Source organism: Cololabis saira, chromosome 23, assembly GCF_033807715.1.
Source record: "Cololabis saira isolate AMF1-May2022 chromosome 23, fColSai1.1, whole genome shotgun sequence".
Classification (NCBI taxonomy): Eukaryota; Metazoa; Chordata; class Actinopteri; order Beloniformes; family Belonidae; genus Cololabis; species Cololabis saira.
The window spans coordinates 31,721,564-32,008,849 of record NC_084609.1 but is presented as its reverse complement, the minus strand read 5'-3'; the positions used below and the strand labels follow the sequence as shown (position 1 = coordinate 32,008,849).

At 44.2% G+C, this 287,286-nt stretch overlaps 1 protein-coding gene and 25 non-coding genes across 26 annotated transcripts; 3 read left to right on the top strand and 23 right to left on the bottom strand.

Annotated features, from left to right (window-relative positions):
- Window positions 1-51,675: 51,675 nt before the first annotated feature.
- On the top strand, window positions 51,676-145,518 carry arhgef39 (Rho guanine nucleotide exchange factor (GEF) 39). The gene is made up of 11 exons (XM_061714628.1): window positions 51,676-51,742; window positions 54,191-54,359; window positions 57,992-58,086; window positions 77,928-78,048; window positions 80,087-80,205; window positions 95,472-95,542; window positions 109,452-109,580; window positions 128,698-128,927; window positions 142,186-142,274; window positions 144,509-144,647; window positions 145,378-145,518. Exons 2-11 carry the CDS (start codon window positions 54,213-54,215, stop codon window positions 145,516-145,518), a joined length of 1,281 nt encoding a protein of 426 aa, XP_061570612.1. The 5' UTR covers window positions 51,676-51,742; window positions 54,191-54,212.
- Window positions 145,519-165,195: 19,677 nt separating this feature from the next.
- trnas-gcu (transfer RNA serine (anticodon GCU)) lies at window positions 165,196-165,277 on the bottom strand. Its single transcript has one exon. It is a non-coding gene; the product is annotated as a tRNA-Ser (tRNA).
- A 792-nt stretch (window positions 165,278-166,069) lies between these two features.
- On the bottom strand, window positions 166,070-166,151 carry trnas-gcu (transfer RNA serine (anticodon GCU)). The gene has a single exon. It is a non-coding gene; the product is annotated as a tRNA-Ser (tRNA).
- Window positions 166,152-166,935: 784 nt separating this feature from the next.
- Window positions 166,936-167,017, bottom strand: trnas-gcu (transfer RNA serine (anticodon GCU)). Its single transcript has one exon. It is a non-coding gene; the product is annotated as a tRNA-Ser (tRNA).
- A 791-nt stretch (window positions 167,018-167,808) lies between these two features.
- On the bottom strand, window positions 167,809-167,890 carry trnas-gcu (transfer RNA serine (anticodon GCU)). The gene has a single exon. It is a non-coding gene; the product is annotated as a tRNA-Ser (tRNA).
- Window positions 167,891-168,661: 771 nt separating this feature from the next.
- Window positions 168,662-168,743, bottom strand: trnas-gcu (transfer RNA serine (anticodon GCU)). Its single transcript has one exon. It is a non-coding gene; the product is annotated as a tRNA-Ser (tRNA).
- A 792-nt stretch (window positions 168,744-169,535) lies between these two features.
- trnas-gcu (transfer RNA serine (anticodon GCU)) lies at window positions 169,536-169,617 on the bottom strand. Its single transcript has one exon. It is a non-coding gene; the product is annotated as a tRNA-Ser (tRNA).
- Window positions 169,618-170,388: 771 nt separating this feature from the next.
- Window positions 170,389-170,470, bottom strand: trnas-gcu (transfer RNA serine (anticodon GCU)). Its single transcript has one exon. It is a non-coding gene; the product is annotated as a tRNA-Ser (tRNA).
- A 772-nt stretch (window positions 170,471-171,242) lies between these two features.
- Window positions 171,243-171,324, bottom strand: trnas-gcu (transfer RNA serine (anticodon GCU)). The gene has a single exon. It is a non-coding gene; the product is annotated as a tRNA-Ser (tRNA).
- A 783-nt stretch (window positions 171,325-172,107) lies between these two features.
- trnas-gcu (transfer RNA serine (anticodon GCU)) lies at window positions 172,108-172,189 on the bottom strand. Its single transcript has one exon. It is a non-coding gene; the product is annotated as a tRNA-Ser (tRNA).
- A 783-nt stretch (window positions 172,190-172,972) lies between these two features.
- Window positions 172,973-173,054, bottom strand: trnas-gcu (transfer RNA serine (anticodon GCU)). Its single transcript has one exon. It is a non-coding gene; the product is annotated as a tRNA-Ser (tRNA).
- Window positions 173,055-173,845: 791 nt separating this feature from the next.
- Window positions 173,846-173,927, bottom strand: trnas-gcu (transfer RNA serine (anticodon GCU)). The gene has a single exon. It is a non-coding gene; the product is annotated as a tRNA-Ser (tRNA).
- Window positions 173,928-207,756: 33,829 nt separating this feature from the next.
- On the bottom strand, window positions 207,757-207,838 carry trnas-gcu (transfer RNA serine (anticodon GCU)). The gene has a single exon. It is a non-coding gene; the product is annotated as a tRNA-Ser (tRNA).
- A 789-nt stretch (window positions 207,839-208,627) lies between these two features.
- Window positions 208,628-208,709, bottom strand: trnas-gcu (transfer RNA serine (anticodon GCU)). The gene has a single exon. It is a non-coding gene; the product is annotated as a tRNA-Ser (tRNA).
- Window positions 208,710-210,111: 1,402 nt separating this feature from the next.
- On the bottom strand, window positions 210,112-210,193 carry trnas-gcu (transfer RNA serine (anticodon GCU)). The gene has a single exon. It is a non-coding gene; the product is annotated as a tRNA-Ser (tRNA).
- A 783-nt stretch (window positions 210,194-210,976) lies between these two features.
- Window positions 210,977-211,058, bottom strand: trnas-gcu (transfer RNA serine (anticodon GCU)). Its single transcript has one exon. It is a non-coding gene; the product is annotated as a tRNA-Ser (tRNA).
- Window positions 211,059-216,323: 5,265 nt separating this feature from the next.
- Window positions 216,324-216,405, bottom strand: trnas-gcu (transfer RNA serine (anticodon GCU)). Its single transcript has one exon. It is a non-coding gene; the product is annotated as a tRNA-Ser (tRNA).
- A 791-nt stretch (window positions 216,406-217,196) lies between these two features.
- trnas-gcu (transfer RNA serine (anticodon GCU)) lies at window positions 217,197-217,278 on the bottom strand. The gene has a single exon. It is a non-coding gene; the product is annotated as a tRNA-Ser (tRNA).
- A 1,024-nt stretch (window positions 217,279-218,302) lies between these two features.
- On the bottom strand, window positions 218,303-218,384 carry trnan-guu (transfer RNA asparagine (anticodon GUU)). The gene has a single exon. It is a non-coding gene; the product is annotated as a tRNA-Asn (tRNA).
- Window positions 218,385-219,163: 779 nt separating this feature from the next.
- Window positions 219,164-219,245, bottom strand: trnas-gcu (transfer RNA serine (anticodon GCU)). The gene has a single exon. It is a non-coding gene; the product is annotated as a tRNA-Ser (tRNA).
- Window positions 219,246-220,269: 1,024 nt separating this feature from the next.
- On the bottom strand, window positions 220,270-220,351 carry trnas-gcu (transfer RNA serine (anticodon GCU)). Its single transcript has one exon. It is a non-coding gene; the product is annotated as a tRNA-Ser (tRNA).
- Window positions 220,352-240,455: 20,104 nt separating this feature from the next.
- Window positions 240,456-240,537, bottom strand: trnas-gcu (transfer RNA serine (anticodon GCU)). The gene has a single exon. It is a non-coding gene; the product is annotated as a tRNA-Ser (tRNA).
- Window positions 240,538-252,708: 12,171 nt separating this feature from the next.
- On the bottom strand, window positions 252,709-252,782 carry trnat-ugu (transfer RNA threonine (anticodon UGU)). The gene has a single exon. It is a non-coding gene; the product is annotated as a tRNA-Thr (tRNA).
- Window positions 252,783-253,706: 924 nt separating this feature from the next.
- Window positions 253,707-253,780, top strand: trnat-agu (transfer RNA threonine (anticodon AGU)). Its single transcript has one exon. It is a non-coding gene; the product is annotated as a tRNA-Thr (tRNA).
- A 4,750-nt stretch (window positions 253,781-258,530) lies between these two features.
- Window positions 258,531-258,606, top strand: trnar-ucg (transfer RNA arginine (anticodon UCG)). The gene has a single exon. It is a non-coding gene; the product is annotated as a tRNA-Arg (tRNA).
- A 3,520-nt stretch (window positions 258,607-262,126) lies between these two features.
- Window positions 262,127-262,198, bottom strand: trnaa-agc (transfer RNA alanine (anticodon AGC)). Its single transcript has one exon. It is a non-coding gene; the product is annotated as a tRNA-Ala (tRNA).
- Window positions 262,199-287,286: the final 25,088 nt, after the last annotated feature.

The following is a 287,286-nucleotide window of genomic DNA, read 5'->3' as shown; positions in this document are numbered from 1 at the left end:
TCCATCCATCCACGCATCCATCCATCCATCCACGCATCCATCCATCCATCCACACATCCATCCATCCATCCATCTATCCTTCCATGCATCCATCCATGCATCCATCCATCCTTCCATGCATCCATCCATGCATCCATCCATGCATGCATCCATCCATCCATCCATCCACGCATCAATCAGTCCATACAACGGTCCGTCCAAGCATCCGTACATCCAACCATGCATTCATCTCTCTATGCATCTGTATTTCCATCCATCCATGCATCCATATATCCATGCCACCGTCCATCCATGCATCCGACCATCCATCCATACCTGCATCCATCCGTTTATACATCTGTCATTCCATGCATCCACCCATCCGCCCATCCCTGCATACATCCGTCCATGCATCCATCTATCCATCCATCCATGCATCTGCCCTTCCATCCATTTATCCATCCATCCATCCATCCATCCATCCATCCATGCATCTATCCATCCATCCATCCATCCATCATCCATCCATCCATCCATCCATCCATCCATCCATCCATCCATCCATCCATCCATCCATCCATCCATCCATCACCAATATAACACCAAACCTTGGTGTTATTTTCGATCAGGATTTGTCGTTTAAACCATATGTCAATCAGGTTTGTAAAATAGCCTTTTTCCATCGCCGTAATATTGCAAAGATTAGGAAAATCCTCTCGCAGAGTAATGCAGAAAAACTAGTTCATGCGTTTGTATCTTCTAGACTAGATTACTGTAATGTGTTGTTAGCAGGATGTCCAAGTAATTTGCTGAATAGGCTCCAGCTGATCCAAAATGCAGCAGCACGAGTACTGACAGGAATCAGCAGGAGGGACCACGTCTCTCCAGTGTTAGCGTCGCTCCATTGGTTACCCGTAAAATTCAGAATCCAACTTAAAATGTTATTACTTGCGTATAAAGCCCAAAACAGCATAGCTCCGCATTATTTGCAAGACCTGATAGTGCCTTATGTTCCTGTCAGAGCTCTCCGTTCTCAGAGTGCAGGTTTACTCGTAGTTCCTAGAGTATCTAAATGTAGATTTGGAGGGCGGGCGTTCTGCTATCAGGCACCACTACTATGGAACCAACTTCCAATCTGGGTTAAGGAGGCTGACACCACCTCCACCTTTAAAACTAAACTTAAAACATTTCTGTTTAGTAAAGCCTATAGTTAGTGTTTAGTAAACCTCTGGCTGGTGTTGGTAAATCTCTAGGTAGTGTAAACTTTAGTGTGTCAGAGTCGCTCCTGTAGTTTCTTGTGCTGGCCCCCCCTTCTCCTCCCTTTTCTCTCTTTTGTCCATGTTGCAGCATCCTTTGCCGGACACCGGAACCTGCAGGTGGTCGTGGGTGGCTTGTAGCTTGCATTACGGAGCACAAGTCTTTCCCTGACCCTGCACCCCAACCTGGGACTTGCTGATTGGGCCGGAGCTTCGGGAGCTGCGTGCTGGCCTGCGGTCCCCACCCCTGGTCATCCCGTTGCTGCTTCCACCTGCCTGCTGTGCTGTTGCCGTCCCTGACCCACCAGTCTGGCCCTCGGCAGGAGGGTCCCCCCTTATGAGCCTGGTCCTGCTCAAGGTTTCTTCCCTCCTAAAGGGGAGTTTTTCCTTGCCACTGTTTGGCTTAAGGTTTTTCTCCCACTAGGGGAGTTTTTACCTGCCATTGTTTATGTAATAACTGCTCGGGGGTCATGTTCTGGGTATGGGTCTCTGGAAAGCGTCTAGAGACAACTCTGTTGTATTAGACGCTATATAAATAAAATTGAATTGAATTGAATCCATCCATCCATCCATCCATCCATCCATCCATCCATCCATCCATCCATCCATCCATCCATCCATCCATCCATCCGAGGGCAAAACAAAGGGATTTGGAGCCAACGGTGTATTGGGACACTTAAAGGGAAAGTTCGTTTTTTTACAACCTGGACCTTATTTCTGGCATTTTGTATGGTCGTATACTCACCCAGGCAAGTTTGGTGTCATTTGGAGTCCTTCGGAAGATATTAGGGTTTTTTTTGCAAGCCGCTTCTCCATATAACGGTAGTGAACGGGGTACAGCGGGACACAGACGATGCAGCGTCTAAATAACACATGATTGCGAAACTCATTCATTTCTTTTATGAACCACTAGATCTGCTTCCAGGACCTGTTGTCTACATCCGGGGCTGTGTGTGTAACAAATATATCAGTTTGTAAACAAGACCTCTGAACTCATGACCTCATCTCTGTGCTCGCATCGCAGATACAGCTCTGTGTACAGCTGGAGTTCGCTACTGTTAATTTACTGTTAGTTATTTGAAACATGTCTGAATATTTGTCAAATTCTGAGGTTGTGGACGACGACTTTGAATATGATGGACGTCCTTACCGTTTTGAGCCAGAGTATACGGCTGAAGAGCTCACTGAACGGAGGACAGAGTGCGAGCACAGAGATGACGTCATGCAGGTCAGAGGTCTTGTTTACAAACTGATATATTTGTTACACACACAGCCCCGGATGTAGACAACAGGTCCTGGAAGCAGATCTAGTGATTCATAAAAGAAATGAATGGGTTTCGCGGCAATAATGTGTTGTTTAGACGCTGCATCGTCTGTGTCCCGCTGTGCCCCATCCGCTACCGTTATATGGAGAAGAGGCTCGCACAAAACTCCTAATATCTTCCGAAGGACTCCAAATGACACCAAACTTGCCTGGGTGAGTATACGACCATAAAAAATGCCAGAAATAAGGTCCAGGTTGTAAAAAAACGAACTTTCCCTTTAATAAGGGAAAGTTTTCACTCAGTCAACAATGCTTCGCTTGGAGCTTTAAATTATTTGATTAGTCTAACTCTGCAGGTGAACGTGATGGACAGATGCTTCATACAATTACCTGCTAAGTATTTTTCAAAGGTGCTGGCCTTTTGGTGTATTTGCAGGATTCCCCAGATGGTTCTGTATAACGAACCATATGGTACATCAGTCTCTTTAAAAACCACTGCGTTGCCGTCTCTGAGTAATACTCTGTTTTCACTCATATTTAATCAAACATCAGTTCTACAAATGTGACATCAGACCAGAGCAATCATCGCTCCCGTACAAAACATTTTCAACCATCTGCAGCAGCAATCAAAAACAAGTTGAAGTATGTTCACTTTCAATTGATGCGCGGCTGCTAAGTGCCTTTTGAACAGAATGAGCGGAACCTTCAACAACAGCGGTGAAGTGGCTTTTACATGCAGCGCAATTATACTATAAATAAATCTCTAAAGGACAACAGAAAACACAGGACGGTTTGTGTAATTCAATAATTACAGGCCAAAGAGCTCAAGCACAACCACTCTCTACAATTGTACAGATTTTATTATAACACACATGGACCGTCACCCGTCTTTATGTGTGGCTGGGCTGTGGATGAACAGCATTCTCAGAATCTGCAGGAACTTTGGTCACATCTCTTTATCTCTATCTGACCTACAAGTGAAGTTTCTCCCAAGCTCAAATTTCAAATTTGAAGGGGACCCTTTGTGGCATTTAATGTCTATTTTAAACAGGCCTTGAATGTCTTAAAAACAAGCTTTTGATTGTTTTTTCTATATAAATTAGAAATTCAGCCTCTGGGCCATGTCTTTACCTTAATCGTTTCTAACCTCCTTCTCTATGAGGGATTCTGAGTGGGCGGGGCTATGATAATGAGGCTCTGTGCTGATTGGCTGCCTGAATGACGCGATACACCGCAGGCAAGTAGGCTACAATAGTGGCAAATAGGCTACTGGCCTATATAGACAGGATTTCATGCTCTGTTGGTTGAGCCTGTTGTGTTTAACTGTCATAATGCATTTGTAATGCAGATTACAAAGTAAAATTGATACTGCCTTTAATCTGTTTCTTTGTCATGTAACATGACATGTTTTTCGCTTAAAAGTTTTTATAAGTCCACTTTTTCTGGGACAATATGGCCCACCCATTTTTGTCCTGGCCCACCCAAACAAATATTTCTGCCTACGCCACTGGTCTGAAGGATTTGCTGTGGCGCCCGGCACCTTCAGCCCGGAGGAGCTGGAGACCCAACCTGATCTCACAAAAATCCGTGAAATGCCCAAGACCTCTCACCCATATTTTCCGTGGCACCAACACGGAAATGTTGTCGTGATATATACACGGATTATTACATTATTATTATGTAATTATTATTTTTTATTATAGTGGCTAAGTTATGAGTTTTTGACACGCAAGTTATTGTTTGTTACTGTCAGTTTGTAAAAGCATGTTTTTAACGCTGTTTTAACAGTGTTTTAATGGTGTTTTGATGATTTTTAACAATATTTTGACGGCGAGTATTTAACCGTGTTTTCTAGTATTTAACGTAAATTTGAGTATTTAACCATGTTGTTTGCTGTCGCCATGACGACGGAGGGGGCGTAAGTGATGTGAAATTATTATTTTTAGCAAAAACCACAAGCGTTTCCTACTTCTAACCAATCATAAGTGATGCATTAACCTAACCAGACCTTAGCCAGAGCGTCGTCAAAACACAAAATATCTTTTTTAATTGCTTTTGAACAAGGAAGTGGAGACAGGCGATATTTAAATTCACTATTTTAACCATTTTCCCATTCCGTCAACCACAGGGATTCCCTGGTTGTCCCCTCTACGTCATAGAGTGACGAGCGGAGATCCTGATCACGTGACGAGTGCCCCGATCGCGGATGTGTTTTTTTTTTTTTATATAAACTTTATTTAACATTTAAATTTATGGATCGCGGATGTGTGGTCATTGATTACTGTTGCTATGGACGTGGAAATAAACGGTTAAATATATTGTGCTTTTGAATGGTAAATATTAATTCAATTCAATTCAATTCAATTTTATTTATATAGCATCTAATACAACAGATGTTGTCTCTAGACGCTTTCCAGAGACCCAGAACATGAACATGAACATAAACATAAACATAAACATAAACATAAACCCCCGAGCAGTTATTATATAAACAATGGCAGGTAAAAACTCCCATAGTGGGAGAAAAGTCTTAAGCCAAACAGTGGCAAGAAAAAACTCCCCTTTAGGAGGGAAGAAACCTTGAGCAGGACCAGGCTCATAAGGGGGGACCCTCCTGCCGAAGGCCAAACTGGGGGAGTCAGGGACGTCAGCAGCACACAGCAGGCAGGTGGAAGCAGCAGCGGGATGACCAGAGGTGGGGGGGGATCGAAAACAACACCAAGGTTTCTCACAGTTGCACTGGAAGCCATCGCAACACCATCTAATCCCTTCCTAAGATGCTCTGGACCAAGAATGATAACCTCTGTTTTATCTGAATTTAGAAGCAAGAAATTTCTGGACATCCAGTCCTTGATGTCCCTAAGAAATGCCTGAAGTTTAACTAACGGTTCTGTTTCATCCGGCTTCATAGACAAATAGAGCTGCGTATCATCAGCATAGCAATGAAAGTGTATGCCGTGATTCTGGATTATACTTCCCAACGGCTGCATGTATAAACTGAACAAGATTGGCCCTAGCACTGAACCCTGCGGAACACCATAACAGACCCTTGACTGTTCTGAAGAAACCTCATGTACATGAACAAACTGGAACCTGTCAGATAGATATGATTTAAACCAATGTAGAGCTGTCCCTTTAATCCCAACAACGTGCTCTAACCTGTGCAGTAAATGTATTTTTTATTATAGTGGCTAAGTTATGAGTTTAAAATAAACCGTACACGGAATTATACCATTTCCGTGTTGGTGCCACGGAAAATAGTGGTGAGAGGTCGTGGCCATTTCATGGATTTTTGTGAGATGTTGGTTTGCAGCCAGACTTATGGCTTCATGTGTTTGGGGTGACGTAGCCGGCGCACGGTCAGCACGAGCTGTCTGATGCCGAGCGAGGGGGGAGAACTTCTGCACTCGATTCACAAGCAAATGTGTTTCTGATCTGAGGTTGCTTTTGCCTCCTTTTTTTCAAGTGAATCTATACAAAGATTAGGCCATATCTGGAGCCTTTAAACATTTCCTCATGCAACGGTCTCAGCTCTTACGTGAGCTTGATCAGAATGCAGTGGAAAACCTGCGTGTTTCATACTGGCTCAGTTGAAGGGGCCTATCTTCTTTAATTTCCCATCAAAGTGTCGGTAAGATCACTCGTTTCCCAAATTAAACATCACTCAACCCCCATCCCTCTCCCCCTCCCACTTTCCCATTAAACTACTTTAAAGAAAGCCTTAAAGGAGAAAGCTTCCCACCAAACCCCCATCTTCCTTTATCCACCCAGAGTGTGCTGCGGCTTGTGAGCTCTATCAAGTGGTATAAATCTTTAATTTTGGAGATCAGCATTAATGGCTGAAACAGCCTCAGATCTGGGCTTCACTCTGCGCTTTCATCCTCCTGGCTGAAGGAATTCTGGGAGCGGAGAGAACGGGGGCAGCTACATAATTGTTTCTTCAGTAAGTACACAAATTAACTGCTTATCAGATGATCTCGGTACATTATCCCTCACAACATCATTTCAGTAAATCCAGAGCTGCTCCCTGCGCGAGAGTATCATCGCCGCTGCAGGGAGGGCATGATGAAGGAAAGGGTAACTGTAATTAAATTAGTTTCAGAGGTAAAAAGGCCAGAGCTTCCTCCCACTGAACATTCAAAGTTGTCTCTGCAGTCATGTGCAAAACTTCTTTTAATCCTGTTTTTTCTTGCTTTTTAATAATAGCAACTCATCTGATCATTATTTATTTAACAAAAAAATAAATAAAAGTGTGTAATACTAAGTAGTTCTGAGGTATGTAGGACTTATTAGGGAGCGTTTCAGCTGGGTGACAATAAGTACTCACATGATAAGTACTAAGTACTCATAAGCGCTGAGAACCGTTTGGAAACACTTCCCGCTGCCAGCGGTCCACATTCCTCTTCTTCTTCTTCTTCTTCTTCTTCTTCTTCTTACATGGTGCTATTGCCTGCAACGCTGTGGTCTCTGTTATGAATTCAATTCAACTCAATTCAATTTTATTCATATAGCGTCTATTACAGGGGTCACCAACCTTCTTGAAACTGAGAGCTACTTCAAGGGCCCTGAGTAAAGGAAAGGGCAACAACTTTGATAAAACACTGCTGAAATAACAAAGTTACACAGTTTACCTTTAACTTAACATTATTATTAATGAAGACACTAATCGTTCATGATTCATCAAAAATAATCATTCAGAATGATTAAACAAGGTAGGAAACAGATACATTGCAACATGCAATATTTAATTTCTTATATACCTTTCCAAGAGTTTCATTTTCAAATCATCACTTCCACAACAATTTGCAGGAAATCTTTTTCAATTTTCACAAGCCACTAACAGTTTTTATCAAATCATGAACTCTGAACCATGTTTGTACAAATGATCAATCATGTCAGATTTAACAAAAATGGACTCCTTTTAAAATAAATCTTGTGACATGTACTGAAATGTCTCTCCACGTTGTGCCACTTAAAGGAGCATGAGGCAGGATTGAGGCAGGATTTATGAAAAAAATCTGTATACATTTTAAGTTTTCTAGTAATAATGTCAGATGAAGCGTTCCAAACCCAAAAGAATGATTCCTCTAGTGTATCTCTCCGTTGCCTTGAACAGGCTGTGTGCTGCAAAATGTGCTGCAATTCGGTCCCGAATTTCCCGCGCTGTCCTGCGGATGTGACGTCACATGACGCTGCATGCACGTTCTCCCCGTTCTCCCGTGCCGGCTTCGCTGTTGGCTGCAGTACCCCCAACGGCCGTCGTGGTGAAGGGTGGCGCTAGAGAGTCTCATTTCTTAAAAGGAGCCTCAAGCTCCTTTAAGCCTGACTTATGGTTCTGCGGTAAAGCGACACAGAGCCTACGGTGTAGGGTACGGCGTAGGGTACGGCGTAGGGTACGGCGTAGTGTACGGCGTAAGGTACGGCGTAAGGTACGGTGTAGGGTACGGCGTAAGGTACAGCGTAGGGTACGGCGTAGTGTACGGCGTAAGGTACGGCGTAGTGTACGGCGTAAGGTACGGCGTAGGGTACGGTGTAAGGTACGGCGTAGGGTACGGCGTAGTGTACGGCGTAAGGTACGGCGTAAGGTACGGCGTAAGGTACGGCGTAGTGTACGGCGTAGGGTACGGCGTAGGTTACGGCGTAGGGTACGGCGTAGGGTACGGCGTAGGTTACGGCGTAGGGTACGGCGTAGGGTACGGCGCAAGGTACGGCGTAGTGTACGGCGTAAGGTACGGCGTAGGGTACGGCGTAAGGTACAGCGTAGGGTACGCTGCCTGTTTTGTGGTCACCCTGAAACTATTTTTTCATTTTTTTATTGAGTGTGAGAGACGTTTAAATTTCCACACTCTTTTAACTCGAGTTTTTAGTTTTGTGTTGTTGTTTTTTTTAAGATGTTTGTGGGCTCTAGTGGCCCTTTATTCAAGTTGCAGACAGGAAGGGGGTAGACATGCAGCAAAGGTGCACAGGCCGGGATTGGAACCTGCAACCACTGTATCCTCAGTATATGAGCCGCTTGCTTAAGCGACTGCGCCACCAAGCGGCTCAAGTTTTTAGTTCTTTTAATGTATAGTTTTCGGAGAAGGTTTTCATTTATGGTTGTAAAGAAAGCAGAGGTGTATAATCCAGGTGCCATAAAGTAAAAATCCTGTCCAGCTGTTGTTCCAACCATCTCTAAACCAGCTCCACCAGCTATTAGTGCATGTGTGAATGAATAAATGAGACGTAAAACGTACATTTCTTTGTAGAAAGGTGCTTTATGAAAATAAGTCCATTCACTTGTATTAGTTTACAGCGCAGTCTTGAACGTCCAATATGGCGGCGACATTGACGTATCGCAGCAGCTCCATGGGGGGATACGGAGAGATGTCTATGCTTAGCACTGCCCACACAAGTTTCTGTGTTTGTGCTTCATTTCTGCAAGCGGGTGACGGTGTCATGTTCCGTGCATGAAAGAAACCCAACTGTCACGTCTCTGACTTTTCCTTTCTTCACCGTTTTCATCAAATATTTCAACTAAGCTAAAGTAAACACGACTCAGCAGAGAAGGAAGGCGTGGTGATGGGAGGAAGAACACTGGGAGGAGAGGAAAGCTGCCTTTGTTTTGCTGCATCCCCTCGTTCACTAACTCTGTTTTCCACTCGTCAATCAAGCGGCACACATCATTTTGCCGCTCTGCTTGGACTTCTCCTGCCAAATACAGGCATCAGTTATTCTCTTGGCTGCCTGGTAATGATGCTGTTGCCCCCTATTTCTCCCCATTAATGAGCGAGGCGGTGGAATTAGGCCGGGCGCTGCCTCTTAATGGGGCCTGTGAAAGCTGGGGAGTGACTGCAGCTCTCGTTAGCCGAGCCGGCTGCTATTGATTGCGGAGGGGCCACTGGGGGCTCCCCCTACCTGTGGTTGACTTTGTACTTGTGCAGGAGTTGTAAGGGTCTGCCGAACAACAGGGACCGCGTACTCTCAAACAAGGTCTATGAGAAGCCTATCAATTAGGCTTTGAAGGTCAAGCAACCCCCTCCCTCCCCCTGCCTCTCCCTGCTCCTCCATGATCTTGAGCTGACGGTATCTTCTCCCCTCTCTCCAAAATACATCTGAAGACTCCATTCAATTAAATATCTCTGGGCTCCAGCTGCTCCCTAAGTGAAAGGTCAACCAAGTCCGGGAGGCTAAGAGTAAAAGGCTTGGCTTCTTCACACCCCCGTCCCCCCCTCCCTGCAACAAAGCCTCCCCAAAGCCGGCGCTCACACTCCTAATGATCCCCACTGGTCAAGCGCTAACTAGCAGTGACAGTTCCCCCCAGAAGCCAGGCTGCAGACCACAGCCCATCGATCAGGGGGAAAATAAAAATAACAATACATATAATGATAACCTGCAGACAGTTAGTATTATCTGAATTATTTGGTCATCTGCAGGCGCCAAAGATATTAAAAAAAGCAGATAGCATTGCTTTAAATTGTTCACTGCATGCAAATATCTTAAGAATGCATCAGCATTTATCACGGCTGTTGGTGGTGGACGGATTCAAATTAAGTCTCCTTACTTTCATGAGGGCTTTGATTAATAGTAAAAAAACACAATATTTGGCAGATCAGATAGTGTTCACTAGAAATGTCAATAAATATCCAACCAGACAATCATGTTGTGATCATTTACTGGCACCTAAGCCAAAAAGAAACTTTTTAAAACACACATTACAGAGCTATCACAGGATGGAACACATTACCTTATAACATCAGAAATATTACATTAAAATACAGTTTTAAAAAGGTACCTAAAGACTATTTACAGGACTGTCTCAGAAAATGTGAATATTGTGATAAAGTTCTTTATTTTCTGTAATGCAAAAATGTCATACATTCTGGATTCATTACAAATCAACTGAAATATTGCAAGCCTTTTATTATTTAAATATTGCTGATTATGGTTTACAGTTTAAGATTAAGATTCCCAGAATATTAAATTTTTTGAGATAGGATATTTGAGTTTTCTTAAACTGTAAACCATGATCAGAAATATTAAAATAATAAAAGGCTTGCAATATTTCAGTTGATTTGTAATGAATCCAGAATGTATGACATTTTTGTTTCACATCACAATATTCTAATTTTCTGAGACAGTCCTGTATATCACATGTTATAATTTATTACAGGAATGTATTTGTGGGTTATACTTGGTGGTATTGTAATGACTATGATGCATTCTTTGTACCAATAATGTATTTTAGACAGAAAGTTTGCTGTTTGTGTATATGATGACTCGGTGTTACAGTGACCTGTAACAGCAATGTGTGTATGTGTGGACTATGTTTTTAAATTGCATTGGGGACCCCAGGAAGAATAGCTGTTGTCGACATCAGCTAATGGGGATCCTATAAATAAACAAGTAAAGAAATAACCTGACATTAATGTGAGGCCCTCGCACTGTCCCGGCTGGTTGACGTTCAGGTGGACGGAGCGGGGAGAGACCTGGCCGGTAGGGATGGGCCGTGTGGACTAAAACATTTATCACCATCTTTTCTGGCATTTATCCTGATAACGATAAAAAAATACCAATACAAAAACATCATCAACGGGAATTTATCCTTCTTTCTTTCTTTCTTTCTTTTATTTCTTTCTTTACGGCTCCTTCCTTCCTTCCTTCCTTCCTTCCTTCCTTCCTTCCTTCCTTCCTTCCTTCCTTCCTTCCTTCCTTCCTTCCTTCCTTCCTTCCTTCCTTCCTTCCTTCCTTCCTTCCTTCCTTCCTTCCTTCCTTCCTTCCTTCCTTCCTTCCTTCCTTCCTTCCTTCCTTCCTTCCTTCCTTCCTTCCTTCCTTCCTTCCTTCCTTCCTTCCTTCCTTCCTTCCTTCCTTCCTTCCTTCCTTCCTTCCTTCCTTCCTTCCTTCCTTCCTTCCTTCCTTCCTTCCTTCCTTCCTTCCTTCCTTCCTTCCTTCCTTCCTTCCTTCCTTCCTTCCTTCCTTCCTTCCTTCCTTCCTTCCTTCCTTCCTTCCTTCCTTCCTTCCTTCCTTCCTTCCTTCACGTACATTGTGCGTGGATTTAACACAGAACCATAAATCAGTTTTACACAAAAACGTCATCAATGGGAATTTATTGTTTTTACCGCGAGATACAAATTCTTACCATGGGGAATTTTTGGACGGTTTATTGTGAACGGTAAAATATCACCCATTCCTAGTGGCCAGACATGAAAAGAGGTGTGCAGAAAGCTGTGCTGCCACCCCGGCCCAGGGAGGAGGATAACCCTCTCACATGAACTCTAATTATCCTGGCTGTGGCCTGAGGGAGTCCCACAGGGCAGACCGGCGGGCCTAATGACACACGCGCTCAATAACCATCAACCAAAACGCCACCTAATTAAGGGAAAATGAGCCTTATTACTCTGGCTTTTGTGCAGCCAGGCAGAATGCAGAGGGATGGAACATGCGGGCGGAGACGGAGCAGAGCCGGGCTGTTCCCAGAGCCGTCGTGTGGAGCAGCGGGCCTGAGACTGAGGCTGGAATCAGCTGGTTCTGCTCTGGTTCTGCTCAGGTTCTGCTCAGGTTCTGCTCAGGTTCTGCTCAGGTTCTGCTCAGGTTCTGCTCAGGTTCTGTTCAGGTTCTGCTCTGGTTCTGCTCTGGTTCTGTTCAGGTTCTGCTCTGGTTCTGCTCTGGTTCTGCTCTGGTTCTGCTCTGGTTCTGCTCTGGTTCTGCTCTGGTTCTGCTCTGGTTCTGCTCTGGTTCTGCTCTGGTTCTGCTCTGGTTCTGCTCTGGTTCTGCTCTGGTTCTGCTCTGGTTCTGCTCTGGTTCTGCTCTGGTTCTGCTCTGGTTCTGCTCAGGTTCTGCTCTGGTTCTGCTCTGGTTCTGCTCTGGTTCTGCTCTGGTTCTGCTCTGGTTCTGCTCAGGTTCTGCTCAGGTTCTGCTCAGGTTCTGGCTCCAGCTGCTTCCCAGACCCGGAAAAACCTGACAGGTGAGTCACGGCTCCTTTTAACATCAACTGATAAATGGCGGGTCACACACACGGTCTTGTGACTCTGATGAAATGAATCGTAGAAACCTGTCAGGTATTTAAAAAACCTAAAAATTATGTTCTCTCTTTTTTTTTTTACTACTTTTTTACTTTGTCTGCATATATATTAATGGTTAATAACATGTATGTAAAAACATGAGGTATATATGTGCATTTCTAATATATAATATATATCATATATTTTAATATATCATATATATTTATTTTATTAATATATATATATATATATATATATATATATATATATATATATATATATATATATATATATATTTTTTTTATACATCAGATCAGATCAGAACAGAACAGGTGGATGAAGTTTTACCAAATCACTTACAGAAACTGTTTCATGAAAGAGAGGGAGGGTATGATTTAAGGGAAACATTACATTTCAAGATTCAGCAACATCGAACTACAATGAAAAGATTCTGCATAACAAATAATGGAGTAAGGGTATGGAACAGACTGAGATGGATCTGAAGCATCAACCAGTTTAAAAACATTTACATAAATAGAAACAAATGATTTTTACAAGATACAAGGAGGAGGGGGCTTGACTTTTCTTTGACATTTCGACTTTTTTCCTGAAATTTTGACTTTTTTCTCGACATTTCGACTTTTTTCTCGAGATTGTACATAAACATTAATCTCCACATTTCAAATGTTTTTCTCGACATTTCAACTTTTTTCTCGACATTTCGACTTTGGTACAAACTCATACGCTGGTTTTATTCTACTGCACCTTTTTCCTGTCACGTTTTTAAGAGGACTTCGTCATAAATTAGTACTCCAACATACTTACTGACAAAATAAAAAAATACTTTATAACCTGTGAATAACAGAATGTTTTGCAGATCAGCCCTGCACAATTTTACAATTCTCAGGAAAAATAGTAGAAATGTTCTATACATTTTCTTTGCATTGCATTCTTTCCTCTAGTGCTATAATTCTATTCAATTGTATTATTATTATTATTATTAGTAATTTTGGAATTACCAAAACCCAAGACGAATGTGAAAACATTCTAATTTTGATTCTTATTGAACATAGAACTCTACATTTACATTTGTATCATAACAATTGTGTCTCTCTTGTCGGACATCCCTCCTCGTCTTTCAGCTCACGCCAGCGAGTGAACGCCGGGACAATGTTTATTCTTGTCCGGGCATTTAGCTTGTTACTCTCCCGCTTTCTTTTTTCACCTCCTCCGTTAAAACTTTTATTTTCTTGGGTTTTTCCGCTGCTTCAGCCATGACACCAGCTTCTGCTGAGCTCTGCGCTCCACATCCCGCCCAGCTTTGGTCTCCGCTACGAATGGGGAAGGAGGGGGAAGTGACGTATGCCGTAAAGCAGTCAAAGCCGTAAAAATGTGTAGTTTTTTAGTGTGGAAGGGTTCCTACCATGCTCCTCAAAGTTACATAGTGCCAGTGAAGGCGATACAGACCCCTCAGACCATGACAGAGGTTCATTAAACCTTAGATTAAGCTGGAAAAGTATGGAGCCAAATCAGGGCCAAAAGTTTTGCTAATTTGAAAATAAAATTTGAACCTGAAATTTTTTTTTTACAGTTTCAGTTTTATTTTTTTCAGTATCAGATCTTTTTTTCAGTTTCAAATCTTTTTATTTCAGTTTCAAATCTTTTTATTTCAGTTTCAAATCTTTTTTTTTTCAGTTTCACGTCTTTTTTTTTCAGTTTCACATCTTTTTTTTTCAGTTTCACATCTTTTTTTTTCAGTTTCACATCTTTTTTTTTCAGTTACAAATTTTTTTTTCAGGTTCAGACTTTTGGCCCGGATCTGGCGTGGGGGGCGTGGCATCAACTCAGAGGGGCGTGGCATCATGAGTGACAGCAGAACAGAGAAGGCGGGGGACGTTCCTCAGTCATGTTGCCTTCAGGAAACGTAGGTTGCTGAAGTTATCAGTAGAAGAATGATTCAACACTGTATATACACTATATTCACGTGATTGGCAGTGGAAAAAACGGATACTAGTGACACATTTCTGTTTAAAAAGCTGTTTTAGACCGTACTTGGTAGTATGTGGAAGTGGGAAATGTCAAACTTTAAAGTGTGGCTGTTGAACTGTACAGTCTGGCATAGTTTATTGCTTTTATACTGCGATTGGTGCCAAGTACGGTCTAAAACAGCCTTTCAAACAGAAATGTGTCACTAATATCAGTTTTTTCCACTGCCAATCACGTGAATATAGTGTATATACAGTGTTGATTCATACTTCTACTGATAACTTCTGCAACCTACGTTTCCTGAAGGCAACATGACTGAGGAACGTCCCCCGCCTTCTCTGTTCTGCTGTCACTCATGATGCCACGCCCCTCTCAGTTGATGCCACGCCCCCCACGCCATATCGGGGCCAAAAGTCTGAACCTGAAAAAAAAATGTGTAACTGAAAAAAAAGACGTGAAACTGAAAAAAAAAGATTTGAAACTGAAATAAAAAGATTTGAAACTGAAAAAAAGATCTGATACTGAAAAAAATAAAACTGAAACTGTAAAAAAAAAATTTCAGGTTTTGGCCCTGATTTGGCTCCATAGAAAAGTTACATAGTGCTGCTTTAATGAATGAAATAAAGAATAAAACTAAAAAAAGTTGAAGCCGTTCTGTTTCTTATTACCTCCTAACTAACTGCAGACTTGGTGGAAACCAGCGGCCGATGTTGGGTCGCTCTCTTCTCAGGAAGTAGCACTACTTTACACTTTATTGCTCGCTAAAATAACAGCACACACAATATGATTAAGGGCGAGCGTTAACACTGATACAGGATTACAGGACTGATATATAATCGATGTGGCATATTACTGACACAAAGAAGGAGGGAAGCTGCAGGCAACTGGATACAAGAGGATGTCTGTGCACTTCCCGTCATGGAGCTGGAGCTGTGGAGGGAGAGACGGACGAGTCCGTCAGGTCCTGATATAGACGGACGTTTCTGGATCATGTATCGTCTTCGTCGCATCTTGGGGCTTTAACCTGTGATGATGATGATGTCATGGCCCGCCTGGCCATTCAGAAACGAGTCTATCATCCATCTCAGTCGCTGCCATTTCCGCCGGTACACAACGTACCGGGCAGGTACAGGCTTTATTCCATGGCTCGTTTAGGAGTGCCTTGTGCTTGGTTGTGACTCCCCCTGCAGGGGGAAGGAGCAGGGGTCAGATAATGAAGCTGATCTGAGCCAGTGAACATGCACCATTGATCTGCCTGGTCCTTCAAAGTCCGTACTGAGAGTCGTGGCGCTTTTCCACTAGTACCTACTCAGCCCGACTGGACTCACCTCCAATCGGTTTGGTTCTTTCCCACTAGGGGTCTAATGTGCCGAGTAGATACTTTTCTGTATCTATTCTGCCGAGGTTCTAAGCAGCTGAGTCGGCTGTATCTGACATCATCACACTACAGGCCACCGATTGGTCGGGGGGTTGGAGTCAGACGTCTGAGTCAGGAGGAGGAAATCAGAGAAAGAGACTCTGACGGATTCTTGTTCATTTTATTCAACAGGCAATGGCAGCAAAAGTCTGTTTGGTGATCCAACTCTGAGGGTCAGATGTTCATAAACCTGGTGCTGAGGAGAGAATTAAAAAGATCTAGACGGAGATAAGGAACGACCAGATCTACCAGGAGCTCTGTCTCTTCATAGCTGCTCACGGCTCCAGCTGACTTTTCACGTCACAGCAGCTTCACTCCAACCTCCTACTTCTGCTCCAGGAGCTGGATTGTTATGGAAAAGAAACCAGGCCGAGTTGAGTCGAGCCGAGTAGGTACTGGTGGAAAAGCACCAATAGGAGTCTCGTATCAGTGAGTGGACCTGATACGAGGATTTTCTCAGCGTGGAGTCGACCCGTGCAATGTTGGTACATCCGCTGGACAGACGGCAGACTCCAGTGTGGCAGATTAGAGAAGTCCCCAAGTCCCATGGATGGGCTGCAGCAGGATATGTGGAGACCTAACCCTAACAGGCTCCCTCTCTCCTGCCTCCATCTTCCCCGAGAGTTCTCTGCATGGTTGCCTGAAGCAGGACAGACTAAAGGTGATCACGTTTCCCACATTATCAATACGTTTGCTCGGCGTGTCTCGCGCTGCCGCCTCGTCTCGCGTGGCCTCGGGGCTGCCAGCGTCTCTGAAAGTGCAGTTGTGTGCAGACTGTCTAGCAAGGTCTTCTGGTGGCAGTTTCAGACAGATGTCCAGAAGACTCACCTTTCTCCTCTTCCATTTTTTATTTATTATAAGTATCTCATAGCCATCATTGTTGTCCATCGTTCTTGTAGTTTGTTGTGCTAGTCTGCCCCCCCTCCTTTTCTCTTTTGTGTATGTTTGCAGGCCGGAGCTTCAGGAGCTGCATTCTGATCTGCAGTCCCCCCTCTGATCATCCCACTGCTGCTTCCACCTGCCTGTGGGGATGTCTGCTATATGTTTGCTGACATCCTGGCCTGCCCCCTCTCCTTTCTCTGTTCTTCATTCTCTCTGTCTGTTTTCTATTTTCTTGCTCTGTCCAGCTGGTCTCCAGCAGGAGGGTCCCCCCTTATGATCCAGGTCCTGGTCCAGGTTTCTTCCTCCTAAAGGGGAGTTTTTCTTGCCACTGTTTGGTTTAAGGTTTTTCTCCCACTAGGGGAGTTTTTACCTGCCATTGTTTATGTAATAATTGCTCGGGGGTTTATGTTCTGGTCTCTGGAAAGATCCTAGAGACAACTCTTTTCCTTTTTTTTCTTCTTTTTTTCTCTTTTTCTTCTTAATTTTTCTTGTTTTTCTTCTTTTTTCTTTTTTTCTTCTTTCTTTCTCTTTTTTCTCTTTTTCTTCTTCTTTTTTCTTGTTTTTCTTCTTTTTTTTTTTCTTTTTTTCCTTTTTTTCTTTTTTTCTTCCTTTTTCCTTTCCTTTTTAATCTCGACATTTCAACTTTTTTCTCGACATTTCGACTTTTTTCTCGAGATTGTACTTCAACATCAATCTCGACATTTTGACTTTTTTCTCAACATTTTGACTTTTTCCTCAACATTTTTTTTCTTGAAATTTTGACTTTTTTCTCAAAAGTTTTGACTTTTTTCTTGACATTTTGACTTTTTTCTCGACGTTTCGCCTTTCGCCATTTGCCTTAATTCTAAAGCTTATACTAAGACTTTTCATTTTTTGCGGCTCCCGTCTTTTTTTTGTGTGTGTTTTTGGTCCAACATGGCTCTTTCAACATTTTGGGTTGCCGACCCCTGTAATAGACGCTATATAAATACAATTGAATTGAATTGAATTTAATTGAAGACTCTCCACATCGTCCCTCCACCGTTGGTCGGTGGTCCGACCAACGGTTCCAGCTCTTCCAGGGGTCTGGACGCCTGCTGGTCAGGTCCCAGCTGAAGAGACCAGGTTCTCCCTGGAGTCCTGCAGGAGCAGTCAGACAGTCTTTCACATGACTGCATTTCATTCTTCAGTTTGTACTTCAGCTGCATAAATACCGGCTGGAGAAGAAAGGGACGTTCCTCTTCATCTTGGCATCTCTGCATTTCAGCCGCTTGTTTTCTATAAATAGGCTGACAGCACAGAACTGATGGACAGTAATTATCTACTGTCTCCTTTCCTTATGGGAATGTTTTATATGACAAAAGGTCTGGTCACATATTTCCTGTAAGCATTTTATTTCAGTAAACACAAAATCCATAAGTGGGTTTGTGTTTCTGGAGCTCTGGGGAAACTGAGAACAGAATCCGAGTGTCTCGTATGATGTCTCGGTGCGGCTGCAGACCCGGGCTGGCCCGGCTGCTCCACGTTCTTCCTCCGCTAGGACGTTTTCTGGGAACAGATGAAGCTCCTCACTGATTTACCATGTTGATAGCTCGTGGGTCTGGACCAGGGGTCGGCAAACCAAAATGTTGAAAGAGCCATGTTGGACCAAAAACACAAAAAACAAATATGTCTGGAGCCGCAAAAAATGAAAAGTCTTGTATCAGCCTTAGAATGAAGACAACACATGCTGCATGTTTCTATATTAGTTATAACTGGGGGAAGATTTTTTTTTTATTATGCACTTCGAGAAAAAGTTGAAATGTTGAGAAAAAAGTCAAAATGTCAAGATCAATGTCGAAGTACAATCTCGAGAAAAAAGTCGAAATGTTGAGAAAAAAGTCGAAATGTCGAGAAAAAAGTCGAAATGTTGAGAAAAAAGTCAAAATGTCAAGATTAATGTTGGAGTACAATCTCAAGAAAAAAGTCGAAATGTCGAGAAAAAAGTCAAAATGTCGAGATTAAAAAGAAAAGGAAAAAGGAAGAAAAAAAGAGAAAAAAGGAGAAAAAAAGAAGAAAAAAGAGAAAAAAAGAGAAAAGAAGGAAAAAAAAGAAAAAGGAGAAGAAAAAAAGGAAAAGAAAAAGAAGGTCAAACATTTTTGAAAAAAGCTCCAGGAGCCACTTGGGTTGCCGACCCCTGGTCTGGACAATACCCAAACCCCGGTCCCTGACCTGGACCGGCTCACCAACTGGCTTATTCAGGCCACGTTTACACATAAACAGGTATTTACAAAAACGGATATTTCCCCCTCTACGTTTTGAAAAATACCATCATTTCCAGGAACCTGCATAAATATCTGTTAAGGTGCTATGAACAGCCAAACCTACAGGGGGCAGTGTAACGAGAAGATAAAGTCATGCTAGCCAATCAGAATCCTGGAAAAAACGTCAACAAATGACACGAGTAACTTCCAGTTACTTCCAAGATGAACGAGAGTCTTTGGTTTGGAGTGACAGAGAAGTGGAGTTACTTTTAAGTGTGACTTTAGAATATAAAACATGTAAAATACAAGAAAATATTGACGGTTACAAACAAGCAAAAGTGAAGACGGAGTTTTTTGCAAATCTCCACTTTGGCCGGAGTTTTCAGAAATTATAGTTTTTGGTGACTTTTCGTGTTAATGAACGGCCAAAACGCATGAAAACACCAGCGTTTTTGTAAACGGGGCCTCGGTCTCCCCTGGAGCAGCTCAATCTTACTACAAGTGCTGCCTTTATTCTGAAACGTCAACACGTCTGCGTTGAACTTCTCTAGGTGACAGCTGAGCTCGTACCTGCATCTGTCTCCAGGACTTTGGTGGAGGTCTCTGACTGCATGTCACAGTGAAAGACCACAGGTTATTAGGATCCCCATTAGCTATGACCTTAAACACAGCTAGTCTCACTGGGGTCCACATTAAAAAACAATACATTTAAAACATTCAGTTAAAAACAAAACATAAAGACAGAAAACAATAACACGAAACTTTACCGTACATGTAAATCATTATCTTAAAGCAAAAAAAAACATACATGAAACCTTTCAATATACAGTAAAACATGATCTAGGCCAGGGGTCAGCAACCCAAAATGTTTTAGAGAAAAAACACAAAAAACAAATATGTCTGGAGCCGCAAAAAATGAAAAGTCTTGTATAAGCCTTAGAATGAAGGCAACACATGCTGCATGTATCTATATTAGTTAGAACTGGGGGAAGATTTTTTTTTTTTATTATGCACTTCGAGAAAAAAGTTGAAATGTTGAGAAAAAAGTCAAAATTTCGAGAAAAAAGTTGAAATGTCGAGATTAATGTTGAAGTACAACCTCGAGAAAAAAGTCGAAATGTCGGGAAAAAAGTAAAAATGTTGAGAAAAACGTTGAAATGTCGAGATTAAAAAGGAAAGGAAAAAGGAAGAAAAAGAGAAAAAGAGGAAAAAAGGCATGAGGAAAAAAATAGAAAAAAGAAGAAAAAAAGGAAAAAAAAGGTCAAACATTTTTGAAAAAGCTCCAGGAGCCACTAGGGCGGCGCTAAAGAGCCGCAAGCGGCTCTAGAGCCGCGGGTTGACGACCCCCGATCTAGGCCATGAAAATCTGATCAAAAATACACCTTACCCTGTCCAGTATGTATATGTGTCTGTATAAGTGTGTGTGCATGTATGGTATCCTATACATATGATATTCCAAGGTGATTCTTCATTTGCTTTTTGAATATTGATTTCTGTGTTAATTTAGTGATAGGCAGTGGAAAAGAATTTCATGGTTTCATTGATCTATATTCTACTGTATGCTTCAGAAAATGAGTGTTTGGCTTAGTAAGTGAAAACGGGCCCTTTGTTGCCTAGGTGTTTGGTAGACAACGGGAAACGCTGGCTCTGCATTTACAAATGTCAGTTTAGGTAAAACCTTGAATAATGAGGCTGCTAAAAACTCCCAGGTGAAGGTAGAAGCTTTGCCTCCTGATCTGTTCGCTCACGTCAACGCTGTCGTGTCTGACGGAGGACTCACAGATGATCTGCTCAACATGAATCTTTCAGAGTTCGCTCCAGCGTTTTCAGACATCACGAGGTTCCTGTCTGTGGTCAAGTGGAACAAGGAAACGCCGCTAAAGCTTCACATTAAAGAGCCTTACCCTGGATTCACACTGAAAGCACCGTAGTCACAGGCGTCCGGTTGCCATTCATTGTCTATGAAAGCGCTGCGAGAGGAGTCGGAGGCGTTGGAGGATTCCAGAGCGTCAATTTGAAGTTGAGAAATCTCAACTTTATGTAAATGAGCAGCGGCGACGCCGAGGCAGCGTCCAATCACAGACCGGGATTCCTGAAGCAAGAAGCCTCAATGCAGTTTGTACTTTCATGTACACACAAACGTACATTCACATGCGTACAGGAGCAGAGCTGTCACTAACACACTTATTTTATCAGGAATTAATATATTTCATCCAGCAAACTGACATTTTTGCTGATTTTACTGTCGTTTTTACCTGAACTGCTCATGTGAAACAATAACTGATGGTTGAGGAGCTGTATGGTCCCAACGATTTTATTTGCTACATCGATCCAACGCAAAATAATTAAAAAACGAGCTTATTAATCACAAAACACAGTTTAAACAATATGACCAAATCCGCTGGGACCCGGTGTGTCAGTGTTCACCAGACAGACTGCAGCTTCACCGGGACCAACGATGATGGTTGATGTTGATCCAGGACCAACCTGGTTAAGGAGCATCAAACTCTCTCTAATTTACGCGGAAATAATGTTAAAATATAAAGAAGGCTTCCCAAAGTGTGATCCATGGTGAAAGAGGAAACTGAAGATGTGCAGCTATATATAAATATATGTACTTGTAGCAAGCGCAATGGATAACGACTTACTTGATAGGCTAATTGACCATTAATGAAAAAATGTTTAGAAAAACCAGGTTCGGCTGCTGAGCTCAATGTGTATAGTGTGAATGACCAACCAGAGGCAGAAACGTTTCAAGTTGAATATGCATATTAATATTTAAACAAACAAACAAAAAACACATTTGCATTAATATTGAAAATAACAAACTGGGGCCCTTTAAGTTGTTCAATGTTCAATGTTCAGTTCAGTCAGTTCAGACTTAAGGATTTGGGATTTGGGACTGGGGTTTGGACTGGGGCTTGGGCAGAAGTTGGGACCGGGGTTTGGACTGGGGGGGTTCTCCCTATTGGGGAGAAGGCACAAGCCTACCACACATGATGGGGACTGTGGGAGGAGAGTCCAGGCTCGATCTCAGGTTCAGTTCCAGGACTGGGGAAAGCTCACCATCTAACACAAAAAACCTGGCCTGAAAGGCCAGGTGAAACGAACCAAAAATCAGTGTTTGTTGCAACAATTCAATCATTCATAAATCAAACAATTCTTCTTTTCAAATTCTTTTAGCATGCTTTTAGATAATTTTAAATGCTTTTAAATGCTTTTTAAATCACAATATTTTTCCAAAATCAATTTCTTCATGAGCTCAAATAATCATTTCAAAACAAACCAAAAGTTATAAATCAACTCAAAATAAATACAGCTCAAGCCATCAGATATAAAAGCTCATTGTTCAGGCATTGTGGCCTGGTGAACATTCAAACATTAGCTTTCAAACATTAGCTTTTTTTTGTATCAACCTCAATGTTAACCGATCAACCAAACCAGTGACTATAGTTTGAGTAAACTCACCGCTGAGTAGGAATGAAATCTCTGGCACACAGCCGGGCAGCACACCTAACACTGCTAACACTGCTTGAGCACACCAAACATTTGGCTGGCAGGAAGTGGACTGAGGAGGAAGTGGAGGGGGATGTGACATCACTAAAAGCTTTGACTGTCAGGAACAGACAGGAGTGGTAACCATGGCTACCTGGGTTACATACTGTAGACTTTATGCACTTTGTTCCCTCCAGTTCTGCAGCGCAGCTTTAGCCCCGCCCACTGCAGATGTCAACAGGCATCGACATCGACAGGCATTTTTGACGCTTTCAGTGTGAATCCACCATTACCCTTAAATTTGTACATTTGACCCAAAGCCAGTAATCAATATCCACAACTCTCCTGCAGCACGCACACGTAAGCGTTGGATGAGAAAAGGTCAGCTGTAGCGCTTCCCTGAGCCTTTGTGGGTGTTGTGCTCGGCCACTGGGAGATCGGCGTGTTGAGGGACTGTCAGATCGGCTGCCAGCTCTGCAAACGCAGAGGTGTGCAACCTTTACTGTCCCGGCCTCCAGCAGCGCCGCCGCCCGCTCCTTAACATTGTTTTAAAGGCCACGTGTACCATTTACTCTTTACATTTAACCTTTGCTTGTCTCCTCGGCTGCAAGTAGGGGCCGCTTATTTCTGAGCAGCCTCAGAGGCCGTCAGTGGTAAACAGCCGGAAGCAGGAGCAGGAGCAGGAGCAGGAGCAGGAGCAGGAGCAGGGTCTTCCATCAAAACTTCACCTCAACACTTCTGCCAAACAGGAGAACTTATCCCTGCTTCCTTCAGAAATGTAGTCCAGAAGGTATTCACTTAAAAAACAACGCTGTTAAAGCTTCATCTGGTGCTTAAATGTATTCAATGTCACGTTCAATATGGCTTTTAAAACCACAATATTTCTTCTGCATCTATCTTAAAAACACACCTGAGAGGTGTGGTCTGAGAGGTGTGGTTGGGAGGTGTTCCAGGCATGTCCTTCCTCCCTAGGGAGGTGTTCCAGGCATGTCCTTCCTCCCTAGGGAGGTGTTCCAGGCATGTCCCTCCTCCCTAGGGAGGTGTTCCAGGCATGTCCCACCTCCCTAGGGAGGTGTTCCAGGCATGTCCCTCCTCCCTAGGGAGGTGTCCCAGGCATGTCCCTCCTCCCTAGGGAGGTGTTCCAGGCATGTCCCTCCTCCCTAGGGAGGTGTTCCAGGCATGTCCCTCCTCCCTAGGGAGGTGTTCCAGGCATGTCCCTCCTCCCTAGGGAGGTGTTCCAGGCATGTCCCTCCGGGAGGAAACTCCAGGGAAGACCCAGGACACGCTGGAGAGACTATGTCTCTCGGCTGGCCTGGGAATGCCTCGGACTCCCTCGGAGGAGCTGGAGGAAGAGATGGAGGAAGAGCTGGAGGAAGAGATGGAGGAAGAGATGGAGGAAGAGCTGGAGGAAGAGCTGGAGGAAGAGCTGGAGGAAGAGATGGAGGAAGTGTCTGGGGTGAAGGAAGTCTGGGCATCTCTGTTGAGACTGCTGCCCCCGCGATCCGGGAACGGATAAGCAGAAGAAGATGGATGGATGGATGGACTGACATTTACTTGGACTTTTCTTTCCCAATCAAATCTTGTGTCATGTCTTGTTAGCTTCATTTCATTCTTTTATACACCAGCGTTGGTATTTCAGGCCTGCTTCCCCCCCTGAGCAGCTGCTGTGGGGAGGTTCAGGTTGTGGATGCAGATTACTGTGAGAACGAGAACAACGAGCTGGATCTAGGACGTTCTTCTGGGATGAAGACTTCATCACTGTAAGTTTCAGGTCTCACAAGGAAAAACGAACAAGTTGAACTAAATAAACATGAAATATGCAGAGTTCAAACTGCATGAAAGAAAAGCCCAGGTAAATCCAAAACTCCCTGAGTTATCTGTTATTTATAGGAGTTTCCATATTATTCCAGTATTTACAGTTGGTGCTGTAAATGATGAAAGCGATGTGGAAAACTGCTCCCCACCAACGAGAGGCTGCGGGGTTCTCTGCACAACAACTGAAACGTTTTAATGTTTTATTTGATGAGAAGTTTGCACATTAAACTACTTTTCTTTTTTTTTAAACACTTTGGCTTGAACATTGTTTGTTTATCATATATGATTTTTATATTGTTATGAGCAGAATGCGTGTTTGGTAGATTTGTCTGAGGCAGGAAGAAGAGACTTCATTTCCAACCCACAAACACATGAACTCAGAAAGTTTCTGGAACACGAAGTCCAGATCTCAGCTCCACAAAACATCAGTTCATATCCATAAACTTCTTCAGAATTCAGATCTGTGATACCAAGAAATGAAATATAAACAGAATTCCTGCATGCACAGTTGAATTTTACAGTCGAAAACAGCCTGGAATTCACTCTCACTCACTCATCTTCTCCCGCTTTATCCGTTACCGGGTCGCGGGGGCAGCAGCCTCAGCAGGGATGCCCAGACTTCCCTCACCCCAGACACCTCCTCCAGCTCTTCCGGGGGGAGTCCGAGGCGTTCCCAGGCCAGCCGAGAGACATAGTCTCTCCAGCGTGTCCTGGGTCTTCCCCGGGGTCTCCTCCCGATGGGACATGCCTGGAACACCTCCCTAGGGAGGCGTCCAGGAGGCATCCGGTACAGATGCCCAAGCCACCTCAGCTGACTCCTCTCAATGTGGAGGAGTAGCGGCTCGACTCCGAGCTCCTCCCGGGTGACCGAACTCCTCACCCTATCTCTAAGGGAGCGTCCAGCCACCCTGCGGAGGAAACTCATCTCGGCCGCTTGTATCCGCGATCTTGTCCTTTCGGTCACTACCCAAAGTTCATGACCATAGGTGAGGGTAGGGGCGTAGATTGACCGGTAAATCGAGAGCTTCGCCTTTCGACTCAGCTCCCTCTTCACCACGACGGTCCAGTACATCGACCGCATTACTGCGGACGCTGCACCGATCCGCCTGTCAATCTCACGCTCCATTGTTCCCTCACTCGTGAACAAGATCCCGAGATACTTGAACTCCTCCACCTGAGGCAGGACTTCTCCACCCACCCGGAGAAGGCATGCCACCCTTTTCCGGTCGAGAACCATGGCCTCGGTCTTGGAGGTGCTGATTCTCATCCCTGCCGCGTCGCACTCGGCCGCAAACCGCCCCAGCACATGCTGGAGGTCCCGGTCTGATGAAGCCAACAGGACAACATCATCTGCAAAAAGCAGAGATGAAATCCTGAGGTTCCCAAACCGGATCCCCTCCGGCCCCTGGCTGCGCCTAGAAATCCTGTCCATAAAAATTATGAACAGGACCGGTGACAAACAGCCTGGAATTGATTAGTTTTAAAAATAAAGTATGATCCGATCTTCCTCTGAGTCACAATGACAGACTATTATTCTATTTTATTTATCAGACCCTTTCAACATTCACAGATCAGGAGGAAAAACTTAAAGGGGACCTATTATGGCATCTAATACCTATTTTAAACAGGCCTTGAATGTATTAAAAACAAGCTTTTGATTGTTTTTGCTAAATAGATTAGAAATTCAGCCTCTGAGCCATGTCTTTATCTTCCCATTCTCTAACCTCATTATCTATGCAGGATTCTGAGTGGGCGGGGCTATGATAATGAGGCTCTGCGCTGATTGTGGTTCCGGCCAGAGTTAGTTGTGGGGGTGGTTTCATGCATCGCTCCTGTCGTTACGTAACGACAGGAGCAGAATCTTATTGGCTCGTAGATCCACATCAGACTGGACGGCTCATCCGGGCGGCTGTACAGACACTGCAGAATTTGGTTGCTTTCCTCCTTCTCTGAGTTGGCAGGCTGAGGGGAGACCACTTATGTATGTTAAAGCAAGAGAAAATGTGTTTTTCATAATATGTCCCCTTTAATTCACGCTCTTGGAGTTAATATCTGCTCGGAAACATCCTGAACTCATTCCATCCATCCATTTTCTTCCGCTCATCCGTTACCGGGTCGCAGGGGCAGCAATCTTAGCACGTACCCAGACTTCCTTCACCCCAGAAACTTCCTCCAGCTCTTCCGGGGGGAGTCCGAGACGTTCCCAGGTCAGCCGAGAAACCTAGTCTCTCCAGCGTGTCCTGGGTCTTCCCCGAGGTCTCCCCCGGACATGCCTGGAACACCTCCCTAGGGAGGAGGGACATGCCTGGAACACCTCCCTAGGGAGGAGGGACATGCCTGGAACACCTCCCTAGGGAGGAGGGACATGCCTGGAACACCTCTCTAGGGAGGAGAGACATGCCTGGAACACCTCCCTAGGGAGGAGGGACATGCCTGGAACACCTCCCTAGGTCCTTTCGGTCACTACCCAAAGTTCATGACCATAGGTGAGGGTAGGTGCGTAGATTGACCAGTAAATCGAGAGCTTCGCCTTTCGACTCAGCTCCTTCTTCACCACGATGGTCCAGTACACCAACCACATAACTGTGGACGCTGCACCAATCCGTCTGTCAATTTCCCGCTCCATCTTCTTCTCACTCGCGATGTCACTGTTTGGTTATTCAGTTCCTGTTTTATTTTGAAACCCGGGTCTTTGTGTTTCAGTTCTGGTTTTACTTTCCTGTTTTCCATCTGCCCTGATTGTCTGCACCTGTGTCTTGTTAACCATTCTTTATATCTGGTCTTGTCTTTCCCTTGCTCCCTGCTGGTCCGTACTGTTTCTTCCCTCAATGTTCCCTGGCTTGTGTGTTTCCTTTTGTCAACCCTGCCAAGCAACGCTTTTCTTTGATTTAACTTAATAAATCACCATCCTTGGAATGGATGGTGGCGGGAGTTCCATTTGGGTCCTATCTACAACTCAACGTTACACTTGAGGCAGGACTTCTCCACCCACCCGGAGAAGGCATGCCACCCTTTTCCGATGGAGAACTATGGCCTCGGTCTTGGAGGTGCTGATTCTCATCCCTGCCGCGTCGCACTCGGCCTCAAACCGCCCCAGCACATGCTGAAGGTCCCGGTCTGATGAAGCCAACAGGACAACATCATCTGCAAAAAGCAGAGATGAAATCCTGAGGTTCCCAAACCGGATCCCCTCCGGTCCCTGGCTGCGCCTAGAAATCCTGTCCATAAAAATTATGAACAGGACCAGTGACAAAGGGCAGCCCTGCCGGAGTCCAACATGCACCGGGAACAAGTCTGATCTACTGCCGGCAATGAGAACCAGACTCCTGCTTCGATCATACAGAGACCGGACAGCCCTTAATAGAGGGCCCCGGACTCCATACTCACTGAGCCCCCACAGAATGGCACGAGGGACACGGTCAAATGCCTTCTCCAGATCCACAAAGCACATGTAGACTGATTGGGCAAATTCCCATGAACGCTCGAGCACCCTGCGGAGGTTATAGAGCTGGTCCAGTGTACCATGACAAAACATCTCTTGAATCCGAGGTTCGACTATCGGCCGTATTCTCCTCTCCAGTACCCTGGCGTAGAGTTTCCTGGGGAGAAAGGAGACTGAGAAGTGTAATCCTCCTATAGTTGGAACACATTCTCTGTCCCCCCCTTTTTTATAGAGAGGGACCACCACCCCGGTTTGCCACTCCAGCGGCACTGTCCCCTTCTTCCATGCAATATTTCAGAGGTGTGTCAACCAAGACAGCGCTACGACATCCAGAGACTTGAGTGACCTCGGCTTGGGTGATGGACAAGTACATCCCAGAGTCCACAGTCTCTGCTTTCTCAATGGAAAGCATGTAAGTTGGATTGAGGAGATCCTGGAGGAATTCCTTCCACCGTCCGACGAGCCCCACCCTGTCTGGTGAAAAGAAGCGGCCTGCTCACTCCTCAGGTTAAGGAGGAGACTTGAGCTCATTGTAGGCCCTCCCAGAGATGGTAGAGGGAGCAATGCCCAGGACTGTCACTTAGGTAGGAGCACTGGGTGATAAAAGTGGGATAAAAATGTAAAAAAAAAGCAGGGAAACATTGGAGACACCCAGGATAGTTGTTACCAAGGAGCAGGATTAGGAAACAACAGTGTTTTTATTAATCTGAGTAACTCTAAACCTCCCATCCAACTCATTTACTTAATTGGACTCAATGCGTACAAGAAAATTGATTTTTAATTACCTCTTGAAGAAATAATTAGTCTGTAAATGTATCAGCTTAGATTAGATGACCATCAGACTTGGGGTTGGCTGTTCAGAACAATGAAAAGCATCTAAAAGTAGTGAAGAGGAGAGCTTGAGTAGGTGGAGAACAGTCGGGACTGATGTGTGACACGGGCAGCTGGACTTAAAGGGAAGGTACCGGAGGGGTCCGAGACCACGGTATCTGGTTTAGAGACAAAAAGACAAGAGACAATGACTGCATTGGTAGAAGGATGCATTTCACTGTTTAATCCTGACTTTCAGTATTGATGATTTGCCTTTGACAAACAGTGAAGTATATCTCATTTCCTCTGAAGCAGATCGACACCTCAGAACCTTTCACATTACTGGACGGTATCTGTATCAGACGATGGAGGAGCTTTATTGAGAGACCAGTCTCCGGACAGTGATAAATGGCTGCAGCAGTAGTTTAGATTCGGTGGCTGGTAGCACATTTGCAAGACAAGCTGCATACAAAGGTCAATCAAATATAGCTCCAGCAGCATTAAGAGTCAGCACCGGTGCCACAAACACTCATCCATGACATTTTAAGTCAGCTCTGAGACACAACTCATCCTGTGGGGAGTCATATAATTAGGAGTGTTTTGCATGATTTAATTGATCAACAGAGAAAAAAAGGAACATCCACAAGGTATTAATTACAAGTCTCCACAATTTTCTGTTGCCATATCCACAATTCACTCAAGTGGGACACATTTACACTTTGTATCTCTCCCTGCAATGAAAGATGAATGATCGTCTTGGGTGGTCTGAGCTTCCAACGATGCCCTGGGCCAGTGCCACAGGCAAGGTGTTCCTCTAGCCCCTTCCTGTGCAGCCTCCCCCCAGCCAAGAACCCCTGCCTTTGCAAGGGTCTCGCTGAAAGTGGAAATATTGAATGTGAGGAGGATGGAGGACTGCTCAAACACAGATACACGAGTCCAACTCCTGTCTGCGTCAGCAGATGGGAATACACACACCTTAATCAAGCAAAGCTCGGATATTTTATTTATTTCCTATTTATTATTCAGAGTATATCACTGTTAAATAATTCACTAACTTCTTCTTTCTTTTTTCGTAAGTTCGCACAATACTCTGAGGGTGCTTTTCATATTGTTTTTTTTTTCTTGAAGCATCCCTGCTAACGTCAGATCTCAACTTTCTTCTGCTCCCCTGGAGGGACCGCAGATACGTGATTCAATCATTAATCCACCAAAGTGACCGCAGGCTCTCGCCAGACTGGGTTCTGCTTCTCTAACATAATTAGCCATTTAGCAGGCACTCAAACACGTTAACCCCTTTCTAACGAGCACTATTTATGAAATTTCTGCTCGAAAATGACATTTAATTTAAAACGAGTATATCTCAGCACCTGCATGGTGGATCTGAATGAATGAGTTATTAAATGAAGGGAAATACGCGTGAGATTACCACTGAAGGCTAAAAGTACATGTACGTATTACTCAGCCAGACTAAATGAAGATGGGACCCAGACTGATTTCCCCGCTGTGTGAAAGAGACTTTTTACAGGTTTTGAAGATGAATATTTAGACAGATGTTGCTTTGGTCACATCTGCGTCAGTGAGGTTTCACAGGAACAAAACTACAAAACATGTTTTAGTTTAAGTTTAGCACAGGTTTAGCACACACATGAACTTTTTGAAAGTGACTTAAGGAAGTAAATACCGTTATATCGGTGGTCCTACACTTGCAAGGTTGTATATTATCTTTCACCATCTTTTTACTAACTTCACTCAGAGTGAAACAGACACAGCCGTTCAATCATTTACTAACATTTGACTGAAATAATACGTCCTATTTTGAGAAATGGGAAGTGTTTATGTAATTACACATGATCAGATGATGCTGGAGGGCAATGTCTGTTTTCTAGGTTAAATTTCCCAGGGAGGTAAGACAGTTCCTCTACAGACCACTAGGGTCCAGATCCAGACCTGCAGTTCCTCTACTGACCACTAAGGTCTGGATCCAGACCACGTCTCTCCAGTGTTAGCTTTGCTCCATTAGCTACCCGTAAAATTCAGAATCCAATTCAAAATGTTATTACTTGCATATAAAGCCCAAAACGGCTTAGCTCTAGAATATTTACAAGACCTGATAGTGCCTTATGTTCCTGGCAGAGCTCTCCGTTCTCAGAGTGCAGGTTTACTCGTAGTTCCTAGAGGATCCAAATGTAGATTTGGAGGGCGGGCGTTCTGCTATCAGGAACCGTTACTATGGAACCAACTTCCAATCTGGGTTAAGGAGGCTGACACCACCTCCACCTTTAAAACTAAACTTAAAACCTTTCTGTTTAGTAAAGCCTATAGTTAGTGTTCAGTAAACCTCTAGTCAGTGTTAGTAAACCTCTAGTTAGTGTTTAGTAAACCTCTAGTTAGTGTTAGTAAACCTCTAGTTAGTGTTTAGTAAACCTCTAGTTAGTGTTTAGTAAACCTCTAGCTGGTGTTAGTAAACCTCTAGTTAGTGTAAACTCTAGTGTGTTAGAGTCAGTAGTTATAGTTGCAGCTATAGAACAAGAATATAATAGTTAGTCTCAAATATAGCTTGGTGGTAGATATGCTGCTATAGGCCTATGCTGCAGGGGGGACCGACATGATCCACTGGGCGGTGCCTCTCGTCCTTCTTCTCTTCTATTTTTTATTAATTATAAGCATCCCACAGCCATCATTGTTGTCCATTGTTCTTGTTTGTTGTGCTCCTGTTAGCATAAGCTAAGCTAGCCAGGTTACATCCAGCGCCAGTACAGCTGTGGTGCTTTCCTGAACTCCAGTTTAGAGTATCTACCCTCGTTTCTTACTGTTCCCTCTCACTCAGTGGTCATAAACAGGTCATATGCTGCGCAAATCAGTCCATGTACTTATTTTCATAGTGTTTTAATGCAATCAGGCGGAAAAATTCTGTGTTTTAGAAGAACTATAGGTACAAATATATAAACAGTTGGGCCTAAATAGACACCGTGGCAAACAGTCACCATTGGTTGTTCATAGAAAAGCTTTTATGATTATTGTAGACCAAATGAAAGCAGCAGCGTCTCGTGGACGCTGTCAGCTCTGACTGGCTGGACACTGGTGAGTGTGAACGTGTGAAAGAGCTCTCACTGACTGATCTTGAATTAACGCTTTTTCAGCCACAGCTGACACAGAATCAATACTCATTCAGCTTATATCTCAAAAGATAGTCCGAGCTACATTTTAGTTGATTAAATCTTAAAGCAATGTTTGTAAAACAGTTCAATCATTACCCAGAAGCCAGTGCACATCTATTGTTTTCATATTCAACTAGATTTTTTGTGATTTGACATTTAACAGAATGAAAATGAGCAACACAACATTTCAGAAGAGTGGTAGTATTCTGCTCCTTGTTAGACGTCTCATTTGAAAGAGCGTTGCACCAACACACAACCTCAACAACCCTTTATTTACTTCATTGGTGGAATTCCTGGAGGCACATTCATATGTACAACTCCTGTAGCTGGTCAGATACACCAGGCTTTACCACGTCAGCATGTTATCAACGTCCAGTTTGTAATATTTGGAGTAAATGAGTGAAACGGCTGGAATCTGTCCAGACTGAGCGTGTTTCTGCTCGCTACCTGCAAAATTACAGATGACGCTGTCCTGCATCCTCTCATCGTCTGTATTTCTGTGCATGGTAATGGCTGCAGATGTTGGAGGTACACTGAAACGCTGACTGAGTCAGAAAACATCTGGAGCCAACAAACAGAACAGCAGTTGCCAAACGTCTTTGTGTGCATTGCCGACAACTGGAGCCATCTTTGGGTGATAATCGGTGAAAATCCTCCCTTTTTGTGGGTGGCTGGAGGGGGAGTGGCCATGGAGCCTTGGCCACATGTTCTGTCACTCTTCTCTCCTTGATCAGAACAGGTGGATGAAGTTTTACCAAATAACTTACAGTAACTGTTTCATGAAAGAAAGGGGGGATATGATTGAAGGGAAACATTAAATGTCAAGATTCAGCAACATCGAACTACAATGAAAAGGTTCTGCATAACAAATAATGGAGTAAGGGTATGGAACAGACTGAGATGGATCTGAAGCATCAACCAGTTTAAAAACATATACATAAATAGAAACAAATGATTTTTACAAGATACAAGGAGGAGGGGGCTTGAGGGGTTTTTTGTATATTGTATATATACATATATATATATATATATATATATATATATATATATATATATATATATGTATATATATATATATATATATATATATATATATATATACTGTTGTGTGCTGCGTCAGCAGCACACAACAGTTTTGTTCAGTTTTGTTCTATAGCTGCAACTATGACTACTGACTCTAACACACTAAAGTTTACACTACCTAGAGATTTACCAACACCAGCTAGAGGTTTACTAAACACTAACTATAGGCTTTACTAAACAGAAAGGTTTTAAGTTTAGTTTTAAAGGTGGAGGTGGTGTCAGCCTCCTTAACCCAGATTGGAAGTTGGTTCCAAAGTAATGGTGCCTGATAGCAGAACGCCCGCCCTCCAAATCTACATTTAGATACTCTAGGAACTACGAGTAAACCTGCACTCTGAGAACGGAGAGCTCTGCCAGGAACATAAGGCACTATCAAATCTTGTAAATACTGCGGAGCTAAGCCGTTTTGGGCTTTATATGCAAGTAATACAATTTTAAATTGAATTCTGAATTTTACAGGTAGCCAATGGAGCGTCGCTAACACTGGAGAGACGTGGTCTCTCCTGCTGATTCCTGTCAGCACTCGTGCTGCTGCATTCTGGATCAGCTGGAGCCTATTCAGCAAATTACTTGGACATCCTGCTAACAACACATTACATTATATTTGAGTTTTCTTAAGCTGTAAGCCATGATCAGCAATATTAAAATAATAAAAGGCTTGCAATATTTCAGTGGATTTGTAATGAATCCAAAATGTATGACATTTTTCTTTTTGTAATTGCATTACAGAAAATCACAATATTCTAATTTTCTGAGACAGTCCTGTAAAATCTGTTCACAAGGGTGGCTCGTTGTGGCGGGCCAGTTTCCAGCCTCTTTGTTAAGCTGTAATTCCCAGGGTTCGTAGCATAAATAAGTGTGTTTGATACGTCTGGATTTCCGAACGCTCGCTGGAGATCAGAAGAATGGCCCGTACCTGTTTCTCTCAAGTTGAAGCGGCCTGTTCTGTAATCAGATGTGTGTGTGCATGCATATGTGCGTGTGTGTGTGAGCGCTGACCTTCTGATAGGAGCAGAACAGATGGAAATCCACGTATGTCCTGACAAAACTCATCATGAAAACTGCATCCGACACCTGTATCATTCGGCTAATCATCTTTTCCTAATAAGCTCTCTCAATTAATTATGCACAACTTCCACAATGCAATCAAGATAGAAGTAAATCTGGTGACATAATACCCTTCAAAATAATTACCCAGTCCCTTTCTGTTTCAGAGTAGCCCCCCCAACACACACATGTCTCTTCCACTAATCTAACTGCAATCAGAAAACAGAAAATATCACATGTGGCCTGTTGTCTCCTCCCATCTCTGCCACATCACAATCAGAACAAAAGCCCTGTGTTCTTACACCTTCATCAGCTAATAAAACGCTAATGTTGTGCCACAGGAGGGGGCGCTGTATCAGTTATCAGGAGTTATTAATAATTGTCGTTCAACAATTATTAATAATTAATAAAGTAGATTATTTATCAAATTGAATTATCAAAATTACTTAATCAAAACGAGGCACCACCTGATCTCATCAGGAAAATGATAATTTAACAGCAGAAATCAGTCTCAAAATATGAATTATTTTACCAGAATAATAGTGAAGCAGGCTACGAGTTCGGCACCAACTCCGGCAAACCAGCAATTGTAACAAAATATGTTCAAAACAAACACAAACAACTCATTTAAATCAATCAGAATTTATTTACATTAGGCGTCAAGCAGGTGTAAAAGCGACACCTTGGATAAATTCCGATGGCTCACTACATAGAAAAACACAAAACACTAACTATAAAGAAAAAGAACAATAAAACATAGACTACATAAAGGAGAAAAACAATAAATCATGTGATGCAAATCTTCCGATCATCTGTGTGTGTCTCAAAACAACGTGGCTTCACGTGGGCCCGACCAAGATGGCGTCCCCCCCCCCGTCACGCCACGTGAAACAAAAGAGAATGGCGGACACGGTATTTAAACCCCGAACAACTGGCGAAACGGCGCCACGCGGGTCTAACAAAAAGCAGGGAAGCCTCGTGGTCTAATCACTAACGTGTCCGTGGGTTTAGTAAAAGGAGGAGAACAAAGGACGGTCGCCTCAAAAATAAACAAACAGCGCTGCCGGTGGTTGCCGGCGTTAGCATCACCTGCCGTCTCCACCCTGGTAGAAGAGTGCAGCCTGAGCTCAGTACCACAGTCCTGGCAGATGACAAGACCCGGACCATCGCTCCTCCACCACCGAAGGAGCTTACAGCTCATTTAAACGCACTCGTTTTGGGAACTATGACCACTTGCCACCTGCCTTGTCTGCCTATAACAAAAGCTATGAGACACCAACGTGGACGACAGCTGAAACCTGCTGTACAACTTAAGAATGTTCATGTCAGTACCACGGATAAAACTCTCATACCACCAATGACCAAAGAGGTCGATCAGAAAGTCTGGGAAGACCATCGTAAAGGTCCGGATGATGGTCCAGATGATGGTTTTTGTAATTTGTCATGCCTCCTTGTCTCCTGCATCTGGGTCGATCCTCCACATCCTTGACTGAAAAGACCAGCCAAGCATGGACCCAGCAGGAGAAAGTTTTGCCTTTTGGCAATACTGTTTGGCAATGGGGCGGCAAAAGCTCAGGTGGTAGAGCGGGTCGTCCAATGATCGGAAGGATTGCGGTTCGAATCCCGCTCCGTCCCAGTTGCTGTCGTAGTGTCCTTAGGCAAGACACCTTACCCACCTTGCCCTGTGTGAATGTGTATGAATGTTTGGTGGTGGTCGGAGGGGCCGTTTGGCGCGATATGGCAGCCACGCTTCCGTCAGTCTGCAGGGCAGCTGTGGCTACAAACGTAGCTACCAACACTGGTGAGAATGTGTATGAATGAATAATGGTCTAAGTGTAGCATTTTGAGATTCATTGAATGTAAAGTGCATTAAAAGTTAAATTAATTATTTTTATTATTATTAATACGTCTACCGGGAGGCAGAACTCACAATCCCTGGTTGGCAGGAGGTAGAGGAAGAGGAAGAGGAGTTCCCCCTCCGGGGAACACGCCTGGCTTTTGGTGGGCCCAAGAGCGTTCAGGCCCAATATACTGTAGGCCGAAATGGAGACATTGGCAGCGGCGAGAACCCCACCATCTCCCCTTTCCAGAGGAGGTCCCGGATATGCCCCAGCTAATCTAATCTGTTCCTCTGCCGGACTGGTGGCATTTGGAGGAAGAGGAATGCCCTTCTGGGGAATGCGCCTGGCTCGAGGCGGGCCCATAGCGTTCAGGCTCAATACAGGCAAAAGAGACAATGAAGGCAGGAACCACCTCCTGTACCTGTTCCAGGGATAGTCCCGGACGCACCTCACCATGTGCCTCTTCCCGAAGATGTCCAGGATAAGCCCCAGCTTGTCTCAGTTCCTCTGCCTGCACGCTCATCCGGCCCCCAGGGCCCTGCCAAGGACCCTGTCCATTGGCGACAGTCACTGGCGATGTTGTGAAGTACAGAATATGAGGAAACGTGATGTCAACAATAAATTCACGACCACATATAAAGGACAAGATAGTCCCCACATTACCAGATAAGTTACACAAGAGTGGAGCTGCAACAATCTCACAATCAACCACATGATCTGAACATACAACTAAAGGCAGGAGCTCAACAATGGAACCAGCGAATTGCAATGGCATCCTTGGCTCCGTTAGAGGAACCTGCTGACGCAGGATCGGGAGGAAGTCTTCAGGGATCACGTAGACCTGCTGGTCCAGGATGAAGACTCGATCATCAGCTGATTTAGGTCACCAAGAGGTGACGAAGCTGTGTTTGAGACAAACTATTTAAGTGTTGCCCCTATAGCTGCAGCTATGACTACTGGCCCTAACGCACTGGAGTTTACACTAACTAGAGGTTTACTAAACACTAACTATACTTACTAAACAGAAAGGTTTTAAGTTTGGTCTTAAAGGTGGAGGTGGTGTCAGCCTCCTTAACCCAGATTGGAAGTTGGTTCCATAGTAGTGGTGCCTGATAGCAGAACGCCCGCCCTCCAACTCTACATTTGGATACTCTAGGAACTACGAGTCTTGCCACAGCTAAAAGGTCCTGGGTTCAATTCTCGCTGGGGACGCTGTGGGTGCTGACTGCGTGTTAAGTTCCTCCATGACTTCAGCACCCACACCCTGGGTGGGGTTGTTGAAAGGATCTTTCTGTGTGGAGTTTGCATGTTCTCCACGTGTTCCCTTGGTAGTTAATGTGACCCTCACAAAAACATGCAGCAATCCTGGGCTAAACACTGGGGATCTAGGATCCGCGCTACGTCCGGCCAGAGGCCCCACCCTGTCTGGTGAAAAGAAGCTGCTCACTCCTCAAGTAAGGACGAGACTTGAGCTCAGTGCAGGGCCCCCCAGGGAAACATTTGTCAAGCACTTAAATATGGAATAAACACAAATGGCAATTAAAGCTGTGCAAAAAAAGATGCCATAGTAACCATGTCAGAGGTAGTGTCTCAAAAATCTTCCAGACCAGCAACAGGAGTTACTCTCTGATGGTCTGGGGTTGTATCAGTGTGCTTGTTGAACCAGTTTCCTCCTCCGTGAGGGCAACATCTCAAGTCCATGTCTTAATGACAATGTAAAACTCCATTAGTCGGGTATGGACCTGTCCTCAGTGGGGGACAAAACGCTGGAGTGCCTTTCAAACGTTCAAGTTCTTAAAACACTGTGCTACTATATACTCTGTGATTCTGAAAATAAAATGACGTGCATTTTATTTCTTGCTCATCTCTCAGTGCATGAGCACTCGACACATTAAAAAAAGAGTCCAAAGCGGGCTTTTATGTTTCATAATACAGCCTTCCTCAGACCACACAAACGTTTGGTCTCATAATTCAACAAAAGCTGAGTTTACACTTTCAAGCTTGAGTGGCGGCTTTTGAGTGAGCAAGTGTCCCCGACCTTCAATTAGGAGCAGACCGCTTCCATTCAGTGCTTTCAATAAATACATTCACAGCATTTTATCATAATCCTTGAAAACTGCTGCATTTTGTTAAACAAATGTCTCTTTTGATGGTTTTCCGCCGCTTGAGTGGACTCAGTTCTGTACATCTGTTTGTGTCATTGTGGTTATTTTTCCACAAACACAAACGTTCACTTGCTTTAATGCGTTTATCTTTTCTATAGAAGTTAAAAGCCCACTTTATTGTGGTGAACAAGGTGTTCTAAACATGACGCCGCGCTGCTCGCAGCCTGCTGCAGCAGCTCTGCTCACATCTTTGTTCACAACATTTTCCACTCTGCTTTTTGGAAACTTTCAAGTAAAGTCAAGTCAAGTCAAGTCTACTTCATTGTCAATTCTGACATGTGCAACACAATACATCGAAATTGTCATGCTCAAAGGCCTTACGGTGCAGCCGCTAAACCAAAAAAAGACACAGTTCAAATCTTAAAGAATATAAATATAAAGAAGAAAAAAAAATATTTTTAAAGGAAATATGTTCTGTATTGGCAGCACAGTGGCTTAGCGGTTAGCACTGTTGCCTCACAGCAAGAAGGTTCCCGGTTCGTCTTTCTGTGTGGAGTTTGCATGTTCTCCCCGTGCTTGCGTGGGTTTCCCCCGGGTACTCCGGTTTCCTCCCACAGTCCAAAAACATGCGTAAAAGGTTAATTGATGATTCTTAACTGCCCGTAGGTGTGAGTGTGAGTGTGTCTGGTTGTGTGCTGGTCCTATCCCTCAGTCTGCTGGTCCTATCCCTCAGTCTGCAGGTCCTATCCCTCAGTCTGCAGGTCCTATCCCTCAGTCTGCTGGTCCTATCCCTCAGTCTGCAGGTCCTATCCCTCAGTCTGCAGGTCTTATCCCTCAGTCTGCAGGTCCTATCCTTCAGTGTGCCGGTCCTATCCCTCAGTCTGCAGGTCCTATCCCTCAGTCTGCAGGTCCTATCCCTCAGTCTGCTGGTCCTATCCCTCAATCTGCTGGTCCTATCCCTCAGTCTGCAGGTCCTATCCCTCAGTGTGCCGGTCCTATCCCTCAGTCTGCTGGTCCTATCCCTCAGTCTGCTGGTCCTATCCCTCAATCTGCTGGTCCTATCCCTCAGTCTGCAGGTCCTATCCCTCAGTCTGCAGGTCCTATCCCTCAGTCTGCAGGTCCTATCCCTCAGTCTGCTGGTCCTATCCCTCAGTCTGCAGGTCCTATCCCTCAGTCTGCTGGTCCTATCCCTCAGTCTGCCGGTTCTATCCCTCAGTCTGCTGGTCCTATCCCTCAGTCTGCAGGTCCTATCCCTCAGTCTGCAGGTCCTATCCCTCAGTCTGCAGGTCCTATCCCTCAGTCTGCAGGTCCTATCCCTCAGTCTGCAGGTCCTATCCCTCAGTCTGCCGGTCCTATCCCTCAGTCTGCAGGTCCTATCCCTCAGTCTGCTGGTCCTATCCCTCAGTCTGCTGGTCCTATCCCTCAGTCTGCTGGTCCTATCCCTCAATCTGCTGGTCCTATCCCTCAGTCTGCAGGTCCTATCCCTCAGTCTGCTGGTCCTATCCCTCAGTCTGCAGGACCTATCCCTCAGTCTGCAGGTCCTATCCCTCAGTCTGCTGGTCCTATCCCTCAGTCTGCTGGTCCTATCCCTCAATCTGCTGGTCCTATCCCTCAGTCTGCAGGTCCTATCCCTCAGTCTGCAGGTCCTATCCCTCAGTCTGCTGGTCCTATCCCTCAGTCTGCAGGTCCTATCCCTCAGTCTGCAGGTCTTATCCCTCAGTCTGCAGGTCCTATCCTTCAGTGTGCCGGTCCTATCCCTCAGTCTGCAGGTCCTATCCCTCAGTCTGCAGGTCCTATCCCTCAGTCTGCTGGTCCTATCCCTCAATCTGCTGGTCCTATCCCTCAGTCTGCAGGTCCTATCCCTCAGTGTGCCGGTCCTATCCCTCAGTCTGCTGGTCCTATCCCTCAGTCTGCTGGTCCTATCCCTCAATCTGCTGGTCCTATCCCTCAGTCTGCAGGTCCTATCCCTCAGTCTGCAGGTCCTATCCCTCAGTCTGCAGGTCCTATCCCTCAGTCTGCTGGTCCTATCCCTCAGTCTGCAGGTCCTATCCCTCAGTCTGCTGGTCCTATCCCTCAGTCTGCCGGTTCTATCCCTCAGTCTGCTGGTCCTATCCCTCAGTCTGCAGGTCCTATCCCTCAGTCTGCAGGTCCTATCCCTCAGTCTGCAGGTCCTATCCCTCAGTCTGCAGGTCCTATCCCTCAGTCTGCAGGTCCTATCCCTCAGTCTGCCGGTCCTATCCCTCAGTCTGCAGGTCCTATCCCTCAGTCTGCTGGTCCTATCCCTCAGTCTGCTGGTCCTATCCCTCAGTCTGCTGGTCCTATCCCTCAATCTGCTGGTCCTATCCCTCAGTCTGCAGGTCCTATCCCTCAGTCTGCTGGTCCTATCCCTCAGTCTGCAGGACCTATCCCTCAGTCTGCAGGTCCTATCCCTCAGTCTGCTGGTCCTATCCCTCAGTCTGCTGGTCCTATCCCTCAATCTGCTGGTCCTATCCCTCAGTCTGCAGGTCCTATCCCTCAGTCTGCAGGTCCTATCCCTCAGTCTGCAGGTCCTATCCCTCAGTCTGCTGGTCCTATCCCTCAGTCTACCGGTCCTATCCCTCAGTCTGCTGGTCCTATCCCTCAGTCTGCAGGTCCTATCCCTCAGTCTGCTGGTCCTATCCCTCAGTCTGCCGGTTCTATCCCTCAGTCTGCTGGTCCTATCCCTCAGTCTGCAGGTCCTATCCCTCAGTCTGCAGGTCCTATCCCTCAGTCTGCAGGTCCTATCCCTCAGTCTGCAGGTCCTATCCCTCAGTCTGCAGGTCCTATCCCTCAGTCTGCCGGTCCTATCCCTCAGTCTGCAGGTCCTATCCCTCAGTCTGCAGGTCCTATCCCTCAGTCTGCAGGTCCTATATCTTAGTCTGCAGGTCCTATCCCTCAGTCTGCAGGTCCTATCCCTCAGTCTGCTGGTCCTATCCCTCAGTCTGCTGGTCCTATCCCTCAGTCTGCAGGTCCTATCCCTCAGTCTGCAGGTCCTATCCCTCAGTCTGCAAGTCCTATCCCTCAATCTGCTGCTCCTATCCCTCAATCTGCTGGTCCTATCCCTCAGTCTGCAGGTCCTATCCCTCAGTCTGCTGGTCCTATCCCTCAGTCTGCAGGACCTATCCCTCAGTCTGCAGGTCCTATCCCTCAGTCTGCTGGTCCTATCCCTCAGTCTGCTGGTCCTATCCCCCAGTTTGCTGGTCCTATCCCTCAGTCTGCTGGTCCTATCCCTCAGTCTGCTGGTCCTATCCCTCAGTCTGCTGGTCCTATCCCTCAGTCTGCAGGTCCTATCCCTCAGTCTGCAGGTCCTATCCCTCAGTCTGCTGGTCCTATCCCTCAGTCTGCTGGTCCTATCCCTCAGTCTGCAGGCCCTATCCCTCAGTCTGCAGGTCCTATCCCTCAGTCTGCTGGTCCTATCCCTCAGTCTGCAGGTCCTATCCCTCAGTCTGCTGGTCCTATCCCTCAGTCTGCAGGTCCTATCCCTCAGTCTGCTGGTCCTATCCCTCAGTCTGCTGGTCCTATCCCTCAGTCTGCAGGTCTTATCCCTCAGTCTGCTGGTCATTGCCCACAGACTCCGCAGTTTCCTCCCTGATGGCAGCTGTGTGGGGGGTGGGGAGCATCACCTGCAATGCAGAGGGCTTTGCTCGTGAGTCCGGTGTTGTAGATGTCCTGAAGGGATGGAAGAGAGGCACCGATTATCCTTTCAGCTGCTCTCGATGGTGCCTCTGTAGAAGGTGCGCATGATGGGGGCTGGGGCTCTGGCTCTCCTCAGTTTGCACTGAGAGGGGAGGAAATAGAGGCATTGTTGAGCCTTCTTGGCCAGTGATGCAGTGTTGGTGTTCCAGGAGAGGTCCCTTTGTGACCTGCACACCCAGGAACATGGTGCTGCTCACCCTCTCCACGGGAGCAGCACCATTCATAGCAAGAGAAGCATGTTGGGTGTGCGCTCTCCTCAAGTCCACAACAATCTCTTATGTTTTGTCCACATTCAGAGTGATTGTTGTGTGTGCACCACAAGGCCAGGTGGCTAACCTCACTCCTGTAGTCTGTCTCGTCCCTGTTGCTGATGACCCACCACAGTCGTGTCAGGAGGAGGAAGTTGGAGTTGTATCTCACTGTGCAGTCATGGGTCAGCAGGGTGAAGAGGAGGGGGCTCAAAACACATCCTTGGGGGCCCCTGTGTTCATAGTAATGGTGCTGGATGTGTTGCTGGCGACCCATACTGCTTGTGGTCTCCCGGTAAGTTGCACAGCAGGATGGATGGACGAAGGGATGCATGGATGGATGGATGGATGGATGGATGGATGGATGGATGGATGGATGGATGGATGGATGGATGGATGGATGGATGGATGGATGGATGGATGGATGGATGGATGGATGGATGGATGGATGGATGGATGGATGGATGGATGGATGGATGGATGGATAGATAGATAGATAGATAGATAGATAGATAGATAGATAGATAGATAGATAGATAGATAGATAGATAGATAGATAGATAGATAGATAGATAGATAGATAGATAGATAGATAGATACTGTAGATGGACAGATGGTTAAAGTTTAAGATAAACCAATGTGATACCAGGATAAAACAAAAAAAATAACTGCTCTTTTCAAGAGTTCATCACAATTCACGCTAACAAAGGCTTGACTGGTGAGAGTTATCAAGCAAATTCAGAAAAACTCCAAACACATTACAGTGTGAACGGATATAATTATGTACTCGTGGGCAGCCCAGCATCAACACTTGAGAGTCTGATTACCATTTGACAAAAACATTGTTAATTATGACTCAGAACCTAAGTCAAGAGGCACTGGAATGCAAATGAAGCCTTTGCCCCCCTTCAGCAATGGTAGATAATAGGATTCCAATCCACATCAATAAACACTTAGGAGAATTTTTATATAAATGCCAGCATGCTGCAGAGAAAGCTGAGTTCGTTCCGCAACTTTCATTGAGGATATGTCTGTCCAACAGAGACCCTATTTATTTTGAGGTGACTTTTATTTGTTGATTGTTTTTCATTTTGAACCAACGCATCTGATATCTCCTGGTCTTGCAACCTTGATTCATATAACATCTTCCAGCTACAGCTGCCTCGCCTCTCGCATGTTGAATAATTCATGATGTGCAATCCAATACTATTGGACTGGGGATAGAGGGACTCAAAAGTTGAATTACAAAACATCACATTCTTTCATCTCATGAAGTTTTTTTTTCTTTCTTTTTTAACAAAGTGCAGAGGTCAATTATGAGTCCTCTGGCAATATATGTTATAAATAATACACTGAAGGGCTCTGAAACCTTGAGAGACTTGCCCAACTTGTGTAGATTATTGATGCCTTTACTTTTTTTCTTATCCTCAGGTAAAACCGTGGACCCTTTGTCTGCGGCCTCCTGCGTGGTTCATGTTTCCATTGCTTGAGGCAAAAGAGGCCTAATTTGCTCCAGCGTCTTTTGGGGCCAATTATTACAATGCCAAATGTACTGGAAACACTATAAAATTGGAAACAATAAAGAGCCTCCAAAATAATGCATTTTAATAATCTTCTCATTAAAAATGAATTTTATCTGTTCAGCAATTTGTGGAGTTTTGCCTCATTCACCTAAGATACTGCCACATTACCTACAGGACATGTGAAAAGCACATGTGGGTAGAAAAGAGAGAGGTTTTGTATTTGTAGAGGTTCAGAGCAGCTGTGGCTGTGGAGGCAGAGCGACAGTTTATCAGCTGCAGAGTTGGTAGTTTGATTCTCTACGTCTATGGTTCAATGTCCTTGGGCAAAACATTGTAGATCCTCATCGATACAGTATGTGGGTGTTACAATAGGATAATAATTGATATTGTTGCAGTGTATTGATAATAAATAAATAGAAAACGGGCAGCACGGTTGCTTGGTGGTTAGCACTGTTGCCTCACAGCAAGAAGGTTCCCGGTTTGACTCCCTGGCCCGGCGGGGGTCTTTCTGTGTGGAGTTTGCATGTTCTCCCCGTGCTTGCATGGGTTTCCTCCGGTAACTCCGGCTTCCACAGTCCAAAAACATGCATAGTAGGTTAATTGGTGATTCTAAATTGCCCGTAGGTGTGAGTGTGTCTGGTTGTTCTCCATTTCCATTTTTATTTATTATACTGTAAGTATCTCAAAGCCATCATTTTTGTCCATCGTTCCTGTAGTTTGTTGTGCTGGCCCCCTTTTTTTCTCTTTTGTGCATGTTTGCAGGCCGGAGCTTCGGGAGCTGCGTGCTTGCCTGCGGTCCCCCCCACCCCTGGTCATCCCGTTGCTGCTTCCACCTGCCTGCGGTCCCCCACCCCCCTCTGGTCATCCCATTGCTGCTTCCACCTGCCTGCTGTGTGCTGCTGACGTCCCCGAACCCCCCAGTCTGGCCCTCGGCAGGAGGGTCCCCCCTTATGATCCAGGTCCTGGTCCAGGTTTCTATCCCCCCTATGATCCAGGTCCTGGTCCAGGTTTCTTCCCCCCTTATGATCCAGGTCCTGGTCCAGGTTTCTTCCCCCCTTATGATCCAGGTCCTGGTCCAGGTTTCTTCCCCCCTTATGATCCAGGTCCTGGTCCAGGTTTCTTCCTCCTAAAGGGGAGTTTTTCTTGCCACTGTTTGGCTTAAGGCTTTTCTCCCACTAGGGGAGTTTTTACCTGCCATCATTTATGTAATAATTGCTCGGGGGTTTATGTTCTGGGTCTCTGGAAAGCGCCTAGAGACAACATCTGTTGTATTAGACGCTATAAAAATAAAATTGAATTCAATTGAATTGTCTGTATATGTGGCCCTGCGATGGACTGGTGACCTGTCCAGGGTGTAACTCCTGCCTTTCGCCTAAAATTAGCTGGGATAGGTTCCAGCAGACCCCTGTGATCCTGCAAAGGATAAAGCGGGTATAGATAATGGATGGATGGATAAATAGAAAACAAAGTAGCTTTTTTCATGAAGCTACTTGACACTCAGAGGCATGTTTGATTGCCATGAATGAATAGGGGTGCTTGATGCCTGGCAACGACCAGCTGATGTCATCACACGCTGCATCGGCAGGTTACCAGGTGAACCCTCTCAGTTGACAATGCGGACAGGAACTCAGATGTGCACATCTGGGTTGCACAGATGCTCCTTCCCATGAAAGCGTACCTTCTGCTTCTGCATCACTACTTCGTGACTATGGATCTACCCTGCTGTAGAAACCTGACCCAATGAGGGTGTCACAGCTGTTAACTCAAGCCACAGAGACAGAAACTGTACCAGACTGTAAATATGTTTGCTTCTGCTGCAAAGTCAGACATTTGGACTCAGAGGTGGATGGAGGTGGATGGAGGTGGATGGAGGTGGATGGAGGTGGATGGAGACGAACTCACTGCTGGAACTTTTGAAAATGATTTGGTCTCTAAAACCTAAGAAGCGGTGAAAAGTACTCGTATTCCAGCTTTGTTAAAACACATCACTGCCATCAAATTCAAAATTCTTCAAAATTCAAATCTTTCAAAAATACACTAGAAATGACTATAAAAACATCTACATGTCCGATATACTGTACTCTTGCAGACAGAAGTAGTTCACCAGGAATGAGGACTTTGTTCATTTGTCAGAGTCTAACTTTAATGTTGCCAGTGTTGCTACGTGACTGGACAATCTTCATATTCAATTCAGTCTTTTGCACCTTATGTCCATATATTTTGATATATGGTGACATGAAACAGCATCTTTTAATTGATTACATTTGTTCGTAGTAGAACTAACATCTAATACTAAACAGGAAGTTGTTGTTTATTTTAACATGAACTTTCGTGAACAATTGAACCTGTTTTTTTTTGGTGTGAGTGCCATTATTGCCCAGAACGTGACGTCACATGAGACTGCTTTGTGGTGAGACGTCTCCGGGGCTCCGGGGCTCCGTGGTTCTGCTGCAGCGGAGCTGCTTCCAGACCTCCATCCCAGCTTTTACTAGGACGTTTCCTCTGCTGGCACTAGATGTCAGTGTTCCTGCTCCTCCTTGGAGTACGCTCTTTTCACAAGTCCTCAGAGCTTCTGGGGTTGATGCTGCAGCTGGGATGGTCTGCACACACTCACTGATCTTCTTTCTTTTTTTTTTTTAACTTTATTGAAACATTTTAAACATTTTACAGAACATATCCTGACATATGACTTCACATCAAACAAAGTAAGTGAATATAGAGTAGACCAGAAATGAATCTGCCAAAAGCAAAGTAAATTAAAGATCAACATAATTGTTATATTAAAAATAATAACAGTAACAGTAACAATGACAGATAGAAGAGCTAATATCTATGGATAGTGGCTGAGCAGGATTTTATAAAGAGGAACTCCCAACTGTACTCCCTCACTTCATCCCATCCATTAAACCCCCAGCTATCTTGAAATGAAGGTCCATCTTTGCAGAAAAGTGTCTATTGTGAGCTGTAAACTAGCTGTCATTCGCTCCATCGTGTATAGAGGGAATGCACATGACGTCACAGATGCGACTTCACAGCGGGTTAATTCCACTGAGTGGCAGAAAGACTGAGTGTCAGAAAGACTGAGTGTCAGAAAGACTGAGTGGCAGAAAGAGTGTCAGCGTAAACTTTCAGTTTGAGCAACTGGAAAACATCTAGAATGGGAAAGAGCTGTTGTGCGATCGACTGTACTCATAGATTTAGTAAGAAATCGGAGTTATCGTTTTACAGACTGACGAAAAATAAGCTTAAGAGAAACAAATGGATCGCTGCAATTCGCAGAAACAACTGGATTCCAGGCACCGACGTGGATTTGTGGTTCCCATTTTGTATCAGGTAATGTTGGATTTTTGGGTAGCTAACGTTAAACGGTCAAATCATAAAGTTCAGTGTCCTCATCACTTTAATTTCTACAACAAATCCTGCCTTGAAATCGGACCAAGCGTCAAGACTTTTGTAAGACTTCAAGCTTTGCTTCGTGTATTTTCCCGGCGTAGAAATTAAGTACATATAAATATCAGGAAACTGGATTGGTGGCCAAATAATAATGTCCATGGACCACTGGCTGTACCAAATATTAATGTCCATGGACCACTGGTTCTTGGTAACTGTACCAAATATTAATGTCCATGGACCACTGGTTCTTGGTAACTGTACCAAATATTAATGTCCATGGACCACTGGTTCTTGGTAACTGTACCAAATATTAATGTCCATGGACCACTGGTTCTTTGTAACTGTACCAAATATTAATGTCCATGGACCACTGGTTCTTGGGGTAACTGTACCAAATATTAATGTCCATGGACCACTGGTTCTTGGTAACTGTACCAAATATTAATGTCCATGGACCACTGGTTCTTGGTAACTGTACCAAATATTAATGTCCATGGACCACTGGTTCTTGGGGTAACTCTACGGGTCACTGTCAAGTCCAACTGACGCTAATTTAAGCCCATAATCGGCTGTTATCCCGTCTTCTCCACTAGTTGCAGCTGTTTTTGCTGATGTTTTGCCACTCAGTGAGAGTAAGGGGGCTGGTCCAGTGGGGAAGTGACATTAATGAATATCCTCTATACAACTTTCAGTCTCTGGGTCCATTGACCTATAGGTCGTGGTTTTACTTCTCTCCAGTTCACTGTAATCATTTTCTTCGCTACTAATAAAAGAATCCTCAATATATATTGTTGTTCTACATTATACATGTCTTTGGGTATGACTCCCAACAAGAACAACATTGGTTCTAGTGTAGCATCTCAAGATTCAAGATTCAAGATTCAAGATTCAAGATTCAAGACAACTTTATTAATCCCTTGAAGGGCAATTTGATTTGGCAGCTCGCGCCCAAACACACACATAACACATTCAATAGAACAGAGAGAGAAAGTTGGCCGCTGTGTGCAAAAATCTGCAATTTGTTGCATTAAAAAGTGCTGATACCAATACATTTATTAAAAAAACATCTATCTCCAGAATAGTGTCGATTTCCTTTTTAATATTATCCCAGACTCACTGATCTTAAATAAACTAAGATTTATGCTGCAGACAACTCATATGAACCAGTTCTCCATCTGCCCACCGACTGTTGTCCTCTCATCCACGGCGTAAATGTTAAAATCATAATTTACACAGTAAAATCTGCTGTTTCAATCTCAACATTACAGTACGGTTGAGATGTGAATTCCCCTGGAATTAAATTGTTTAAAATGTGATCTGATCTTCGTCTAAGTCCCAATAACAGACAAACACAATGTGCCACAGCTGTAACGCAGGCCAGCACGCAGCTCCCGAAGCTTCGGCCTGCAAACATGCAGACAAAGAGAAAAAAAGGGGGCCAGCACAAGAAACTACAGGAGCGATGGACAAAAATGATAGCTATGAGATACTTATAATAAATAAAAATGGAAAAGGAGATGAGAGGAAGGGAAGAGGAGAGGAGAAGAAGGGTGAGAGGCACCGCCCAGCGGATCATGTCGGTCCCCCCTGCAGCATAGGCCTATAGCAGCATATCTACCGCAAAGCTATATTTGAGACTAACTATTATAGTCTTGTTCTATAGCTGCAACTATGACTACTGACTCTAACACACTAGAGTTTACACTAACTAGAGATTTACCAACACCAGCTAGAGGTTTACTAAACACTAACTATAGGCTTTACTAAACAGAAAGGTTTTAAGTTTAGTTTTAAAGGTTGAGGTGGTGTCAGCCTCCTTAACCCAGATTGGAAGATGGTTCCATAGTAACGGTGCCTGATAGCAGAACGCCCGCCCTCCAAATCTACATTTAGATACTCTAGGAACTACGAGTAAACCTGCACCCTGGGAACGGAGAGCTCTGCCAGGAACATAAGGCACTATCAGGTCTTGTAAATACTGCGGAGCTAAGCCGTTTTGGGCTTTATACGCAAGTAATAACATTTTAAATTGGATTCTGAATTTTACGGATAGCCAATGGAGCAACTCTAACACTGGAGAGACGTGGTCTCTCCTGCTGATTCCTGTCAGTACTCGTGCTGCTGCATTTTGGATCAGCTGGAGCCTATTCAGCAAATTACTTGGACATCCTGCTAACAACACATTACAGTGTGGTGAGCAAGATGTGAGCCCATTGAGGTGGGATGCAGAGGGTTCGCAGGCCAGTCCCTCTGCAGGGCCTACAGTATGCTGGGCATCACCGGGGCCAGTAAGAGAAGGGCCATCAAGGAGGCCACAGAGGCAGCAGAGGTTGCCTCACGTTGGCTGTGGATCAGGAGAGGAGATCCGTGGGTAGGGTAGCGCTACCTGGACACAAGCTGGGGGATTGATCACCCCCGGCTGGGTCGCCTGAAAGAGAGTGTATGACGTTGAAATGACCCGAAACACTCAATGACCCCAGGTAACATCACTGATGATGTGTCCAGGTTGCATCACTAGTTGATGTATGTTACAAAGCAGTAATCCAGTCTAGAAGATACAAACGCATGAACTAGTTTTTCTGCATCACTCTGCGAGAGGATTTTCCTAATCTTTGCAATATTACGGGGATGGAAAAACGCTATTTTACAAACCTGATTAACATATGTTTTAAACGACAAATCCTGATCGAAAACAACACCAAGGTTTCTCACAGTTGCACTGGAAGCCATCGCAACACCATCTAGTCCCTTCCTAAGATGCTCTGGACCAAGAATCATAACCTCTGTTTTATCTGAATTTAGAAGCAAGAAATTTCTGGACATCCAGTCCTTGATGTCCCTAAGACATGCCTGAAGTTTAACCAACGGTTCTGTTTCATCCGGCTTCATAGACAAATAGAGCTGCGTATCATCAGCATAGCAATGAAAGTGTATGCAGTGATTCTGGATTATACTTCCCAATGGCTGCATGTATAAACTGAACAAGATTGGCCCTAGCACTGAACCCTGCGGAACACCATAACAGACCCTTGACTGTTCTGAAGAAACCTCATGTACATGAACAAACTGGAACCTGTCAGATAGATATGATTTAAACCAACGTAGAGCTGTCCCTTTAATCCCAACAACATGCTCTAACCTGTGCAGTAAAATGCTGATCTACAGTGTCAAAAGCAGCACTGAGGTCCAGTAGAACCAGTATGGAAACTAATCCCTTATCTGAGGTCCAGTAGAACCAGTATGGACTCTAATCCTGATGAATCCGTGAAGAATATCTCATCTTGTTGCTGTGAACTGGGGAGTGGGCTCTGATTTGAACCTGTTTATGATTTGGTTTAGCTGAGATATACGATAAAATGCCTTGTGACACATGCTGTCATATACATTCAAGAATGCTCCTGTCTATTCATGATAAAACACTGAAAATTGAAAATATTATCAAAACTAATCATGTGCAAACTTTAATTGTGGGGGCCCAGCTCCAGTGAGGCGCATTCACATGTGTCTGTCTTGCAAATGGGAAATGTCCTTCAGCTAGAAAGTAAAACCAACACACCTTATTGTTTCTTATTTGCATGTGTCTGATCATCAGAAGAAGACGTCACGCTGTTCCTGACCAGATCCTGCTTTTTAGTGCGTTGCAGCCCATGAGTGGACTGCAGTGCTTCTGGTCACGACTTGAATATATCAGGGCTGGTGCCACAACAAGAGAATGCTAAAAGGTCTGATGGTCGTTACGCTGGATGTCTCTCTGGCTTTAAACTGGGCGACACGATCAAATTATTACATTTGTACCACTGAGGGGAAACAATAACATGGCAGTCTAAAGCCACGTTCTTCTAAACTTCTTATAAACTTTAAGTTTACACTTCTTCCTACTCCTTTTTACACATGTAATTAAGATATTAAGTGTTAAAGTATGAAATTCTTTGTTATTTTTGTTTGCTTTGTTTTGTTTTCTTATCTTCTCTTTAATTGTTGTCTTTTACTTGTACAAAATAGAATAAAATCAATTTCAATCAATCAATTAGTTTTACACAACCCCACATGAAGGTTAAATTTGATCAGGCTGCCTTGTTCGCTGTTGCAGGGAGTGTACAAATGTACGTGTTTGTGTTGAATTTATTGAGTTTAAATTCGAAACAGTTGCATTAAATATTGAAAATTACATTTGATAGGTAACACGAATCTATTTTTTTTCCAAATAAAGTGTCTTGTTTTTTTTGTTTTTTGTTTTTTTATTGACAGATATTTACAGAAAAGGTACAAAACTGCAGGATAAAATGCAGTTACAAATTAAGGACAGTAAATTATATTTCAAAATAAAATAGAAGGCTTGAGGTTTAAGGAGGAAAAATAAATAAAAACAAAATATCAGGAAATATGACATTTTTCACATAAACTTCTCGTTTTAACCGCTTTGGGGTTTATGCTCTGTTTAAGACTGAATACGATATTAATATAGCTTTGAGAACAATTATATTTGGACGTTGGCTAGCACATTTAGTACAGTGAATATGATATTTAGCAATAATTAAGAGAAGGTTGATTAAATATACTTTGTCTGGGCTTGTCATATCATTTTTTGACACACCAAATAGTACATGTTGAATGCTCAACTTAAAGCAAGAATTATATTTAGCATTTATACAATTATTAAGGTAAATCCAGAGAACATGAGTATATGTGCAATTCCAGAATAAGTGAGACATTGTTTCATCCACATTACCACAAAAAGAACAGAGTGTGACAACGTTTATCTTATATTTAAGATGATTGTTCTTGACTGGATAGAGTCTATGGAGTATTTTAAAAGTAACCTCTCTTACTTTGTTTGTAATAATACATTTTCTTGACAAAATCCCATGTGTTTTTCCAATCTATCTCATTATATAAATTATTCTTTCGTCTCCGCCCGTCGTCTCCGCCCGTCGTCCCCGCCCGTCGTCTCCGCCCGTCCGCGCTGTCTCGGTGTTTAAACGAGCGCCTCTTGTGAAGCAGCCAATCAGAGCGCGCCACAACCCGGAAGTGAGAGGCTGTGTGAAAAGAGCGCCTGGTTTCAAGTGGAGACGTTACTTGACTGAGGTAAACTAATATTCCTCTACAAAAACACTCGCTTTTATTGCACAGCAACGATTTATACGTTTTCAAATGCTTGACTATGTGATGTTTTGTAATAAACGAGTCATGTTTGTGCCCATTTTAAAGAGGAACGATCAGTTTTGTATTTGTTTATGTAAATAATAGTTTGTCTTGTGATGTCAGTGAATTATAAAGCGAAGTTTATGTGATATTCAAGCACGGATTAAAGATTGTAATTACTGCCACAGATCTTTGTGGATTTCAGAGGTATTCAAGGAGTGTTTGTGAATCACAGCCTTTAACAAACGTAGAAACTCTTATTTCCTGAAATATAAAACGAGGATTACATGACGCTTCGAAGCATCAAAAGTATTCTTTGTACACTTGTCTCTATATGCGCATGAGTTGTTTTTTTTTATATTTAATATCTTTGGTTTGGGGGCAGATTTTTCTGATGTTTGGAAAAGACACGCCTGAGCTGCTTGCGCATGCGCAGTGTTGTTCTCGAGGGACGCATTACATTTTTTTTTTCATTTATTTTATTGAGCTATTAAAAATACAAACTTTCAAAGAGTGCAACAACAATAATATTACAAATGAAAATGAAGTACAGTACAAAAGTGCAAGATACATAACATTAGGGGATTTATGAATTTAAAAAGGAGAAAACAAAACAGAAAAGATACATTATATCAGTCATTTAAATTTAACATGAAAAGGAGCAGCAAAACAATAAAAGCAGCACATACAGGACTGTCTCAGAAAATTAGAATATTGTGATTTTCTGTAATGCAATTACAAAAACAAAAATGATTGCAGCTTTTTTATTTTAAAGCAACAAAGAACCTAACTCTCAAGACAATTTCTACATACATACATACATACTACACACAACTATGCGGCAAAAAACCTATACATCTAGTTTTAATGGAAATAACCACACGTTTTTATTTCAATAGTAACGGTTTAAAAACCCAATTCATTTGTTTTCCAAATCATTAAATTCTCTGACTTACCTTTGGATTCATTACAAATCAACTGAAATATTGCAAGCCTTTTATTATTTTAATATTGCTGATCATGGCTTACAGCTTAAGAAAACCCAAATATCCTATCTCAAAAAATTTGAATATTCTGGGAATCTTAATCAGCAATATTAAAATAATAAAAGGCTTGCAATATTTCAATTGATTTGTAATGAATCCAGAATGTATGACATTTTTGTTTTTTTAATTGCATTACAGAAAATAAAGAACTTTATCACAATATTCTAATTTTCTGAGACAGTCCTGTATATCATCTTCTCCAGGTTCTACATCTTTAGTGTTTTCTTCGTTTAGATACACAATCAAATACGTCACAGCAGCTTCACTCCAACCTCCTACTTCTGATCCAGCTGCTGAATTGTTATGGAAAACAAACCAGGCCGAGTTGAGATGAGTAGGTTCTAGTGGGAAAGCGCCATATCCATCTATAAATCCATCAGGCTCCAACAGAAGCTGAAGTTGTCCAGTTTTAGTTCAATAGGGGACTTCAAATGACTTGTATGAAGGCTGGTGAGACAGTCAGTGGGGGTCTGCATGTGCACTGTATTTAACTAGTTCCTTTTTTACTTTATTTTATTTTTATTAATCATCTTATGTTGCTGGGTTTTTTTTGTGTCTTTTGTACGTTCAGTTAGTCTGTAACTTTGTGTCTTGCTGCTGCTACCTGAGACAGGTCTCTCTTGTAAATGAGACCCTGGGTTCTCAAATTGGTGAATTTGAGAACATTTGCAGTGTGTTATTCCAAATAACACACTGCAAAAACTCAAAATCTTAACAAGAATATTTGTCTTATTTCTAGGTAAAATGTCTCATTTTAGTCAAAAAATCTCATTACACTTAAAACAAGACTCATCACTGGAAAAAAACAAAATTTTTCACCTGTTTCAAGTAGATTTTCACTTAAAATAAATAGAAAAATCTGCCAGTTGAACAAGATTTTTTTGCTTGAAATGAGAAGATAAATCTTGTTCCACTGGCAGATTTTTCTACTTATTTCAAGTGAAAATTTACTTGAAACAGGTGAAAATTGTCAAATAAGTTATTTTTCTGGTAATGACTCTTGTTTTAAGTGTAATGAGATTTTTTTGACTAAAAATTAGACATTTTTAATTCAATTAAATTTTATTTATATAGCTAACTAGAAATAAGACACATATTCCTGATAAAATTTTGAATTTTTGCAGTGCAGTCCAAGTGTTCAGTGGTTGCACCAAATTTGGTGGATGGAAACAACTAGATATTCTGATCAATCGGTTCTTTACCAAAATGACTGATCATTGAACGGAGAGCCTGCTGGTGCCATTGCAGTCTTTCTGCTCCGTTGTTTCAGATGCTGCTAGTAGAAGAAACGTCTGATTGCATCTCTGTAACATGCCACTCACCTGTTGTAATTGTGTTTCTGCAGTGTCCTCGTTGCCACGGTGACCATGAGTGACGTGAGTCCCTTGAGTCCCATCGGGGGCAGCAGTATTCAGGAGCAGAGAGACCGCTGGGAGAGGAAACGCGTCCGGACGGCCAAGGAGCTGGTGCAGACGGAGCAGCGGTACTGCCAGCAGCTGGAGCTGGTCACTACGGTGGGTAAAGCTGGGGGAATTCACGTCCTCAACTCGGCTCGGGGGGGCTCTCTTTTGAAAAGTGTTGTCTTTTCTAGGGAGGCCCCGATACAATTTTTTCACACCGAGTACGAGTATTTTAATTTGTGTACTTGCCGATACCGAGTACCGATACGATACTTCTACCACAAGAATAACTAGGCTAAAAATGCAATGAATTGGAAGACAGGTTTTATTTTCAACAGATAAATTCAATAAAAAGAAATAAAATGAGTAGAATAACTATTTTAAGCAAAAAATTATCTTTCTGTGTAAATAAAAAGTCTCCACACTGGAACTGTCTTCACATTTAAGAAAATATCAAACATTTTTTTTTTTTTTTTCCCCATCATTATCATTACAACTTTTGGTACTTTTTTGTTTATGCCTAAAAAAGGAATATTTTGTTGGACACGAGAATAACTGGCACCCTGTTTTTGCCTTTAAATATGTTTAACAGTATGAAAACATTAAAGTTTTCAGTTATAATTGCATACATTGTCTATATTTCTTTGCTTTATTATACTGTCTTGGGGTTACATTTGCATAAATGTTAAAACCAAATTCTCATAAATGGGGAAAAAATAAAAGCGATTTCTTTCGTCTTCTGTTTGCTGCCCTGGATCTATTTGATCATTCTGACCCACGATGTTTCTGAAAGCAGTTCTATCAGCATTCTGGGAGCTGATTGGTCCTTACAGCATCATTAGCTGCCAATACTTGCTGCTGAATCTCAATATAATACTAGTATTAATATGTTGCAGAACTACAGTCATATAATTCATGCAACAGCTGAAAAAACTGTTTTATTAACAGTAACCCAAATCAATATCGGATCGGATCGTGATAATCGATAATATATGAATATTTGAATCGATTCCCAGCCCTAGTTAGAGCCTCCGGTATTTTAACGGCCCGTGGGTCGTCTCTTACCATCGTCTTTTGCTTTCGCAGAACCTGAGCAAATGTTGCTGTTGTGTTCTTGCAGTATTATTAGCAAACTCTGTATCCTCAGCTTTATGATGCGTCTTGAGATGTTTTATCAAGTTGCTGGTATTAAACGACGTATTCTCCTTTCCTCCTCTTGACAGCTTAGCAGCAGTAGCTTCAGTCTGTCTTGCTTCTGTCGTCGTCCCTTATTTTGAAATATGTCCACACTGCTGACGTCCCGCTGAAACAGAGCTGCCAGTCTCACTCATGTATCACTCTCTTCTCATCACCACGCTGACTGCAGCTCAACATCTCCCCCTAGAGTCACTAACCAGTAACTACAACAACAATGAAGTATCGGTGCGTTGTATCGGATAATTTTTGCGAGTACGAGTAAATGAGAGCAGTATCGGCATCGGGGCATCCCTAGTCTTTTACGTCTTAATTAAACAACTCAAACCAGTAGCTCATCGTATAATGATAGCTTGGTAAGGCTGATGATGTACCATTAGCTGTAGATCATGACGCAACATGAATGTGGCTCACGCGGATGTTTCTCAATACGAATGTGAATTGTGGGCCTTTTCCACTAGAACCTGCTCGGCTCGGGTCGGCTCCGTTTTAGGAGTTTCCACTCAGTGATAGTACCGGTTAGTACCGCTCTTTTCACACCGACTTGGCCGGGGTTCCAACCGGGCTGAATCACCAGGCCGCTGATTGGCCAGAGAGTCACGTCTCACAACTCCTTCACACTCACCATATTTAAAACCCGGCAGCAGCAACAACCATATTTACTTTACAATTAAACTTTGGTACAAAAAAAATTAACAAGCCAACCTACGATGAGCCCCACCCACATTCAGGTGGTAGTGAACTACAGTAGAAAACAAGTGGGACCCAGTCAGTCCAGTCTGAAACTGTATAATACTTAGTTTTATGGGTGTAACAATATATCGTGCCACGAAATTTCGCCATACAAAAACACCACGATACGTGTTGTGGAGGTCACAAACTGTGTCGCGATATTGGATTATTAATATTAATATATTGTGTTGGCTAGTAACATGCAGTGTATTTGTGCCGACCGCGCCGCGACCCGCGGACCAAAATCTGACTCCGCTCAGAAGAAACTAGTCCCGTTTTGGTCCCGATCAGGGGACTCTTGCAGAGTTTTGAGCTCTGAACTTTTACTTATGTAAGGCTGGTGTAGAGTTAAGCCTTACCTTATTAAATTAAACCTTTTTGGGGTGGTGAGTAGGATAAACACGGGGACAACTTCTGCTGAGTTCCAGTGTACTTTAATGTCCCTCAACAGTGTAGGATTTTAGAACATCAACACAGCACCTAGTGCCGTACTGTGGCGTATCACTCCGCCCAATCTAAAACAGACTAATCACTACAGATAAACTGACTAGTGTCATTATAGTCCCTGATTTACATCACAATATAAAGAATAGATTTATAAAATAATGAACCCTGAATTACCAAAATAACCTTCTTAACAAAAATAAATCTCCTCTTACACTTATAAGGTGAGCATGAATCAATCTTTTTTAGGATGTAAAATTGTATGTATTTATTTACTTTTATTTATTTATTTAATTTTAGTTGTTACATTTCTGGAAAAGAAAAAAGTCAAATCATACATGAGAGAAACTTGTATGAAACTGAAGATGCATAATGCAAACCTGACATTTACTTTTAGTTCAGTTTGTGGAAAATGGTCAGCCTGGCTTTCTCTTTAAAACTTAAACACTTATAAAACATTACAAACTGGAACAATAGGGCAAACGTACAGTATTGTTTTGTATTATGTGTCTTTCAAATAAAAGACCATTTTTTCCAGTCATATGTTTTTCATTCAAGGTTGTTAAAAAAATACTGCTATAATATCGTATCGTATCGTTATCGTGACCTCAATATCGTGTATCGTGAGATTAGTGTATCGTTGCACCCCTACTTAGTTTATATAATAGTTACACAAATATAATTGTTTCTGAACCACCACAATACTAATGGTCGCAGTGCTGAAGTTAGTTTCTAAACCATGACCCCCCCCTCACTGGGGTTGTCCACCACCTGGTTCTTTGATTACCAGTACGGCCAATCCAAACCAGTGTTTGGGCACCACAGCCACTCTGGCGCCTCAACAATTGAGGAATAAAGCATGGCCCATTCAGGCTCAATGTCCCCAACACCCTCAAGAGGAGATCTGTCACAGGTTGGAGTTGGAGGTCTTTCTGCACTGCAAAAACTCAAAATCTTACCAGGAATATTTGTCTTATTCTATATTATTATAGTTAAAATGTCAAATTTTTAGTCAAAAAATCTCATTACACTTAAACCAAGAGTCATTACCAGAAAAATAACTTATTTGACAATTTTCACCTGTTTCAAGTAAATTTTCACTTGAAATAAGTAGAAAAATCTGCCAGTGGGACAAGATTTATCTTCTCATTACAAGCAAAAAATCTTGTTCCACTGGCAGATTTTTCTACTTATTTTAAGTGAAAATCTACTTGAAACAGGTGGAAATTGTTGTTTTTTCCAGTGATGAGTCTTGTTTTAAGTGTATGTTTTAAGTGTATGACTGCAGGCAGCTGCCTGTGAACCTAAAGCTGCTTGTTCCTTTCTGAACGTGCTGGAGCTTAGCGTCCCTTTTCTTGTGCTGTTGTGTCTTGCAGGTCTTTGTGGACATCCTGAAGGCCAAAGGAACCCTGAAGCAGGACATCAGAGACGGCATCTTCAGTTCAATTAAAGACATTCATTCAGTCAACCAGTAAGTACTCGTATGAACACGTGGTAATGAGGAGGAACTGCGTAAGAATTGGAGGTTATAAGGTTGTCTCAAATGAAGAAAGATGTATATCATCTATAAGTTTCTTTGGTAGGCCGTGTCTCATGGCGTCTCCAACCGGCCCACTTTCCAAAGGGTATTCAGGCTCCTAATGTGTAGTAGGGTTAGCTTTTATGGAGCAATGAAAAAGACAATGTGTTGTGGTTTTTTTGGTATTATTTTTTTAGTCAAACCTTAATTCGGACAGGCACCTGTAGCATTCCTACTTAAAAGACCTATTATGGCATCTAATACCTATTTTAAACAGGCCTTGAATGTCTTAAAAACAAGCTTTTGATTGTTTTTACTAAATAAATTAGAAATTCAGCCTCTGAGCCATGTCTTTATCTTCCCATTCTCTAACCTCATTATCTATGCAGGATTCTGAGTGGGCGGGGCTATGATAATGAGGCACTGTGGTGATTGGCTGTCTGACGCGAATGACGCGATACACGCTTAACTATTGCAGATTCAGTCTTCCCAGCCTGGTGCAGGTCTACAATTTCGTTTCTCACGTCCTTTGACAGCTCTTTGGTCTTGGCCATAGTGGAGTTTGGAGTGTGACTGTTGGAGGTTGTGGACAGGTGTCTTTTATACTGATAACCAGTTAAAACAGGTGTCTTTTATACTGATAACCAGTTAAAACAGGTGTCTTTTATACTGATAACCAGTTAAAACAGGTGTCTTTTATACTGATAACCAGTTAAAACAGGTGCCATTAATACAGGTAACGAGTGGAGGACAGAGGAGCCTCTTAAAGAAGTTACAGGTCTGTGAAAGCCAGAAATCTTGCTTGTTTGTAGGTGACCAAATACTTATTTTACAGAGGAATTTACCAATTAATTCAGTAAAAATCCTACAATGGTTCTCCACCGGGTAAGGGTGGCGTGCCTTCTCCGGGTGGGTGGAGACGTCCTGCCTCAGGTGGAGGAGTTCAAGTATCGGGATCTTGTTCACGAGTGAGGCAACGATGGAGCGGGAGATTGACAGACGGATCGGTGCAGCGTCCGCAGTTATGAGGTCGATGTACCGGACCGTCGTGGTGAAGAAGGAGCTGAGTCGAAAGGCGAAGCTCTCGATTTACCGGTCGATCTACGCACCTACCCTCACCTATGGTCATGAACTTTGGGTAGTGACCGAAAGGACAAGATCGCGGATACAAGCGGCCGAGATGAGTTTCCTCCGCAGGGTGGCTGGACGCTCCCTTAGAGATGAGTTTCCTCCGCAGGGTGGCTGGACGCTCCCTTAGAGATGAGTTTCCTCCGCAGGGTGGCTGGACGCTCCCTTAGAGATGAGTTTCCTCCGCAGGGTGGCTGGACGCTCCCTTAGAGATGAGTTTCCTCCTCAGGGTGGCTGGACGCTCCCTTAGAGATGAGTTTCCTCCGCAGGGTGGCTGGACGCTCCCTTAGAGATGAGTTTCCTCCCTTAGAGATAGGGTGAGGAGTTCGGTCACCCGGGAGGAGCTCGGAGTCGAGCCGCTGCTCCTTCACATTGAGAGGAGTCAGCTGAGGTGGCTTGGGCATCTGTACCGGATCCTCCTGGACGCCTCCCTAGGGAGGTGTTCCAGGCATGTCCCTCCTCCCTAGGGAGGTGTTCCAGCCATGTCCCTCCTCCCTAGGGAGGTGTTCCAGCCATGTCCCTCCTCCCTAGGAAGGTGTTCCAGGCATGTCCCTCCTCCCTAGGGAGGTGTTCCAGGCATGTCCCTCCTCCCTAGGGAGGTGTTCCAGGCATGTCCCTCCTCCCTAGGGAGGTGTTCCAGGCATGTCCCTCCTCCCTAGGGAGGTGTTTCAGGCATGTCCCACCGGGAGGAGACCCCGGGGAAGACCCAGGACACGCTGGGCTGGCCTGGGAATGCCTCGGACTCCCCTTGGAGGAGCTGGAGGAAGTGTCTGGGGTGAGGGAGGTCGGGGTATGTGCTAAGATTGCTGACCCGATAACGGATGAGCCGAAAAAAAAGTGGCGCTCGTTCAACCACTCAGCTGTTCAGGCTTCATAAACTGAGTGTGATCGGTTCTAGTGGTTTATTTTGGTGAGTTGGGTTAAGGAGATCCCTGAAAGGTCCTCGTTCCTGTGTTCAGAATGCAGATGTGCATCCGTTACAGGGCCGCTCCTCGTTGCTGCTACATGTAGTCTGAACACTTCTGCTGCTGCTGATGTGAGATTGTTGTGTTTTTATTCTATTTCAGTCCAGCTAATGTGTTATCAGAGAACTCACACTGCTATAAGCAGCTGTTCCTAAATGACTGTAGTGTTCAAAAGCTGGTATACACAGCAGATGTGCCCTTTTGTCTTCTCCTTATTTTTGTCTGCTGGATAGGTTGTTATACCACCGCCAGCTCATGAAAAATGTTGATAGACGTGTTTGGGGCCGGGGCTGAGGAGCAGCACTAAGTAAGGCAGAAATACAGTTTACTGCTCATGAAGCGTTTCAGTCCTGCTCAGTGTGTCTTCATCAATCACCTCACGTTTCATTAAACAGCCCATTATTGCTTCCACTCGTTCAGAATATGGCTCCTTGTTGGGGCACCACTTCCGCTTGAACACATTCACCATGACAAGAAAATGAAGTTCTGTCCCTAAGATGGGCTCACTGCTACAGGAAGACCAAACTGCATCACTCCCAAAACCTAAAACCAGCCTGCCCCACAGTATGCAGATGTTTGAAGTAGTACTTTAACAGTAAAATCGTCAAGGATCATCAAAGTCCATCGTGGTGTAAGACGTGTCTCTGAATACAGATGAGAATTTTAAAATAAAGAAAAGAAGAGAATCTTTGATAAAAGTTAATTGGTTGCGACACAAGACTGAACTCGTTAACTGCTTTGAAGTGTATTGAAGTGAGCTGGTTCTAGTTCCCAATAATCAGCCTTGTATCTCTGCAGAAATGGAGAGCGTTTAGTGACATGAGCGTCAAACCCTCTTGATTGTTAGTTGGCTACATACAAACGTCTGCTTTGTTCTGGTATTTTCCATCAGCTGCCAGACTGTACAGACAAGCGTCGGTTGGGCTTCCTCCTTTGCAGCCACCAAGTGTCATCCCTTCATCCCTCAAGTCTTTCTCAACAGTTCTCAATATCCATATCCCTCTATCATTTCCACACCGATGTCTGTCGACTTTCTTGAGCAACAAGACGATAGTCTCATCAATCCAGTACAAGAAGATGAGCCCTTAGGCCCAAACGATGTTGGAAAGGGTCAAAAGGAACGCCCTTAAGCCATTTCCTCCAAGCCAAAGCGACTTCCTCCACAAGCCATTTCCTCCAAGCACAAGCGACTTCCTCCACAAGCCATTTCCTCCATGCACAAGCGCATGAATTCTGCAAGTCAGATTTTTATTAACAATTAAAGCAACAACACAGAGACATATCATTAGACACTCATCTTAGGCCCCGTTTCCACTTTCCACGTAGCAAAAACGGTGGTGTTTTCATGCGTTTTGGCCGTTCGTTTACACGAAAACGTAGCTCAAAGTCACCAAAAACTATCACTCCTGAAAACTCCGACCAAAGTGGAGAGAAAACTCTGTCTTCACGTTTGCTTGTAAACAGAGAGAAACGGACATTTAGGCTTCAGAACGTCACATTATGCAACAGAAACGTCACCAGCGTCATGTGTGCGACCTGTGTTTACAATTTGTTTGGCCACCGTCAATATTTTCTTGTATTTTACCTGTTTTATATTCTAAAGTCACACTTAAAAGTAACTCCACTTCTCTGTCACTCCAAACGAAAGACTCTCGTTCATCTTGGAAGTAACTGGAAGTTACTCGTGTCATTTGTTGATGTTTTTTTCCAGGATTCTGATTGGCTAGCATGACTTTATCTTCTCGTTACACTGCCCCCTGTAGGTTTGGCTGCTCATAGCACCATAACAGTGTATTTATGTGGGTTCGTGTAAATTATGGTATTTTTCAAAACATAGAGGGGGAAATATCCATTTTTGTAAATACCCGGCTATGTGGAAACGTGGCCTAACTCGAGCGCACCAACAACCAGAATCCCCTGTGAAAACTATCGCAACTGGGAGACCAAACCTCCAAAGGAATATGGCATCCTATGAGTCCCTGCACCATCCCAGCCCCGGCATGGACAACTGCCACCACATTAATATGTGGATTGTATTGGTAGTTGCACAATTAAAGTGATTGAGATTAATAACTAAACGTTTAATGTGATTGGCTTATGAATATATTGTCCCCCACGTGGGGTGTGTTCTTATGATTGGCGGGAAACAAGGAAGATATCTGATTGGTTGCAGATCATTCCGTGTTTAAAAAAAAAAAGACAATTGTGGATTGAGGCAAGTCAGGGAAGTCTCAGAATTAACACACAAATGCAGCGGAGTTAGCAGACCAGAAACCGTTTAAATCAGGTTACATTTGTGTGTGCATCGGAAATACATTTGTGTATTTCCTCCTACGCACGTGTGGATTGTTATGTGCATTTGCAAATCGTGCAGTGCATTTGTGAATCTTGTCTTGTGCATTTGTGAATCGGTCTGTGCATTTGTGACTGAGACTGTTCAAGCTCCATAGATGTGACGCAATCCAGAAATCACTTACCCTGCCTTTAATTTAGATGCGTGCAGAAAGGCAAGGCAAGTTTATTTGTATAGCACAATTCAACACAAGGTAATTCAAAGTGCTTTACATCAACATTAAAAGCGGCAAGACACAATTAAACAGTAAATAACAAATAAAAGGATAAGAAAAGAGGTAAAATAATAAAAAGCACAAGTTATTAAAAAGTAAGGGCAGTAGATCCAGCAGATACATCTCATTCTTACAATGGCAAGAACTAAGTTTCTATACGGTCAAAACGTACAAAGGCCGGGTCTAATTCAGTATTACAAAAGTAATCTGTAACAATTTGTGCGGTGAATTAAACCAATTTGGCAATTCTATGCCACACTGCCTTTTTCCAGGTCTTATTTAACACAACTGATGAGAATTAGGTTTCTATACGGTCAAAACGTACAAAGACCGGATCAATGGCAAGGCAGCTCCGATGATCAGCAGATTTGACGCTAGTGCTGGGCGGTATGACCAAAAATTTATATCACAGTATTTTTCAAAATTATATCGGTTTCACGGTATATCACGGTATTTTTTTTCTTTCATGCACAACTGGGTGTTAATCACATTTTCTAATGATTTGGAAAGGAATTTCTGCAGTAAATTGTCTTAGAATGGCCTATTTTACTGTCAAATCAAATCAAATACATTTGATTTAGGCTTTTCAAAGAAAAAAATCTTTTACAAAGTAGAAAATATTTATTGAACATAAAAAAACTGAAAATTTTTTAATTTCCCAGCATTATGTTGTTTTGGTTCCACCTCCTGGTGAATGTTAGGTAAAATTTTTATGTGGTTACTTTTTGGTTGGCCAACGATTTAGGTTTGTGGTGCGCAACCGGTACAGGAGCGGCCAGTCTATTTCCTTATATTACAACGCCGTTATTAATTGTTCGTTTTTTTTCCCACTTATTCCACTGAACACCGAAAGTGTTTTTTTGCCATTTTCGGCAGAACAATTTCGGTTACAGAACAATTGGTGCATCACTACTGCTAAACAGTCCCCTCACAAACCAAAGTGTCCAGCGGCGCTACGTTCCCAACGTTGTGTACGCTACTGTACATACTCACCGCTATTACGGTATATGAAAAATTAATATCATAAGAAAAATAAACACCGGTATTCGGTATATGGACCGGTATACTGCCCAGCACTATTTGACGCCATCCAGAAATCACTTACCCTGCCTTTAATTTAAAAGGATGCAGAAGGCTCCGATCAGTAGATGTGATGCCATCCAGAAATCCTAATTGTGGAACTGTGTTTTGCCACAACGGCGTAGACGTAATACTGTTCTGGACATGGACTTGTGATGTGTCGTTACGGCGCGTCACTGTGCTGCTGGTCCAACATCTGGAAGCGCTGCTGACGAGGGACGTTCAAATAATGTACCGCTTATGTTGTAACAGATGTTTACTGTGAAGTAAAAATGCAGCAACATTTTGTAGAAGACTTGGAAGTGGAACCCTCCCCAAACTGAAACCAGCCCATCATTAACACCTGAGATAACTGACTTGGTTCCTTTTAAAGCGATAGGTGGCTGGCCACAGTGTGAGGATTTTTTTTTTTTAATAGTTTTATTTGGATCCCCATCAGCTACAGCAAAACTGCAGCTATTCTTCCTGGGGTCCGACACATAATATCTCTTACTCATCTCATCTCATATCTGCTAAAGGTCCCCAAATAAAGAATTAGAATTTTAAGACATTGCAAAATTTCAGTGCATGACTAATCAATTGAATACACTAAGAAGAGAAGATTTGAAATCCACATTTTTATTGGTGAAGTGTTTCATAAATTAAATTCAAAAGAAAAAGCTCAAGCACATCAGCAAACCAATTAGACCAGGTGCATTATTCAAAAATGCAATGCAAATACAGTAAAATAAATAAAATTCAGAAATAAAATAAGGCTGAGTCTCAAATAGGCACTTAAGCAGACTCTCAATTCAAAATTTAAACTAAAGCTGACTCAATACAGCAATTCAAGTTCTAGTAGCTGTAACGTTTACAGTAGAACTTGTCCGGACATGTTTAGCGTTTAAATGATAATTCAGGCTGGAGCAGCTCCGCTGATAGGAACATTCTTTTTTACTAAATGTACAAATCACGTGTTCTTGTTGATCCCGTCTTCTTTCTTTTTATACATAAACTTCCCGTTCAAAGGCCCAGCAAAGATTTGCTGCCTTGCTCCCCTGAGTCGTCCAGGTCTGTCACTGCTTTGTTAGTTTGACCAGCAGCAGGAGGGAAGTGACCTGCCACTGCCAAGTGGCTACGGCTCCCTCAATGGGACACATTTAAAATGCTTGCGCATTTTGCCACTCATAATTGTATCTATTCAAGAGATGTTTCTTTACTAACAATTTTAACTCTTTTATGTTAATAGTTTGCTTTAAGTGTTTGGAAAGTGGGTTCCATGCAGACGTAGCTCTGTACATCACCGTTCTTTTACCATAGTTTGTCTTTATTTTTGGCAGTGAAAACTTACCTCTGAGACCACGTCTTGTGCTGTACCTATGATTTTCTGAACTGTAACTGTTAGGTTAAAAAGTCATCACAATATTAATAACTTAGAAAAAGACACCGGAAACTGTCAGCTTTCTGCAGAAGGTTGGAGAGAAATCCTGAGGAGCTTTAGGCAACACGGCCGTCCTCTTTAGAGGCTCGTCAGAACTTCTCCCAACTGGCTGTCTGCAGAGCTGGCGCTTTTATTCAGCACGGAGGACAGGAAAAACCATATTTGGTAGATAACAGACGTTGGGGGTAAAAGACACCCAATAGTAAATAGTTGAATGGACAAAAGACAGAAACAGATGGTCAAACACATGTGATTTTTCAGTTAAAGAGGCTTGGTATGAAGAAACAAACAGACATCCTTAAAACACAAAGAGTCAAGAGGTCAACTAAAATAGGACCTCTTGTTGGAGGTTTGAACAGATGGTTTTTAAAGACACTGGGTTATTTACAAACCAGAAGTCACCAGGCCAAACTTCATGGGGGTCTCATGTTATCAGATGGTCCAACTAAACCTAGCTAACCTTTAAGTCAGCTTAAAGTCTTGAAACAACATGAAGGGTCAATAAATGAGCTCCTTCTGGACAAACAAGAACTCTGTGAGGCTTTGCACAGATGTGTCTAAAGACACTGCTCAGCTGTTAACAAAGCCATAAATACCTAAATACCATCAGGGAATGGCCTGTCTGGTGACTTCTGTTCCTATTCTGATAGTTTTTTATTTTCATAATGACAATCTTAATTCAAAAGAGTTGATTAACCTCACATTTCCCTACTCTTGTCATTTTGAAACTTCACAGCACCCAAAATAAAACACTCCAGTGTCATCATAAACATACAGGTAATGAAAACACAGAAAAGTACAAAGACAGTAATAGTCGGAATCGGAATCGTAATCTCAGTCATTATGTCAGCATGACTCAGTAATGAAAAAGTTTCTTCCATTCCTCGGACTCCTCTCTTAGGTTGTTGTCGCAAGTCAGTTTGGCTAGTCATCTTCAGGCTGTGGCTGGCGAGTAGGCATCAGATGATTTCTTCAGCGGGCAAAGGTTTGAGTACCGCCCGACTTCCCGCACTACTCGAGCCTGGCACGTTTCTCCGCTAGCTTTCACTGCAACTGGTGAACGCAGTAGATCATCCAGCAGCCTTTACTGCTGCCGGTGCTGTCGGTGTCCTGATTTGGACAGCAAAAGGGCCCGTCCTGACGGGTGATGACGTTTCACCACTCGACTCAGGATCCGGTTACCCAGTTTCAGCAGTTCCTGCTTTAGGAGAGGGGGAGAGGAAGAAAACAGCAGCCTAACAAGAAGACGATTCTCATCTACAGTTCGACTAATGGCCGTCATTCAGGCCATGGCTTTCCTGAGCCTTAACTTAACATGCCATTAGTTCACTCCAAGAATCAAATCCATATGAACAACTTCAAATGGATAGGTCCTCTCATGTTGTATCTGCAACATGTCGGAAAGCTCCTACTAAAAAATTTTTAAAGGGTATTTAGTATTTAATCCTCATGATGTATCATATGTATCATATGTACCCTTACTCCCTCCTGTTGAGCCATAGAAACTCCCTATGGCTCAACTTAGCCACCAGGGGGAACAACTTCCTTGGAAGCACTGGTCTGCTTCACAGCATTTTTTTGCATGCCGACAGGGGTGGGGGTTTCGTTTCATCAGATCCCCTCCTTGTTGACTTCTCCCTGGAAGAGTCAGGCTGCCAGAGTCAGGCTCCCCAAATAAGTGGCCCTCCCACTTCTTGACCTTCGCACCCTGGCAAGTCTGCAGGTCTGACTCAATGATTCTCTAGGGTTGGATATCTATGTCCCTCAGAGATCCCCCCTCCCATCACCAGATTAGATGGGGCAAAAACCTTTTAAATTCTGTCTCCCACCGTAGATTAGACTACAGAATTTCTCATTGAAAAACGTTCTTATTTCAACCCAAGTGGGATATGGTCTTATTAAAGTATCACCACACAAAAACTGTCAGTGCAGCAACTCTCCTGCAACGTAAACAGTAGTCTTCAGTGAACTTATATATATATATATAAACAATAATTCACAGTCACAAAACGTCGGACTGAAGGAGCATTCTATCAAATAATGTCTTCTCAACTGTTGTTGAGCTCTATTTTCCCCAAATCAAAAAGAAATGCCAGAAAATTGTCATAAAAATTGTCAGAAAAATTGTCTCCAGATAAATCATATAGTCTTCAGGAGATTCCTAATCTTCTGTTTGCATGCTGCAACGCAAATGCATGCTCTTCTATGAAAACTCATAGAAGTCTTAAGAAAATTGTGGGATAAATTCCCATGTGTAAACTACACATAGACAAAAACCCACTAACATTAAACACTCACTTCAGATCATCTGCATGTGGGTTTGTGTATCAGTGCAAATGTGTAAATTACTTCTCCTCAAACTAAACTAACCAAACTCAATTGGTGCATTTCAGATGAACTCCCAAACTAAATGATAGCAACACTGATCACAAATGTACACATTTTCAGTGTGAATAGCTAGTATGCACTCAGAGTTCTTCTTTTCTAAAAAGATTGTACAACGGATTTGTTACTCCTGCATACAATCCTTTTTGTGTAAAATGTCACTGACATACAAATGAGAGTAGGCTCATGAACACACCCTTCCACTGTATTCTAAAAATATAGCGGCGCTAATTTCATTGTACGAAACCCAATTTGAAACTTCTATGATTCTATGCCCTCATTCAGGGCTTAGAATGATAGAACAAACTATATTTCTCCATTTTTCTATGTTTTTTCCAAGAGGAGAGCTGAACACCCCCCTTCTTCCCAACAAACACAAAAAGTTCTCCCTCAGACACAGAGCCTTGCTGCCGCTCGTAAACCGGAGCATGCTTTCACACACACACAGACACACAGCTGCCGTCGTTTGTATCATTTTAACAAAACCTTCGACAGAGAAGCTCATACGAATTTAAACTTTTTACCTCTTAACATATTATCTTAGAATATCCAAATATATTCTAACATGTTTCTTCTATTCAACCCCTAACTAATATTTTGTGCTACAGGCAGACCCAAACAGCCCCTCCTCTCTCTATTGGAGGCTGCATCTCCAAGCACCATAAAATCTGCTCAAAGCAGATCACGATCTGAATGAGGACTTTTACGTATCTCACCTTTCTGTCTTTATTCAATTTCTCATTTTAACGCACAACTATGTCAATAGAATCATATTTCTTTTTCTCTTAAAATGACAGAAACTTTCAGCTGTTTACAACGTGTCATGAATACACCCACACACTAACAGTGTCTCTCACATACACACACACAGAGACACAGAGAGTTGCAGCTTGACACACACACAGAGAGTCACACACAGACACAGACTTCCTCATGCTGCAGCCTGCAGCAGCCCCCACTTCTCCCAAAATCCATCCTCTCCTCACAAGTTCGCAATTTTCTTGTCTTTTCTTCTAGTCTTAAATTAGTCCATTTACTTCTTTTTAAGTTCCCTATATTATTATTTCGCAAGATTTGTCTCCATTTTCTTAAGTTTGAGGACGTCTCCCCATCAATTAAGCATCTTTTGAGATTCTTTAAGCATAAATTTCAGCTTAACCACGCCTCTGCTATTTTTCGTCAGTTATTTTCCTTTCTTAAGTTTCTCTCAGAACACAAGTTTCCTTTTTCAACAGTTTGGTTTTAGCCTGATCTTTAGTGAACAATTTAAATTTTTCCTCTCAATTTTGAAAACCCCACATTGAACAGACAGTTTTCCTGTCATAAACATCAGACAAACATTAGACAAACATTAGACAAACATAAAACAAAACCATTAAAAATCATTCCAAAGAAACCTCTTCTTGTTATTCTGTCGGGTCCGAAACCCCCCGTGTTGGCCTTACGCACTGCCCCAGGCATAGTATTTTTAGAGGCCCCTATGCCTTCTATAAAAATCGTGTCCCCGACCCGCCGCCAAACACCATTTTCGCTAACCTCTTGTTAGTATACACAGAAATTTCACTCAAAAGAGGTCTCTCACCTAGTCTCCTAGTGCCTTCCCCTGGCTGGGAAATCTCGTCGTCTGGACTCTGGAACAGCGCAAGATCAACCTGGCCCCGTCCCTGAAGTCGGGAACGGCTGTCGACAGATTTAGATCGCCCGTTGAATCTTACGCCACCCCAATCGTCGCAGCTCGAGAGATTCCGGGTCTTTCGGCACCAAAATGTTAGGTTAAAAAGTCATCACAATATTAATAACTTAGAAAAAGACACCGGAAACTGTCAGAAATGATTTTCAATGGCCTTCTGCAGAAGGTTGGAGAGAAATCCTGAGGAGCTTTAGGCAACACGGCCGTCCTCTTTAGAGGCTCGTCAGAACTTCTCCCAACTGGCTGTCTGCAGAGCTGGCGCTTTTATTCAGCACGGAGGACAGGAAAAACCATATTTGGTAGATAACAGACGTTGGGGGTAAAAGACACCCAATAGTAAATAGTTGAATGGACAATAGACAGAAACAGATGGTCAAACACATGTGATTTTTCAGTTAAAGAGGCTTGGTATGAAGAAACAAACAGACATCCTTAAAACACAAAGAGTCAAGAGGTCAACTAAAATAGGACCTCTTGTTGGAGGTTTGAACAGATGGTTTTTAAAGACACTGGGTTATTTACAAACCAGAAGTCACCAGGCCAAACTTCATGGGGGTCTCGTGTTATCAGATGGTCCAACTAAACCTAGCTAACCTTTAAGTCAGCTTAAAGTCTTGAAACAACATGAAGGGTCAATAAATGAGCTCCTTCTGGACAAACAAGAACTCTGTGAGGCTTTGCACAGATGTGTCTAAAGACACTGCTCAGCTGTTAACAAAGCCATAAATACCTAAATACCATCAGGGAATGGCCTGTCTGGTGACTTCTGTTCCTATTCTGATAGTTTTTTATTTTCATAATGACAATCTTAATTCAAAAGAGTTGATTAACCTCACAGTAACATAATTTTTTATATAGAACTTGTGGCGTTTTTGATATGGATGCATATCCATATTAGGGCTGCAACGACTCGTCGACAACGTCGACAAAAACCGATAACCAAAATTGTCGACTATGAATTCCATTGTCGACGATTGTCGCCAGACGTGTTTTTCCAACGGAGTGAGGCGTCTCACTTCAATACAATCTCTGCCGAGAGTCGCGCATGCACAATAGCGTCTCTGCCAAGCCGTAGCGGGTAAAACAAAAATGACGGTGTCCTGTACAGCAGCTGCGCGTAACAAAACTTCAAAAGTTTGGGAGCATTTCAGCCTGGATACGGCGAATAAAAAGATGACTTTCAAAGTTTGCAAAGCCGACCTTGCTTATCACGGTAGCATGTCGGTAATGCATTTGAAGAGAAAGCACGTCGGAGTGTTGAACGAAACGGACTCGCCTTGGTGAGACATTAAGCGTATTTTGGCTTTAAAAGAGAGCTTTAACGTTATGCCTGCAGTGCATGCAGTCTGAAGAAGTTGAATAAAATATTTTTCATTGAAGTAGCCATCTTTCTTGCGTTTATTATCATTTGCTACATAATTAAAGCAACCTCATACGAAATTTAAGAAAAAAATACTAATTATCCGATTAGTCGTCAGTTGCAGCCCTATCCTGCAGATGGGAGGAGCCTGCCACATTTGCAGTGTCACTGGCCAAACGTGCACAGTTCAGGCTGCAGCACGACGAACTGTGGAAGTTTGAATACCTTTTGATTTGGAATTCAATTTCCAGACTAAATAATGAGCGGTTGGTGCTCCCTTTAGGCTGCTGTGCGCTGCAGACTGACAGGCTTTCTTGTTGAGAGCGCCACAATGAAGACTGAAGTATGAATTACACGCTCTGATATATTGGATGAATGGCTCCATTGTTCTCATACATCTTCATTATGAGCCCATTATTGAACCAGTGGTTGAAACATAATGACAAGCTCTCCTTTTGAAAACGGTCCACGGAGAGATCGTCTTACTCCGAGACTGATTTAACGCCGCCGTTTGATTGATAATAGATTTTCCCTCTCCACTTGGTTCCTGGCCGGCGTTGCTGTGGCTGGTGTGTGCGAGTGATAATTGAAGCAGTAATTGATAATAACAGAGGAGATCATTAACGCTCAGATATTGTTTTGGTGACTCTCCCATCTGTCATTTGTGAGACATCCTATATTACAACAAGTAACCTGATGACAGTGAGGCTGTTTACTGCAGTATAACTTCCTCTGTATAAAGGTTTGTTTCTGCTTCAGTCAGCGCTAAGAACTTCCTCCACGCAGCCGCCCCGGCTGCTTTCAGCGGAGTTGTTGTTTCAAATATGCTTTTAATAGTACTGGCTTTAGTTTGAACTCACTTTAAAAAGGCTATTATTTAGAATAACTGGCTAATGACACTTGTTATTTCAGCTGGATACCAGATTATATTTGCTCCCGTCCAGGGGATTGTGGGTAAAAGTGTGGATTCTTATCTTGTGAGGTGGCGTTCTCAAATCCAGACTGGGTGAGGTTTGGGGAGTTACTCCTCCACCCAACCTGTTTGGATGTAGCTGTTAAAGCCCCTGCTTTTAACAAAATACCTGTCCGCCCGTCCGTCCGTCCGTCCGTCCGTCCGTCCGTCCGTCCGTCCGTCCGTCCGTCCGTCCATCCATCCATCCATCCATCCATCCATCCATCCATCCATCCATTGTCCGTCCATCCACCCATCCCTCCCATCTACTCCATCCATCCATCCATCCATCCTCCCATCCCTCCCATCTACTCCATCCATCCATCCATCCATCCATCCATCCATCCATCCTCCCATCCCTCCCATCTACTCCATCCATCCATCCATCCATCCGTCCATCCACCCATCCCTCCCATCTACTCCATCCATCCATCCATCCATCCTCCCATCCCTCCCATCTACTCCATCCATCCATCCATCCATCCATCCATCCTCCCATCCCTCCCATCCATCCATCCATCCATCCATCCATCCATCCATCCATCCATCCATCCATCCATCCATCCATCCATCCATCCATCCATCCATCCATCCATCCATCCCCATTCAGGTGTGTGTTGTGGGGCCTGACCCCTCAGTTGTCCCAGCAGGACTACTGAGTCCTGATAGCATGGACTGGTTCCTCTCCATGTGGGGGGTCCGAGTCTATTTCTCTATCTTCTCCGATTGGTATTCACGTTGTTGTTCTGTTAGTCATCACTCACAGTTGGTCTCCATAGATGAGGGTGGGGACACGGATGGACCAGGAGACGAGTCTTTGCCTCGTCGCTCAGCTCCCGCTTCCCCACAACAGACCAGTTCAGAGTCCAGGTGTTCCCTCCATCCACCTCTGGATCTCACTCTTTTCTCTCATGAACATGACTCCAGTGCCCCATCGCCCGAGTCCGCAGGTCGTTGCCGACCTCTCAAGTAGGGCTGGGCGATATGGCAAAAAAAGTGATCACGATTTTTTTTCCCATATTGAATGATCTCGATTTTTAATCACGATTTTTTAAAATCAGAAGATCCCCCCTCCCTTCTGGAATAAAATAGATAGAAACCAGAGATTAGTTTTTTTTTTATTAACAAATAAAGCAAATAGCATGTTTTAACAAGAATCCAGAATGCTACCAGTGGTACCCACCGAAAAAACTAGGGATGCACCAAAATGAAAATTTGAGGCCGAAACTGAAGCGAAATAAAATTTAAAGACTTGGCTGAATACTGAGTACTGAATGGCCTACGGAATGCGGTTGTTCACAGTTTTTCATTTATTTTGCCATTTTTTTCACAATTGCATAAATAAAATTGCAATGACATTATTAAAAACAAAAACAGTAAACTAATATGAGTTGAGCCACTGTCAAGCAGCTGGCGATGCGGTTGCTTAAATTGACCAACAGGTGGCTCTCTAACATCACAGTTTGTTTACTGTGCGTGACTCTGACGCTGGTTGGTAATTAAGGAGTTAAAACTCACTCGCCACTTACAGGACTCAGTAGCCAGCAGAAACGGCAGTTTTATTACATTTATTAACTGTAGTACTGCTATTATGAGAGGTTATTTCTCACAGTATTAGCCTAAAGGGACTTAAGGCTGATTTATGGTCCCGCGTTACACCAACGCTGAGCCTACGGCGTCATCTGGTGAGCTCTGCTTGTTGCCTCCGCGTTCCGACACAATCACTCCGCTGAGCGCACACACACACACGCACACACGCACACACACACCTATGTCGGGGCCGCGGAGTTTCTGAAGTCGGCGGTGATGAGTAATTTGTGGTACAAGCAGAGCGAATCACAACTTTAATGAGTGCGGTTCGAATACACAATACATCCATCACGAAGGGCATTTTGTGAATCCATCACACCCTCCTCCTGTACGCTCGGAAGAAGTTGTCCGGCGAAATAAATAAATAAATAACCGCTAACCGTGAGTCCCGGTCGGCTCGAAGCTAAGCTAACGCTAGCCTGCGGTTGTTGTCTTGTAGTTTTAGTCTCTCTGGTCACGCTTGCTCCCACCAGTGCAGGGGAGGCAGATGTGACTACTTTACTGCCTATGGTCATGCAACTTGCCGCGGCATGTCATGCATGATCAATTAATGCAGACAGCGCGGTGCCAGGAAAGCGGGTTGTGATTGGTTGTCGTGCACTTTGCTGCAGCATGTTTTGCACGTGATCGAGAAAGTAGACCCACAGCTGATCACCGTGATCGAACTTAATTTGATCGCGATCACAAATCGAGATCGTATAATCGCCCAGCCCTACTCTCAAGGTCATTCTTGCGTCTTCTGGTTTTTGCTGCCCTGGATCTGTTTGGTAATTCTGCCACACGATGTTTCTGAAAGCAGTTCTATCAGCATTCTGGGAGCTGATTGGTCCTTACAGCATCAGCTGCAATACTTGCTGTTGAATCTCAATATAATACTAGTATTAATATGTTGCAGAACTACAGTCATATAATTCAGGTAACAGCTCAAAAAACATTTTTAATAACACTAACCCAAATCAATATTGGAATCGAATCAAATTGTGATAATCGATTCTGAATCTTAAGAATCGGAATCGAATCAATTCTTGACATTTGAATGGATCCCCAGCCCTATTGTGCCATTGGTTTTGCATATGACAGGAGGTGCAGCGGAACACCGAAGGTGTTCATGATGAGTGCTTGTTCTTGTTCATCCTGGACGTTGTCGTGCTTTTCGCTGAAAGAAACTAAAAGCTGCTTCGTCCCATAGCTTTTTATCATGCTCTGTTTTTCTCTTATTGGTAGTGGCACAGGGGCAGCACGGTGGTTAGTGGTTAGCACTGTTGCCTCACAGCAAGAAGGTTCCCGGTTCCACTCCCTGGTCCGGCGGGGTCTTTCTGTGTGGAGTTTGCATGTTCTCCCCGTGCTTGCGTGGGTTACTCCGGTTTCCTCCCACAGTCCAAAAACATGCTAGTAGGTTAATTGATGATTCTAAATTGCGTGTATATATCTGACCCTGTAATGGACTGGTGACCTGTCCAGGGTGAACCCCTGCCTTTCGCCTGAAATTAGCTGGGATAGGCTCCAGCAGACCCCCGTGACCCTGCAAAGGATAAAGCGGGTATGGATGGATGGATGGATGGATGGTAGTGGCACATGCCCATCCCGTGTTTCGGCACATTCCCTGGCCCGGTCTTCTCCGTGTGAGCATTCCCTGGCCCGGTCTTCTCCGTGTGAGCTTTCCCCGGCCCGGTCTTCTCCGTGTGAGCATTCCCTGGTCCGGTCTTCTCCGTGTGAGCATTCCCCGGCCGGGTCTTCTCCCTGTGTCAGCATTCCCTGGCCCGGTCTTCTCCGTGTGAGCATTCCCTGGCCCGGCCTTCTCCGTGTGAGCATTCCCTGGTCCGGTCTTCTCCGTGTGAGCATTCCCCGGCCGGGTCTTCTCCCTGTGTCAGCATTCCCTGGCCCGGTCTTCTCCGTGTGAGCATTCCCTGGCCCGGTCTTGCAGTTGAAGTTGGTGTATTCTTGGAGTTACATTTCTTGGAATGGAAGCAGGATTAACACAGCACACGTGGAATACTAATGTCATCTCCATCCTGCTGCTGATGGCCAGACAATTTAATTGCTTTGAAAAAAGTATAAAAAATGTAATCCTTAATTTCATATTTATCATAATAGCCTAAGGCAGAGAGAAGAGAAAAAGACGGAAATGCGTTTTTCCCGCCCTTTGCCCTCGTTAGAACCCTCTCGGCTGCTTCTGCATCTCCTGATTATGTAGAAAGTCTACCTTGGCATGCAACTTCATTAAAATCTATTTAAATCAACTTCAATGGCAAAGTGCTCCTTCTTACAGGATGTACGAGCAGAACAAGCTGTAGAAGTCTCTGGGAACATCATTAGAGAGTAGAGTTTTGTGTGTGTGTGTGTGGTGTGTGTGTACGTGTGTGTGTATATGTGTGTGTGGTACTTCCTCTACGTTTAGATAATGAGCTCCTTCCCAAGTGTCAACACCCTCAACCCACTGAGTCCACGTAACTGAAATGTGCCTGACAGGCTGAACGACTGCTTTTCCTCCACCTTGATGCCGTTGTTTTGTTCCCGAGTTCAGAAGCCGTCTTCTCTCTACAAAGTGGCTCCGGGTGCCCTGAAGGTAGACCCGGCGCCTGGGTCCCCATAAATACATCACCCACAGGGAGAGACCTTCAAACAACATTACAGATCCTTGACTGCTAAACTACCCATTAGCAGGGAATAAGTCCTCTGAAGTTTGCTCAGCCTCCCCACTTTCTACTAAACATGCACAAGTTTGCTGAAAATGATGCTTAAGAAGTGATGTTGCCTTCGTTGAGCGCACTCATTGACGAGAAGCTAAATGCTCAGTGGTGAAATACCTGGTGAACTAGTGAGGTAAACACAGCAGCAGTTATTGAGATCTCTGGTCCTGCATTGACATTCAGGATGTTGAGGTGATTCATTTCTGATGTTTAATGTTGAACAAGCTTGCATGCCCTTAAATATAAATAAATGGTGAATTATAATGTCTTTGGAACATAGTCCTACATTCATTCATAAATCTAGATCTTAGGAAGAAATGAAAAACGATGTAAAGAAAAAGCCTGAGGTTGTTTAGCGTGGCTACATTGGTGACCATTCTATACAACATTAAAATGTTTCCCTTGGAAATGGCATATTAGTGTTACTGAGAGCCAAAAATAACATGTGACCCAGGTAGGGTTGCAAAGCGGTGGAAAATTTCCGGTAAATTTCCGGAAACTTTCCGGAAACTTTCCATGGGAAGTTAAGCTGGGGAATTTTGGAAATATTCCAAATTGGAAACTTTCCATGGGAATTATGGGAATTATGGGAATTAATGGGAATTAATGGGAATTAACTGGAAATTGGGGGTAATTTAAACAAACTGTATCATATCCAAACATTAGCACCTAACTTACCAGCTAGCTAGCTACTGTGTTAATACATTTTTATTTAATATTTGCAAGTTAAACATTAATACCATTATAGATCAAATATATTTACCCCATAATATTATCAAAACTTACTTGACTTTATATAGTCCGTGGGCTCAAATGTGTGGCTTCAATAGTCTTGTGCTTTGAGCTCAAATGTGTGGCCTCCAGGCTTCAAGAAATCATCTGTGCATGTGATGGAGAAATGCACAGTGCCTGTAGGGGGCGTGGCCTCAATAGCCCTGCAGTAAGCAATGTGCTGTGTGCATGTGATTGAGGAGTGTACTTGCATTAAATCTGGTTGTTTTAGCCAAGACTATGCTACAATATATTTCCCCCAACTATATTTAAGTTCCCTGTTAAGGGCCAACCTTCAATTCTGTAAATTTCTTATTTATTCCCGTTAATTCCCATTAATTCCCATATATTCCCGTTAATTCCCATATATTCCCGTTAATTCCCATGGAAAGTTTCCAACTTTGAAAATTCCCGGAATTTTGCAACCCTAGACCCAGGTAACTCCTAACATGTGACCCGTCTGGTTCTACAAGGTGTTGCACAGACGGTATCGTTGGGGTGGCTGCAGGGTCTTCAGCCAGGTTCCACCCTTTAGAGCCCTGCGCGGGACTGTTTTCTTCATCCCGCTCCCGCTGCATTTCTGACCATTACCGCCCGCAACGTGTGTGTTCCACTCCCACCTGCACCCGCAAAACTCTGAGAATTCATGCTGCACAATAATAGAGATGCATTGATGTTGTGTCTTCTCCCGTCCTGCAAGAGAAATGTCCTGGACAAATCTATCTGATTTAATGTTAACATGACCATTGAGGAGTTTGATGGATAATTTACAGTTCATAGGTCACCTGACTGAAAGTTAGATGCAAATCCATCATTGTCATCATTTCACAAGCTATTTCACCTTTAGCGCACGCATCAATTATGTGATTGAGGTTATAGCAACGAGAGTAGACTTCTTTTTTATGCTTTTAATCTTAAATTATAACTCTCTAACTCTCTCTCTTTCTAAAACTCTCTTTCCATCTCTTTCTAACTCTCTTTCCATCTATTTCTAACTCTCTCTATCTCTTTCTAACTCTCTCTCTCTCTTGCTAACTCTCTTTCTCTCTCTTTTCTAACTCTTTCTCTTTCTCTAACCTTCTCTCTTTCTAACTTGAAGGTGATTAAAGTGATCTTATTATATATACCGGTAAACCTGTGAATGCTCGTGTCCCTGTGTGATTGGACGTCTCTAATCCTCGTCCTCTTCTTCCAGGTCTCTGCTGGTCCATCTGGAGAACGGTTACTTCGGCCGGGGCCTGGAGCAGTTCTGTTCTCGTTTACATCCCTACGAGATGTATGTGGACAACATCTTTAACGCCAGAAAAGTGCTTGAGGTAGAAACTCTGTGTTTTTACATCTCTATCAAACGTCTGTGTCAAACCGTTGTCCCGGTAGTTGCTTTGCTATTGTCATGACGACGCATGATGGATGGGTCTAACGTGAAGATGCGCCTTTCTGTGGAGCTGCCATTTGCCTCTAGGCTGAATCTGCCGTCACACCGGCCTCTGTTGTAGCTGGTCCTTGTTCACCAGCAGGGAAACACCGTCCCAGTGGACGGGCACGGAAACACCGTCCCAGTGGACGGGCACGGAAACACCGTCCCAGTGGACGGGCACGGAAACACCGTCCCAGTGGACGGGCACGGAGGAGGGAGCAGCATGGACCACTGGAAGACGGATCGTTTCAGGGGTGGCCAACCGGTCAGAGGCTAAGAGCCACAATTGGTTACTGTGTTACTGCTAAGAGCCACGTCGTACACATGCACACATCAACTGCTGGTTGGCCGCCCCTGGATCATTTCAACTAAAGCTGGGTCATCTGCAGACCTGGAGTCCAGTTAATGAATATAGTTTGAGGATGAGCTGTTCTGATGGTTCCAAGACCCACAAACATTTGAAGTTGGCCGTAAATAAGAAGCGTCTGCTGGTGTGAAGCCTGCCTTGCTGAAAGGAGGTCTCTGGAGACCATCAAATGTCTTTATCTGCATAAGGACTGAAGTCATATACGAGTGTTTAAGCATCCATCAGTCCGGAGGAGTGGACGTCCAGTAGAGACGACCCAAAAGACCCAACATCCTCAGTGAGGAAAAGAGGAACAGCTGACTGGAGGACAACCCTGGAACTGGAAGCCCCTTTGCTCATGGGTCTACGGCACAGAGATCATTAAAGGGAAGGGAGGGAGGGCCCAGTCCAGTTCTGATCACTGAGATGTACTTGAGTTCTCCAGTGAACTTATGGAGCTTTTCCACCAGCACCTACTCGGCTCTACTCATCTCAACTCCTGGTTTCTTTTCAATTCAGCACCTGGAGCAGAAGTAGGAGGTTGGAGAAGCTGCTGTGATATATTTGATTGTGTATCTAAACAGAGAAGACAACAACACTAAAGATGTAGAACCTGGAGGAGATGATAGATGTGCTGCTGGGTCTGTGGCTTGTTTTCCATATCAAGTTAAAAAATGAGAGTGAGAGAAGCTTCAAGCAGCGAGGATTTTTAATGTTTGTTTGTTTGTCTCTGCGCTGCTGAAAAGTCAGCTGGAGCCGTGAGCAGCTATGAAGAGACAGATCTCCTGGTGGATCTGGTCGTTCCTTATCTCCATCTAGATCTTTTTTTAATTCTCTCCTCAGCACCAGGTTTATGAACATCTGACCCTCAGAGTTGGATCATGAAACAGATTTCTGCTGCCGTTGTCTGCACTGCAAAAACTCAAAATTTTAACAAGATTATTTGTCTTATATCTAGTTAAAATGTCTAATTTTTAGTCAAAAAAATAGGTTTCAAGTAGATTTCCACTTAAAATAAGTAGAAAAAGATTTTTTCTACTAATTTCAAGTGAAAATTTACTTGAAACAGGTGAAAATTGTCAAATAAGTTATTTTTCTGGTAATGACTCTTGTTTTAAGTGTAATGAGATTTTTTGACTAAAAATGAGACATTTTAGAAATAAGACAAATATTCCTGGTAAGATTTAGAGTTTTTGCAGTGTATATAGGGAGGTAGTTGGATATACTCACAGCTGTGTAGGTCACATGTCCGGTTCTGCATTTATCCAGTCAACGATGAACCTTTGGTAAGCAGGAAGAGAGAGCCTGTGGTTTCTGGAGCGGGGCAGTTTTTGGACATTTGCTGGACTTGGCACTAGACGTGTTGGGGTAAAAACCTCCCTGAGGAGGTCTGGAGGGGAGCTGGTCCTGGTCCTGGTCCTGGTCCTGGTCCTGGTCCTGGTCCTGGTCCTGGTCCTGGCCCTGGTCCTGGTCCTGGTCCTGGTCCTGGTCCTGGTCCTGGTCCTGGTCCTGGTCCTGGTCCTGGTCCTGGTCCTGGTCCTGGTCCTGGTCCTGGTCCTGACCTCGGTCTCTGACGTCTCTGTCTCCTCAGGTCCAGCTGAAGAAGAACAAAGCCTTCAGGCGCTTCAAGAAACTCCAAGAAGCCCGACCCGAGTTCAGAAACCAGGACCTGGAGGACCTGCTGCACCTGCCGGTGCAACGGATCCATCAGTAAGATATGAGCACCGGTGGTGCAGAACCAGCGCTGCTGCAGATGTTACACATGTTGTAACAACCAGGTCACCTGGTCACAGCAGGTCACCTGGTCACATGACCTGGTCACCTGACCTGGTCACATGACCTGGTAACAGCAGGTCACCTGGTCACAGCAGAACACCTGACCTGGTGACCTGACCTGGTCGCAGCAGGTCACCTGGTCACACAGGGTTCATACATTTTGAAAAAACCTGGAAAAGTCATGGAATTTGAAAATGTCATTTTCAAGTCCTGGAAAAGTTTTGGAAACATAAGTTCACCCCAAAAGTTTTGGAAAAGTCATGGAATTTATTTTTCTCACTTAATGATAACATTTAGTAATAACAGCCTATAAGGTAGATTTAAAATTGATCAATAAATATTTCGTATAGAAAAGTCTCGTGTGTTCTCACGCGTGACGTGCCGAGCATCTTGCGCATCATGCAGATCAGTTATTATTACAGTTATATTAGATTACTGTACAACATACTACAACATAGTGCTGGTATATCAGTGTTAGTTTAAACTAATGTTTATTTTGTATAAAACCATAATTGTCATTAGATCTCCTCTGTGGAGACTTTTTACATAGTTTTATTCCTATATTCCTTTCATACATTGATGTTTTAGATCAGCGGTCGACAACCATAAATGTTTTAGATCCATATTGGACCAAAAACACAAAAAACAAATATGTCTGGAGCCGCAAAAAATTAAGAGTCTTGTATAAGCCTTAGAATGAAGACAACACATGCTGCATGTATCTATATTGGTTATAACTGGGGGAAGATTTTTTTTTTTCATTATGCACTTTGAGAAAAAAGTTGAAATGTCGAGAAAAAAGTCGAAATGTCAAGATTAATGTTGAAGTACAATCTTGAGAAAAAAGTCGAAATGTCGAGAAAAAAATCAAAATGTTGAGAAAAAAGTCGAAATGTCGACGAAATAATCAAAAATTCGTGAAAAACGTCGAAATGTCGAGAAAAAGTCAAAATTTTGAGAAAAAAGTCGAGATTAATGTTGAAGTACAATCTCGGGAAAAAAAGTTGAAAAGTTGAGAAAAAAGTCGAAATGTTGAGAAAAAAGTCAGAATTTCAAGAAAAAAGTCAAAATGTCGAGATTAAAAAGGAAGAAAAAAAGGAAAAAAAGTAGAAAAAAGTAAAAAAGAAAAGAAGAAAAAAAGGAGAAAACAAGAGTTAAAAAAAGAAGAAAAAAGGAAAAAAAGGTCAAACATTTTTGAAAAAAGCTCCAGGAGCCACTAGGACGGCGCTAAAGAGCCGCTCTAGAGCCGCGGGTTGCCGACCCCATGTATAGCCATAGAAACTTGCTGCCAAGTCATGGAAAAGTCATGGAAATTTGTTGGTTAAAATGTGTATGAACCCTGGTCACAGCAGGTCACCTGACCAGGTCAGGTGACCAGGTCACCTGACCTGGTCACCTGACCTGGTCACCTTTTCAAAACGTGGAAAGACCCCTCCCTTGTAGTATTTAATTTTCTTCCAGGCTCCTGAAGACCCCCCCCCCCCCCCCCCCCCCCCCCCCCCCCTCTTCTTTTTTCTCCACTCTTTCCATCATCACCATTGATTTTTCTGTCGTTCTCGGGGAAGCTCTGGAGATCTGAAGGATATATCTCATTGTGCGATGATGTTTAGTGACTTGACTAGATAATCACGGGCCACTGGCGCCTCAACCTCGCTGCCGCTCCGCCGCTGGAAATGGCAGGAAATTGTCACTTATGGCCACGGCGGCGTGATGGATGGCGCGCGGCGCGCCGACTGCAGACACTCGTGTCGCTGCTCGGGGAGGAATAAAATCATTGCCTTTATTAAGTGGCATTCAGCGGCGCTGGCTGGAGCAGTCATTAGCGTCCTCCCCGCCGAGGTCATCAGCATGACGGCGGCCGGGTCTGGAGCTGATGGCGGCGGCCGAGAGCAGCCTCTCTGCTTTTATTGGCCGTGTTGGTTAAATAATGGAGGCAGAGCTGCAAGAGATGGCAGTAATTGAAGGCCCTGGGATGTGTCTGCTCTAACCTGTACTGTATTTAGTATAACGAGGGAACGGAGCACATTGTCGAGAGCTAACGTGATTTATGTTAAGGCTGTACATCTCCAGGGGTCCCAAGGTCATTTATGTGCTTAGCGTTCACAAGTGCGTCTTTCCTGCTTTATTTTGTTTCTCAGTTGTCCAGGTAGAATCTCAGATTTTCTCCTTCATGTGTTGAGTTTCATCATCTCCAGCAGCTGAATACAGATCCAGGTTCTTCACCACAAGGTCAAAGCTTTGCCGTTAATAACTGGCGATGCATTATTTGGCGTTTACCTTCATTGCTATGTTTTCAGAGAAGCTCGCAGCGAAGCGGCGCGCCTCCGTTCCGGCGTCAGATGTGCAAATCTGGGGCTGATCATTAGCTCTTTGGACGGAGAAGGTAGCGAGGGTGGCGCACTCAAACACGGAGAGAAACTTATTATTTCCAGCCATGTGCCACGCTCTGTTTTTATGTCTGAGGTCACGCTGTCAATACTGCATGTAGGAGCTGGGAGGAGAGGTGAATACTCACCCGCTTGATGGAAGGTTCCGGGGGGGGGGTCTGGTTCCAGGTTCTTATCAAAGAAAAGAGGTTTTCCTCTGGAAACTCCTCGTCCCGTCTTCTTCTGATTCTTCTGGCATGGACTTGAACCTCCAACACTGACCCTGGATTCACACTGCACTGCAAAAACTCCAAATCTTACCAGGAATATTTGTCTTATTTCTAGTTAAAATGTCAAATTTTTAGTCAAAAAAATCTCATACACTTAAGACAAGAGTCATTACCAGAAAAATAACTTGTTATTTGACAATTTTCACCTGTTTCAAGTAGATTTTCACTTGTAGAAAAATCTGCCAGTGGGACAAGATTTATCTTCTTATTACAAGCAAAAAAATCTTGTTCCACTGGCAGGTTTTTCTACTTATTTTAAGTGAAAATCTACTTGAAACAGGTGAAAATTGTTGTTTTTTCCAGTGAGGAGTCTTGTTTTAAGTGTAATGAGATTTCTTTTGACTAAAAATGAGACATTTTAACTAGAAATAAAGTGTCATAGGCGTCCAGCTGCCATTCATTGTCTATGAAAGCGCTGCGAGAGGCGTTGGAGGATTCCAGAGCATCAATTTGAAGTTGAAAAATCTCAACTTTATGCAAATGAGCAGCGGTGACGCCGAGGCAGCGTCCAATCACAGACCTGGATTCCCGAAGAAAGAAGCCTCAATGCAGATTGTACTTTCATGTACACACAAACATTCACTCATTCACATGCGTACAGGAGCAGAGCTGTCACTAACAGACTTATTTTATTAGGAATTAATATATTCCATCCAGCAAACTGACATTTTTGCTGATTTGACTGTCGTTTTTACCTGAACTGCTCATGTGAAACGCGTAACTACACTGCAAAAACTCAAAATCTTACCAGGAATATTCGTGTTTCTAGTTAAAATGTCTCATTTTTAATCAAAAAATCTCATTACACTTAAACAAGGGGCATTACCAGAAAAATAACTTATTTGACAATTTTCATCTGTTTCAAGTAAATTTTCCCTTGAAATAAGTAGAAAAATCTCTGAGTGGAACAAGATTTATCTTCTTATTACAAGCAAAAAAATCTTGTTCCACTGGCAGATTTTTTACTTATTTTAAGTGAAAATCTACTTGAAACAGGTGAAAATTGTTGTTTTTTCCAGTGATGAGTCTTGTTTTAAGTGTAATGACATTTTAACTAGAAATAAGACAAATATTCTTGTTAAGATTTTGAGTTTTTGCAGTGTGATGGTTGAGATGCTGTACGGTCCAAACGATTTTATTTGCTACATCGATCCAACGCAAAATGATTAAAAACCGTGCTTATTAATCACAAAACACAGTTTAAACATCATGACCAAATCCGCTGGGACCCGGTGTGTCAGAGTTCACCACAGACAGACTGCAGCTTCACCGGGACCAACGATGATGGTTGACGTTGATCCAGGACCAACCTGGTTAAGGATCAAACTCACTCTTATCTATGTGGAAATAATGCTGAAATATAAAGAAGGCTTCCTACAGTGTGATCCATGGTGAAAGAGGAAACTGAAGATGTGCAGCTTTATATAGATATGTGTAGACCAGGGGTTGGCAGCCCGCGGCTCTAGAACCCCATGCGGCTCTTTAGCGCTGCCCTAGTGGCTCCTGGAGCTTTTTCAAAAATGTTAGATTTTTCTTCTTTTTTTTCTCTTTTTTCTCTTTTTTTTTTTCTTTTTTTTCTTTTTTTTCTTTTTTCGTCCTTTCCTCCTTTTCTTCCTTTTTCGTTTTCCTTTTTTATCTTGACATTTCGACTTTTTTCTCAACATTTCGACTTTTTTCTCAACATTTCCACTTTTTTCCCGAGATTGTAATTCAACATTAATCTCGACATTTCCACTTTTTTCTCGACATTTCCACTTTTTTCCTCGAAATTTTGACTTTTTTCTTGACATTTCGACTTTTTTCTCAACATTTCGCCTTTCGCCATTTGCCTTCATTCTAAGGCTTATACATACAAGACTTTTAATTTTTTGCGGCTCCAGACATATTTGTTTGTTGTGTTTTTGGTCCAATATGGCTGCGATGGCAGCGATGCAGGCGTCCCGAACCTCCACAGACCATTTTTTTTTTACACTTTCGGTGTGAATCCACCATGAGGTGTGGGATCTGAGTCCGGGGTTGTGGGCTTGTTTGGTTTTGCTCCTCTGAGCATTGCACGGTCTGAGTACAGGGCACCACTTCCTTGGATTTCCACTTCTGGGACGATTATTGGATGATCGTTGCCACTGTAGCACGACGGCCGAGTCGTCTGGACACAGGTTTATCACCTGTTCCACATTAAGACCCTGCAACAAGTGCTTCTCCAAGACCTGTGCTTTTGTCCTTCCCTCTTGGCATTGTGTTAGCACCCACCGGAGCGGTCCGGACCAGCAGCCTGCTGAGGCATCTGCTTTCTAGAGGCTTGTCCTCACTGTCAGGAGTCTCCAAGTTCTCTATTTGTTGCCTTCAACTAGTGCAGAATGCAGCACTGCAAGACGTGAGCACATCACTCCGGTCCTCTATTCACTCCATTGGCTTCCTGTCCATTTTAGAATTGATTTTAAACTTTTACTGTTTGTTTTTAAAGCCCTCAACGACCTTGCCCCGCCCTATTTATCGGGACTTTTAACGGTGCGTGAGCATGGCAGGGCGCTGAGATCCTCAAACCAACTGTTGTTGGAAGTTCCCAGGTCAAAGGTCAAGCCTGGACCTTTTTAAATCAAGGCTTAAAACCTATTTATTTAGAATGGCTTTTAATACCCAGTAGTGTGGTGACACTTTTTATTCTTTTATTATTATTATTTTCTATTTTTCTTTTGCTCTGTCTAATGATTGTATGTTGTATTTCTGTATGTTTTATTCTGTAAAGCCTTTTGGCTCACCTACAGGTGGCTGTAAAGGGCTATATAAATGAGATTAGATTCAACTTTATCATCATTACTGTTCCTGAACCTGGTGGTTGGTGTGCGGAGACTCCTGTAGCGCCCCCCAGAGGGCAGGAGGGCAAACAGCCTGTGTGCTGGGCGGTAGGAGTCTTTGCTAATGTTGGTTGCTCTCCTGAGACCACGCTTCCTGTGGATAGTGTTCATGGCAGGAAGTGAAGCTCCGGCGATGCGCTGAAATAAAGTACATTTACATTTAAAGTACTTTTACATCAGTGCCATCAGAGTGTCATCACTGGGCTTCATGTGTGTCACATGAGTAAGGCCCCAGTGGAAACCTCCATGAGGTTGTTGTTCCACGGGCACACAAAGTTAACGTACGCATACGTCAACGTCTCCGTCATATTGGATGTTCAAACTGAGCTGTAAACTAATACAAGTAAATTGACTTATTTTCATAAAACGCCTTTCTACAAAGAAATGTACGTTTTACGTCTCATTTATTCATTCACACACGCACTAATATACTTGGAAACAGTTAGGCACCAAATATTATATATTTAATTTTCTCAGATGGTAAAAATAAGAACTTTATTGATCCAACATAGGAGTAATTCATGTTATATCAGCTATAGAGAACAAGGTAGTGCCGAAAAACAATATATATCCCCCCTCACAAAAATAAGAAAAATATATGATGAAAATGATGATTTTCTCATGAACAATTTTTTTTTTAATACATATTTCAACCATTTTTCAGACAATAAAATAACATTTGAACCATTTTTCAGACAATAAAATAACTGAAAAAATTTGAAAAATGGTTCAATTATGTTATTTTGTTACTTGAAAAATGTTAAATATGTTTATGTAAAATATGTTTTGTTGATGAGAAAATATGTTTTTCTATTTTTCTTATTTTTATGAGGGGGGATATACAGGTAAAAGCCAGTAAATTAGAATATTTTGAAAAACTTGATTTATTTCAGTAATTGCAGTCAAAAGGTGTAACTTGTACATTATATGTATTCATTGCACACAGACTGATGCATTCAAATGTTTATTTCATTTAATTTTGATGATTAGAAGTGGCAATAAATGAAAATCCAAAATTCCGTGTCACAAAATTAGAATATTACTTAAGGCAAATACAAAAAAGGGATTTTTAGAAATGTTGGCCAACTGAAAAGTATGAAAATGAAAAATATGAGCATGTACAATACTCAATACTTGGTTGGAGCTCCATTTGCCTCAATTACTGCATTAATGCGGCGTGGCATGGAGTCGATGAGTTTCTGGCACTGCTCAGGTGTTATGAGAGCCCAGGTTGCTCTGATAGTGGCCTTCAACTCTTCTTCGTTTTTGGGTCTGGCATTCTGCATCTTCCTTTTCACAATACCCCACAGATTTTCTATGGGGCTAAGGTCAGGGGAGTTGGCTGGCCAATTTAGAACAGAAATACCATGGTCCGTAAACCAGGCACAGGTAGAGTTTGCGCTGTGTGCAGGCGCCAAGTCCTGTTGGAACTTGAAATCTCCATCTCCAGAGAGCAGGTCAGCAGCAGGAAGCATGAAGTGCTCTAAAACTTGCTGGTAGACTGCTACGTTGACCCTAGATCTCAGGAAACAGAGTGGACCGACACCAGCAGATGACATGGCACCCCAAACCATCACTGATGGTGGAAACTTTACACTAGACTTCAGGCAACATGGATCCTGTGCCTCTCCTGTCCTCCTCCAGACTCTGGGACCCCCATTTCCAAAGGAAATGCAAAACTTGCTTTCGTCAGAAAACATGACTTTGGACCACTCAGCAGCAGTCCAGCTCTTTTTTTCCTTAGCCCAGGTGAGACGCTTTTCGCGCTGTTTCTTGGTCAACAGTGGCTTGACACGAGGTATGCAGCAGTTGAAACCCATGTCTTTCAAGCGTCTCTTGGTGGATCTTGCAGCACTGACTCCAGCAGCCGTCCACTCCTTGTGAATCTCCCCCACATTTTTGAATGGATTTTTTTCACAATCTTGACCAGGGCGCGGTGATCCCTATCGCTTGTACACTTTTTCTTACCACAGTTTTTCCTTCCCTTTGCCTCTCCATTAATGTGTTTGGACACAGGGCTCTGAGAACAGCCAGCCTCTTCAGCAATAACCTTTTGTGTCTTGCCCTCCTTGTGCAATGTGTCGATGGTCGCCTTTTGGACAGCTGTCAAATCTGAAGTCTTCCCCATGTTTGTGTAGGCTTCAGAACTGGACTGAGAGACCATTTAAAGCCCTTTGCAGGTGTTTTGAGGCACCAGGTTTCTTCAAAATGTAACCCTTACACAATATTCTAATTTTGTGACACACAGAACTTTGGATTTTCATTTATTGCCACTTCTAATCATCAAAATTAAATGAAATAAACATTTGAATGCACCAATCTGTGTGCAATGAATACATATAATGTACAAGTTACACCTTTTGACTGCAATTACTGAAATAAATCAAGTTTTTCAAAATATTCTAATTTACTGGCTTTTACCTGTATATAGTTTTTCGGCACTACCTTGTTCTCTATAGCTGATATAACATGAATTACTCCTATGTGGGATCAATAAAGTTCTTATTTTTGCCATCTGAGAAAATTAAATATATAATATTTGGTGCCTAACTGTTTCCAAGTATATTAGTGCGTGTGTGAATGAATAAATGAGATGTAAAACGTAAATTTCTTTGTAGAAAGGCTCTTTATGAAAATAAGTCCATTTACTTGTATTAGTTTACAGGTCAGTTTGAACATCCAATATGGCGGCGACGTTGACGTATTGCAGCAGCTGCATGGGAGGAGGAGGAGACATGGATATGTGGGTACGTGCTGCTGACCCACAGCTGCTCGGGTCCTCAGCAGGGCGTCTGAACGGCTGCCTGTTGTCTCCTTATCCTGTCCTTGTTTGTTTCTAATGACAGCAGAGGGCAGCTAATTGAGCCTTCAGAATAATGCTCATTAGAGGGCTGACTTTTGTTACAGTTACCGTAATTAGATCTTCTTCTCAACTCGTTAATAAGAACAAGCCACCAAACGCTAATGATGCCTGTGTTGTATTTGTTATTACAAGACGAGACCAGAAATGTCCCTCCAACCCAGGAAGTTACGCCGCAGTTTAGTTTCCAGGACTTTCTTCCAGTCATTTATCGGCTACAACAGCACCACTCCGTAGCTGGAGGTCCTCAGTAGAACACCAAACCAAAGTCCTGAAGTGTCCATCGTAAGGTCCCCGCGGATCCACCTGCAGTGTGGCCCGGGGGACCCGGGGGACCCGGGGGACCCGGAGGACCCGGAGGACCCGGAGGACCCGGAGGACCCGGAGGACCCGGAGGACCCGGAGGACCTGGGGACCCGGAGGACCCGGAGGACCTGGGGACCTGGAGGACCCGGAGGACCTGGGGACCTGGGGACCTGGGGAGAGGTCCCAGCAGGGGGGGGGGGGGGGGTGTGGAGATTAGCCAGAGCCAGAGGTGCAAAAGTACAAAAATATTGTACTTAAGTAAAAGTACAAATTTTCTGCTTGAAAATTACTTAAAGGAGCTTGAGGCTCCTTTTAAGAAATGAGACTCTCTAGCGCCACCCTTCACCACGACGGCCGTTGGGGGTACTGCAGCCAACAGTGAAGCCGGCACGGGAGAACGGGGAGAACGTGCATGCAGCGTCATGTGACGTCACATCCACAGGACAGCGCGGGAAATTTGGGCCCGAATTGCAGCACATTTTGCAGCACACAGCCTGTTCAAGACAAAGGAGAGATACACTAGAGGAATCATTCTTTTGGGTTTGGAACGCTTCATCTGACATTATTACTAGAAAACTTAAAATGTATACGGATTTTTTTCATAAATCTTGCCTCAATCTGGCCTCAAGCTCCTTTAAGTAAAAGTAAAAAGTACCCATTAAGAACATTACTTAAGTAAAAGTATAAAAGTACCTCAACTTAAATATAATAAAGTACCAAAAGTACATGGTGTAAAATGTACTTAAGTACAAAAGTAAAAAGTACAAAGTACAAAATTCAAAATTCAAAATTCAAAGTACAAAATTATTTTCAAAAGGATTGCAAAGAAATGAAGAATCCAAGAATTTGCTTACAACTCTGAATAATGGTGATATTATTCTGACCCCTTTAGCGTTTGTTTCCATTACCCCATTTTAATTTCTCCCTTTGCTCATCACTGCTGCTGTTCCCCATTGACCCGCTGACAGGTCCCCCCCCAGCCTGTAGTATGCAGTGACAACATTAAGCAACCCCAGCTGATAAAGGATGAGACTTTTGAACTTTTAAATGCCAAAACCACCTTAGAAGGGGTGGAATCAAAGAATGGTGCTCATGGACACGCGTCGGCTGCCGCTCAAGGCTGATTTATGGTTCCGCGTTACACCAACGCAGGGCCCGTACCCGGCGAGGCTCTGCGTCGATTTAACGCGGAACCATAATTCAGGCTTCAGTCCACATCGGTACTCGACGTGACGGCGGTTCCTCCGGCCTCCCGGCCCGCCTCTGCGGCGCAACTCTCCCGGGAGCTGCGGCTCCTTCTCGGTATATTCACGCGCCCCCCTTCCTTCCCGTCCGCCTTATGGTTCCGCGTTAAATCGACGCACACCCTACGCCGTAGGCTACGGAGTAGGGTGTGCGTCGCCGCGTACCCTACGCTGTAGCTCTGCGCCGGTGTAACGCGGAACCATAAATCAGCCCCCGCTGTGCTGTTCTTTAATTTGTAGCGAGTAACGACGTGTCCAATTTTAAATATAGCGGATTCAAAGTACGATTTTTCCTTGAAAATGTAACGAAGTAAAAGTACAGAAAAATGAAAGTATCAATAAAAGTACAAATTCTCAAAAATCTTACTTAAGTACTTGTACTTTGTTACTTTACACCACTGGCCAGAGCAGCCAGGTTTACAGACAGCTACTAACCAGGTGTACAGTAATCCCTGGCTACAACGCGGTTCACCTTTCACGTCTCGCTGCTTCACAGATTTGCATTGTGCATCGTGTTCTGCATTCTGATTGGCTAAACAGTCTCCCCGCTTCTTCACTTCCTGTATCAATAACGTTGGTTGCTTAGCAACAAGCTGAGAACGGCCAATGAGCTTCAGCAGCAGCTCAAGAACGGGAGCCTTTGATGAATCGTTCATTACAGTCTCAGATATAATCCATGTCGGTTTAGATCAGGGGTCGGCAATCCAAAATGTTTTAGAGCCATATTGGACCAAAAACACAAAAAACAAATATGTCTGGAGCCGCAAAAAATGAAGTCTTGTATAAGCCTTAGAATGAAGGCAACACATGCTGCATGTATCTATATTATTATAACTGGGGTTAGATTTTTTTTTTCATTATGCACTTCGAGAAAAAAGTCGAAATGTCGAGAAAAAAGTCAAAATTTTGAGAAAAAAGTCAGAATGTCGAGATTAATGTTGAAGTACAATCTCAAGAAAAAAGTTGAAATTTCGAGAAAAGTCAGTGTCGAGATTTAAAAGGAAAGGAAAAAGGAAGAAAGAAAAAGAGAGAAAAGAAGAAAAAAAGGAAAAAAAGAAGAAAAAAAAGAAGAAAAAAAGGAGAAAAAAAAGGAGAAAAAAAAGGTCAAACATTTTTGAAAAAGCTCCAGAAGCCATTAGGGCAGCGCTAAAAAGACGCTACAGAGCGAGTCAGGATGCAACAGCATCAGAAGAGCAGGGAAATACAAGCCAGTCACAATTTGTCCTACTGTACTTATTGTATTTTTTTTCATAATCATTTTTCATTTTCTCCCGTTCCAATCCAATTAATCGGGTCGCTTTGGGGCGGGGCTGATCTCTGCAATTTGAAGCCTTGTATAATTGTAATTTAAAAAAAAAAAAAAAAAAAAAAGGTTGCTACTTCGCGGATTTCACTTATCACAGGTTCTTTTTAGAACGTAACCCCCGCCAAAAACCAGGGATTACTGTACACACACTTCTGACTTTGATCAAAGTAATAAAACATCCTACTGACTGACCGAAGAGTTGAAACGTTCCCATCAGACCTGGAGATAAAGAGCGTGTTCTTGTGTGTTTCTAGGCAGTTGTCCTCGCGGTCAGCATTAACCCAGACATTTCTACGCCCATTATCTGTATCTTCATCTCTTTTTACTCAATCGTTTGTAACTGAAGCCTACAAAACCATCCTCCGTGCTTTCCTAAACGCTCTGAGAGACTCTTTGTCCCGCTCGTGCCATCAAAGTCTGCGCGGCCGTGCTGTGCAGGCTGCAGGCTTCACTAATGGCGTGTTCCTGTGGCACCGCCGTGTCTGAGCAGATCCAGGGAGACGGGCCGCGCCAGACACACGGGAGATCAGTGTCACTCATCAATGCACTTCAAGGTCACGCTGTCCTTGAAGAAAAAAGATTGGATGTTTTTTGGGGGGGAAGCTGATGCTCTTTCCAAACGTCAATTTAAGCAGAGAATAAAAATGTGACACGTTTGTGGTGATGGCACTGATTTTTATTGACTGATCCCAACGTGAGGGACTGTCAGCTGCTCGGAGGTTGCCATGGTTACAAGGTACACCCTTAACAGGCAGGCATGCCGGACAAATGTGTAGAACCTTGTAGGGCTGGGCGATATATCGAGATTTTAATATATATCGATATATTTTCAAACACGATATGGTACGAGACAATATCGTTTATATCGATTTAAAAAAAAAAATTTTTTTTTTTTACATTTTTTTTTTAATGATTTTGATATAGCTTATTTTGTGACAAATTGACTTGAATGTTTTATTTGAGATTTGCACAAATGTTTTGTTATTTGCACTGTTATTTGAACTGTCAACCTCAGTGGAAAGTCTGCCTGCTACTGTCTACATTGTATTAATTACAGTGTATTTTAATTTAATTGCTATGCAGGAAAGGGATATTTGTTTTATTTTATTCAAGAAGCATTTTTATTCTATTCTATTCTATTCTATATATGCAGGCAATTTATTTTTATTTCATTTGTTTTATACATTTTGATATTGTGCAGACCTCTGTTAATAAAGGAACCTGTGTGACATTTGGCACGAGGCTTTGTATTAAAACTGACTGTTGTTTTAAGGGTTTGCCTCAGAAAAAAATGAAGCTAACAGAGATGCTATGCTATAATGCTTTGGGGGAAACCCCAATTAAGGCACAGAAATAATATCGAGATATATATAGAGTATCGCCATTTAGCTAGAAAATATCGAGATATGACTTTTGGTCCATATCGCCCAGCCCTATAACCTTGGTTTCAAGAAAGAAGAGGCATCCTGGTAAAATGTACATAAAAACAGACGGGTTTGATTTTAGCAGTGCCTTCTTAAAGGGCGGCGGGGCACAATACTGAGTACCCCCATCATTCACCAGCCTGTAGATCTGTAGATCCACCTTCAGCAGCAGCAGGAACTCTCCGTAGATGGTTTCTTCAGCAGGAACCTTCAGTTGTCCTCACATTTGTCTCTGGAATACTCTGGTCAGGGAAAAATATAAGGAATGGGCGCTCAGTTATTCACAGGTTATAAAGTATTTTTTTGTTTTGTCAGTAATTATGTTGGACTACTTATTTATGACAAAGTCCCTCTAAAAAACGTGACAGGAAAAAGGTGCAGTAGAAATGCTGAAACAGGACGGGGGGCGGGGGAGACTTCACTAATAAAACCAAGTTGAACTTAGTGATTTTCAACATTGTCATATTTTATTGTTTAGCCAAAAATAGATACATTACCTCTAGTGATGCACCGAAATGAAAATTTGTGGCCGAAACCGAAAATAATAATAAACACTTGGCCGAATACCGAACAATACCGAACATGGTTCTTCGCAGTTTTTCATTTATTTTGCCAATTTTTTCACCATTGCATAAATCAAATAAATGTGATTTAGGCATGCTTTTAAAAGAAAAAAATCTTTTACAAAATTACAAGGTAGAAAACATTTGTTGAACATAAAAAAACTGAACATTTTTTTAATTTCCCAGCATTTCTTAAATATTCCAGCAGACATTATACCAGCAAAGAACAATAACTTAAAATTAATAAATTAGCAAAATACATTTTTTATCATTTCAAATGATAAATCAAATTTGTAGTGCTGAAAGACTTTGCAGATGTGCCCCCTCTAGATATTTGAGCAGAACATTCATTGCAAACGGCCATTCTTGTATTATTCTTTGCCACTCTAAAATACTTCCACACTGCTGACATGTTTGCACCGCACCACTTCACTCCACGCTCTTCCACGTTTGATTTCCTCATCTAAACGCACCTGTAATAGATTGATTTATGTTGTTTTGGTTCCACCTGCTGGTGAATGTTAGTTAAATTCTTATGTGGTTAGTTTTTGGTTGGCCAACTATTTATGTGGTGCGCAACAGTTACGGAGCGACCAGTCTATTTATATTACAACGCCGTTATTAATTGTTCGTTTTTTTCCCCACTTATTCCACCGAACACCGAAAGTGTTTTTTTGCCATTTTCGTCCGAACAATTTCGGTTACCAAACAATCGGTGCATCACTAATTACCTCTTCACTATCCATCCTGCAAACGACCGCTGAAAACAGAAAAGTAGTTTTGAAAGTCCGTCCCGTCTTATTTCATTCACTATCAAAACAAATGCAGCGACGGGGACAGGAGTTTTCCGGCAGTACGCGCTGGTGCTCATGGGAAATGTAGTGTTCTTTCTGGTAAAGCACTACCGCTTTTGTCCAAAGGAGCCGCCAAAATCAACAAAAGCTGAAAGTTACGTTGTGCCGCTTTAATTTGAGAAATCTTTGGGATGTGCAGGAATTGATGTGGGAAAGACGGGCGGTGAGTTGGGTGAGACTGCTCTGATCGGTGGCTCTTAATGGAACATATAACTGAGTGTCGTTGGCATAACAATGGTACTGTATGTTGTTTCTTGATGACTTGACCCAGGGGCAGCATATAAATGTAGTTTGGTTTCCTCCAAACATGGTTCTGGACAACAACACCAAACGTTTCTCTTAGTAAGGGAAGCGTCTGGAAATCTGGGAACTAAATCGTTACCAAGAAATCTCTTCACCAATGTGTTTCTAAAGGTGTCTAATAACATGTCCTAAAAAGTTGAAATTCAACTCCTGGGGGGAACCTCATAAAAAACTGCACAAAGTTGGGGTAACAATAACCAACAATAACCAACAGTAACAATAACCAATAACCAATAATCGACTCTGTTGAGGTCAGTAACATTTGTGTGTACATGCAAAGTATATTACTTTCATTAGCTATGACTACTTTAAAAGTGATGGCATTGATGAGGGATACTCAGACATTGACTCATAAAGCATTCCACAAGGGGGATCACTGTTTACTCTGACTAATGTGACACGAATTGTAATAAATGCAATATTATGTAAATGCAAAAAAAGGTGTGGCAGTTTTTCCACTAAGGAATGGTTGTAGTGAAAAACAAATGCTATAAATGAACTCAGAATCATAAAAAAAAAACCCTACTTTGACCCCTCACAAGTTAATTAAGGCCAAATTAAGCATTTTCGATTTTTCAAAAATCGGTTATTGGTACCCCGACTTTGTGCAGTTTCCCCCCAGGAGTTGAATTTCAACTTTTTAGGACATGTTATAGACACCTTTAGAAACACATTGGTGAAGAGATTTCTTGGTAACGATTTAGTTCCCAGATTTGCCAAATATCCCATAAGATGACCTTAGTGTCTGTCTGCAGGACCTTGTTCCAGACGTCTGCTGGTTTCTTAGATGTTCCACACACCCTGACCGTGTTCATCTTGTGTTTTTTAGGTATGAGCATTTCCTGCAGGACCTGGCAGCCAACACGAGTCCAGATCACCCAGAGTTCACTCAGCTTTCAAGTGAGTGTTATTGCAGACATGTTACTGACTCATTAAACTGTAGTTGGCTTTAAAGTAAAGAATTGATGTGAACGGCACCAATTAGCAACAGAAGTCATATCATGGCAAGGTACTCACTCATATAACGTCAATTCATTAAAACAACCATGGGGTTGTATCAAATCTTCACTTTGATTCAGTAAACCTCCAGGAGATGACAGTGGTAACAAAGGAGGAGTTTGCGTTACTTTGAAGTTGGACTTCACGGTTTATTTATGAGTGGCATTAAAAAGTCTTTTTAAAGTCTTAAAACCAAATAACCTTTACTGGCAGGAGCCCTAACAGAGATTAGTCTGGGAATATCTGCCTGAGACATAAATGAGAGCACAGTAAGAATGACATGTACAAACACAAGACTAAAGACAGCCGTGTCTGGAAACAGCCCAGTGCATCATGGGACGTCTCCCAGCAGTCTCTGCCAGTAGCAACACAGCTAACACAGCTAACACAGCTAACACAGCTAAGAGACGGTTCAGGGTCAGTCCTGGCTGAGATGGAAAGTTAAAATACCAGCGGTGCAGAGGACGTCTGTGTGCTGAGCTCTCCCCCAGAGGAAGGAGCATCACAAGAGCATCGCAGACTCATCACAAGAGCATCGCAGGAGCATCGCAGACACATCGCAGACGCATCGGAGGAGCCTTGCAAGAGCATCGCAGGAGCACTGAAGAAGCATCGCAGTCGCATCGCAGATGCATCACAAGAGCATCGCAGGAGCATCGCAGACACATCGCAGACGCATCGTAAGAGCCTTGCAAGAGCATCGCAGGAGCACTGAAGAAGCATTGCAGTCGCATCGCAGACTCATCACAAGAGCATCGCAGACGCCTCGCAGGAACATTGCAGTCGCATCGCAGTCGCATCGCAGTCGCATCGCAGTCGCATCGTAGTCGCATCGTAGACGCACTGAAGAAGCATCGCAGGAGCCTCGCAGGAACATTGCAGTCGCATCGCAGTCGCATCGTAGACGCACTGAAGAAGCATCGCAGTCGCGTCGCATCGCAGTCGCATCGCAGTCGCATCGCAGATGAATCGCAGTCGCATCGCAGTCGCATCGTAGACGCACTGAAGAAGCATCGCAGGAACATCGCAGTCGCGTTGCATCGCAGGCGCATCATAGTCGCATCGTAGTCGCATCGTAGACGCACTGAAGAAGCATCGCAGGAACATCGCAGTCGCATCGCAGTCGCATCGCAGTCGCATCGCAGATGAATCGCAGTCGCATCGCAGTCGCATCGTAGACGCACTGAAGAAGCATCGCAGGAACATCGCAGTCGCGTTGCATCGCAGGCGCATCATAGTCGCATCGTAGTCGCATCGTAGACGCACTGAAGAAGCATCGCAGGAACATCGCAGTCGCATCGCAGTCGCATCGCAGTCGCATCGCAGTCGCATCGCAGTCGCATCGCAGTCGCATCGCAGTCGCATCGCAGTCGCATCGCAGTCGCATCGTAGACGCACTGAAGAAGCATCGCAGGAGCCTCGCAGTCGCATCGCAGTCGCATCGCAGTCGCATCGAAGAAGCATCGCAGGCGCATCGCAGGCGCATCGCAGGCGCATCGCAGGCGCATCGCAGGCGCATCGCAGATGAATCGCAAGAGCACTGAAGAAGCATCTCAGGAGCCTCGCAGTCGCATCGCAGTCGCATCGTAGACGCACTGAAGAAGCATCGCAGGAGCATCGCAGGAGCATCGCAGTCGCATCGCAGGCGCATCGCAGGTGCATCGCAGGTGCATCGCAGGAGCACTGAAGAAGCATCTCAGGAGCCTCGCAGTCGCATCGCAGTCGCATCGTAGACGCACTGAAGAAGCATCGCAGGAGCCTCGCAGGAACATCGCAGTGCATCGCAGACGAATCGCAGACGAATTGCAGACGCACTGAAGAAGCATCGCAGGAGCCTCGCAGGAACATCGCAGTGCATCGCAGACGAATCGCAGACGCACTGAAGAAGCATCGCAGGAGCCTCGCAGTCACATCGCAGACGCATCACAAAAGCATCGCAGACGCATCACAAGAGCATCGCAGACGCATCGCAGACGCCTCGCAGGAACATTGAAGAAACATCGCAGTCGCGTCGCATCGCAGGAGCATCACAAGAGCATCTCAGACGCATCATAGACTCATCGCAGGAGCATCGTAGGAGCATCGTAGGAGCATCGCAGGAGCATCGCAGGAGCATCGCAGGAGCATCGTAGGAGCATCGCAGGAGCATCGTAGGAGCATCGCAGGAGCATCGTAGGAGCATCGCAAGAGCATCGCAAGAGCATCGTAGGAGTATCGCAGACACGTTGCAGGAGCATCGCAGGAACATCGCAACAGAATCGCAGTCGCATTGCAGACCAGCACTTTGGACCAGCTGGAGCGGTTCTGAGATATTTGACGTCCTGCTTTAAAGGAGTTGCAGTTGTCCAGTGTTGAAGTTAACGGTACGAGGACCAACATCTCTGCATCACTGGTACCAGGTTTTCCTCATCTTGGTAGGATCACCAAGGCCACGGAGAGCAGTTCTAGTAATCCGTTTCATGTGTGAATGAAAGGACAGATGCGGTTCCTCTCGGTGGTATCTGCAGATGAACCCGTTGCGGTTGCTCTGACAAGCACTTTGGTCCCCAGGAGAATTGAGCAAAGGCCAGATTTAAGGCTAGCATCCACAAGTGAAGTAAAACTTTAATGAGAGCAGACTCGGCACAAGTTCGGCCTCGTTATCTTCATTTGAGGAACAAAGGAGAAGGCCCTCTTTGCTTTTCACTCCTCATTTGTTATAATTGTCGAGGCAGCGGTCGGCTGCTGAGGAAATGAAAGCGACAGAAAGCTCAATATGCATCTAAGTTGGAGTTTGATGTGGGTTTTGACATAATTAATTGGGAGTGGGCCAGAAGACATTAAGTGGGAGATATATTAATAAATAAAATCTTCAACCTAAACATGAATCTTGAAAATTACTAATTTCAGTTGTAAAATAAACAGAAAATCCCACTCAAGCTCAAATGAACACAAGGAATTATTTATGTGTATCAATTAAAATCTCATCGCTGGTGTGCTGCCTTTGCTTACAAATTAAAACCCCTCTGACTCCGAGATGAAGGTACATGTCTTACTGCGCCCCACTTTCTCTTCCTCTTCTCATTATCAAGCCTTTTTTAAACTGCGCTAGGTTGTATTGGGGTATGTATTTGTGCATGTATAGCAACATTTCCTATAGTCAGCTCGGCTGTGTTGTAAAGGGAATAGTTTACAAAAAAAAATCCTACTCAAATCATTCTGTATCTGCTTAAGCGAGCTAGCAGAGAATCACAAGAGGCTTTGTTGTTGTGTTGTTTCTTTGTCTCTTTTTTCCTCAAGCACCCCCCCCCGCCCTCAGTGCGTTATTGCAGGGTTTAATTGTTGTAATTGCAGAGCTTCTGCAGACGTGGCACCAGGCCACCGTCAGAACCGAACCGTAAACAGGTCTTGGCCCTGCCTTTAGGCGGGTTTTTAACAGACGCCATTGACCCCGATCACGTAAACATATGACGCTTTTCCACTAGCACCTACTCAGCCTGAATCAACTCACCTCGCCTCGGTTTGGTTCTTTCCCACTAGGGGTCTAACGTGCCGAGTAGATACTTTTCTGTGTCTATTCTGTCGAGGTTCTAAGCTGCTGAGTGGGCTGTATCTGACATCATCACACTACAGGCCACCGATTGGTCGGGGGGTTGGAGTCAGACGTCTGAGTCAGGAGGAGGAAATCAGAGAAAGAGACTCTTATGGCGCCTTCTTGTTCAATTCAATTTTATTTATATAGCGTCTAATACAACAACAGTTGTCTCCAGACGCTTTCCAGAGACCAGAACATGAACATAAACCCCCGAGCAATTATTACATAAACAATGGCAGGTAAAAACTCCCATAGTGGGAGAAAAACCTTAAGCCAAACAGTGGCAAGAAAAACTCCCCTTTAGGAGGAAGAAACCTGGACCAGGACCTGGATCATAAGGGGGGACCCTCCTGCTGAGGGCCAGACTGGGGGGTCGGGGACGTCAGCAGCACACAGCAGGCAGGTGGAAGCGGCAGCGGGATGACCGGCGGTGGGGGCCCGAGGCAGGTGGAAGCAGCAACGGGATGGCCGGGGGTGGGGACCGCAGGCAGGTGGAAGCAGCAGCGGGATGGCCGGGGGTGGGGACCGCAGGCAGGTGGAAGCAGCAACGGGATGGCCGGGGGTGGGGACCGCAGGCAGGTGGAAGCAGCAGCGGGATGGCCGGGGGTGGGGACCGCAGGCATGTGGAAGCAGCAACGGGATGACCGGGGGTAGGGACAGCAGGCAGGTGGAAGCAGCAACAGGATGACCGGGGGTGGGTACAGCAGGCAGGTGGAAGCAGCAACAGGATGACCGGGGGTGGGGACTGCAGGCAGGTGGAAGCAGCAACGGGATGACCGGGGGTGGGGACCGCAGGCAGGTGGAAGCAGCAACGGGATGACCGGGGGTGGGGACAGCAGGCCAGCATGCATTTAACGAAGCTCCGGCCCAATCATCAAGCCCCAGGTTGGGGTGCAGGGTCGGGGAAAGGTTGAGAAGGGGCAGGGCCAGGGAGAGGAGTCTTGACGGACAAATCTCTCCCCCGCCTGACCGGGCCGTTACCCTGCCCCCCTCACTCCCACGCTGCAGGATCCGGTGTTGTGCATTCAGAGATGCTCTTCGCCACCGGCAGAGGATGCTGCACCATGTACAAAAGAGAAAAAAGAAAAGGGGGGCCAGCACAAGAAACTACATTTTCAAGTTAATTTTATTCGACCAGCAATGGCAGCAAAAGTCTGTTTCATGATCCAACTCTGAGGGTCAGATGTTCATAAACCTGATGCTGAGGAGAGAATTAAAAAGGATCTAGACGGAGATAAGGAACGACCAGATCTACCAGGAGCTCTGTCTCTTCATAGCTGCTCACGGCTCCAGCTGACTTTTCAGCAGCGCTGAGACAAACAAAAAAAATTGAAAAGCGTTGCCGCTTGAAGCTTCTCTCTCTCTCATTTTTTAACTTGATATGGAACACAATCCACAGACCCAGCAGCACATCTATCATCTCCTCCAGGTTCTACATCTTTAGTGTTGTTGTCTTCTCCATTTAGATACACAATCAAATACGTCACAGCAGCTTCTCCAACCTCCTACTTCTGATCTGGGTGTCTAGAAACAAACGAGGGCAAGGCGAGTGGAGTCGCGCTGAGTAGGTACTAGTGGAAAAGTGCCAATTGTGCGCCGGAGCTTGTGAATGAAACGCATCAACTGTCTTGGTAGTTGACACTTGGATGAGACAGGACTGAAGGTGCGTTACCATGGTAACCGTCTTTGAATTTCTGGCCATGGCGTGGAGACTGTTCTACAAACATTTAAAACAAGTGTTTTCAAATTTAATTCAGTTCAAAAATACTTTATTCATCTCCGAAGTGAAACAGATTTCATTTATTTACATAAAAAAATACATTTATGAAGATGATTTGAATAATCTTATAACCGAAGACACGTGAGGGATGATACCTGCGTGAATGTTTAACACATCCCAACAGAGGATGCTGCTTCTCATAAACTGAACTGATTTTCTTTAATAAACAGCAGAAGCTGATAAACAAAAGTGCCAAAAAACTCACATCTTTAGGGTTTCTTCTTTTTTAGCCAGAAAAATCCATCCTCAGCTTACAGGACTGTCTCAGAAAATTAGAATATTGTGATAAAGTTCTTTATTTTCTGTAATGCAAAAATGTCATACATTCTGGATTCATTACAAATAAACTGAAATTTTGCAATCCTTTTATTATTTTAATATTGCTGATTATGGTTTACAGTTTAAGATTAAGATTCCCAGAATATTCAAATTTTTTGAGATAGGATATTTGAGTTTTCTTAAGCTGTAAGCCATGATCAGCAATATTAAATTAATAAAAGGCTTGCAATATTTCAGTTGATTTGTAATGAATCCAGAATGTATGACATTTTTGTTTTTGTAATTGCATTACAGAAAATCACAATATTCTAATTTTTCTGAGACAGTCCTGTACACAACGTGATACGGATCGGTGAGGGATCCAGAGAGGATTGTTACACCTCTATTATGACTGATGATTATGATTATGATAGTACAACGACAACACAGCCGCAACTCGCTCCCCCACCACGTGAGATGGCAGGAAAATAATTTCAGTTCCTGCGTCTGTGAGGGCCGTTAGGACTGATGGAAGCCGCTCAGACCACATTTGGCAGGCGGTAGAGGAATTCTCCCCGAAAAAGTGTAAAAATATCAATAAATAATCGTTAAAAAGTCTCATGAAAAGAGACGTGAGAAGACCCAGAGTGCGTAAATACACATGAAAGTTCCTCGTGTCGCTCTTGATAGAAATCCACGTGTGTGATGAATCTAAAGTGGGTGATCCTCTGCTGCTGGGGTTGGTGAGGAAGTCAAGGACCCTGAGAGGCAGAACTGAGGTTCCCTACTCACTAGAAGTAGGGGGGTAGAGAAGAAGAAAAATAAGAAGAAAAAGGGAAAGAAAAATAAGAAAAAAAGGAGAAGAAAAAGAAGAAAAAAGGAAAAGAAAAAGAAGAAAAAAGGAAAAAAACAGAAAAAAAGGAAAGAAAAAAAAGAACAAAAAAAAGAAAATAAAGAAAGAAAAAACAGAAAAAGAAGAGAAAAAAAGAAGGAAAAAATAAATTTTCTGTTTTTTCTTTCCTTTTTTCTTTTTTTCTTCCTTTTTTTTCTTTTTTTGTTTCTTTTTTTCTTCTTTTTTTTCTTTCTTTTTTTTCTTCTTTTTTTTTTCTTTTTTTTTACTCCACCTACTCAGCTCTACTCATCTCAACTCAACTCGGCCTGGTTTCTTTTCCACTACAATTCAGCACCTGGAGCAGAAGTAGGAGGTTGGAGAAGCTGCTGTGATGTATTTGATTGTGTATCTAAAGGAAGAAGACAACAACACTAAAGATGTAGAACCTGGAGGAGATGATAGATGTGCTGCTGGGTCTGTGGCTTGTTATTGATATCAAGTTAAAAAATGAGAGTGAGAGAAGATTCAAGCGGCGACACTTTTTAATTTTTTTTTGTTTGTCTCTGTGCTGCTGAAAAGTCAGCTGGAGCCGTGAGCAGCTATGAAGAGACAGAGCTCCTGGTAGATCTGGTCGTTCCTTATCTCCGTCTAGATCTTTTTAATTCTCTCCTCAGCACCAGGTTTATGAACATCTGCACCTCAGAGTTGGATCATGAAACAGACTTCTGCTGCCATTGCTGGTTGAATAAAATGAACCAGAATCCGTCAGAGTCTCTTTCTCTGATTTCCTCCTCCTGACTCAGACGTCTGACTCCACCCCCCCGACCAATCGGTGGCCTGTAGTGTGATGATGTCAGATACAGCTGACTCAGCAGCTTAGAACCTCGGCAGAGTAGTTACAGAAAAGTATCTACTCGGAACGTTAGAGCCCTGGTGGGAAAGAACCAAACCGAGGCGAGTCGGGCTGAGTAGGTAAAAGCGTAATCTCAGTCCCCCACCTAAACAAAGACTGTTCCATCGTGTCTTCATAACCAGCTTAGAGAAGACTGTTCAGAGTATCATTTGTCAAATTTCCTGAAACCCTGTTTTCATTTAATAAGATCAGATTACAAGCCATACGCCTGCACATGCTGAAACCGTCTATTATATGGATTGATCGCTGATGCGTTTATGTACAATCAAATAACTTTTACGTGTCCATATTCTGCTCATTTTTAACTGTCTTATTCAATCTCTGGGATGTGGAGAGCAGCATGCCAGTAGTGGCAGCAGATATTGCAATGATGAGCCAAAGTTTAAACACACAAAACGCCCCCTGCAAAGAGTGTATTGCTTGATCCCACTGTGATATGGTGGAAGAACAAACGAGAAAAAAACAACAGTTGGCGCTGGGGAGATAAGTATCCAGGATCGGTTTCCCTTTTCTTCTTCCGCTTATTATTCTGCACTTTCTTTGGCCCGACCGTAACGTGCACCCGGGTGTGGCGTAGATCAACACGTGCGTCTCCATCGTGCTTCGTTACAATTGCTTTTCTCTGTCAAAAGTGTTACTGTGGCAACGCTAAACGCCAAAAAGCAGAATAAAATTCAAAAATTAATTTGTAAGTTGTCCTATATCATAGAGACGTCATTCAAACGCTCAGCGACTCAGGCGCTTTGGACTACAACATATTAAAGCCTCACTAGGCTGTGGTTTACAGAAATGTAACGTCAAAACGGTGGCCCCATTCATTCCTATGGGGGATGTTACCATGGCTACGCAAAACCTACACTGCAAAAACTCAAAATCTTACCAAGAATATTTGTCTTATTTCTAGTTAAAATGTCTCATTTTTAGTCAAAAAATCTCATTACACTTAAAACAAGAGTCATTACCAGAAAAATAACTTATTTGACAATTTTCACCTGTTTAAAGTAGATTTTCACTTGAAATAAGTAGAAAAATCTGCCAGTGGGACAAGATTTATCTTCTCATTACAAGCAAAAAAATCTTGTCCCACTGGCAGATTTTTCTACTTATTTCAAGTGAAAATCTACTTGAAACAGGTGAAAATTGTCAAATAAGTTATTTTCTGGTATGTTCTGGTATGTTTTCTTTTATGTTAATAGTTTGGTGGTGTTGTTTGGGAAGTGGGTTCCATGCAGACGTAGCTCTGTACATCACTGTTCTTTTACCATAGTTTGTCTTTATTTTTGGCAGTGAAAAGTTACCTCCGAGAGCACGTCTTGTGCTGTAGCTCTGATTTTCTGAACTGTAACATCATTTTTTGTGTAGAACTTGCAGGGTTTTTGATATGGATACATTTCTTACAAATATGAATAAAGAATAAAGTCATCTCTTTCTCTTACATATAACCACCTGAGATTTCTATACATTTTAAATACATTTGTTCTGAAATGGTCAGCAGCGCTACCCGGTCCTGACCTGGGAAGGGTCGCTTTTGCGATAAACACTTAGGAGGAAGTAAGTTTATTTCAGAGAATAATCCATGCTTGTTAAGGAGAGATGTTTTTTTTGCATATTACAGACTGACAGCTCAGCTGATTTGAAAGCAGCAAGTGCATTATGGGGTACAGGGGCCCCTGCGGTGCCGACCAACATCCCTCTAATTAATATGGCCACGGCTAGGCGCGCCTCCTCACAGATCCCCAGTCCGCAGACTAACTTGCTCAGCAGACCATCACAACTAATCAGGACTCCAGGAATATTTTAATTTGCAGTGCTCAGTGAGGTTCTTTGCAGGGGCTCACTGATGAAATCAAACAAAATCAGCCAGCAACGCAGCGCCAGCCCCCAAACGACGACTTCACAGCCGCTGCTCCAGCGTCCGAGGGCAGCCCTTGGTTAGCTGTATTAACGCCCCGCTCACAGCCTCCTCACCAGGCCTTTTGGTACTTCTTTGCTATTGAAAACTCAGCAGTGATAATAACAACGAGACTGGTTTCTGGCTGTACGTGGGTATAATGGTGTAGCAACCTCGTGCTACTGGGGTGGACCGACAGGACAGAGGACACAGGGTTTAGAGGAGAAAATGTTTTCTTTATCCCCCCCCCCCCCCTCGGAGCGGGAGAGGAGGCCAGGGATCCCCATCTGAGCCCCTGGGCCTGAGGCCTCCGGGTCTTCCAGGTTCCCGGGTCCTCCAGGTCGGGCCGACCGGCGAGACAGCTCTGGAGGCCGCCCTTTGGGCCGGGCCGACTGGCGAGACTGTTCGGGGGTCGCCCTCTGGGCCGGGCAGACCGGCGAGACTGTTCGTGGGGTCGCCCTCGGGGCCGGGCCGACTGGCGAGACTGTTCGGGGGTCGCCCTCTGGGCCGGGCCGACCGGCGAGACTGTTCGGGGGTCGCCCTCTGGGCCGGGCCGACTGGCGATACTGTTCGGGGGTCGCCCTCTGGGCCGGGCCGACCGGCGAGACAGCTCTGGAGGCCGCCCTCTGGGCCCGGCCGACCGGCGAGACTGTTCGGGGGTCGCCCTCTGGGCCGGGCTGACCGGCGAGACAGCTCTGGAGGCCGCCCTCTGGGCCGGGGCGACTGGCGAGACTGTTCGGGGGTCGCCCTCTGGGCCGGGCAGACCGGCGAGACTGTTCGTGGGGTCGCCCTCGGGGCCGGGCCGACTGGCGAGACTGTTCGGGGGTCGCCCTCTGGGCCGGGCCGACCGGCGAGACAGCTCTGGAGGCCGCCCTCGGGGCCGGGCCGACCGGCAAGACTGTTCGGGGGTCGCCCTCTGGGGCGGGCCGACCGGCGAGACAGCTCTGGAGGCCGCCCTCTGGGCCGGGCCGACTGGCGAGACTGTTCGGGGGTCACCCTTGGGGCCGGGCAGACCGGCGAGACTGTTCGGGGGTCGCCCTCTGGGGCGGGCCGACCGGCGAGACAGCTCTGGAGGCCGCCCTCTGGGCCGGGCCGACTGGCGAGACTATTCGTGGGGTCGCCCTCTGGCCCGGGCCGACCAGCGAGACTATTCGTGGGGTCGCCCTCTGGGCCGGGCCGACCAGCGAGACTGTTCGTGGGGTCGCCCTCTGGGCCGGGCCAACCGGCAAGACTGTTCGGGGGTCGCCCTCTGAGCCGGGCCGACTGGCGAGACTATTCGTGGGGTCGCCCTCTGGCCCGGGCCGACCAGCGAGACTATTCGTGGGGTCGCCCTCTGGGCCAGGCAGACCGGCGAGACAGCTCTGGAGGCCGCCCTTTGGGCCGGGCCGGCCGGAGAGACTGTTCGGGGGGTCGCCCTCGGGGCCGGGCCGGCCGGAGAGACTGTTCGGGGGGTCGCCCTCTGGGCCAGGCCGACCGGCGAGACAGCTCTGGAGGCCGCCCTCGGGGCCGGGCCGAATGGCGAGACTGTTAGGGGGGGCGCCCTCGGGGCCGGGCCGACCGGCGAGACTGTTCGGGGGGTCGCCCTCGGGGCCGGGCCGACCGGCGAGACTGTTAGGGGGGTCGCCCTCGGGGCCGGGCCGAAGGTGTCCTTGACAGAACGGAGAATCAGACAGAATCCGCAGCGCTGGCCGAGGTGCGCCCAGGACCACCCCCTCCCGGACGCAGCACTGCTCCAGCAGCTGGTCCGCCTCCGGAGCCGGCGCGCCCAGGACCGCCACTTGAAGCTTCTCTCTCTCTCATTTTTTAACTTGATATGGAACACAAGCCACAGATCCAGCAGCACATCTATCATCTCCTCCAGGTTCTACATCTTTAGTAATGTTGTCTTCTTTGTATAGATCACACAATCAAATATGTCACAGCAGCTTCACTCCAACCTCCTACTTCTGATCTGGGTATTGAATTGTTATGGAAAAGAAATCAGGCCAAGTTGAGATGAGCAGAGCCGAGTAGGTGCTGGTGGAAATGCGCCATAAGTGGACGGAGCGGTTTCCTGTCTGACTTTGGGCTTCTCCACAACGTGGCTCCGGTTCTTTAAGGTCATCACATGACCTTTCTGTCTTTTTAAGGCTCTCTGACGTGGAGTTGCTGCTGTGTTTGGGACCTCCCACTTCTCTTCAATGCTGCGTTGGGTTTTCTCTAAACGTGGTTCTGGTCTCACCCGTCCAGAGGTCTGTTGGTTTGTTCAGACGCAGTTTCATGAAGCTCAGTCACGTATCTACGATGTTTTCAGACAGAGTTGTTCTGTCATGAACCTTAACACTTATTACGCTCACTTTGGAAATGGTTTTATAATCTTTCTTAGACTGATGTGAAGCAACAACTGTTCTTTAAGATCATTGCTGATGTCTTGCCCTCTTGGCATTGTGCCTGAATGCTCCAGAACAGCAAACTTATGACCAGCAGCTCCTGGCTGCAACTTTTCCTCCTAAACCTTATGGAGGCTGTAAGGAAGTACTTGATATTGCCCACAAAATCTCTTTTCTTTCTGGCTTAATTTGTATTAAATAAAAAAAAAGGCAAATTGAAAACTGTGTTTTTTTGTCTGAGGTTGTATTTTCCCACAACACAGATTATTGGTGAGGCAGCGTTCAGTTATTCTGCTCCTCACCGGTGGAACAAACTTCCTGTAGACCTGAGGTCTGCTCCAACTGTCAGCTCCTTTAAATCAGGCCTAAAAACATTACTGTTTAATTAAATACTTACCTGCTGTACCCTACTGCCCTTACTTTTTAACAACTTGTGCTTTTTATTATTTTACCTCTTTTCTTATCATTGTATTTAATTTTATTTGTTATTTACTGTTTAATTGTGTCTTGCTGCTTTTAATGTTGATGTAAAGCACTTTGAATACCTTGTAGTGATGCACTAAAAATCTGTGACCAAAACCGAAAATAATAATAAACACTTGGCCGAATACCGGATAACATACCGAACATGGTTCTTCGCAGTATTTCTTTTATTTTTCCAATTTTTTTTAACCATTGCATAAATCAAATAAATGTGCTTTAGGCGTGGCTTTTCAAAGAAAAAAATCTTTTACAAAATTACAAGGTAGAAATAGTTATCGAACATGAACAACTAAACATTTTTTAATTTCCCAGCATTTTTTAAGTATTCCAGCAGACATTATACCAACAAAGCACAATAACTTAAAATAAATAAATGAGCAAAATCCACTTTTTGGACATCTTTGAGGTTACATTAGGCCTATAACTGACCACTGAAAAATTGTAACATAGGCTCTAAAACAAAACAAAAAAATGCATTGAAAGTGCATTGTAAAAAAAGTGCAAAAGAAGTGGATTAACCCACAACAAATGAATAATTGTCCTCCTGGGCATTGATTGCAAACAGCCATTCTTGTATCCTTCTCAGCCACTTTGAAATACGTCCACATTGCTGACATGTTTGCTGCATTTAACACGCTTGCCCTCACTCCACGCTGTTCACTGTTTGATTGTGTCACCTAAACATGCCGTTATTAATTGTTTTTTTCCCCACTTATTCCACCGAACACCGAAAGTGTTTTTTTTTTGCTATTCTCGGCCGAACAATTTCGGTTACCGAACATTGGGTGCATCACTATTACCTTGTGTTGAATTGTGCTATACAAATAAACTCGCCTTGCCTATTGCTGGGTTTACTAAGTTGTCAGCATTAATGGAGACCAGCGTATGTAGTTACTCGTTAGCAGAGGTGGTAGTAACGAGTTACATTTACTCCGTTACATTTACTTGAGTAAGTTTTGGGAAATGTTGTACTTTTAGGAGTAGTTTTGAATCACTATACTTTGTACTTTTACTTAGTAGATTTGTGAAGAAGAAACTGTTCCTCTTACTCCGCTACATTAGGCTACGTTGAGCTGTTACTTTTCTTTTATCCCTTTTATCCGCGTACGCGTCAATCTCATGACATCACTGAGTGATTCTTTGGGAAAAATGTTTGTTTTTGCATGTTTTGTCACATTTACACAGACTCAAACACACACAGTTTCTATGAGTTCATGCTTGTTCTAGTTCTGCCTGTTAAAAAAGAAAAGTACAAAGGCTTGAAATTTTGTGCTACTTGTGCTTAATTTATTTTTTTATTCTGTTATTATTTTATTTATTTTATTATTTATTAAAGTACTTGAATTTACTTTAAGATTATTTTAATTTAAGCTTTTTTTTATTTTTTATTCATTTTAATTTATTATATTGATTTAATTTGCCTAAAGATGATTATTTTGTTCTTTTATCTGTTTGAATGGTTGTGTTAAAAAACTAAATCAGACGTTACTCAACAGTTACTCAGTACTTGAGTAGTTTTTTCATCAAGTACTTTTTTACTTTTACTCAAGTAATTATTTGGATGACTACATTTTACTTCTACTTGAGTCATATTATTCTGAAGTAACAGTACTTTTACTTGAGTACAATTTTTGGCTCCTCTACCAGCTCTGATCGTTAGTTACGATGTCACCACTGACCTGCGTTTGTGTTTGTGTGTGGTCGTTGCAGAGGCCGTGACCGCCGTGAGCCAGCTCTCCCAGCGGATCCAGGACAACGCCCGTCGCCATGACAACCACCTGCAGCTGTGCCGCGTGCAGAAGCTGCTGAAAGGCCGCCGGATGCGGGTGCAGGCTGCAGGTCAGGTCCTGATCACCTCCACCTGTAGGGTCGCCACCTTTTCAGAAATACAAATAAGGAACGCCCCGATTTCTACGGTGGCCGACAAGGGCCAAACGCACGGCCTAATGGGTCTCAGTTAAGGAAAACGGCTTCAAGTACAGAAACGATTCAAATTCACAAACTCAAAAAGAGGAACGTGGTGCAAATGAAAAAACGTGCAGGTTTGGAGCACTTCCGGTTGTAGTGACCGGTTATGAAGCGTTTTTCTTTTGGAGATGGTTTCTTGTTTTATATCGTTTTGTGCTTTGCATCGTTTCTCTATTTGCAGCGCGTTTGATGATGCTGCATTTGTCTTTGTTTTTTGCAGCAAGTTTTTTCATTTGCACCACGTTCCTCTTTTTGTACCTGGTTTTGAGTTTGTGAATTTGAATCGTTTCTGTACTTGAAGCCGTTTTCCTTAACTGAGACGCATTAGGCCGTTGCAGTGCGTTTGGACCTTGTCGGCCACCGTAGATTTCAGCAGCGCAGGCGCCAAAAAAAAGGGACATCCCCAAAACTTCTAAAATGCATAGAAATGCATTTATTTTATATGAAAAACAAAATGCTTTGATTTAAAGTTTAAAGTGCTTTAATTGCATTGAACTTGCATGACTGTACAGACAGCCATACTAGCAACTGAAATGCTATGTACAGTATGTCCACATCAGCCCAGATGTACATGCAAGTAAATATAAATAAAGCCAACAGGTGATGGTCGGAAAATTAGAATATGGTGTAAAAGTTCATTTATTTCAATCATTCAACTTAAAAGGTACATAGTCTCATTACATGCAAAGCAAGATATACAGGACTGTCTCAGAAAATGAGAACATTGTGATAAAGTTCTTTATTTTCTGTAATGCAATTTAAAAAAACAAAAATGTCATACATTCTGGATTCATTACAAATCAACTGAAATATTGCAAGCCTTTTATTATTTTAATATTGCTGATTATGGCTTACAGTTTAAGATTAAGATTCCCAGAATATTCTAATTTTTTGAGATAGGATATTTGAGTTTTCTTAAGCTGTAAGCCATGATCAGCAATATTAAAATAATAAAAGGCTTGCAATATTTCAGTTGATTTGTAATGAATCCAGAATGTATGACATTTTTGTTTTTGTAATTGCATTACAGAAAATCACAATATTCTAATTTTCTGAGACAGTCCTGTATTAAACCTTTATCTGTTATCATTTTGATGGTTGAATTGTTTATTGTTTTCATAAAATATTCAATTTTTTGAGATTTTTTTATTTGGGGTTTTCATAAACTGTGAGCCGTAATCATTAAAATTATAACAAATAAAGGCTTGAAATATCTCACTTTGAATGTAGTGGGAAATAATATGTTTAATATATTTGTTTCACCTTAGTTGAATTTACTGAAACATCAATAAATAACAGAGAGTGAACCAACACATGTTGCTGTGTTGCGTGTGTGACAGACGTGCGTGGGACAATTGTGAAACAACAACTTAGTAACAGTAACAATTCCGTATTTCAAGGGACGGGTGGCGGCCCTGTCCGCCCGTCCTGCACCTCCTGCTCTTGCTTCGTGTCCTTGAACAGACGGGAAAAACCCTCCGCTAAACCGGCGCCGGATCAGTGAAGCAGCTGTTTATTCAGGAGGATTTATTGGATTTTAGGCAGAAAATTGAAATATTTTTTTGCTAATATCACCAAGGATATTAATGGAGCTGAGAGCTGCCTCTTCTTTTATTCATCGGTGTTGTGGTTTCCCCCGTTGCTGGTGGAGCGGTGGCGCCCCCCAACCCCGCACCATCACCCCCACCCGCTCCCCTTGTTTGTCTCCGGAGAATCTGGCCTTATTGTTGCGCTGCTCGCCCTCCCAGTCTCCCCCAGGACCAATTAGAGTCCAACTTCATCTCGCGGACCAGAAGATAAAAAAGAAGGGTGTGTGTGTTTGTGTGTGTGTGTGTGTGTGTGTGTGTGTGAGAGAGAGGGAGAGAGAGAGGCACTGAGAGTGTGCGTTTGTTTGCTCCGATATGCGGCCTTGTTGCGCGTGTGTGTGTGTGTGTGTGTGTGTGTGTGTGTCTGGTGAGAGCGAGCGATGAAGAGCAGCTCATCTCTCTAATGCCAATGTGCAAAGTTTCAAAAGCTTCCTCTCATCCAAGTTCTCAAGCCCCGGCTCGTCCGCCGACTCTCTTTTACCAATAAAGCTCCGGTCCCACCAGGCCCGACTTCAGAGCCGCCGCGGCACCTCCCCACCCCGCACCCTCACACCGACCCTCCCTCCTCCCTCCCCACCGGCTCCACCTCTGCTGCGGAGGAGAGAGAGGCTCTGTCTTTTACAGATTAGAGGCTCCGGGGCCCCTCACACATATTAAGTAGCTCTCCGGGACAGGAGAGCGGCCATGGAGAGACACAGGCCCGGCTCGCTGGGACGGGGATCCACCACCGGCTGCTCACGCCAGGCGGCTCTTACCTGAATTTAAGAGAGGTTGTTTTCCGTCACTCCTTTTTCCAGAAACACGTGAAATTGGTGTAATTTAAAGGCGGCGTCTTGTTCTGCAGCTCCATGGATGTTGCTCGCTGAACCTGAGGGAAACAGCTGAGGGGGGAAGTGACGTAGTCCTGCATCCACACATTTCTACATCTCAAAACTTCAAAGTTCATCTCACACTGCAAAAACTCAAAATCTTAACAAGAATATTTGTCTTATTTCTAGTTAAAATGTCTCATTTTTAGTAAAAATAAATCTCATTACAATTAAAACAATACTCATCACTGGAAAAAAACGACAATTTTCACCTGTTTCAAGTAGATTTTCACTTAAAATAAGTAGAAAAATCTGCCAGTGGAACAACATTTTTTTGCTTGTAATGACAAGATAAATCTTTTTTTCTACTTATTTCAAGTGAAAATTTACTTGAAACAGGTGAAAATTGTCAAATAAGTTATTTTTCTGGTAATGACACTTGTTTTAAGTGTAATGAGATTTTTTGACTAAAAATGAGACATTTTAACTAAAAATAAGTCAAATATTCCTGGTAAGATTTTGAGTTTTTGCAGTGCAGCAGATTTCTGCTGTAGGATGTTGGGAAGACCGCTGCTGACCATATTTTGATTGGTGTATGTACTTTTATACTATTTTTTTTATTGAACTGGTTGCTGTGTGTTTACCCTGATTAAAAACAGCTTAATGTGCAGCAACATCATCTACAGTAAGTGTGCTAGCAGAAGCGCTCGTTTATCCCTTCACTGGTTTAAAAAAAAATCAAATACCTACAGCATCCAGGTGATTCTTCATGCCTGTCGTTCCGCTGTGCTCGGCCAGATTGCAACTACACATTTGGCAGACTGTCTTTGTCCTCTCCTCGCTCAATTTAAATTGATGTCTTCCTCTTAACAGCTTTGAGTGAACTGAAGCATTGCGGTGGGTGACATTCGTCGAGCCACAGTGCTGTATTTTACAGTTAGACTGTGAGAGCAAAAAGGAAAGGAAAAAAGATCCGATATCCACACTAAAAGCTGCATGTTAACCTGCTGAGTGTAAGTGTACGTATTTGGACTAGCACATGCTTCAGCCATGTGTCACATGGAGGTAGCTTTCTCACAAAAATACCCTTTCTTGTTGCACCAGTGAGACCAAAACCAGCTGGAGCCCAGATCTGATTCCTTGTTGAAGCACTGTTGTATGTAGAGGAGGTGGTTGGTCCCATCCCCATTAGAGGTCTGTTGTATCTAGAGGAGGTGGTTGGTCCCATCCCCATCAGAGGACTGTTGTATCTAGAGGAGGTGGTTGGTCCCATCCCCATCAGAGGACTGTTGTATCTAGAGGAGGTGGTTGGTCCCATCCCCATCAGAGGACTGTTGTCTCCAGAGGAGGTGGTTGGTCCCATCCCCATCAGAGGACTGTTGTCTCCAGAGGAGGTGGTTGGTCCCATCCCCATCAGAGGTCTGTTGTCTCTAGAGGAGGTGGTTGGTCCCATCCCCATCAGAGGACTGTTGTATCTAGAGGAGGTTGTTGGTCCCATCCCCATCAGAGGTCTGTTGTCTCCAGAGGAGGTGGTTGGTCCCATCCCCATCAGAGGTCTGTTGTCTCTAGAGGAGGTGGTTGGTCCCATCCCCATCAGAGGTCTGTTGTCTCCAGAGGAGGTGGTTGGTCCCATCCCCATCAGAGGTCTGTTGTCTCTAGAGGAGGTGGTTGGTCCCATCCCCATCAGAGGACTGTTGTCTCCAGAGGAGGTTGTTGGTCCCATCCCCATCAGAGGTCTGTTGTCTCTAGAGGAGGTGGTTGGTCCCATCCCCATCAGAGGACTGTTGTATCTAGAGGAGGTGGTTGGTCCCATCCCCATCAGAGGACTGTTGTATCTAGAGGAGGTGGTTGGTCCCATCCCCATCAGAGGACTGTTGTCTCTAGAGGAGGTGGTTGGTTCCATACCCATCAGACGACTGTTGTATCTAGAGGAGGTGGTTGGTCCCATCCCCATTAGAGGTCTGTTGTCTCTAGAGGAGGTGGTTGGTCCCATCCCCATTAGAGGACTGTTGTATCTAGAGGAAGTGGTTGGTCCCATCCCCATCAGAGGTCTGTTGTCTCCAGAGGAGGTGGTTGGTCCCATCCCCATCAGAGGACTGTTGTATCTAGAGGAGGTGGTTGGTCCCATCCCCATCAGAGGACTGTTGTCTCCAGAGGAGGTGGTTGGTCCCATCCCCATCAGAGGACTGTTGTCTCCAGAGGAGGTGGTTGGTCCCATCCCCATCAGAGGACTGTTGTATCTAGAGGAGGTGGTTGGTCCCATCCCCATCAGAGGACTGTTGTCTCTAGAGGAAGTGGTTGGTCCCATCCCCATCAGAGGACTGTTGTCTCTAGAGGAGGTGGTTGGTCCCATCCCCATCAGAGGACTGTTGTCTCCAGAGGAGGTGGTTGGTCCCATCCCCATCAGAGGACTGTTGTATCTAGAGCAGGGGTTCTTAACCTTTCTGACCTTGGGGCCCAATTTTTTCAGTACAGAGTGGCCCGGGGCCCATTAAATATAAACACTGTATAGCAGGGGTATTCAACTAAAACTTTAAGAGGTCCATTTAGAAAATGTACTCAAGCGAAGGTCCAGAACATCATAATATATATATATATATATATATATATATATATATATATATATATATATATATATATATATATATATGTGTGTGTATATTCAAGTAGCCTCATAGTTGTATCAACATCTGCATCTGACTGTTATATAAAAAAAAGTACATATTTGCCAATTAACATGTTTAACTTGAATTAAACATATTTTTTTCTCTTAAAAATAAAGTAGATTTTATTTTATTTTTCAAATGCTATCTTATTTTATTTCTCTACCAGCAGTTTGAATTTCCCCTTTTCTTTGTTAATTGTCTCAACACATTTTTATACTAAATTAATATAAACACATCTTAACACTTTAACAGTTTTGCAGTTTTTCTTTCTTCCCCTCTTATAATCTTATGCCCTCACTTTCTGTCGTTCAGTGAGAGAACTGAGCTCTAACTTCTCCTGTCAGGACTTTAAATCTGGGCTGGATGGTGTCAGGTTCTCATATGCATGTGGAGGTGTTCATTGTTGAGCCTGAAACGATATTTAGTTTTAATTATGTTCACTGTGGAGAAAGCTGCTTCACAGCTGTATCTGGACCCAGACATGGGCAGGATGTTTTAAGATGGTAAGTTTATTTTTCTGTGACTTCAGTTCAGACTTGAGTGGATATGTTTGATGAAAAACTTTGTGTTTTGTTTCAGTGACGCCACAGTCTCTGAACGTATGAGACACTGGTTTTGTCCCAGTGGGAAGACTGAACAGGATGAATTTGTCCATTCCGGGTTGCATATTTAAAAATACAGCGAGGACAAAACTTAGTTTGATTTTACTTTAAGTTATTTACATTAATAAGTTGTCAGGACTCAGTGTGTCGGGTTTCATCGGAGCCTGATCAGCTGCGACGGGCACAGCCCGCACCGCAGCTCTCTGGTCGCGCTGCAGCAGTTACTTTCCGATGTTTTTTCGAAAGCCCGAACAGTCCAGTCCAGCAGACACTACAGCCCACGCATCTACATCTACCATCCTTCACCAGTAACGACGGAGCCGCCCGAGCGGCAGCCTCAGCCGACCTCCCCGGCCGCGGGGACGCGCCGGGATAAATCATCACGCCGCGCTCGCTCGCTCTGGGCGCAGACCCAAGTAATCGATCCCTGATCCTGGCGGATCTAAACCTACTCTGTGCAAAATGAAGGATTTTCTCTGTAAAGACACACCATTTCTCTTACTATTACACGTACAGCTAGCTGAGTGTCTTCTTCTCCTCATTTGGTTGGGAGTTGCTATGCAGTCCCGCGGCCCCCGCGGCCCACACGTACAAAACTGATTTTTTTTGGCGGCCCACTAGATGGCGCTCGCGGCCCAAGTGTGGGCCGCGGCCCTATGGTTAAGAATCACTGATCTAGAGGAGGTGGTTGGTCCCATCCCCATCAGACGACTGTTGTCTCTAGAGGAAGTGGTTGGTCCCATCCCCATCAGAGGACTGTTGTCTCTAGAGGAGGTGGTTGGTCCCATCCCCATCAGAGGACTGTTGTCTCTAGAGGAGGTGGTTGGTCCCATCCCCATCAGAGGACTGTTGTATCTAGAGGAGGTGGTTGGTCCCATCCCCATCAGAGGACTGTTGTCTCTAGAGGAGGTGGTTGGTCCCATCCTCATCAGAGGACTGTTGTCTCTAGAGGAGGTGGTTGGTCCCATCCCCATCAGAGGACTGTTGTATCTAGAGGAGGTGGTTGGTCCCATCCCCATCAGAGGACTGTTGTCTCTAGAGGAGGTGGTTGGTCCCATCCCCATCAGAGGACTGTTGTCTCCAGAGGAGGTGGTTGGTCCCATCCCCATCAGAGGACTGTTGTATCTAGAGGAGGTGGTTGGTCCCATCCCCATCAGAGGACTGTTGTCTCTAGAGGAGGGGGTTGGTCCCATCCCCATCAGAGGACTGTTTTCTCTAGAGGAGGTGGTTGGTCCCATCCCCATCAGAGGACTGTTGTCTCTAGAGGAGGTGGTTGGTTCCATACCCATCAGAGGACTGTTGTCTCTAGAGGAGGTGGTTGGTTCCATACCCATCAGACGACTGTTGTCTCTAGAGGAAGTGGTTGGTCCCATCCTCATCAGAGGACTGTTGTCTCTAGAGGAGGTGGTTGGTCCCATCCCCATCAGAGGACTGTTGTCTCTAGAGGAGGTGGTTGGTCCCATCCCCATCAGAAGGACGTTGTCTCTAGAGGAGGGGGTTGGTCCCATCCCCATCAGAAGGACGTTGTCTCTAGAGGAGGTGGTTGGTCCCATCCCCATCAGAGGACTGTTGTATCTAGAGGAGGTGGTTGGTCCCATCCCCATCAGAGGACTGTTGTCTCTAGAGGAGGTGGTTGGTCCCATCCCCATCAGAGGACTGTTGTCTCTAGAGGAGGGGGTTGGTCCCATCCCCATCAGAGGACTGTTGTCTCTAGAGGAGGTGGTTGGTTCCATACCCATCAGACGACTGTTGTCTCTAGAGGAGGTGGTTGGTCCCATCCTCATCAGAGGACTGTTGTCTCTAGAGGAGGTGGTTGGTCCCATCCCCATCAGAGGACTGTTGTCTCTAGAGGAGGTGGTTGGTCCCATCCCCATCAGAAGGACGTTGTCTCTAGAGGAGGGGGTTGGTCCCATCCCCATCAGAGGACTGTTGTCTCTAGAGGAGGGGGTTGGTCCCATCCCCATCAGAAGGACGTTGTCTCTAGAGGAGGGGGTTGGTCCCATCCCCATCAGAGGACTGTTGTCTCTAGAGGAGGTGGTTGGTCCCATCCCCATCAGAGGACTGTTGTATCTAGAGGAGGTGGTTGGTCCCATCCCCATCAGAGGACTGTTGTCTCTAGAGGAGGTGGTTGGTCCCATCCTCATCAGAGGACTGTTGTCTCTAGAGGAGGTGGTTGGTCCCATCCCCATCAGAGGACTGTTGTATCTAGAGGAGGTGGTTGGTCCCATCCCCATCAGAGGACTGTTGTCTCTAGAGGAGGTGGTTGGTCCCATCCCCATCAGAGGACTGTTGTCTCCAGAGGAGGTGGTTGGTCCCATCCCCATCAGAGGACTGTTGTATCTAGAGGAGGTGGTTGGTCCCATCCCCATCAGAGGACTGTTGTCTCTAGAGGAGGGGGTTGGTCCCATCCCCATCAGAGGACTGTTTTCTCTAGAGGAGGTGGTTGGTCCCATCCCCATCAGAGGACTGTTGTCTCTAGAGGAGGTGGTTGGTTCCATACCCATCAGAGGACTGTTGTCTCTAGAGGAGGTGGTTGGTTCCATACCCATCAGACGACTGTTGTCTCTAGAGGAAGTGGTTGGTCCCATCCTCATCAGAGGACTGTTGTCTCTAGAGGAGGTGGTTGGTCCCATCCCCATCAGAGGACTGTTGTCTCTAGAGGAGGTGGTTGGTCCCATCCCCATCAGAAGGACGTTGTCTCTAGAGGAGGGGGTTGGTCCCATCCCCATCAGAAGGACGTTGTCTCTAGAGGAGGTGGTTGGTCCCATCCCCATCAGAGGACTGTTGTATCTAGAGGAGGTGGTTGGTCCCATCCCCATCAGAGGACTGTTGTCTCTAGAGGAGGTGGTTGGTCCCATCCCCATCAGAGGACTGTTGTCTCTAGAGGAGGGGGTTGGTCCCATCCCCATCAGAGGACTGTTGTCTCTAGAGGAGGTGGTTGGTTCCATACCCATCAGACGACTGTTGTCTCTAGAGGAGGTGGTTGGTCCCATCCTCATCAGAGGACTGTTGTCTCTAGAGGAGGTGGTTGGTCCCATCCCCATCAGAGGACTGTTGTCTCTAGAGGAGGTGGTTGGTCCCATCCCCATCAGAAGGACGTTGTCTCTAGAGGAGGGGGTTGGTCCCATCCCCATCAGAGGACTGTTGTCTCTAGAGGAGGGGGTTGGTCCCATCCCCATCAGAAGGACGTTGTCTCTAGAGGAGGGGGTTGGTCCCATCCCCATCAGAGGACTGTTGTCTCTAGAGGAGGTGGTTGGTCCCATCCCCATCAGAGGACTGTTGTCTCTAGAGGAGGTGGTTGGTCCCATCCCCATCAGACGACTGTTGTCTCTAGAGGAGGTGGTTGGTCCCATCCCCATCAGATGACTTTTGTATCTAGAGGAGGTGGTTGTCCCTTTCCCATCAGAGGTCTGTTGTCTCTAGAGGAAGTGGTTGGTCCCATCCCCATCAGAGGACTGTTGTCTCTAGAGGAGGTGGTTGGTCCCATCCCCATCAGACGACTGTTGTCTCTAGAGGAGGTGGTTGGTCCCATCCCCATCAGATGACTGTTGTATCTAGAGGAGGTGGTTGTCCCTTTCCCATCAGAGGTCTGTTGTCTCTAGAGGAGGTGGTTGGTCCCATCCCCATCAGAGGACCGTTGTATCTAGAGGAGGAAGTTGTCCCTTTCCCATCAGAGGACTGTTGTATCTAGAGGAGGTGGTTGGTCCTATCCCCATCAGAGGACTGTTGTCTCTAGAGGAGGTGGTTGGTCCTATCCCCATCAGAGGACTGTTGTCTCTAGAGGAGGTGGTTGGTCCCATCCCCATCAGATGACTGTTGTCTCTAGAGGAGGTGGTTGTCCATTTCCCATCAGAGCACTGTTGTTTCTAGAGGAGGTCGAGCCCTAGTCCCAGGGCCGAGCCCTAGTCCCAGGGCCGAGCCCTAGTCCCAGGGCCGAGCCCTAGTCCCAGGGCCGAGCCCTAGTCCCAGGCTCGAGCCCTAGTCCCAGGCTCGAGCCCTAGTCCCAGGGCCGAGCCCTAGTCCAAGGGCCGAGCCCTAGTCCCAGGGTCGAACCCTAGTCCCAGGCTCGAGCCCTAGTCCCAGGGCCGAGCCCTAGTCCCAGGGTCGAGCCCTAGTCCCAGGGCCGAGTTCAACAAGCCTGCAGCGAACGCGAGACCATGTTTGGTTGCTGTGTTTAACCAGGTGACTGGCTTGTCTTGACCCTAGGAGGTAATTTGCTCCACTCTTTCGTTAAAGATCTGGGTTTAATTTACAGCAGCATGTTTACATTTGGCTTTATTTTGCTTGTTGCCATAAAATCAATCCGACCATTGTTAAGCTGGATCTTGATGTTCCCTGGTCAAATCTCAGGAATCGGGTTGACGGTTATTTTTGAGCGCTCCAATCATTTTTGTTGAGTGCCTTTAACTGGTCGAGTCTATCATGCCGACCCTGGACATTCGTCCTTCCGTGTCCAGCCTCTGCAGCAGGCAGCTTAGTCTGATGCCGTTTGTGGCGTTATCTGATTAAAAATGTGACTTATCAAAGTGCACACAAGTAGATTGTTCTCATTCACCGCACCTTTCGTGTCATTTATCGTACAGAGGAAACTTTCAGAGAGGAAGTCTGGTTATTGAGTTATTTCACCACGTGACTCGTGAGAGCGTTTTACCTCATCTGAGGTACAGGGCACGTCAAACAGTGAGCAGATGGACGTACCAACATGTCTGGATGTTTTAAACACTTCAAATCAACCCGAAATGCATCAGTTTCAGCACACTGGACGCTGGCAGCCTTGTCATACTTCAACACATGTCTAACGCATTGTTGCTCATGCACAAAACTCAAAATGAATGCATATTCCTTCATCACCGACTGGTGCTACATGTTTATCTGGAAAATAGTCTGCAATACTTATAGACCGGGCTGATGGGCCTGAGGAAAAGACACATTTGTGTATTGTTAATATCTCCTTGAAAACTTTGCTTACACCTTTTACCCAAGAAAGGGATTTTGTACTGATGATGCATACATTTAAAAGTATGCCCACTTATGGTCCTGCTGTTTTCTGAATCGTATCTTAATTTTATTTAACATCACTGCTCTAGAGGAGATCTGCATGGAGGAACGGCCATAATACCAGCAACAGTGTGTGAAAACCTTGTGAAGACTTACAGAAAACGTCTGACCTCTGTCATTGCCAACAAAGGGTATATAAGTATTGAGATGAACTTTTGTTATTGACCAAATACTTATTTTCCACTATAATTTGCAAATACATTCTTTAAAAATCAGACAATGTGATTTTCTGGATTTTTTTTCTCATTTTGTCTCTCATAGTTGAGATACACTTGTGATGCAAATTACAGGCCTCTCTCATCTTTTTAAGTGGAGAAAGTGTTTAGTCAGACACCAGTTGATCATTTTTACCCCACGGGGTGAGATCTTGGAGCCCCAGATGGAGGGAGATTATCAGTGTCTTGTATGTCTTCCATTTTCTAATAATTGCTCCCACAGTTGATTTCTTCACAACGAGCTGCTTACCTATTGCAGATTCAGTCTTCCCAGCTGGTGCAGGTCTACAATTCTGTTTCTCACGTCCTTTGACAGCTCTTTGGTCTTGGCCATAGTGGAGTTTGGATTGACCCAATCACAAGTCTGAGTTTACATGCTGATCAGAGAATGGGATAAATGTCCAGAGCATGGCTGACTCCGTGACGCTATGTGGCGCTGTAACCATGGTAACCATTTGTAACCATCTCAACAAAGAGCCACTTCCGGTTGACGGTTGTTTTGTTTGGCGCCAATGTTACGCCTTCCGTATATTTTTCCACTTTATTTTGATCTGCTCCGGTGTCCTGATGAAGCTTCTGCCATCTCTATAGCGATCTTTTTAAAGGAGTTTAAACAACTATTTAACACATATACTATTACAACTATTTAACATATATATGTATGTATGTATGTATGTATGTATGTATGTATGTATGTATGTATGTATGTATGTATGTATGTATGTATGTATGTATGTATGTATATATGTGTATATATATATATATATATATATATATATATATATATATATATATATATATATATATATATATATATATATATGTGTGTATATATATATATATATATATATATATATATATATATATATATATATATATATATATATATATATATATATAATAGCAGGATTTTAACATCTATTAACCAGAACGTATACCGAGGCCGACTGATAACACTCAATCGCTACCAAGGACTATGGCTGAAAGAACAGTCTTACTACTCACAAACACACATACACACACATGCACACAACTATAAACACACACCCCTGCTCCTCAACGCCTCTGCTGGCTCCCCCAGGCTCTTGGTTTTAGCTTCACTGCTTAAAGCTGAGTGATGACATTTAATCTCTCTTCTTTGGCTCCAAACACTGTTATTTCTTTTTTGTCTTCATTTAACTGAAGAAAATTCTTGCACATCCACTCTTTATTCTGATCAATGCGTTTGATCAATGTTTGAATTGGACTATAGTCTCCTGGTTAGATGGTTATATAGATTTGTGTGTCGTCTGCGTAGTTACGGTAATACGTTTTGTTCTTTTTTTAAAGTGGCTTAATGGCAGCTGTTTTTAGGCACCGAGGAAACAGATGGTGTGTTTAAGATGATAAAACACAACTATTGGGATTTCTTACAACACATTCAGAGTTGGAAGAAAAAGTAATTTCATCAAATTCCGCTCCTTCAGCGGCAGCAACTCTGGATCAGAACTGTGGGGGAATTCTGGGCCGTTCCTGTTTCCCAAACTGCTTCAGGATCCTTGTCCTTCATTCAATTCAATTCACTTTTCCCACCTTGATGGTACGTGGTTGGGCCCTGAGGCAACGAAGCAAGCCCAGATCATGATGCTTCCTTCACCATACTTCACAGTTGGAGGACGTTTTGATGTTGTTAGCTGTCTCTTCCTACCAGTGTTGTGGTTTGCTGAAGCACGCGGCTACGCGGGAGTCTCTCCGTAGTCTACGCCGTAGCCTGACGTGCACATCCCAAAAAATGTAACTACGCGTCGAGGCGACGCAGACCGAGAGGGCTGTGATTGGTTTGCTTGGTAGCAACTAGGGGTGTCACGGTACACACAAGTCACGGTTCGGTACGTACCTCGGTACAGGGGTCACGGTTCGGTACGGGTTCGGTACAACGGGAAAAAAAATACAAAAAGTCCCAAATGTATAAGACAAGTTTTTTCTTCCTTTATTTTGATCATAGCATTTGAAAGTTAAAGTTTGTTCAATTGGCTACAAAACTAAAAAGCATCTCTTATTAAAGTGTAAAATAAATAGAATAAAACATTTAACTTGTGCATTAGTGTTTTGAATTTTACCACGGACTGGTTTATGTGAGCGCGGGATGGGACATTGTAACGAGCTCGAGCACTTTTAATAAATACTTGAACCCGGCTCCTCTACTGCTGCATATGCTGCTATTTAGATAGATAGACACAGCGGTCTATAACATCATTTCTGAGCTCTATAACAGAGAATAGACTCGGCGGTCTCGTTCACAACAACACAAAGCACATTCAAATAGGCAGGTGGTCAAAGCTACCACAACATTCTGATAAAGACATTATTTATGAAGGTTACACTCACTCACCAAAGGTAGTTGACTCTTCCATAACCCAAAATAATCCAGGTAACGTGGAAAACTGGGTAAGATTCAAAACTTTGTACAAATTTAGTCCTCTTTTAAACTTTAGCGCTAATCTCCTTCACTGTGACTGTTAAGGCTGATTTATGGTACCGCGTTACACCAACGCAGCGCCTACGGCGAAGGTTGCGCGTGCTGCATAACCTCGCCGTAGACTGCGCCGTACCCTACGGCGTATGCTCTGCGTCGATTTAACGCAGAACCATAGATCAGGCTTTACACCCAATCCGCGCTGGCACAAGGCCCTGATGCGTTCAGGACAGTTGTAAAGTAAGAATTAGAACATTTTATCGTTATTATAGCCTACAATTTATGATGATATATGAATTGCACATATATTTATTGATATGCACAGACTAGCACACATTTAGGTCTGTAATGGAACGTGACTTTTGATATTTATAAGGGGAAAAAAAAACGATGATTAATTTTTTATTTTTTTTTTAACTCAGTCAGACGTATTCGCCGTATGACTGCGTGAACCGAACCATGACGCCCGTACCGTGACGGGACGAATACAAATACGTTACACCCCTAGTAGCAACACATTTTCGGTTCTGGTTCGTGAAGCAGTAGTGAACTTTCAGCGCTCTTTTCTTCATGTGTGTGTGATTTTTTATTTTTTTTTTTCTTTGCACAATAGTTGTCCTTATCTCTTTGATTCACTGTGACCGGAAAAACCGGAAGCTAAACAAAGTATCAACTAGCTCTGGGGGGGTCTCGCACCGTGGAGAAATGGAGTGACGGAGAAGTCCGAAGGGTTCACGACAGCGTCACGGCTGTTCTGTCTACTGTCTTGGCTATATTCTAATGCCGCTTTTCCACTAGTACCTACTCAGCTCGGCTCGACTCGCCTTGATCTGGTTCTTTTCCACTAGGGGTCTAACGTGCCAAGTAGATACTTTTCGGTAACTATTCTGCCGAGGTTCTAAGCTGCTGAGTGGGCTGTATCTGACATCATCACACTACAGGCCACCGATTGGTCGGGGGGTTGGAGTCAGACGTCTGAGTCAGGAGGAGGAAATCAGAGAAAGAGACTCTGACGGATTCTTGTTCATTTTATTCAACCAGCAACGGCAGCAGAAGTCTGTTTGGTGATCCAACTCTGAGGGTCAGATGTTCATAAACCTGGTGCTGAGGAGAGAATTAAAAAGATCTAGACGGAGATAAGGAACAACCAGATCTACCAGGAGCTCTGTCTCTTCATAGCTGCTCACGGCTCCAGCTGACATTTTTTAGCAGGGCCAAGACAAAGAAACAAAAAAAAAAAGCGTTGCCGCTTGAAGCTTCTTTTACTCATTTTTTAACTTGATATCAAGTCACAGATCCAGCAGCACATCTATCATCTCCTCCAGGTTCTACATCTTTAGTGTTGTTGTCTTCTTCCTTTAGATACACAATCAAATACGTCACAGCAGCTTCTCCAACCTCCTACTGCTGATCTGGGTGTTGAAAAGAACGGAGGGCAAGGTGAGTGGAGTCGGGCTGAGTAGGTACTAGTGGAAAAGCGCCATAAGTCATCTCTCTCCTGCGTTGACCCAGGAATCTCGACCTCTCAGATCTCCAGACCCCCAGGCTCAGTGACCCGGGCTACTGTCTGGGGCAGTTCCAGAAATTAGCCTGGACCCAGGATGAATTTCCATCTCATCTGTCCAAATGTCATTTTCTCCACTATGAGTGTTCATCACCCTGCTGCCAGCAGCAGTAAAAGAGACGAGCGCTCCTCAGAAACCTCACCCTGACCTCCCACAGAGTATGTCTTTGTGCTTCAGAGTTGTCTGCTTTTTCGTTGCCGTCAAACAGCTTTCATTTGTATATATATATTTGTATTTTTTTCAGCTTGGGTTCAGCTCATTATTTTGGTTCTCCACAGCTCGGTGCAGAGGCAATGATGGTGATTACCGCTGACACATTAACGTTGATGAAACCTGAACTGGTGCTCAATCTGAATCTGAGAATATACCTCCGTACAAACATTTCTAATCACCTTTTGTTTACTGAATACAAAGACAAGTTTCAAGTTCAAACAGCCTCAAACTTAAACCTACAATGAGCTTAGCAGAGTGAGACATGAAGTTCTTTAGTCTGGTTTCCTGTCTTCAGTTTGAAAGGCTGTCGTTCAGTTTTTCAGTATACTTTACCTTCACTTGGATCAAATGGTCCTTTTCCACTAGTACCTACTCAGCGCTTCTACTCGCCTCGCCCCCGTCCTGCGCTTTTCCACTACGGGCCGAGATGGGTAAAGGCTGGCCAAGTAGATACTTTTCTGTAACCATTCTGCCGAGGTTCTAACCGGGCTAAGCCGGCACTATATCTGACGTCACCACCCTCCACGCCACTGATTGGTCGGGGGGCCGTCAGACGTTTGAATCAGAAAGCCGGAGTCAGCGCGAGAACGACTCGCTGTGATTTTATTGTACAGAGCAAACGTCTGTTTGATGATCCAACTCTGAGGGTCAGATGTTCATAAACCTGGTGCTGAGGAGAGAATTAAAAAGGGATCTAGACGGAGATAAGGAACGATCAGATCTACCAGGAGCTCTGTTTTACTCTCAGCCGCTCGCGGCTCCAGCTGATTTCTGATCAGCGTCGACATGAACAAAGGTGTTGCGCAATCAAGTACGTCACAGCGACTTCACCCCAACCTGCCCTGTCACTTCTCCCCTGGGGGGGAAAAACAAACGGGGACAAAGCGAGTGGAGGCGGGACGAGGCGTGACGAGGCGTGATGAGTCGGGGCGTGCTGAGTAGGTACTAGTGGAAAAGGGCCATAAGTAGAACCACCCAGGTCCCCTGTCTTCACACCACCCTGCATTCACTGCAACAGCAACTCAAAGCTGTGGGAAACTGAGCTGAGTTCAGCTGCTGAGTTAGAGTATTAGGGCCAGGCAGGAGAAAAATAAAAATAATATTTTAGAGGAGTGTAGCACCCTATAATGTAATGATTTCCTAAAAATGTAATAATTTACTGAAAATGTAATAAAATTTGCACTTAACTCAATCGAAAATGTAATAAAACCCAATAATGTAATAACTTCCCCAATAATGTAATAAAATATCCTGACGGATATTGTAATAACATTTTTACCAATAATATAATACCTTATTACATTATTGGGAATTTATTACATGCTACTCAAAGTCTGCAATTTAACCCAATAGTCATTCTGGTGTTTCAAATCCAGCGTATAAAACATTCTTAGATACTTAAAACACAAAATGTAGAACTCGGGGCTGAAAATGAACATATATATTTCATTATCTGTCAAGTATTACATTATCAGTTTTTGAAAAAAAAAAAGACCCTGAAAATGTAATAAATTCCCAATAATGTAATAAGGTATTACATTATTGGTAAAAATGTTATTACAATATCAGTCAGGATATTTTATTACATTATTGGTGAAGTTATTACATCATTGGATTTTATTACATTTTCAAATGAGTTAAGTGCATATTTTATTACATTTTCAGGCGTTATTACATTTTCAGGAAATGATTACATTATAGGCTGCTACAAGGAGGAAGATTTTTTTATCATTATGCACTTCGAGAAAAAAGTCAACATTTCGGGAATAAAGTTGAAATGTTGAGAAAAAAGGCAAAATTTCGACTTTATTCTTGAAATTGTATTTCACCATTAATCTCAACATTTCAACTTTTTTCTCGAAATTTCGACTTTTTTCTCGAAGTGCACAATAAAAAAAAAATCTTCCCCAGTCAAATATTTTTTCTCCTGCATTGCCCTAATACTCTTCTGTAGTAAAGACAGGGTTGAAAAGAAAACTTTTATGAAGGGTCTCTGGTATATTTACTCAAACACGTCAGTTAATTCAGTAAAACCTCAAGAAGTGATGTCAGCCTGGGAGAAACGGGCATAACACCCACAGTTTCTACTCTGTCACTGTCATCAGACAAGTATCCTTCTTTTTACCTTGTCAGTTGAATCATGTTAAAAGATCCTCCTAATTCAATAATCTTAAATTTCACCTTTTTTGATGAGAGATGAATATATTCCTGGTGTAAAGAGTATTTGGGAGTATTAAGAAGTAATCTCAGCTGCATCATCACAGGAACATGGATCACTCTTCCACCAAATCTCCCATCATACAAGTCTCTGCTTTCTACTTTCTATCCTCGTGGTTACCGAATAGTATGGTCAAGTACAGCGGTTTAGAGATCTCAAGTCTTCAAACTTGTGGTTTTTCTTTGCTGTCAAAGCTGAGCGCGACATCCTTCGGCCCCAGAAAAAGAACTGTCCTGAGAGATGTATTGTCCATGTTGCCACGGTGACTTCATGTAAAAATACATACATGAATACATTCTGTATGTATTTTATTATTTATTATTTATTATTTTAATATTGCTGATTATGGTTTACAGTTTAAGATTAAGAAACTCTCAGAATATTCTAATTTTTTGAGATAGGATATTTGAGTTTTCTTAAGCTGTAAACCATGATCAGCAATATTAAAATAATAAAAGGCTTGCAATATTTCAGTTGATTTGTAATGAATCCAGAATGTATGACATTTTTGTTTTTGTAATTTCATTACAGAAAATCACAATATTCTAATTTTCTGAGACAGTTCTGTATACTCCATAGTTACAAATCACTCATATTGAAAGCATTCAGTTGTCTCCAAGGTTTATCTGATTCAATGGCCCAGTTACATGATGTTTTTTAATTCGGAATTAATGATTCCGAATTAAATAATTCCTAATTAAACTATTTTCCTTCGAGTTTACATGGAAATAGTAATTCTGAATTAAGGTTTACATGGAAACACGTTTGATGGTCTTTCTCCAATTCCTCTACAGGTCTGGGGGTTGGGAAGGTTCTGATTGGATAGGGGGGGACCGGAAGTTAAACTACCGGAAGAAAAACTAACTTAGCCGCTATAACTTTGAAAAGATCACCATTCTGATGTTTCCTGTTTCCATCTGTTCTTTTAATTATTTCTATTTATTAAATAAATGGTCTCTGCTCTTGACCAGCGTTTACTGCTGCTGCATCTTGAAACTTTGTTTGGAAAACAAGCCCAGTGGAATATAAGCGTCATGGAGACAGACGGGCGAGGGAACGAGCAGAAAGAAAGACCGGATTTAATTTAAAGAGGAATGAGTTTATACATGATCGTGGAATTATTCTATTCGGATTTAAAATCGGAATAAACCAGCCACTTACTTCGGAATTAAGTTTAATTCGGAACGGCCATTTTCATTCAGAATTAGGTGTTTACATGGTCATTTTCACTCATTTTAAATCAGATTTAATTTTAATTCTGAATTAAAGAGGAATTAATATTCCAATGTAAACGCACTCAATCATGACTACTACTGTGACAATCAATCGCAGTCTTGCAGTTACATTCAATAGGGCAAAAGTGCCTCTTTCAACACTCTTCCAGTTTAATTCCATAGGTCAAAAGTTGCTTCCAACACTCATCTTGTCACTGTATTTTTCCACTTGTAATGCTATGAGTATAATGATAGTTACAAACATTATAAAACATAGATAATTTCCATACATTTTCATAACAATGGTGTTTCCTGTATATATTTGTCCTGGTAGTTGTACACCAGGACAGATATCCAGCAGCTGATGTTCCCCGTCTCTTCCCACAGGGAGGTGGTTCATCCGTGAGGGCTGGCTGAACGTCGTCCCTCAGAAAGGAGCGGCCACCAAACCCAGGATGTTCTTCCTGTTCTCCGACATGCTGCTGCAGGCCAAGCGCTGCAGCTCGCTGCACACCGGCAGTGGAGAGAGGTTTACGGGCCAACACGCCTTCCCCCTGCAGGACTGCAGCGTGGAGAAGGTGTTCGGCCACACCCGGAGCCAGGGAGGCCTGCTCAGCGTGAGGACCGGCCCGCACACACCAACACTGAAACATGAAACAGTAGTGAAAACAAAACCAAACAATAATAATCAATAATAAATAAATGTAAATAAGAAAAAAAAAAAGACAAAAATATAAATGAAAACATGCATCCATCATAATTAAGATGCTCGAAAAGGAGTAGGAAGAAGTAAAAACGTGTTAAATCCTACCCCAAAATATAAAATAGAGTTTAGCTATCTCATTATAATCAAAATTAATTTAATTTCTATACAAAAAACAAAAGATATATATATATATCTATAGCAGGGATCAGCAACCCGCGGCTCTAGAGCCGCATGCGGCTCTTTAGCGCCACCCTAGTGGCTCCTGGAGCTTTTTCAAAAATGTTTGACCTTTTCTTTTCCTTTTTTCTTCTTTTTTTTCTTTTTTCTTCTTTTTTTCCTTTTTTTCTCTTTTTTTCTTCCTTTTTCCTTTCCTTTTTAAAGGAGCCGTCTGTAAGAAATGTCCAAAACTGGTACTGCAGTCACTTTCCAAATATTGTTGAGCGGCGTGTACCCTCCCCCTCCTCCCCCCGACCAGAGGTTGCCAAGTAGGCTGCAGAATGCAGCAGGAACGTAGGCTGCCATGGCTGCCATAATTAGAGCCGACCTGGCAACCCGGATCCCGAAACAATACTGACTTGGTGATTGGGAGATAGGTGGAGGGTGGAGCTTCAGAAACATTACTGACTTGGTGATTGGGAGATAGGTGGAGGGTGGAGCTTCAGAAACATTACTGACTTGGTGATTGGGAGATAGGTGGAGGGTGGAGCTTCAGAAACAATACTGACTTGGTGATTGGGAGATAGGTGGAGGGTGGAGCTTCAGGCCAAAACATAAAAAATGACAACATAAACATCAGTTGAGGGCTGCAACTCCTCTTTTTAAACTGGAATATCCTGGCTTGAGTGCTGTTGTCAGTGACATAAGTATTGTAAATGAACATGATTTTTAAATGTCTGTTGACATATCGGGGTCATTTAATGATTTGTTTTATTATTGCTCTTACATACAGCTCCTTTAATATTGACATTTTGACTTTTTTCTCGACATTTCGACTTTTTTCTCGAAGTGCACAATGAAAAAAAAAATCTTCCCCCAGTTATAACTAATATAGAAACATGCAGCATGTGTTGCCTTCATTCTAAGGCTTATACAAGACTTTTCATTTTTTGCGGCTCCAGACATATTTGTTTTTCTGGTCCAATATGGCTCTTTCAACATTTTGGGTTGCCAATCTCTGATATATATATATATATATATATATATATATATATATATATATATATATATATATATATATATATATTCAGTATTAGATAAAGGAACTGAAATCAGCACTGCCATACACTTACACAAGTTGATTGTAAGATGTATAAGATGGTTCTGATTGGGTAAATTATTAATAAGTTCTTCCTTTTCTCATTAAACTCATGAAATAAATAACTGTAATCTTGCTGATCATGGGTGTTTGTACCTGCAAACATGGTGACGGTAAGATGAGGATTCTCCTGCACATAAACCCTCGCCTCCAATCTAACCGCATCACCAATAATATCTATTTTTAGTAGTTATACATATCCCTTCACAGTGTATCTGAAGGCCCATGTGACGGCTCCTTGACAAAAGTTTGTATTTCTATCTCCAAATGGTGTCTGAAAAGTCTTTAGACGGGACTGTGAGGCAGACAGCCACCGTCGTACGACTGTAAACGACACCCATAGATTGTCCGGGTGGGCAACAGTAACCGAGGGGCTGGACTCGCCAGTAGGCCCGTTTTTGGTTCATCCTTTGGGGTAGAGGGCTGCACTGGGATTGAGTCCCGCAGGACCCAACGCAAATCTGGTGGGAGCGGGTGGTTTGAACTTTGCTGCAGGCTGAAAAAAACACTGCAGGACCGGGATGTGGCCTAGCGACAAGATGGAAATCAATGAGGTGGAAAAGAACCTCAAACAAGGTCTTTTCAAAACAAAGACAAAGCCAGTCAGATATTTGGAGAAACTGCATTTAGTGTCTGTGGAGCATCTTGGAAGAGAGACGGGGGATCGGAACTTCAGTCGGTCAGCAGCATTCTCTTCCTCCACAGCAATGTAATGGACAAGTGATTCATTTGTTAAATTAATTCATTTCATTTGTTAACTTTGTTTATTTCATGTTATTTATTAGTATTATTTGAGCCACTCACAGCCTACTCTCGTTGCTATAACCTCAATCACATAATTGATGTGTCCGCGAAAGGGGAAATAGCTTGTGAAATGATGACAATGATGGATTTGCATCTAACTTTCAGTCAGGTGACCTATGAACTGTCAATTATCCATCAAACTCCACAATGATCATGTTAACAATAAATCAGCCCCTGGACCAGGGGCAGGACCGGTGTCTGGACTGGTGGCTGGACCAGTCACTGGACCGGGAGCTGAACCGGGAGCTGAACCGATGGCTGGACCGGTGATTGGACCAGCGGCTGTACTGGTGTCTGTACTGTCGGCTGGACCAGTCACTGGACCTGGGGCTGGACCGGAGGCTGGAGAACCCGGCACTGATAATTGGAGGAACCCACTCAGGTCAACCAGGTTGTGTTCAGTTCTATCAGATCTGAAGAGGCTCCTGCATCAGTTAAGACATCACCATGGTTACCGGGAGGAGCATCAGTACCCAGCCTGGAGTCCTGGAGCGTCGCCATGGTTACAGGAATGGCTAGAGGAAAGGTGCAACTTTCAGAATAAAAGTTCAGATGAACTGCAGGGTCCCACTTCGGTCACCACACCGTTTCTCTAACTTCCAAAAACTGGTACATAATGTTTTAGGCAGCAGCTGTTCTCGGATGGTCTGTTCTTTGACTTGTGATTCTTCAGCAGCAGCATTATTTAATTTCCCCTCCTGATTTATGCAGCTTTGATTTGTGGAGCTGCTGAGTAATTTGTCAAACGGAGGCTTCTTGAATGTTTTCCAGCCTCAGTGTGTGAAATATCATTAAGTCGTGTTTGCCAGGGGAGACCTGTCGTCCCTCACATCTTGTCCTCACTATATTTAAAACTCTAGTTGAGGCGGGTATGAGCTGAGCTTTTGATGATGCGGGTAATTGAACCGGTGACCGCAGTGTTGTTGCAGCCAGCAGTACCAGACGCTTGAGGCTTGAACGCTCTGAAGTCCAGCACTCCCAATGGTTTCTGATGTGATGGAGCGCAATCAGACTAGACAGAAATATTGTAAAGTCCCTTGAAAGCTGCTTCCTTTATCTGCTTATTTCCACCCATTAACTTAAAGCCTCTGCAGGACAGAACCCCGACCAAGGGAATACCAAGGCATTCCCTTGTTTCAGCTCCACCAGTCCTAGTTTCAGCTTCAACAGTCCTTGTTTCAGCTCCAACAGTCCTTGTTTCAGCTCCACCAGTCCTAGTTTCAGCTTCAACAGTCCTTGTTTCAGCTCCACCAGTCCTCGTTTCAACTCCACCAGTCCTTGTTTCAGCTCCAACAGTCCTTGTTTCAGCTCCACCAGTCCTAGTTTCAGCTTCAACAGTCCTTGTTTCAGCTCCACCAGTCCTAGTTTCAGCTTCAACAGTCCTTGTTTCAGCTCCACCAGTCCTAGTTTCAACTCCACCAGTCCTTGTTTCAGCTCAAACAGTCCTTGTTTCAGCTCCACCAGTCCTCGTTTCAACTCCACCAGTCCTCGTTTCAACTCCACCAGTCCTTGTTTCAGCTCAAACAGTCCTTGTTTCAGCTCCACCAGTCCTCGTTTCAACTCCACCAGTCCTTGTTTCAGCTCCACCAGTCCTCGTTTCAACTCCACCAGTCCTTGTTTCAGCTCCAACAGTCCTTGTTTCAGCTCCAACAGTCCTTGTTTCAGCTCCAACAGTCCTCCTTTCAACCCCACCAGTCCTCGTTTCGGCTCCAACAGTCCTCGTTTCAGCTCCAACAGTCCTCGTTTCAGCTCCAACAGTCCTCCTTTCAACCCCACCAGTCCTCCTTTCAGCTCCACCAGTCCTCCTTTCAGCTCCACCAGTCCTACTTCAACTCCACTAGGAAGACCAGCACAACAAACTACAAGAACAATGGAGAACAATGATGGTTATGAGATACTTATAATTAATAAATGAGAAAAGAAGAGAAGTAGAGGAGAGAAGGAGGGATGATGGGCACCGCTCAGTGGATCATGTTGGTGTCCCCCTGCAGCATGAAGTTCTATAGCAGCATATCTACTAGCTATGTCGAAGCTATGTTTGGGACTAATTGCTCTAGTCTTGTTCTAAAGCTGGCTACAGGAATCAGCAAGAGATACCATGTCTCTCCTGTGTTAGCTTCACTCCATTGGCTAGCCGTAAAACTGCAGCTATAGAACAAGGGTATGATTAAAACAGGTCGTTGGTTTGTTCACTTTTTGTGAGATGCCCAATGATTCTAGAAGAGAATCAAAAGCTAATTTAAGATTATCGCTGTCAGCACCCATATGAATGTTAAAGTCACCCACTATGATGACTTTATCTGTACTGATCAATAAACCAGATAGGAAATCTGAAAATTCAGACAGAAACTCTAGATAAGCACCAGCAGGGGGCCGATACACTACCACTAACAAAACTGGCTTCTCTGATTTCCAGCTCGGGAGTTTCAGACTAAGCATGAGGCTTTCGAATGTATTATAATTGCATTTAGGTTTAGATTTTATTTGAAGACTGGAGTTATACATCGCTGCGACTCCTCCGCCTTGGCCTGTGCTTCGAGGAATATGATGATTTAAGTAGCCGGGTCCCTGAGATGAGACAGATATCGTGTGGAGAAGTCTTGGTCACCATGATGTCCCTTCCTCTGGCAACAAACACAGTCTACAACCTAAATGTTCATGGTGAGAAGCTGCTGTAAGGTGATGAGGTGGGATTTAAAGGCTCCAGAGAGGATCAGTGTTGGACCCGTCCTGGTTCTGGTTAGAAGTGCGTGCGTGCGCGTGTGTGGTGCGCGTTGGAGAGAGAGAATCCGGGAGTCGCTGCATCAGATTAGGTTTCACATCCATCTCTTCCGGGCCTGCATGAATGCATCTTCCTCCAGCCTGTCGCTGATCTCCGGCATCTTGCTGCCGCTTGTCTAATGGCAGGACTGGCATTTCATTAGCCTCTCCTCGCGCGCAGGCCCACATGCATACTCAACAACATTCCACATAATTTCTCATAACGACACATTATTGATCCCGGGCCTCTACCTGAGCTCAGGGAAAAGGGCTGGAAGCACTCCAGGGCCCTCCTCGTGCACGCCCATGAAGAATTAAAGCCAGATTAAATTTGACAGCTGTAAATGCCACGGCAATCTATATGCAAAGTTTGAGAAAAAATTATTTTTTATTCAAATTTCCGTGCTTTTTTTCCAGCTTTCCTTTCTTTCAGAAACATATGTTTGCAGAGTGCTGGTTTTTCTTTTCTTCTCTCTCTCCGACTCCCTCCACCTTCCTTTTCCTCTCCTTCTCCCCATCTGCAGCCTTCCTCCTCTGGTGTTCCCTCGCTACTTGAATATTTTTCCACATCCCTGACAGATTCTCTTTGATGTATAAATAATCAAGCTAAATTATGTGCAGCGATCAGCCTCTCTGCTCTGCCGTTCTTATTATACAAAGTAATTACTACCTAAGAGGGTCAGATTTCCTGACAAATCTCTAATTACCGCATTGCTGTAGAAGTGGAGTTTATTTATGCAGAAATCAACTGCTGTCGACCAAATGGAGAGCGCCTAACGTTACCAGCTCCTCAGTTTGACCCAACTCACTGAACTCTCTAATTAGACAATACTTGAGTTGATGCTGCATTTGAAATCTTCATTTATATAATGAAAGACACTCTCCAAGGCATAGTCGTACAAGAGTTAGTACGCACTCTTCTAATGCTTTATCTGTGTAAAATGATCACAAAACCATCAGAGGTTTTCTCTCGAAAGCCATCCAAACGGACCGTTCCGTGTCTTTTAACGTGTCGTCATGGGCTTGACCATTTAAAGTGTTCACACAGGTCCGGCATGCAGCTCTGGGGTTTGTTTGTGTGTTTGTTTCCTGAGGCACCTGCATCCCTCAACAAGTTAGATTTACGAGCAGTGTCAGTGTTAGGGGGTTGGTGTCAGGGGTAGGTGGTTGGGTTAGGTTCAGGGGATTGGGTTAAGGTCAGGGTTAGGGGGTTGGTGGCAGGGTAAGGGGATTGGTGTAAGGGGTATGGGGTTGGGTTAGGTAGTTGGTGTCAGAGTTAGCGGGTGAGGTTAGGGTTAGGATGCTGGGTTAGGGTTAGGCGGTTTGTGTCAGGATCAGGGTTTGGGTTAGGATTAGGGGATTTGGTTAGGGTTAGGCAGTTGGTGTCCATGGTAGGTGGGGGGGGGGCTTGGATTAGGATCAAGGGGTTGGGTTAGGGTCAGCGGGTTGGGTTAGGGTCAGGGGTGTTGGGTTAGGGTCAGGGGGTTGGGTTAGGGTCAGGGGGTTGGTTAGGGTCAGGGGGGTTGGGTTGGTGTCAGTATCAGGGGGTTGGGTTAGGGTCAGGGGTGTTGGGTTAGGGTCAGGAGGTTGGTTAGGGTCAGGGGGGTTGGGTTAGGGTCAGCAGGTTGGGTTAGGGTCAGGGGGGTTGGGTTAGGGTCAGGGGGTTGGGTTAGGGTCAGGGGGTAGGTTAGGGTCAGGGGGGTTGGGTTAGGGTTAGGGGGTTGGGTTAGGGTCAGGGGGTTGGGTTAGGGTCAGGGGGTAGGTTAGGGTCAGGGGAGTTGGGTTAGGGTCAGCAGGTTGGGTTAGGGTCAGGGGGTTGGGTTAGGGTCAGGGGGGTTGGGTTAGGGTCAGGGGGGTTGGGTTAGGGTCAGGGGGTTGGGTTAGGGTCAGGGGGGTTGGGTTAGGGTCAGGGGGGTTGGGTTAGGGTCAGCAGGTTGGGTTAGGGTCAGGGGGTTAGGTTAGGGTCAGGGGGTTAGGTTAGGGTCAGTGGGGTTGGGTTAGGGTTAGGGGGTTGGGTTAGGGTCAGGAGGTTGGTTAGGGTCAGGGGGGTTGGGTTAGGGTCAGGGGGGTTGTTAGGGTCAGGGGGTTGGGTTAGAGTCAGGGGGTTGTTAGGGTCAGGGGGTTGGGTTGGGGTCAGGGGGTTGGTTAGGGTCAGGGGGGTTGGGTTAGGGTCAGGGGGTTGGGTTAGGGTCAGGGGGGTTGGGTTAGGGTCAGGGGGGTTGGGTTAGGGTCAGGGGGGTTGGGTTAGGGTCAGGGGGGTTGGGTTAGGGTCAGGGGTGTTGGGTTAGGGTCAGCAGGTTGGTTAGGGTCACGGGTGTTGGGTTAGGGTTAGGGGGTTGGGTTAGGGTCAGGGGGGTTGGGTTAGGGTCAGGGGGTTGGGTTAGGGTCAGCAGGTTGGTTAGGGTCAGGGGGGTGGGTTAGGGTCAGGGGGGTTGGGTTAGGGTCAGGGGGTTGGGTTAGGGTCAGCGGGTTGGGTTAGGGTCAGGGGGGTTGTTAGGGTCAGGGGGTTGTTAGGGTCAGGGGGTTGGGTTAGAGTCAGGGGGTTGGGTTAGGGTCAGGGGGGTTGGGTTAGGGTCAGGGGGGTTGGGTTAGGGTCAGCAGGTTGGGTTAGGGTCAGGGGGGTTGGGTTAGGGTCAGGGGGGTTGGGTTAGGGTTAGGCAGTTGGTGTCCATGGTAGGTGGGGGGGGGGCTTGGATTAGGATCAAGGGGTTGGGTTAGGGTCAGCGGGTTGGGTTAGGGTCAGGGGTGTTGGGTTAGGGTCAGGGGGTTGGGTTAGGGTCAGGGGGTTGGTTAGGGTCATGGGGGTTGGGTCGGTGTCAGTATCAGGGGGTTGGGTTAGGGTCAGGGGTGTTGGGTTAGGGTCAGGAGGTTGGTTATGGTCAGGGGGGTTGGGTTAGGGTCAGCAGGTTGGGTTAGGGTCAGGGGGGTTGGGTTAGGGTCAGGGGGTTGGGTTAGGGTCAGGGGGGTTGGGTTAGGGTCAGGGGTTGGGTTAGGGTCAGGGGGTAGGTTAGGGTCAGGGGGGTTGGGTTAGGGTTAGGGGGTTGGGTTAGGGTCAGGGGGTTGGGTTAGGGTCAGGGGGTAGGTTAGGGTCAGGGGAGTTGGGTTAGGGTCAGCAGGTTGGGTTAGGGTCAGGGTGTTGGGTTAGGGTCAGGGGGGTTGGGTTAGGGTCAGGGGGGTTGGGTTAGGGTCAGGGGGGTTGGGTTAGGGTCAGGGGGGTTGGGTTAGGGTCAGGGGGGTTGGGTTAGGGTCAGGGGGGTTGGGTTAGGGTCAGCGGGTTGGGTTAGGGTCAGGGGGTTGGGTTAGGGTCAGGGGGTTAGGGTCAGGGGGGTTGGGTTAGGGTCAGGGGGGTTGTTAGGGTCAGGGGGTTGGGTTAGAGTCTGGGGGTTGTTAGGGTCAGGGGGTTGTTAGGGTCAGGGGGTTGGGTTAGGGTCAGGGGGTTGTTAGGGTCAGGGGGTTGGGTTGGGGTCAGGGGGTTGGTTAGGGTCAGGGGGGTTGGGTTAGGGTTAGGGGGTTGGGTTAGGGTCAGGGGGGTTGGGTTAGGGTCAGGGGTGTTGGGTTAGGGTCAGCAGGTTGGTTAGGGTCACGGGTGTTGGGTTAGGGTCAGCAGGTTGGTTAGGGTCAGGGGGGTTGGGTTAGGGTCAGGGGGGTTGGGTTAGGGTCAGGGGGGTTGGGTTAGGGTCAGGGGGGTTGGGTTAGAGTCAGGGGGGTTGTTAGGGTCAGGGGGTTGTTAGGGTCAGGGGGTTGGGTTAGGGTCAGGGGGGTTGGGTTAGGGTCAGGGGTGTTGGGTTAGGGTCAGCAGGTTGGTTAGGGTCAGGGGGGTTGGGTTAGGGTCAGGGGGGTTGGGTTAGGGTCAGGGGGGTTGGGTTAGGGTCAGGGGGTTGGGTTAGGGTCAGGGGGGTTGGGTTAGGGTCAGGGGGTTGGGTTAGGGTCAGGGGGGTTGGGTTAGGGTCAGGGGTGTTGGGTTAGGGTCAGCAGGTTGGTTAGGGTCACGGGTGTTGGGTTAGGGTTAGGGGGTTGGGTTAGGGTCAGGGGGGTTGGGTTAGGGTCAGGGGGGTTGGGTTAGGGTCAGCAGGTTGGTTAGGGTCAGGGGGGTGGGTTAGGGTCAGGGGGGTTGGGTTAGGGTCAGGGGGTTGGGTTAGGGTCAGCGGGTTGGGTTAGGGTCAGGGGGGTTGTTAGGGTCAGGGGGTTGTTAGGGTCAGGGGGTTGGGTTAGAGTCAGGGGGTTGGGTTAGGGTCAGGGGGGTTGGGTTAGGGTCAGGGGGGTTGGGTTAGGGTCAGCAGGTTGGGTTAGGGTCAGGGGGGTTGGGTTAGGGTCAGGGGGGTTGGGTTAGGGTTAGGCAGTTGGTGTCCATGGTAGGTGGGGGGGGGGCTTGGATTAGGATCAAGGGGTTGGGTTAGGGTCAGCGGGTTGGGTTAGGGTCAGGGGTGTTGGGTTAGGGTCAGGGGGTTGGGTTAGGGTCAGGGGGTTGGTTAGGGTCATGGGGGTTGGGTCGGTGTCAGTATCAGGGGGTTGGGTTAGGGTCAGGGGTGTTGGGTTAGGGTCAGCAGGTTGGGTTAGGGTCAGGGTGTTGGGTTAGGGTCAGGGGGGTTGGGTTAGGGTCAGGGGGGTTGGGTTAGGGTCAGGGGGGTTGGGTTAGGGTCAGGGGGGTTGGGTTAGGGTCAGGGGGGTTGGGTTAGGGTCAGGGGGGTTGGGTTAGGGTCAGCGGGTTGGGTTAGGGTCAGGGGGTTGGGTTAGGGTCAGGGGTTTAGGGTCAGGGGGGTTGGGTTAGGGTCAGGGGGGTTGTTAGGGTCAGGGGGTTGGGTTAGAGTCTGGGGGTTGTTAGGGTCAGGGGGTTGTTAGGGTCAGGGGGTTGTTAGGGTCAGGGGGTTGGGTTAGGGTCAGGGGGTTGTTAGGGTCAGGGGGTTGGGTTGGGGTCAGGGGGTTGGTTAGGGTCAGGGGGGTTGGGTTAGGGTTAGGGGGTTGGGTTAGGGTCAGGGGGGTTGGGTTAGGGTCAGGGGTGTTGGGTTAGGGTCAGCAGGTTGGTTAGGGTCACGGGTGTTGGGTTAGGGTCAGCAGGTTGGTTAGGGTCAGGGGGGTTGGGTTAGGGTCAGGGGGGTTGGGTTAGGGTCAGGGGGGTTGGGTTAGGGTCAGGGGGGTTGGGTTAGAGTCAGGGGGGTTGTTAGGGTCAGGGGGTTGTTAGGGTCAGGGGGTTGGGTTAGGGTCAGGGGGTTGGGTTAGGGTCAGGGGTGTTGGGTTAGGGTCAGCAGGTTGGTTAGGGTCAGGGGGGTTGGGTTAGGGTCAGGGGGGTTGGGTTAGGGTCAGGGGGGTTGGGTTAGGGTCAGGGGGGTTGGGTTAGGGTCAGCAGGTTGGGTTAGGGTCAGGGGGGTTGGGTTAGGGTCAGGGGGGTTGGGTTAGGGTCAGGGGGTTGTTAGGGTCAGCAGGTTGGGTTAGGGTCAGGGGGTTGGTTAGGGTCAGGGGGGTTGGGTTAGGGTCAGCGGGTTGGGTTAGGGTCAGGGGGTTGGGTTAGGGTCAGGGGGTTGGGTTAGGGTCAGGGGGTTGGTTAGGGTCAGGGGGGTTGGGTTAGGGTCAGGGGGTTGGTTAGGGTCAGGGGGGTTGGGTTAGGGTCAGGGGGGTTGGGTTAGGGTCAGCAGGTTGGGTTAGGGTCAGGGGGGTTGGGTTAGGGTCAGGGGGGTTGGGTTAGAGTCAGGGGGGTTGGGTTAGGGTCAGCAGGTTGGGTTAGGGTCAGGGGGTTGGGTTAGGGTCAGCAGGTTGGGTTAGGGTCAGGGGGGTTGGTTAGGGTCAAGGGGTTGGGTTAGGGTCAGGGGGGTTGGGTTAGGGTCAGGGGGGTTGGGTTAGGGTCAGCGGGGTTGGGTTAGGGTCAGCAGGTTGGGTTAGGGTCAGGGGGGTTGGGTTAGGGTCAGGGGGGTTGGGTTAGGGTCAGGGGGGTTGGGTTAGGGTCAGCAGGTTGGGTTAGGGTCAGGGGGTTGGGTTAGGGTCAGGGGGTTGGTTAGGGTCAGGGGGGTTGGGTTAGGGTCAGGGGGGTTGGGTTAGGGTCAGGGGGTTGGTTAGGGTCAGGGGGGTTGGGTTAGGGTCAGGGGGGTTGGGTTAGGGTCAGGGGGGTTGGGTTAGGGTCAGGGGGTTGGGTTAGGGTCAGCAGGTTGGGTTAGGGTCAGGGGGGTTGGGTTAGGGTCAGGGGGGTTGGGTTAGAGTCAGCAGGTTGGGTTAGGGTCAGGGGGGTTGGGTTAGGGTCAGGGGGGTTGGGTTAGGGTCAGCAGGTTGGGTTAGGGTCAGGGGGGTTGGGTTAGGGTCAGGGGGGTTGGGTTAGGGTCAGGGGGGTTGGGTTAGGGTCAGCAGGTTGGGTTAGGGTCAGGGGGGTTGGGTTAGGGTCAGGGGGGTTGGGTTAGGGTCAGGGGGGTTGGGTTAGGGTCAGGGGGGTTGGGTTAGAGTCAGGGGGGTTGGGTTAGGGTCAGGGGGGTTGGGTTAGGGTCAGGGGGGTTGGGTTAGGGTCAGGGGGGTTGGGTTAGGGTCAGGGGGTTGGGTTAGGGTCAGGGGGTTGGGTTAGGGTCAGGGGGGTTGGGTTAGGGTCAGGGGGTTGGGTTAGGGTCAGGGGGGTTGGGTTAGGGTCAGGGGGGTTGGGTTAGGGTCAGGGGGGTTGGGTTAGGGTCAGGGGGGTTGGGTTAGGGTCGGGGGGTTGGGTTGGGGTCAGGGGGTTGGGTTGGGGTCAGGGGGTTGGGTTAGGGTCAGGGGGGTTGGGTTAGGGTCAGGGGGTTGGGTTGGGGTCAGGGGGTTGGGTTAGGGTCAGGGGGTTGGGTTAGGGTCAGGGGGGTTGGGTTATGGTCAGGGGGGTTGGGTTATGGTCAGGGGGGTTGGGTTAGGGTCAGGGGGTTGGGTTAGGGTCAGCAGGCTGTGTTTATTACAGTTGTAAACATGACATTACTTCCTGCCTCCATTTCCTCCTCACGTGTTCCAGCGTATCTTCAGGTGTAATTGTGATGAATGGCTTTAAAGCTGCAGGTTTATGTTTTGTGTAATGTGGTGGGGCAGTCTTTAATGGGTGTAGTTTGCCCTCTACTGCCCCTCTGGTGGTACTGCAGCCAGAACGCTACAGATATCACAAACCCATGAACTTTCTCAGTGTACTGAGCCTCTCAGAAAAAGGGTTATGTTATAGTTCGAGAAGAATGTGACAGCTAAAGTTCAACCATGTTTCAGGGGGGTGGCTGTTATTGTTCTGATAACCCTAAAACCGCAGACTTAAATTGTAAAACATGACGCAGAATGAAAAAAACACAATATATTGTTTTATTCTGTAATTAAAAATATGGACAATATCTCAAATGTTAAAACAGAGATCTTTCTTTTCTCTTTCTCTTCATATATATTTTCATGTTAAATTGTGAAACAAAACCTGAACCCTTTTAAAAAGATGACTCAAATAAGACGTGGATGTGGTGGTGGGTCCTGAAGCCCGCTGAGTCTTTTTTTTGTGATCAAATGTATATATATATATATTTTATTTTTTTTTTTTTTAATTATAAACGGTGGCATCCACTAAAATGATGTCAAACAAACACTATATACACACATATTTTCACCCCCTTCCAAACCCACACCTTGAACCTAAGCATTCAATGAAAATAATTAATAATAAGGAAAACAGTAAAAAAAGATAATACAACAACAAGAAACAAACAAACAAACAAAAAAAAAAGAAAAAAGGGACAAAATTAAACAAAGGCAAAACATAACATCAAAAACTGGACAAGGATAGCTACAACAAGGTAGTCTATTAAATTAATTAAATTAAAGCCTGTATGTTAAGTAAATATAATGAAATATGTTAGTTAGGTTTGATTGACATACCCATAGACGGCGGTAATTTTATTTTAGTTTTTTATTTATTTGTTGTTTTTTTTAATTTTTTATTTGTGAATTTTTTTCTTGGAAAAGGGGGCAGATTAGATAAGATTCTTCTTCTTTCTGCTCCCTTTTCATTCACAATTTATGAACATTTGTATTTGTATTGAATTTTTTGTTAATTTTTTTTGAATTAAATAAAGAATAAAATGAATGAAAATGAAAAAAAATAGTCTATATCAATTTGAAATACAACTTTCAAGTTTGACTTTAATTCAATCTGCTGCCATATACCAAATAAAATATTTTGTTGTTTTACGTTATGGATTCGGGCTGTAGATATTTCCAGATAGATAATATCAAGAAAAGTCAAATACCAATGACTTTTGAAGTGTAGTCTTGGAGTGGAGTCTTGAATCCAGCAGGCGTCTGACCCTCTGCTCTGCCCCCCCAGGTAACCTTCCCCAAGGCCAGACTTCTGCTGATGTCCAGCAACCAGCAGGATCTCAACGACTGGTGCCAGAGCCTGAGCTCAGCGATCAGGTACACACACACACACACACACACACACACACACACACACACACACACACACACACACACACACACACACACACACACACACCAACCACCAGGAATCCTCTCCTGCAGGCCTGTGTCTGTCAGGAGGCAGTGTGGGGTTGGGGTTCCGTCCCTGGTTCCTCCCGTCCACATGTCCATGGGCCACACTGCAAAAACTCAAAATCTTACCAGGAATATTTGTCTTATTTCTAGTTAAAATGTCTCATTTTTAGTCAAAAAATCTCATTACACTTAAAACAAGAGTCATTACCAGAAAAATTACTTATTTGACAATTTTCACCTGTTTCAAGTAAATTTTCACTTGAAATAAGTAGAAAAATCTGCCAGTGGGACAAGATTTATCTTCTTATTACAAGCAAAAAAATATTGTTCCACTGGCAGATTCTTTCTACTTATTTAAGTGAAAATCTACTTGAAACAGGCGAAAATTGTTGTTTTTTCCAGTGATGCGTCTTGTTTTAAGTGTAATGAGATTTTTTACTAAAAATGAGACATTTAAACTAGAAATAAGACAAATATTCTTGTTAAGATTTTGAGTTTTTGCAGTGTGTCTGCATGTGTGCACCATCGCTGTGTAAATCCAGTCTTATTCTGATGGATCCCAGTCTGACTCGGACCCGAGCCGCACTGCTGGGTCTCATCTAACCTGAGCACCCGCCCAAACGTCCTGCTACGTCTAAGAAGACATAAAGACACCTGCATGTTTTCAAATGTAAAATCCTGCTCGCCTACCGAGCGGGACGGTACCATCTGTTGATGAGGTCCAGTCCAGCTGGACTTTTTGAACACCAAATTCAATTTTTATACAGAAAATAATTACATTACATCTGAAACAAATGATTATAACAATATACTTTTACGTTTCTCATTTTCTGTTATCTCTTCTCTTATTTTCTTCTCTTTTCTTTCTTACCGCTATTTTCTACCTTTCTTCTTCCTGACGGGTTCGCTTTGGCCTGGGGAGTTAAATTCAGCATTGGCTTTAAAGATATCTGGCGCCATCTAGCATTGTGAGTGGGTATACAGGACTGTCTCAGAAAATTAGAATAGATTAGATTACAGTTTAAGATTAAGACTCCCAGAATATTCTAATTTTTTTTAGATAGGATATTTGAGTTTTCTTAAGCTGTAAACCATGATCAGCAATATTAAAATAATAAAAGGCTTGCAATATTTCAGTTGATTTGTAATGAATCCAGAATGTATGACATTTTTGTTTTTGTAATTGCATTACAGAAAATAAAGAACTTTATCACAATATTCTAATTTTCGGAGACAGTCCTGTAATGTCTAGACCCCGAATGGAAGACAACCCCCACTTTTACAGTCTTATTTCAATGCAAACACCACCGTCTTATATTCGGGCCGATACGGTACTTGGGTGGCCCAGGCGTCTCTGCTCCGAGGTGGACAGGATTGTCATCAGGGTTGTCATTGACTAAGTTTAGATACAGTCAAAATTAAGGTAAATTAAGGGTTAAGGTCAATATTCCAGTTACTGAAACATTGGGAATAATCTGTTTCCATGCGTGAGCAAACAGGGTTATCCCTGTTTATATGGCAATTAATCATTTGGGATATCTGGATCAAACCAGCGACGTCATGACGTAATTCCCGTCACTTCCCCTTCTTCTTCCTGTATCCAAATCCAAAACAACAACAATAACAGCAGCACGGCGGATAATCAACGGCCCAGTAGAAGCTGCCTTCTGTTGCGCTTTGGTGCTGGTACTGACCCACCACTTCGCGCAACTTTTCTCTCACCTTCTTGTAAATCTTCTATCCCGGTACTTTCTACCGTCTACAAATGCAGAAATGTTCATATCCTTCATTACATTTATGAAGTGATTAGTCTCCTCCTGGTCTTGGTTTCTCCGTGTTTATAAGAACTTCCTGGACTCAAAAGACCAGGATTCCTTGTGAACAGAGCATGTGCAGAAAACAAATTCCTGTTCCTTCTGATGGGGATATTCCGTTAGGCGTTTACATGACCCAATATTCAGTTAGAAAAGGAGTAACTTAGGGGTCATATTCGGGTTTTTAAAAACCGGAATATGAGCAATGAGTAAATTCCGGTTATTCAAAGGGGTTATTGGTGTTTACATGGCCGTTCACAACCGGGTTATTGCTAATATTCCGGTTAGAAAAGGGTTATTGACTGCATGGAAACGTAGTCAGTGAGTCTGTCTCCACAGGGAGCTGCAGTCCAAACCCACGGAGGTCCACCATGGAGGGAACCCGTCCCGCCGTCGTCCTCCGTCTCCTGTCCAACACTGCAGCAGCAGCAGCAGCAGCAGCAGTCCCAGCAGGGAGCCGGGGAGGAAGAGACCCGTGGTGGGCTGAGCTGCACACACATAGACATATATACGTAGACGCCTCATGCTGTTGACATGCTGGAACGTAATCCAGCGTTGCCGCCATATTGGATGGGTCTCCTCGTTCCAGGCTAAATGAACTACACTGGAGTTACAGAGTTACAGTTGCAGAGTTACAGTTACAGCCAGCACACGCAACTTTTCAAAACAATAATTAAATAAAAATAAATAAATAATATTAATAAGAAAGAAAGAAAAAATAAATAAATATGAATAAATAAATACATCAACACACCCCTCTCCCCTTCACAATCAAACTTGTTTCTTTTTTTAAATAAAGAATTAATTAGTTTATACATTTATCAATATGCCATACCATATGTCTTTGTTAAAGAGCATAATACAAAGTCTTTCAGCATAAAAGTACGTATTTTTAATGTGTGACAGCGTCCGTATCATAACTAAATCTCTGCCGTTTGTAACAAACCAAACCGTGTGAAAATCGGGTAAAAATTCGAGGAGTTATGGATGATTGTAGTCGGGGATAAAACCTTCCTCAGTAGAAATAAATGCACTGGGGGCCGTTGGAGACCCATCCAAGATGGCGGCTGCGCTGAACGTCAGCTCCAATAGGCAGCGTCAGTCTATGAGGCGTCTACGTATATGTCTATGTGCACACACACCTCGCCCGTCTGATCCCGTTCCACCAGCTGTATCAGTGCTGTATCAGAGCCTCCCTCTCTCCTCAGGCCAGCTCCGACCCCACTGAGCGCGCTCAGAGGCCGCCGGCGGACTGCAGCCCCCCCAAGAAGATGAGGCAGGGTGGCGCACCGGAGCAGAGGTGGGGCTTCCTCAGCCGGTTACACCAGCACCGGGGGGAACTGTGGTAAAACTGCCCAGGTCCAGAGGTCGGGGGAGGTCAGGGGAGGTGAGAGGAGGTCAGGCGAGGTCAGGGGAGGTGAGAGGAGGTCAGGACAGGTCAGGGGAGGTGAGAGGAGGTCAGGGGAGGTGAGAGGAGGTCAGGAGAGGTAAGGGGAGTTGAGAGGAGGTCAGGGGAGGTCAGGGGAGGTGAGAGGAGTTGAGAGGAGGTCAGGGGAGGTCAGAGGAGGTGGGAGGAGGTCAGAGGAGGTCAGGAGAGGTAAGAGGAGGTGGGAGGAGGTCAGGGGAGGTCAGAGGAGGTGGGAGGAGGTCAGAGGAGGTCAGGAGAGGTCAGGGGAGTTGAGAGGAGGTCAGGGGAGGTCGGAGGAGGTGGGAGGAGGTCAGGAGAGGTCAGGGGAGGTGAGAGGAGGTCAGGAGAGGTAAGAGGAGGTGAGAGGAGGTCAGGGGAGGTCAGAGGAGGTGAGATGAGGTCTGGGGAGGTGAGAGGAGGTCTGGGAAGGTGAGGGGAGGTGAGAGGAGGTCTGGGAAGATGAGAGGAGGTGAGAGGAGGTCTGGGAAGGTGAGAGGAGGGGAGGTGAGAGGAGGTGAGAGGAGGTCTGGGAAGGTGAGAGGAGGTGAGGGGAGGTGAGAGGAGGTCTGGGAAGGTGAGAGGAGGTCTGGGAAGGTGAGAGGAGGTTAGGGGAGGTGAGAGGAGGTGAGAGGAGGTCTGGGAAGGTGAGAGGAGGTGAAGGGAGGTGAGAGGAGGTGAGAGGAGGTCTGGGAAGGTGAGAGGAGGTGAGGGGAGGTGAGAGGAGGTCTGGGAAGGTGAGAGGAGGTCTGGGAAGGTGAGAGGAGGTGAGAGGAGGTCTGGGAAGGTGAGAGGAGGTGAGGGGAGGTGAGAGGAGGTCTGGGAAGGTGAGAGGAGGTCTGGGAAGGTGAGGGGAGGTGAGAGGAGGTGAGAGGAGGTCTGGGAAGGTGAGAGGAGGTGAGAGGAGGTCTGGGAAGGTGAGAGGAGGTGAGGGGAGGTCTGGGAAGATGAGAGGAGGTGAGAGGAGGTCTGGGAAGGTGAGAGGAGGTGAGAGGAGGTCTGGGAAGGTGAGGTGAGGGGAGGTGAGAGGAGGTGAGGGGAGGTCTGGGAAGGTGAGAGGAGGTGAGGGGAGGTGAGAGGAGGTCTGGGAAGGTGAGAGGAGGTGAGGGGAGGTCTGGGAAGGTGAGAGGAGGTCTGGGAAGGTGAGAGGAGGTGAGAGGAGGTCTGGGAAGGTGAGAGGAGGTCTGGGAAGGTGAGAGGAGGTGAGGGGAGGTGAGAGGAGGTCTGGGAAGGTGAGGGGAGGTCTGGGAAGGTGAGAGGAGGTGAGAGGAGGTCTGGGAAGGTGAGAGGAGGTCTGGGAAGGTGAGAGGAGGTCTGGGAAGGTGAGAGGAGGTCTGGGAAGGTGAGAGGAGGTGAGAGGAGGTCTGGGAAGGTGAGAGGAGGTGAGGGGAGGTGAGAGGAGGTGAGGGGAGGTGAGAGGAGGTCTGGGAAGGTGAGAGGAGGTGAGAGGAGGTGAGGGGAGGTGAGAGGAGGTCTGGGAAGGTGAGAGGAGGTGAGATGAAGTGAGGGGAGGTGAGAGGAGGTCTGGGAAGGTGAGAGGAGGTGAGAGGTCTGGGAAGGTGAGAGGAGGTCTGGGAAGGTGAGAGGAGGTCTGGGAAGATGAGAGGAAGTGAGAGGAGGTCTGGGAAGGTGAGAGGAGGTCTGGGAAGGTGAGAGGAGGTGAGAGGAGGTCTGGGAAGGTGAGAGGAGGTCTGGGAAGGTGAGAGGAGGTGAGGGGAGGTGAGAGGAGGTCTGGGAAGGTGAGGGGAGGTGAGAGGAGGTGAGAGGAGGTCTGGGAAGGTGAGAGGAGGTGAGAGGAGGTCTGGGAAGGTGAGGGGAGGTGAGAGGAGGTCTGGGAAGGTGAGAGGAGGTGAGAGGAGGTCTGGGAAGGTGAGAGGAGGTGAGGGGAGGTGAGAGGAGGTCTGGGAAGATGAGAGGAGGTGAGAGGAGGTGAGGGGAGGTGAGGGGAGGTGAGAGGAGGTCTGGGAAGGTGAGAGGAGGTCAGTGGAGGTGAGGGGAGGTGAGAGGAGGTGAGAGGAGGTGGGAGGAGGTGAGGGGAGGTGAGAGGAGGTCTGGGAAGGTGAGAGGAGGTGAGGGGAGGTGAGAGGAGGTCTGGGAAGGTGAGAGGAGGTGAGAGGAGGTCTGGGAAGATGAGAGGAGGTGAGAGGAGGTCTGGGAAGGTGAGAGGAGGTGAGGGGAGGTGAGGGGAGGTGAGAGGAGGTCTGGGAAGGTGAGAGGAGGTCTGGGAAGGTGAGAGGAGGTCTGGGAAGGTGAGAGGAGGTGAGGGGAGGTGAGAGGAGGTCTGGGAAGGTGAGAGGAGGTGAGAGGAGGTGAGGGGAGGTGAGAGGAGGTGAGGGGAGGTGAGAGGAGGTGAGGGGAGGTGAGAGGAGGTCTGGGAAGGTGAGAGGAGGTCAGTGGAGGTGAGGGGAGGTGGGAGGAGGTCAGTGGAGGTGAGAGGAGGTTAGGGGAGGTCTGGGGAGGTGAGAGGAGGTCCGGGGCTGAACATGGGGGCGTGTCCAGAGCTGCAGTCTGGTTGTTCTGACCTGTTTCCTGTTTCCTGTCTCCAGCAGGACAGAGTCCCGGTCCTCCTGGTCCGGCTGTGTCGTCCTCTGATTGGTTCTTCACGTCCTGGACTCCGCCTCCTCTCCACACTCACTCCTGTTTAAGCTTCCCCTCACTTCTGTGGCCGGAGGTTCTGGCTCCGGCTCCGGCTCTGGCTCCGGCTCGGCTCCGCCTCCACTCCGGCTCCGGTTCCGGCTCCGGCTCTGGCTCTGGCTCCGTATCCGGCTCCGGCTCTGGCTCCACTCCGGCTCCGGCTCGGTTCCGGCTCTGGCTCCACTCCGGCTCTGGCTCCGGCTCCGGCTACTCGTGCAATATTACTGCTCTGCTGCTCTAAAGATCTGGTCAAAGGTCAACCACAAAGCCAAAGAATCATGTGACACTTCATCCACTCTTTGATCTCTTTTTATTTACGTTCTTAAATTAGGCTGCTGGACCTGCTGGACCTGCTGGACCTGCTGGTCCTGCTGGTCCTGCTGGTCCTGCTGGTCCAGCTGGTCCTGCTGCTGGTCCAGCTGGTCCAGCTGGTCCTGCTGGTCCTGCTTGATTATATTAATGATTATTTCCCATTAAAATGATATAAATCATGACATGGTTGTTCTGATTTTTGGGTCCCAACTGAGCCTGGCACGAGCCCCCCCCATCCTGGTTCTCAGGCCCGGCCCAAGCCTCCATATTACTGCCATAATACTGATTATTGATCATTCACACACCCTCTATAAACTTATTTCATGTTCTTCCCTGTCATTACAAATACACTTGTAAAACTAGATGTAAGAACTTTTTATTGTAGTTAGATTGTAATCCACAGTGATTAAGACCATGGAAGCTACAACAGATTAACAAACTTGCAGAAAAATCTTTCAATTAATATTTATCAAAGTCAGCAACTGCCCCTACTGGCCACATAGAGAAGCAACAGATAAAAGGTGAAAGAGCTGCACAGTTGCAGCAGAGTTGTTTCCATCATCCTACTGTCAGCCTGGAAGGTTTTTACCATCTATGGTTTTTAATCTGAAATGGAGCAAATTCAGCTACAAGAGCGTCCTGGGGTTGATTTACACTTAATATTTAAAGTGATATAGTACTAAGTGTGATACTGGGGCCCCCACGGCGCGGGAAGAAGCAGCCAGAGATCCCGCGGCGGCGGACCGCGACCCAGACAATCCCCGGCCACCCAGTCCGGGCCGGACACGCCGCCAGGAGGCCCGCACCCTCCAGGCCAACGACCCTGTGGCAGGTTGGAGAGGTGGATGGGACACGCACCTGTGTCCCATCCGCCTGAGTGGCTGGTTCTCTCCACCTGCCTGCCTTATAAGGCGGAGCCGGACAACAGCGAGGGGTCGGAGGAGCTGCTGTCAGGCTGTAATGCTTGTGCACATGTGGGTGTAAGATAATAAAAAGGGTCTGCACGATTTCTCTGTGTCTCTCCGTCCTTCGGTCGGGCCCCCGTGGCACGCACCCTGCCACATCTGGCGCCCAACGTGGGGCTTCGAAGGGCGGAGGAGGGGACGCATGGAGCGGGCCCTGGACGCGCTCGCCCAGGCCATGGCGGGCATGACGGCCATGTTCCGGGACCAGGGCGAGCGGCAGCTGGCCGCGATGGAGGCGCTCGTGGCCGCGGGGAGACCCACCCCTGCGCCAGCAGCGCGGGAGGAGCTGGCGGCGAAGGCTCCCGAGACGGCGGGACCGACGGAGCGACCCATCCCTGCACCCCGCCTGAGGTTCGCCGCGGCAGCGCTGGTAGCGCCGCAGCTTTGGGGCCGCGAGGCAAAAGCTGCGGGCCGCCAGGCAACGGCTCCTGGGCGGAGTTGGCTGGGGAGGCGGCTGCGGAGGCGCAGCCGCCAGCGACGGCGGGTCCCGCGGAGACGGGGGCGGACCAGCAGCCCGCGCAGGGCTGCGGCGCGGAGGAGGAGGAGGCGGTCCCGGAGGCGGACCGGCAGCTGGCGCGGGGCCGCGTCACGAAGGAGGCCGTGGTCCGGGACGCACCAGCTCCAGAGCGGGGCTGCGCCGCGAGGGACGCGGTCCTGGACGCACCGGGTGGCCCGAGGCCACCATGAGCCCGGCCCCGAGAGCGTCTTCCACGGCGAGCGGGCCGACGCCGGGGGCGACCCCCGCGACCGTTGCGCTGCTCAGGCCGACGCCGGGGGCGACCACCCGACCAGGAAGCCCGGAGGGTTCCTCTCCCGCTCCGAGGGGGCGGGGGGGGGAGTAGGCTCGGCCGGACGGACAGACCCCGGCTCGAGGTTGGCGTTGGGGGTGTGTGGCAGACTCCATATTGACTCAAACTCCATATTGAACAATAAGTGTATTGAAAGGTACAAACTGTCCTCCTACAATTACGTGCTGTAAATACCGTATTCCTTGATCCCTCCATTGAGCAAAGTTTACCATCTTTTTATCATTTTTCACGATGTCTGGGTTGTTCCATATGGGTGTACGGTCACATGGAAAAAGTGAGATTTTTGCCACTTTATGAAATTCCCACCAAGCTGTCAGGGTTGTGCTAATATTAATGATTTTAAAACATTGATGATGTTTGATGCTTTGACTAATAAATGGTAACTCTGAGATGTCTAGCTCTTTGCAAAATACTTGCTCTGAGTCCAACCATTGACTATCTAAAGGATGATTTTTTGACCATTTTACAATATACTGTAGTTTATTGGCTATGAAGTAATACTGGAAATTAGGTAACTCTAAACCTCCACATTCTTTGGATTTTTGCAATGTCTTTAAACTAATATGTGGTGTTTTATTTTTCCACAGAAATTTTGATACATATGAGTCCAATGATTTAAACCAGGAAAGAGGGGGGTTTGAATGGTATCATTGAGAAAAAAGAATTTACTTTTGGTAAAACCATCATTTTAATGGTGGCTATTCTACCCATGAGTGAAATGGGGAGAGAGCTCCATCTGGAAAGATCATCTATTTTCTTTAAAAGCTGAACATAATTTAATTTTATTAACTCTGACAGCCTAGGGGAGATGTTTATGCCTAAATATCTAATGTTCCCTGATTGTAATTGAGTATTGGTTATATTCCTAAAATTTCAGTTAACACACAAAACAGTGGATTTAGACCAATTAATAGAATAGTCAGACAGAGATGAAAATCCCTCTGAGTGCAATTGTCTGTGATAGTGAAGGAGGAAGAGGAGTACGTCATCCGCATAAAGACTTATTTTGTGCTCTAATACTTTGCATTGTATACCTTTAATATTTTGATTTTGTCTAATGGCTGCTGCTAAAGGTTCAATAAATATTGCAAATAGTGATGGAGAGAGAGGGCAACCCTGTCTAGTGCCTCTTTGCAAGTTAAAACTTGTAGAGATTTGATCATTTGTCCTTACACGTGCCTTGGGAGAGCTGTATAATATTTTTATCCAGTCAATGAAAGATTCGCCAAATCCAAATTTATGTAAAGTTGCCAATAGAAACTTGCAATTTACCCGATCGAATGCTTTTTCAGCATCTAAGGATATACAGTGGGGAGAACAAGTATTTGATACACTGCCGATTTAGCAGGTTTTCCCACTTGAAAAGCATGTAGAAGTCTGTAATTTTTATCATAGGTACTCTTCAACTGTGAGTGATGGAATCTAAAAAAAAAAATCCAGAAAATCACATCGTTTGATTTTTAAGTAATTCATTTGCATTTTATTGCATGACATAAGTATTTGATACATCAGATAAACAGAACTTAATATTTGGTACAGAAACCTTTGTTTGCAATTACAGAGATCAGACGTTTCCTGTAGTTCTTGACCAGGTTTGCACACACTGCAGCAGGGATTTTGGCCCACTCCTCCATACAGATCTTCTCCAGATCCTTCAGGTTTCGGGACTGTCGCTGGGCAATAAGGACTTTCTGCTCCCTCCAAAGATTTTCTATTGGGTTCAGGTCTGGAGACTGGCTAGGCCACTCCAGGACCTTGAAATGCTTCTTACGGAGCCACTCCTTAGTTGCCCTGGCTGTGTGTTTCGGGTCGTTGTCATGCTGGAAGACCCAGCCACGACCCATCTTCAATGCTCTTACTGAGGGAAGGAGGTTGTTGGCCAAGATCTCACGATACATGGCCCCATCCATCCTCCCCTCAATACGGTGCAGTCGTCCTGTCCCCTTTGCAGAAAAGCATCCCCAAAGAATGATGTTTCCACCTCCATGCTTCACGGTTGGGATGGTGTTCTTGGGGTTGTACTCATCCTTCTTCCTCCAAACACGGCGAATGGAGTTTAGACCAAAAAGTTCTATTTTAGTCTCATCAGACCACATGACCTTCTCCCATTCCTCCTCTGGATCATCCAGATGGTCATTGGCAAACTTCAGACGGGCCTTGACATGCACTGGCTTGAGCAGGGGGACCTTGCGTGCGCTGCAGGATTTTAATCCATGACGGCGTAGTGTGTTACTAATGGTTTTCTTTGAGACTGTGGTCCCAGCTCTCTTCAGGTCATTGACCAGGTCCTGCCGTGTAGTTCTGGGCTGATCCCTCACCTTCCTCATGATCATTGATGCCCCACGAGGTGAGATTTTGCATGGAGCCCCATACCGAGGGAGATTGACCGTCATCTTGAACTTCTTCCATTTTCTAATAATTGCGCCAACAGTTGTTGCCTTCTCACCAAGCTGCTTGCCCATTGTCCTGTAGCCCATCCCAGCCTTGTGCAGGTCTACAATTTTATCCCTGATGTCCTTACACAGCTCTCTGGTCTTGGCCATTGTGGAGAGGTTGGAGTTTGTTTGATTGAGTGTGTGGACAGGTGTCTTTTATACAGGTAACGAGTTCAAACAGGTGCAGTTAATACAGGTAATGAGTGGAGAACAGGAGGGCTTCTTAAAGAAGAACTAACAGGTCTGTGAGAGCCGGAAGTCTTACTGGTTGACAGGTGATCAAATACTTATGTCATGCAATAAAATGCAAATTAATTACTTAAAAATCATACAATATGATTTTCTGGATTTTGGGAAAACCTGCAAAATCGGCAGTGTATCAAATACTTGTTCTCCCCACTGTAATAGTAGTTTCCTGTTTATTGATACTCGAATAATCTATAATATTTAATAATCTACGAATATTAGTAGAAGAATGTCTACCTTTAATGAAACCTGTTTGATCCGGATGTATAATAGAAGGGGTGACTCTTTTCAGACGTTTAGTAAGAGCCTTGCTAATTATTTTAAGGTCCACATTTATCAGTGATATTGGGCGGTAGCTCGATGGGAGCAAGGGATAGCACAAGAAACTACAGGAGCGACTCTAACACACTAGAGTTTACACTACCTAGAGATTTACCAACACCAGCTAGAGGTTTACTAAACACTAACTATAGGCTTTACTAAACAGAAAGGTTGATGCTCATGCACACGCATGATCTCATGTCCACTCTCACCTCAGAGTCTCTTAAACTAAGAGATGATGAGATGATACAAATATGTACTGTCCTGGGAAAAATTTAAAGGAACTTCTGTCCTCAATTGAAAGGGAATTAAAAATTCTTAAAACTTTGACGTCAATAGGTTGTCACTTAACATCAAAAAAACTACATTTATGGTTTTTGGAAACTGAAAAGAAATTTATGGTATGGTTTATGGTACGGTAAAAATATGTGATTCTGAAATTGAAAGAGTATCTGATATAAAATTCTTAGGGGTTGTTATTGATTGTAAATTACCATGGAAACGACATATTAGATACATAAAAGGAAAGATTGCAAAGCCAATAGCAATCCTGTATAAGTCCAGAAATATATTCAATCATAAAGCACTACATTTAATTTATTGTTCACTAATACTACCTTATATATGGTATTGTGTGGGAGTTTGGGGCTCGACGTATAAGACAACAGTAAATGCTATAGTGATCTTACAAAAATGAGCCATACGTATTATTAATAGGGTGGGAAACTATGAACATACAAATCCATTGTTTATAAAATCCCATGTTATGAAATTTTATGATTTGGTTTATTATAAAATAATGCAAATAATGTATAAAGCTAGATTCGAGTTATTCCCTGTCTGTGTACAACGGTTTTTCTCAATACATGAGTCAAAATACAATTTGCGTGATGTTTGTGAATTTGTTGTACAAAAAGCTAGAAAAGAGACTAAAAGGAGACGTATATCTGTTGTGGGAGTTAAATTATGGAATGACGCTAACCTAGATTTACAAATGTGCAGCTCATTTTCAGTTTACAAAAAAAAGATTTGTAGAGCAATCTTTAAAAGCTACAAATGTTGCCAAAAAGCTCCAGTTTGGTCTCATCTGTCCAAAGGACATTCTCCCAGAAGCTTTGTGGCTTGTCAACATGCATTTTTGCAAATTCCAGTCTCGCTTTTTTATGGCACATCAACTCTATGTTCATAGACTCAAAAACCAAGCATACGAAGAAAGGAACACTGTCCCTACGGTGAAACATGGAGGAGGCTCAGTAATGTTTTGGGGCTGCTTTGCTGCATCTGGCACAGGGTGTCTTGAATGTGTGCAAGGTAAAATGAAATCTGAAGACTATCAAGGCATTCTGGAGAGAAATGTGCTGCCTAGTGTCAGAAAGCTTGGTCTCAGTCGCAGGTCATGGATCGATCCAAAACACACAGCCAAAAACACCCAAGAATGGCTGAGAGAAAAGCGTTGGACTATTCTAAAGTGTAAAGCCTTCCATGAGCCCAGATCTGAATCCCATTGAACATCCGTGGAAGGAGCTGAAACATGCCATTTGGAGAAGACACCCATCAAACCTGAGACAACTGGAGCAGTTTGAATCAGAATCAGAATCAGAATCTGAAATACTTTATTCATCCCCGAGGGGCAATTTCAAGGTAACTGAGCAGCAAAACGTTGAAGGTATCAAATAGGATAATAAAAAATAAAGATAAAATAAACAGATAAGTGGGGCATGTCTCATATGTACAAGAAATGTGCAAAGAAAGAATGTACCAAAAAGTATATAAATATAAGAATGTCAGAAAAAATACAGTACAATAGAGTGACTGTGGTTTAAAGGGGACCTATTATGAAAAACACGTTTTTTCTTGTTTTAACATATATAAAGTGGTCTCCCCTCACCCTGCCAGCACAGGGGAAAACAAAATACCATGAATTTCTGCAAGGTCTCTGACCCCCGCCGGACAGAGTCCCCCAGTGTCACATGGTTTTTTTTGAGCCGATTAAAATCTGCTCCCGTCGTGACGTCACGACGGGAGCAGATTTCCATAGGTTCAGCCTCCGCTGCTGAAACCACGCCCACAACCAGCTCTCTCCGCTGCTGGAGCGGTGCTTCCTTCAGCCAGTCGGACGCGGCGCCGCGGATCCGGGTTAAATCATCCAGGTTCCCGGGTGGTTTGGGAGCTGGGTCCTCGGGGGTCTGTCCCAGGTCGGACCAGCTTCACCCTCCGAGATTTTCAGGCAAATCTGTCGGTTTGATCCCCGGTAACGGGCGATGCGCCGCGGATGCGCAGAAATTAAAACAGCTTTTATCTCTGGGCTTCCTGATATGGTGTGACGTATGTGCAAACGTAACTACACAGTCGCTTACGTACCCGAACGTAAACCACGCAGTGACGTAGCAAGTGGTGTCCCAATCCCTAGGGAACATTACAAGGGCCCTACACCTGTGGCTTCATTTTGAGGACTAGTGGTAGTGAGTGAGGGCTAGTGGTAGTGAGTGAGGGCTAGTGGTAGTGAGTGAGGGCTAGTGGTAGTGAGTGAGGGCTAGTGGTAGTGAGTGAGGGCTAGTGGTAGTGGGTGAGGGCTAGTGGTAGTGGGTGAGGGCTAGTGGTAGTGAATGAGGGCTAGTGGTAGTGAGTGAGTGCTAGTGGTAGTGGGTGAGGGCTAGTGGTAGTGAGTGAGGGCTAGTGGTAGTGAGTGAGGGCTAGTGGTAGTGGGTGAGGGCTAGTGGTAGTGAATGAGGGCTAGTGGTAGTGAGTGAGGGCTAGTGGTAGTGAATGAGGGCTAGTGGTAGTGAGTGAGGGCTAGTGGTAGTGAGTGAGGGCTAGTGGTAGTGAGTGAGGGCTAGTGGTAGTGAGTGAGGGCTAGTGGTAGTGAGTGAGGGCTAGTGGTAGTGGGTGAGGGCTAGTGGTAGTGGGTCGGGCTAGTGGTGGTGAGTGAGGGCTAGTGGTAGTGGGTGAGGGCTAGTGGTAGTGAGTGAGGGCTAGTGGTAGTGAGTGAGGGCTAGTGGTAGTGAGTGAGGGCTAGTGGTAGTGAGTGAGGGCTAGTGGTAGTGAGTGAGGGCTAGTGGTAGTGAGTGAGGGCTAGTGGTAGTAAGTGAGGGCTAGTGGTAGTGAGTGAGTGCTAGTGGTAGTGGGTGAGGGCTAGTGGTAGTGAGTGAGGGCTAGTGGTAGTGAGTGAGGGCTAGTGGTAGTGGGTGAGGGCTAGTGGTAGTGAATGAGGGCTAGTGGTAGTGAGTGAGGGCTAGTGGTAGTGAATGAGGGCTAGTGGTAGTGAGTGAGGGCTAGTGGTAGTGAGTGAGGGCTAGTGGTAGTGAGTGAGGGCTAGTGGTAGTGAGTGAGGGCTAGTGGTAGTGAGTGAGGGCTAGTGGTAGTGGGTGAGGGCTAGTGGTAGTGGGTCGGGCTAGTGGTGGTGAGTGAGGGCTAGTGGTAGTGAGTGAGGGCTAGTGGTAGTGGGTGAGGGCTAGTGGTAGTGAGTGAGGGCTAGTGGTAGTGAGTGAGGGCTAGTGGTAGTGAGTGAGGGCTAGTGGTAGTGAGTGAGGGCTAGTGGTAGTGAGTGAGGGCTAGTGGTGGTGGGTGAGGGCTAGTGGTGGTGGGTGAGGGCTAGTGGTAGTGGGTGAGGGCTAGTGGTGGTGGGTGAGGGCTAGTGGTAGTGAGTGAGGGCTAGTGGTAGTGGGTGAGGGCTAGTGGTAGTGGGTGAGGGCTAGTGGTAGTGGGTGAGGGCTAGTGGTAGTGGGTGAGGGCTAGTGGTAGTGGGTGAGGGCTAGTGGTAGTGAGTGAGGGCTAGTGGTAGTGAGTGAGGGCTAGTGGTAGTGGGTGAGGGCTAGTGGTAGTGGGTGAGGGCTAGTGGTAGTGGGTGAGGGCTAGTGGTAGTGGGTGAGGGCTAGTGGTAGTGGGTGAGGGCTAGTGGTAGTGGGAGAGGGCTAGTGGTAGTGAGTGAGGGCTAGTGGTAGTGAGTGAGGGCTAGTGGTAGTGAGTGAGGGCTAGTGGTAGTGAGTAGGGGGAACATTGGGATTGGCCCTTAGTCTAACACAAGAGTCTGCAACCTGCGGCTCTTCATCCTCGTTGTAGTGGTTCCCTTTGGCCTTGAAAAAAAACCCAAACATAAATAAATTATATTTCTGAATTAATTTTTAGTCATATTATTAGTTTATTTTGTTGAGCAGTTATCTTGCAGTTTTAGTTGATGCCATCTAATTTTAAAATAACTATTTTGAATTTATATATTTCTATATTTCTTTTTAAAGCTGCAGCTAATTTTCTTTATTTATATTAAAGTGGGGGCATTTTTATTTTACTTTTATACAAATATAGACTGAAATAGTCCTACAGTTTACAGTTTAATTTATTTATTAAAGTACGCCTACAAATGCACACTGAACTTCCGTTGTTATATCTAGTGGTTGTAACAGCTAAAATAATACATTTTAAAATAACTTTTAAAATCTTAGTTATTTCTTGCGGCTCCCGACAATTTATTTTTGTAAAAGTGGGGGCAAAAGGTCTCTTTTGATAATAAAGGTTGCAGACCCCTGTTCTCACAGGAGAGTTCAGACAAGGACAAACGTTGTGGGCTGTTTCCGGCTGCAGTTCTGCTTTGTGGCCACGTGGTGGCAGCAAAGCCGAGCTGGTTGGAGGAGCGCGGTTCAAGCAGCTCAACGACCACAATTACAATAGGATGATGTCAATCAGAACATAGTTAGGAGCGTCATCCACATGCAGCACAAAAGAGTTTAAGGTAAGTGGAGGTTTTATTTTCTAGCTAATGAATGAGCTCAAGTCAGTTTCCCTGCAAACATGATCCAAAGCATCTGAAGTCAGGGACGGACTGGGACTAAAAAACAGACCTGGGGCCACATTTATAAAGCTTGCTTGCGCACAAAACAGGGCTTGAAAGATCCGCAAGCCAACTTCTACGCAAAGGTTGGAATTTAAAAAGAAAAAACTAACCGAAAAATGTTTGTATCTTTACGCCAACCCTGACCCTCCCGTAGGAACTTACTTAAGATATGGGGAACTGGCGACGCAGGCGGTGAGGTGGTGAAATGAAGCCAGATTCATGTCATACTTTTAATGTCATCACATATCAGACTTATAATATAATAGCGCTGATCGTGTCCCTCTGTGTTTGAAGCTCAGCGTCAGTCAGGACTCTGGTGCTGCTGCTGCAGCCGCGGTGCAGGACACACCGGGAACCTCCTCTTCACCCACCGCGACAACCGTAGAGTGACTGAGGACAGAACAAATGAGTGCCGGGCCACTCTACGGAGCCCCTAAAGGGACTCAGATCTTTTTATTATATATAATGAGTTTTACACACGCGTGAAACCTTTACGTGCGCGGGTAAGCCTAAATTATGGTTCCGCGTTAAAATTACGCAGAGACTTCGCCGTAAGCTCTGCGTTGGTGTAACGTGGAATCATAAATCAGCCTTAAAGGTTTCACGCGGGCACGTAAAACTCATTATATATATAAAAAAATCTGTGTCCCTTTAGGGTTCCGTACCTCTTGGCCTCCACCTTCAAATCAAACCACTTCTTTTTTTTCTGCACCATCTGTCCGTGGCACTCGCAGCGTTTAGCGCAGCAACGGCGTGCTGCCACTCACTCACTTTATTTTATACTATTTATATACTATTTATACTTTTACTGTGACCACCAAATAATGTGGTTTTCCTGGCCTCCACCTCATCCACAACATCTCCATCTCAGTCTCCGTGAAATTTAGTGGCACGGTGGCTCGACACATCTCATTCATGCAGACCAGCACAACAAACTACAAGAACGATGGACAACAATGAGGGCTATGAGATACGTATAATAAATAAAAAATGGAAGAGGAGAAGAGAAGAAGGGTGAGGGGCACCGCCCAGTGGATCATGTCGGAGCCCTGTGTCATGTGGAGGGACAAGGCAAGGCAAGTTTATTTGAATAGCACAATTCAACACAAGGTAATTCAAAGTGCTTTACATCAACATTAAAAGCGGCAAGACACAATTAAAACATAGATAACAAATACAATGAAATAAAATGATAAGAAAAGAGGTAAAATAATAAAAAGACCAAGTTGTTAAAAAGTAAGGGCAGTAGAGTACAGCAGGTACATCTCATTCTTACAATGGCAAGAATTACGTTTCTATACGGTCAAAACGTACAAAGACCGGGTCAAATACAGTATTACAAAAGTAATCTGTAACAATTCGTGCAGTGAATTAAACCAATTTGGCAATTCTATGCCACAATGCCTATTTCCAGCTCTTATTTCACACAACTGAAGAGAATTACATTTCTATACGGTCAAAACGTACAAAGACCGGGTCAAATACAATATTACAAAAGTAATCTGTAACGACAGAAGCTTGCAGACAGATGGGAGTTTTGACCATATGTTGTGGTGAAAAAACAACTTGATTAGATTAGATTCAACTTTATTGTCATAGCACATGTCAAAATTACAGGGCAACAAAATGCAGTTAGCATCTAACCAGAAGTGCTTATGCAGGGAAAGAAATACAATGTACAATATATACGCATATATACACACACATATATGTTTATATATATATATATATATATATATATATATATATATATATACATATATATATATATATATATATATATATATATATACATATATATATATATATATATATATATATATATATATATATATATATATATATATATATTTATATATATGTATATATATATATATATATATATATATATATATATATGTATATATATATATGTATATATATATACATATATATATATATATGTATATATATATATATATATATATATATATATATATATATATATATATATATATATATATATATGAATGAATGATAATATATATTATGAACAGATGAGATGTGATTATATGATTTACACAGATTTGAATTACAGTATATACATGGGTGATTGCAGTATTTACACGAGTGTGGAAGTATTTACAGCAGTGCGAGGAGGTAGTGGTTCCGGGCCTACCTCTCAGACAGGACTGAATATGTATCGGTGGGAGGCTGTTAGTATGTCACCGCGCTTCACAGCCCCAAGATGTGTATCTGTTCTCCTCTGAATGACAGCCGTCCTTTAGCCTTGCCCAGGTCCAGTGTCTTCTGTCTATCTGTGTAATAGTGAAGGCGGACGAGGATGGGGCGGGGTCTTTCTCCGCTGGTCGGTCGCGGGGCGAGCGTGCAGTGTGCCCGGTCTATTAACAATGGGGATCTGAATTTGTCGGCTCCGAGCACCGCGGGGAAGAAATCCGTGAGGAATCTGATCATGCCGCTCCCTTCGGCTCCCTCTGCAACACCAACCACCCGTACATTTTGTCTCCTGCTCCGGATTTCCAGATCCTGACACTTTTCCTGCATTTTCTTATAATCCTTTATGACTAACTGTTCTGCCTCCTCCAAATCCACGTTTATTGTGATGTTCAAAGAAACGTGCATTGATTTGGGCGTACGCACAGTTTTGAAAAACGCAAGAATTACACGCACGGATTCACATTGAATTCCACGCACTCTTTGTACATGAGGCCCCTGGTCCAGTCGGTGGTAGAGAGGGTGAAGGGAGAAGGTCACTGGCATCTGACCCAGAATCACTATTGACAGCTCCTGAAAAGCCATGGTAGACCCAGAACAAACATGAGGACAACGTTAATTTGGTTACAGGCAATAATCTGATTGCTGTTGTCCATCTAAATACAGTTTATGGTCGGGATACTCCCCCTACCTTAATGTGATTATCACTTACTGAAAATACTAACTTGATTAGTTTAATGTTGCTATTTACATATACATTTCTTACTGCAACTCTTTCCTCCATCTGATTATGTTGGGAGTATTGTGGTCCATGTAAACGTAGTCAGTTGGAGCATCAGCTGAGGTAAGAACGGTTCCTTGGAGTCAGACCACAACAGCTGTGTGTCGTTAGCCCGTTAAGCTGTGGTTGGTCAGAATTGTTCCCTGGCAACATTTAAAAACTCTCAGCTATGCTGACTCCTTTACTTCTGACTTTCATTATGAAGACTGCAGGCTTCTTCCTGAGGTTTGCTACAGTCTTGGTTGGACTGTTTCCAGCCGGTTCTAGAAGTTTCTGATGTTGTATTCTTGTTTTTCAGGGTTTCCCTCTGTGTGTTGTTGATTGTGGAGTCATGTGGGATGCATTTGAAGGGTAGGCTATGGTTTGCTGAAGACATGGCATGTGTAGTTGTATCACACTCAGCTTAAATCTTCTGTTTTCTGTCCCCAGGATCAGAATCTCACCAACAGAGTGGTGGTGGCAACTTTGCCTCCTACCAGGGAGCACCCACAGGTCATTCAGCACCAGTACTCTACAGTGCCCCTAGACTGGTATCTGCACCAGTAATTGTCCAAAATCCTAACCCCCCTCGGCTTGTTGGCTACACAACTCCAGTAGGGAGCAGCCTGGACTCGGCTGCACCTGCTGTGGGATACTATGTTGGTACTGGGTCACTTGTGCCCCTTCAGGCAGGAGCTGTCGGTACTGGGTCACTTGTGCCCCTTCAGGCGGGAGCTGTCGGTACTGGGTCTGCTGTGCCCCTTCAGGCAGGAGCTGTCGGTACTGGGTCACTTGTGCCCCTTCAGGCAGGAGCTGTCGGTACTGGGTCACTTGTGCCCCTTCAGGCAGGAGCTGTCGGTACTGGGTCACTTGTGTCCCTTCAGCCTGGCTATGTTGTCTCTGGTTCTTCTGTACCCTTTCAAGCAGGAGCTGTTGTTTCAGGGCCGGCTGGAGCTGGTCAGTCTTCTCTACCAAATAAGTCTTATGCATGGTACTAGTCTTGTGGTTGGGTACTGTATCCTGACTTTCTCCACAGAAACCGAGTGGGCTGTTCCTCCCCGAAGCTTGACTGAAGCAGCAGATGATGCCCAGACCATGGATGCCAGTGACTTTCTCCCATCACCCCCTCTACCACCACCTGAACCGAGCTTCCAGGCAGGAGAAGCTGCCAGTGTTATGAGGGAAGCTGAACTTGGCAACTTCCAGCGGCAGACTGAAGAATTTGGCTATCGAGCTGACCAACTGGGCCAAGGACAGCAGGGATTCACAAGTGTGGTGGTTCCCGAGTTTGGTGTGGGTGATTTCTCAGCTTCCCCCTATCCAGACTTTGACTACAAACTCCTGTATGGCCTGTACCCTCGTGGCACCCAGACTACTTTCAGCCAGCACCATGAAAAGGGCAAAGACTACTCACAGGCCGTCCACTACTTGACAGAGCATGCTTCTGACGACCATGGTTCTGTGCAGCAGAAAAAGGTCTTCCAAGCTGCCTCCTAGACTTCTGCAGGAAATGCTTAGGTGTCTCAAGGCTGGCAGAAATATGTCCTCTGCATAAAAGATTCTGATAAGCTTTGGCCAATAAAGATTTTAACTCATACATGGCTTTGTGGAATGCTTATTTATAATAAAGGTGATACAATGCTGTTGACTGATGTAAACCAAAATTAACAATGTAAAATGCAGTTGTAGGTTACTCTTCCTCCCCACATCAATGCGTGTCCTGAAAGTCTGACATTACAAGCCATATCCTGAGGTTGGTAGCATTGCTGTGCAGTCTAAGCATGGATGCTGCTAAGACATTCACTTGCAGAAGGTTGATGGTTGGCAGGGCCTCCACATGGCCATGGTTCCAGGGGAAAGTGCTGTAGACCCATATGGGACTGCTTAGAATTATGACCACATTGCAGGTAAAATGTATTTTAAAAGGTGGTTTGTGGGACATGACTAAGAAGCAAGAATTCCGCCCAGTTGCAAAGCTCACCTTTTGAAACTTGCACAGGTTTAGTCAAACAGGGAGCGGCTGATGGCTCTAAGCCTGCAGGCAGATAGCTGCACGCCAAGAGTTTCACCAATACAGCAAACATTGCCACAGTACATGGTATACTACCACACTGGAGCATCACAAGTGAGCAGGCAATGGCTCAAATTTTCATGACGGGGGCTTCTCCACAAAGCTATGCAACATTTTAAACAATGTTGCTGTTTTTTTTAAAACTGATTTAAAACCATAACTTGCTTGACTGAAAGGCCTTATCAGGGCAGGAATGGGAAAAAAGGCACGGATAAACTTGAGATTTCTGGTCTCCTGGATTGTGGATTATCTCGCCAAGAGACCAGGTTTTTGAGGCTCAACGGCTACACATCAGACACCATGGCAAATTAACTAACTGAATCAGCACTCCCTTTGTGGCACAACAGCAGGGTGGACCAGACTTCCCTCTGCCACTTCTTCCAGCTCATTTGGGGGGATCCCAGGGTATTTCCACACCAGCCGAGAGACATACTCCCTTTAGCGTGTCTTGGGTTCTCCTCCCAGTGGGACATGCCCAGAAAGCCTCATCAGGGAGGCGCCCAGGATGCCCAGATGGCCGATCCCCCTCATCTGGCCCCTCTTGTTGAAGAGGAGCAGTGGCTCTACTCTTAGCGTCTGTAGGATGGCCAAGCCTCTCATCCTATCTCTAAGGGAGTGCCCAGACACTCCCTTAGAGTGTCTGGGAGTGTCACTATGGAAGAAACTAATTTCTGTCGCCGGTATCCGCTTGTTTTTTTCTGTCATTACCCATATCATCTGGAGTCACGGGTAGCTAGGTAGACACATTCTTCTGTCTGCTGCTGGCAGTTGCCATGTTCAGCTTCCTTCTTACACCTGAGATATCTCCTACCTAGAGTACAGGTCCAGTCGGTGGTAGAGAGGGTGAAGGGAGAAGGTCACTGGCATCCCTGAAGGGGTACAACCGACCCAGAATCACTATTGACAGCTCCTGAAAAGCCATGGTAGACCAAGAACAAACATGAGGACGACCTTAATTCGGTTACAGGCAATAATCAGATTGTTGTTGTCCATCTAAATATAGTTTATGATCGGGATACCCCACCTACCTTAATGTGATTATCACATACTGAAAATACTAACTTGATTAGTTTAAAGTTGCTATTTACCGTATTTTCACGACCATTCGGCGCACCGTGTGAAAAGGCGCACCCTCATTTTTGTGTGTCATTTTTGGATTTAAAACACACATACGGCGCACCGACCCAAAAGGCGCAGTCTACAGACATGGAGCTGCACACACGCGCGCCGCAAAACACACACACCCGCTGCAGAACACACACACAAGCACACAAGTGTGCTTATTTAAAAATAGAGCGGGAGCAAAACTTAGTTTGATTGTATTTTATTTCAGTTTTTACATTAATCAAACCCTTCAAAGTCCTCATCCTCTGTTTCTGCATTAAAGTGCTCCGCTAATTCAGCTGCGCCAGTCCGAATTTCCTTGGTGTCAGTCACTTTCTGTGCCGTGCGGCCCCTCGGAAATGCCGGCTTTTGCAAAAGCCCGAACAACAGTCCCAGCAGACACGTTAGCCCACGCATGATGTGTGAAAAAAAACCCACCGGGTCGCCACACATAGAGCTGCCTCAGCCACTTGATCATCATCCCTTCATCCAGCCAGCCCTTTTCATTCGACTTTATAATGACTCCGGCTGGAAAAGTCTCTTTAGGCAAAGTTTTTCTTTTAAAAATCAACATAGTTTCTGTCCATCAGCGTGGCAGGCAAGCACAACAATAAATGACGACTTTTCATACCCCGTTGTGCAGATATCCGCAGCGCGGGTCCCGTCTATCCACCGCGCGGGTCCCGTCTATCCACCGCCCTGGTCCCGTCTATCCAGTTGTTTGGGGGTCATGCTATTGGTCTCTTGAAAGCACCTAGCTTGTATTGTATTCATGCTTTACTATATAAACAAAAAGTAGCTTACAGGTAATGCTACTGAGCATCTTAGCTTATTTCAAGCAAAGACAGCATCCGGCCATGTTGGGATACCACCACCGCATAGTAACTCCAAGGAACACCTGAAAGCACAGGAGAAGCAAGCACGACGAGGATGGGATTTGAACCCATGCGTGCAGAGCACAATGGATTAGCAATCCATCGCCTTAACCACTCGGCCACCTCGTCTAGTGCTCTTTAATTTAGTCCCTATTCAATTACTGCTAATTCAATTAGTGCCTACTCAACTTGTCATCATTCAACTACTCCTTATCAAATAGCCCTCATTCATCTCACCCTTATTTAACTCGTCCTTGCTCATCTAAAACTCATTCAACAAGTCCATACTCAACTAGCCCTCATTCAACTCGTCTTTATTCAATTAGTCCTTACTCAACTAGTCCCACTTCAACGGTTACTTATTTAACCAGGTATTATTCAACTAGTCCTCATTAAACTAGTCATCGATGATGCAGTTCAACTAGACATCAATGTGTGCTGTCTACACCTGTTTATATAGTGGTATCTGTAGTCCAACAACTAACCAGGTAACAGTCATATTTACATAGAACTGTTAGTTCTCCTGTTAATGGTTCATTAATACTAATATATCTGCACTGGTTTTACCTTTAACAACATATCGGTGTCTCACCTTTCCCTGTTCTTCATCCTTTCTTTTCTATCTCACTCCTCTTCTTGCTCTAGCCACCTGTTTTTCAGCAGGTAGGTCTTCTCTCTGAAAGGGGGGTTGTTCCTTGCCAGTGTTTATTTGACAGTTGTTTGGGGGTCATGCGATTGCTCTCTGGAAAGCACCTAGCTTGTATTGTATTGATGCTTTACTATATAAACAAAATGTAGCTTACAGGTAATGCTACTGAGCATCTTAGCTTATTTCAAGCAAAGACAGCATCCGGCCATGTTGGGATACCACCACCTCATAGTAACTCCAAGGAACACCTGAAAGCACAGGAGAAGCAAGAACGACGAGGATGGGATTTGAACCCATGCGTGCAGAGCACAATGGATTAGCAATCCATCGCCTTAACCACTCGGCCACCTCGTCTAGTGCTCTTTAATTTAGTCCCTATTCAATTACTGCTAATTCAATTAGTGCCTACTCAACTTATCATCATTCAACTACTCCTTATCAAATAGCCCTCATTCATCTCACCCTTATTTAACTCGTCCTTGCTCATCTAAAACTCATTCAACAAGTCCATACTCAACTAGCCCTCATTCAACTCGTCTTTATTCAATTAGTCCTTACTCAACTAGTCCCAATTCAACGATTACTTATTTAACTAGCCATTATTCAACTAGTCCTCATTAAACTAGTCATCGATGATGCAGTTCAACTAGACATCAATGTGTGCTGTCTACACCTGTTTATATAGTGGTCTCTCTAGTCCAACAACTAACAGTCATATTTACATAGAACTGTTAGTTCTCATGTTAATGGTTCATTAATACTAATATATCTGCACTTGTTTTACCTTTAACAACATATCGGTGTCTCACCTTTCCCTGTTCTTCATCCTTTCTTTTCTGTCTCACTCCTCTTCTTGCTCTAGCCACCTGTTTTTCAGCAGGTAGGTCTTCTCTCTGAAAGGGGGGTTGTTCCTTGCCAGTGTTTATTTGACAGTTGTTTGGGGGTCATGCGATTGCTCTCTGGAAAGCACCTAGCTTGTATTGTATTGATGCTTTACTATATAAACAAAATGTAGATTACAGGTAATGCTACTGAGCATCTTAGCTTATTTCAAGCAAAGACAGCATCCGGACATGTTGGGATACCACCACCGCATAGTAACTCCAAGGAACACCTGAAAGCACAGGAGAAGCAAGCACGACGAGGATGGGATTTGAACCCATGCGTGCAGAGCACAATGGATTAGCAATCCATCGCCTTAACCACTCGGCCACCTCGTCTAGTGCTCTTTAATTTAGTCCCTATTCAATTACTGCTAATTCAATTAGTGCCTACTCAACTCGTCATCATTCAACTACTCCTTATCAAATAGCCCTCATTCATCTCACCCTTATTTAACTCGTCCTTGCTCATCTAAAACTCATTCAACAAGTCCATACTCAACTAGCCCTCATTCAACTCGTCTTTATTCAATTAGTCCTTTCTCAACTAGTCCCAATTCAACGGTTACTTATTTAACTAGCCATTATTCAACTAGTCCTCATTAAACTAGTCATCGATGATGCAGTTCAACTAGACATCAATGTGTGCTGTCTACACCTGTTTATATAGTGGTCTCTGTAGTCCAACAACTAACCAGGTAACAGTCATATTTACATAGAGCTGTTAGTTCTCCTGTTAATGGTTCATTAATACTAATATATCTGCACTTGTTTTACCTTTGACAACATATCGGTGTCTCACCTTTCCCTGTTCTTCATCCTTTCTTTTCTATCTCACTCCTCTTCTTGCTCTAGCCACCTGTTTTTCAGCAGGTAGGTCTTCTCTCTGAAAGGGGGGTTGTTCCTTGCCAGTGTTTATTTGACAGTTTTTGGGGGTCATGCGATTGGTCTCTGGAAAGCAACTAGCTTGTATTGTATTGATGCTTTACTATATAAACAAAATGTAACTTACAGGTAATGCTACTGAGCATCTTAGCTTATTTCAAGCAAAGACAGCATCCGGCCATGTTGGGATACCACCACCGCATAGTAACTCCAACGAACACCTCAAAGCACAGGAGAAGCAAGCACGACGAGGATGGGATTTGAACCCATGCGTGCAGAGCACAATGGATTAGCAATCCATCGCCTTAACCACTCGGCCACCTCGTCTAGTGCTCGTTAATATAGTCCCTAATCAATTACTGCTAATTCAATTAGTGCCTACTCAACTCGTCATCATTCAACTACTCCTTATCAAATAGCCCTCATTCATCTCACCCGTATTTAACTCGTCCTTGCTCATCTAAAACTCATTCAACAAGTCCATACTCAACTAGCCCTCATTCAACTCTTCTTTATTCAATTAGTCCTTACTCAACTAGTCCCAATTCAACGATTACTTATTTAACTAGCCATTATTCAACTAGTCCTCATTAAACTAGTCATCGATGATGCAGTTCAACTAGACATCAATGTGTGCTGTCTACACCTGTTTATATATTGGTCTCTGTAGTCCAACAACTAACAGTCATATTTACATAGAACTGTTAGTTCTCCTGTTAATGGTTCATTAATACTAATATATCTGCACTTGTTTTACCTTTAACAACATATCGGTGTCTCACCTTTCCCTGTTCTTCATCCTTTCTTTTCTGTCTCACTCTAGCCACCTGTTTTTCAGCAGGTAGGTCTTCTCTCTGAAAGGGGGGTTGTTCTTTGCCAGTGTTTGTTTGACAGTTTTTGGGGGTCATGCGATTGGTCTCTGGAAAGCACCTAGCTTGTATTGTATTGATGTTTTACTATATAAACAAAATGTAGCTTACAGGTAATGCTACTGAGCATCTTAGCTTATTTAAAGCAAAGACAGCATCCGGACATGTTGGGATAACACCACCGCATAGTAACTCCAAGGAACACCTGAAAGCACAGGAGAAGCAAGCACGACGAGGATGGGATTTGAACCCATGCGTGCAGAGCACAATGGATTAGCAATCCATCGCCTTAACCACTCGGCCACCTCGTCTAGTGCTCTTTAATTTAGTCCCTATTCAATTACTACTAATTAAATTAGTGCCTACTCAACTTATCATCATTCAACTACTCCTTATCAAATAGCCCTCATTCATCTCACCCTTATTTAACTCGTCCTTGCTCATCTAAAACTCATTCAACAAGTCCATACTCAACTAGCCCTCATTCAACTCGTCTTTATTCAATTAGTCCTTACTCAACTAGTCCCAATTCAACGGTTACTTATTTAACTAGCCATTATTCAACTAGTCCTCATTAAACTAGTCATCGATGATGCAGTTCAACTAGACATCAATGTGTGCTGTCTACACCTGTTTATATAGTGGTCTCTGTAGTCCAACAACTAACCAGGTAACAGTCATATTTACATAGAGCTGTTAGTTCTCCTGTTAATGGTTCATTAATACTAATATATCTGCACTTGTTTTACCTTTGACAACATATCGGTGTCTCACCTTTCCCTGTTCTTCATCCTTTCTTTTCTATCTCACTCCTCTTCTTGCTCTAGCCACCTGTTTTTCAGCAGGTAGGTCTTCTCTCTGAAAGGGGGGTTGTTCCTTGCCAGTGTTTATTTGACAGTTGTTTGGGGGTCATGCGATTGGTCTCTGGAAAGCAACTAGCTTGTATTGTATTGATGCTTTACTATATAAACAAAATGTAACTTACAGGTAATGCTACTGAGCATCTTAGCTTATTTCAAGCAAAGACAGCATCCGGCCATGTTGGGATACCAGCACCGCATAGTAACTCCAACGAACACCTCAAAGCACAGGAGAAGCAAGCACGACGAGGATGGGATTTGAACCCATGCGTGCAGAGCACAATGGATTAGCAATCCATCGCCTTAACCACTCGGCCACCTCGTCTAGTGCTCGTTAATATAGTCCCTAATCAATTACTGCTAATTCAATTAGTGCCTACTCAACTCGTCATCATTCAACTACTCCTTATCAAATAGCCCTCATTCATCTCACCCGTATTTAACTCGTCCTTGCTCATCTAAAACTCATTCAACAAGTCCATACTCAACTAGCCCTCATTCAACTCTTCTTTATTCAATTAGTCCTTACTCAACTAGTCCCAATTCAACGATTACTTATTTAACTAGCCATTATTCAACTAGTCCTCATTAAACTAGTCATCGATGATGCAGTTCAACTAGACATCAATGTGTGCTGTCTACACCTGTTTATATATTGGTCTCTGTAGTCCAACAACTAACAGTCATATTTACATAGAACTGTTAGTTCTCCTGTTAATGGTTCATTAATACTAATATATCTGCACTTGTTTTACCTTTAACAACATATCGGTGTCTCACCTTTCCCTGTTCTTCATCCTTTCTTTTCTGTCTCACTCTAGCCACCTGTTTTTCAGCAGGTAGGTCTTCTCTCTGAAAGGGGGGTTGTTCTTTGCCAGTGTTTGTTTGACAGTTTTTGGGGGTCATGCGATTGGTCTCTGGAAAGCAACTAGCTTGTATTGTATTGATGTTTTACTATATAAACAAAATGTAGCTTACAGGTAATGCTACTGAGCATCTTAGCTTATTTAAAGCAAAGACAGCATCCGGACATGTTGGGATAACACCACCGCATAGTAACTCCAAGGAACACCTGAAAGCACAGGAGAAGCAAGCACGACGAGGATGGGATTTGAACCCATGCGTGCAGAGCACAATGGATTAGCAATCCATCGCCTTAACCACTCGGCCACCTCGTCTAGTGCTCTTTAATTTAGTCCCTATTCAATTACTACTAATTAAATTAGTGCCTACTCAACTTATCATCATTCAACTACTCCTTATCAAATAGCCCTCATTCATCTCACCCTTATTTAACTCGTCCTTGCTCATCTAAAACTCATTCAACAAGTCCATACTCAACTAGCCCTCATTCAACTCGTCTTTATTCAATTAGTCCTTACTCAACTAGTCCCAATTCAACGGTTACTTATTTAACTAGCCATTATTCAACTAGTCCTCATTAAACTAGTCATCGATGATGCAGTTCAACTAGACATCAATGTGTGCTGTCTACACCTGTTTATATAGTGGTCTCTGTAGTCCAACAGCTAACAGTCATTTTTACATAGAACTGTTAGTTCTCCTGTTAATGGTTCATTAATACTAATATATCTGCACTTGTTTTACCTTTGACAACATATCGGTGTCTCACCTTTCCCTGTTCTTCATCCTTTCTTTTCTGTCTCACTCTAGCCACCTGTTTTTCAGCAGGTAGGTCTTCTCTCTGAAAGGGGGGTTGTTCCTTGCCAGTGTTTATTTGACAGTTGTTTGGGGGTCATGCGATTGGTCTCTGGAAAGCAACTAGCTTGTATTGTATTGATGCTTTACTATATAAACAAAATGTAACTTACAGGTAATGCTACTGAGCATCTTAGCTTATTTCAAGCAAAGACAGCATCCGGCCATGTTGGGATACCACCACCGCATAGTAACTCCAACGAACACCTCAAAGCACAGGAGAAGCAAGCACGACGAGGATGGGATTTGAACCCATGCGTGCAGAGCACAATGGATTAGCAATCCATCGCCTTAACCACTCGGCCACCTCGTCTAGTGCTCGTTAATATAGTCCCTAATCAATTACTGCTAATTCAATTAGTGCCTACTCAACTCGTCATCATTCAACTACTCCTTATCAAATAGCCCTCATTCATCTCACCCGTATTTAACTCGTCCTTGCTCATCTAAAACTCATTCAACAAGTCCATACTCAACTAGCCCTCATTCAACTCTTCTTTATTCAATTAGTCCTTACTCAACTAGTCCCAATTCAACGATTTATTATTTAACTAGCCATTATTCAACTAGTCCTCATTAAACTAGTCATCGATGATGCAGTTCAACTAGACATCAATGTGTGCTGTCTACACCTGTTTATATATTGGTCTCTGTAGTCCAACAACTAACAGTCATATTTACATAGAACTGTTAGTTCTCCTGTTAATGGTTCATTAATACTAATATATCTGCACTTGTTTTACCTTTGACAACATATCGGTGTCTCACCTTTCCCTGTTCTTCATCCTTTCTTTTCTTTCTCACTCCTCTTCTTGCTCTAGCCACCTGTTTTTCAGCAGGTAGGTCTTCTCTCTGAAAGGGGGGTTGTTCCTTGCCAGTGTTTATTTGACAGTTTTTGGGGGTCATGCGATTGGTCTCTGGAAAGCACCTAGCTTGTATTGTATTGATGCTTTACTATATAAACAAAATGTAGCTTACAGGTAATGCTACTGAGCATCTTAGCTTATTTCAAGCAAAGACATCATCCGGCCATGTTGGGATACCACCACCACATAGTAACTCCAACGAACACCTCAAAGTACAGGAGAAGCAAGCACGACGAGGATGGGACTTGAACGCATGCGTGCAGAGCACAATGGATTAGCAATCCATCGCCTTAACCACTCGGCCACCTCGTCTAGTCCTCGTTAATATAGTCCCTAATCAAATACTGCTAATTCAATTAGTGCCTACTCAACTCGTGACCATTCAACTACTCCTTATCAAATAGCCCTCATTCATCTCACCCTTATTTAACTCATCCTTGCTCATCTAAAACTCATTCAACAAGTCCATACTCAACTAGCCCTCATTCAACTCTTCTTTATTCAATTAGTCCTTACTCAACTAGTCCCAATTCAACGATTACTTATTTAACTAGCCATTGTTCAACTTGTCCTCATTAAACTAGTCATTGATGATGCAGTTCAACTAGACATCAATGTGTGCTGTCTACACCTGTTTATATAGTGGTCTCTGTAGTCCAACAACTAACAGTCATATTTACATAGAACTGTTAGTTCTCCTGTTAATGGTTCATTAATACTAATATATCTGCACTTGTTTTACCTTTGACAACATATCGGTGTCTCACCTTTCCCTGTTCTTCATCCTTTCTTTTCTTTCTCACTCCTCTTCTTGCTCTAGCCACCTGTTTTTCAGCAGGTAGGTCTTCTCTCTGAAAGGGGGGTTGTTCCTTGCCAGTGTTTATTTGACAGTTTTTGGGGGTCATGCGATTGGTCTCTGGAAAGCACCTAGCTTGTATTGTATTGATGCTTTACTATATAAACAAAATGTAGCTTACAGGTAATGCTACTGAGCATCTTAGCTTATTTCAAGCAAAGACATCATCCGGCCATGTTGGGATACCACCACCACATAGTAACTCCAACGAACACCTCAAAGTACAGGAGAAGCAAGCACGACGAGGATGGGACTTGAACCCATGCGTGCAGAGCACAATGGATTAGCAATCCATCGCCTTAACCACTCGGCCACCTCGTCTAGTCCTCGTTAATATAGTCCCTAATCAAATACTGCTAATTCAATTAGTGCCTACTCAACTCGTCATCATTCAACTACTCCTTATCAAATAGCCCTCATTCATCTCACCCTTATTTAACTCATCCTTGCTCATCTAAAACTCATTCAACAAGTCCATACTCAACTAGCCCTCATTCAACTCGTCTTTATTCAATTAGTCCTTACTCAACTAGTCCCAATTCAACGGTTACTTATTTAACTAGCCATTATTCAACTAGTCCTCATTAAACTAGTCATCGATGATGCAGTTCAACTAGACATCAATGTGTGCTGTCTACACCTGTTTATATAGTGGTATCTGTAGTCCAACAACTAACCAGGTAACAGTCATATTTACATAGAGCTGTTAGTTCTCCTGTTAATGGTTCATTAATACTAATATATCTGCACTTGTTTTACCTTTGACAACATATCGGTGTCTCACCTTTCCCTGTTCTTCATCCTTTCTTTTCTTTCTCACTCCTCTTCTTGCTCTAGCCACCTGTTTTTCAGCAGGTAGGTCTTCTCTCTGAAAGGGGGATTGTTCCTTGCCAGTGTTTATTTGACAGTTTTTGGGGGTCATGCGATTGGTCTCTGGAAAGCACCTAGCTTGTATTGTATTGATGCTTTACTATATAAACAAAATGTAGCTTACAGGTAATGCTACTGAGCATCTTAGCTTATTTCAAGCAAAGACAGCATCCGGCCATGTTGGGATACCACCACCACATAGTAACTCCAAGGAACACCTCAAAGCACAGGAGAAGCAAGCACGACGAGGATGGGATTTGAACCCATGCGTGCAGAGCACAATGGATTAGCAATCCATCGCCTTAACCACTCGGCCACCTCGTCTAGTGTTCGTTAATATAGTCCCTAATCAATTACTGCTAATTCAATTAGTGCCTACTCAACTCGTCATCATTCAACTACTCCTTATCAAATAGCCCTCATTCATCTCACCCTTATTTAACTCGTCCTTGCTCATCTAAAACTCATTCAACAAGTCCATACTCAACTAGCCCTCATTCAACTCTTCTTTATTCAATTAGTCCTCACTCAACTAGTCCCAATTCAACGATTACTTATTTAACTAGCCATTATTCAACTAGTCCTCATTAAACTAGTCATCGATGATGCAGTTCAACTAGACATCAATGTGTGTTGTCTACTGTTTATCAAAGTAGGAGTCGGGGAGTGAATGCAGTGGACGCAACAGATTACCGTGTTTGCAATGTAACATTACCAGTACAGCATCATTAACTGCAGCTAGAAAAGTTACTTTACTTAGCAGATAAAGTAACGTTAGCTGAGCATTAGCTCGCCAGCTCTACTTACCACTCTTTGTGCACCTTCAGATGTCGAACGAAGTTGGAAGTTGTTCTCCGTCTGTGATCTTCGACCCGCATGTTTTGCACACCACAATTTCTTTTTTTGTTCACCACCTCATAGTATTTGTACCCAAACAAAATTATCTTCGGTATCATTTTTGCAAACCGGCGCTTTGGTTACCATTTCTTCGTCATTGGTTGTCATGCAATTTGATTGGATGCTGTCGCAACGTGGATCTAATTTGATTGGATGCTTTGCCAGCTCGCACACACACAAATGCACACACACACACACACACACACACACACACACACACACACACACACACACACACACACACACACACACACACACACACCCAGAGCGCGTTCGTTATTAACATACTTTTTAATCTTTGTGTTTTGGTGAAAGTAGCAAGTCTTCTCAAGGTCAAGTCGAGTTGCAAGTCTTTTAACATTTTGTCAAGTCGAGTCTAAAGTCATCAAATTCATGACTCGAGTCTAGCTCGAGTCCACACCTCTGGCGATTACTCTGTTCATGGTGTTGTTGAGCGTGGTTTCAATCTCCTTCTGTGTGTTAGCTGTCTCGGCCTGTGAGGAGCGGAGCTGTGTCAACTCACCGGTCAGTTCTTCTCGTAAAGCTTGTATGTCCACGGTTGTCTACGCGGGGAGACTCAATGTCATTTTTAACTCCTTGAGACGATGCCATGATTTCAGCCTTTATCTGTGTCAGCACCGCTTCTCTGGAAGTTTGAAGTTCCTCTCGGAGTATCTGCAGGGAGAGAGCGGCCTCGGGGCCAGGTGTCTTGCCTTGTGGGGTCGCTGCTGCTCTGTCGGCCATGTTGAGGCTGCCTCGTGTGAACGGAGTTATATATTGCTGTAACTGTGTCCCTTGTTGTTTCCCTTTTCGTGCGGGCATATCACAGTTCTGTTACCAATAGGGAGCGGAGACCGGACCAGGATGACCGGTTTTTAATGGATAATTATCCTCATTATCATATTCAATTGTATGTATTTGAGGGAGGATTGAGCGGAATATTGTGCTCCCGCATGTGCGCTCAAATCCACGTTTATTGTGATGTTCAAAGAAACGTGCATTGATTTGGGCGTACGCACAGTTTTGAAAAAGAATTACACACATGGATTCACATTGAAATCCACGCACTCTTTGTACATGAGGCCCCTGGTCCAGTCGGTGGTAGAGAGGGTGAAGGGAGAAGGTCACTGGCATCTGACCCAGAATCACTATTGACAGCTCCTGAAAAGCCATGGTAGACCCAGAACAAACATGAGGACAACGTTAATTCGGTTACAGGCAATAATCTGATTGCTGTTGTCCATCTAAATATAGTTTATGGTGGGGATACTCCACCTACCTTAATGTGATTATCACTTACTGAAAATACTAACTTGATTAGTTTAATGTTGCTATGTACGTATATATTTCTTACTGCAACTCTTTCCTCCATCTGATTATGTTGGGAGTATTGTGGTCCATGTAAACGTAGTCAGTTGGAGCATCAGCTGAAGTAAAAATGGTTCATTGGAGTCCGACCACAGCAGCTGTGTGTCGTTAGCCCGTTAAGCTGTGGTTGGTCAGAACTGGTCCCTGGCAACATTTAAAAACTCTCAGCTGTGCTGACTCCTTTACTTCTGACTTTCATTATGAAGACTGCAGGCTTTTTCTTGAGGTTTGGTACAGTCTTGGTTGGAAGCAACTGTTTCCAGCCGGTTCTAGAAGTTTCTTATGTTGTGTTCTTGTTTTTCAGGGTTTCCCTCTGTGTGTTGTTGATTGTGGAGTCATGTGGGATGCATTTGAAGGGTAGACTATGATTTGGTGAAGACATGACATGTGTAGTTGTATCACACTCGGCTTAAATCTTCTGTTTTCTGTCCTCAGGATCAAAATCTCACCAACAGATTGGTGGTGGCAGCGGTGCTGGTGGCAACTTTGCCTCCTACCAGGGAGCACCCATAGGTCATTCAGCACCAGTACTCTACAGTGCCCCTAGACTGGTATTTGTCCAAAACCCTAACCCCCCTCAGCTTGTACACAACTCCAGTAGGGAGCAGCCTGGAATCAGCTGCACCTGCTGTGGGATACTATGTTGATACTGGGTCTGCTGTGCCCCTTCAGGCAGGAGCTGTCGGTACTGGGTCTGCTGTGCCCCTTCAGGCAGGAGCTGTCGGTACTGGGTCACTTGTGCCCCTTCAGGCAGGAGCTGTCGGTACTGGGTCACTTGTGCCCCTTCAGGCAGGCGCTGTCGGTACTGGGTCACTTGTGCCCTTTCAGCCTGGCTATGTTGTCTCTGGTTCTTCTGTACCATTTCAAGCAGGAGCTGTTGGTTCAGGACCGGCTGGAGCTGGTCAGTCTCGTCTACCAAATAAGTCTGATGTATGGTAGTAGTCTTGTGGTTGGGTACTGTATCCTGACTTGTTTCTCCACAGAAACCGAGTGGGCTGTTCCTCCCCGAAGCTTGACTGAAGCAGCAGATGATGCCCAGACCATGGATGCCAGTGACTTTCTTCCATCACCCCCTCTACCACCACCTGAACCGAGCTTCCAGGCAGGAGAAGCTGCCAGTGTAATGAGGGAAGCTGAACTTGGCAACTTCCAGCGGCAGACAGAAGAATTTGGCTATCCAGGTGACCAACTGGGCCAAGGACAGCAGGGCTTCACAAGTGTGGTGGTTCCCCAGTTTGGTGTGGGTGGTTTCTCGGCTTACCCCTATCCAGATTTTGACTACAAACTCCTGTATGGCCTGTACCCTCCTGGCACCCAGACTACCTTCAGCCAGCACCATGAGAAGGGCAAAGACTACTCACAGGCCGCCCACTACTTGACAGAGCATGCTTCTGACGACCATGATTCTGTGCAGCAGAAAAAGGTCTTCCAAGCTGCCTCCTAGACTTCTGCAGGAAATGCTTAGGTGTCTCAAGGCTGGCAGAAATATGTCCTCTGCATAAAAGATTCTGATCAGCTTTGGCCAATAAAGATTTTAACTTGTACATGGCTTTGGGGAATGCTTATTTATAACAAAGGTGACAAAATGCTGTTGACTGATGTAAACTAATATTAACATTGCAAAATGGATGTAGGTTACACTTCCTCCCCACATCAATGCGTGTCCTGAAGGTCTGGCATTACAAGCCATATCCTGAGGTTGGTAGCATTGCTGTGCAGTCTAAGCATGGATGCTACTTAGACCTTCACTTGCAGAAGATTGGTGGTTGTCGGAGCCTCCACATGGCTCTGGTTCCTGGGGAAAGTGCTGTAGACCCATATGGGACTGCTTAGAATTATGACCACATTGAAGGTAAAATGTATTTTAAAAGGTGGTTTGTGGGACATGACTAAGAAGCAAGAATCCTCCTAGTTGCAAAGCTCACCTTTTGAAACTTGCACAGATTTATTCAAACGGGGAGCGGCTGATGGCTATAAGCCTGCAGGCTGATAGCTGCACGCCAAGAGTTTCACCAATACAGCAAACATTGCTATAGGACATGGTATACTACCACACTGAAGCATCACAAGTGAGCAGGCAATGGCTCAAATGTTCACGACAGGGGCTTCTCCAAAAGGCTATGCAACATTTTAAACAATTTTGCTGGTTTTTGGAAAACTGATTTAAAACTCCATAATTTTCTCGACTGAAAGGCCTTATCGGGGCAGGAATGGAAAGTCACAGAAAAACTTCAGATTTCTGGTCTCCTGGATTGTGGATTATCTTGCCGAGAGACCAGGGCCCTCATTTATCAATCGTTCGTACGCACAGATATGTGCGTAAAGCGTGCGTACGAGCATTCCCACGCAAAGAATGGTATTTATCAACATGCACCTGTGCGCAGAAACACGTGTAAATATACGCACAGCTCCGACCATGCGTACACACAAAGCCTAGTGGTAGAACAGTGAAACTACAAATAGAAACCATTAAGAGTCTCAAACTTTACATGTGAAGTTTGAGATCGCTGAACTGTGACTGAACGGGGAACATGTGCACATGTTCCCCGTTTCCTCTAATTAATAAAAATTCTCCATAAGTAATTCAGACATTTTGAATAATTGGTGTGACAAGCTATAAAAGACAGCTTTGGCAGGACGACCTGAAAAGAAAATACAAGTACCATGGCTTATCTTGCAGTGTTGGAAGATTTGGAGAACCTGCGCTCCGAGGGAGCGCGTTTTCAAAGAGCGTGCTGATCTGTTGATCTGTGAGAGCACGGAGCGGCTGCTCAGCAGGTAGCGTTTCCCCAAAAACATTCTGATGGATTTATGCCGTGATTTACAACCTATAATGGAGCGAGAGACAAAACGCAAGCCATCCAAGTCACATCCAGACTGTCCACCCTGGGATTTTTTGCCACCGGAACATTTTGACATATGCGGCATTTCGCAGCCGACACTAAGCAAAATCATGCCGGCAGTGTTGGATGCAATAATTTCTCTGGCCATAATTTACACCCAGTTTCCATACACACATCACCAAGTCGAAATTAAATCAGGATTTCATGCCATCGCCGGATTCCCAAACATAATTGGAGCTAGATTGCACCCACATTGCCATAAAAGCACCATCACATAATGAATTCAGTTACTTGGACATGAAAGGATTTCATTCAATCAATGCACAAATAATCTGCGATATGTCTCTGTTGCCCGTCGTTGCCCGGTGGCCTGAACGCACAACTCATTTATTCTGCAGAACAGCTCGGTTGGTGTTTGCACCTCCAAGCAGGAGCTTTTGACTCCAACCAAATCTTAATTTATGGATAATCTTCCAAGAAATATATCAAACATGGTCAACATAATTATTTTACAAGCTAAATATCACATACATAAATGCAAATGGAATAACAAAAAACCCCTCCATTGTACATCTGAAAAATGAATGTAAACTGTCCGTCTCTAAAACTGATCCGTGAAAAAAACGATATTGCCAAAAGCTTATATGAAACAATGTCTTTGTTTCTTAATTTTTATTAATACACTTCCCATAGCTTGTCAGTAAATGTATCTTTTTTTTTTTTTTTTGCTCTCAACCCCCCCAAATGTTGAATGTCTGTAGATAATTGATTATTTTGTTTCATTTGCCTTTTGTTGTAAACTCTACAGGATTTTGTTCAATAAAGTTTGAAAACCTCCAACCGGGAGCTGTTGTTGCTCCATATATGGTCAATTGGAGGCGTTTCTGTATGCAAATGACGGTAACCATGCACGAGCACGGCAGTTTAGAACAGGTGGGATTTATCATCACTGATGTGCGTACGACCAGCGTCCGGACGTTTGATAAATCTGGATTTTTTTGTACTTACACACATTCTAAATTTCATTCCTACGACAGAATTTAGAAACTTTTCTACGAACGATTGATAAATGAGGGCCCAGGTTTTTGAGGCTCAACAGCTGCACATCAGACACCATGGTAAATTAACTCTAACTGAACCAGAACTCCCTTTGTGGCACAATAGCAGGGTAGACCAGACTTCCCTCTGCCACTTCGTCCAGTTCATTTGGGGAGATCCCAGGGTATTTCCACACCAGCCGAGAGAAATACTCCCTTTAGCGTGTCTTGGGTTCTCCTCCCAGTGGGATATGCCCAGAAAACCATCAGGGAGGCGCCCAGGATGCAACCTCACCAGATGGCCGATCCCCCTCATCTGGCCCCTCTTGAAGAGGAGCAGTGGGTCTACTCTTAGGTTTTGTAGGATGGCCAAGCCTCTCATCCTATCTCTAAGGGAGTGCCCGGACACTCTATGGAAGAAACTCATTTCTGCCACCGGTATCTGCGATCTTGTTCTTTCTGTCATTACCCATATCATCTGGAGTCACGGGTAGCTAGGTAGACACATTCTTCTGTCTGCTGCTGGTAGTTGCCATGTTCAGCTTCCTTCTTACACCTGAGATATCTCCTATCTGGAGTACAGGTCCAGTCGGTGATAGAGAGGGTGAAGGGAGAAGGTCACTGGCATCCCTGAAGGGGTACAACCGACCCATAATCACTATTGACAGCTCCTGAAAAGCCATGGTAGACCCAGAACAAACATGAGGACAACGTTAATTTGGTTACAGGCAATAATCAGATTGCTGTTGTCCATCTAAATATAGGTTATGGTCGGGATACTCCACCTACCTTAATGTGATTATCACTTACTGAAAATACTAACTTGATTAGTTTAATGTTGCTATGTACGTATACATTTCTTACTGCAACTCTTTCCTCCATCTGATTATGTTGGGAGTATTGTGGTCCATGTAAACGTAGTCAGTTGGAGCATCAGCTGAAGTAAAAATGGTTCATTGGAGTCAGACCACAGCAGCTGTGTGTCGTTAGCCTGTTAAGCTGTGGTTGGTCAGAACTGGTCCCTGGCAACATTTAAAAACTTTCAGCTGTGCTGACTCCTTTACTTCTGACTTTCATCATGAAGGCTGCAGGCTTTTTCTTGAGGTTTGGTACAGTCTTGGTTGGAAGCAACTGTTTTCAGCCGGTTCTAGAAGTTTCTGATGTTGTGTTCTTGTTTTTCAGGGTTTCCCTCTGTGTGTTGTTGATTGTGGAGTCATGTGGGATGCATTTGAAAGGTAGGCTATGATTTGGTGAAGACATGACATGTGTAGTTGTATCACACTCTGCTTAAATCTTCTGTTTTCTGTCCTCAGGATCAAAATCTCACCAACAGATTGGTGGTGGCAGCGGTGCTGGTGGCAACTTTGCCTCCTACCAGGGAGCACCCATAGGTCATTCAGCACCAGTACTCTACAGTGCCCCTAGACTGGTATCTGCACCAGTATTTGTCCGAAACCCTAACCCCTCTCAGCATGTTGGATACACAACTCCAGTAGGGAGCACCCTGGAATCAGCTGCACCTGCTGTGGGATACTATGTTGGTACTGGGTCTGCTGTGCCCCTTCAGGCAGGAGCTGTCGGTACTGGGTCTACTGGGTCTGCTGTGCCCCTTCAGGCAGGAGCTGTCGGTACTGGGTCACTTGTGCCCCTTCAGGCAGGAGCTGTCGGTACTGGGTCACTTGTGCCCCTTCAGGCAGGAGCTGTCGGTACTGGGTCACTTGTGCCCCTTCAGACAGGCGCTGTCGGTACTGGGTCACTTGTGCCCTTTCAGCCTGGCTATGTTGTCTCTGGTTCTTCTGTACCGTTTCAAGCAGGAGCTGTTGGTTCAGGACTGGCTGGAGCTGGTCAGTCTCGTCTACCAAATAAGTCTGATGTATGGTAGTAGTCTTGTGGTTGGGTACTGTATCCTGACTTGTTTCTCCACAGAAACCGAGTGGGCTGTCCCTCCCCGAAGCTTGACTGAAGCAGCAGATAATGCCCAGACCATGGATGCCAGTGACTTTCTTCCATCACCCCCTCTACCACCACCTGAACCGAGCTTCCAGGCAGGAGAAGCTGCCAGTGTTATGAGGGAAGCTGAACTTGGCAACTTCCAGCGGCAGACAGAAGAATTTGGCTATCCAGGTGACCAACTGGGCCAAGGACAGCAGGGCTTCACAAGTGTGGTGGTTCCCCAGTTTGGTGTGGGTGGTTTCTCGGCTTCCCCCTATCCAGATTTTGACTACAAACTCCTGTATGGCCTGTACCCTCCTGGCACCCAGACTACTTTCAGCCAGCACCATGAGAAGGGCAAAGACTACTCACAGGCCATCCACTACTTGACAGAGCATGCTTCTGATGACCATGGTTCTGTGCAGCAGAAAAAGGTCTTCCAAGCTGCCTCCTAGACTTCTGCAGGAAATGCTTAGCTGTCTCAAGGCTGGCAGAAATGTGTCCTCTGCATAAAATTCTGAGCAGCTTTGGCCAATAAAGATTTTAACTTGTACATGGCTTTGGGGAATGCTTATTTATAACAAAGGTGACAAAATGCTGTTGACTGATGTAAACCAAAATTAACATTGCAAAATGGATGTAGGTTACACTTCCTCCCCACATCAATGCGTGTCCTGAAGGTCTGGCATTACAAGCCATATCCTGAGGTTGGTAGCATTGCTGTGCAGTCTAAGCATGGATGCTACTTAGACCTTTACTTGCCGAAGGTTGGTGGTTGTCAGAGCCTCCACATGGCTCTGGTTCCTGGGGAAAGTGCTGTAGACCCATATGGGACTGCTTAGAATTATGACCACATTGAAGGTAAAAGGTGGTTTGTGGGACATGACTAAGAAGCAAGAATCCTCCTAGTTGCAAAGCTCACCTTTTGAAACTTGCACAGATTTATTCAAACGGGGAGCGGCTGATGGCTATAAGCCTGCAGGCTGATAGCTGCACGCCAAGAGTTTCACCAATACAGCAAACATTGCTATCGGACATGGTATACTACCACACTGGAGCATCACAAGTGAGCAGGCAATGGCTCAAATGTTCATGAGACGGGCTTTTCCACAAGGCTATGCAACATTTTAAACAATTTTGCTGGTTTTTGGAAAACTGATTTAAAACTCCATAATTTTCTCGACTGAAAGGCCTTATCGGGGCAGGAATGGAAAGTCACAGAAAAACTTCAGATTTCTGGTCTCCTGGATTGTGGATTATCTCGCCGAGAGACCAGGTTTTTGAGGCTCAACGGCTGCACATCAGACACCATGGTAAATTAACTAACTGAACCAGAACTCCCTTTGTGGCACAATAGCAGGGTAGACCAGACTTCCCTCTGCCACTTCGTCCAGTTCATTTGGGGGGATCCCAGGGTATTTCCACACCAGCCGAGAGAAATACTCCCTTTAGCGTGTCTTGGGTTCTCTAAGTGGGACATGCCCAGAAAACCATCAGGGAGGCGCCCAGGATGCATCCTCACCAAATGGCCGATCCCCCTCATCTGGCCCCTCTTGAAGAGGAGCAGTGGGTCTACTCTTAGCTTCTGTAGGATGGCCAAGCCTCTCATCCTATCTCTAAGGGAGTGCCCGGACACTCTATGGAAGAAACTCATTTCTGCCGCCGGTATCTGCGATCTTGTTCTTTCTGTCATTACCCATATCCTCTGGAGTCACGGGTAGCTAGGTAGACACATTCTTCTGTCTGCTGCTGGTAGTTGCCATGTTCAGCTTCCTTCTTACACCTGAGACATCTCCTAACTGGAGTACAGGTCCAGTCGCTGGTAGAGAGGGTGAAGGGAGAAGGTCACTGGCATCCCTGAAGGGGTACAACTGACCCAGAATCACTATTGACAGCTCCTGAAATGCAATGGTAGACCCAGAACAAACATGAGGACGACCTTAATTCGGTTACAGGCAATAATCAGATTGCTGTTGTCAGTCTACCATATTTTCATGACCATGAGGCGCGTATAAACGTCTTATATTTTTTTCAAAATGTGCTGCGCACCCAATAGCGCAGTGTGCCCAATGTGTGTTGTTATTGTAAGACGGACGTATTTGAGGCCACCATGAGAATGTTAAAGGGACTACATGAACTACTACATGAATACTACATTAACTACTGCATGAATTACTACATGAACTACTACATGAACTACTACATGAATACTACATGAACTACTACATGAACTACTGCATGAACTACTACATGAACTACTACATGACCTACTACATGAATACTACATGAACTACTGCATGAACTACTATATGAACTACTACATGAACTACTGCATGAACTACTGCATGAATACTACATGAACTTCTATATGAATACTACATGAACTACTACATGAACTACTACATGAACTACTACGAACTACTACATGAACTACTACATGAACTACTACATGAATACTACATGAACTACTGCATGAACTACTACATGAACTACTACATGAATACTATATGAACTACTACATGAACTACTGCATTAACTACTGCATTAACTACTGCATGAACTACTACATGAACTACTACGTGAACTACTACATGAACTACTACATGAATTACTACATGAACTACTGCATGAACTACTACATGAACTACTACATGAACTACTGCATGAACTACTACATGAACTACTACATGAACTACTACATGAACTACTACATGAACTACTACATGAACTACTACATGAATACTACATGAACTACTGCATGAACTACTACATGAACTACTACATGAACTACTGCATGAACTACTGCATGAACTACTACATGAACTACTACATGAATACTACATGAACTACTGCATGAACTACTACATGAACTACTACATGAATACTATATGAACTACTACATGAACTACTGAATTAACTACTGCATGAACTACTACATGAACTACTACATGATCTACGACATAAACTACTACATGAACTACTGCATGAACTACTACATGAATACTACATGAACTACTACATGAACTACTACATGAACTACTGCATGAATACTACACGAATACTACATGAACTACTACATGAACTACTACATGAATACTACATGAACTACTACATGAATACTACATGAACTACTACATGAATACTACATGAACTACTACATGAATACTACATTAACTACTACATGAATACTACATTGAATACTACATGAACTACTACATGAATACTACATGAACTACTACATGAATACTACATTAACTACTACATGAATACTACATTAACTACTACATGAATACTACATTGAATACTACATGAACTACTACATGAACTACTACATGAATACTACATGAACTACTACATGAATACTACATTAACTACTACATGAATACTACATGAACAACTACATGAACTACTACATGAACTACTACATGAACTACTGCATGAACTATTACATGAATACTACATTAACTACTACATGAACTACTACATGAACTACTACATGAACTACTGCATGAATACTACAAGAATACTACATTAACTACTAAATTAACTACTACATGAACTACTACATGAATACTACATGAATGCTACATTAACTACTACATGAACTACTACATGAACTACTGCATGAACTATTACATGAATACTACATTAACTACTACATGAACTACTACATGAACTACTACATGAACTACTGCATGAATACTACAAGAATACTACATTAACTACTAATTAACTACTACATGAACTACTACATGAATACTACATGAATGCTACATTAACTACTACATGAACTACTACATGAATACTACATGAACTACTACATGAACTACTACATGAATACTACATGAACTACTACATGAATACTACATGAACTACTACATGAACTACTACATGAACTACTACATGAATACTACATTAACTACTACATGAATTCTACATGAACTACTACATGAATACTACATTAACTACTACATGAATACTACATTAACTAGTACATGAATACTACATTAACTACTACATGAATACTACATGAACTACTACATGACCTACTACATGAACTACTGCATGAACTACTACATGAACTACTACATGAATACTACATTAACTACTACATGAATACTACATTAACTACTACATGAATACTACATGAACTACTACATGACCTACTACATGAACTACTGCATGAACTACTACATGAACTACTACATGAATACTACATGAACTACTACATGACCTACTACATGAACTACTACATGAACTACTACATGAACTACTACATGAACTACTACGAACTACTACATGAACTACTACATGAACTACTGCATGAATACTACAAGAATACTACATGAACTACTACATGAACTACTACATGAATACTACATGAACTACTACATGACCTACTACATGAACTACTACATGAATACTACATGAACTACTACATGAACTACTACATGAACTACTACATGAATACTACATGAACTACTACATGACCTACTACATGAACTACTGCATGAACTACTACATGAACTACTACATGAATACTACATGAACTACTACATGAATACTACATGAACTACTACATGAACTACTACGTGAATACTACATGAACTACTACATGAACTACTACATGAACTACTGCATGAATACTACACGAATACTACATGAACTACTACATGAACTACTACATGAATACTACATGAACTACTACATGAATACTACATGAACTACTACATGAATACTACATGAACTACTACATGAATACTACATTAACTACTACATGAATACTACATTGAATACTACATGAACTACTACATGAATACTACATGAACTACTACATGAATACTACATTAACTACTACATGAATACTACATTAACTACTACATGAATACTACATTGAATACTACATGAACTACTACATGAACTACTACATGAATACTACATGAACTACTACATGAATACTACATTAACTACTACATGAATACTACATGAACAACTACATGAACTACTACATGAACTACTACATGAACTACTGCATGAACTATTACATGAATACTACATTAACTACTACATGAACTACTACATGAACTACTACATGAACTACTGCATGAATACTACAAGAATACTACATTAACTACTAAATTAACTACTACATAAACTACTACATGAATACTACATGAATGCTACATTAACTACTACATGAACTACTACATGAACTACTGCATGAACTATTACATGAATACTACATTAACTACTACATGAACTACTACATGAACTACTACATGAACTACTGCATGAATACTACAAGAATACTACATTAACTACTAAATTAACTACTACATGAACTACTACATGAATACTACATGAATGCTACATTAACTACTACATGAACTACTACATGAATACTACATGAACTACTACATGAACTACTACATGAATACTACATGAACTACTACATGAATACTACATGAACTACTACATGAACTACTACATGAACTACTACATGAATACTACATTAACTACTACATGAATTCTACATGAACTACTACATGAATACTACATTAACTACTACATGAATACTACATTAACTAGTACATGAATACTACATTAACTACTACATGAATACTACATGAACTACTACATGACCTACTACATGAACTACTGCATGAATTCTACATGAACTACTACATGAATACTACATTAACTACTACATGAATACTACATTAACTAGTACATGAATACTACATTAACTACTACATGAATACTACATGAACTACTACATGACCTACTACATGAACTACTGCATGAACTACTACATGAACTACTACATGAATACTACATTAACTACTACATGAATACTACATTAACTACTACATGAATACTACATGAACTACTACATGACCTACTACATGAACTACTGCATGAACTACTACATGAACTACTACATGAATACTACATGAACTACTACATGACCTACTACATGAACTACTACATGAACTACTACATGAACTACTACATGAACTACTACGAACTACTACATGAACTACTACATGAACTACTGCATGAATACTACAAGAATACTACATGAACTACTACATGAACTACTACATGAATACTACATGAACTACTACATGACCTACTACATGAACTACTGCATGAACTACTACATGAACTACTACATGAATACTACATGAACTACTACATGAATACTACATGAACTACTACATGAACTACTACGTGAATACTACATGAACTACTACATGAACTACTACATGAACTACTGCATGAATACTACACGAATACTACATGAACTACTACATGAATACTACATGAACTACTACATGAATACTACATGAACTACTACATGAATACTACATTAACTACTACATGAATACTACATTGAATACTACATGAACTACTACATGAATACTACATGAACTACTACATGAATACTACATTAACTACTACATGACTACTACATTAACTACTACATGAATACTACATTGAATACTACATGAACTACTACATGAACTACTACATGAATACTACATGAACTACTACATGAATACTACATTAACTACTACATGAATACTACATGAACAACTACATGAACTACTACATGAACTACTACATGAACTACTGCATGAACTATTACATGAATACTACATTAACTACTACATGAACTACTACATGAACTACTACATGAACTACTTTATGAATACTACAAGAATACTACATTAACTACTAAATTAACTACTACATAAACTACTACATGAATACTACATGAATGCTACATTAACTACTACATGAACTACTACATGAACTACTGCATGAACTATTACATGAATACTACATTAACTACTACATGAACTACTACATGAACTACTACATGAACTACTGCATGAATACTACAAGAATACTACATTAACTACTAAATTAACTACTACATGAACTACTACATGAATACTACATGAATGCTACATTAACTACTACATGAACTACTACATGAATACTACATGAACTACTACATGAACTACTACATGAATACTACATGAACTACTACATGAATACTACATGAACTACCCCATGAACTACTACATGAACTACTACATGAATACTACATTAACTACTACATGAATTCTACATGAACTACTACATGAATACTACATTAACTACTACATGAATACTACATTAACTAGTACATGAATACTACATTAACTACTACATGAATACTACATGAACTACTACATGACCTACTACATGAACTACTGCATGAACTACTACATGAACTACTACATGAATACTACATTAACTACTACATGAATACTACATTAACTACTACATGAATACTACATGAACTACTACATGACCTACTACATGAACTACTGCATGAACTACTACATGAACTACTACATGAATACTACATGAACTACTACATGACCTACTACATGAACTACTACATGAACTACTACATGAACTACTACATGAACTACTACGAACTACTACATGAACTACTACATGAACTACTGCATGAATACTACAAGAATACTACATGAACTACTACATGAACTACTACATGAATACTACATGAATACTACATGAATGCTACATTAACTACTACATGAACTACTACATGAATACTACATGAACTACTACATGAACTACTACATGAATACTACATGAACTACTACATGAATACTACATGAACTACTACATGAACTACTACATGAACTACTACATGAATACTACATTAACTACTACATGAATTCTACATGAACTACTACATGAATACTACATTAACTACTACATGAATACTACATTAACTAGTACATGAATACTACATTAACTACTACATGAATACTACATGAACTACTACATGACCTACTACATGAACTACTGCATGAACTACTACATGAACTACTACATGAATACTACATTAACTACTACATGAATACTACATTAACTACTACATGAATACTACATGAACTACTACATGACCTACTACATGAACTACTGCATGAACTACTACATGAACTACTACATGAATACTACATGAACTACTACATGACCTACTACATGAACTACTACATGAACTACTACATGAACTACTACATGAACTACTACGAACTACTACATGAACTACTACATGAACTACTGCATGAATACTACAAGAATACTACATGAACTACTACATGAACTACTACATGAATACTACATGAACTACTACATGACCTACTACATGAACTACTACATGAATACTACATGAACTACTACATGAACTACTACATGAACTACTACATGAATACTACATGAACTACTACATGACCTACTACATGAACTACTGCATGAACTACTACATGAACTACTACATGAATACTACATGAACTACTACATGAATACTACATGAACTACTACATGAACTACTACGAACTACTACATGAACTACTACATGAACTACTGCATGAATACTACAAGAATACTACATGAATACTACATGAACTACTACATGAACTACTACGTGAATACTACATGAACTACTACATGAACTACTACATGAACTACTGCATGAATACTACATGAACTACTACATGAATACTACATGAACTACTATTCAATTTTATTTATATAGCGTCTAATACAACAGAGTTGTCTCTAGACGCTTTCCAGAGACCCATACCCAGAACATGACCCCCGAGCAGTTATTACATAAACAATGGCAGGTAAAAACTCCCATAGTGGGAGAAAAACCTTAAGCCAAACAGTGGCAAGGAAAAACTCCCCTTTAGGAGGGAAGAAACCTTGAGCAGGACCAGGCTCGTAGGGGGGGACCCTCCTGCCGAGGGCCAGACTGGTGGGTCAGGGACGGCAACAGCACAGCAGGCAGGTGGAAGCAGCAACGGGATGACCAGGGGTGGGGACCGCAGGCCAGCACGCAGCTCCCGAAGCTCCGGCCCAATCATCAGGTCCCAGGTTGGGGAAGTTTAACTAACGGTTCTGTTTCATCCGGCTTCATAGACAAGTAGAGCTGCGTATCATCAGCATAACAATGAAAGTGTATGCCGTGATTCTGGATTATACTTCCCAATGGCTGCATGTATAAACTGAACAAGATTGGCCCTAGCACTGAACCCTGCGGAACACCATAGCAGACCCTTGACTGTTCTGAAGAAACCTCATGTACATGAACAAACTGGAACCTGTCAGATAGATATGATTTAAACCAACATAGAGCTGTCTCTTTAATCCCAACAACGTGCTCTAACCTGTGCAGCAAAATGCCATGATCTATAGTGTCAAAAGCAGCACTGAGGTCCAGTAGAACCAGTATGGAAACTAATCCCTTATCTGAGGCCATAAGGAGGTCATTCGTGACTCGAACCAGTGCTGTCTCTGTGCTATGATGCATTCTGAACCCTGACTGAAAGACTTCAAACAGATCATTTCTATACAAATAGTCACATAACTGGCTTGAAACTGCCTTTTCCAGAATTTTAGATACAAATGGAAGGTTGGAAATTGGTCTATAATTAGCTAAGGTGTCTGGGTCAAGAGAAGGTTTTTTAAGTAAAGGTTTAATTACTGCGACTTTGAAAACGTGTGGTACATATCCTAAACTTAGGGATAGGTTAATTTGGTCCAGTATTGTCGTACCAATAAGAGAAAAAATATGTTTGAATAGTCGAGTCGGGATGGGGTCTAACATACATGTGGTTGACTTAGCTCTATTAACGAGTGAAGTCAGCTCAGGGAGGTCTATAGGATCAAAACAGTCTAGAGACAAGTCAGAGCCTAGGGAAGTCGCTAAAGCTGAAGAAACACCTACAACCGGCTGGTTGATTTCTTCTCTAATTCTCGTGATTTTACTGTTGAAGAAGCTCATAAAGTCCTCACTACTGAGAGCTGCAGGAATGCACGGCTCAACAGAGTTGTGACTCTTTGTCAGCCTGGCTACAGTGCTGAACAGAAAACGTGGGTTACTTTTATTATCCTCTATCAACGTTGAATAATAAGCTGTTTTGGCTTTGCGAATGGCTTTTTTATATACTATTAGAATATCTTTCCATTCACGATAAGAGTCTACAGACTTACAAGAGTACCACTTCCTTTCCATTTTACGCACGTTTTGTTTCAACATGCGGATATCTGAATTATACCAGGGAGTTAAGCTCCTGTGGCTAGAAACCCTCCTTTTCAAAGGAGCAACTTCATCTAAAGCTGAATGCAACAAATCAGCAGTGTTACTAGCAAGGAAATCAACATCTGTAGATGTAGAACCCAGGTCACTGGCCTCGACTACATCACTATTTCGCACTGTCGTGATATGAGCAATGGCCTCCCTAAATTTAACAATAACTTCATCAGACAAACATCTGCTAAAATAATACCGCCTATTTTGCACTTCAGCATCAACAAAATTATATTCAAACGTTATTAAGTAATGGTCGGATAAAAGGGAGTTTATAGGTGACACCAACAGACCATCAGTTTCAACACCGTAGGTGAGAACGAGATCGAGAGTATTGAAAGAATCTCGTGTTCGTTTGTCTGGAGAACCAAGAAAGACTAGTGGAAAGAATCACAGGTTAACAACTTTTAATCATGTCAAGCACAAGGTTTTTCCGGCCGGATGGTAACACTTCTCTAGACCACGTGGGTCGGAGAGAAATGCACCCCGTTTTCATGAGTCCAGTCTTTTTTATACTGAAAAGGAGGGTGTTCTTTGCAAGTGAATTTCATTGGTGGAGGGAACGGGAAAAGACCCCCGAACTTTGTCACTTCCAGCTCTACATTTCCTTTACTGTCTGTCTCCCATCTGAGGTGTCAAACCAGACCGCAGATCAGACCCCCCAATGCTAAACATCTGTTTCTTTCCATTGTCGTCTCTCAACAAATTGTATGTGTATTGCTATCAAGGGGAAATCACCTTAAGGTGTCACCTTTCCCCCGTCTCCTCTCCTACAATGTGTATTTGTATTTAACTTCTAATCTAATTTAAACCTTTTGCTCTTAATCAGAATGAGATTACTTTGAAGAGAGAGCTTAGACAGTTTTGAGCTTCAATAATTTCATTAAATCCTAACAGTATGATTAAAACAGTGCGTCGGTTTATTCACTTTTTGTGAGATACCCATTGATTCTAGAAGAGAATCGAAGGCTAATTTAAGATTATCGCTTTCAACATCCATATGAATGTTAAAATCACCCACTATGATGAATTTATCTGTGCTGATCAATAATCCAGAAAGGAAATCTGAAAATTCAGACAAAAACTCTAGATACGCACCAGCAGGGGGCCGGTACACTACCACTAACACAACTGGCTTCTCTGATTTCCAGCTCGGAAATTTCAGACCAAGCGTGAGGCTTTCAAATGTATTATAATTGCACTTAGGTTCAATTTTTGTTTGGAGACTGGAGTTATAAATTGCTGCGACTCCTCCGCCTCGGCCCGTGCTTCTAGGAATGTGATGATTAAAGTAGCCGGGCGGAGTTGATTCATTCAAACTAACATACTCTTCCTCCTGTAACCATGTTTCTGTTAAGCAGAAAATATCACTCCTGCTCTCTGTAATTATATCATTTACTAACAGAGACTTAGAGCTTAACGATCGTATATTTAGTAGTCCGAATCTAATTTTTCGGTCTGTAATTGGTACCAAATGTACATTGGTTTTCATTTTTACAAGGTTATTTTGGTTAACGCCTCCAAAACGCCGCACCTGGTGAACTTTTGGAGGGCGGGGAACTGCAACCACTTCTATTTTGCTAGGCACCTGGCTAGAGTCGCCAATATCATGTAATCCTACAGTTTTAGAGTCGCTAATTACATAATGCAATCCTACAGTTTTGTTGGCAGGCGTTGGTCCTCGAGAAACAGCAGAGAAGTGTGTTAAACTACAGCTCTGCATCCTGGCCTGGACCCTGCATTGTCAGGGGGAGTGTCTAATAACATTGGCCATATTTCTAGACATAAGAGCTGCACCATCCCGGGTGGGATGAATGCCGTCCCTTCTGATCAGACCGGGCTTTCCCCAGAATGTCTCCCAGTTGTCAATAAAGTCCACGTCGTTTTCTGAACACCACTGAGACAACCAGCGGCGGAGCGAGAGCATGCGACTAAACATGTCATCGCTGGTCAGATTGGGGAGGGGGCCAGAAAAACCTACGGAGTCCGACATGGTTTTGGCGTAGTTACACACCGAGACAATATTCATTTTAGTTACTTCCGACTGGCGAAGACGGGAGTCATTAGCTCCGACATTGATGATAACTTTACCATATTTACGATTACCCTTTGCCAGTAGCTTCAAATTTGCTTCTATGTCGCCCGCTCTGGCCCCCGGGATACACCTAACTAAGGTCTCTGGAGTCGGCCTCACATGTCTCACAATAGAGTCTCCAATCACCAGGGTCGGTTTCTCAACAGATGTGTCGCTGAGTGGGGAAAAACGGTTAGACACATGAAGCGGGTGGTGGTGTTCTGTGAGCCCTTTAAGACTAGTCTTCCTCCGAACCGTCACCCACCGGTCCTGACTGTCCTGACTGGCCGGCTGCCCGAGAGCTGCAGGGGAGCGGCTACGCTCAGCTGCTACGGGCCGGTCCGCCGCTAGCTTAGCCTGGTTAGCTGAGGAGGCTCTCGGACTATGGTTTAGTTGGCCGAACCGGACCTCTAACTGACTGAGCCTCGCCTCCAGCCCTGCAAATAAGCTACACTTTAAGCACTTACCGTCTTCACTAAAGGAGGCAGAGGAATAGCTAAACATTTCACACACCGAGCAGGAAAGAGGTGAAACGGTGGGAGACGGAGAACCCATGCTAAGATGCTAACGGAGGCTAACGGACAGAAAATGTATCGGTGATTGGTGACAGTGAAAGTTACGGAAGAGAAAATGAGCGAGTGTTGAAATAAAAGACAGTAATGTACCAGATATAGTGCTATTTTACCAGAAAACAATCAAAATTTTAGATAAAAAGTCGGGAGAGATCTGAGCTTGCACGCCGTGCAGCAGCAACAGACCGCAACACCAGGAAGTGACGCGATGCGTGACGCAATACGTTACCCAATCAGCAAGCAGCAGCCCAGTACCAAACATGAGTTTCCTAACTCAAGTCACATACTACATGAATACTACATGAATACTACATGAACTACTACATGAATACTACATGAACTACTACATGAATACTACATGAACTACTACATGAATACTACATGAACTACTACATGAATACTACATGAATTACTACATGAACTACTACATGAACTACTACATGAATACTACATGAACTACTACATGAATACTACATGAACTACTACATGAACTACTGCATGAACTACTGCATGAACTACTACATGAACTACTACATGAACTACTACATGAACTACTACATGAACTACTGCATGAACTACTGCATGAATACTACATGAATACTACATGAACTACTACATGAACTACTGCATGAATACTACATGAATACTACATGAACTACTACATGAACTACTACATGAACTACTACATGAACTACTGCATGAAGTACTACGTGAATACTACATGAACTACTACATGAATACTACATGAACTACTACATGAATACTACATGAACTACTTAGCTGTCAACAGTAGTGAACACAATACATTGTTGTTGTTTTTTTTTTTTTTTTTTTTTTTACCTTGTCTGCACACATATTATTGATTGATACCATGACGGTAGAAACCAAAAGTGTATATATGTGCATTATTACTATATGTAATATATACATATATATACGCACACATATGCGTACACATACATAAATATACACATACAAACCCAGTGTTATTTTTTTTTTTTTTTTTTTTTTTTTGGGGGGGGGGGGGGGGTGACGACATCCACTGCCAATCCAGGAAGCAGGAACACACGGAGACACACGTCAAGCACTGGAAATCTGCAACAAAAAACCACAAACAAAGCACGAAACCGGCACGGAGCCAACCAAAACACGAACAGCAATCGACCTAAATCTTGAGATCTGATCGCAGTCTGAGCTAAGCTTTCGCTACCGCTACCTAAACCCAAAAACTAGAGAGCCAGCATGCAGGTGAACAAGCCAGTGTGTATGTCTATGTGTGTGTGTGTGTATGTATATGATCATGCGTGTGTGTGTGTGTGTGTGTGTGTGTGTGTGTGTGTGTGTGTGCGTGCGTGTGACTAAATGACTATATGTGTGTGTGTGTGTGTGTGTGTGTGTGTGTGTGTGTGTGTGTGTGTGTGTGTGTGTGTGTGTGTGTGTGTGTGTGTGTAATAAACCAAACAAAGCTCCACCTGAAGTGTATCTATAGTGGGGGAGGGGGGGGGAGCGACCCCGCCACCCGCGAGACCAGAGGCCGACAAGGAAGAGCCCGGAACCCAGGCCACCGGCAAACCCCACAGAGGGGAGAAGTAGGAGGGAGGCAACCCACCGCCTGCGAGGCCCCCCCCCCCACCCGGCAGCGGCCGAGGGGGCCCGCGGGCGGGGCCCCCACGGCGCGGAAAGAAGCAGCCAGGGATCCCGCGGCGGCGGACCGCGACCCAGGCAATCCCCGGCCACCCGGTCCGGGCCGGACACGCGGCCAGGAGGCCCTCACCCTTCAGGCCAACGACCCCCACCCGGCAGGGGGCCAGCCTGCCCGGAGAGACAGAGCCGCCCCGGCCGCCGACGCGGGCAGGCGCACCCGTCCCCCACGAAAGTGGCCCTCCAAGACCAGAGGGGCGCCCCGCCGTAGAGGCAGCGGGGGGGACCGGAGACGGGCCCGGAGAGAGGGAACCCCCCAACAAGGCGACACCCGCGCAGGCCCGACAACGGAGGGCCCCAGACCCAGGCATCCCATTCATTCATCCATTCACCTATCCGATACCTATACTAATAATAATATAATATACTATACATAATAATAATAATAATACTAATAATAATAATACTAATAATAATAATAATAATAATAATAATAATAATAATAATAACCATCTTTGTATAATATAATATTGATAAATTATTAAGTTTTTGATGTCCTGCCAATGGAGGCTCAAATCCTCCATGGCAGGACCCTTCCATACCGCATTCTCACCGACACAGACATACAATCACGCACCGTTTCCCCCTCCCCGGGGGGGTCCAGCACCGCCAGAAGGCACCCCAGGCTGCACGGCGGGCCCCGCAAGGCCCGGGTAACCCGACCCACCTGTCCGAGGCCCAGGCCGGTGAGGGAACGCGGGTGATGTGGGACCCCCTCCCGCCCCTTGTGTTGAGTGCATGTGATTAATGCCATAAAAACAGGGAGGAGGGAGGGCCAAGCATCGATTGACACCGACCCCCCCCCCCCCTCCCGAACTACGTGTCCTTGTCAAGTGTATTTATAAAGTGTTGAATGTGCAGTGTCTAGTTTGCTGTTAAAACCGTGAGGCGGGGAGTGCCGGGCCACGCGGGACAGTGCCCCCCACGACCCGGACCCCCCGCCTTTCGCCTATGTGCGTATGAATCGTGTAGGGGGGGCAAGAGGGGGAGCGGAGGCCGAAGCCAGGAGGCAGGACCAGCAAAGCCGGCCCTGATAAGACACCCGCGTCCCCCCACCGGCCATCCAGTAGACGGGGGCCGGCCCCCCGAGCCGGGCCAGGGCCCCACCGTACCTCCACGGGCGCCCCCGGAGCCGCCGGAGCCCCCAGACGGAGGGGGAAACATCCTCCCATTCATACTGACAACATAAGACATAGATACCTGGGAATGGCGCCACCCCGCCGCCGCGCCCGCCCGTGCACCCCCCGGTCAGGGGAGGCCCGATCTCCGGACCCGGCCCCACCCCCCCCCCGAGGCCACCCCGGCGGACACCCCAAGGGTCACGGAGTCCCCACATCCGCAGGGGCACTTGGCCCCCGCCCAGCGACGGAGGACCAAGGCAGCAATGCCCCCCCAGCGCAGACAGCCACCCCCCACCCAGGCAGGACCGGGCCCTCCGGGTGGGACCCCCACGTCCACGGCCCAGCCCCCCCCAGGAGGCCCGGAGACGCCCAAGCCACCGCCCCCCGCCCGAGCCCTCCCCAGCCACCCCCCCCACCGCCATGAGGTACCCCCCCCCCACAGGCCCCCAAGGCCCCCACCGACCAGGGACAGGACCCCGCGGCCCCACCCACCGCCCCCCAGGGGCCACCAGAGGCCCGCGCCCCAGACCCCCCAAGCCGACCCCCAACCCCAAGGGCTACGAGATCACCCCCCCCCCCGCCCCCACTAGGTAATGAGGCCAATAATCGGGGACCACAGAGAGTGCAATTCAGCCGAGTGTTGTTCAGTGGAGGCAGACATTATCTCACTACTAATATGATCTGATAAAAGATTCCTAAAATGGTTAATACATAAACTGGATTTTTGTTTCCAATTTACTAGAATGGTTTTCTTTGCGATACATAAGGCAGTGAGAACCCGGTGTGTCCAATTAGGATCTATTTGAGTGTCTCCCAGGTGACCTAATATACACACCGTGGGGCACACTGGGATTCTGTGGTCGATCCATGTGGATAAATCCTCACAAATCTCCTTCCAGAACCTCTGTACCGGTGTACAGAACCATAAAGCATGCATATAATTATCTGGGGTGTTCTCTGTGCACTGTGAACAGATATTAGAGGTGACAAAGCCCATCTGGAACATCCTTTGTCCAGTATAATGTATTCTATGAAGAACTTTATACTGTATAAGTTGTAAGTTTGGGTTTTTAGTCATAGTAAACGTATTTAAGCATATTTGTGACCAAGAAAGCTGGTCGGTATTCAGAGAGAGATCCGCCTCCCACTTGGAGATCGGGAGAGAGACTGACTCGTCCAGTTTAGACACTAACCTGTAAAGTTTTGATAACAACTTTAAATTGCTTTAATAAATCTATTATCTTAGCGGGAAGTTGTAAGTCTAATTGTCTAATTTTGTATGTTTTATTTATTATGGCCTTGAGTTGTTGTACTCCTGCTAACTCCGTATTGAACCATAAGTGTATTGAAAGGTACAAACTGTCCTCCTACAATTACGTGCTGTAAATACCGTATTCCTTGATCTCTCCATTGAACGAAGTTAACCATCTTTTTATCATTTTTCACGATGTCTGGGTTGTTCCATATGGGTGTACGGTCACATGGAAAAAGTGAAATTTTAGCTACTTTAAGAAATTCCCACCAAGCTGATAAAGTTGTGCTAATATTAATGCTTTTGAAACATTGATGACGTTTGATACTTTGACTAATAAATGGTAACTCTGAGATTTCTAGTTCGTTGCAAAACACTTGCTCTGAGTCCAGCCATTGACTATCTAAAGGATGATCTTTTGACCATTTTACAATATACTTACTTACTTAATCCTCTTTGCCCCGTCTGGAGCATAGGGCCTCAGTTAGGTGTCGCCATCTGCTGCGGTCTCTAGCGATGTTCCGCGCCTCATGCCATGAGGTATTGGCGTGTTCTAGGTCCTTTTTGACTCCTCTCCTCCACGACAGTCTGGGTCTACCCCTCCTTCTCTTGCCCTGGGGATTCCAGTCTAACACAGCTCTTGTGATGGATGATGGTGGTTTTCTCAATGTGTGTCCTATCCACCTCCACTTTCTACGCCTGATTGTGATCTCTACTGCTTCCTGCCCTGTCGTCTCTAGGAGGTGTTGGTTGCTGATCTTCTTGGGCCACCAGATGCCTAGGATGTAGCGTAATCTTGAGTTGATGAAGGTTTGAAGTTTATGAGTGTTCAGCTGTGTTAGACCCCAGGTTTCGCACCCGTATAGCAAGATGGTCTTTACATTGGAATTGAAGATCCGTAGCTTGGTTCTGAGGGAGATGTTCCTGGCCCTCCAGACTGGTTTTAGTTGGGCAAAGGCAGCCTTTGCCTTACCTATGCGTGCCTCTACATCCTTGGATGTGTCTCCATCACTGCTGATGACGCTCCCTAGGTACGTGAACTCTTTCACTATCTCTAGCTCTGTATCTCTGCAACACACAGGTTTGGCATTCCCCAGAGTTTTTACTCGCATCTCCTTGGTTTTGCTTGCGTTTATGACCAGACCTACTTGACCTGAGCTGTGTTCTAATCTTTGCGTCTTCTGTCTCATCTGGCTGATGGTATGGCTCAGGAGGGCAAGGTCATCCGCAAAGTCTAGATCATCTAGCATGGTCGTCAAAGTCCACTGAATCCCTAACCTTCCCTCTTTGGTGGTTTCTCTCAACACCCAATCCAGCGCCGTTATGAAAAGCAGCGGGCTCAAGAGGCATCCCTGCCGCACTCCAGTGGCCATGTTGAAGGGCTCTGTCAGGTCTCCTTCATGAGATACTTGTGCTTGGAAGTCGGTGTAGAATACTTTAATCATGTTGATTATCTTTGAGGGGATTCCGTAGTGAGCCAGGATGTTCCACAGTGTAGTCCTGTCGATTGAGTCGAACGCTTTCTCGTAGTCTATGAAAACAGCATACAGTTGTGAGTTCAATTCTGCAGATTGTTCCACGATAATTCTTAGGGTCGCAATCTGGTCACTGCACGATCTTTTAGGTCGGAAGCCTGCTTGGTTGTCTCTCAGTTTGGATTCCATGGCGTTTGCTGTACGGCAACTGAAAGGAGCATTATGCCCCTCCAGTTCTTGCACTGAGTCAGGTCTCCTTTCTTGGGTATTTTTACTATGGTGCCTTTCCTCCAGTCTAAAGGTATCTTTTCTTCCTGCCAAATTCTGTTAAGTAACGGGTGTAGAGCTTCAACCGAAAGGTTTCCTGCCGCTTTCCATGCCTCTGGGGGGATCCCATCAGATCCTGCCGCTTTCCCATTCTTGAGTGATGAGATGGCTTTATCAATCTCTGCTTTGCTTGGTGGTCCAGTGCATATACCTAGCTCTTCTGTTGGAGGTTCCACTGTTGGTGGATCCAGTGGGGGTATGCGGTTGAGGATTTCTTTGAAGTGGTTTCTCCAGCGATCCATTTGTTGTTCCTTTGTTGCCAGCAGTTTTCCGTCCTTGTCTTTTACTGGTTTGTTCATTTGCCTTCTTTTTCCACTCAGAGTCTTGGTGATGCTGTACAGGGTTTTCAGGTCTTGTTTGGAAGCAGCATCCTCTGCTTCTGCAGCCTTATCAGATATCCACTTCCTTTTGTCTCTCCTGCAGCTTTTCTTGACTTCCCGATCTGCTTGGTTGAAGTGTTCCATGGCATTGGTCTTCTGGTTCCTGGTTTTACAGGTGTCGATCTTCGCTTTCAGTTTGCGCCTTTCTTCCACTTTCTCCCACGTGTCATCACTCATCCACTCCTTCCGCTCTCTCTTAACCTTTCCCAGCACCTTTTCACATGTGCTTGTATATGCTTCTTTGATGATGGTCCATTCCGCTTCGACGTCATCCTCTCCTTCCTCTTCTTCCTCGTCTGAATTGTAGCGCAGTGCATCAAAACGGTTTGCCAAGGTGAGTACAAATTTCTGTTTTATTTCCGGGTTCTTCAGCCTATGCACATTGTACTTAAATGTCTTCTGTTCTTTCCTCCTACAGGCAGCGAGACGTATTCTACAGGGAGCCAGGAGCAGATGATGGTCCGAGCCAACATCCGCACTTCTCTTTATTCTGCAATCTTGTAGAGTTCCTCGCCATCTTCTAAAAATCGCTATGTGGTCTATCTGGTTCTCATATGATCCATCAGGTGATCTCCAGGTCACTTTGTGGTTCTCCTTGTGTGGGAACAGTGTGCCTCCTATTACCATGTCGTTTACGGAGCAGAAATCAACAAAGAGCTCTCCGTTGTGGTTCATGGTTCCAACCCCGTGTTTCCCCATCACTCTCTCGTTGCCGCTATTTGCTGATCCCACTTTGGCATTCATGTCTCCCATGAGGATGGTGATGTCTCTCTTCTTGCGCTTGGCCATGGTTGCCTGTAGCTGTTCATAGAACAATTCCTTCTCTGCATCGCTTGCATCGTTGGTGGGGGCATATGCCTGTATGATAGTCGTGTCTTGACAGCGGGAAGTAAACCTTGCTATGATGATTCTCTCTGAGATGGGTTCCCATTCCTTCAGGCTCCTTGCACTTGTCTTTGACATAATGATCCCTACTCCTCTCACATGTGTTGGGTGCTCTTCAGGGAGGCCAGAATATATGATAGTTTCTCCGCTTTGTAGGGTCGTCTTGCCGCTTCCTAACCATCTTGTTTCGCTTAATCCAACTATTTCTATCTTCAGTCTTCGCATTTCTGCAGCTACTTGGTGAATTCTTCCAGCTTGGTAGAGGGTTCTAACATTCCATGTTGCAATGTTAGTACGGTATTTGGGGGACAAAAGCTTCGGTCCATGAGACGTCATTGGCTGTCCTCCTCCAGGGGTGTCATCAGAACTGTCAACACGCCTCTTCCCGCTCTGAGTTTGTGCTCTAGCAGGTTGAGACTTTCTCACTGAGGTTTTCGTAGCATATACTTTTTTCCAGAATAAGGTTGCTAGCCTTATGTCCAACCACTGACCGTAATTGGTCGGATGTGGGAGGGGTGGAGTTGGTTTGTTAGTCCTCTTCCCCAGTCCTATTGCCCTCCAGGTAATGGATTAAAGACTCACACCACATGAGACCAGGCAGGTTTGGGGTTGTGTACAAGCTGCCCCGGCACGTCAAGCCCAACCAACTCCTGCTACCATGTAAGTGGTAGTCGCACAGGGATCTACCACTACTGGCAGCGCGAGACAATATACTGTAATTTATTGGCAAGGAAGTAATACTGAAAATTAGGTAGCTCTAAACCTCCATATTCTTTAGATTTCTGCAATGTCTTTAAACTAATGCGTGGAGTTTTATTTTTCCACAGAAATTTTGAAACACCTGAGTCCAGCGATTTAAACCAGGAAATAGGGGGTTTGAATGGTATCATTGAGAAAAAATAATTTACTTTTGGTAAAACCATCATTTTAATGGTGGCTATTCTACCCATGAGTGAAATGGGGAGAGAGCTCCATCTAGCAAGATCATCTTCTATTTTCTTTATAAGCTGAACATAATTTAATTTTATTAACTCTGACAGCCTAGGGGAGATGTTTATGCCTAAATATCTAATGTTCCCTGATTGTAATTGAGTATTGGATATATTCCTAAAATTGCAGTTCACGCACAAAACGGTGGATTTAGACCAATTAATAGAATAATCAGACAGAGATGAAAATCCCTCTATAAGTGCGATTGTCTGTGATAGTGAAGATCGTGAGTTCTGGAGGAAGAGGAGTACGTCATCCGCATAAAGACTTATTTTGTGCTCTACTATTTTGCATTGTATACCTTTAATATTTTGATTTTGTCTAATAGCTGCTGCTAAAGGTTCGATAAATATTGCAAATAATGAGGGAGATAGAGGGCAACCCTGTCTAGTGCCTCTTTGCAAGGTAAAACTTGTAGAGATTTGATCATTTGTCCTTACACGTGCCTTGGGAGAGCTGTATAATATTTTTACCCAGTCAATGAAAGATTCACCAAATCCAAATTTATGTAAGGTTGCCAATAGAAACTTCCAATTTACCTTATCGAATGCTTTTTCCGCGTCTAAGGATATAATAGTAGTTTCCTGTTTATTGATACTGGAATAATCTATAATATTTAATAATCTGCAAATATTAGTAGAGGAATGTCTACCTTTAATAAAGCCTGTTTGATCCGGATGTATAATAGAAGGGGTGACTCTTTTCAGACGTTCAGTAAGGGCCTTGCTAATTATTTTAAGGTCTACATTTATTAATGAAATTGGGCGGTAGCTCGATGGGAGCAAGGGATCTTTATCCGGTTTTAATAAAAGACTAATATTAGCAGAGTTCATATTTAAGGGTAAGCTTTTATTTTCCCTAATATTTAGAATCATTTTATAAAATGTTGGTGCTAATATGCTCCAGAATTCCTTATAAAATTCAGCTGGGAAACCGTCTGGGCCCGGAGCTTTATTATTGGGCATATGTTGAAGAGCTTCATGGAGTTCTCCTATTGAGAGTGGTGAATCTAAATTCGTAACCTGTTCCTGATGTAACTTTGGCAGGTTAATTTCTCCAAGAAACTCACTAATGGATTGATCAGATGGTTCAATTTGTGACGAATATAATTTGTAGTAAAAGTCTCTAAAGATTGAATTTATTAAACAGGGATCATGTGTAACTTCCCCTGACTGGTCCTTAATAGATGTTATGGTTGTTTTTTCTTTGTTTATTTTTAATTGATTGGCTAAATATTTTTTAGACAACAACATTGTTGTTGTTTTTATTAAAAATATCAGAAAAATAGGATTGTCTTCCATTCCCCGGTTCTGTATTATAAATGCTCAGTGTCTCTTTATAAATGTCAGAATGAACCTGTAGTTTAGATTTCTGCCACCTGCGTTCAGCTTTTCAACACTATTTTGTATAAAATGTATACAGTTATACAATCTGCAACCTTACTGAGGCAGAAGTATTAATAACAACACAAATAAAATGAAATACAACAAAATAAAAAAAACATTTGTAGCTTTTGTTTATTTTTCTACAGTTTGATGACTGGTGTTACGGTGTTACGACCGCCCTCTTGTGGTGACACTAGAAACTACAGTTTTGTTCCATTTAACAACATTATCGTGTGTAAATCATTTTAGCTACATAACTATTCATAAATTACCGACTGTAATTACATTAATTAATGTCAGAAGACAGATGAAGATTGTTTTTGCACTAATTTCCTCCCGAAACAGACTTGTTGTTGTTGTGCCTTTTTAACTGTTTATTGTCTATTTATTTTGAAAGGAATAACACGATGTACTTTTGTCATTTAATTCTTCTAACTTTACACGGAGTGCAGTTACCATGTATAACCACCAGAGGGCGAACTTTTGCAATCCTCATTGAAAAAACACCATAGAACAGAAATAAACGATAATATACTATAACTTTATTATACTATAACCAGAACTTTCACCTCAAGGAAAACCCTTAAAAAAGAGAAGAGACGAGCGGAGAGGAGCCGAGTAAATGGAAAAGCCCCAGAGGCCGCGTCGTTCTGGGAGAGAACCATTTCATTGGTTTAAACAGTTATTTAAACATACAGTATGCATTGATGAACATTTGTTTAACACCTCTTGCATTTGTCCCCCAAACTGACTCCTTTAACCGTGAAACTGTGGTTTTGTGTTGCTTCTCACAGCAGGTATTTCTTTTTTTTTTTTATCTCAATTCTTTTATTTGTGTCAATTCTTCACCCGTTGCCACAAATCTTCACACACTCCTCAGCAGAAATTTTTCTACAAAACGGCAAGACATGAATCTACACTTTTTACACAGAATGCAGAAAACACTATAGGTTTCGAAATATCTAGCTCCCATTGGTCGTTTATGTCGTTGAAAGAAAATAGAGGTTATAGTAGGCTACATGAAAAGGAGTTCTTTGTATCTGCACTCGATTGCTCTTCCTCCGGAAGAGCAATCCAGGAAGACCAGGTTTACTGTCTGGCACAGTAAACCTGAATTTGAATTGTGAGAACTGAATGTAGATTCATTTTTTCAATGCAATGATTCAAATTAAACAATACAAATTCAAATTATGTGATTTGGATTCAGTTTTTTAATGCAATTATTCAAATTGAGCAATTCAAATTCAAATATAAATTAAAGCTGTAAGCAGCGATGAACGGGCCCTCGCACTCACGGCCACCGCCCCCCATAAGCATATCAGAAACGACACCACCCACGACTTCCTATGTCAAACAATAGGGACAACCAATCAGAAGAAGCGGCGGGGGTAATTTTCACCAATTATGGTCAAGGACTCAATACCGAGTCCAATGACACCACCCACGACTCTTTATGTCAAACCATTCAAAAGTTATGGCAGAGAAAAGTATTCTAGGGGGTGCTGTTGAGCCGTTAGGCCACGCCCATTAATGCAAAACATGAAATATCAAATTTATCGCCAAGCCTGGCTTGCATGTAAAATTTGGTGACTTTTGGAGAACTATCAAATATGGACCAATCAGATTAAGGGGAGGCGCGCTTTTTGGCGTCTAGCGTCGCCACGGTAACACTTTTGAAAGAGAAAAGTAATGCGCATAGTCGCAAGATGAAGACGCACATTTTGATGTATAACACACCTGGGTGCACGTTACGGTTCGGGCCGTATTAATTGCCGAAGGAATGACATAAATTGAGCCAAAATTACACAATAAATTAAAAATGGCTGACTTCCTGTTCGGTTTCGGCCATGGCGCCAGGAGACTTTTCTTTAAGTTGCAACATGATGCAGGTGTGTACCGATTTTCATGCATGTACGTCAAACCGTATTCTGGGGCTTGAGGCACAAAGTTTTCCGGGGGGCGCTGTTGAGCCATTTTGCCACGCTCATTAATGTAAACCATAAAATATCAAATTTATCGCCAGGCCTGGCTTGCATGCAAAATTTGGTGACTTTTGGGGAACTATCAAATATGGACCAATCAGATGAAGGGGGGCGCGCTTTTTGCCGTCTAGCGTCGCCACGTTAACACTTTTGAAAGAGAAAAGTAATGCGCGTAGTCGCAGGATAGAGAGGCACATTATGATGTATAACACTGGGTTCACGATACGGTTCGGGCCGTATTAATTCTCGAAGGAATGGCTCATATTGCTCCAAAATTACGCGATTAATTCAGAATGTTCAAAATGGCCGACTTCCTGTTCGGTTTCGGCCATGGCGCCAAGAGACTTTTCTTTAAGTTGTGACATGATACAGGTGTGTACCGATTTTCGTTCATGTACGTCACACCGTATTCTGGGGCTTGATGCGCAAAGTTTTTTCGGTCTGAACCAACCAGATGAAGGGTGGGCGCGCTTTTTGGCGTCTAGCGTCGCCACTGTAACGCTTTTGAAAGAGAAAAGTAATGCGTGTTGTCGCAGGATGGAGACGCACATTTTGATGTATAACACACTTGAGGGCACGTTACGGTTCGGGCTGAATTAACTGCCGAAGGAATGGCATAAATTGCGCCAAAGTGACACGATTAATTCAAAATGGCTGACTTCCTGTTCGGTTTCGGCCATGTCGCCAAGAGACTTTTCTTTAAGTTGTGTACTGATACAGGTGTGTAGCGATTTTCGTGCATGTACGTCAAACCGTATTGTGGGGCTTGAGTCACAAAGTTTTCCGGGGGGCGCTGTTGAGCCATTTTGCCACGCCCATTAATGTAAACCATTAAATATCAAATTTTTCGCCAGGCCTGACTTGCATGCAAAATTTGGTGACTTTTTGGGCACGTTTAGGGGGGCAAAAAGGCCCTCCTTTCGTCAGAAGAAAAAGAAAAAGAAAAAGAAAATGAAAAAGAAAAAAAAAATTCCTACATATACAATAGGGCCTTCGCACGCAAGGTGCTCGGGCCCTAATTATTCAAATTCAGTTTCTAATGGCACATATTTCTGCCCATAAACCCATGCGTGCAGAGCACAATGGATTAGCAATCCATCGCCTTAACCACTCGGCCACCTCGTCAAGTGCTCATTAATCTAGTCCCTAATCAATTTCTGCTAATTAAATTAGTGCCTACTCAACTTCTACGATTACTTATTTAACTAGCCATTATTCAACTAGTCCTGATTAAACTAGTCATCGATGATCGATTCAACTAGACATCAATGTGTGCTGTCTACACCTGTTTATATAGTGGTCTCTGTAGTCCAACAACCAACAGTCATATTTACATAGAACTGTTAGTTCTCCTGTTAATGGTTCATTAATACTAATATATCTGCACTTGTTTTACCTTTGACAACATATCGGTGTCTCACATTTCCCTGTTCTTCATCCTTTCTTTTCTGTCTCACTCCTCTTCTTGCTCTAACCACCTGTTTTTCAGCAGGTAGGTCTTCTCTCTGAAAGGGGGGTTGTTCCTTGCCAGTGTTTGTTTGACAGTTTTTGGTGGTCATGCGATTGGTCTCCGGAAAGCACCTAGCTTGTATTGTATTGATGCTTTACTATATAAACAAAATGTAGCTTACAGGTAATGCTACTGAGCATCTTAGGTTATTTCAAGCATAGACAGCATCCGGCCATGTTGGGGTACCACCACTGCATAGTAACTCCAAGGAACACCTCAAAGCACAGGAGATTCAAGCACGACGAGGATGGGATTTGAACCCATGCGTGCAGAGCACAATGGATTAGCAATCCATCGCCTTAACCACTCGGCCACCTCGTCTAGTGCTTGACAACCTAGTCCCTAATCAATTACTGCTAATTCAATTAGTGCCTACTCAACTTGTCATCATTCAACTACTCCTTATCAAATAGCCCTCATTCATCTCACCCTTATTTAACTCGTCCTTGCTCATCTAAAACTCATTCAACAAGTCCATACACAACTAGCCCTCATTCAACTCTTCTTTATTCAATTAGTCCTCACTCAACTAGTCCCAATTCAACGATTACTTATTTAACTAGCCATTATTCAACTAGTCCTCATTAAACTAGTCATCGATGATGCAGTTCAACTAGACATCAATGTGTGCTGTCTACACCTGTTTATATATTGGTCTCTGTAGTCCAACAACTAACCAGGTAACAGTCATATTTACATAGAACTGTTAGTTCTCCTGTTAATGGTTCATTAATACTAATAAAGCTGCACTTGTTTTACCTTTGACAACATATCGGTGTCTCACCTTTCCCTGTTCTTCATCCTTTCTTTTCTATCTCACTCCTCTTCTTGCTCTAGCCACCTGTTTTTCAGCAGGTAGGTCTTCTCTCTGAAAGGGGTGTTGATCCTTGCCAGAGTTTATTTGACAGTTGTTTGGGGGTCATGACATTGGTCTGAAAGCACCTAGCTTGTATTGTATTCATGCTTTACTATATAAACAAAATGTAGCTTACAGGTAATGCTACTGAGAATCTTAGGTTATTTGAAGCAAAGACAGCATCCGGCCATGTTGGGATACCACCACCTCATAGTAACTCCAAGGAACACCTCAAAGCACAGGAGAAGCAAGCACGACGAGGATGGGATTTGAACCCATGCGTGCAGAGCACAATGGATTAGCAATCCATCGCCTTAACCACTCGGCCACCTCGTCTAGTGATCGTTAATCTGGTCCCTAATCAATTACTGCTAATTCAATTAGTGCCTACTCAACACGTCATCATTCAACTACTCCTTATCAAATTGCCCTCATTCATCTCACCCTTATTTAGCTCGTCCTTGCTCATCTAAAACTCATTCAACAAGTCCATACTCAACTAGCCCTCATTCAACTCTTCTTTATTCAATTAGTCCTTACTCAACTATTCCCAATTCAACGATTACTTATTTAACTAGCCATTATTCAACTAGTCCTCATTAAACTAGTCAACGATGATGCAGTTCAACTAGACATCAATGTGTGCTGTCTACACCTGTTTATATAGTGGTCTCTGTAGTCCAACAACTAACCAGGTAACAGTCATATTTACGTAGAACTGTTAGTTCTCCTGTTAATGGTTCATTAATACTAATATATCTGCACTTGTTTTACCTTTGACAACATATCGGTGTCTCACCTTTCCCTGTTCTTCATCCTTTCTTTTCTATCTCACTCCTCTTCTTGCTCTAGCCACCTGTTTTTCAGCAGGTAGGTCTTCTTTCTGAAAGAGGGGTTGTTCCTTGCCAGTGTTTGGGGGTCATGCGATTGGTCTCTGGAAAGCACCTAGCTTGTATTGTATTGATCAATCAATCAATCAATCAAATTTTATTTATATAGCACCTTTCGTCCAAGTACATGAAATACAAGGTGCTTTGACATTGTGATTGAAAAATAAGCATAATAAACAAATAAAAACTGGGAGACCAAAAAGATAAAAACTGGGAGACCAATGCACCCTGACATACAATATAAAATATATAAAATTTATAAAGAGATAAAGGTTCAAGGATTAAGGCTAAAAAAAATAATCAGTTCACAACAATAAAAATAGTAAAAACATTATAAGAGATAGATAAATAAATAAAACAGATACCTTTAAAAAATTTTAAACGGAATAAAACTAAAACTATAAAATGTGATGCTACATAAAAGCCAGACCAAAGAGATGAGTTTTTAATCTACGTTTAAAAATGTCCACATTTCCAGCTCCTCTCAGATCCTCCGGCAGGCTGTTCCACAGTTTTGGAGCATAGTGGTTAAAAGCAGCATCACCAAATGTTTTAGTTCTACTCTGTGGAACAGCTAGAAAAGAAGAGCCAGAGGATCTGAGGGGCCTTCCTGGTTCATAGAATAAAAACATTTCTGAAATATACTCTGGCGCAAGCCCATGTAGCGCTTTATAAACTAATAAAAGAACTTTAAGAAGATGCTTTACTATATAAACAAAATGTAGCTTACAGCTAATGCTACTGAGCATCGTAGGTTATTTCAAGCATAGACAGCATCCGGCCATGTTGGGATACCACCACCACATAGTAACTCCAAGGAACACCTCAAAGCACAGGAGATTCAAGCACGAAGAGGATGGGATTTGAACCCATGCGTGCAGAGCACAATGGATTAGCAATCCATCGCCTTAACCACTCGGCCACCTCGTCTAGTGCTTGACAACCTAGTCCCTAATCAATTACTGCTAATTCAATTAGTGCCTACTCAACTCGTCATCATTCAACTACTCCTTATCAAATAGCCCTCATTCATCTCACCCTTATTTAACTCGTCCTTGCTCATCTAAAACTCATTCAACAAGTCCATACACAATTAGCCCTCATTCAACTCTTCTTTATTCAATTAGTCCTTACTCAACTAGTCCCAATTCAACGATTTATTATTTAACTAGCCATTATTCAACTAGTCCTCGTTAAACTAGTCATCGATGATGCAGTTCAACTAGACATCAATGTGTGCTGTCTACACCTGTTTATATAGTGGTCTCTGTAGTCCAACAACTAACAGTCATATTTACATAGAACTGTTAGTTCTCCTGTAAATGGTTCATTAATACTAATATATCTGCACTTGTTTTACCTTTGACAACATATCGGTGTCTCACCTTTTCCTGTTCTTCATCCTTTCTTTTCTATCTCACTCCTCTTCTTGCTCTAGCCACCTGTTTTTCAGCAGGTAGGACTTCTCTCTGAAAGGGGCTTGTTCCTTGACAGTGTTTATTTGACAGTTGTTTGGGGGTCATGCGATTGATCTCTGGAAAGCACCTAGCTTGTATTGTATTGATGCTTTACTATATAAACAAAATGTAGCTTACAGGTAATGCTCCTGAGCATCTTAGCTTATTTCAAGCAAAGACAGCATCCGGCCATGCTGGGATACCACCACCACATAGTAACTCCAAGGAACACCTCAAAGCACAGGAGAAGCAAGCACGACGAGGATGGGATTTGAACCCATGCGTGCAGAGCACAATGGATTAGCAATCCATCGCCTTAACCACTCGGCCACCTCGTCAAGTGCTTGTTTATCTGGTCCCTAATCATTTACTGCTAATTCAATTAGTGCCTACTCAACTCGTCATTATTCAACTACTCCTTATCAAATAGCCCTCATTCATCTCACCCTAATTTAACTCGTCCTTGCTCATCTAAAACTCATTCAACAAGTCCATACTCAACTAGCCCTCATTCAACTCGTCTTTATTCAATTAGTCCTTACTCAACTAGTCCCAATTTAACGATTACTTATTTAACTAGCCATTATTTAACTAGTCCTCATTAAACTAGTCATCAATGATGGCGCTTTGGTTACCATTTCTTCGTCATTGGTTGTCCTGCAGTTTGATTGGATGCTGTCGCAACGTGGATCTAATTTGATTGGATGCTTTGCCAGCTCGCAAACACACACACACACACACACACACACACACACACACACACACACACACACACACACACTGTGTCAGCACCGCTTCTCTGGAAGTTTGAAGTTCCTCTCGGAGTATCTGCAGGGAGAGAGCGGCCTCGGGGCCAGGTGTCTTGCCTTGTGGGGTCGCTGCTGCTCTGTCGGCCATGTTGAGGCTGCCTCGTGTGAACGGAGTTATATATTGCCGTAACTGTGTCCCTTGTTGTTTCCCTTTTCGTGCGGGCATATAACAGTTCTGTTACCAATAGGGAGCGGAGACCGGACCAGGATGAGCGGTTTTTAATGGATAATTATCCTCATTATCATATTCAATTGTATGTATTTGAGGGAGGATTGAGCGGAATGTTGTGCTCCCGCATGTGCGCTCAAATCCACGTTTATTGTGATGTTCAAAGAAACGTGCATTGATTTGGGGCGTACGCACAGTTTTGAAAAACGCAAGAATTACACGCACGGATTCACATTGAAATCCACGCACTCTTTGTACATGAGGCCCCTGGTCCAGTCGGTGGTAGAGAGGGTGAAGGAAGAAGGTCACTGGCATCTGACCCAGAATCACTATTGACAGCTCCTGAAAAGCCATGGTAGACCCAGAACAAACATGAGGACAACGTTAATTTGGTTACAGGCAATAATCTGATTGCTGTTGTCCATCTAAATATAGTTTATGGTAGGGATACTCCACCTACCTTAATGTGATTATCACTAACTGAAAATACTAACTTGATTAGTTTAATGTTGCTATTTACATATACATTTCTTAATGCAACTCTTTCCTCCATCTGATTATTTTGGGAGTATTGTGGTCCATGTAAATGTAGTCAGTTGGAGCCTCAGCTGAGGTAAGAATGGTTCCTTGGAGTCAGACCACAGCAGCTGTGTGTCGTTAGCCCGTTAAGCTGTGGTTGGTCAGAACTGGTCCCTGGCAACATTTAAAAACTCTCAGCTGTGCTGACTCCTTTACTTCTGACTTTCATTATGAAGACTGCAGGCTTCTTCCTGAGGTTTGGTACAGTCTTGGTTGGAAGCAACTGTTTCCAGTTGGTTCTAGAAGTTTCTGATGTTGTGTTCTTGTTTTTCAGGGTTTCCCTCTGTGTGTTGTTGATTGTGGAGTCATGTGGGATGCATTTGAAGGGTAGGCTATGGTTTACTGAAGACATGGCATGTGTAGTTGTATCACACTCAGCTTAAATCTTCTGTTTTCTGTCCCCAGGATCAAAATCTCACCAACAGAGTGGTGGTGGCAGCGGTGCTGGTGGCAACTTTGCCTCCTACCAGGGAGCACCCACAGGTCACTCAGCACCAGTATTCTACAGTGCCCCTAGACTGGTATCTGCACCAGTATTTGTCCAAAACCCTAACCCCCCTCAGCTTGTTGGCTACACAACTCCAGTAGGGAGCAGCCTGGACTCAGCTGCACCTGCTGTGGGATACTATGTTGGTAGTGGGTCTCCTGTGCCCCTTCAGGCAGGAGCTGTCGGTACTGGGTCACTTGTGCCCCTTCAGGCAGGAGCTGTCGGTACTGGGTCACTTGTGCCCCTTCAGGCAGGAGCTGTCGGTACTGGGTCACTTGTGCCCCTTCAGGCAGGAGCTGTCGGTACTGGGTCTGCTGTGGCCCTTCAGGCAGGCGCTGTCGGTACTGGGTCTGCTGTGGCCCTTCAGCCTGGCTATGTTGTCTCTGGTTCTTCTGTACCCTTTCAAGCAGGAGCTGTTGGTTCAGGACCGGCTGGAGCTGGTCAGTCTTCTCTACCAAATAAGTCTGATGCATGGTACTAGTCTTGTGGTTTGGTACTGTATCCTGACTTGTTTCTCCACAGAAACCGAGTGGGCTGTTCCTCCCCGAAGCTTGACTGCAGAAGCAGCAGATGATGCCCAGACCATGGATGCCAGTGACTTTCTCCCATCACCCCCTCTACCACCACCTGAACCGAGCTTCCAGGCAGGAGAAGCTGCCAGTATTATGAGGGAAGCTGAACTTGGCAACTTCCAGCGGCAGACGGAAGAATTTGGCTATCCAGCTGACCAACTGGGCCAAGGGCAGCAGGGATTCACAAGTGTGGTGGTTCCCCAGTTTGGTGTGGGTGGTTTCTCGGCTTCCCCCTATCCAGACTTTGACTACAAACTCCTGTATGGCCTGTACCCTCCTGGCACCCAGACTACCTTCAGCCAGCACCATGAGAAGGGCAAAGACTACTCACAGGCCGTCCACTACTTGACAGAGCATGCTTCTGACGACCATGGTTCTGTGCAGCAGAAAAAGGTCTTCCAAGCTGCCTCCTAGACTTCTGCAGGAAATGCTTAGGTGTCTCAAGGCTGGCAGAAATATGTCCTCTGCATAAAAGATTCTGATCAGCTTTGGCCAATAAAGATTTTAACTCATACATGGCTTTGTGGAATGCTTATTTATAATAAAGGTGATACAATGCTGTTGACTGATGTAAACCAAATTTAACAATGTAAAATGAAGTTGTAGGTTACTCTTCCTCCCCACATCAATGCGTGTCCTGAAAGTCTGACATTACAAGCCATATCCTGAGGTTGGTAGCATTGCTGTGCAGTCTAAGCATGGATTTTGCTTAGACCTTCACTTGCAGAAGGTTGGCGGGGCCTCCACATGGCCATGGTTCCTGGGGAAAGTGTTGTAGACCCATATGGGACTGCTTAGAATTATGACCACATTGCAGGTAAAAGGTGGTTTGTGGGACATGACTAAGAAGCAAGAATTCCGCCCAGTTGCAAAGCTCACCTTTTGAAACTTGCACAGGTTTAGTCAAACAGGGAGCGGCTGATGGCTCTAAGCCTGCAGGCAGACAGCTGCACGAGTTTCACCAATACAGCAAACATTGCCACAGTACATGGTATACTACCACACTGGAGCATCACAAGTGAGCAGGCAATGGCTCAAATTTTCATGACGGGGGCTTCTCCACAAGGCTATGCTACATTTCAAACAATGTTGCTGGTTTTTTTAAAACTGTTAAAACCCTAACTTGCTTGACTGAAAGGCCTTATCAGGGCAGGAATGGAAAAAAGGCACGGAAAAACTTGAGATTTCTGGTCTCCTGGATTGTGGATTATCTCGCCAAGAGACCAGGTTTTTGAGGCTCAACGGCTACACATCAGACACCATGGCAAATTAACTCTAACTGAATCAGCACTCCCTTTGTGGCACAACAGCAGGGTGGACCAGACTTCCCTCTGCCACTTCTTCCAGCTCATTTGGGGGGATCCCAGGGTATTTCCACACCAGCCGAGAGACATACTCCCTTTAGCGTGTCTTGGGTTCTCCTCCCAGTGGGACATGCCCAGAAAACCTCATCAGGATGCATCCTCCCCAGATGGCCGATCCCCCTCATCTGGCCCCTCTTGTTGAAGAGGAGCAGTGGCTCTACTCTTAGCGTCTGTAGGATGGCCAAGCCTCTCATCCTATCTCTAAGGGAGTGCCCAGACACTCTATGGTAGAAACTAATTTCTGTCGCCGGTATCCGCTTGTTTTTTTCTGTCATTACCCATATCATCTGGAGTCACGGGTAGCTAGGTAGACACATTCTTCTGTCTTCTGCTGGCAGTTGCCATGTTCAGCTTCCTTCTTACACCTGAGATATCTCCTACCTGGAGTACAGATCCAGTCGGTGGTAGAGAGGGTGAAGGGAGAAGGTCACTGGCATCCCTGAAGGGGTACAACTGACCCAGAATCACTATTGACAGCTCCTGAAAAGCCATGGTAGACCCAGAACAAACATGAGGACGACCTTAATTCGGTTACAGGCAATAATCAGATTGTTGTTGTCCATCTAAATATAGTTTATGGTCGGGATACTCCACCTACCTTAATGTGATTATCACATACTGAAAATTCTAACTTGATTAGTTTAAAGTTGCTATTTACCGTATTTTCACGACCATGCGGCGCACCGTGTGAAAAGGCGCACCCTCATTTTTGTGTGTCATTTTTGGATTTAAAATACACATACGGCGCACCGACCCAAAAGGCGCAGTCTACAGACATGGAGCTGCACACACGCGCGCCGCAAAACACACACACCCGCTGCAGAACACACACACAAGCACACAAGTGTGCTTATTTAAAAATAGAGCGGGAGCAAAACTTAGTTTGATTGTATTTTATTTCAGTTTTTACATTAATCAAACCCTTCAAAGTCCTCATCCTCTGTTTCTGCATTAAAGTGCTCCGCTAATTCAGCTGCGCCAGTCCAAATTTCCTTGGTGTCAGTCACTTTCTGTGCCGTGCGGCCCCTCGGAAATGCCGGCTTTTGCAAAAGCCCGAACAACAGTCCCAGCAGACACATTAGCCCACGCATGATGTGTGAAAAAAAAAACACCGGGTCGCCACACATAGACCTGCCTCAGCCACTTGATCATCATCCCTTCATCCAGCCAGCCCTTTTCATTCGACTTTATAATGACTCCGGCTGGAAAAGTCTCTTTAGGCAAAGTTTTTCTTTTAAAAATCAACATAGGCCGCAGTTTCGGTCCATCAGCGTGGCAGGCAAGCACAACAATAAATGACGACTTTTCATACCCCGTTGTGCAGATATCCGCAGCGCGGGTCCCGTCCATCCACCGCGCGGGTCCCGTCTATCCACCGCCCTGGTCCCGTCTATCCACCGCCCTGGTCCCGTCTATCCAGTTGTTTGGGGGTCATGCGATTGGTCTCTGGAAAGCACCTAGCTTGTATTGTATTCATGCTTCTATATAAACAAAATGTAGCTTACAGGTAATGCTACTGAGAATCTTAGGTTATTTGAAGGAAAGACAGCATGCAGCCATGTTTGGATACCACCACTGCATAGTAACTCCAAGGAACACCTCAAAGCACAGGAGAAGCAAGCCCAACGAGGATGGGATTTGAACCCATGCGTGCAGAGCACAATGGATTAGCAATCCATCGCCTTAACCACTCGGCCACCTCGTCTAATGCTAGTTAATCTAGTCCCTAATCAATTACTGATAATTCAATTAGTGCCTACTCAACTCGTCATCATTCAACTACTCCTTATCAAATAGCCCTCATTCATCTCACCCTTATTTAACTCGTCCTTGCTCATCTAAAACTCATTCAACAAGTCCATACTCAACTAGCCCTCATTCAACTCGTCTTTATTCAATTAGTCCTTACTCAACTAGTCCCAATTCAACGATTTATTATTTAACTAGCCATTATTCAACTAGTCCTCGTTAAACTAGTCATCGATGATGCAGTTCAACTAGACATCAATGTGTGCTGTCTACACCTGTTTATATAGTGGTCTCTGTAGTCCAACAACTAACCAGGTAACAGTCATATTTACATAGAACTGTTAGTTCTCCTGTTAATGGTTCATTAATTCTAATATATCTGCACTTGTTTTACCTTTGACAACATATCGGTGTCTCACCTTTCCCTGTTCTTCATCCTTTCTTTTCTATCTCACTCCTCTTCTTGCTCTAGCCACCTGTTTTTCAGCAGGTAGGACTTCTCTCTGAAAGGGGGTTGTTCCTTGACAGTGTTTATTTGACAGTTGTTTGTGGGTCATGCGATTGGTCTCTGGAAAGCACCTAGCTTGTATTGTATTGATGCTTTACTATATAAACAAAATGTAGCTTACAGGTAATGCTCCTCAGCATCTTAGCTTATTTCAAGCAAAGACAGCATCCGGCCATGCTGGGATACCACCACCACATAGTAACTCCAACGAACACCTCAAAGCACAGGAGCAGCAAGCACGACGAGGATGGGATTTGAACCCATGCGTGCAGAGCACAACGGATTAGCAATCCATCGCCTTAACCACTCGGCCACCTCGTCTAGTACTCTTTAATTTAGTCCCTATTCAATTACTGCTAATTCAATTAGTGCCTACTCAACTTATCATCATTCAACTACTCCTTATCAAATAGCCCTCATTCATCTCACCCTTATTTAACTCGTCCTTGCTCATCTAAAACTCATTCAACAAGTCCATACTCAACTAGCCCTCATTCAACTCTTCTTTATTCAATTAGTCCTTACTCAACTAGTCCCAATTCAACGGTTACTTATTTAACTAGCCATTATTCAACTAGTCCTCATTAAGCTAGTCATCGATGATGCAGTTCAACTAGACATCAATGTGTGCTGTCTACACCTGTTTATATAGTGGTCTCTGTAGTCCAGCAACTAACCAGGTAACAGTCATATTTACATAGAACTGTTAGTTCTCCTGTTAATGGTTCATTAATACTAATATATCTGCACTTGTTTTACCTTTAACAACATATCGGTGTCTCACCTTTCCTTGTTCTTCATCCATTCTTTTCTATCTCACTCCTCTTCTTGCTCTAGCCACCTGTTTTTCAGCAGGTGGGTCTTCTCTCTGAAAGGGGGGTTGTTCCTTGCCAGTGTTTATTTGACAGTTGTTTGGGGGTCATGCGATTGGTCTATGGCAGTGTTTCTCAATCCTGGTCCTCGTGGGCCCCTGTCCTGCATGTTTTAGATGCTACCCTGCTTCAGCACACCGTGATAAAAGTACCTGTGTCATCAACAGAGCTGTGCAGACCTGGGTGACAAGCTAATGAGGACCTTTAATTAGAATCAGGTGTGTTGGTGCAGGGAAACATCTGAAACATGCAGGACAGGGGACCACGAGGACCAGGATTGAGAAGCATTGGTCTCTGGAAAGCACCTAGCTTGTATTGTATTGATGCTTTACTATATAAACAAAATGTAGCTTACAGGTAATGCTAGTTAGCATCTTAGGTTATTTGAAGCAAAGACACCATCCGGCCATGTTGGGATACCACCACCTCATAGTAATTCCAAGGAACACCTCAAAGCACAGGAGAAGCAAGCATGACGAGGATGGGATTTGAACCCATGCGTGCAGAGCACAACGGATTAACAATCCATTGCCTTAACCACTCGGCCACCTCGTGTAATCCTCATTGATCTATTCCCTAATCATTTACTGCTAATTCAATTAGTGCCTACTCAAACCGTCATCATTCAACTACTCCTTATCAAATAGCCCTCATTCATCTCACCCTTATTTAACTTATCCTTGCTTATCTAAAACTCATTCAACAAGTCCATACTCAACTAGCCCTCATTCAACTCGTCTTTATTCAATTATTCCTTACTCAACTAGTCCCAATTCAACGATTACTTATTTAACTAGCCATTATTCAACTAGTCCTCATTAAACTAGTCATCGATGATGCAGTTCAACTAGACATCAATGTGTGCTGTCTACACCTGTTTATATATTGGTCTCTGTAGTCCAACAACTAACCAGGTAACAGTCATATTTACATAGAACTGTTAGTTCTGCTGTTAATGGTTCATTAATACTAATATATCTGCACTTGTTTTACCTTTAACAACATATCGGTGTCTCACATTTCCCTGTTCTTCATCCTTTCTTTTCTGTCTCACTCTAGCCACCTGTTTTTCAGCAGGTAGGTCTTCTCTCGGAAAGGGGGGTTGTTCCTTGCCAGTGTTTATTTGACAGTTTTTGGGGGTCATGCGATTGGTCTCTGGAAAGCACCTAGCTTGTATTGTATTGATGCTTTACTATATAAACAAAATGTAGCTTACAGGAAATGCTACTGAGCATCTTAGCTTATTTCAAGCAAAGACAGCATCCGGCCATGTTGGGATACCACCACCGCATAGTAACTCCAAGGAACACCTGAAAGCACAGGAGAAGCAAGCACGACGAGGATGGGATTTGAACCCATGCGTGCAGAGCACAATGGATTAGCAATCCATCGCCTTAACCACTCTGCCACCTCGTCTAGTACTCTTTAATTTAGTCCCTATTCAATTACTGCTAATTCAATTAGTGCCTACTCAACTTATCATCATTCAACTGCTCCTTATCAAATAGCCCTCATTCATCTCACCCTTATTTAACTCGTCGTTGCTCATCTAAAACTCATTCAACAAGTCCATACTCAACTAGCCCTCATTCAACTCTTCTTTATTCAATTAGTCCTTACTCAACTAGTCCCAATTCAACGGTTACTTATTTAACTAGCCATTATTCAACTAGTCCTCATTAAACTAGTCATCGATGATGCAGTTCAACTAGACATCAATGTGTGCTGTCTACACCTGTTTATATAGTGGTATCTGTAGTCCAACAACTAACCAGGTAACAGTCATATTTACATAGAACTGTTAGTTCTCCTGTTAATGGTTCATTAATACTAATATATCTGCACTTGTTTTACCTTTAACAACATATTGGTGTCTCACCTTTCCCTGTTCTTCATCCTTTCTTTTCTATCTCACTCCTCTTCTTGCTCTAGCCACCTTTTTTTCAGCAGGTGGGTCTTCTCTCTGAAAGGGGGGTTGTTCCTTGCCAGTGTTTATTTGACAGTTGTTTGGGGGTCATGCGATTGGTCTATGGCAGTGTTTCTCAATCCTGGTCCTCGTGGGCCCCTGTCCTGCATGTTTTAGATGCTACCCTGCTTCAGCACACCGTGATAAAAGTACCTGTGTCATCAACAGAACTGTGCAGACCTTGGTGACAAGCTAATGAGGACCTTTAATTAGAATCAGGTGTGTTTGTGCAGGGAAACATCTGAAACATGCAGGACAGGGGACCACGAGGACCAGGATTGAGAAGCATTGGTCTCTGGAAAGCACCTAGCTTGTATTGTATTGATGCTTTACTATATAAACAAAATGTAGCTTACAGGTAATGCTACTGAGCATCTTAGGTTATTTGAAGCAAAGACAGCATCCGGACATGTTGGGATACCACCACCTCATAGTAACTCCAAGGAACACCTCAAAGCACAGGAGAAGCAAGGACGACGAGGATGGGATTTGAACCCATGCGTGCAGAGCACAATGGATTAGCAATCCATCGCCTTAACCACTCGGCCACCTAGTTTAGTGCTCCTTAATCTAGTCCTTAATCAATTACTGCTAATTCAATTAGTGCCTACTCAACTCGTCATCATTCAACTACTCCTTATCAAATAGCCCTCATTCATCTCACCCTTCTTTAACTCGTCCTTGCTCATCTAAAACTCATTCAAAAAGTCCATACTCAACTAGCCCTCATTCAACTCGTCTTTATTCAATTAGTCCTTACTCAACTAGTCCCAATTCAACGATTACTTATTTAACTAGCCATTATTCAACTAGTCCTCATTAAACTAGTCATCGATGATGCAGTTCAACTAGACATCAATGTGTGCTGTCTACTGTTTATCAAAGTAGGAGTCGGGGAGTGAACGCAGTGGACGCAACAGATTACCGTGTTTGCAATGTAACATTACCAGTACAGCATCATTAACTACAGCTAGAAAAGTTACTTTACTTAGCAGATAAAGTAACGTTAGCTGAGCATTAGCTCGCCAGCTCTACTTACCACTCTTTGTGCAACTTCAGATGTCGAACGAAGTTGGAAGTTGTTGCCTCTCCGTCTGTGATCTTCGACCCGCATGTTTTGCACACCACAATTTCTTTTTTTGTTCACCACCTCATAGTATTTGTACCCAAACAAAATTATCTTCTGTATCATTTTCGCAAACCGGCGCTTTGGTTACAATTTCTTCGTCATTGGTTGTCCTGCAATTTGATTGGATGCTGTCGCAACGTGGATCTAATTTGATTGGATGCTTTGCCAGCTCGCACACACACAAATGCATACACACGCACACACACACACACACACACACACACACACACACACACACACACACACACACACACACACACACACAGAGCGTGTTCGTTATTAACATACTTTTTAATCTTTGTGTTTTGGTGAAAGTAGCAAGTCTTCTCAAGTTCAAGTCGAGTTGCAAGTCTTTTAACATTTTGTCAAGTCGAGTCTAAAGTCATCAAATTCATGACTCGAGTCTAACTCGAGTCCACACCTGTGGCGATTACTCTGTTCATGGTGTAGTTGAGCGTGGTTTCAATCTCCTTCTGTGTGTTAGCCGTCTCGGCCTGTGAGGAGCGGAGCTGTGTCAACTCACCGGTCAGTTCTTCTCGTAAAGCTTGTATGTCCACGGTTGTCTACGCGGGGAGACTCAATGTCATTTTTAACTCCTTGAGACGATGCCATAATTTCAGCCTTTATCTGTGTCAGCACCACTTCTCTGGAAGTTTGAAGTTCCTCTCGGAGCATCTGCAGGGAGAGAGCGGCCTCGGGGCCAGGTGTCTTGCCTTAAGGGGTCGCTGCTGCTCTGTCGGCCATGCTGAGGCTGCCTCGTGTGAACGGAGTTATATATTGCTGTAACTGTGTCCCTTGTTGTTTCCCTTTTCGTGCGGGCATATCACAGTTCTGTTACCAATAGGGAGCGGAGACCGGACCAGGATGAGCGGTTTTTAATGGATAATTATCCTCATTATCATATTCAATTGTATGTATTTGAGGGAGGATTGAGCGGAATGTTGTGCTCCCGCATGTGCGCTCAAATCCACGTTTATTGTGATGTTCAAAGAAACGTGCATTGATTTGGGCATACGCACAGTTTTGAAAAAGAATTACACACATGGATTCACATTGAAATCCACGCACTCTTTGTACATGAGGCCCCTGGTCCAGTCGGTGGTAGAGAGGGTGAAGGGAGAAGGTCACTGGCATCTGACCCAGAATCACCATTGACAGCTCCTGCAAAGCCATGGTAGACCCAGAACAAACATGAGGACAACGTTAATTCGGTTACAGGCAATAATCTGATTGCTGTTGTCCATCTAAATATAGTTTATGGTCGGGATACTCCACCTACCTTAATGTGATTATCACTTACTGAAAATACTAACTTGATTAGTTTAATGTTGCTATTTACATATACATTTCTTAATGCAACTCTTTCCTCCATCTGATTATGTTGGGAGTATTGTGGTCCATGTAAACGTAGTCAGTTGGAGCATCAGCTGAAGTAAAAATGGTTCATTGGAGTCCGAACACAGCAGCTGTGTGTCGTTAGCCCGTTAAGCTGTGGTTGGTCAGAACTGGTCCCTGGCAACATTTAAAAACTCTCAGCTGTGCTGATTCCTTTACTTCTGACTTTCATTATGAAGACTGCAGGCTTCTTCCTGAGGTTTGCTACAGTCTTGGTTGGAAGCAACTGTTTCCAGCTGGTTCTAGAAGTTTCTGATGTTGTGTTCTTGTTTTTCAGGGTTTCCCTCTGTGTGTTGTTGATTGTGGAGTCATGTGGGATGCATTTGAAGGGTAGGCTATGATTTGCTGAAGACATGGCATGTGTAGTTGTATCAAACTCAGCTTAAATCCTCTGTTTTCTGTCCCCAGGATCAAAATCTCACCAACAGAGTGGTGGTGGCAGTGGTGCTGGTGGCAACTTTGCCTCCTACCAGGGAGCACCCACAGGTCATTCAGCACCAGTACTCTACAGTGCCCCTAGACTGGTATCTGCACCAGTAATTGTCCAAAATCCTAACCCCCCTCGGCTTGTTGGCTACACCACTCCAGTAGGGAGCAGCCTGGACTCAGCTGCACCTGCTGTGGGATACTATGTTGGTACTGGGTCTGCTGTGCCCCTTCAGGCAGGAGCTGTCGGTACTGGGTCACTTGTGCCCCTTCAGGCAGGAGCTGTCGGTACTGGGTCACTTGTGCCCCTTCAGGCTGGCGCTGTCGGTACAGGGTCACTTGTACCCCTTCAGGCAGGAGCTGTCGGTACTGGGTCACTTGTGCCCCTTCACGCAGGAGCTGTCGGTACTGGGTCACTTGTGCCCCTTCAGCCTGGCTATGTTGTCTCTGGTTCTTCTGTACCCTTTCAAGCAGGAGCTGTTGGTTCAGGACCGGCTGGAGCTGGTCAGTCTTCTCTACCAAATAAGTCTGATGCATGGTACTAGTCTTGTGGTTTGGTACTGTATCCTGACTTGTTTCTCCACAGAAACCGAGTGGGCTGTTCCTCCCCAAAGCTTGACTGAAGCAGCAGATGATGCCCAGACCATGGATGCCAGTGACTTTCTCCCATCACCCCCTCTACCACCACCTGAACCGAGCTTCCAGGCAGGAGAAGCTGCCAGTGTTATGAGGGAAGCTGAACTTGGCAACTTCCAGCGGCAGACGGAAGCATTTGGCTATCCAGGTGACCAACTGGGCCAAGGACAGCAGGGATTCACAAGTGTGGGGGTTCCCCAGTTTGGTGTGGGCGGTTTCGTGGCTTCCCCCTATCCAGACTTTGACTACAAACTCCTGTATGGCCTGTACCCTCCTGGCACCCAGACTACCTTCAGCCAGCACCATGAGAAGGGCAAAGACTACTCACAGGCCGTCCACTACTTGACAGAGCATGCTTCTGACGACCATGGTTCTGTGCAGCAGAAAAAGGTCTTCCAAGCTGCCTCCTAGACTTCTGCAGGAAGTGCTTAGCTGTCTCAAGGCTGGCAGAAATATGTCCTCTACATAAAAGATCCTGATCAGCTTTGGCCAATAAAGATTTTAACTTGTACATGGCTTTGGGGAATGCTTATTTATAACAAAGGTGATACAATGCTGTTAACTGAGGTAAACCAAAATTAACAATGTAAAATGGAGTGTAGGTTACACTTCCTCCCCACATCAATGCGTGTCCTGAAAGTCTGACATTACAAGCCATATCCTGAGGTTGGTAGCATTGCTGTGCAGTCCAAGCATGGATGCTGCTAAGACATTCACTTGCAGAAGGTTGGTGGTTGGCAGGGCATCCACATGGCCGTGGTTCCTGGGTAAAGTGTTCTAGACTAATATGGGACTGCTTAGAATTATCATCACATTGCAGATAAAATGTATTTTAAAAGGTGGGTTTGTGGGACATGACTAAGAAGCAAGAATCGCCCCCAGTTGCAAAGCTCACCTTTTGAAACTTGCACAGATTTAGTCAAACGGGGAGTGGCTGATGGCTGCCTGCAGTCAGATAGCTGCACGCCAAGAGTTTCACCAATACAGCAAAAATTGCCACAGTACATGGTATACTATCACAAGTGAGGCAATGGTTCAAATGTTCATGACAGGGGCTTCTCCACAAGGCTATGCAACATCTTAGCTGGTTTTTGGAAAAACTGATTTAAAACCCCAATTTGCTCGACTGAAAGGCCTTATCGGAGCAGGAATGGAAAAAAGTCACGGAAAAACTTGAGATTTTTGGTCTCCTGGATTGTGGATTATCTCGCCAAGAGACCAGGGGCCTGATGTACAAAACGTGCGGCGCACAAAAAACGTGCGTTGGCCACTTTCAACGCTCACCGTCGGATGTACAAAGAATGATTTGAACGTAGAAAGCTGCGGTCCTTCACTCACACATTAAGGCTGTTGTACGCACTTTTCTGAGGTTTTGTCCGTTGGCGACACTCACTGGTGATGCAGTGAAGTGCAGAATATGAAGAAACGTAACGTCAATAAGTTCACGACCACGTGAAGGACACGACAGTCTCCACATCACCAGATAAGTTACACAAGAGTGGAGCTGCAACAATCTCACAATCAACCACATGATCTGAACAAACAACTAAAGGAGCTCAACGATGGAACCTGCAAATCCTGATGGAGCTTTGGCTCCGTTAGAGGAACCTGCTGATGATCAGATCACACCGACCTGCTGGTCCAGGACTAAGACTGGACCATCAGCTGGTTTAGTCTGGACCTGCTGGTCCAGGACTAAGACTGGACCATCAGCTGGTTTAGTCTGGATCTGCTGGTCCAGGACTAAGACTGGACCATCAGCTGGTTTAGTCTGGATCTGCTGGTCCAGGACTGAGACTGGACCATCAGCTGGTTTAGTCTGGACCTGCTGGTCCACGACTAAGACTGGACCATCAGCTGGTTTAGTCTGGATCTGCTGGTCCAGGACTGAGACTGGACCATCAGCTGGTTTAGTCTGGACCTGCTGGTCCAGGACTAAGACTGGACCATCAGCTGGTTTAGTCTGGATCTGCTGGTCCAGGAGTAAGACTGGACGATCAGCTGGTTTAGGTACCAAGAGGATCTTCTGGATCTCCGGCCTGAACTGGACCAGCTGCTCCGGTTCAGACCAACATGATCTTTCAGCTGGAGCTGCTACAGGTCGGACATCTCTGTCACCATGACGACCATATGGGACGACTACTGGAGATCAAAGCCAGATCCTAAAACATCCCATAACTGTGTCTGGATAGAAAAACATTAAAATAAGGGAAGGTGGCTCAGTTGGTAGAGCGTTCACCATGAACCTGAAGGTCAGTGGTTCGAACCCTAGTTCCGCCTGTGTCCACCAAAGTGTCCTTGGGCAAGACACTGAATCCCCCGGTTGCTCCCGGTTGTCAGGCCAGCGCCGTTGTGTATAGCAGCTTCGCCGACAACCGGTGTGTGAATGTGTGCGTGTGTGGGTGAATGTTTGCAGTGTAAAGCGCTTTGGGGCTGTAGGAGTACAGCTGGAAAGCGCTATATAAGTGTAAGCCATTTACCATTTTTTTTTTATTTTAAAATACATTTTGCAGCCAAAAACCGGTTCTGTAAAGTTGTCTTTTAAAATAAAACTAAGATGTCACGGAAAGGTTGGTTGGTACGAATTGATGTGGTTCAGCAATGAATAAAGTTTTTATTGAATGTTTAGGCAACTTTCGGTCTCTCCTCCTGCGGATGCAACACTGCAAGTTAAAGCAACTTTGCTCTTTATTTCTCACGTTTGCACCTCGATAATCACGTTGGGACAACTTGTCTTTATTTCTGCAGCAGAGGAATCAGATCGTGATGCTTCATGTTTTGAATATAAGTTTATATTGTTCACATTGTTATACTTATGAGAGAGGTGATCGCGGATTTCCACAATGTGTAAGACTCAATAAACGTGTACATTGGTCTTAATCCGTTAGTATATGATACGCGTGACAATAAAACAGAACGAGGAGCTGTTTTTCATCCACCAACTTAAGTTCTGGTGTCGGTTCTTAAATTACAAACAAGAAAAGGAGAGTGTAATGATGCACTAACGCTGCCCATAAACATTCACAAACCCTTACGATCATAATAAAACCACAACTCTTCACGGAACGCAACACAAAGCAAAGAACAGCATTACCCATAATGCAATGCAACTGAAATCGGAAGAAATGCCCCCAAATAAATTATTTATTCCAGCTCACAGCCGATGTTTTTTTTTATTTGTTTTACCTTTTTTTTTGCACATTTCTTGTTAGGATGAGCGGTTTTTAGTGGATAATTATCTTCATTATCATATTCAAACATATTTGAGGGAGGAGACGGGGCGGGGTGTTGTGCTCCCGCATGTGCGCTCAAATCCACGCTGATTGGTATGTACAGAGCAACCTGCGTGGATTTGGGCGTACGTACAGTTTTGTACATCTGCATTTTTGCGTTCGTGTAAATTCCACGCACGGTTTCACGTTGAAATCCATGCACTCTTAGTACATGTGGCCCCAGGTTTTTGAGGCTCAACGGCTGTACATCAGACACCATGGTAAATTAACTCTCTAATAACTGAATCAGCACTCCCTTTGTGGCACAATAGCAGGGTAGACCAGACTTCCCTCTGCCACTTCGTCCAGCTCATTTGGGGGGATCCCAGGGTATTTCCACACCAGCCGAGAGACATACTCCCTTTAGCGTGTCATGGGTTCTCCTCCCAGTGGGACATGCCCAGAAAACCTCATCAGGGAGGCGCCCAGGATGCATCCTCACCAGATGGCCGATCCCCCTCATCTGGCCCCTCTTGTTGAAGAGGAGCAGTGGCTCTACTCTTAGCGTCTGTAGGATGGCCAAGCCATCCCGGTATCCGCGATCTTGTTCTTTCTGTCATTACCCATATCATCCGGAGTTACCGATAGCTGGGTAGACAAATTCTTCTATCTGCTGCTGGTAGTTGCCATGTTCAGCGTCATACTTACACCTGAGATATCTCCTACCTGGAGTACAGGTCCAGTCGGTGGTAGAGAGGGGGAAGGGAGAAGGTCACTGGCATCCCTGAAGGGGTACAACTGACCCAGAATCACTATTGACAGCTCCTGAAAAGCCATGGTAGACCCAGAACAAACATGAGGACGATGTTAATTCAGTTACAGGCAATAATCAGATTGCTGTTGTCCATCTAAATATAGTTTATGGTCGGGATACTCCACCTACCTTAATGTGATTATCACTTACTGAAAATACTAACTTGATTAGTTTAAAGTTGCTATTTACATATACATTTCTTAAACTCTTTCCTCCATCTGATTATGTTGGGAGTATTGTGGTCCATGTAAACGTAGTCAGTTGGAGCATCAGCTGAGGTAAGAATGGTTCCTTGGAGTCCGACCACAGCAGCTGTGTGTCGTTAGCCCGTTAAGCTGTGGTTGGTCAGAACTGTTCCCTGGCAACATTTAAAAACTCTCAGCTGTGCTGACTCCTTTACTTCTGACTTTCATTATGAAGACTGCAGGCTTCTTCCTGAGGTTTGGTACAGTCTTGGTTGGAAGCAACTGTTTCCAGCTGGTTCTAGAAGTTTCTGATGTTGTGTTCTTGTTTTTCAGGGTTTCCCTCTGTGTGTTGCTGATTGTGGAGTCATGTGGGATGCATTTGAAGGGTAGGCTATGAGATGCTGAAGACTTGACATGTGTAGTTGTATCACACTCAGCTTTAATCTTCTGTTTTCTGTCCTCAGGATCAAAATCTCACCAACAGAGTGGTGGTGGCAGCGGTGCTGGTGGCAACTTTGCCTCCTACCAGGGAGCACCCACAGGTCATTCAGCACCAGTACTCTACAGTGCCCCTAGACTGGTATTTGTCCAAAACCCTAACCCCCCTCAGCTTGTTGGCTACACAACTCCAGTAGGGAGCAGCCTGGACTCAGCTGCACCTGCTGTGGGATACTATGTTGGTACTGGGTCTGCTGTGCCCCTTCAGGCAGGAGCTGTCGGTACTGGGTCTGCTGTGCCCCTTCAGGCAGGAGCTGTCGGTACTGGGTCACTTGTGCCCCTTCAGGCAGGAGCTGTCGGTACTGGGTCACTTGTGCCCCTTCAGGCAGGCGCTGTCGGTACTGGGTCACTTGAGTCCCTTCAGCCTGGCTATGTTGTCTCTGGTTCTTCTGTACCCTTTCAAGCAGGAGCTGTTGGTTCAGGACCGGCTGGAGCTGGTCAGTCTCGTCTACCAAATAAGTCTGATGTATGGTAGTAGTCTTGTGGTTGGGTACTGTATCCTGACTTGTTTCTCCACAGAAACCGAGTGGGCTGTTCCTGCCCGAAGCTTGACTGAAGCAGCAGATGATGCCCAGACCATGGATGCCAGGGACTTTCTTCCATCACCCCCTCTACCACCACCTGAACCGAGCTTCCAGGCAGGAGAAGCTGCCAGTGTTATGAGAGAAGCTGAACTTGGCAACTTCCAGCGGCAGACAGAAGAATTTGGCTATCCAGGTGACCAACTGGGCCAAGGACAGCAGGGATTCACAAGTGTGGTGGTTCCCCAGTTTGGTGTGGGTGGTTTCTCGGCTTCCCCCAATCCAGACTTTGACTTCAAACTCCTGTATGGCCTGTACCCTCCTGGCACCCAGACTACCTTCAGCCAGCACCATGAGAAGGGCAAAGACTACTCACAGGCCGTCCACTACTTGACAGAGCATGCTTCTGACGACCATGGTTCTGTGCAGCAGAAAAAGGTCTTCCAAGCTGCCTCCTAGACTTCTGCAGGAAATGCTTAGGTGTGTCAAGGCTGGCAGAAATATGTCCTCTGCATAAAAGATTCTGATCAGCTTTGGCCAATAAAGATTTTAACTTGTACATGGCTTTGGGGAATGCTTATTTATAACAAAGGTGGCAAAATGCTGTTGACTGACGTAAACCAAAATGAACATTGCAAAATGGATGTAGGTTACATTTCCTCCCCACATCAATGCGTGTCCTGAAGGTCTGGCATTACACGCCATATCCTGAGGTTGGTAGCATTGCTGTGCAGTCTAAGCATGGATGCTGCTTAGACCTTCACTTGCAGAAGGTTGGTGGTTGTCAGAGCCTCCACATGGCTCTGCTTCCTGGGGAAAGGGCTGTAGACCAGTGATTCTTAACCATAGGGCCGCGGCCCAACGTTGGGCCGCGAGCGCCCTCTAGAGGGCCGCAAAAATTCAGTTTTGTACGTGTGGGCCGCGGGGGCCGCGGGACTGCATAGCAACTCCCGACCAAATGATGAGAAGAAGACACTCAGCTAGCTGTACGTGTAATAGTAAGAGAAATGGTGTGTATTTACAGAAAAAATCATTTATTTTGCACAGAGCAGGTTTAGATCCACCAGGATCAGGGATTCTACGGCGTAGGCTCTGCGTCGATTTACGCGGAACCATAATTCAGGCTTACGGCGGACGTAATTGAAGCCACCATGAGAAGGGGGAAGGAGGGCGTGATTTGCCAGTGATTGCCCGGCGGCGGCTCTGGGCGGGACACCTGGGGCGGACGGCGAGACCTGGGGCTCGCAGCTGAGAAGGAGACGAGACTCCCGGGGGAGCTGCCCCGCGGAGGCGGGCCGGAGAGCGGGAGGAGCCGCCCGACTGAGCGGGCGGCAGCGGGCTCCGTCGTTACTGCTGAAGGATGGTAGATGCGTGGGCTGAAGTGTCTGCTGGACTGGACTGTTGTTGCAAAAGCATCGGAAAGTGACTGGGCTGCAGCGCGTCGCAGCCCGTCGCAGCTGATCAGGCTCGGATGAAGCCCGACACGCTGAGTCCTGACAACTGATTAATTTAATATCTTAAATAAAATAAATCTTAAAACACCCATGTTTGAGTCCAGATACAGCTGTGAGGCAGCTTTCTCCACAATGAACATAATTAAAACTAAATATCGTTCCAGGTTCACCAATGAGCACCTTCACATGTGTATGAGAACCTGACACCATCCAGCCCAGATTTAAAGTCCTGGCAGGAGAAATTAGAGCTCAGTTCTCTCACTGAACCACAGAAAGTGGGGGCATACGATTAAGGGGAAGAAAGACAAACTGCAAAACTGTTCAATTTCTAAAATGTGTTTATATTCATTTATTATAAAAATGTGTTGAGACAATTAACAAAGAAAAGGGGAAAATCAAACTGCTGGTAGAGAAATAAAATAAGATAGCATTTGAAAAATAAAATAAAATAAATTTTATTTTTAAGAGAAAAAAATATGTGTAATTCAAGTTACACATGTTAAGTGGCAAATATTTTTGAAATGTACTTTTTTTAATCTAACAGTCAGATGCAGATGTTGATACAACTATGAGGTTACTTGAATATATACACACACATAATATATATATATATATATATATATATATATATATATATATATATATATATAATGATGTTCTGGACCTTCGCTTGAGTAAATTTTCTCTAAATGGACCTCTTAATGTTTTAGTTGAATACCCCTGCTATACAGTGTTAATATTTAACGGGCCCCGGGCCACTCTGTACTGAAAAAATTGGGCCCCAAGGTCAGAAAGGTTAAGAACCCCTGCTGTAGACCCATATGGGACTGCTTAGAATTATGACCACATTGAAGGTAAAATGTATTTTAAAAGGTGGTTTGTGGGACATGACTAAGAAGCAAGAATCCTCCTAGTTGCAAAGCTCACCTTTTGAAACTTGCACATATTTATTCAAACGGGGAGCGGCTGATGGCTGCACGCCAAGAGTTTCACCAATACAGCAAACATTGCTATAGGACATGGTATACTACCACACTGGAGCATCACAAGTGAGCAGGCAATGGCTCAAATGTTCATGACAGGGGCTTCTCCACAAGGCTATGCAACATTTTAAACAATTTTGCTGGTTTATGGAAAACTGATTTAAAACTCCATAATTTTCTCGACTGAAAGGCCTTATCGGGGCAGGAATGGAAAGTCACAGAAAAACTTCAGATTTCTGGTCTCCTGGATTGTGGATTATCTTGCAGAGAGACCAGGTTTTTGAGGCTCAACGGCTGCACATCAGACACCATGGTAAATTAACTAACTGAACCAGAACTCCCTTTGTGGCACAATAGCGGGGTAGACCAGACTTCCCTCTGCCACTTCGTCCAGTTCATTTGGGGGGATCCCAGGGTATTTCCACACCAGCCGAGGGACATACTCCCTTTAGCGTGTCTTGGGTTCTCCTCCCAGTGGGACATGCCCAGAGAACGATCAGGGAGGCGCCCAGGATGCATCATCACCAGATGGCCGATCCCCCTCATCTGGCCCCTCTTGAAGAGGAGCAGTGGCTCTACTCTTAGCTTCTGTAGGATGGCCAAGCCTCTCATCCTATCTCTAAGGGAGTGCCCGGACACTCTATGGAAGAAACTCATTTCTGCCGCCGGTATCTGCGATCTTGTTCTTTCTGTCATTACCCATATCATCTGGAGTCACGGGTAACTAGGTAGACACATTCTTCTGTCTGCTGCTGGTAGTTGCCATATTTAGCTTCCTTCTTACACCTGAGATATCTCCTAACTGGAGTACAGGTCCAGTCGGTGGTAGAGAGGGTGAAGGTCACTGGCATCCCTGAAGGGGTACAACTGACCCAGAATCATTATTGACAGCTCCTGAAAAGCCATGGTAGACCCAGAACAAACATGAGGACGACCTTAATTCGGTTACAGGCAATAATCAGATTGCTGTTGTCCGGCTACCATATTTTCATGACCATGAGGCGCATAAACGTCTTATATTTTTTTCAAAATGTGCGGCGCACCCAATAGCGCAGTGTGCCCAATGTGTGTTGTTATTGTAAGGCGGACGTAGTTGAGGCCACCATGAGAATGTTAAAGGGACTACATGAACTACTACATGAATACTACATTAACTACTGCAGGAACTACTACATGAACTATTACATGAACTACTACATGAATACTACATGAACTACTGCATGAACTACTACATGAACTACTACATGAATACTACATGAACTACTGCATGAACTACTACATGAACTACTACATGCACTACTACATGAATACTACATGAACTACTACATGAATACTACATGAACTACTACATGAACTACTGCATTAACTACTGCATGAACTACTACATGAACTACTACATGAATACTACATGAACTACTACATGAACTACTTCATGAATACTACATGAACTACTGCATGAACTACTACATGAACTACTACATGAATACTACATGAATACTACATGAACTACTACATGAATACTACATGAACTACTGCATTTACTACTACATGAACTACTACATGAATACTACATGAACTACTACATGAACTACTACATGAATACTACTTGAATACTACATGAACTACTACATGAACTACTACATGAACTACTACATGAACTACTACATGAATACTACATGAACTACTACATGAACTACTACATGAATACTACATGAACTACTGCATGAACTACTACATGAATACTACATGAATACTACATGAACTACTGCATGAACTACTACATGAACTACTACATGAACTACTACATGAACTACTGAATGAACTACTACATGAACTACTACATGAACTACTACATGAACTACTGAATGAACTACTACATGAACTACTACATGAATACTACATGAGCTACTACATGAATTCTACATGAACTACTGCATGAACTACTACATGAACTACTACATGAACTACTACATGAACTACTGAATGAACTACTACATGAACTACTACATGAATACTACATGAACTACTACATGAACTACTACATGAACTACTACACGAACTACTACATGAACTACTACATGAACTACTACACGAACTACTACATGAACTACTACATTAACTACTACATGAATACTACATTAACTACTACATGAGCTACTACATGAACTACTACATGAACTACTACATGAATACTACATGAACTACTACATTAACTACTACATGAACTACTACATGAATACTACATGAACTACTACATGAACTACTACATGAACTACTACATGAACTACTACATGAACTACTACATGAACTACTGCATGAACTACTACATGAACTACTACATGAACTACTACATGAACTACTACATGAACTACTACATGAACTACTACATGAACTACTACATGAACTACTACATGAACTACTACATGAACTACTACATGAACTACTACATGAACTACTACATGAACTACTACATGAACTACTACATGAACTACTACATGAATACTACATGAATACTACATGAACTACTGCATGAACTACTACATGAACTACTACATGAACTACTACATGAACTACTACATGAACTACTACATGAACTACTACATGAATACTACATGAATACTACATGAACTACTACATGAGCTACTACATGAACTACTACATGAACTACTACATGAACTACTACATGAACTACTGCATGAACTACTACGTGAACTACTGCATGAACTACTACATGAACTACTACATGAACTACTACATGAACTACTACATGAACTACTACATGAATACTACATGAATACTACATGAACTACTGCATGAACTACTACATGAACTACTACATGAACTACTACATGAACTACTACATGAACTACTACATGAATACTACATGAATACTACATGAACTACTGCATGAACTACTACATGAACTACTGCATGAACTACTACATGAACTACTACATGAACTACTACATGAACTACTGCATGAATACTACATGAACTACTACATGAATACTACATGAACTACTACATGAACTACTGCATGAATACTACATGAACTACTACATGAACTACTACATGAACTACTACATGAATACTACATGAACTACTACATGAACTACTACATGAACTACTACATGAACTACTACATGAACTACTACATGAACTACTACGTGAACTACTACATGAACTACTGCATGAATTACTACATGAACTACTGCATGAACTACTACATGAACTACTGCATGAATACTACATGAACTACTACATGAACTACTACATGAACTACTACATGAACTACTGCATGAACTACTACATGAACTACTACATGAACTACATAAGTACATAAGAGCTACATAAATATCAGAAAAATAGGATTGTTTTGCATTCCTCGGTTCTGTATTATATTATTACTACATGATATTATAAATATATATTATATATATAGTCGGGGATCCACATGCCCAAAAGCTCTTGAAAATGGGTTGAACCTGTGATGTCATGCTATACTTTTTTTGTGTGTTTTTTCTTTTAATTTGGTCATTAAGGTCCACAGAATGAGAGGCCTGCTCTGCCGGAAACATTGCGAAAAAAAGTTATGGCCATTTTTGTATACTGAAGCCTGTATTTTTTGACTGGGTGACACGAACTAGGTTTATTTTCTTTAAGTGCTCAATAGGTTGGTTAGGCTGTCAATAAATGATTCCCAGATACACAGAACACATATGTGAACAACACCAAGTCAAAAAATACACTCACAAAGCCTTTTCTAATGATTTTTAGTCATTTTTTGTACAAAAAATACAACCGTTTTTTGCATTTTTCCCAATACTTTCATCTTCACTTCAATAGTAATCAACTTTGCCATGGGTTATGACATCAGCTAATGTCTCATTATTTTCATCAATCTTAAAAGTCATTCCACAAAAAATATTATTAAAATCAAGCCTAAATCAAAGGAACTGTGTTGACTTTATTACCCTTATGCTCAAAATTCTAAGAGCAAAAGAAAAAATAAAAATAAAACAAAAAACTAAAGGCAATAGACATTTTAAGCTGTTACTGGAATCTAGCAATCTCCTTTCTCTGCACAGACAATGATTGCACATGTGTTAATAATAATAATAATCACACCTGTACACAATATGGTACATGCAGCCATTTTTTCCCTACACTGGGAAGCATTTTCCAAATGGTTGATCATTGAAGAGAAGGACCCGGAGTGCATATCTGCACTTACCATCAATGTCCAGCTACTCCTAGACGCCCTGTCAGAAAAGGATGAGGAGAAGGCATCTGCTGCATGTGCTGATGCAACTGACCAGCTGAAAGAGCTGTCGTGTTTGATGGCAGAGTTTGATGACACATGTACTTCACCTACCTCAAAGCTCTGGATAATGTACATGGACATGGTGATGATTCTGAAGCGATTCATCCATGCTGAGCCTGCAGGCCTGTGGGAGGAACACCTGGTTGAAGTAGAAAGGATGCTACCATACCTTGTAGCTGCTGGCCACTACAAGTATGTATCTTGCTTGCCTCACTATTTGGAAGCCATGAGAAGCCTACCTACACTGGCTCCGGAGGCCCATAGAGAATTCAAGAATGGGAACTTTACTGTGCATCAAACTGAAGGTCGTTTCAATGCTGTCTGGACAGACATAGCACTTGAGAAAACATACAACCGTGATACCAAAACAAAACTCTTCACAGGCATCAGTCAGCAGCCAGCAGCCATGGAGAAATACTTGCAAGCTCTTCCATGTCTGACAGCGGTATCAGAGCAGACAAAAGCTATGGTACACCTGGGCTGCTCAGCACAAATTACTTCCTCCTGGATGTACACTTATTCTCGGTGGACTTTTCTGTGATCCTGGTCGCACTGTTCTGTTAGCAGCAGATTGTCATGTTGAGCTTCCAGAACTGTCCTGTGAGAAGCACGAGGAGGCAGATACCAGGATGTTTGCCCATATTGCATACTCAGCACAACATCTGCATCACGAACGGGCTGTGGTTGTGGCTACTGACACAGATGTAATCATGATGTGCATATATTACATCACACACATGGATAGCCTACAGGAGCTATGGGTAAAGAAGATGGATACCTACCTACCTGCTCATGCAATTGTGGATGCCCTGGCAGTGAAGTACAGTGTTGAAGCTTCAAATCTTTCATCCATACTCCTCAGCACCTATATACTAACCGGATGTGACACAGTGAGTTACTTTTACAGAAGAGGGAAAAGGCGTGCCTACAAAGCCACTGTTGATCAACTGAAGGATCTTCTGCCTCTGGGCCAATACGGTGACTCTGGGGAAAGTCTGAATGTTACCGAAGATGTTGTGATAGCAGCCAGACGATACATGGCTTCACTGTATGACAGGAGTGACTTCAGTGGTAACTTGGATGCACTGCGGGCCCATCTTTTTGGCAACGTCAAAGGAGACATGCGTTGCCTTCCACCTACTGAAGATGCCTTCCAATTACACCTTCTCAGAGCTCTGCATCAGTTGGTTATATGTAAGAGGGCACACATGTCTCAGCCAAATTACCCTGTGGCAACAAACTTTGGCAGAGAGCTTATCAGTGGTAAGCTAGTGGCAAAAATGATGCTGAAGGATGCAAAACCTGCACATTGCAAGCGCAGCAAATACTGCCACTGTAAGAAAAGCAAGTGTGCCCGAGGATGCTCCTGTGCAAGAGCCGGTGTCAAGTGTGTTATTGCGTGTCTCTGCACTGGGGACCCGAACAAATGTTCACGAGTTGAACTCACGCTCGAAGACAGTGAGAGTGAGTGAGTTAATCAGTTGTTTTTATTTTCCTGATCATTTTAAATTTTGTGATATTAGACGTATCTTTATTTTATTCAGCCAATGTTTTTCCTTTTTTACTAATACATAACAAATCTACTGTGCACAACTGTTTATTTTCCTATAAAAATATATATATGTTTTGAATTTGTTTTTTTGGGGGGGTACAGTTTTTTTCAACAACAAAAAAAGTCTCTGGGAATTTTGAGCACAAGGGTAATAAAGTCACCACAGTTTCTTTAATATAGGCTTGATTTTAATAATATTTTTTGTGGAATGACTATTAAGATTGTTGACAATAATGAGACATTGGCTGATGTCATAACCCATGGCAAAGTTGATTACTATTGAAGTAAAGATGAAAGTATTAGGAAAAATGCAAAAAACGGTTGTATTTTTTGTACAAAAAATGACTAAAAATCATTAGAAAAGGCTTTGTGAGTGTATTTTTTGACTTGGTGTTGTTCACATATGTGTTCTGTGTATCTGGGAATCATTTATTGACAGCCTAACCAACCTATTGAGCACTTAAAGAAAATAAACCTAGTTCGCGTCACACAGTCAAAAAATACAGGCTTCAGTATACAAAAATGGCCATAACTTTTTTTCGCAATGTTTCCAGCAGAGCAGGCCTCTCATTCTGTGGACCTTAATGACCAAATTAATAGAAAAAACACACAAAAAAAGTATAGCATGACATCACAGGTCCTCTCAAATTTTCAGTGACTGGATCCCCGACTAATATATTATATTATATTATAAATGCTCAGTCTCTCTTTATAAATGTCAGAATGAACCTGTAGTTTAGTTTTCGGCCACCTGTGTTCACCTTTTCAACACTATTTTGTATAAAGTTTACACAGTTATACAATCTGCAACTTTACTGAGGCAGCAGTATTAATAACAACACAAATAAAATGAAATACAACAAAATAAAAAACATTTGTAGCTTTTGTTTATTTTTCTACAGTTTGATGACTGGTGTTACGGTGTTACGACCGCCCTCTTGTGGTGACACTAGAAACTACAGTTTTGTTCCATTTAACAACATTATCGTGTGTAAATCATTTTAGCTACATAACTATTCATAAATTACAGACTGTAATTACATAAATTAATGTCAGAAGACAGATGAAGATTGTTTTTGCACTAATTTCCTCTCGAACAGACTCGTTGTTGTCGTGCCTTTTTAACTGTTTATTGTCGATTTATTTTGAAAGGAATAACAGGATGTACTTTTGTTATTTAATTCTTCTAACTTTACACGGAGTGCAGTTACCATTTATAACCACCAGAGGGCGAACTGTTGCAATCCTCATTGAAAAAACACCATAGAACAGAAATAAAGTATATTATACTATAACTTTATTATACTATAACCAGAACTGTCACCTCGAGGAAAACCCTTAAAAAAGAGAAGAGACGAGCGGAGAGGAGCCGAGTAAATGGAAAAGCCCCAGAGGCCGCGTCGTTCTGGGAGAGAACCATTTCATTGTTTTAAACAGTTATTTAAACATATGCATTGATGAACATTTGTTTAACACCTCTTGCATTTGTCCCCCAAACTGACTCCTTTAACCGTGAAACTGTGGTTTTGTGTTGCTTCTCACAGCAGGTATTTCTTTTTTTTTTTTTAATCTCAATTCTTTTATTTGTGTCAATTCTTCACCCGTTGCCACAAATCTTCACACACTCCTCAGCAGAAATCTTTCTACAAAACGGCAAGACATGAATCTACACTTTTTACACAGAATGCAGAAAACACAATAGGTTTCGAAATATCTAGCTCCCATTGGTCGTTTATGTCGTTGAAAGAAAATAGAGGTTATAGTAGGCTACATGAAAAGGAGTTCTTTGTATCTGCACTCGATTGCTCTTCCTCTGGAAGACCCGGATGTCTGGCAGAGTAAACCTGAATTTGAATTGTGAGAACTCAATGTAGATTCACTTTTTCAATGCAATGATTCAAATTAAACAATACAAATTCAAATTATGTGATTTAGATTCAGTTTTTTAATGCAATTATTCAAGTTGAGCAATTCAAATTCAAATATAAATTATTCAAATTCAGTTTCTAATGGCACATATTTCTGCCCATAAACCCATGCGTGCAGAGCACAATGGATTAGCAATCCATCGCCTTAACCACTCGGCCACCTCGTCAAGTGCTCATTAATCTAGTCCCTAATCAATTTCTGCTAATTAAATTAGTGCCTACTTAGTGTCATTCAACTACTCCTTATCAAATAGCCCTCATTTATCTCGCCCTTATTTAACTCGTTCTTGCTCATCTAAAACTCATTCAACAAGTCCATACTCCACTAGCCCTCATTCAACTCTTCTTTATTCAATTAATCCTTACTCATCTAGTCTCAATTCAACGATTACTTATTTAACTAGCCATTTTTCAACTAGTCCTCATTAAACTAGTCATCGATGATGCAGTTCAACTAGACATCAATGTGTGCTGTCTACACCTGTTTATATAGTGGTCTCTGTAGTCCAAAAACTAACCAGGTAACAGTCATATTTACATAGAACTGTTAGTTCTCCTCTTAATGGTTCATTAATACTAATATATCTGCACTTGTTTTACCTTTGACAACATATCGGTGTCTCACCTTTCCCTGTTCTTCATTCTTCCTTTTCTATCTCACTCCTCTTCTTGCTCTAACCACCTGTTTTTCAGCAGGTAGGTCTTCTCTCTGAAAGGGGGGTTGTTCCTTGCCAGTGTTTATTTGACAGTTGTTTGGGGTCATGTGATTGGTCTCTGGAAAGCACCTAGCTTGTATTGTATTGATGCTTTACTATATAAACAAAATGTAGCTTACAGGTATTGCTACTGAGCATCTTAGGTTATTTGAAGCAAAGGCAGTGTAGCAACCCAAGATTTTGAAGGAACAGGCTTGGAGTGTTTCCAGACGGGTGTAGTTTATTGAAGATTTGTGCATAGCACCAAAAACATCGAACACCGTGAAAACTGTGACACAAAATGACACAGGCAAATTAGCCTACAACAGGCACACACTATAAACAACAACTGCATATTAGCAGGCAATACAAAATGACAGAGTATATGAAATACTATACAAATCAATATATACAGTATACAAATGAATCGTACCTCGCTCCGCTGATCAAGGGTGCTAAGGGGAATCCTTGGAAAGCTGCCACCACTACTGTTGCAAAAAGCTAGTTAGCCATGAACTTTGCTGGCTACACAAACAAAAGCAGTCTTCTTTTAAATTAAAATTGCTGATAATTCTATCTCTAAATGGCACAAAAAGGCACACGATAACACTGTTAACCAATAATGAGTGGAGTGAAACAAAATTAAACCCTCATTAACAGTGGAGAGAAGACGTTAAAGATAAATTATTATGAGCTGTCTTTCTTGCTAATATCTCCTTCGAGGTCTCGTCTTTCTCTGAGCTCGACCTGAAGCGTGCACCCGGGAGTTACAAGGCACGAGAAATTTAAAGTGACAGTGCTCAATAAACACAACTCACAGCCACTTACAGGCAGCATCCGGCCATGTTGGGATACCACCAAAACATAGTAACTCCAAGGAACACCTCAAAGGACAGGAGACGCAAGCACGACGAGGATGGGATTTGAACCTATGCGTGCAGAGCACAATGGATTAGCAATCCATCGCCTTAACCACTCGGCCACCTCGTCAAGTGCTCGTTAACCTAGTCCCTAATCAATTACTGCTAATTCAATTAGTGCCTACTCAACTCGTCATCATTCAACTACTCCTTATCAAATAGCCCTCATTCATCTCACCCTTATTTAACTCGTCCTTGCTCATCTAAAACTCATTCAACAAGTCCATACTCAACTAGCCCTCATTCCACTCGTCTTTATTCAATTAGTCCTTACTCAACTAGTCCCAATTCAATGATTACTTATTTAACTAGCCATTATTCAACTAGTCCTCATTAAACTAGTCATCGAACATTTAGTTCAGCTAGACATCAATGTGTGCTGTCTACACCTGTTTATATAGTGGTCTCTGTAGTCCAACAACTAACCAGGTAACAGTCATATTTACATAGAACTGTTAGTTCTCCTGTTAATGGTTCATTAATACTAATATATCTGCACTTGTTTTACCTTTGACAACATATCGGTGTCTCACCTTTCCCTGTTCTTCATCCTTTCTTTTCTATCTCACTCCTCTTCTTGCTCTAGCCACCTGTTTTTCAGCAGGTAGGTCTTCTCTCTGAAAGGGGGGTTGTTCCTTGCCAGTGTTTATTTGACAGTTGTTTGGGGGGCATGTGATTGGTCTCTGGAAAACCCCTAGCTTGTACTGTATTCTTGCTTTACTATATAAACAAAATGTAGTGTACAGGTAATGCTACTGAGCATCTTAGGTTAGTTCTAGCAAAGACAGCATCCGGCCATGCTGGGATACCACCACTGCATAGTAACTCCAAGGAACACCTCAAAGAACAGGAAAAGCAAGCACGACGAGGATGGGATTTGAACCCATGCGTGCAGAGCACAATGGATTAGCAATCCATCACCTTAACCACTCAATGTTGTGCGGAATGTTGTGCTCCCGCATGTGCGCTCAAATCCAGGTTTATTGTGATGTTCAAAGAAACGTGCATTGATTTGGGCGTACGCACAGTTTTGAAAAACGCAAGAATTACACGCACAGATTCACATTGAAATCCACGCACTCTTTGTACATGAGGCCCCTGGTCCAGTCGGTGGTAGAGGGTGAAGGGAGAAGGTCACTGGCATCTGACCCAGAATCACTATTGACAACTCCTGAAAAGCCATGGTAGACCCAGAACAAACATGAGGACAACGTTAATTTGGTTACAGGCAATAATCTGATTGCTGTTGTCCATCTAAATATAGTTTATGGTCGGGATACCCCACCTACCTTAATGTGATTATCACTTACTGAAAATACTAACTTGATTAGTTTAATGTTGCTATTTACGTATACATTTCTTAATGCAACTCTTTCCTCCATCTGATTATGTTGGGAGTATTGTGGTCCATGTAAACGTAGTCAGTTGGAGCATCAGCTGAGGTAAGAATGGTTCCTTGGAGTCCGACCACAGCAGCTGTGTGTCGTTAGCCCGTTAAGCTGTGGTTGGTCAGAACTGTTCCCTGGCAACATTTAAAAACTCTCAGCTGTGCTGACTCCTTTACTTCTGACTTTCATTATGAAGACTGCAGGCTTCTTCCTGAGGTTTGGTACAGTCTTGGTTGGAAGCAACTGTTTCCAGCCGGTTTTAGAAGTTTCTGATGTTTTGTTCTTGTTTTTCAGGGTTTCCCTCTGTGTGTTGTTGATTGTGGAGTCATGCGGGATGCATTTGAAGGGTAGGCTATGGTTTGCTGAAGACATGGCATGTGTAGTTGTATCACACTCAGCTTAAATCTTCTGTTTTCTGTCCCCAGGATCAAAATCTCACCAACAGAGTGGTGGTGGCAGCGGTGCTGGTGGCAACTTTGCCTCCTACCAGGGAGCACCCACAGGTCATTCAGCACCAGTACTCTACAGTGCCCCTAGACTGGTATCTGCACCAGTATTTGTCCAAAACCCTAACCCCCCTCAGCTTGTTGGCTACACAACTCCAGTAGGGAGCAGCCTGGACTCGGCTGCTCCTGCTGTGGGATACTATGTTGGTACTGGGTCACTTGTGCCCCTTCAGGCTGGAGCTGTCGGTACTGGGTCACTTGTGCCCCTTCAGGCTGGAGCTGTCGGTACTGGGTCACTTGTGTCCCTTCAGGCTGGCGCTGTCGGTACTGGGTCACTTGTGTCCCTTCAGGCAGGCGCTGTCGGTACTGGGACTGCTGTGCCCCTTCAGGCAGGAGCTGTCGGTACTGGGTCACTTGTGCCCCTTCAGCCTGGCTATGTTGTCTCTGGTTCTTCTGTACCGTTTCAAGCAGGAGCTGTTGGTTCAGGACCGGCTGGAGCTGGTCAGTCTTGGCTACCAAATAAGTCTGATGCATCGTACTAGTCTTGTGGTTGGGTACTGTATCCTGACTTGTTTCTCCACAGAAACCGAGTGGGCTGTTCCTCCCCGAAGCTTGACTGAAGCAGCAGATGATGCCCAGACCATGGATGCCAGTGACTTTCTTCCATCACACCCTCTACCACCACCTGAACCGAGCTTCCAGGCAGGAGAAGCTGCCAGTGTTATGAGGGAAGCTGAACTTGGCAACTTCCAGCGGCAGACGGAAGAATTTGGCTATCCAGCTGACCAACTGGGCCAAGGGCAGCAGGGATTCACAAGTGTGGTGGTTCCCCAGTTTGGTGTGGGTGGTTTCTCGGCTTCCCCCAATCCAGACTTTGACTTCAAACTCCTGTATGGCCTGTACCCTCCTGGCACACAGACTACCTTCAGCCAGCACCATGAGAAGGGCAAAGACTACTCACAGGCCGTCCACTACTTGACAGAGCATGCTTCTGACGACCATGGTTCTGTGCAGCAGAAAAAGGTCTTCCAAGCTGCCTCCTAGACTTCTGCAGGAAATGCTTAGGTGTCTCAAGGCTGGCAGAAATATGTCCTCTGCATAAAAGATTCTGATCAGCTTTGGCCAATAAAAATTTTAACTTGTACATGGCTTTGTGGAATGCTTATTTATAATAAAGGTGATACAATGCTGTTGACTGATGTAAAATGCAGTTGTAGGTTACTCTTCCTCCCCACATCAATGCGTGTCCTGAAAGTCAGACATTACAAGCCATATCCTGAGGTTGGTAGCATTGCTGTGCAGTCTAAGCATGGATGCTGCTTAGACCTTCACTTGCAGAAGGTTGGCGGGGCCTCCACATGGCCATGGTTCCTGGGGAAAGTGCTGTAGACCAATATGGGACTGCTTGGAAATGCCCACATTGCAGCTTTTTAAAAGGTGGGTTTGTGGGACATGACTAAGCAAGAATCCCCCCAGTTGCAAAGCTCACCTCTTGAACTTGCACAGATTTCTTCACACGGGGAGCGGCTGATGGCTGTAAGCCTGCAGGCAGATGGCTGCACGCCAAGAGTTTCACCAATACAGCAAACATTGCCACAGTACATGGTATACTGCCACACTGGAGCATCACAAGTGAGCAGGCAATGGTTCAAATGTTCATGACAGGGGCTTCTCCACAAGGCTATGCAACAATTTCAAACAATTTTGCTGGTTTTTGGAAAACTGATTTAAAACCATAATTTGCTTGACTGAAAGGCCTTATCAGGGCAGGAATGGAAAAAAGGCATGGAAAAACTTCTGGCTCCTGGATTGTGAATTATCTGGCCAAAAGACCAGGGGCCTTATGTACTAAGAGTGTGGCGCACAAAAAACGTGCGTACGCCACTTTCAACGCTCACGGTCGGATGTACAAAGAATGACGTGAACTTAGAAAGTTGCGGTCTTTCATTCACACATCAAGGCTGTTGTACGCACTTTTCTGAGGTTTTGTCCGTTGGCGACACTCACTGGTGATGCAGTGAAGTGCAGAATATGAGGAAACGTAACGTCAACAATAAGTTCACGACCACGTGAAGGACAGTCCCGACATCAGCAGATAAATTACACAAGAGTGGAGCTGCAACAATCTCACAATCAACCACATGATCTGAACAAACAACTAAAGGCAGGAGAACAACGATGGAACCTGCAAATCCTGATGGAGCTTTGGCTCCGTTATAGAGGACCCTGCTGATGGCAGGATCAGGAGCGAGTCCTCAGGCACCACACCGATCTGCTGGTCCAGGACTAAGACTGGACCATCAGCTGGTTTAGTCTGGATCTGCTGGTCCAGGACTAAGACTGGACCATCAGCTGGTTTAGTCTGGATCTGCTGGTCCAGGAGTAAGACTGGACCATCAGCTGGTTTAGTCTGGATCTGCTGGTCCAGGAGTAAGACTGGACCATCAGCTGGTTTAGGTACCAAGAGGATCTTCTGGATCTCTGCCCTGAACTGGACCAGCTGCTCCGGTTCAGACCAACATGATGCTTCAGCTGGAGCTGCTGACAGGTCGAACATCTGTCTGTCGTCATGACGACCGTATAGGACGGGGACTGGAGATTAAAGCCAGATCCTAACATCCCATAACTGTGTCTGGACAGAAATACATTAAAATACATTTTGCAGCAAAAACCGGTTCTGTAAAGTTGTCTTAAATTAAAAAAAAAAGGTGTCACGGAAAGGTTGGTTGTGAACTGATGTGATTCAGCATGAAATAAGTTTTTATTGAATGTTTAGGCAACTTTCAGAGTCTGATATGGAGTCGGCTGCAGGTTCTGCAGGTCCAGAAAGTGTTTCTCCCGTGATGGACCGGTGTTGTGCCAAAAAGTGATTGCCTGCCAGAATCTTATTTCTTCTGATTTCTGGCCGCGGGAGCGCGCACAGCAGCCCGTTGAGCGAGAGCGCTACAACGTCAGAGTTTCAGATTATGAAACTCAAGAATGAGATCAAGTCAGATTTAGGCAGAAACAACTTTTCATTAACTGTATTTGGCCTTCAATCAATATTTGGCAGGTAAAAAGACCCATTTTCAGGGGAGAAATCAGATTCTGGGAGGCAATCACTCTTTGGCACGACGGGGATCTAGACCTGTCTCTCCTCCTGCGGATGAAACACTCCGAGTTACAGCAACTTTGCTCTTTATTTCTCACGTCACGTTTGCACCTCCATAATCCCGTCGGCACAAATTGTCTTTATTTCTGCAGCAGAGGAATCAGATAGTGATGCTTCATGTTAAATAAATATAAGTTTATGTTGTTCACATTGTTATACTTATGAGAGAGGTGATCGCGGACATCCATAATGTGTAAGACTCAATAAACGTGTGCATTGGTCTTAATCCGTTAGTATATAATATGCATGACAATAAAGCAGAACGAGGAGCCGTTTTTCATCCACCAAAAATTCTGTTGTCGGTTCTTAAAATACAAACAAGAAAAGCAGAGTGTAATGATGCACTAACGCTGCCCATAAACATTAACAAACCCGTACGATCATAATAAAACCACAACTCTTCACCGAACGCAACGCAAAGCAAAGAACACCATAATGTAGGTGTCAAACTGAATCCCAGAAGGGCCGGTGTCCTGCATGTTTTAGATGTTTCACTGCTTTAACACACCTGATTCTAATTAATCATCGTCACCAGCTTGTCATCAAAGTCTCAATAGTTCTGTTGATGACACAGTCACTTGTATCATGGTGCAATTAAGCAGAGAAACATCTAAAACCTGCAGGGACACCCAGCCGACACCCAGCTCAGAGCCGATGTTTTCTTTTTTTATTTGTTTTACCTGTTTTTGCACATTTCTTGTTAGGATGAGCAGTTTTTAATGGATAATTATCTTCATTATCATATTCAAACATATATTTGAGGGAGGAGACAAGGCGGAGTGTTGTGCTCCCGCATGTGCGCTCAAATCCACGCTGATTGGGATGTACAGAGAAACCTGCGTGGATTTGGGCGAACGCACAGCTTTGTACATAGGAATTTTTGCGTTCTTGTTAATTCCACGCACGGATTCAAGTTGAAATCCACGCACTCTTAGTACATGAGGCCCCAGGTTTTTGAGGCTCAACGGCTGCACATCAGACACCATGGCAAATTAACTCTCTAACTGAATCAGCACTCCCTTGCAGATAAAGTAACGTTAGCTGAGCATTAGCTCGCCAGCTCTACTTACCATTCTTTGTGCACCTTCAGATGTCGAACGAAGTTGGAAGTTGTTGCGTCTCCGTCTGTGATCTTTGACCCGCGTGTTTTGCACACCGCCATTTCTTTTTTTGTTCACCACCTCATAGTATTTGTACCCAAACGAAATTATCTTCGGTATCATTTTTGCAAACCGGCGCTTTGGTTACCATTTCTTCGTCATTGGTTGTCCTGCCATTTGATTGGATGCTGTCGCAACGTGGATCTAATTTGATTGGATGCTTTGCCAACTCGCACACACACAAATGCATACACACGCACACACACAAATGCATACACACGCACACACACACACACACACACACACACACACACACACACACGCACACACACACACACGCACACACACTCACGCACACACACACACACACACACACACACACACACACGCACACACACACACACACACACACACACAAAGAGCGCGTTCGTTATTAACATACTTTTTAATCTTTGTGTTTTGGTGAAAGTAGCAAGTCTTCTCAAGTTCAAGTCGAGTTGCAAGTCTTTTAACATTTTGTCAAGTCGAGTCTAAAGTCATCAAATTCATGACTTGAGTCTAACTCGAGTCCACACCTCTGGCGATTACTCTGTTCATGGTGTCGTAGACCGTGGTTTCAATCTCCTTCTGTGTGTTAGCCATCTCGGCCTGTGAGGAGCGGAGCTGTGTCAACTCACCGCTCAGTTCTTCTCGTAAAGCTTGTATGTCCGCGGTTGTCTGCGCGCGGAGAGACTCAATGTCATTTTTAACTCCTTGAGACGATGCCATGATTTCAGCCTTTATCTGTGTCAGCACCGTTTCTCTGGAAGTTTGAAGTTCCTCTCAGAGCATCTGCAGGGAGAGAGCGGCCTCGGGGCCAGGTGTCTTGCCTTGTGGGGTCGCTGCTGCTCTGTCGGCCATGCTGAGGCTGCCTCGTGTGAACGGAGTTATATATTGCTGTAACTGTGTCCCTTGTTGTTTCCCTTTTCGTGCGGGCATATCAAAGTTCTGTTACCAATAGGGAGTGGAGACCGGACCAGGATGAGTGGTTTTTGATGGATAATTATCCTCATTATCATATTCAATTGTATGTATTTGAGGGAGGATTGAGCGGAATGTTGTGCTCCCGCATGTGCGCTCAAATCCACGTTTATTCTGATGTTCAAAGAAACGTGCATTGATTTGGGCGTACGCACAGTTTTGAAAAACGCAAGAATTACACACATGGATTCACATTGAAATCCACGCACTCTTTGTACATGAGGCCCCTGGTCCAGTCGGTGGTAGAGAGGGTGAAGCGAGAAGGTCACTGGCATCTGACCCAGAATCACTATTGACAGCTCCTGAAAAGCCATGGTAGACCCAGAACAAACATGAGGACAACGTTAATTCGGTTACAGGCAATAATCTGATTGCTGTTGTCCATCTAAATATAGTTTATGGTCGGGATACTCCACCTACCTTAATGTGATTATCACTTATTTACTGTTTTTTAACGTATTTATTCTTTTTATATTGTAACGTGTCCTTATGGGAATGTGTGAATGTGGTTGTGAGCCCTGTCCCTGCCTGTCACCATTGGGACAGACAATAATGTATTCTATTCTATTCTATTCTATTCTTACTGAAAATACTATCTTGATTAGTTTAATGTTGCTATTTACATATACATTTCTTAATAGAACTCTTTCCTCCATCTGATTATGTTGGGAGTATTGTGGTCCATGTAAACGTAGTCAGTTGGAGCATCAGCTGAGGTAAGAATGGTTCCTTGGAGTCCGACCACAGCAGCTGTGTGTCGTTAGCCCGTTAAGCTGTGGTTGGTCAGAACTGGTCCCTGGCAACATTTAAAAACTCTCAGCTGTGCTGACTCCTTTACTTCTGACTTTCATTATGAAGACTGCAGGCTTCTTCCTGAGGTTTGGTACAGTCTTGGTTGGAAGCAACTGTTTCCAGCTGGTTCTAGAAGTTTCTGATGTTGTGTTCTTGTTTTTCAGGGTTTCCCTCTGTGTGTTGCTGATTGTGGGATGCATTTGAAGGGTAGGCTATGGTTTGCTGAAGACATTGCATGTGTAGTTGTATCACACTCAGCTTAAATCTTCTGTTATCTGTCCCCAGGATCAAAATCTCACCAACAGAGTGGTGGTGGCAGTGGTGCTGGTGGCAACTTTGCCTCCTACCAGGGAGCACCCACAGGTCATTCAGCACCAGTACTCTACAGTGCCCCTAGACTGGTACCTGCACCAGTATTTGTCCAAAACCCTAACCCCCCTCAGCATGTTGGATACACAACTCCGGTAGGGAGCAGCCTGGACTCAGCTGCACCTGCTGTGGGATACTATGTCGGTACTGGGTCACTTGTGCCCCTTCAGGCAGGAGCTGTCGGTACTGGGTCTGCTGTGCCCCTTCAGACAGGAGTTGTCGGTACTGGGTCTGCTGTGCCTCTTCAGGCAGGCGCTGTCGGTACTGGGTCACTTGTGCCCCTTCAGGCAGGAGCTGTCGGTACTGGGTCACTTGTGCCCCTTCAGGCAGGAGCTGTCGGTACTGGGTCACTTGTGCCCCTTCAGGCAGGAGCTGTCGGTACTGGGTCACTTGTGCCCCTTCAGGCAGGAGCTGTCGGTACTGGGTCACTTGTGGCCCTTCAGGCAGGAGCTGTCGGTACTGGGTCACTTGTGGCCCTTCAGGCAGGAGCTGTTGGTACTGGGTCACTTGTGCCCCTTCAGGCAGGAGCTGTCGGTTCTGGGTCACTTGTGCCCCTTCAGCCTGGCTATGTTGTCTCTGGTTCTTCTGTACCATTTCAAGCAGGAGCTGTTGGTTCAGGACCGGCTGGAGCTGGTCAGTCTTGGCTACCAAATAAGTCTGATGTATGGTACTAGTCTTGTGGTTAGGTACTGTATCCTGACTTGTTTCTCCACAGAAACCGAGTGGGCTGTTCCTCCCCGAAGCTTGACTGAAGTAGCAGATGATGCCCAGACCATGGATGCCAGTGACTTTCTCCCATCACCCCCTCTACCACCACCTGAACCGAGCTTCCAGGCAGGAGAAGCTGCCAGTGTTATGAGGGAAGCTGAACTTGGCAACTTCCAGCGGCAGACGGAAGAATTTGGCTATCCAGCTGACCAACTGGGCCAAGGGCAGCAGGGATTCACAAGTGTGGTGGTTCCCCAGTTTGGTGTTGGTGGTTTCTCGGCTTACCCCTATCCAGACTTTGATTACAAACTCCTGTATGGCCTGTACCCTCCTGGCACCCAGACTACCTTCAGCCAGCACCATGAGAAGGGCAAAGACTACTCACAGGCCGTCCAGTACTTGACAGAGCATGCTTCTGACGACCATGGTTCTGTGCAGCAGAAAAAGGTCTTCCAAGCTGCCTCCTAGACTTCTGCAGGAAATGCTTAGGTGTCTCAAGGCTGGCAGAAATATGTCCTCTACATAAAAGGTTCTGATCAGCTTTGGCCAATAAAGATTTTAACTCGTACATGGCTTTGGGGAATGCTTATTTATAATAAAAGTGACAAAATGCTGTTAACTGAGGTAAACCAAAATTAACAATGTAAAATGGAATGTAGGTTACTCTTCCTCCCCACATCAATGCGTGTCCTGAAAGTCAGACATTACAAGCCATATCCTGAGGTTGGTAGCATTGCTGTGCAGTCTAAGCATGGATGCTGCTTAGACCTTCACTTGCAGAAGGTTGGCGGTTGGCAGGGCATCCACATGGCTGTGGTTCCTGGGTAAAGTGTTGTAGACTAATATGGGACTGCTTAGAATTATCACATTGCAGATAAAATGTATTTTAAAAGGTGGTTTGTGGGACATGACTAAGAAGCAAGAATTCCCCCCCCCCAGTTGCAAAGCTCACCTCTTGAAACTTGCACAGATTTAGTCAAACGGGGAGTGGCTGATGGCTGCCTGCAGTCAGATAGCTGCACGCCAAGAATTTCACCAATACAGCAAAAATTGCCACAGTGCATGGTATACTATCACAAGTGAGCAGGCAATGGCTCAAATGTTCATGACGGGGGCTTCTCCACAAGGCTATGCAACATTTTAAACAATTTTGCTGGTTTTTGGAAAAACTGATTTAAAACCCCAATTTGCTCGACTGAAAGGCCTTATCAGAGCAGGAATGGAAAAAAGTCACGGAAAAACTTGAGATTTTTGGTCTCCTGGATTGTGGATTATCTCGCCGAGAGACCAGGGGCCTGATGTACAAAAAACGTGCGTTGGCCACTTTCAACGCTCACGGTCGGATGTACAAAGAATGACTTGAACGTAGAAAGTTCCGGTCCTTCACTCACACATTAAGGCTGGTGTACGCACTTTTCTGAGGTTTTGGACGTTGGCGACACTCACTGGTGATGCAGTGAAGTGCAGAATATGAGGAAACGTAACGTCAAGTTCACGACCACGTGAAGGACACGACAGTCCCCACATCACCAGATAAGTTACACAAGAGTGGAGCTGCAACAATCTCACAATCAACCACATGATCTGAACAAACAACTAAAGGAGCTCAACGATGGAACCTTCAAATCCTGATGGAGCTTTGGCTCCGTTAGAGGAACCTGCTGATGATCAGATCATACCGATCTGCTGGTCCAGGACTAAGACTGGACCATCAGCTGGTTTAGTCTGGACCTGCTGGTCCAGGACTAAGACTGGACCATCAGCTGGTTTAGTCTGGATCTGCTGGTCCAGGACTAAGACTGGACCATCAGCTGGTTTATTCTGGACCTGCTGGTCCAGGACTAAGACTGGACCATCAGCTGGTTTAGTCTGGATCTGCTGGTCCAGGACTAAGACTGGACCATCAGCTGGTTTAGTCTGGATCTGCTGGTCCAGGACTAAGACTGGACCATCAGCTGGAGCTGCTACAGGTCGGACATCTCTGTCGCCATGACGACCGTATGGGACGAATACTGGAGATTAAGGCCAGATCCTAAAACATCCCATAACTTTGTCTGGACAGAAAAAACAATAAAATACATTTTGCAGCGAAGAAACGGTTCTGTAAATTTGCCTTTTAAAATAAAACTAAGATGTCTCTGAAAGGTTGGTTGGTACGAACTGTGAATGTGATTCAGCAATGAATGAATGAAGTTGTTATTAAATGTTTAGGCAACTTTCAGAGTCTGATATGGAGTCGGCTGCAGGTGCTGCAGATCCAGAAAGTGTTTCTCCGGTGATGGACCGGGACTAAGACCGGTCTCTCCTCCTGCGGATGCAACACTCCGAGTTACAGCGACTTTGTTCTTTATTTCTCACGTTTGCACCTCGATAATCCCGTTGGAACAACTTGTCTTTCTGCAGCAGAGGAATCAGATCGTGATGCTTCATGTTTTAAATATAAATGTATATTGTTCACATTGTTATACTTATGAGAGAGGTGATCGCGGACATCCATAATGTGTAAGACTCAATAAACGTGTACATTGGTCTTAATCCGTCAGTATATAATACGCGTGACAATAAAGCAGAACGAGGAGCCGTTTTTCATCCACCAACTTAAGTTCTGGTGTCGGTTCTTAAAATACAAACAAGAAAAGCAGAGTGTAATGATGCACTAATGCTGCCCATAAACATTCACAAACCCTTACGATCATAATAAAACCACAACTCTTCACGGAACGCAACACAAAGCAAAAAACAACGATACCCATAATGCAATGCAGCTGAAATCGGAAGAAAATAGTTTTTATTTGTTTTACCTGTTTTTGCAAATTTCTTGTTAAGATTAGCAGTTTTTAATGGATAATTATCTTCATTATCATATTTAAACATATGTATTTGAGGGAGGAGACAGGGCAGAGTGTTCAAATCCACATTAATTCTGATGTTCAAAGAAACCTGTGTCTGAATTTTTTTTTTGCGTACACAAGTATTTCACACACAATTCACGTTGAAATCCACGCACTCTTTGTACATGAGGCCCCAGATCTACAGTAACTATCTGAAGGCTCTGTAACCACAGAGGGACTCGAACCCTCAACCTTCTGATCTGAAGTCAGACACCTTGTCCATTAGGCCATGTGGTCGACGAGTTGTTACTCTTTCTGATAAAGAAGAAAAACAGTTAATCCTGCCTTTTTAGTTAATGTGCATGCCATTGTTAAATGTACCACGTCTGTGTTTTTTTTATCCTTACAGGAGGGATATTCTTAATTCTTAGTTTACAGGCTCTGCTGGGATTTGAACCCAGGATCTCCTGTTTACAAGACAGGTGCTTTGACCAACTAAGCCACAGAGCCCTTAACACACTTCTTCAGCTTGTTATAACAACCCTGTTGACACAAGTTCATTCTACCTCTGGAGCAGCTTTATTTCACCTCACTGTGATATATTTAGTACACAAACCTGTTCCACTACTGTCCTGGCTTTATGTGAAGTAACAGAGCTATGAAGGATGGTAACTTTTATAATTACCATATATGGTTACCTGCCCTGAAAAGGGTTCAGTTAAAGCAGGTCTTGTGTGTTCCAGCAAAGATCTGATGTTGTCATTAGATTTGAATAACTTGAGACTTTAAGTTGGTCTGATTTTTGCTGGAACCAGAATTATAATTCAGGCTTCAATTCTGCCAGTGTGTGATCAATTATACCATTTATATCAATTATATTCAAGTCAGTTTTATGACTTTAATGCTTTGCTGTTCTTCACTCGTACCACATGGTGGGGTACTCCTCCAATTCTTTTTGACCAAATGTGTATTTCTTTACGTGGTGTGTCTGACAGTCACTTACTCCCCAAGTGTGACCTCCCTTAAAAAGGTCTCTTAAAAAGTCTTCCATGATCCTATCACTTCTGAGAGCTTCTGCTATGAAAGGCTTGTCTGGTATGATGCTGAGCTGCTCAAGGTGCTGTGTTCAGGTCGTAGTATGTCTTAGGTTGTATTATCTCTCTTGACTTCAGGAGATTTAGGGGAACATATTTTGGTGTATAAAAGCGGGTTTTACTACTTTATAGTTAGAAACTGTAAAATGATTTGTGTACCCAAATCTACTCAAAGGGGATTTTACTACATCCTGACATGTGTGGAACATGGTGTGCAACAATTATTTTTTTTTTTTTTTTGGGGGGGGGGGGGGGGCTTATGCAACGTTTGTATGCGAGACCCCGGTTGTTTTTGGTAAGAGAAATCACCATGGAGACGAGGTAAGTGGGAGGTTATGGAGGCCCTGTGGCTTAGTTGGTCAAAGCACCTGTCTAGTAAACAGGAGATCCTGGGTTCAAATCCCAGCAGAGCCTCTGAAAGTCCGTGTTAACCAGTGACGGCCCCAAAACATCACTGCTCTAGAGGAGATCTGTATGGAGGAACGGACCAAAATACCAGCAACGGCGTATAAAACCTTGTGAAGCCTTACAGAAAACATCTGACCTCTGTCATTACCAACAAAGGCTGTTTAACAAAGTACTGAGATGAACTTTTGTTCATCAAATACTTATTTTCAACTATAATTTGCAAATACATTCTTTAAAAATCAGCCAATGCGATTTTCTGTTTTTTTTTTTTCATTTTGTTTCTCATAGTTGAAATATATCTGTGATGAAAATTACAGGCCTCTCCTTTCTTGTCAAGTGGGAGAACTTGTACAACTGGGGGTCTGACTAAATACTTTTTTGCCCCTCTGTTTATATATATCTATATATATATCTATATATAGATTTGTCGTTTAAACCATATGTCAATCAGGTTTGTAAAATAGCCTTTTTCCATCTCCGTAATATTGCAAAGATTAGGAAAATCCTCTCGCAGAGTGATGCAGAAAAACTAGTTCATGCGTTTGTATCTTCTAGACTAGATTACTGTAATGTGTTGTTAGCAGGATGTCCAAGTAATTTGCTGAATAGGCTCCAGCTGATCCAAAATGCAGCAGCACGAGTACTGACAGGAATTAGCAGGAGAGACCACGTCTCTCCAGTGTTAGCGTCGCTCCATTGGTTACCCGTAAAATTCAGAATTCAATTTAAAATGTTATTACTTGCGTATAAAGCCCAAAACGGCTTAGCTCCGCATTATTTGCAAGACCTGATAGTGCCCTATGTTCCTGTCAGAGCTCTCCGTTCTCAGAGTGCAGGTTTACTCGTAGTTCCTAGAGTATCTAAATGTAGATTTGGAGGGCGGGCGTTCTGCTATCAGGCACCACTACTATGGAACCAACTTCCAATCTGGGTTAAGGAGGCTGACACCACCTCCACCTTTAAAACTAAACTTAAAACCTTTCTGTTTAGTAAAGCCTATAGTTAGTGTTTAGTAAACCTCTAGCTGGTGTTGGTAAATCTCTAGGTAGTGTAAACTTTAGTGTGTCAGAGTCGCTCCTGTAGTTTCTTGTGCTGGCCCCGCCTTCTCCTCCCTTTTCTCTCTTTTGTCCATGTTGCAGCATCCTTTGCCGGACACCGGAACCTGCAGGTGGTCGTGGGTGGCTTGTAGCTTGCATTACGGAGCACAAGTCTTTCCCTGACCCTGCACCCCAACCTGGGACTTGCTGATTGGGCCGGAGCTTCGGGAGCTGCGTGCTGGCCTGCGGTCCCCACCCCTGGTCATCCCGTTGCTGGCCCCCCCTTCTCCTCCCTTTTCTCTCTTTTGTCCTGCAGGTAGTCGTGGGTGGCTTGTAGCTTGCATTACGGAGCACAAGTCTTTCCCTGACCCTGCACCCCAACCTGGGACTTGCTGATTGGGCCGGAGCTTCGGGAGCTGCGTGCTGGCCTGCGGTCCCCACCCCTGGTCATCCCGTTGCTGGCCCCCCCTTCTCCTCCCTTTTCTCTCTTTTGTCCTGCAGGTGGTCGTGGGTGGCTTGTAGCTTGCATTACGGAGCACAAGTCTTTCCCTGACCCTGCACCCCAACCTGGGACCTGCTGATTGGGCCGGAGCTTCGGGAGCTGCGTGCTGGCCTGCGGTCCCCACCCCTGGTCATCCCGTTGCTGCTTCCACCTGCCTGCTGTGCTGTTGCCGTCCCTGACCCACCAGTCTGGCCCTCGGCAGGAGGGTCCCCCCTTATGAGCCTGGTCCTGCTCAAGGTTTCTTCCCTCCTAAAGGGGAGTTTTTCCTTGCCACTGTTTGGCTTAAGGTTTTTCTCCCACTAGGGGAGTTTTTACATGCCATTGTTTATGTAATAACTGCTCGGGGGTCATGTTCTGGGTATGGGTCTCTGGAAAGCGTCTAGAGACAACTCTGTTGTATTAGACGCTATATAAATAAAATTGAATTGAATTGAATATATATATATATATATATATAAAATACACCTACTTTCAAATCATGTTTCCATAGTTTGCCCTCTATGATTAGATTTCTGTTCATTAAACAACCTCAGACTGTGTCAGGAAAGGCTCTGTGGTGCAATGGTAGCACGTCTGAATCCAGATCAGAAGGTTATGTGTTCAACTCATCAGGGTCATAATGAACTTTCAGTTTTGTTTTATCCATCCTCACGAGTTCACCAACCAGACTAACTTTAGCAACAGAAAACTTTGATATGTACCTGGAATTGTTCAAATCTGCACCATCACCTGCCTTGATGAAAGGAGGAACAAAAGATGATCTTTAAACAAAAGGAATTTCATTTCTTTATCAGGAGACACCAGGCAAATGTATTTGTATACCACATTTCATGTACAATTCAAAGTGATTTAAGAACATTTTAAAAAATGAGGATAAAATATGTGTCAAAGGGATAAAGTAAATTCATCCAGTTTTAAAAAGTCTCTAAATTGTCTGATTCTGCAGATTCACACATATAGGACTGGTTTTTGTGGCCGAGTGGTTAAGGTGACTGACTCAAAATCCATTGGGGATTCCCCACGCAAGTTCAAATCCTGCCAACAACGATTAATATTTGAATGGGAAAAAAAGGCTTGTTAAATCTTGAATGTCTTTAACTCAGACAAAACTTTGATTTCAAACTCATCCATCAGGGGGCCTCATGTACAAAGAGTGTACGTGCACCACTTTCTATGCTCACGTTTGGGTGTTCAAAAAGTGACTTGAATGTGAGAAGTTTTGGTCCTTCACACACACACTCCCTCACTCGTGAACAAGATTCTGAGATACTTGAACTCCTCCACCTGAGGCAGGACTTCTCCACCCACCTGGAGAAGGCACGCCACCCTTTTCTGATGGAGAACCATGGCCTCGGATTTGGAGGTGCTAATTCTCATCCCTGCCGCGTCGCACTCGGTCTCAAACCGCCCCAGCACATGCTGAAGGTCCCGGTCCGATGAAGCCAACAGGACAACGTCACCCGCAAAAAGCAGAGACGAAATCCTGTGGTTCCCAAACCGGATCCCCTCTGGCCCCTGGCTACGCCTAGAAATCCTGTCCATAAAAATTATGAACAGGACCAGTGACAAAGGGCAGCCCTGCTGGAGTCCAACATGCACCGGGAACAAGTCTGACCTACTGCCGGCAATGCGAACCAAACTCCTGCTCCAATCATACAGAGACCGGACAGCCCTTAATAGAGGGCCCCGGACTCCATACTTACTGACCCCCCACAGAATGGCACGAGGGACACGGTCAAATGCCTTCTCCAGATCCACAAAATACATGTAGACTGGTTGGGCAAATTCCAATGAACCCTCGAGCACCCTGCGGAGGGTATAGAGCTGGTCCAGTGTTCCACGACCGGGACAAAAACCGCATTGATGTGCAATTGTTGATTCTATAATCTGACCTTGACAGAGCAGCCTGGCAGGCAGCTCCAGTCACAATCTCCCTGGAGGAATGAAAACAAGGTGCTCTGCCCCCACTAGCCCTCCCCCTTCCCAGGACATCTGTGGACCTGTATCAGAACTGTACCGAGCCGTCTGATAACATCAAGGACAATTGCTGAGGAGCAGCTCTGAGGCAAAGTTCACGGACTTACCGCTCACACACACACACACACATTAGCTGATAACCACACCTCCCTCATTCTCAACGCCTTCCCGCCTTCCCCCTGTTTCAGAGTCAGGAGGAGAGAAAAGGACGGAAGCCGCCCCTACTGAGAAAGTAGGAGCGTTAAATCAGTGCCTTTGTGAACCGGGACTGAACCAAGAGTTCTAAACACCTCAGGACCCCACCGACAACTCCAAACTAACTCACAGTAAGAGGCTGTGTCCGGGCAGAGTTAGATTAAAGCGGTAGAGTTGATTGGGGCGGTGGTTTCAACCCCAGACACTGGCTCCTGAGTGGGAAACCGTAGGACGATAAGGTACCGGCAGTGAGAAATCATGCCTGTTCTTCCCACAGCTGCTGGCGTGATTATCTGCAGTGTTGTTTTGCTTATTTTTGTGTGGCGCGCCGACGGTCTCTCCTGCAGACCGGCGGCCATTACGTGTGTATTTTACCGTGACTGTTCTTTCGTCCTTCTCACTAACCCACACGGGCACGTTAGTACTTAGACCACTAGGCCTCCAACACTCCCCGTAACCGGGGTAGAGAAACCTTCCCCGTAGTTAAACAGCGCACGACCCAGTCACCACGTGATTTGGTCAGCCATCTTTTCCTTTGTCTCAGCCCATCACATGTATGGTAGATTCACGTGACGTTATCTCGCCATTTTGTTTGGTTGTGAAGGGGTCCCCCACTTTGTTAGGCTCACGTGGCGCTGTTTAATTTTGGTCTAAGTAACGTTGTCTGCCACTTTCCCTTTGGTTCACGTGATGTGACGTGGTCCACCATCTTGGCTATATGTTCACATGACGTGACGTTGTTCTGAGAGACACACACACACACACACACACACACACACACACACACACACACACACACACACACACACACACACACACACACACACACACTGACAACCACTTACACTTTTTGACATCTTTTAACTTTTCATGCCATCTTCTAACTTTTCATGTCACTATCTGTATTGCAGCTGATGGAATTTTACCAAAGATCTCTCAGTGCTGTGTTGTGGCCGTAAACTTCAATGGAGGATATCAAAACAGTCATATAGTGTCAGACCTTAAAAGGTGTGACCTGATGGAAAGAGTAAGAGGAGCCACAGGTGACCACATGGCCTAATGGACAAGGTGTCTGACTTCGGATCAGAAGATTGAGGGTTCGAGTCCCTCTGTGAGTTTCAAAACAGCTACTGTATACTCTAATGGCACATGTCATAGTAATATATTACTGAACTAGTCCAGATGGAAGCAACAGGATTTGTTTCTTTGCACGAGCTGACCGAAGGTCCAAACAGAAAGTCCTGAAACCAGAACATGAGTCAAAATATCTCCTCATGTTAGCTATTTTACCCTTGATGAAAGTCCTCACTTTGTGGATGTTGCACTGTAAGGCAGTTTAGTAGGAGGTGTGATGATGAAGAACCACTCTTCTGTTATTCAGTAAGTGGGCCAGTAGAAGGCTGTCTATTAAGTTTGGTAAAATATAAAGATGTTCTCACTCACGATAGCCAGGAACCAAACCCAGGCCAACTTGAACCTGCGCAGGTAATCCCCAATGGATTTTTAGTCCATCGCCTTAACCACTCGGCTACAACATGTCAGTTATGTGTGTGTATGAATCTTCAGAACAAGACAATTCAGATCCTTTTTTAAGATTTTAGATTTTACAACTACTATCAGATTTGGTGTCATCCGCTAAATATCCAGGCCTGAAGAATCTACATGCAAGTCATACAAGCGCTTCCACTGCAGCACGCCTGAACGGGCACAAGGGTGCGAGGGCCCGTTCATCGCTGCTTGCAGCTTTAATTATCTTTGTGTCTGTGAAGCGTCTTTGAGATCTTTTAAAAGCGCTCTATCAATTAAATTGAATATTATTTGATTATTATTTGATTATTATGCCCTCTATTATTAAATTGGTGTTAATTAAACAACTTCAGGAGCCAGTCACTGCACTCACGACCAAATTATGCCAAGGTGCCAGAAAACCATGTGTAGACTATGTAAAAAAGAGGATCTGCACACTCAATGCAAGTATCTTTAATAAACCAAGCTTTCGGTCAGAAGACCTTCATTAGGGTAGTAGTCAGCACATGAGTTCAAAGAACAATCTTATGTGGTTCATTAAGGCAATCAGCAGCACCTGCTGCACCATTCCCACCAAGATGGGAGATGTAGTTCAGAAGCAGGAACTGTAGTCCTCTCTACAAAGCAATAGAGAACAAGTAAAAGAAACATTGCACAAGAACCATATGCTGACAACAACAACTAGACACATACACATATACATACACACACATATACACAGTATAGTAAATACAAGATAGTAAATATATACATGCCACTCAATAAAGGGTAAAGACACTGCATAAACATCAGGCAAGTCGTCATAAAATGCAGTGCCCTCAGCCCTACCATAATAGGTCCACGACATATCTACAAAAATCCATATTATAACAAAACACTCATGTCAAACTCAACATTTAGGCCCTTAGGGTAAAGAGAGTCCAATGTGTGTATCCAGAAGATCTCCCTTCGACATAATATTCTGTTAATGTCACCTCCTCTTGGCAACTGTACATGCTCAATTCCCTGGAAACGGAGGGAAGAGATGGGATGACACAAAGCATTAAAATGGCTGGCAACTGGATAGTTAGGATCAGCACGTCTGATGGAACTGTTATGTTCACTAATTCTCTGCTTCAGACGTATACGTTTTGCCTACATACACCATGTCGCAGGGGCATTTGAGTATGTAAATCACATGTTTAATGTTACATGTAATGAAACCTCTCACCGGGTAACTTTTTCCAGACCTGGGGCCTCATTTATAAAGCTTGCTTGCGCACAAAACAGGGCTTGAAAGATGCGCAAGCCACCTTCTACGCAAAGGTTGGGATTTAAAAAGAAAAAAGTGAAAGGTGCGTATCCCTACGCCAACCTTGACCCTCGTGCAGGAACAGTCTTAAGACATGGGGAACTGGCGACGCAGGCGGTGAGATGAAGCCAGATTCATGTCATACTCTTAATGTCATCACATATCAGACTTATAATATAATAGCGCTGATTGTGTCCCTCTGTGTTTGAAGCTCAGTGCCAGTCAGGACGCTCTGGTGCTGCTGCTGCTGCTGCAGCCGCAGTGCAGGACACGCCGGTAACCTCCTCGTCACCCACCGCTTCCAACTGTAGAGTGACTGAGGACAGAACAAATAAGTGCAGGTGTTGTGCCAAAAAGTGATTGCCTGCCAGAATCTGATTTCTTCTGATTTCGGGCCGCTGGAGCGTGCACAGCAGCCCGTTGAGCGATAGCGTTAAAACGTCAGATTTTCAGATTAGGAAGCTCAAGAATGAGATCAAATCATATTTTGGTAGAAACAACCTTTCATTAACTGTATTTGGCCTTCAATAAATTTTTGGCAGGTAAAAAGACGCATTTTCAGGGGAGAAATCAGATTCTGGCAGGCAATCACTTTTTGGCACGACACCGGGCCACTCTACGGAGACCCTAAAGGAACTCAGAATGTTTTTTTAATATATAATGAGTTTTACTCGCGCGCGTAAGCCTAAATTATGGTTCCGCGCTAAAATGACGCAGAGCCTACGCCGTAGGGTACGCGGCGACACGCACCTACGCCGTAGGCTCTGCGTTGGTGTAACGCGGAACCATAAATCAGCCTTAAAGGTTTCACGCGCGCACGTAAAACTCATTTTATATATATATATATATATATATATATATATATATATATATATATATATATATATATATATATATTAGGGGCTCCGTACCTCTTGGCCTCCACCTTCAAATCACACCACTTCTTTTTTTTTCTGCACCATCTGTCCGTGGCACTCACGGCGTTAAACGCAGCAACGACATGCTGACACTCACTCACTTTATTTTATACTATATCTATATATCTATATACTTTTTCTACTTTTACTGTGACCACCAAATAATGTTGTTTTCCTGGCCTCCACCTCATCCACAACATCTCGATCTCAGTCTCCGTGAAATTTAGTGGCACGGTTACCTGGCTCGACACGTCTCATTCATCCTGACGCGCAGCAGAAACAGGCTGCATGAAGCCGCTGCGCATGCTCAGCAGGCTCATTTATATGCAAATACAGTCATGAACTACTTTGCATTGCCCATTTATGGTATGAAGTGGGCATGTAGAGGGCACACTCTTTTATAAAGGAGGCCCCTGGGATGTTTAAAGTCAAAAGATTTTTTACAAATTAAACAACTTCAGAAATTAAAGGGTCAGAAATGGCTCTGTGGTGCAATGGTAGTGTGTATGACTCCAGATCAGAAGGTTATGTGTTCAACTCACATCAGGGTCAAAATTAAGTTTCAGTTTTGTTTTATCCATCCTCATGAGTTCACCAACCAGACTAACTTTAGCTGCAACAGAAAACTTTGATATGTACCTAGAATTGTTAAAGTCTGCACCATCACCTGCCTTGATGAAAGGAGGAACAAAATTAATTTAAAAAAAAATAATTTCATTTGTTCATCAGGAGATGCAAGGCAAGTTTATTTGTATACACATTTCAAAGTGTTCAAGTTGATGGTTGTGGCACCAAGTCCAATTCATTTTCTGAGTTTGTCCACCTCTGAACATAATTCATCCTTTATGTAACAATTACTGTTACTGTTTTCTCTTCCTTACTGTATGAGCTGTAATGACACATTAATGGAGATGCCGGGGATTGAACCCGGGACCTCATACATGCTAAGCATGCGCTCTACCACTGAGCTACATCCCCTTCAATGGATGTTCCTGAGATCAGGCAGGGCAGGATAATACATAAGTATTTAGGATTTTTTATTTCACAGAACAAATCACCCGGTCGAATCACAAATTCGTCCCGGTCGCGGAACACTGGACCAGCTCTACACCCTCCGCAGGGTGCTCGAGGGTTCATGGGAATTAGCCCAACCAGTCTACATGTGCTTTGTGGATCTGGAGAAGGCATTTGACCGTGTCCCTCGTGCCATTCTGTGGGGGGTGCTATGTGAGTATGGAGTCTGGGGCCCTCTATTAAGGGCTGTCCGGTCTCTGTATGATCGGAGCAGGAGTTTGGTTCGCATTGCCGGCAGTAGATCAGACTTGTTCCCGGTGCACGTTGGACTCCGGCAGGGCTGCCCTTTGTCACCGGTCCTGTTCATAATTTTTATGGACAGGATTTCTAGGCGCAGCCAGGGGCCGGAGGGGATCCGGTTTGGGAACCACACGATTTCATCTCTGCTTTTTGCAGATGATGTTGTCCTGTTGGCTTCATCGGACCGGGACCTTCAGCATGTGCTGGGGCGGTTTGAGGCCGAGTGCGACGCGGCAGGGATGAGAATCAGCACTTCCAAATCCGAGGCCATGGTTCTCCATCGGAAAAGGGTGGCATGCCTTCTCCGGGTGGGTGGAGAAGTCCTGCCTCAGGTGGAGGAGTTCAAGTATCTCGGGATCTTGTTCACGAGTGAGGGAACGATGGAGCGTGAGATTGACAGACGGATCGGTGCAGTGTCCGCAGTTATGCGGTCGATGTACCGGACCGTCGTGGTGAAGAAGGAGCTGAGCCGAAAGGCGAAGCTCTCGATTTACCGGTCAATCTACGCCCCTACCCTCACCTATGGTCATGAACTTTGGGTAGTGACCGAAAGGACAAGATCGCGGATACAAGCGGCCAAGATGAGTTTCCTCCGCAGGGTGGCTGGACGCTCCATTAGAGATAGGGTGAGGAGTTCGGTCACCCGGGAGGAGCTCGGAGTCGAGCCGCTGCTCCTTCACATTGAGAGGAGTCAGCTGAGGTGGCTTGGGCATCTGTACCGGATGCCTCCTGGACGCCTCCCTAGGGAGGTGTTCCAGGCATGTCCCACTGGGAGGAGACCCCGGGGAAGACCCAGGACACGCTGGAGAGACTATGTCTCTCGGCTGGCCTGGGAACGCCTCGGACTCCCCCCTGAAGAGCTGGAGGAAGTGTCTGGGGTGAGGGAAGTCTGGGCATCCCTGCTGAGGCTGCTGCCCCCGCGACCCGGTAACGGATAAAGCGGAAGAAGATGAGTGATGAGTGAGTGAACAAATCACTGATTATTTTATTGCAGTGATAAGTAGTTATAAACACAAACTGTCTGTGTGTCTGTGTTCTTGCAGTTTACTGTTTATTGAAAAAGTTGATCTTGAGAAAAGAGGATTCATTTCTAGATAACCGTAGAAAGGGCAATTCATGGATGATTGACATTTTGCCTTACCTTCCATATTGTGGTTATCCTTTACATGTCGGAGGGCCTGTTAAGACAGGAAGTTGTAAGAATAGAATGACGAAAATAGAAGGCATCCACGTTCACTAAGAGCAGGAATACTTTTGACAAAGTACTCTGCTATAAATAAGCAAGCATGTGAGAAATACTACCAGAACCAGGAATGAGAGCTATGTGATCTTTCAGGCATCTTAAGCCATCTGAGTTTAGAGGTGTAGCACTGCTCGTTGCTACGGGGGTCACTCAAGACAGCAGATACCGGGATTGGGTTAGAAATCTTTTTATTTATTTCTAGTTTTGTCTCTCTCAGAGTTCTGTGCTTCTGCACCGTCTGCAGAGCTGCACCTCCGCTCCGCTCTGTGTCCGTCCTCTCCCGTCTCCAGGGCCCGCACACCTACTGAAATACACAGAGAGTGATTAGACACACCTGTGTACCGTCAGCTGTTCCAGCCACGTCAAGGTTTTCACTGCAGACTTTGATCATTCTTGTGTCTGAAGACAAATCTACATGATAGTTAGATGACGATATTTTTAATGGATTTATTTTTGATCTGTTGTAGCCATTTTGCATAAATATGATTTATGTTTAACAGAATTAATACCTTTTGTAAGATTCCTTTCCGGTAATTCAGTGAAAGTTTACAAGTCACTGGACCTTTGAGCTACACAGTCTTTTGACCAGTGATGAAGAATTTTGACAGCTTGGCCCCCTGCAGGGGGAGGTCGCCCCAGTCCTACCTCCTGCAGGGCTTTGAACTGGACTCAAGACCTTTTGAGGAAGCTCCAACTTGCTACTCAACTTCCTACCCCCCGGGCAGATCCCGACACCTGGAAGTTGGTTCAAACAGACAGGAATCAAGAGAGCACCCCATGGGGTGATTTGGAGGTCTGTGTCAGTCATGCCAAATGTCTGATAATGACATTTGGCCCGATTCACATCCGACTGTAAATTACTTTTTGTCTCTTGCCTGATTCGTGTATTCCTGCATTTGTTAAACTCCTTGTTGTATAAGAATCTGATTACAACCTCACTCGAGGTCAGCATTTCTACCAGACCTCTGGTCTGTGCAGACGTGCTCACCGCCGGCTCAATAAAACCTCATAAAAACCACAAAGCGGACTTCTGAACTGGTTTGATAAATTCCACAACAATTTGGTGCCGTGACCCGGATGACAATAGACCTTCGATGGAAACTCCTGTTCCAGAACAACGGCGCAATCAGCGACTCTATCTAAAATTTTATTGGTAAGGGATCCACTTAAAAATCCTAAATTATTGTTGCTGAGTTGTTGTCGAAAGTCTGTGAATTGGAGTGCCGGAGAATGGTTGACGTCATCCTGATATTTTAGGTAAGTCCGCTGTGTGGTTGTGAAGGTTATTTTTATTATTTTGTGTTATTGGGAACGTTATTGTAGAGATGTTTTTAGGAACGCTGGCAATTTCATAACACTTGAATTTGATTGTGTTGTGAGAATGTTCTGCTTCTCCTGCCTTAAGAATCTGACTCGCTCTTCTAAAAAAGGTTTAATATCTCGGGTAACATTAAAGAGAGAAATGGCCAAGAGCGCCATGGTTGGTCTGGTACCAATAAAAAGATAGTCCAGGGGGACTATTCTTATGCATATGCAGGACGTGGGGTCCGTAAGTGTTGGAACACTTATATATTTGTGAGAAATAGACGTGGGGATGACACGCTCTCCCAAATGGAGTATATTTCATTTCTGCAAGAATCGACTCGCTCTTCTTTGCATCAACAGGAATGATTTATATGCTCAGGTAGACTGATAGTTGGAAAGTTTTTGGGAAGTTTTTCAGTTCTTTAAATACATGTATGGTAATCACGGTACCGATAGTTTTATTTGTTAGTTTTGTTTGTTACTTAGTGAGTATTAAATATTGTTAAAATAACTAAAAAGCACTTCAAACTCCCTCAGATTTTTGGAGGGATGAAGGTAGACGCCGTAATGCAGAATCTCAAATAGCTTCGCTTACTGATCAAAATAAAAAGCTGATGGCTAGAAGGATTTAAAAACACAACGCAGACGAAAAAGAAATTAGAGAACCAGTTAAATGATAAAATCAAAACCTTTATCCGGTGAAACTGATTAAAGAATCAAATGACGATGACACTTCTGATGACGACTGGATTTTACAAAAAATCCAAGATCTGTTGCCTACAAAATTTGGAGCCAAATAATGGTAAGAGATTTTAAATTAATAAACAAAATGGCTAGAGGAAACAGCGGTTAAACTAACTTTGCCACATGATTTGAAAAGTAAAGTACTTGATGCGCAAAGTACTTGATGCTTGTAGAATTCCCTTTTAATCCCACAGCTGTTGCCAAAATCACACCAGAGCAAGCTCAGACTTTTTTCACAGTATTTATTGCCTTAACAGTTCAAAGGGAAAATTTATAATCCCAGGGAACTTTATGCTAAAACAATTTTGACAGCAAAAGAGAATTGTGGTCTGTCACGAGATCAGATTGATGGATTCCCTCCAGGGTACATGCAAAATATATATTTGCTAATTGCCCTCCACAAAGAGTAGGCCTGGATAACGCAAAAAAAAAAGAATCTGAAATGTATGAAAATACTAATGTCTTTTTCAAAAGTGTTTCCTACACAGGTTGAGCGCTGAGAGGAGGCGCAGAGGAAACAGCCAATGATCGGCTCCCATTGTGGTGAGGCAAATCAGAGCATCCCAATTTACATAATCTTATCCTGCCTATGGTACCTTCATAATTTAATTGCATGGAAATCTGTCTGTGACCCAACTATAACGTCTCTGAATGCATGTAAAACTAATCTCTAACTAGAGGTGTCAAGTAACGAAGTACAAATACCTCATTACCTTACTTAAGTAGAACATTTGGTTGTGTATGCTTCACTGGAGTAATTATTTTTCAGACGGTTTTTACTTTTACTCCTTACATTTTCACGCAATTATCTTTACTTTTTACTCCTTACGTTTTTAAAAACAGCCTTACTATATTTCATTTCGGCCTTTTAAAAAACTATCCAGTTAAATTGTGCCATCCGGATAGAGTGAATCTGGTTGTGGTTGGATGAGAAGTATAAACATATTTGGTTTGTACGTGTCTGGTCTCTGAAACACATGTTAATGCTCAATAATGCACATATATGGTTCTTTAATATATTTGCATTATACTAAGATGCATTCATTTTCAATGGCTTTTAGCCTTAATGGTTTTTCCCCGCTTATATTACTTTTACTTTTATACTTTAAGTACTTTTGAAACCAGTACTTTATACTTTTACTTGAGAAAAATAAAAATAAATAAATTTTGAGTTGATACTTCAACTTCTACAGGAATATTTTTGAACTCTAATATCTATACTTCTACCTGAGTAATGAATGAGAATACTTTTGACACCTCTGTCTTTAACACTCGTTCTGACTTTTCCTGTTTTCCTCACTCTGCTTATAAAAATGGAATACCATACGCAGGTTATACAATTTGTGATAATTCTTAATTGTTGAAAGCGCCCTCCTCCTCCAGCTCCACCCAAGTAGATGAAACTATATACTGATCAAAAGGTAAAACTGTTACAATCTATACAGATTCCAGATATGCTTTTGGTTGTGTATATTGTATTTTATAGATTTTATATATTGTGGGCGAACCAAGGATTTATTTCATCCTCGGAGATAAATGTGGTTAATTGATTGGTGAACTGTTACAAGCCTGTCAACTACCTTCATCTATTGCTTTGTTAAATGTGAAGCCCACACCCAGTCCAACCCTGTTTTCACTAGGCAATGCTTCAGCTGACCATGCAGCAAAAGAAACTGCCAAATTTGGCTTACCTGTCTATGTAAAACTTTGCCCTTCTATACCCACTAACGACCTGGTTTCTCCTAATGATGTAGCTCTCCTACAAGAAGACTACTGAGGTGAAGAAAAAACGGATTGTAGCATTCCCATGGTTGTAAAAATGTAAATAATTTGTGGGTCAGCAACGACGGCCGCGTTGTTGCACCCACATCCTTGTACCCGTGATAGCTGATGAGCAAAAGGGGGAATGTGTCAGATAGTGTTGAAAGACTGATAAGCTCCAAGATTTGCATCCTATAAAAATATTGCAAACATTATCAACACCTTCCCCCCACCGTGATTTTTTTTTTGAAGCTCTGCAAATAGACATTATGTGAGGGATATGAAATTATTCTTGTATGAAAATGTTCATGTATGAAAATGTTTTTGTATGTGCAGAGAATTTTAAACTGGACTTAAATGGACAATGTTGACACCTGTTAACACCCATTAGGAAGCACAAAACTCACGCCCCATGAAAGGATTATGGGTAGACCTATGACCATACAAAGCAATTCAGTTCTGTATATATGAAGAAGATGGACTTCCATGCCATGGATGAATCCATGATATCATTCTGTTGTACTCTAAACTTCTGCTGTTCAGTCAATCCACAGAAAAGTAAAAGCTGTCCAGTCTCTTCTTAGTGGCAAACCATGCCACAACCCGGAAGACTGGGTTTGTGTCGGAGAGGGCCTCGGTGGTCCAGGGCTCAACACGTCCTGCACCACCGACACTCAAGGGTGGGGGGCGCTGGCCTGGTTCCACGCGTCCCACTGCGGGAGCACAGCTCCTCGACCATGCACCGGAGACCGGCCGATTCCTTCTTCTTTCTGTGGTAAAGAGAAAGCCCAGCTCCAACACCCAGGACCTCCACGACTGGTGGAGGAGCGGAGGAGCGGAGGAGCAGAGGAGCAGCACAGGCCCCGCAGACCCCCACAAGCGAGACAATTATGGTGTAGCATCGAGATGTGACTCCACATACTCTCCTTCTGAAGAACCGCTTGTTAAGCCTAAAACAAGCCAAAAACCACTGCCCGATTCCATTGAGGATTCGGCAAGGACCGCTACAGGGGGCATGCCGATGCTCTCACGGGAGATGGCTGCTCTAGGGATGATGGCCTTGCGGAATCGTGCTACATTGGACTACTTACTAGCTTCTCAAGGGGAACTTGTGCTGTCATTAAAACTGAATGTTGTACATTTATACCCGCAATGCCACAGTCCAAGAAATAACGCATCACTTGAAAGACATTGCTAAAACGTTACATACAACTGTCGCAACTAGTTTTTTGATTGCTTTAAAGAACAGTTAGGACACGTTGGTTACTTGATATTTGAATTTGTTTTGTTGGCTTGTTGTTATTTGACTTCTGATCACATGTTTAAGGTTCACTTGCAAAATGTATCACTACTCCACTGTAATTCAACAAAAAGAAAAAAAAAAAAAAAAAATTGTGAATTGATGAAGAATTTTGACAGCTTGGCCCCCTGCAGGGGGAGGTCGCCCCAGTCCTACCTCCTGCAGGGCTTTGAACTGGACTCAAGACCTTTTGAGGAAGCTCCAACTTGCTACTCAACTTCCTACCCCCCGGGCAGATCCCGACACCTGGAAGTTGGTTCAAACAGACAGGAATCAAGAGAGCACCCCATGGGGTGATTTGGAGGTCTGTGTCAGTCATGCCAAATGTCTGATAATGACATTTGGCCCGATTCACATCCGACTGTAAATTACTTTTTGTCTCTTGCCTGATTCGTGTATTCCTGCATTTGTTAAACTCCTTGTTGTATAAGAATCTGATTACAACCTCACTCGAGGTCAGCATTTCTACCAGACCTCTGGTCTGTGCAGACGTGCTCACCGCCGGCTCAATAAAACCTCATAAAAACCACAAAGCGGACTTCTGAACTGGTTTGATAAATTCCACAACACCAGCATACTTTATTTTATTCATAAACGTTAAGGATTTGGTTCTGTATTTTGTGTGATTTTTCAGTTTTTGAAGTAAACATAGAAAAGAAGAACTTTGCGTTAAGACCTTTCCTTTCCGTCATCGGTTTGCTGTGTGCAAAAAACTTTCTGGTCCAAAGCTGGTGAGGCAGCTGCTGCACAGATCAGAGACACAGTGATGATCAGCTGATGATTAGTTTTCTTCATCAATCAAACTGTGAGGTGTTTTTATTCCCTGGAATGAAGCTGTCGTCTCCAGCATTAAAGTCAGTTTGGTTCCTGGAAGAAGTTGTTCTTTGCTGCTTGTGTAACTACTGAAGATGGCATATTTTCATCCAGAAGTCTTCGTGACTGAACTTCCAATAGCATCACTGTTGACACAGAAGCTCCCACATCCATCCGGCAGAGTGAAAGCATAAAAATAATAAAAAATTAAACACTGATAAAAAAAAGAATTTAAAAAATAAATAAAAATATCCGCACACAGCTAGGAAAAATAACAACACTATGGAACCGCAGGGAGATCAAGCTTCTTAACATATGAGAAAAAGGGGGCCCATGTAGCATAAAATTTGTCTGTACACCCTTTCAATGTGCATCTTAGTTTTTCCAGTTTTACCCAGTGTAAAATAGACCTGATCCAGGAGACGTGAGTAGGAGCTGCAGAAGATTTCCACATAAGTACAATTAAACGTCTGGCTAAGAAAGAAACAAAGGCAATTACGTCCTTACTTGCTCTAGAGAGTTGTGGTGTGGCTGAAACTACCCCAAACAGTGCAATAATGGGGTCTGGTTCAATCTGCATTTTACACATATCTGACAGCGTGTTAAAAATGTCTTTCCAGAAAACAGCTAAAGATGGGCAACTCCAAAATGTATGTATGTGGTTTGCAGGGGACTGAGCACATCTTAGACATTTAGGATCCACATCTTTGTAAATCTTAGGCAGTCTCATCCTGGTCCAGTGGGCCCTATGAATAAGTTTACATTGGATGAGGCAATGTCTAGCACAGATAGAGGAAGTGTGCACCTTTTTAAGCACCTCTTCCCATATTTTATCAGATATAACTTCACCCAGCTCCTCCTCCCATGAAGCTTTAATGCCGTTTAATGAGGTAGTTTGTAAGGAGCAAATCTGTCTATAAATGATTGTCAGGGTGCCTTTCAGAGTAGGAAGTGGATTGAGAAAGGTGTCGAACTGTGCTTTTTCCGGCAGGGTGGGAAATCAGGGATCCAGACTGCGAACATAGCTGCGTATTTGAAAGTACCTGAATCGATGGTGTCCGGGGAGACCAAATCCATTTATTAATTGCTCAAATGAAGCAAATATATTGTCCACATAAAGGTCTCTAAGCCTCTTAATGCCAAGGTTAGCCCATGTTGAAGAGGAGCTATCAGCTATGGATGGTAGAAAAGCTGGGTTGGATGCTACCAGAGCATAGAAAGAAGTTGCCTGAAATCCAAAATGTCTCCTAAATTGATTCCATATCTTCAATGTTGACTTGACACACACATTTTTAGTATAGGGGGAGAAGGCCTAAAAGACCTAAAATCCGGTAGTGCTAAGCCTCCATCCGACTTGGGTCTCTGCAAAAACTGTTTACGAATTCTAGGAGTCTTTTTGTCCCATATAAATGATAGAATCAAACTGTCAACCTTTTTAAAAAATGAATTTGAGAGAAATATCGGCAGACACTGAAAGAGATACAGAAATCTAGGGAGAGTGTGCATTTTGATAGAGTTTATCCTTGCAGCTAATGAGAGGTGCAGCGGAGACCAGCGTTCTAAATCTTCCTTAGTGCGAGTTAGGAGTGGACTGAAGTTGGCCTTGAAAAGGTTCCCAAATTCATTGGTAACTTGTATACTAAGATACACAAAATTACAATAAGCGACTTTGAATGGAAGACGACGTACAGGGAAACACTTTGCAGCTGCATTGAGCGGCATCAGCTCACTTTTACTGAGATTAAGTTTGTACCCTGACAAGCAACTGAATGATGCAAAAGTAGCAAGAGCAGCAGGAATAGAGATAGAGAGGTCAGATATATATAGTAATAAATCATCCGCATATAGAGACAATTTATGCTCCTGTCCATCTCTAATTATACCGTGGATACTAGGGTTAGAGCGAAGTTTGATCGCAAGAGGTTCTATAGAGAGGGCAAACAACAAAGGACTTATAGGACAACTTTGTCGTGTCGAACGACGCAAAGGAAAATATCCTGAATGAGTGCTATTAGTCCTGACACTGGCCAGAGGGGATGAATATAAAAGTTTTAGCCAGGTAGTGAACTTGGAGCCAAAACCAAATTTATGTAGGGTGTAAAAAAGATATTTCCACTCCACGCGGTCGAACGCTTTTTCAGCATCCAAGGATATAACTGCCTCAGAAGTGCCTGTGGTGGAAGGGTTATACATAACGTTGAATAGTCGTCAAAGATTATAAAATTAATCCTGTTTGATCAGGAGATATAATAGATAGGAGAACAGTTTCCAGTCGCTTTGCCAAGAGCTTTGCTAAAATTTTATAGTCAACATTTAATAAACTAATTGGGCGGTACGATGCACAGTCAAGAGGATCTTTGTTTTTTTTTCAGAATAAGAGAGATGGTCGCCTGTGTAAGTGTTTGTGGGAGAGTTCCATTTGTAAATCCTCCATTGTACATTTCTAATAGAATAGGGGCTAATTTAGGAAAAAGCCTTTTGTAAAATTCAGCAGGGTAACCATCAGGCCCTGGGCTCCTACTAGATTGAAGAGATCTGACTGCCCCAGATAATTCCTCTAAAGAGATCGGCTCCTCTAATTTTTCAGACAAATCACGACTAACTACAGGCACATCGAGGGAGTGGAAGAAGTTGTCAAGGTCCGATGTTTCCGGTTGATATTCAGAAGCATAAAGGGTCTGATAGAACCCTCTGAACTCGTCGTTAATCTCCCGAGGGTCTAATGTTATTATCCCCGCCGACGTACGAATTTGGAAGATCTGATATGAAGATGAAGAATAGCGTAACTTATGAGCTAACAATCTACCGGCTTTATCTCCTTGTTCATAATAGGTGCTCCTAGATTTAAAAAGTAGATCTGTAACCTGATCTGTTAGTATTGTGTCGAATTCTGCCTGCAAAGCTAAACGTTCTTTATAGATATCCGGGGAAGGTGAAACAGAATAAGTGTCATCCAATTGGGCAATAGAACGCGTCAACACAGTTAGCCTACTTTTTTTCATTTTGTTTATACGTGCAGTGTAAGAGATAATCTCGCCTCTAATGTAAGCCTTCAGGGTTTCCCAGAAAGTGGACATAGAGATACCTGGGGTTTTATTTGTGCTTACAAAAAAGTCTATCTGATCTGCAACAAAGTTGACAAAACCTTCCGTACTGAGCAATTGAACATTTAGCCGCCATGGTGGTCGCAAATTATCAAAATTTTGGAAACATACTTCCATTGTAACAGGGGCGTGGTCAGATATAACAATTGAATTATATGAACATGAAGATATGGAATGGAGATGTCTGTTATCTATGAGGAAGTAATCTATATGCGTAAAAGTGTGGTGAACTGACGAAAAAAAGAAATATGCCCTCCCAGCTGGATTGGCAACTCTCCATGGGTCAGAAACCGCAAAGTCAGACATGAAGGAACGGATTACACTGGCTGAAGTTGACAAAGTGGCAGTTTTAGTGGAAGATCGATCAAGGTGAGGGTCCAACCAGCAATTAAAATCACCACCTAAAATCAACATGTGGGAAGACAAATCGGGAAGTGCGGAGAAAATTGACTTTAAAAAAAATCCCCATTGTCCCAGTTAGGGGCATAGATATTAGCAAGAAGCACATTAGTATTGAACAGCCTACCGCTGACAATAACATATCTACCATTTGAGTCGGAAACCACGTTTGATCATGTGAAAGGAACAGACTTATGAAGTAAAATAGCCACACCTCTTGCCTTACTTTGAAACGAAGAATGAAACACCTGACCCACCCATCTACACCGCAGACTTGAATGCTGTAATACCTTAAGATGAGTTTCTTGGAGAAAAATAACATGGGCTTTCAGTTGTTGAATATGGTGGAGTACCTTACTGCGTTTGACAGGATTATTGATTCCCCTGCAGTTCCAAGTTAGAAAGTTAAGGCCATTCCCTCCTGCCGGGCGGGATACATCAGGCTGAGTCATGTCTTAGGTAAAGGAGGATATATACAAAACACAGCAGAGTTAACATAAAAAAAATCTTAGTCGACTGTAATAGTGCAAGTTTAAGAGACAATAAATCACAAGGCGCAAAGAACACACATAAACCATGAACCGAAAAAAAAAACCCTCCGACAAACCCTCCCTTGCCGAAGCATCTCTCCAAATGAGATGCAAGCTAAACCCCAAATGCAAGTAATTCCCAGAGCTAAACACCGCCCTTATTAACTGCTACCTAAGATCGTGACCATAAAGCCAAATTATACTATACCTGCATGTCCATTGGCTACCTGTAAAATTCAGAATTCAATTTAAAATTTTATTACTTGCATATTCAATTCAATTCAATTCAATTTTATTTATATAGCGTCTAATACAACAGAGTTGTCTCTAGACGCTTTACAGAGACCCATACCCAGAACATGACCCCCGAGCAGTTATTACATAAACAATGGCAGGTAAAAACTCCCCTAGTGGGAGAAAAACCTTAAGCCAAACAGTGGCAAGGAAAAACTCCCCTTTAGGAGGGAAGAAACCTTGAGCAGGACCAGGCTCATCAGGGGGGACCCTCCTGCCGAGGGCCAGACTGGTGGGTCAGGGACGGCAACAGCACAGCAGGCAGGTGGAAGCAGCAACGGGATGACCGGGGGTGGGGACCGCAGGCCAGCACACAGCTCCCGAAGCTCCGGCCCAATGGGCTTTATATGTGGCCCGCATATAAAGCCCAAAACGGCTTAGCTCCGCAGTATTTACAAGATTTGATAGTGCCTTATGTTCCTGGCCGAGCTCTCCGCTCCCAGGGTGCAGGTTTACTCGTAGTTCCTAGAGTATCTAAATGTAGATTTGGAGGGCGGGCGTTCTGCTATCAGGCACCATTACTTTGGAACCAACTTCCAATCTGGGTTAAGGAGGCTGACACCACCTCCACCTTTAAAACTAAACTTAAAACCTTTCTGTTTAGTAAAGCTTATAGTTAGTGTTTAGTAAACCTCTAGCTGGTGTTGGTAAATCTCTAGGTAGTGTAAACTTTAGTGTGTTAGAGTCAGTAGTCATAGTCGCAGCTATAGAACAAAACTATAATAGTTAGTCTCTAATATAGCTTCGCGGTAGATATGCTGCTATAGGCTTATGCTGCAGGGGGGCACCGACATGATCCGCTGGGCGGTGCCTCTCACCCTTCTTCTCCTCTCCTTTTCCCTGCCTCTCTTCTCCATTACCATTTTTATTTATTATAAATATCTCATAGCTATCATTTTTGTCCATCGTTCCTGTAGTTTCTTGTGCCGGCCCCCCTTTTTTCTCTTTTGTGTATGTTTGCAGGCCGGAGCCTCAGGAGCTGCGTTCTGGCCTGTGTTCCCGGCCCTCCCCCCCCTCTGGTCATCCCATTGCTTCTTCCACCTGCCTACGTGGATGTCTGCTGTTGCTGCTTCCGCCTGCCTGCACCCCCCCCCCCCCCCTCTGGTCATCCCGCTACTCCTTCAACATGACTGTTGTGTGCTGCTGACGCCCCCCCCCCCACCTCTGGTCATCCCGCTGCTGCTTCCACCTGCCTGCTGTGTGCTGTCGACGTCCCTGACTCCCCCAGTCTGGCCTTCGGCAGGAGGGTCCCCCCTTCTGAGCCTGGTCCTGCTCAAGGTTTCTTCCCTCCTAAAGGGGAGTTTTTCCTTGCCACTGTTTGGCTTAAGGCTTTTCTCCCACTAAGGGAGTTTTTACCTGCCATTGTTTATATAATAATTGCTCGGGGGTTTATGTTTATGTTTATGTTTATGTTTATGTTTATGTTTATGTTTATGTTTATGTTCATGTTCTGGATCTCTGGAAAGCGTCTAGAGACAACATCTGTTGTATTAGACGCTATATAAATAAAATTGAATTGAATTGAAATGAACTGGTTATCCGCAAGATCAGAAGAGACCCCAAATGTTTGGGTCGAACTAAAGGTTTCTTTTATTTTTCTCTTCCCCTTCCCACCTGCTCTGTTTTTTTATAAATGAAAATAAAAAAAATAAAATAAAATAAATTAAAAAAATTAAAAATGGTAGAAACCTAGAATTATTGGTAATAATAGCCAACTATCGGCATTAAAGGCAACCTGTGACACAATACCATGATAGTAATATCAACGAAGAGCAATTATGCCCGAAATGGAATATGCATATCAATAGTGGCCTGGGTTAAAGTGAATATTCAGATACTGAATATAATCAATGATATCCCACAAAAAAAGAGGAAAAGAAAAGAAAGAAAAAAAAAACAACACCTTAATAACAATAGAAGGGCCAGAATGTCCACAATGCCTGTTAGAAAAAAGGTCAAAGTAGAAAAAATAAATAAATAAATAAAAAATAAAATAAAAAATAGATAAATAAAACAAAAACTGAGGGTAGGCTACATAAACAGTGAATTATTGGCGTCGAACGTACCTCAGAACGAAATAAAGTTAATACTAATAATACTACTGTATTAACATTTATGAGAAAAAAAAATTAAAAAAAATAAATAAATAAATAAAGTAAAAAAATTAAAAAAATAAAAATAACCCCCTCAGTAAATCAGCTGTAATCTGCCCAATATATATATATATTTTTTTTTTTTATTTATGATTGGATTTATATAGCGCCCTTCTAGGCACCCAGAGCGCTTTACAGAGATCATTATTCATTCATAAACATTCTCTCCGGTGGTGGTAAGCTACATTTGTAGCCACAGCTGCCCTGGGGCAGACTGACGGAAGCGTGGCTGCCATATCGCGCCGAACGGCCCCTCCGACCACCACCAACATTCATACACATTCAAACACATTCATACGGGGCAAGGTGGGAAGGTGTCTTGCCCAAGGACACTACGACAGCAAACTGGGACAGAGCGGGATTCGAACCGCCGACCTTTGGATCATTGGACGACACGCTCTACCACCTGAGCTACTGCCGCCCCCGCGACAATATAAATTGTCAACAAAGGGGGGAGAAAGACAGAGATAATTGTTCTTGAAGAAGAAAAGTGAAAAGTCGGCTCTCCTGCCAGCCAGAGCTGCAGCCGGAGCCGCAGCCAACATGCTACTTGATTAGCATTTCACAGCTAACTGACCAGTTGCTCCCCATCGTGAGGCACAGCTTTTTTTATGTGTTTAATAAAGTCAGCTGCGGATGTGGGGTCCTCGAACCTCCACGTGGTGTTGTCCGGCAGTGTCAGTCTCAGAACCGCGGGATAGATGAGGCCAAACTTCACGTCTGGACAGTCACACAACTGGCGCTTCACGGGACCGAAAGTAGCTTGTTTCTTAGCCACGGCCGTGGTGTAATCCAGGAAAATGGACACTCTCTTATCCCCTATACATGAGAGGAGACGATGCCCCGGATCGTTTCAGGATCTCATTGCGGACGTGGAAGAAAAAGACCCTGATGACAAACGGCCGCGGGGGCTCTCCGTCGCGGGGCCGAGTCCATAGGGTGCGGTGGGCCCGGGTCCAGCAGCGGCTTTTCCTCCAGGTGAAGCAGATCCTGGAGCAGCTCAGCCATGAACTCCGTCGGTCGCGGCCCCTCCAGTCCCTCCGGTACACCAAAGAGACGGATGTTATTCCTCCGCATCCTGCTCTCCAGGTCCTCGCATTTGTCGTCCAGGTACGCCACTTTAGTAGTCAGAAGCCCGACGTTAGCCTCCAGCTCGGTAATGCGAGTGCTGTGATCCGAGGAGCTCCGCTCCAGCTCCGATAGGGTGGCTCCGTGTTTATCAAGTTTGTCTTGTACAGCCTCGATAGACTTCTTAAGGTCATTACTGACCAGCGATATCTCTGCCCTGAAACGATGAGAGAGAGCGTCAATTTTGCCACAGATGTCGGACTTTAGGGAAGTCATCATGGCCTGGATCAGCTCGGCCATCAGTGGCCCGGCGGTTACGTCATCATGTGGCGGAGTCGAGGCAGGAGAGGCGGCAGGCTTGCTGCGGCCTGTTCTCACGGAGTCTTTAGTCGGCCGACTAGATGTCATTTCAGGCCCAAGTTTCCCAAATTCGACCCAAACTTTTCAATAACCTCTTCAGACAATTGGTCGAGTAAAAAAAATTGTATTCTGCAGAAATAAATGTATAAATATTTGTCACTAACTCAGGAGCAGTGGGGAGACGCGTCCTACATCCTCAGCTTCCAACTCCGCCCCCCCGAAATGTTGATTCTTTAGAGGAAGTAGAACTTGTGGGCTGGTTTTAAAGCACTAAGTAGTTTTCTTTATTTCATGTTTAGAGACCGTCCCTGCCGTTTGTCAATCTAAACTCAAAGGTCAGCTGCAGAAGAAGCACCAGCATGTGTTTGAGGGGATCATTAAAGCAGGAAAGAAAACCCTTCTGCAGCAGATCTACACGGAGCTCTACATCACAGAGGGAGGGACCGGAGAGGTCAATGAAGAACATGAAGTCAGACAGATTGAAGCTGCTTCCAGGAAACCTGACGGAGCAGAAACAGCCATCAGACAGGAAGACATCTTTAAACCCCCACCTGGAAGAGGAGGACCAATCAGAACGGTGATGACGAAAGGAGTGGCCGGCATCGGGAAAATGGTCCTAACACAGAAGTTCAGTCTGGACTGGGCTGAAGGCAGAACCAACCAGGACATCCAGTTACTGCTTCCATTCACCTTCAGAGAGCTGAATGTGCTGAGAGAGGAGAAGTTCAGCTTGATGGAACTAGTTCATGGATTCTTCTCTGAAACCAGAGAAATCTGCAGCTTTGAAGAGTTCCAGGTCGTGTTCATCTTTGATGGTCTGGATGAGTGTCGACTTCCTCTGGACTTCCACAACCATACAATCGTCAGTGACCCCAGAAGGTCCACCTCAGTGGACGTGCTGCTGACAAACCTCATCAGGGGGAACCTGCTTCCTTCTGCTCGTCTCTGGATCACCACACGACCCGCAGCAGCCAATCAGATCCCTCCTTACTGTGTTGACATGGTGACAGAAGTCAGAGGGTTCACTGACCCACAGAAGGAGGACTACTTTAGGAAGAGGTTCAGAGAAGAGGAGCAGACTAGCAGGATCATCTCCCACATCAAGACATCACGGAGCCTCCACATCATGTGCCACATCCCAATCTTCTGCTGGATCACTGCTACGGTCCTGGAGAACGTCCTGGAGAAAGTCCTGGAAACCAGAGAGGGAGGGAAGCTGCCCAAGACCCTGACTGAGATGTACATCCACTTCCTGGTGGTCCAGGCCAAACTGAAGAAGGTCAAGTATGATGGAGGAGCTGAGACGGATCCGCACTGGAGTCCAGAGAGCAGGAAGATGGTGGAGTCTCTGGGAAAACTGGCTTTTGAGCAGCTGCAGAAAGGAAACCTGATCTTCTATGAACCAGACCTGAGAGAGTGTGGCATCGATGTCAGAGAGGCTTCAGTGTACTCAGGAGTGTTCACCCAGATCTTTAGAGAGGAGACCAGCCTGTACCAGGACCAGGTCTTCTGCTTCATCCATCTGAGTGTCCAGGAGTTTCTGGCTGCTCTTCATGTCCATCAGACCTTCATCAAGTCTGGAGTCAACCTGCTGGAGAAACAAAGAAACACAGAGACTCAGTTCTATCAGAGTGCTGTGGACAAGGCCTTACAGAGTCTAAACGGACACCTGGACTTGTTCCTCCGCTTCCTCCTGGGTCTTTCACTGGGGACCAATCAGACTCTCCTACGAGGTCTGTTGGAGCCAAAACAAATAAGATCACTGAACAATCAGGAAACAGTTGAATACATCAAGAAGAAGATCAGTGGGGATCTGTCTGCAGAGAGAAGCATCAACCTGTTCCACTGTCTGAATGAACTGAACAATGGTTCTCTGGTGGAGGAGGTCCAACAGTCCCTGAGGTCAGGACATCTCTCCACAGATAAACTGTCTCCTGCTCAGTGGTCAGCTCTGGTCTTCATCTTACTGTCATCAGAAGATCTGGAGGTGTTTGACCTGAAGAAATACTCAGCTTCAGAGGAGGTTCTACGGAGGCTGCTGCCGGTGGTCAAAGCCTCCAAGAAAGTTGTGTAAGGACGAACACGGACACATCTGTTTTAGTTACAATCACATGTTGTGTTCTTGGAGGAAACCATTAAATTCACTGTTCCACTAAGTTCAGGTTCATGTGGGACCAGTTCTCATCAATGATTCATCTCAGGAAACTTTACATATAGAGAAGACAAATGCAGTGATCACTATGATGAATACTTATTGATTATTAGTTGAAATAATCAGCATTTATTGATGTTATATCATTTATTTCTTTGTTAAATGACAAGCAACTTTTAAATAACCTCTGGATCTCTCTTTAATCTCCTCTGCAGGTTGAGTGGTTGTAACCTCTCAGAGAACATCTGTGCAGATCTGTCCTCAGTTCTCAGCTCTCAGTCCTCCAGTCTGACAGAACTGGACCTGAGTAACAACGACCTGCAGGATTCAGGACTGAAGAAGCTGTGTCCTGGACTGGAGAGTCCACACTGTCACCTGGAGTCTCTCAGGTCAGAATCCACCAACTGTGGTTGATATTGAAGGATTGTTGATGGGAGTTTCACAAAAAGTTCTCAAATAAGACTTATGTCAGACTTTAAAATGTTTCCTATTTAAAACCAATAACTGTCAAATGGTGACGACCTCAGCAGCAGAAGTGTCTGTTCTTCTGACCTCGACTCAGTCTGTGTCTGGAAGTCCACAAGGTGCTGGACTGATCAATATTCTGTCATTGATCCATTTCTTTTTTTTCATAATAATATTTTATTGATTTTCAGTATTAACACAAAAAGGTATGAATCAAAAACAGAATACAATACAAACAAAAAGAAAAGAAAAAAAAGGAAAAAGAAAAGGGCAATCGACACATCTATAAATACAACACAGTTACTGTGTAAATTAAAAAAAAGTTATATTGTGTAGTACACACAGCACACACCGAGCACATCAGAAGGTAAACTGCAAGAGTACAGCTGGGGGTCTAAAATCCAAAGAATCGCTTCCTTTATAAACATTGATCCATTTCTGATCATCTGACCTTGAATAAAAACCAGCAGATTGTTTCTGGAGACTTCAGAACATTTCTGACCAAACGACGTCCCTGGAAATACAAACACTGTTTGGTTTTGGCTGTTCATCTCCATCATCAGGTGAACACGAGGACACAGTCAGCTTTAGTCTCAGAGCAGTTCTCTCAGAGTCTCTGCATGTGTGTTGTGTTGTGTGTCTGCAGGCTGTCAGGCTGTCTGATCTCAGAGGAAGGCTGTGCTTCTCTGGTCTCAGCTCTGACCACCAACCCCTCCCACCTGAGAGAGCTGGACCTGAGCTACAACCATCCAGGGGAGTCAGCAGGGAAGCTTCTGTCTAGACTGGAGGATCCCTGCTGGAGACTGGACACTCTCAGGTAGGAAGACAGAAGGACATCAGTGTTCCTGACTCCTTTTACTCAGTGTTCCTGAGTACAGATACCTGCACCCGACATGTTGATGCTAGTCCGCTTAGAGGAAGGTATACATTACAAAAGTGATGTGACTCTTTCATCTGCATTTACATGTTTTTACACCCCTCTTTCCATCCTGTTCCTTACAGCTGTTGGCATTTTGTTACAAATTTTATAATGTTGGAATTTTTTTCCATGGAACTTTGAGCAGAGATCTTTGAGCAGATGGAGCTGCTGCAGCTCATCTGGTGCTGCAGCAGAGCTGATAGATGCACTTCACAACTCTCAGCCTTTCTTGACCCAGTAAACATCCCAGAACCACAGCAGTGTGGTTTTCAGGCCCATCACAGCACAATAACAGCTGCACCTTCACTCATCCATGACACGGTCTCCTCCTGCTGCTGATTCAGCAGAGATGAAATCAGATGAAAAGAATGTGTTGAAACTGTGCTGGAAGGTGACGACCACAGGATAGACTTCAGAGATGCTGCATTCAAGTGCATCTGTCCAAGTGTTGGACTGTTCCTTCATCAGTGTGTGAGAGCCATGTAATGTCCATGTTTGCTGAGAGAGACTGAGCTGGTCTGACCCCCCTCCTCCTTTCAGGGTGGAGCCTGCTGGACAACGATGGATGACACCAGGAGGTCTGAGGAAGTGTAAGTGTGTTTTTATTTCATTCACACATTCAACCATCTTCACGCTAACACATCACTCATTCATGAGTCCCTCAATGATCAATGACAGATCAATAATAACTGCAGCTGGGTTGTTTGTTCTCTCCATCAGATTCCTGTCAACTCACCATCGACACAAACACAGTCCACAAACGCATCAAACGCAACAACAGGAAGATGATGTGTGTGGAGGAGGATCAGTCATATCCTGATCATCCAGAAAGGTTTGATGTCTGGGAGCAGCTGCTGTGTAGAGAAGTTCTGACGGGTCGCTGTTACTGGGAGGTCCAGAGGAGAGGAGATGTTTCTGTATCAGTGAGTTACAGAAGAATCAGCAGGAAAGGGAGGGATGTTTGGAGGGAAGCATCATTCCTGGAGTCTGTTCTGTTCTGGTGATGGCCGGTACCATGTCTGGCACAATAACAGAGTAACATCTTCCTCCTCCTCTTCCTCAGTATCTGACAGAGTAGCAGTGTACGTGGACGTTCCTGCTGGAACTCTGTCCTTCTACAGCGTCTCCTCTGACAGACTGATCCACCTCCACACCTTCAACACCACATTCACTGAACCTCTCTATCCTGGGTTCAGGTTCTGGTCTGGTCCTGGTTCTTCAGTGTCTCTGTGTTGAGTTCAGTCTCAAGCGTCTCCTCCTGTCAGAGAAACTGTCTGTTGGACAGATAGTTGAGTCTGTACTGTACATGTCTGTCTCTGTTTCCATCAGAACACCTGAATCACATGTTGGTGAAACTGTTCTGAATGATTCCTTGTAAACTTCTTCCTCTTCCTGTCCTTTAAAGGTGGAACCTGCCGTTATTCCAGGATCCACATGTTGTTCTTCTGTCTGTTTCCAGTCAGAGCTTCACAGTGAACAGCCATTTGTGAAAATTCAGTGTTGTGATTTCTTTACAGTTAACATGATTAATTTGTCTTGTAACATAAGAAGTGAAATGATGAGGAATTGGAGTAAATAACCGTGGTGTACCTGTTTAGAATTAAATTCAATCTTCCTGTTTGAAGATGAGGTGACTAAAGGCTGATTTATGGTTCCGCGTTACATCAACGCAGAGCCTACAGCGTAGGGTACGTGTCGATTTAACGCAGAACCGTGGACACGCTTTGCTACGCAGCCGCTGCTCTTCTGCCCGGAGCGACGCTTTGTCTCCTCCCCTGCTACACGTCATTCAAGCAGCCAATCAGCGCAGAGCCTCATTATCATAGCCCCCCCCCCCCCCCCCCGCCCTGAAAATGAAGCACAGAAAAAGGCTTTAGAAGCGGAAAAAATAAAAACATGGCCCAGAGACTGAATTTCTGATTTATGTAGAAAAAACAAGCTTTAGATTTTGTTTTTAAGACATTCAAGGCCTGTTTAAAATATACATTAAATGCCATAATATGTCCCTTTTAAGTCCAGGCTGCTCCCTGTCACCTGTGGCGTCCCACAGGGGTCGGTCCTCGGCCAAATCCTTTTTATTACCTACCTGCTCCCACTTGGTCGTGTCATCAGCAGACATGGGATATCCTTCCATTGTTATGCTGATGACATGCAACTCTATATAAGAACTGCCCCCACTCCTTCTGCAGCCCTGTCATCCCTCACCATCTGTCTTGAGGAGATAAAGGCATGGATGAGTAACAACTTCCTTCAGTTGAACAGTAACAAAACTGAGGCGCCCCTTCTTGGCACACCACATCAGATCCAGACTTCCCCCATATCCCAACTCACCTTCGACGGCCTGGTCATCCCTCTATACAGCTCAGTCACAAATCTGGGGGTTCAATTTGACCCCCACCTCACTTTCAACAACCACATACAACTATGCAAAACGTCATTCTACCACCTCCAGAACATCTCCAAACTCCGCCCCACTCTAACCCTACCAGATGCACAGAAACTGGTACACGCCTTTATCTCCTCAAGGCTGGACTACTGCAACGGACTCTTTTTCGGGATCCCTGAGACTAACTATTATAGTCTTGTTCTATAGCTGCAACTATGACTACTGACTCTAACACACTAGAATTTACACTAACTAGAGGTTTACTAAACACTAACTATAGGCTTTACTAAACAGAAAGGTTTTTTAGTTTTAAAGGTGGAGGTGGTGTCAGCCTCCTTCAACCCATATTGGAAGTTGGTTCCATAGTAATGGTGCCTGATAGCAGAACGCCCGCCCTCCAAATCTACATTTGGATACTCTAGGAACTACGAGTAAACCTGCACTCTGAGAACAAAGAGCTCTGCCAGGAACATAAGGCACTATCAGGTCTTGCAAATAATGCGGAGCTAAGCCGTTTTGGGCTTTATACGCAAGTAATAACATTTTCAATTGGATTCTGAATTTTACGGGGAGCCAATGGAACGACGCTAACACTGGAGAGACGTGGTCTCTCCTGCTGATCCCTGTCAGCACTCGGGCTGCTGCATTTTGGATCAGCTGGAGCCTATTCAGCAAATTACTTGGACATCCTGCTAATAACACATTACAGTAATCTAGTCTACAAGATACAAACGCATGAACTAGTTTTTCCACATCCCTCTGCGAGAGGATTTTCCTAATCTTTGCAATATTACGGAGATGGAAAAATGTTGTTTTACAAACCTGGTTAATATACGGTTTAAATGACAAATCCTGATGGAAATACATAACACCAAAGTTTCACACAGAGGTACTAGGGCCATCGCAACATTCAGTTCGGTCCATGTCAGTTTCATTTATATAGTGTCTATTACAACAGAAGTTGTCTCTAGGATCTTTCCAGAGACCCAGAACATGACCCTCGAGCAATTATTACATAAACAACGGCAGGTAATTACTCTCCTTTAAGAGGGAAGAAACCTGGACCAGGACCTGGCTCATAAATGGGGACCCTCCTGCTGAAGACCAGCCGAGGAGAGCAGGAAAAGGGAGATCAGACATACACCATCTAATCCCTTCCTTGGGTGTTTGAGACCAAAACTAAGGCCCAGTCCCAATCCCCCCCTAGTCCTACTTTTCAGCACTACCCCTAAATTTTGTGCGTTCCAGTGAGGGTAGTGGTGTCCCAATTCCTCTTTGCATCTAAGGCTAGTGGGCATAACGAGGGCTAGTGAGTATCAATCTAGCCCTTCACAGCGAGGGATTTCAGATGCTGACTCACTGACCGAGGGATAGAGAAAATTTCCCAGAATGCTTTACGTCATCATTTGCAGACTAAATCAAACAAAAAACATGGCGGACATTTCTAATTTTTAGTGAATAAAATGAATATTTTGAGTTAGTTTCTGCATAAAAATGCATTTTGATTACATTTCTAGCGAGAAATATATATTTTACTTTCATAATATTCACTCAGTGAATGTACATAATCAGTCGTTTGCTCGTTGTTGCAAAGTCTTTTCAGGGGGGGGTGGTGACATCCATTGCTAACCAAGGAAGCAAGAACACACGGAAGCACACGTCAAGCACTGGAAATCTGCAACAAAAACCACAAACGAAACACAAAACCGACACGGAGCCGACCAAAACACGAGCAGCAATCGACCCAAATCTCGAGATCCGATCACTCCCCCTATATATATTTCTATATTTCTTTTTAAAGCTGCAGCTAATTTTTTTTATTTATATTAAAGTGGGGCCATTTTTATTTTACTTTTATACAAATATAGACTGAAATAGACCTACAGTTCACAGTTTAATTTATTTCAAAGTACGCCTACAAATGCACACTGCACTTCCGTTGTTATATCTAGTGGTTGTAACAGCTAAAATAATACATTTTAAAATAACTTTTACAGTCTCAGTTATTTCTTGCGGCTCCCGACAATTTTTTTTGTAAAAGTGGGGGCAAAATGTCTCTTTTGATAATAAAGGTTGCAGACCCCTGTTCTCACAGGAGAGTTCAGACAAGGACAAACGTTGTGGGCTGTTTCCGGCTGCAGTTCTGCTTTGTGGCCACGTGGTGGCAGCAAAGCCGAGCTGGTTGGAGGAGCGCGGTTCAAGCAGCTCAACCACCACAATTACAATAAGATGATGTCAATCAGAACAGAGTTAGAAGCGTCATCCACATGCAGCACAAAAGAGTTTAAGGTAAGTGGAGGTTTTATTTTCTAGCTAATGAATGAGCTCAAGTCAGTTTCCCTGCAAACATGATCCAAAGCATCTGAAGTAGACAAGACCCCTGAAAACAACATTATGGGTTATAATGGATGTATCATATACGCTGCTCAAAAAGATAACGGGAACACAAAGATAAGACATCCAGGATCTGATACTTTGTTCTTTACATGGTTGTGTGTAGTGTCCTGAAGACACGAAGGATCAGAAGTGTGTATTTACATATATATATATATATATATATACATACACTGCGGTTATCCTGCAGACATGTTTATGGACATGGGGATCTTTTCATGATGAATGCATTTTCATTTTCATTAGAGCAGTGCTTCTCAAAGTGTGGGGCGCGCCCCACTGGTGGAAAACGGAGACAGGTGGGGCGCGACAAACGGGAGGAAATTTTCAATTTCATGACTATTTTACTATAAATGCTATTGACAATAAAGATAATTCACTAAACAAAACACACACACACACATACACACACACACACACACACACGCACACACACACACACACACACACACAAACATAATAATAATTAATAGCTAAAATTATTACCGTATTTTCGCGACCATTCGGCACGCCGTGTGGAAAAGCACACCCTCAGTTTTGTGTGTCATCTCTGTATTTATAACACACACACAGCCCACCCACCAAAAAGGCACCGACTATTTACTACTATTTACTTTATTTAAGTTATAACATTAATCAAACTCATGGAAATCTTCATCCTCCGTTTCTGCTTTCATCCGAGCCTGATCAATGAGACCGGGAGAACTGATCAGCTGCGACGGGCAGAGCCCGCAGCTCTCTGGCCGCGCTGATAGCCGAGTCATTTTCCTGCCGTGCGGCCCCTCGGAAATGATGCCGGCTTTTGCAAAAGCCCGAACAACAGCCCAGCCCAGCAGACACGTCAGCCCACGCATCTTCAATCCTTCAACAGTAAACAACGGAGCCCGCCGCCCGAGCGCCAGCCGACGTGTCGGTGGTTCCTCCGGCCTTCGGGCCCGCCTCTGCGGCGCAGCTCCCCCAGGGAGCCGCGTCTCCTTCTCGGTAGGGAGGCCGAGTCGCCCCGTCCGCCCCAGGTGTCCCGCTACGGAGCCTATGGCGTACAGTGCACGTCGCCGCGTACCCTACGGCATAGACTCTGCGTCGGTGTAACGCGGAGCCGTAAATCAGCCTTTACAATAATACAATGGGCGCATTGCATCATTGGACAGAAAGCTTTAAACATCCATCCTCCCTTTGCCATTTCATATCTCTGCGAGAAGCTTTTCAGCTGTTGCTTCTCTAAAAACGAAGTACAGATCCCAGCTCAACATTGAGCATGATTTGAGAGTGGCAGTTTCTAGCCTGCAACCTCGTTTTGAAAGGATGTTCAGTGCAAAACAGGCAACACTGCAGCCACCAGTAATGCAGGGAAAGTTCACTTGT

Coding starts and splice junctions, on each gene's coding strand:
- arhgef39 (XM_061714628.1), top strand. CDS start 54,213: ATGAGTGACGTGAGTCCCTTGAGTCCCATCGGGGGCAGCAGTATTCAG. Junction 58,087..77,927: donor GACATTCATTCAGTCAACCA/GTAAGTACTCGT, acceptor CTCTTCTTCCAG/GTCTCTGCTGGTCCATCTGG. Junction 95,543..109,451: donor AGAGTTCACTCAGCTTTCAA/GTGAGTGTTATT, acceptor TGGTCGTTGCAG/AGGCCGTGACCGCCGTGAGC.